The sequence below is a fragment of the Homo sapiens genome, chromosome 4, assembly GCF_000001405.40.
Source record: "Homo sapiens chromosome 4, GRCh38.p14 Primary Assembly".
NCBI lineage: Eukaryota > Metazoa > Chordata > Mammalia > Primates > Hominidae > Homo > Homo sapiens.
Window position 1 is genome coordinate 36,487,304 of NC_000004.12, and position 288,358 is coordinate 36,775,661.

The window sequence follows — 288,358 nt, forward strand, 5'->3', positions numbered from 1 at the left end:
AAGGCAGGAGAAATGATACTCTTAACATGCAAATATGTACTCATATAAATTCCATATTGTAATGAGGAAAAGGATCTATATGAGACGTTCTACAAAATAGCATTTTATTGATGCCAATAGGAAAGAGTATATTTTATATTCAATTATGAAATATTAAAAGGAACAAAAAGGGTAGATAAGGGATTGGAATGCATGAAGTCATAAATCAGTGATTCAGATTTGGTGCTGGGGGAAGAGTCCTTTCAAAACAAAGAGATTCTTAAATACAGTGACAAAGACAAAAGAATCCTGAATGTTAGAACTGGGGAAAAATAGGAAACAAAAGGTTAAGAATAGTAGATTTAAGGCTGTACAAAGTCACTGCAAACTTTCTAAAGCAAGAGTCCAGAGGGATAGCCACTTGAGGGATGGTGGATGTAGCTGCAAAGATAATCCTTATTTATAGGCGCTGAAAAAAGCTAAATCTAGGACCAGAAAAAATACTCAATCTGAGACTAGAAAGGTACAAAGTAATGATGTTGGCCTTGTACCAGGGGTTGGAAGCAATAAGCCCTCTTGGAAAAAAAGGCTGTAATTCTGAGAGTCAAATATTAGCAATTTAATGGGTAAATAAGAAAACGAGGCCGGGCGCGGTGGCTCAAGCCTGTAATCCCAGCACTTTGGGAGGCCGAGGCAGGCGGATCACGAGGTCAGGAGATCAAGAGCATCCTGGCCAACATGGTGAAACCCTGTCTCTACTAAAAATACAAAAAAATTAGCCGGGCATGGTGGCGGGCGCTTGTAGTCCCAGCTACTCGGAAGGCTGAGGCAGGAGAATGGTGTGAACCCAGGAGGCGGAGCTTGCAGTGAGCCGAGATCGCACCACTGCACTCCAGTCTGGGCAACAGAGTGAGACTCCATCTCAAAAAAAAAAAAAAAAGAAAAGAAAACGAGCCTTCCGGAAGGGTGCATGTAATTAACATCATCTGTACATAATCAGTTTTCTTAAACTTTGCCCATTTCTATTTAGTTCAGTAACTCACCAAAGTTGCTAAGTAATATTCCTTTGAACCAGATGATATTACATAAGTGAAAAAGTTGACTTGGGGTACTTAGCTCAACAGGTGTGGTTTTGGCAGTGTAATCTCTTGCACTTTTATAATGAAGTGATGATAATAAAAAGTTCACCTTAGACTCACCAGGATGAAACACGACATTTTTGTCTTATAAAGTGGCTTCCTGAATGTTGCTTGTATGAAGTATTATGATACTAAATCTTTGAACATGCTTTTGTTGCACTGACAATAGACAGGGAAGATATGTTCTCCTATTGTCTTCATCAATTTGTACTTCTATAAAAATACCACAGAACATGATAAAGGACAGAAATTTATGTTATCTCAGATCTTGAGGCCATGAGTTTAAGATAAAGGCACTAGATGGTTTGGTGTCTGATGAGGGTCTGGTCTCTGCTTCTAGGGTGATGACTTATTGCTGCATCCTCTGGAGGGGTGGAATGCTGTGTCCTTACATGGCTGAAGAGACAGAAGGGGTGGAAAATGGTGAACTCCATCCACCAAGCCCTTTTATAAGAGGACCTTATTCCATTCATGAGGGCAGACCAATAAATGTCTCTTAATACTGTTGCATTGGGGGCTATGTTTCAATATGAATTTTTCAGAGAACGAATACATTCCAATTATAGCACCTATTTTTATGAGCATTCTGTCAGTCTACCTGGAGCTTTCAGGCAACCAGCTGTAACTTGACACCCAAAGCATCCGTCCTATTGACTTGAGCAGGAGGAGATCTCTAAATACCCTAGAGTCACTTGGTGTCCAGATAAATATGCCTTCCCTGGACCTGCACTGGAGTTAAGTGCTTGGCCTGCTTCTGCTTTTAATTTTAGTCATGCTGTACAATTCCATCATGAGGAATCTTGGAATCTCATGTTTCTCTCGGTTCCTCTAGCTCAGCCAGCAGCAGTTATGGACAGCAGCCATTTGGTATCTATTTATTTGAAGTAGACACTGATATTTCCCCTTAAAAAGCATTCTAGGAAGTTGCACATAAGCCTGCTAGATCTCATCCCTATGTCAGGCCTGGACAGCTTGCCTAAACATTCAAAGGAAAGATTTGAATGACAGCATTTAACTAGGCCTCTGTTTAGTGCAGGGGATTTTCCCTTTAGGTCTTTATCTTTTTACATAGGTTTAAGTAGATTAGAGAAACATCTCCAAAAACTATCAGAAAAAATACTAGTTTTAATAATGTGCTAATAGACATTATGCAAAAAAGTCTTCCATTGTTGAATAACTGGAAAACTCTAGATAAAACAACTTTACTGAAAGATTGTCAGAAACTGAGATTGTGAACCTCAAAGAGGGGACTATTCTATATGTGCCACCTGTTACATACTTGAATGACTATAAAATATTTTTGGTGGGAGAGGCTCATAGGATTATATTTCTGAGGAACACATTTTGAGAAAATCAAAGTAAGACTATTGTTGTAATGATGCCATGATATGTGTTGGATCTTTATTTTGTGTGGCTAGAGATCCTCTAATCTTGGCAAGCAATAATGTTAGGGCATGCCATTGTTAAGAATAGCAGTTTGATCATCAAACAATCTATCTCAAATAATGTTGAACAAAATTGAATTCCAACATTGTAAGTCATGCTTCCCATCTTCATGAATCACCGATTCTAATAGGAGAAAGATATAAACAAATTATGGTATAAGATGACAGTGACGTGTGAATAATAAGATGGCTAAAAGAATGGAGTAACTATATGTGTCTGGAACAACTATGAAAACATTTTGGAAGGCTGCAAGAGGGAGTGGAGTTTGTGGGATAATAAATATTCAGTTTTGAACATGTTATGCCTGAAGATGCTCATACATCATTCAAGTGGAGATGTAGAGAAGACAGCAGTATTAATGGGTCTGTAGTTCAGAGAAGAATCAGATACAGAATAAATTAGAAAGCACTTATATGGCTTTAAAGCCTTCAGACTGAATGAGATTACCAACAGAGCAGATGCATTCCAAAAAGGGATACGTCCAAGTACTGTAGCTCTTCAGTATTGAGCAGTTAAGAAAATGAGGCAAGAGCAAAGGAGAACACGAAGGAGCAGCTAGTGACATTGCAGTAAAACTGAGACAACATCGCATGTTAGGAGTCAATCAAAGAAGAAATATTTATAATTATTTACCCTGCTGTGCATTCTAATCCAACTATATTTGGCAATTTCTGCCAATATTGCCCATGTAGGCCATAGGTACCTGTATCTGTTCCTACTGTTCCTAATCTGGAGGTCAGAATGGAGTTCTTATAATTCTCAATTATCTTCAGACATAACAGATAAAGCAACACAGGTGCTTTATCTGCTATCTCTGCTGCAATTACTTCTCTGCCACAATCACTTATCTCCTTTTCCAAAATCCTAAAAGTTTTGAAAACCAAAAAGAGATTTGCCATTCACTTGGTAACAACTTCATCTGTCCTTTACTCTTTTGGCAGCAAAGCCTGTTTGAAATGATATGAGACAATTTATAATCTTCATTTCCTGCTTAAAGGAGACAGTCATACATTTTGCTTCCAAAAAATATTTCTGGATTTGATTTTGGCATTGCTATCTTAGACCATTCAGCAGGTACCATGTATCTTTGATGTATGAACCTTATTATTTTTTTCCAAACCTGAAAATTTTACATTCTGAATGACATCTGATTTCAGGGGTATTAGAAAAGTAATTGCCATTTTCTATAAAATTATTCTAGCTCTGTGTACATTTCATATAAAACAATATAGTCTTCCTGGAAATACATTAAGATTGTAATAGGCTGCTGGGTAATAAAATAATTCCATTTCCCACCCTCACCTGGATTTAATCTACTTTCTCTAGGAAGAATAATTTTATAATTGCGAACCCAGAGAAAAAATGTCTTAACTTACAAGGATATTTCCTGAATTTTCTGGCTCCCAGAAGATCATTTGGAAAAAACATCAAACCTTATCCATAATTTGTGTGAGGTCATGTTTGATCAACCTTCTGCATCATTTTTTCAATAGATATTTTGAACCTACTCTATATTAGAACTGGAGGGAAAAAGATTTTCCTGATCCCAATCTGGATGCCTTAATTTACACTTCCTCCTCCATGGGTGTAGGAAAAAATATAGGGCTCTTGAGAGAAAATCCTGACAGACAAGTAAGACTTTTGGAAGCAGGTTCATTGGTGCAATACTATAGGGCTTAAGGGCACTATGTCTGTGTAAATGTAGGGCATTTCTTGGTCACCAATTACCCAAACCTGCTCTATACCCTCCTGTTAAGATGGAGGGTGCCTATGATTTATTACTTGAATGAATGAATAATTTTTTATTTTAAAAAGTCTATTTGGGGAAGAAATTGTGTTTAAATTATTTAATATTTTATACATATCAAGACATTTGTCAAGGGTCTTTGCCCATAATGCTGATTGAAAGTATTAAATGATGCATGGTTATGAAAATGCCAGAAAACTAAAGCCAGGAGACTTGTATTCTCATTTCAACCTTGTCACTAGCACTGTGAACTATAGCACTCTCATTCTAAATGTCATCCTTTACAAAACAAGAATAAAACCATTCTTTGCTTCTGCACAAAGTAATTAGATAATGTACATGATAAGATACAGATAAAAGGAGTGAAAGTATAAAACAATGCAAAAATAAAATCACAAAACAATTTTTATTAGAATTAAGCAAGAAGTTGGATATATGTTTGATATATTTCTATATTCTTTTAATGTATGAATTCTAATATAAATAAAAGGTCTTGCTTATAGAAGGCTAGAGACAAAGCAGAAAAGCTTTTTCCCCAGATGGATAGCAGAGCACTAGATCACTGGAGACGACAGTCTAGAGGTCATGTCTCTTTTGATGGAGATGGCAGCAGCCTGGGCAATGCATTGACACCACACAGCAAAGCAGAAAAGACAGCAGAGGGGTGACAAGAGCAGTGATCCTGGAGAAAAGGACTGCAGTTCAGCAGGAGGTAGCTCTGATTCTATGAGACATTCTCAATGCCCATCTCTGACCCAGCAATTTTAACAGAGAAAATGATTTTACCTAGGATCTTCTACTGGGAGGGTTTAAAGACTCTTAATTTAATTAATTTATCTAAGTATCACTGAGGATTCTCAGGAGTATTTGGGATAAAGAACATTAGAAGTTAGGGGGATCTTTTAGTCAAATTGAGCTTTAGATTGTAAATCTATAGGGTTGTGCTCAACAATAGGCAGGGTCTGTGACACCCTAGTTATACTGTAATCCATAATAAATTGATAAGCAATTTTGGATTCTAATCATTTATATATGTATTTTCTCCCTTTCTTTTATGAATATAATGTGTTCTTATGTATTTTTTATTTACATGTCTAGCAATTGTAAACTCAATGGCAAAGAACATGGATGTATTTAACTTTCCATCCAAATTACTCATAATAATGCTGACTCATAATATAACTAAATATTTTCCTGGTAGATAAGGCAATGAATCAATTAGTTCTGTATTTGAAATGATGAAAAACAAGTGACTTTAATAAACTCTTTTGTGTGTAAAAAAACACTGACCTAGTTATTACATAGCTGTGGTAAACTCTTAGGATTTTGGTTGTTTATTTGTTTACTAATTATGTGACCTTTAGCGATTCATTTAACTTCTAGATCATCTTCAATTGTCCATGTATAGTAAAAAAATGCAAGCTGGACTAGATATTTTCTAAATTTTTTTTATACCATGAACATTATTTGTTTGTATTTTAAAACCAAATAAGCCTCTGTTAAGATGGATGTGTGTTTGTGTGTGTGTTTATGTGTAGATGTAAGATACTGATATGATAAAATGAAGAGTATAAGAAAAAATCTGCGACCAAATGCTGGGATGTTAGTCTAATCAAAAACTAAATTTCTTACTAGTGCTGTCTCTCTTTTAAGTCTCCCCTTTTGTTGTTTTCAAGATAGCATTGGGTATTTTCATGGTGGCAGGAAGAATCCTGGAACCATATTTAAGTCTCTTGTGTGGTTGAATCACTATGGTCTCTACTGCCAAAGTTGGTCATCCCTCAATTAGCTTCGGAGACTTCCTTGTTTTGACACTGTACTTACTCAGCCCATTGGTTTATTATGTCATTTCTAAATGTATCATTAGGCATATGAGAATGCATTACATCATATGTAGGTTGTAGGGAATCTGGGACACTCTCTCAGCCACTGTGAAGCTAACACAGGATGGATACCAGGGGGACTGTGGCATCATGCTGAGTAAATAAGTTTTCCAAACATTTAGCAACTTTCCCAGGATATGGGAAATAAAGCAAGGAGCAAGCCTGGAAGTTTTTTTTCTTTTTTTTTTTCACCTCAAAACACACATGCATTAGTTTTTTATATTAAACCTATTTGGCTATGTCTACCATTCTCTCCCATCAGGTTGACCACCAGGTGAGGTTGACACCAGGGACACCCATGTCTGACCTTTTGTTCTGCCAATTTTTACTCTTCTTTTCAACAATAGAAGAGCTTTCAATCATGAATTCACGTTTCATAGAATCTTCATTTACATTATCTTCCTTATCCATCCGTATAGTTAAAGTAAATACATAAATTAGTCTTGAAAATGAAATAGTATTGAAAGTAAAAAGAAGGGCAAATGGTAAACTGGATGAATGACTGAACAAAATTTTGGCTGAAATCAAGACTGTCCTTGTCATCACACTACCTATGGTGAGATTGTATGATTAAAGTAAACTATGTTTGACTAATATTAAAGAGGAACTTTTAGAGTTTAGAAGACTTCTTTCTTAAGAAAGTATGACTTTCAAAAGTATTGTTTTGCTAGAGACTCTATGAGGTCAGCTTTCAGGCACCACAATAAGCAATGATGACTTCAGTCTGGGCAGGAGCCACATTTCCCTGAAGCAACACTCGCCTTTGGTAGTACTGATTGGGTGCCAGTGGGGGTGATAATTATGAGACTGCCATCATAGAAATATCAAAAGGCCTTCATCTGATATTTTAGAATATTTTTCCTTTACATGTAATATGAGTCTAGGGTAAAAGGCAAGATTTAAACGTAAATTGTATCAATTTTATTGACTGAGAGATTGACCTGTAGTAGATCTTTCTTTTTCTACTTCATTTACTACTTATGTTACAACTTTATCATAATCATTTTGAAACTTTAAAAAATGAGAATGATGCATTTAATTGCACATGTACAGTGAGTTAACTGCGCTCTAAGTAAAGATGAAACCTTAATACTAGAGGTGGTGTACAAAAATATTTTACTCGTGCAAAATGAGGGGTTCTGTTATTTTAATATTAAAGAAAGTAGATGGCCAAATTGTTAATTGCTAACCCATGTTATATTCTGAATTCATGTTTTCGAGAAATGTATTACCAAGAAGTTTTATTTTCTTTCTAATATTAGCAGCCAGAACAATCTGGAATGTAGAATTATAAAGAACACAATTATTTTTCAGTTGCATACACGGAAAGCCTCTAGTGCCCCCAATAGAAGGAAATGCCATAGGTCATTTTAACAATGTTATTTATAGCTATCTGGGTGAGTAAGTTACCAGAGGATGTGACAGGACATTTTAGTTTTCATTATGCAGTTTTCTCATTTGTAAGGTTATGTCATTAGTTTCTAGATGTATGTAGACTGTGTAGGAAGAATATAAACGGGTTGAAATGAGTGGACTCTAAATTCTGAAGTGTCTAAAATGTACTTTAGAATGGCTGAATGGCAAAGGCAGAGGGAAATGGAGGTCAAATGAATAATTAAATAGGGCTTTGATGGTTAACAATATCTAGGTTATTACAATTTTGTTAAGCATTTGCAGTTGGGGAGGATTAAAAAACATTAATGGAAAAATCAAAAGGTACAATTAAAAGCAGTTCAAAGCCCAAGTTTATTTTTTTAGAGTAAGCAAATTAGACTACCAAAAGGTCAAAATAATTTTAAATTAGGAAAAAAAAAAAACACAAGTGTTAAAGGAAGAGAATATGAAGCGAGCAGTCATCTGGAAGGTACCCTGACAAGCAAAAGATAGGAATATCCAGCTTCCACTTGGACATCTACCAGAAGGGGTACAAGTTTTGTATAATGAACATGCACGGTTACTCATTTAAACAGGCTAAGGCTAAGAAAACCCAGAGAAACAAAAATGTTTGGGATGGGGATGTAGGTTCGGGTGGGTTAAGTTAAAAATTTCGGCCTGGCGCGGTGGCTCACGCCTGTAATCCCAGCACTTTGGGAGGCTGAGGTGGGTGGATCAAGGGGTCAGGAGTTCAAGACCAGCCTAGCCAAGATGGTGAAACCCCATCTCTACTAAAAAATACAAAAAATTAGCCCGGCGCAATGGCAGGCACCTGTAATCCCAGCTACTTGGGAGGCTGAGGCAGGAGAATTGACTCGGAGGGTGGAGGTTGCAGTGAGCTGAGATCATGCCACTGCACTCCAGCCTGGGTGACAGAGACTCCATCTCAAAAAAAAAGAAAAAAAAATTCATGAGTTAAAATGGAAGGAAGCTTTGGCAAAAGAAAATACAAAATTAGATTCTTAATTGCCAGCTTCCTCTATCAAATTGAGGAAAAGATAGATTATACCATTAACAAAAAATAGGCACAAGATGCATACACCGAAAACATCATCCACTTAGAAATGAAGCATTTTGATATAAAGCCCCAGTAGAATTAATTCTTGTCTCCTGTGCAATTATAAAGCCACTTTCTAAAGAAAATTTGAATCATAAAACAAAACTACATTATTAATAAATAAGAAAAAGAGACAATGTTTATTTTTAAGTTTAATAAGATGTTTCAAATTTGCATGAAGGCAGGTTCACCAAGACAGTTTCCACATACATCTGGTGACAAATTTTCAGACCTGATAAAATGTTTGTGAGTCTTTCTTCATTACTGTGAAATGTACAAGGCTTAACTGTTTTCTTTTTAATCAGCAAAGTTAGAACAAGATATTTATCTACTTCTTTAGGCATTTCAGTGTCATCAGAAGGTAATAAAAGACAGAAAATGAAAATAAGAAAATGGAAAATAAAATTTACCATGAAATAGCAACACAGGCAAAATGTATACTTAATTTGGATTGTGTACGCCAAGTGATTTGTGTTTGTAACAGTGCTATGTGACTTGTGAAGACAGATTCTCAATAGTAGAATGGAAAATAACTAAATTCAAATGTTTCCCAAGGAGTTAGAGATAAGATATATGGTGCATTAAATTAACTACTGCATATAAAGAAGAATTGATGCACATAAAGCTGGAAACCAAATGATGCTACTAGCCAAGGTCATTGACTAGATCTATGCAGATAGTACTCTGCATAACTTTACAGGATACCATTTAGGCCTCTTTATCCAGGGACTACAAAATAGTAGACTGTTAACTTTTTATTTCATAATTGTATTGGCTGAGCTAAACAGGTTAAATTCAAGACAGCTTAACCCCAAGTTGTCAGCTGGTTATTTGAACAAGTATTCCAGGGCTTTAGTTGAATTCAGGATGAAGTTTCCTCACATCACTTCACTTTTCATCTCTTGCCACAATATCCTAACCTCAGCTTCTGATGTGGTGGATAAGATGACCCCTCCACTCTCTCCAGTCACAATTGCCATGCCCCCACCTGGTGTCTGGAGCAGAAACTCAGGGCATGGGAATCATCGCATTTCCAGCTTTCCACAAATTGAAACTAGTATTGACTTTAAGGAAACAGAAGGTAGGTAAAATGATATGGGAGAATAATAAGTTAAGCAAAAACTACTGCCAATTCCAGATCTGTCTTGGGATCTCTTACTAGACCAGTTCTTTGGTTTATATCAGTTCTATGTCACTTAGGGAAGATCACAGTATCCCTCCCACCCCTTAACATCTAAAACCACTTAGAGTCTGGAAGGTTTCCTTTCTCTTCTCTATCTCCCGCTTCCACCAAGACCCATAGAGCAAGTTTACTCTCCAGCTTTTAAAAAAGCTTGCCAGCTCAAGGTCTTAGTTGTCTAGGATGAATGACAGCAGGAACATCAAATCTCTTAGGGAAAAATATCAGCAACCTAACTTATAAGGATGTGCTCTGGCTCCAGTGCCCCTAAAGACAATTTTAAAGATATTACAACATAAGCACAGTGTGAAATATATCAGCCTTATTCATAGTCTCTTAATGTGGGTTTATGTGTTTATAATCACCCATTTGTTTTTTAATCACCATATTTGTTAATGCAAAATTGTACAAAAGAACAGTCACTTTTATTATCTTTGGGTAGATTTGTACCTCTATTTTACTGAGTACATTATGGTGAATAATATTAACTTGAAAAAATAAAAGGCCAGTTGGCCAAGTTAAGTCCCATTAGTTCAGGAGTCTATGAACACCCAGAGGCTTAAATATCCTATTTCAACATCGTGAAGTTTAGGGAGAAATATTATGTAGGCACAGGAAATAGAAAATAGAAGAAAACCCAATTTGATCTTTGGGTACAAAAATCACACATATGTTTTCTATGCTTTATCAATTATCTAGAAGAGATTCACTTTCTAGCTGAAACAACAGTTTATGAATCTCCCATCATAAATGTTAATTTCCAAAATAATACCTTCAACACTTGGCACTCACTAAACATCTGTTAAATGCAAATGCAGTATGTTTTTAAAGTAATGGCTGTTAATGACCACATCTACTAAGTATCTATTTAACTGAAGGAACATAATGTGGGTTGTGGGGAAATATGATTTGATTTATTTCATGATTATAATATCAAATATGACTTTCATGCAAGGATTAAAGAAATATTTCTGAATTTACTATTTTTGTTTTTAGTTTATTCTAATCTCTATTGTTAATGACTTCTTTATATTCACTTTGAGAGCCTGCAGTATTAGACAATTAAGTGTCTTCATTGAATAAAGACGGTAGTTGCGCACAGGAAAGAGAAGCTTTTGTAGCTCTTTTGTTTCCATATAGGAAAATCTGAATCCATCCACAAGGCCTGGTTTATGGCTCTTCCAGGTTGTGGCAGCAATTTTTTCATAGTTCTTTATTAGAAATGATTGTATTGAGCTCTTTGTAGTTAAGTACTTACCTTCTTTGTTGTTGTAGTGTCTAGGGTGGTGATAATATGTAGAAGATGTTCAATCAATGCTTCTAGGAAAGTAAGAATAAGTGAATAAATGGTTGAATGGATGAAACCTTAATGAGGCAAAAAAAGATGCATTCAATTTTCAAGAAACAAGAGGTTAAGGTACAAAATTCTTTAACGTTTAACCTTTTATTCTTGCATTCCCCAGCACCACCAACCTATTTACAATGATTTAAAATTATGTTATAATATTGTGATGAAACATTAGTTTCATCTTTTATCCTATGAGAAAATGTGTCTATGGAGTAACAAAGGCTTCTGAGGGAATGGACTGAACTGATAGCTTTTACAAGAAAAACATATAGATTCTTTCCTATGGCAAGCATCAGGGACTTGGCAGAACTAATATAAAAAGAAAAAATGAGTTTGAGCTTCTGTTTCTGTTTGTGAAATCCATATTTTATATTACAGTGATTGCCAGGAGAATTCAGAAAAGCTGAGATGTATTAAAAAATAAAACATGTAACCTTCGGAAGAGCCCTTCTCTAAGAATCTTTTCTTCTACACAAAGATGTTATTAACTGTAGAGTTAATCTGAAATTGCAGAGATTTCAATAAGAAAGATCATTGTCAACATTTCCATTGCAGAAATAATGTTTCATTTTTCTAGAATTAATCACAACATTTTAAAACCATATGATACATGAAAAGTAAGGATGGAGACTGCGTAGAGATTTGCTCTTTGAAATGTAATTTAGAGACCACATTGGGGTAGATTTTGCCATAAATGTCCCCAATCATATATTATGCATACCAGGCCCTTAATGCAATAAAATTCCTGAATGTTAATCATTATTATGTAGGTAACAAGATAATTCTTGTTATAAATGATATAAATAAGACACATCACTTGATATTGAATGTAAAATTTCCGGAGTGGTTGAAAGAGAAAATCCTGCAAAGTGAAAACGGCCATATGTAAATTGACGTTTAAAGGACTTGTGACCTCATCTGCCAAACCAGGACTTTAGCCCCGTGATGATACTGGGAATGCCCATATGGCAGGGTCTCAATGCATGCTGGGCATCTACGTTTTTCTTCTCACTTTGTTTTCTTGGTAAGGATCTTAGTTTCCTGCTGTTACCATAACTACCCAGTGATAGAGCCAGCTGCTACTAATAAAAATCCCTCTTCAACCCATCAGGTGTATGTTCTCCTAGACCTAAGTTTCCCCAAAGATAGGCTGTGTCTAGTATAAATAAAGAGAATATCCTCTACTTAAGCTTTTTATTGTTTTAATTTAAAAAATTATTATAGTGGACATACAATAATTATACATATTTGTGGAGTACAGTATGATATTTTGTTACATGTATACAATATGTAAAATCAAATCAGAGTATTTAGCATATCTTTCGCCTCATAGATTTATTTCTTTGTGGTGAGAATATTCAAAATTCTCTCTTCTAGCTATTTTGAAATACACAATATAATATTGTTAACCCTAGTCAACCCACTCTGCAATAGAACACCAAACTTATTTTTCCTATCTGTAATGCTGTACCCATTGACCAATCCCTATCCTCTCATCTCTCCTCCTCTCCCCAGGTCCCAGTAGCTACTATTCCACTCCCTACTACTATGAGATCAACTTTTAGATACCACATATGAATGAGATCATCCAGTTTTGTCTTTTGGTGCCTGGCTTATTTCACCTAACCTAATGTCCTTCAGGTTCACCCATGTTGCCACAGATGACCGGATTTTATTGTTTTCTATGGATGAATAGTATTCCATTGTATGAATATACCACATTTTCTTTATTCATTCATCTATTGATGGATACTTGATTCCATTTCTTGTCTATTGTGAAGAGTGTGGCAATAAACATGAGAGTGTAGATATCTCTTCAGCATACTGATTGCATTTCCTTTGGATATGAACCCAGTTGTGGGATTGCTAGAATACATGGTAGTTCTATTTATATATTTTGTGGAATCTGCATACTGTTTCCCATAATGGCTGGACTAATTTATGTTCCCACCTGTGTATAAGTCCCTCTTTCTCCACATTCTTGCCAACATTTGTTATTTTATATGTTTTCGATAATAGCCATTCTAACAGGTGTGGGGTGATTTTTTCTCTAAAGTTTTGATTTGTATTTTACTACTGATTAATACTGCTGAACATTTCTTAGGTCAGGCGCAGTGGCTCACGCCTGTAATCCCAGCACTTTGGGAGGCCGAGGAGGGTGGATCACGAGGTCAAGAAATGGAGACCATCCTGGCCAACACGGTGAAACCCCGTCTCTACTAAAAATACAAAAATTAACTGGGTGTGGGGACGTGCGCCTGTAGTCCCAGTTACTCAGGACGCTGAGGCAGGAGAATCGCTTGAACCTGGGAGGCGGAAGTTGCAGTGAGCTGAGATGCCGCCACTGCACTCCAGCCTGGCGACAGAGCAAGACTCCGTCTCAAATAAATAAATAAATAAATAAATAAAGCTGGACATTTCTTCATATACCTTATGGCCATTTATAAGTCTCTTATTGAGAAATGTCTATTCAGGTCTTTTATCCATTTTTAAATTGGATTATTATTATATTATTTTTTTCCTGTTGAGTTTCTTATTAATGATGAATATTAACCCTTTGTCAGATACATAGTTTATAATTTTTTTTACCATTTTGTAAGTTGTCTTTTTACTCTATTGGTTATTTCCTTTGCTGTGCAAAAGCTTTTTGGTTTGATATAATTCTATTTCTCTACATTTGCTTTCATTGCTTGTGCTTTTATCTCATCCAAAAATTCCTTGCCCAGACCAATATGATAAAGTGTTTCCTCTGTTTTCTTCTAATACTTGTATCATTTCAGGTGTTACATTTACGTCTTTAATTCATTTTGAGTTGACTTTTTTTTTTTTTTTTTTTTTGAGATGGAATCTTGCTCCGTCGCCCAGGTTGGAGTGCAGTGGCGTGATCTTGGCTCCCTGCAGCCTCCACCTCCCAGGTTCCAGTGATTCTCCTGCCTTAGCCTCCTGGGTAGCTGGGATTACAGGCATGCAACAATATGCCTGGCTAATTTTTGTATTTTCAGTAGAGACGGGGTTTCACCATGTTGACCAGGCTGGTCTCAAACACCTGACCTCAGGTGATCTGCCCCCTTCAGCCTCCCAAAGTGCTAGGATTACAGGCATGAGCCATGGTGCCTGGTCGATTTGATTTTTTTAATATGGTGAGAGATAAAAATCTAGCTTTATTCTTCTGATTCTTCTGCATGTGGATATCCAGCTTTCCCAACACGATTTATAGAAGAGATTGTCCTTTCTCCATTGTGCATGCTTGGCAACTTTGTCAAAAATCAGTTAGCTATAAGGTCATGGATTTATTTCTGTGTTCTCTATTCTCTTCCTTTGGTCTATTTGTCTATTTTTATTGCTACTACCATGCTATTCTGTTTATTATTGCTTTGTAGTATATTTTGAAGTCAGGAAGTATAATGCATCAAGCTTTGGTCTTTTTGGTCAAGATTGCTTTGGCTATTTGAAGTCTTTTGTGGTTCCATACAAATTTTAGTATTGTACTTTTCTATTTCTGTGGAAGAATATCATTGTTATTTTGATATTGCTTACACCAAATCTGCAGATCACTTTAGACATTTTAACAATATGAATTCTTCCAATCTATGAGCAAAATTGCCCTGTTTGCAGATGACATGATCATGTATATAGAAAACCCTAAATATTTTACTAAAAAAACTCTTGGAACTAATAATCAAATTCAGTAAAGTTTTAAGATACAAAATAAACATACAAAAATCTATAGCATTTCTATATATGAATAGAAAACTATCTGAAAAATAAGAGAGCCTCATTTACAATAGCTACAAAAAACACTTAGAAATAAATTTAATCAAGCAGGTAAAAGATCTCTACACTGAAAACTATAACATTGATGAAAGAAATTGAATAAGACACAAAGAAATGGAAATATATTCTATACTCAATCTCTCTTAAATTTAGCCTTTGTCACAAAGACATAAAAGTAATGCTGCTTATGACTCACAATTGAACTTTCAGTGAATCACATTTAGTGAAAGGAGTTTCTCCATGTTCTTGCTATGGGTGGGTCTCCTTCAGGTCTCAGGCTCAGTTAAGAGGCTTATCAGAGTTCTAATCTCTGAGACATACATTCTGTAGTACTATGTATTTCTCTCCACCTTCTTTCAACCTTATTTTTCTTCCTTACTGTATGTTCAGTCATTCATCAGGGCCTAGAGTTATACTATGTTTTCCAATGCCCACAGTAAGGTTTAGGTTTCACTTTGAAACTTTTGCTATTAATATTTACATATTGACCTAGTAAATATGGTCTGGTCTACTTAATAAGAAACTAACATTTGGGCTGGGATTGGCTGGGAGAAATGAGTATATCAGACCTAGGGTACTATGATATATTTATTTCCTCAAATTTTTGTCCAAAAATATAATTTTCTTTGTTTTCCAGATAGAAGCCTTCTGATTGAATGTACATAGATCTGTATCAGGAAACCCAAGAAATAAAAGTATTAGGCTTAATTGTTAATGTGTCAAGTGCTTATTCTTTCATATATTTAATGTGTTTTTCCTAATTTTATTAATAAACTATAGAAGATCTTGTCAAAATAAAAGTAAATTTACTAGTCTGTGAAAAGAAAGGCCCAGGCCACATGCTTTGAGTGTTTTCCAGACCTCTCCTAGGCGTCCTAGTCTCTATTCTATTATGCATTAATTTTGTGGCCATTGTTGATCACACAATTGTTTTGACTCAGTGGCTTCATGTGTAAAACAAAGATACTCATGCAGTATAATCTGACCTGAACGATTATTAGAAAGAAATGTCTAAGATCTTCACAGATGAACATAAGATGTTACATAAATCAAAGATTTTGAATACTTCTCATTTTCCTAGGCAAGAAAGGACATTTTAAGACACTTATTGTTATATATGCTTGTATATATGTAAAATGGGTTAATAGTAAAGAGACCCTAGAGTCATTGAAAGGCTTAAATGAGTTAGAACATAGATAGTGTTGAGAACAGTATTTAGTGCCCAGTACATAGTCAACAAACATTAGCTGTAATTACCAGGCCACATGTTTCACTCTGTGACCCCGCCCCAAGACAAGAGTTGACTGACTGAGGTGTGGACATCTGAATAATGTGGACCATTCAAATCTCCATCTCTTTCTGTCTCTCTGTCTGTCTTTCCCTCTTTCTTTTGAATGTTCGTGTGCATATGGATGTGCTCACAAATTTCAACTTAGAGGAAGGGGAAAAGGCGATGCTATGAATTGGGAGCTAACTTACGTCCATAAAGGTCCAGTTGGAAGTTTCAGAAGTTCTGCTGTTGAGGTCTTGGGAGCTCCTATTACAATACCATCACAGTTTAATTTTTTCCTTGGCTTTAATGGTATTCCCCCAGCATGATTCAAATAAATTCTCAGTTTTGGGGATTGTGTGTTAGTTAGCTCAGTGAAATTGCTGTCCTTTGCAATTAAAAAAAACAATGCATACAGATTATATGTGCTATTTAACTGATTCAGTAATTACTCTTTATAGTTTGGTGTACAAGATATAGTCATATGGCAGTACTTTTACCTCATGAGCTACTAATTAGTTCCATGTGGAATACTTCAAAATACTTTTGAAATTGTCCAAGTTAGAAATATGTTCTAACAGTCATATTAATGAATATAGGAAAATACTTGTGTTCTAGAAAACCAGGCCAAGTGACATTTGTGAAATGTAGGAAAGAAACAAATAAGGGACCAGATCATAGATTTCTTCACTCATTATAAGGGCAATTTGATTAAATCTTAATAATTAGTAATTATTTTGTAAAATATCAAAATTGATTTTTAAATTGTAAAGTTTGAATTTGGAATTACATTTTTGCATGGAAATTTAGATTTTTTTCCAGGAAATAAGTGGCTATTTATAATTAACTAACATTATTCATAAATTATTTTTATGAGTTATTTTGTATATTTTTTGCAGACATTTTCATTTTTGTCAAGTAGGATAATCGTGTCAAGTTGAAGTACTTAAAAATAAAGAAATAAACTCTATTATGGGTTAAGAAGACATTTTCTTCTCAGTGGCTGCGTGTCTAGTTATTCTTCTTATAAAATACGTTTACTCAAAACAAGGATTATGTGTGATTTCATCTGTGCCAATTCTAAATAGAAATATCATTATAAACCTAATGTCAAATTCTAATCACATTTGAAAATTTTTAGAACAGCTTCATTTGTTTGAAGAAATACAAGGAAAAAATCCATCCCCCCATTCTCTCAAATGCATAGTATTGACAAATTAAAAAAAAAAACTTTTGAAAAGGATACAAAATAAAACAAAGGGAATATTAGAGGATTTCTCTAAATGAAAGGAAGGATGACTGATTCTGGTAGTCTTTGTCCTCCAAAGATACACTTATTACTTAGTTCAACTATATTTATGAATTGTCTACCATAATCCAGGTGCTGGGCTTGGCACTGGAGATTAGGGTAGAAAAGAAAGGCTCAGTGTCTGCTTTTACGGCTTCTAAGAGATTTTAGGACAGCAAAGATCATTATTGACATTGCCAGAAATGTTTGCTGAGAACATCAAGAATTGGTATCTAAGATTCTATATAAAGGGATAAAACTAAACAGACAGACAAAATCTCAAATATAAAAGATAAAATATCGCAAGTTGGCACCATTGAATGGAGGACGAAATTCTCCTACATCCAAAACACTTTAAGCAAGACTGCTTTCTGGCTAAATACTATAGTGGCATTCATAATAATTCCAAGTCATCACTTTTAAAAAATGACTCTAAGTCATTATCCAGCAACTCTGTTCCCTTGGCGAACATCTGTGTAACTAATATGTATTAAGTGACTATTGAATGCCGGAAACTGGTCTAGCAATGAGAATTAGCAATAAACTAGACAGATGAAATCTATGTTCATGGAGTAAATGTTTTATGCATGTAAAATGTATATAAAGCTTATTTAAGAAGAAAAAATAGAGTCTAATATAACTGTTATCATGAGAACCTGGAATTTTGTGTTGGTTATTTAAAAATTTGCTTTAATTTTCTCCCCCAAATATTGAAAATATGCCCAATTTCTTTTAAGAACATCTTAGCACAGATCGTTAGTGGCTTAAATGACTTAAAATGAATTTTAGAACCAAATTTACACACAATATTTGAAGAGACATGTTTTATGATAGCAATGAAACATTTTGTTTGAAACATTCTTGTAAATATAGGTAAGAAAAAGGGAAGTATTTTGAAGATTTACTCCTTTAACCAATCCAATCTTTTTTCTAAAATACTGCCTCCACAGTTGTCTGCATAAATTTATTCTTTGTCAAAATTACTTATTGCTAGTCCTTAAAAATTATGTGCCTTCTAATTATATTAGATTTTCCAATCCCTGGAGCCAAGGTGGTGAGTACTACCAGAAGTGTCTGTCACATTTCTCCCTCTCTCTCAACCACAGTAACAGACTGTGAAGGCCAGTGTAAGTGTTTTGAACTCAAGTAACCAAGAGAGAAGATGTGCTCTTTGATACTACAGACAAGGCAGCAATAGGGCCATGAAAGAAGAATGTTAAAAGGTGTTTCATGTATAATGAAATCCCCCTGGAAATAATATCAGATGAACTAAGGGACTATGTAAATCAACTTTCACCTGATGTGCATTGCCTTATTTTTAATTACCTCCTTCTGTAGGATATCATGTGTATGGAATGTTTTCAGAAAGCTAAAGAAAGCAATGTCCTTGTATCTGAGAGTTGTGAAGGTTGTGGGTCCTGTGCAGAGTGGTGGTGAAAATACATCCCAAGTGGCTTTACAGATTTCCAGTTTTCCAACACTTTAATAAGATGTCAGACATCAAACAACTACATGGCCTTCACCCTAGATACCTTGAGAGGTGGAGAGTACAAGACCATGAGACATTTAGCATTCTAGGAGTCCTAGAAGCTTTGCAAGCATATCCAAAGTTACTAGATGTGGAAACCTCTCATTTGTAGTTGGCAGAGTCCATTTGGACAAATATGGCACATGTTCTGTAGGTTACCTACAGCATAACCTACTGCCGCTGTGGGTTATATTTTAGGGAAATTCTTGTAATGAATGATGAATCATTTCTGACTCCTCCTGAAAATAAACTGAAAATTTCTATGAGATCCAGAATAAAAACTTCATGTTTAGTAGGGGTAAATGTTCCTGAAATTCTTTATAGTTCAACCCTCAGACACCTCTATTTGGAGTAGTTAAAAGTTACTAAACCACTGCTGTTTAAAAGCTTTCTGTGCATCAGCTTAAGATCTTTCATCATGAGGAAATGTAAAGGACCCTTAAATTCCTGAAAATACATCTTTTTAGTAACATATTTAGCCTCTTCCTGAAACTAGGAACACCTAGAAATGGTTCCAGTTCCTTTCATTGTAGGTCTCATCTGATATGTAATTGGAGGCAGTTAGAGATCACATGATTTTAGAAATTTGTGCAGTATTGTTTGGGGAGTTTGCAAAAATGCTCTTAAAAAAGATCTTAGTTCTTCACCCTCACTGCCCTGTAGCTTACATAAAGTTTGAATCCAGCATTCCTGAACCAACAGTTATGTCTTTTTTTTTCATTAAGATGTCAGAGTTGAAGTTCTACAAGTGTGAAACCCACCATCTGGGATATGTAGATGAGTGAGCTGCAGAGCAGAATGGCTGATGCAGATCTGGTAAAGTATGGTTTGACTGATGTGGTAGAATATCCTGGTATCATCATCATTATAGGAATAAAGGTAATCAATGAAGTTTTTCCTATATCAAATATCTGTAATTTATAACTGTCTTATCTATATAAACCATACTATTGGATCTCAGACCACTCGAGATGGAATTGATTGGTTAATATCAGCCTAGTTCAGTGCCATATACTGAAGCCTGATTCCTTCGGCCAGTTTATTGAATTGTTGCCCAGTTGGAGTTTATTTGACTGGACTATATTGTTTCGTCAACCACTCAAGGGCTATACTTGAGTTTGCTTTAGTGCAGGCATAGGAATTTGGGTTTCCTTGGCCCTTGTTAGCAAATAGATCTCCAAGAGTAACAACGATAATAATGCCCAGAATAATAATGCCAACATCCCAAGACAACAATTGCCATCACAAAGATAACTCAAATGAGGACAATGACTTTCAGCAAGACCTGCAACCAGGACAGCAGCAGTTTGCACCTGACACGTTGAATGAGATGGAAGACAAGTGCAAGAAGATGGAGAGGTGGTGGCTGAGAGTGGAAGTAATACTCCAGCTAATAGGCAATTATTTTTGTGAATACTAATGAGAAATAAGCAGGACCCAGTAGTCTTCAGTATGGAGTAAAACCAACATCAGTTACTGTTCATTATTCAGAGTGATGATGAAAAAGACAACCTAGAACTTCAAGAAGTCTGGACTCTTAAGAAGGGTGCTTGTCAATTACTCTGAGCTTAAATTACAAATCAGAGAGTCAGTATAGTCCATAGCATTGTCAGACGTTGCCAAAACAAAGTCACACCATGCCATGAAGCCGAAGTAGATGGCAGATAACCCCATCAGTGTCAGTGATCCTGTGATAAAGGGTGACCATGTGCATGTCTTTGTATTAAAATCCAAAAATCTTGTGGAAATAATTATGACAAACTATGAAGTCACAGATCTAGTGCTGAAAAACTGTTTCAAGATGAGATTCATTCATATTATGAGGCACAAGTTACTGAAACATCTAAAAATAGAAAATGCACAAATTGTAAATTAATTTGACTATGTACAATACAAAAAACTAAATATGGATTACACATTAGACTAGATACTAAGGATGCCTCCTGAAAGAAATCATATCATATACCTATGCCCAATGTAGCAGGTAAACGCACTACCTTTGGAGCAGAAGTTATTCAGTGGTCTCTACCCCTGTCTATCATATCTGTATTATCCATGAATTCAGTAACCCTCCCAATATCTGGAACAAAGAGTGGATTTGCAGCTGAATAGACACAATAGAAAACATCAATCAAGCATTTGTTAAGTATGAACACTTCCATGAAGCCACTTAAAATGAAGATCACTTCCCTTTCACTGCTCCTGAGTACCCCTGGGAATGAAAAATGTATATTTAGAAAGTGCTGTGGTTGGAGCTTCCTGGCTGAGGTCACTATAGCTGCAGAGTCCAACAGCTTTGCCTATATGAATTTGAAAATAGTGAAGCGAACACCGTCCATGCTCCTTGAAGGAAACTATCTGTAGATTTTTGTATTAAAATAATAGAAGAAGAAATTCCTAAGACCCAGCCCATGAAAATGGTCATGAGCAAGTGGTGGCAATTTGCATCCAATATTGTGTTAATGCAGAGCCAATTGAAATGACTACATTTGATTGGTTCCTTCTGCTTTCCAGCAATTCTGGCAGAAAGCAGATGCCAGCCAGGGTTATTCAGCAGCCAGAGTACAGTAAATCCTCACTTACTGTCTTGATAAGTTCTTGGAAACTGTAACTTTAATCAAAATGAGGTGCAATGAAGCAAATTTTAACATAGACTAATTGATGTAAACAAGAGTTAAGTTCCTACAGCATATTTCTGGTCACAAAAACATCACCAACTTCTAAATGAAGAGCAAAACACTTCTAATATTAAACATTAAAGTAAGCGTGTGCTATACAGACATTTAAGACAGATTAATAAAAACAAGCAAGGTAATTATTGTACCCACTTACTCCAGTTTAGAGTTGCAGGTGGCTGGAGTCTCTCTCTATAGCTCAGGGTACAAAGTGGGAATTTACCCTGGACAAGATGCCATCTTATCACAGGGTGCACTCACACACACCCATATTCACTCAGACAGGGACCACTGAGACACACTAATTATTGTAACGTGTATAGCTTTGAGATGTAGGAGGAAACTAGAGTACTCAGAGAAAATCCTTCAGACATGGGAAGAATGTGCACACCACACAGACAGTGGCCTCAATGGTAATCGATTTATTTAGTTTTATCATCAATGTTATAAGGAATCAACACTCAACAAAACAGTGTTATTTGAGGATCTGCTGTGTTCCACAGGGACTCGAGTCATGCAGCTTGGAGGTCCTGCCTCAGTTTGTTATACAGAAGATGCATAAGGAGCATTGAAATTGTATGCAAAGGTTTACACATAGAGGAAATAAAATGACATTTCCTAAAGGAATAACCTTATACCATATGTTTATATAATTTAATTTAAAAATTGATTTTAATGAAGGCAGATAATTTGAAAGATTGCTCATATTTTCTGACAGTTGATAAAATGCCATTTTTTGACTGAGTCTGCATTTACTCTGTTCTTAATAAGCATTCCGTTAAATCTGTATATTTTTCTTATAGAGTGAAGCTCAGTAAATCTGATGAAGAGTGAAAGATAAATAAATCATTAAATTTGACAATCCCTATAGACATACAGAGGATTGGATATATTCTTCTTAGCAACTGTTTAGGCTTTTTGATGTTTTCAAAGATGATGTAACTGGAAGAAACAATGCTTGAGATATAGCAGAATATTTCATCATTTTCACCTTACAGCACAGAAGCAATTTGTCAATGACTCTATACTACGTACCCTGAAGCGTGACCTCCAATAACAATCAGTGTTTATTGCCAGAAAGCAGATTTGAAATATGGTTGAAAGCAGAAAAGCAGAGATGTTCAGGGTTGAATCTCTTGTGTCCTCTGAATGCAGAAACTTCGTTTTGAATATTCTTTAGCTGTAAGACCTACTTTCCATAGTCTTTCTGCTCCTATGATTCCAATTGTGCAACCTGCATTTTATAAGCATGCTTTAAAAATATGTGTTAAACATTTGGTTAGATATTCAATATGACTTTTATTTAATTATTAGAAGTATCTACCCATCTTTATGGACTGAGTTGCATCTCCCCAAAATTTGTATACTAAAGTCATAACTCCCATTATCTCTGAATGTGACCACATCTGGAGATAAGATCTTTAAATAAGTAAATTAAAATGAGGTTACTAGGAATATGACTAATGACCTAATATGAAAAATATCCTTATAAGAAGAGGAAATGTGGACACAGCATGTGTAGAGGTAAGACTATGAGAAGACACTAGGACAAGATGGCCATCTATAAGTCAAGGAGAAAGGCCACAGAAGAGAGCAACACTGCCCAAACCTTATGGACTTCTAGCATCCAGAATGAAAATAGAAATTTCTATTGTTTAAGCCATTCAGTTAATTATACTTCGGTATGGCAGCCCTAGCAAACAAATACATCATCTTTATTCTATTTTATCCAGTCCCAGAGATGGGTTTTTTCCTCCAGTCACGACCGTGATCTCATTTTCTCCTGTCTCCACCTAGAACATTGCTAATCAGTTATACCTTCATTCATCTGTCTTCACTTTCTCTCTACTTACATGTTCCTCTCAATTTGCTTAACTTTTCTGCCACCATCTTTTGACTCTATCTTTACTTTCTTTATTATCTCCACTTTTCAGAATAGTAATCTGTACTGAGTAAAACCACTCACATCACCCATCTACCAGTCAACCTGGTGGAGTCAGGATTATACAATAGCCCTCTATTTATAATAATTTATTCTTGTTAAGGTCTCCAATGATCTAATGGATAAATACAGTGGTTACTTTTTAGTCATTAATTTATTTTATCTTCTTGAAGTTTAGCTTGATCTCCTTAAAACTCTCCAATGGTTACCATATTTTTTTTTCACTGTTTAATCAAGTAATCTATTCTCTTCCGGAAGCCCATCACCTTTGAAGTGTTGGTATCATTTGTGTTTCTCTCTCTGGCCATCTTCTCTACCTTCTTAATACTGTATTCTTAGGCAGTCTCAGCCATTCTAATGACTTTATTGATGGCCTGATCACCAATATGTTAATGATCTAGAACCAGAAATACCATTTGACCCAGCAATCCCATTACTGAGTATACACCCAAAGGATTATAAATCATTCTACTATAAAGACACATGCACATGTATGTTTATTGCAGCACTATTCACAATAGCAAAGACTTGGAGCCAACCCAAATGCCCATCAATGATAGACTGGATAAAGAAAATGTGACACATACACACCATAGAATACTATGCAGCCATAAAAAAGGATGAGTTCATGTCCTTTGCAGGGACATGGATGGAGCTGGAAACCATCATTCTCAGCAGACTAACACAGGAACAGAAAACCAAACACCACATGTTCTCACTCATGAGTGAGAGTTGAACAACGAGTACGCATGGACACAGGGAAGGGAACATCACACTCCAGGGCCTGTAGCGGGGTGGGGGGCCAGGGGAGGGATAGCATTAGGAGAAATACCTAATGTAGATGATGGGTTGTTGGGTGCAGCAAGCCACCATGGCACATGTATACACATAAACCTGCACATTCTGCACATGTATCCCAATACTTAAAGTATAATAATAATAAAAAAAGAAATTTCAAGAGATCTGAATTTTTTTTTTTGCTGACTTGAGGAATTAGACATTCTGAACATTGTGGATAATAAATGCTTATCTTCTCAATTTCAGAACATGTTAGAAAAAGTAGAGAAGATTAAAAAACATTTTAAATAATTACACGGAGCAAACATGAGTTAATGTTTCTAATTTCATTTTATTGTTACTGCTATTACAGTAAGAAAGACCACAGTGTAGCAGTGCAACATAATTCTACTAAAAGGTCAAAGTCTTCCCTTTTAAAGTTTGTAATACCTGATATACACTAAATGTCTAGTACACTAAAAGATTTCAGGTATGTGTTTGCTCAAAATATATTTAGTAACAGCTTAATATAAATTAAATACTTTTCAGATTGATCCTATTTGTAGTATATTAATTGTATTTCTATAGCAGTTGGAGGAATTGTTCCTCTTTCTGAGGAAATTCTACAGTTAATAAACCATGAAACTGTGAGTTGTTTAAGTACTAATAAGCTCACTAAACAGGGTTTTATGAACAGCTGTTATCTATGTTGTGCCAGATGATACCAAGTAACTTTCTGAGGAATACATTTTTTTATGTAATGAGGCTTAATATATTAAATTACAATTCAGAATGTATAATTATTGTTTTTCCTTTCCCCTGGACAGTACCCTACATCACTACATAGCCCCCTGAGGCGGTTGTGGGGGGGGGCGGGGGTGGTATGAGGAAAACGTTTACACAGAAGGAAACATTTGAAGACAATTTTTTAATAAACAGAATAACATGAAGCATGGGCATTAGAATTAGGTGGAACAAGGTCCAATAATTATATCTAGAACATATTCACTCTTTCAACTAATGAAAGCCATTCTCATGAGGTTTCAGATGGAAATGAGGAACATTGAAAACTTAAGGAAAGGTCATTCTTGTTATGAATTGTCAAAGAACTTGGCTGAACTGTGTTTATGTTGTAATGTTTTATGAAAAGAATAACTTGTGAGAGACAGAATACTTGCCTGAAGAAACTTCTTTTTTTTTTTTTTTTTGGAGACAGTCTCTCTCTGTCAGCCGGGCTGGAGTGCAGTGGCACGATCTTGGCTCACTGCAACCTGCGCCTCCCAGGCTGAAGCAATACTCCTCCCTTAGCCTCCCAAGTAGCTGGGATTACAGGTGTGTGCCACCACACCCAGCTAGTAGAGACGGGGTTTCACCATGTTGGCCAGGCTGGTCTGGAACTCCTGACTTCAGGTAATCTGCCCACCTTGGCCTCCCAAAGTGCTGGGATTACAGGTGTGAGCCACCGCGCCTGGTCTGGTTGAAGAAATTTCTAAGCAAATTATTGAAGGTGCAGTTTGGCTTCTATTGAATGCTAACAGTAAACTATGAGAGAGAGAAAAGCACTTAAAGATGGATTTCTTAATCAAAAGGGAAAGGAGGAAAATATCACCTTTATCAATGAGAAAGGCTATATTGGAGAACGTTCCTTCACATCTGTGATAGAAGTGGATTCAACACCACATGTCAGTCTAAGGACAACTTTCCCCTCAGTCTCAGGCAGCATTAAACAATGGATGCCTCTTACGTGGAAGCTGGATGCTATGAAAGTTATGTTGGCTGGACGTGGTGGCTTAGGACTTTAATTCTAGTACTTTGAGAGGCCGAGGTGGGTGGATTGCCTGAGCTCAGGAGTTTGACACCAGCCTGGGCAACATGGTGAAACCCTGTTTCTACTAAAATACTAAAAATTAGCCAGGAGCGGTGGCACTCACCTGTCGTCCCAGCTACTGGGGAGGCTGGGGCAGGAGAATCGCTTGAACCCAGGAGGTGGAGGTTGCAGTGAGCCATGAGCCAAGATGGTGCCACTGCATTCTAGCCTGGGCAACAGAACAAGACCCCGTCTCAAAAAAAGAAAAAAAAAGTTATGTCATGGAGATGCTGACAACACCACTATGTTCAGGTAGGCAGGGTCCCCAAAGAAGAAGAGTATGAGCTACGCATCCACATTTCCTCTCCCAAACTTACTAATAAAATAAGCTACTTCTCAACTTCTAAAGCAAGGAAGCTACTCCTGTCTCTGAAGCATAGAGAGGCCAAGAATATTACTCCAGGTGGTGTACCTTCAGGTAGAAGTATCTCAGGGGAAAGGCAGCTCCCCTTCCTCCCAAAAGGTTCATACTTTGGTATATTCTGTTATTACAGCTACTAGGCAGCATTCTGGGTTTTTTCTGCCTATTTAAAATGCTATAGTAGTGAGCTCTTTCTATAACTTCCATAACTTCATTTGGAAAACCCTTTTCATCCCTTTTTGTTCATTGAAACTTGATCAATGTTTAATGTTCTGTCATCTAAATTGCATGAGACTCTCTCTCCTTTCTCCTGCCCCCAAGAATATCTGTTTCACCAAAACAAATGCCTATAGCTTAGTCAAGGGCATGGAGCAAGAAGTGGGTGAGCAGATTTTGGCATCAGGCAAACAGGACTGCAAATCCTGGCCCTGCCACTCATTAGCTATGAGAAATGAGGTAAAGAAATAAAAATTTTAAGTTCTGTTTTCCTCATCTGTAAAATAGAGTTGTATTAGTTTTCTTTGATCCTATAACAAATAGTCACAAATTTAGGGGCTTAAGACAATACAATTTATTGTCTTAGCAGTTCCAGATGTCAGAAATCTAAAATGAATCTCACATACAGAAATCAAGGAATGGACAGGGCTGTTTTTCTTCCAGAGGCTCTAGGGGATGATCTGTTTCCTTGCTTTTTCCAGCTTTTGGAGACCATCTGTCTTCCTTTACTACTGGCCCCTTCCTCCTTCAAAGTTCATTATTCCAACCTCCACTTTTATTATCATCTCCTTTTTTAAACTTTGACCTTCCCTCTTATAAGGACCCTTATGATTACCTTAGACCCATCTGGATAATTCAGGAAAATCTCCCCATTTTTTGATTCTTAACTTAATCACACTAACAATGTTCCTTTTTGCCATGGGGGGGAACACCATATTTACAGATTTTGGTGATGAGACTGTGGACTTCTTTAGGGGTTAGCCTAAAATGAGGATTATAATAGTATCATTTATATGCTTGTTACAAAGATTAAATGAGATAGTGCCTAAAAGAAGTGTATAATATGGTAATCTTTCAATTAATATTATTATTTTAACTTTCTTAATTTATTTTTAATTGATAAGTAAAATTGTATAAATTTATTGTGCACAACATATTGTTTTGAAATATGTATACATTGTGGAATGGCTAAATTGAGCTAATTAACTTACATTACTTTGCATACTTATTTTTTGGTAGTAAGAAGAATTAAAATCTACTCTCTTAGCAAAAACTTTGAAGACTACAGTATGTTGTTATTAACGGTAGTCACCACGTTTTACAATAGATCTCTTGAACTTCTTCCTCCTATCTAACTAAAATTTTGACCAATATCTCCCACCACCCTGACTCCAGTCCCTGGTAACTGACATTCTACTCTATACTTCCCTGAGTTCAACATTATCAGATTCCTTATATAAGTGAGATCATACAGTATGTGTCTTTCTGTGTCTGGTTTATTTCAGTCATTGCAATCTCCTCCAAGTTCATTCATGTTTCAAAAGTGACTGGGTTTCCTTCTTTTTTAAGGTAATATTACTATTTTTAAGAGTCTTGCTGCTGCTGTTGTTTGAAACCACAAAGAATAAATAATTTGAGTCACATAATTCAACATTTCATTTTATACTGTAATATACTGCGTGATTACATTTAATTTGCTTTAGTGTTGTCCAGCGAATATTAGTCATTCCTCTTCAGAAACTCTTTTCCAGAATTTTAGGGAATATCTGGACTTCCATAGTAGGAAGTGGCCATGGAAGGAATTCTACCAAGAGAGGAATTTCTATGTGAAATTTCCAGTCTCTTTTTCTGCTAAGGTGAAGGCACATAGTTTAGGCTCTGCCAATCAGATGCATCTGTGCTGAATGTTGAATCAGAAGATAATGAGGTCCAAATGGAAGCTCTGTGTGGGAACCATTTCGGTGAAGCTGATGGCAACCCATCTAGTTTCCAGAGAAACAGTGCAAGAGGTTCAGGCTGGAGAATCCACAGCGCATCACCCTCAGGACTCTAGCCACAAGCCACAGTGTCTGGCCCTGTGGTAGCAGTAGCATCTCCCCACAAACAATACTTCAGTGTGATCTGTGGCACAGTTTCTGGTTTCACAGCCCCCAACCTTGGCATCTCAGGAAATTAGGAAGGGTATCTGATATCCTGCTTAAAACAGATAAACATTGTTTCTTCAAAAACTACAAACTCAGACATTTTAATCTTTACTATTAATGTGATTTATCTCTGAGGGAAGAGATTCTACATTTTTCTTTGTATCTTCTGTATAGCCTAAAAGGTGATTATATAGAATATTAATGGAAATTAAATGCTGGGAGCTTGGAAGTGGATAATATAAAATTGGATCTTCTCTTGGTACCAGTAAGCAAATATAACCCAAATTACAACAAGACACTTTTCTAGATGGCAATATCAGAATATGACCAAGTCAAGGTCATATTAACAAAAATCAATATGAACATACGATTGTCAAGGTTAGACTCAAAGCCAAGTGAAACTTGATTATGTCTGGGCTTGCAATACAGAAATGGGTTCAAAAGTGTAAAGTAAACGGGTTCCAGAAAGAGAAAAGATACATTACGATGTGGCATTCCCTAAAGCCAGTGCTTTTCCTCTGCATAGCAATCAAATCCTACTTTAGCTGAAGTAGGAAGGGACTATTGAGTGCTTTGGATAAAGTGGCCCCACTTGTGTTATTTTGAGAAATAATCAGTTAAGTGTCCTTTCTTATGATGTTACAAGTTAAGAGGTTCAAGTTATTGATTTAGGGTATTTCAAATTGCACAATATGAAAGCAGGAAATTTCTTTCTACTTTCGCTAGAACATATTTTTCAAAATGTCACTATAAGGTGACATCACCTAACGGCCTACTTCTTACTTTGCTGAATAACATAGAAGTGTTTAAAATACATTCAGTAGAATATGGCTTTTAAACATAGAAGTGTTTAAAATACATTCAGTGGAAGTCCTGATGTTATGCCTATTTTATGCTGCATCATTCAGATCTTTTCTGCTCCCATTTAACACTGGCTTCTGGTTTATTAACACACCTTAATTTTAAGAGAATGGACATTATAACCTGTGTACTAATTAGGAAAAAAATTATGCAACAGAGTTGGTTAGAAATATTATTTAAACTTGGAGAGAAAAGACTTATTTTGAAGAATAACATACCAACTTTGTCCTGACCAGACTTACTTATAAAAAATTGCTAAATTGACCTACCATTAGACCTTAAATTATATCTATAGGTAGACACCTGAAATTAACTTTCAATATCAACTTCTCCTTAACCAGAGTGTTGAGGAAAATGGGTTCAAATAGGTGACTTGGTTAATGTTCCATTTCTGCTGTTTTCCTTTTTTCTTCACATCTTTTCCATCTTTTTTTACAGTTTTGTTTCCTGTTTTTGTGCATTAGGGGAGGAAGGGAGAAAGGATGAGCGAGGACTTTCATACTGTTTCTGCAACAAGCCATGCAAATTAGTTATTGTTTCTAATATGGAGGCTTTAAGCAAATCTTTGTATAAGCCAAAAATTTGAACACCTACCCAGAGGCTTTATGGAAGGAATATATACAGGTCTCCTTAAGAGTTGAAGGAGTTACATTCTGAAAAGAAGGAGTAAATATAACTATCATCTGGGGAAAAGGCACATCAAGGTCATGAACAAACACCTTGGGATTATTTGCCTGCGTATTTCTGGGTGATGTGGCTGAAGAAATGAGTTGATTATGGGGATTAAGGCATTGAAATTACTTTCCCTCATCCCTTTCCCCATTTTCTTAACCAGAAGACTAGGTTATGTGTAGAAGACACAGAATACATAATAAGGCATGAAGATTCAGTATGCACGAAGTCGAGAACTAAGGCTGTAAATTCAGATAAGCCTGGGTTAGAATATTAGACATAACACTTCCTAGTTAAGAAATTTGGGATACATAATTTCACCTCTGTGCCTCACTTTTAATATCTATAAAATGAGGATGATAATAGTAACTTTAGACTGCTTAATCACTACTTAACATTTTAAATAAATATATGGAAGGTATTATCTTGCTAAAGAAGTAACAATCATAAAAGACACTCAAGTATGAGCAAATGGTGTGGGAGTAACTCCCAGTGCATCTTCTGTTTCAGTAATCCAGTTTTGTTCTTTTCCTTCTTCAGCAGCCCCTTTGCAATAAAGCAAGACCATGAGGATTATTGACCAACGAAAGGGACAAAAGCATCATAGAGTAGAAGAGAGTACCACATGGAGAAACATTCAACCATCATGAAGAGGAAGTTGACAGCCTTTCTACTTATCATCAGTAGATAAGCCTATCTACTGCTTACAGATACCCATGGAGAAATCAATAGTGTAGTGAAAAAAACAGACACTAGTTAACTGGTTTCTTTCTTTGAGTAAAAGGCTGGAATTCTTTAAGGTGTGTTACAAATAAAAGGAATCATAGGCTTACATTTTTTGAAGAAAAAACTCCAGGGTAACAAACTTGCTATTCATTCATTCAGGGTATTTACCTGGAAAGTCCACCATTAAGCTACATGCTCAGCCTGGTGCCAAACCCAAAAAGACACAGGAAAGTAGGTTAGAAATGGCTGAAGGAGGTGACTACATAGGTGTTGAGTGCCAGTCTTCTCAGATACTTCATGGAATGAGAGTATCCAGAAGTTACTGAGTCCTCCCTAGTGGGCTTTAGTGAGCTGGCTGGAAAACTCATCAGAGATAACCACCATGAAATATGAAGTGACCCTGGAGCAAAGGCCATCACACTTTCCAAACTTGGATTGCAAGAGAGTCATTGCTGTAACTTGGGGCATCCGAAGTACCAGTCAAAGCAAAAATGGGGTGCCTAGTCAGAGAGATATGGCCAAGTTCCCTGGAAAAGCACCATGTCTTGCCCTTCTCAAAGAGAACAGACCATGAGTAAATGACTCATGGACGCTTCAGCAGAAAGTGCGTTAACAACAGAGGCTAAATCACAGAGACATGCCAAGTCTCCTGAGGTAGAAGAAGATGGCACACAGAGGTCAGCCCCGTACCCAATGCTATGAAGTTATACATACTTCTCCCTATATTCAGACACAGGATTTTGTAAATGAGGATAAGATGAGGCAGCCCTCAAGTGAGGAAAAATAAGCTTGATAAGGAGTTTAAATTTTGAGATGACTGAATATTTACTGGAAAGAAACTGTTGTAAACTGCATGTGATAAAGTCATGTTTAGTTAGAAATTTTAAGTACATTTTGTCCATTAAGAAATGGAAGTTCTAGCACAAAAGGAGATGGATGATGAAAAGTCAATAAAATTGCATTCAATTCTAGTTTATCTTATTCATTTTGATGATAAATGTTTTTTAAAATACCCAATATAGGGCTGGGTGCAGTGGCTCACGCCTGTAATCCCACCACTTTGGGAGGCCGAGGCTGGAGGATCACGAGGTCAGAAGATTGAGACCATCCTGGCTAACATGGTGAAATCCCGTCTCTACTAAAAACACCAAAAATTAGTCGGGTGTGATGGCGGGCGCCTGTAGTCCCAGCTACTCGGGAGGCTGAGGCAGGAGAATGGCGTGAACCCGGGAGGCGGAGCTTGCAGTGAGCCGAGATCGTGCCACTGCACTCCAGCCTGGGCAACAGAGCAAGACTCTATCTCAAAAACAAATAAATAAATAAATAAAAATAAAAATACCCAATATGGAAAGAGGAGTCTATTGGTCAGGAACTTAGAGTGCAGGAGATTGGCACAAAGTCACACTTTGGAGGACTGGCTGGGCTCTCCAGCTGCACTGGTCACTGCAGCAAGCACCAGTGAGGTGGAACGAGAATCTCTGGGTGCTTCCTGAGTGTCTTACATATTTTTAATGAGATGATGGAGCACCTTGAAGAAATCTAGCACACAAAGATCAGGACTGCACCTCCTCTAGCAGAGAAGCAAGGATTTCAGATTGGACAGACTTCTGTGGTGACAGGGTACAACAGGTACTATCTTAGTGTACTTTATATTGCTTATAACATGATATCTGAAACTGGGTAATTTATAAAGAAAATGAATTAATTTTTTACATTTTTGGAGGCCATGAAGTCCAAGGTTGAGGATGTGCATCTGGTGAGAGTCTTCTTGCTGGTAGGGAATTTTATTTTTCCTTTTTTTTTTTTTTGTGAGACAGAGTCTCGCTCTGTTGCCCAGGCGCTATCTCAGCTCACTGCAAGCTCTGCCTCCGGGGTTCACGCCATGCTCCTGTCTCAGCCTCCCAATTAGCTGGGACTACAGGCATCCGCCACCACACCCAGCTAATTTTTTTGTATTTTCTAGTAGAGACAGGGTTTCACCGTGTTAGCCAGGATGGTCTCGATCTCTTCACCTTGTGATCCGCCCGCCTCAGCCTCCCAAAGTGCTGGGATTACAGGCGTGAGCCACCGCGCCCAGCCCTGTTAGGGGCTTTTTGCAGCACCCCCTAGTAGCACAGGGCATGACATGCGAAGGGGGCTGAGTATGCTAACATTCTAGCTCAGGTCTCTCTTCCTTTCCTCATAAAGCCATCAGTTCTACTCCCATAGTAAGCCATTAATTTATTAATCCATTAACTATGAATGAATTAATTTATTCATGAGGGCAAAGACCTCATAACCCAATTATCTCTTAAAAGCCCTAATGCTCAATCTTACTACATGGGAGACTAAGTTTCAACATGAGTGTGGGAGAGGGCATTTAAACCATAGCATGCACATGCTAGGAATCAGTTAAGAGTCTAGTTCTCACTATTTCTTGGGGAAAGAAGACACACAAGAATCCAAGAGATATTCTCCATTGTTTGATTTTTGTCTCACTTCCCTCGAAGTCCTCAACTTATTTAATATATTTCATATGTATTTTTCATTTTCTTCCAAATACAAAATCAAATAATAACATACTCCATTTAGCAAACCTAGAATATAATAAAAGAATAGTAAACAGAGTAAAAACACCTAGTATGATTCACTACCTTATGCTATGGTTTGGATGTTAAACCATTTGGATGTTAAAATTTGATCCCCAATATTGGAGGTGGGGATTAATGGGAGGTGTTTGGTCATGGAGCTGGATCCCTCATGGATAGGTTAATGTCCTCCCTCAGGGGTGACTATTACTTTCTGCAAAAGCTTGTTGTTAGAAAGAGCCTGGCACCTCCCTGATTTCTCTTTTGCTTCCTTTCTCATCATGTGGTCTCTTGCACACACACACCAGCTGCTCTTCACCTTTGGCCATGAGTGGAAGAAGCTTGAAGCCCTCACCAAATGCAGATGCCAATCTTGAACTTTTCAATTATTAGAACTATGAGTCAAATAAGCCTTTTTTCTTTATACATTGCTTGGCCTCAGGTATTCCTTTATGACAACACTAAGTGGTTCAGGGCATCCTCATTCCTCATTCCATGAATTCTATTTTACATAACTGAGATCATAATTTGTAGTAATTGTTATGCCATTTAAAAGTCTCATTTCACTGCAAATCAAAATCACAATGCAATATCACCTTACTCCTGCAATAATGGCCTTAATCAAAAAATAAAATAATAGATATTGGTGTGAATGTGGTGAAGAGAGAACACTTTTACACTGTTGGTCAGAACGTAAACTAGTACAACCACTGTGGAAAACACTATGGAGTTTCCTTAAAGAACTAAAAGTAGATCTACCATTTGATCCAGCAATCCCACTGCTAGATATCTACCCAGAGAAAAAAGAAGTCACTTTACAAAAAAGATACTTGCACATGCATGTTTATAGTAGCACAATTTGCAATTGCAAGAATATGGAACCAGCCCAAATGCCCATCAATCAATGAGTAGATAAAGAAAATGTGGTATATATTTATATACCATGGAATACTACTCAGCTATAAAAAGGAACAAAATAATGGCATTTGCAACAACCTGGATGGAATTGAAGACTAATCTTGTAAGTGAAGTATCTCAGGAATGGAAAACAAACATTGTATGGTCTCATTTATAAGTGGGAGCTAAGCTGTGAGAACTCAAAGACCTAAGAATGATACAATGAGCTTTGGGGACTTAGGGGGAAGTGAGGGAGGGGGTGAGAGATAAAACACTACACATTGGGTACAGTGTATGCTCCCTGGGTGATGGGTGCACCAAAATCTCAGAAATCACCACTAAAGAACTTTTCCATGTAACCAAACACCACCTGTTACCTAAAAGCCTATAGAAATAAAAAATAAATTTAAAAAAAGTCATATTTCACTTAACAATATATTATAAACATTTTGTCTTTTTATTTCATTTTATAGGAGGCTTTCCCTTGAGGAGAATTTTTAGAAACAAATTCTAAGACAGAATTTTCCTAGGGTATCAGTGCTTGGGTTTTCCCTAGAATTTCGGAAGCATCAAGCCATGAAGCTGAAGAATAAGTTTAAGAATAGGTTTAAGAATAGGTTCTTAGTTTTGGCCAAACATCAAGATTGAATTAACATTCAAGGATAATATTGAGATGCTTTAATGAGAGACACTAGGGAGGGGACTAGGAAAGGCTGGTAGGGCCATGTGAGCAACATTCAGGTCTCACATATGAGGAAGAGAGAAACAGTTGAGGGAAATGTCCTTGACTGCTATAGAGGAGAGTTGTTGGGCCATCAGAGAAACCCTGGTCAGCCTTAGTTGCTCCCCATATCCCCTACCTCCCGCCTCACTGGCTGGTAGTAGCACCATGAGTGGCATGTCCTTTGGGCACACCAGGTGATGGATTTTAAAGCTCAGAAGTTTTATCTCAAAGTCAGTTACGGTCCCCACATTTTGGTCTGCCGGGGATATTCTTTTACCCGCCAACTCGTCCTTTAGAGCTGAAGAAAGGGCATTTAGGAGTTTCTCACAGATTTCTCACCAGTTTATTTTTGAACCAAATATCCTTTACTTTAGGAAAATCATCAAAATAATCTTTAATGTTGGTTGAAGCCATTATGTAAAAATATAATTTTTGGCATACTAAAAGAATTGAGCAATGATAAGTAAAGGCTTGCTTTATATTTAAGACGAGAAGAAAGGTGAGTTTTTGAAGCCCTATTCTAATGGCCCCGGCCTTCACCTTTACATTTCAAAACTTGAAGTACATTTTTACATACTCTCAATCACCTTTGCTTCCCTTCTACAACTTTATCTCAGACATCTTTATTCTTTTCTACACATTTCCTCTATGTTTGAGCAGCTTTTCTGTCCTGCTGGCTTGGTGGCTGCTTGTGTTTGTGTATAATTGTAACTCTTACCTGCAAGCACCTCTTTGAGTCTTTAAAGTCTTCTCAGTGTTTCTGCTGCTGTTGAAGTCTATTGTTAAGCTATCCAGTGCTACAAAGCAAAAGCTTCTGGGGGTCTGCTGCTGAGAGGCATTACACACTGCATGCTTTTGTGTATAAGGTGATTTGCTCTTTCAAATGACTTTTCTAGTAGAAATAATGTTTTGAAGCCAGAGAAAGGGCATTTAAATTTTTCACAGATTTCTGGTTATAGGAATAGTAGTACCAACTTATCTTTGGGAAAAAAAACTCCTTGACTTTGGGAAAATCATTAAAATGGGTATTTTATTTACAATAATGTTAAAGAAGCAATGTTCCCTTGTTCTTAGAAAGAATTATAAAGTCAAAACTACTCTGAAGGCAGTTGGTTGAAACTAAAACTATGGAAGAGTTTTCCTTAGTCATTTAAATATGATATACATTTAGCAGAACGGTGCCCTTGAAGTTTTAAGAATGTTTCTCTAAATGATATAAATACCTAACACCCTCTGAACTCTCTGAATTCTTAACATTCTCTGAACTCTTCTCTCCTTCCTCCTCCCTCCCTTCCTCCCTCCCTTTCTTCCTTCCTTCTTTCCTTCTTTCTTTCCTTCCTATTTTTACAATATGGCTCTTGTGTTAGTCCAATCATTTTCTCAAAGACATTTTATGAACAGCACATGTCTGTGTAGATAGACCTGATGCTACATGTCTCAAAGTTCCCAAAACTAGCTGGTAAAAAGAAGATGGACCCGAATGCTGGGATGTTATTCATGATGCTCATTTTCAATGACTCTTCAGAATTTAAAAATTTTCCTGTCGTATAATATGATTTTCTCTCAGCCACTTTTCTGCTTCTAAGGAAAGCAATATCTATTCCCACTATCAATCCCTCTGTGGTGGGAAATTAACTGGGTCTTGGAATTGAGAAGTAATAACTGTCATCTAGCTCTAGGTCCAAAGAGACCTGGGAGCCATGGATCTCAGTTAAGATGGAGATTTCCCAGAATCCCTATTGGTGAGAATTGGACAGACTTCCAGCAATTGGAAACTCAAAGATCATTTTTCTAGTTCCATATATACACATTTCCCAACATTGTATTTTCTTATCTAACTTTTGGTAAAGTCCTATATTAAAGGGCCATTTTCCCTGTTTCTTCTGTATAAACCACTGTTCGTTTTCTCATTTGAACATTTCTTCCAGTTATAAGTTTTGATTTTGGGACTTTGACAGTAATAAATATAGTGTGTGTGTGTGTGTGTGTGTGTGTGTGTGTGTGTGTGTGCATGTGTATACATGTACATATAAATATACCCACTTAATATGTTCTGATTACATAGAATTTCCATTTGTATGTTAAGTTCGGGTATGCAAATCTAAACCCTTCATCTCACTCTCTTTTCCACTCTTGTATCTCAATATATATATGCTGGAACAGGTTAGAATACTAAAAAAGAGTACTAATAGATGGTAATATATACAACATGGATTAATATAATAAAACTTTTTTTGTAAATTCAAGATCTAAAGGACCATTCTAACATCTACCTTTTAGTATTGCCTCTTACATAAACATTTTTTATATTGATTGATACATAAAAATTGTACATATTTATGGGGTACATATGAGATTTTGATATGTGCATACAATATGTAATTATCAAATCGGGGTATCTAGGATATACATAATCTCAAACATGCATCATTTCTTTGCATTGGGAACATTTAAATATCCCCTTCTAGCTATTTTGCAATATATAATAAATTCCTGTTAGCTGTACTCACACTATTGTGCTATCAAACACTAGAACTTATTTCTTCTATCTAACTGTATGTTTATACCCATTAACCAACCTCTTCTTATTGCCCTCTATCCCCTTCCCAGCCTCTGGTAACTATACTTCAGCTCTTTGCCTTCATGACGTCAAATTTATTTTAGCACCCACATATGATTGAGAACATGTAATGTTTATCTTTCTGGGCTTGGATTATTTTACTTAACCCAATGACCTCCAATTCCATCCGTGTCTCTATAAATGACAGGATTTTATCCTTTTTTGCTTGTTTTGAGACGGAGTCTCACTCTGTCGCCAGGCTGAAGTGCAATGATATGATCTTGGCTGACTGCAACCTCCGCCTCCCAGGTTCAAGTGATTCTCCTGCCTCAGCCTCCCAAGTAGCTGGGACTAAGCGATGTCAAGCCCAGCTAATGTTTATATTTTTAGTAGAGACGGGGTTTCACCATGGTGGCCAGGATAGTCTCGATCTCTTGACCTTGTGATCCACCCACCTTGGCCTCCCAAAGTGTTGGGATTACAGGCATGAGCCACCGTGCCCAGCAGATTTTGTCCTTCTTTATGGCTGAACGGTATTCCATTGTATATGTATATCATATTCTCTTTATCCCTTCATCCTTGGGGGCAGTTAGATTGACTCCATTATCTTTGCTAGTGTGAATAGTATGCAGTAAACATGGGTGTGCAAGTATCCTTTAATATACTAATTTATTCTCCTTTGGACAAATACCCAGTGGTGGAATTGCTGAATCATACAGCAGTTCTATTTTTTGAGGATCCTTCTGTTTTCCATAGTAGCTAAAGAGTTTGAGTAGAATTGGTGTTAGTTCGTCTTTAAATGTTTAGTAGAATTTAGCAGTGAAGCCATTAGTTCCTGGGCTTTTCTTTGGTGAGAAACTTTTTATTAAAGCTTCAATTTTATTACTTATTATTGGTTTGGTGAGGCTTTTAAAAAATATTTTCATAGTTCAATCTTGGTAAATTTTATATGTCCATGAATTTATCCATTTCTTCTAGATTTTCCAATTTGTTGGCATATAATTGTTCATAATAGTCACTAATTATTCATTGTATTTCTCTCATATCAGCTGTAATTTTTCTCCTTTGTTTCTGATTTTCTTTACTTGGGGCTTCTCTCTTTGTTTATTGGTTGGACTCACTAGTAGTTTATCAATTTTATTTCTCTTTTCAAAAATCCAACTTTTCACTTTGTTGATCCTCTGTGGTTTTTTATTCTCTATTTTACTTATTTCTCCTTTTATCTTTATTATGTATTTATTTGTTTTTTATTTTGGAGACAAGGTCTCGCTTTGTTTCTCAGGCTGGAGTGGTGCAGTGGCATGATCACAGTTCACTGCAGCCTTGACTTCCTGAGCTCAAGCAATACTCCCACTTCAGGCTCCTGAATAGCTAGGACTGCAGACACATGCCACCACACCCAGATAACTTTTTGGTTTTTTTTTTCTAGAGATGAGGTTTCACCATGTTGCCCAGGTTGATCTCAAACTCCTGAGTTCAATCAATTTGCCCATCTTGGCCTCCCAATGTGCTGGGATTACAGGTGTGAGCCACCACGCCCAGCTCATCTTTATTATTTTTTTCTTCTATTAATTTGGATTTTTGTTTGTTCTTGCTTTTCTGATTCTTTGAGGTGCATCAAGTTGTTTATTTGAAATCTTTCTACTTTTTAATGTGTTCACTTACTGATATAAACTTCATTCTTAGCACTGTTTTTGCTGTGTCCATTGGTTTCAGTATTTTATGTTTCCCTTTTATTTTAAAATATATTTTTTTAAATTTTCCTCCTAATTTCTTCATTGGCCCAATGGTCATTCAGGAGCATGCTGTTCAATTTTTAGGTGCTTGTATAGTTTCTAAAATTCTTGTTATTGATTTTCAGTTTTGTTCTATTGTAATCTGAGAAGATCCTTGATATAATTTGGGCTTTAAAAAATTTGTTAAGACTTGTTTTGTGAGCTCATGTAAGGTCTATCCTAGAAAATGTTCCATATGCTGATGAGAGGAATGTGTACTCTGCAGATGTTGCAAAAACTGTTCTGTGAATGTCATTTGGTCTAAAGTGCATTTATATCCAATGTTTCATTACTTCCTGTATAGATGATCTGTCTGATGTAGAGAGTAGGGTGCTGAAATCACCAATTATTATTTTATTTAAGTCTATCTCTCCATTTGACCTAATAATATTTGCTTTACATCTGGGTACTGTAGTGTTGGGTAAATATGTATTTATAACTGTTATATTATCTTGCCCTTTATTATTATGTAATGAAATACTTTGTCTCTTTTTGCAGTTTTTGACTTAAAATCTGTTTTATCTCATATAAATATAGGTACTCCTGCTTCCTTTTGGTTTCTGTTTGTGTGGAATATTTTTTTTTCCATCGCTTCACTTTGAGCCTGTATGTGTCTTAGCAAGTGAAGTGAGTTTCTTGTAGGCAGTGTATAATTGGATTATATTTTTCATTCATTCAGCAAGTTTGTATCTTTTAACTGGGGAATTTATTCCATTCACATTCAAGGGTATTATTGATAGATGAGGACTTATTCCTGTGATTTTGTTAATGGTTTTCTGTTTGTTTTGTATAACCTTTGTTTCTTTCTTTATCACTTATTTTCATTGTGGTTTCATGGTTTTATGTGGTGGTAATGCCTAACTCCTTCCTCTTTCTCATTTGCATATCTGCTCTACAACTGAGTTTTATCCTTTTGTATATTTTGTATATCCTTTTGTCCTTCATGCTGGTAGATATCATTCTTTCATTTCCAGATGTAGGACTTCCAAAAGTATTTCTTGAAGGGCCAATCTAATGGTAATAAATTCCCTCAGTTGTTGATGGTCTGCATAAGGCTTTATATCTCCTTCATTTTTGAAGAATAATTTTGCTGGGTATAATAGTCTTGACTGACAGGGTTTTTTTATAAGCACTTTGAATATTTCATGCCATTCTGTCTTGGCCTGTAAAGTTTCTTCTGAGGAATTTGCTGTTAGTCTGTTTGGGCTTCCCTTATATATGACTTGACCTTTTTCTCTGGCTGTTTTTAGAAATCTTTCTTTGATATTTGACAGTTTGATTATAATGTGCTTTGGAGAAGACCTTTAGGGTTTTACCTATTTGGGAATTTTCTAGCTTCTGTATCTGGATGTTTATATCTCTTGATAGATTTGGGAAGTTTTCATTATTTTTTCAAATACATTTTCTAAGCCTTGCCTGTCTCTTCTTCTAGAATTCTCAAAATTTGAATATTTTCACTTTATGGTGGCCTATATATGACAACCATTTATTATGTCTCATGAGTTAATGGGGTGCCTGAGTAGTTTCCAGGATCTAGCTGACAACTTGTAGGTAGACTTAAAGCTGGCTGTTCTGGCATGGATTCAGAAAGAATGCCTTGGCACTACTGTAGGTGATTTATTTTCTTCTAGCAGTTTAGACTGTACTTATTCACATGGCAGCTGTAGAAATTCAAAATTCAGGTAGGCTTTCTTTATTCTTTTTTCTTCTTTGTTTTTCTTCCTACTGGGTTATTTCAAAAGATGTATCTTCAAATTCAGAAATTCCTTCTTCTTTTTGATCTACTCTGTTGTTGAAGCTCTCAATTGTATTTTTTATTTTATTCAATGAGTTCTTCACTTCCAGGATTTCTGTTTTGTTCTTTTTTATAGTACCTATCTCTTTGTTGAATTTCTCATTTAAATCATTAATTGTTTTCCTGGTTTCTTTGTGTTGTTTATGTGTGCTCTATTGTATCTCACTGAGTTTCTTTAATATTATTATTTTGAATTCTTTTTCAGGCATTTAATAGACTTCCTTTTTGGTAGGATCTGTTACTGGAGAATTATTGTATTCCTTTGGGGGTGTCCTGTTTCCTTGCTTTTTTATGTTTCTTGTGTCCTTACTTTGATATCTGCATGCCTGGTATAACAATTACTTCTTCCAATTTTTATGGACTGGAAGGAGAAAGACTTTTTGTAAGGAAAAACTTTTTCCAATAGATGTACTTATAGTGTTAGTTAGATAGGGTTCTTTGGCTTTGTTTCTGGGTAGGTGCAGTAGTGTAGTCTGCATATGATTTCTTCTGCTGCAATTGCTGTTAGTTGGGTCTATAACTTCCTCAGTGGCTTAGGCTGTGGTTGTTAGTGGAGTCTGTGGTGAAGCTTTGCTGGGGACAAGGATGCCAGACACAGATGGTGTTGATGGCAGGCCAGACATGCCAGTCCTCAGGCCCCCAGGTGGTGCATGCAGGCACTGTCAGTGGTAGGTCCAGCATGGCTGCCCTTAGGCCTTCAAGCACCTTGCTCAGGTGCTAACAGTGGTAGCAGTGACCTGGGAGAGTGATCAGACTCTTGATCCCCTGGATGCCATGTGTTACATCAGATGTGGCAGTAGCAGTGATGCACCAACCTTGAAGCCCCCAGTGGTGCACATGGGTGCCACTGATGGCAGTAGTGGGCTGTTCTACCTTGTCCCCACACTCCTGGGAGGCACACATAGGTGCTGGCAGTAGATGAAGTGGGCCTATTCCCAGACCCCAGGCAGTGCGTGCAGGCAGCAGTGGCAGGCCAAGTAGCCTTATCCTCAGGCTCCCAGGAGGCATGTACAGGCACTGGTGATGATGAATGAGGTTGGTCAATCGCCAGGCCCCTGGACAACATGCTTAGGTACCACCAGTGGTGACAGCAGTCAGGGCAAGATACATAAGCATTTTTACAGATATAGTGAATTGAATTGAGGTTATTGCATTGGATGCAGAACTCTGTATATCATGAAGCATGGCCAAAAATGTGTGTTGGGAGAATAGGTCTGGTAATGCTGGGGTGACAGTTTATCCTGTTGAATGTAGTACAGTAGTTCTCAATGTGGATGATTTTTAAATCCCCCAGGGATATTTGGTACTGTCTGGAGACATTTTAATTGTGACCACTGGATTCAGGAAAGCATTGCTACTGGAATCTACTGGGTAGAAGTGGGATAGGCTGCCAAATGAAACAACCTAAAATGCAAAGAACAATCCAAACTCCCCCCAAGGAATTACCCAGCATGAAATGTCAATGGTGGCATAGTTGAGAAATCCTACTTTTGTGCAGCACACCTTACTGCAGAAGTCAGGGAAAAGGAAAAGCACAGCCATGTGCTGAAGAAGATCCAAGATGCTCCTAAATAACACAATCCAAGAATGGTGGAGCCTACCTGTCTCGTAGGAATGTCCCGCTTTCCCCTGTTTGTTTATATATTATATAAAGCTGCTTTTCAAAAAGCTAATGTGGTAGTAGATACTAATAGAAGCCTCAGTGCTGAAGGATAAAATACATACCTCCCACAGAGTTGTCAGACATATATTTCTTCATAGTCCTATAATAATTTATCTGGTACTGTTTTGCTTTTGCTCTATCCAAAATAAGATATTACTAAAATAATATTTGACACTTTGATATGAATTAAATGGAAATTATAGTAAAATGTCCAGAGTCTGAGCCCATGTGATGTTTTCTGAAAGTAAACAAATAAAATCATATTTTTCTAATTTAAAGAAAACTTTATTACTCAGGGAATGGTTTAATTAACTGCCATTAATAAATCACAGTAGATTATCTTTTAATTTCTAGTTTAAGATGTGGCAATAGTCAATTTCATTTTTGCTGTGAGGAGTGTGATTCTAGATTTTCCTGTGTCTACATATAGAGGTTACTGATTATGAGGATGTATCTGTAATGCCAAAAGCCTGGCAAATTCAGTGAAGAGAGAGCCCTGTCAGTGGAAATCTGAGTCTGTCTGGATATTTAACAACAAGCTGAAATGACATCCCCATGTCTGAACCTTTTGTTAAGTTGCTTGACTTGTTTTGACATTTTCATGACATAATCTACATTTACAATTTGTTTCTAATTAAGATTATCTTTAATATTTGGTTTCTAATCTATTTCAGGGTGAGAAGTAACAATTATGTTAGCAAACAAGGTACTGTTTATTACATGTATTTATCTACTCTAAGTTATAAAAGACAATCCCTGTTTTCATTCATTTTTCAAGTCTTCAAATAATTTGAATTACTGAAGCAGATACTAAATTATTAGGGGAATGAATAAGCTTGTTTTTGGCCAAATTATTAATAGAATTTAGCACCTATGTTGAAAAAAATGTCGCCAGAAGTGTCTCACAGCAGAAAAAGTTTAAGTTAATACAATTAAAGGGAAAACAATGTATTTTTGTTATTATTTGTCTCAATAATATTTAATTACCATGTACTAGTCATTGGCTATTTTGTACAACTAATATTATGGTACTATTTATTTACTGCTATGTGCTGACTTTGTGACAGACATTGAGCAACTGTTCTACATGTATCATGTCCTTTAATGCTCACAGTAAGTCAGTTGCAATGATAATACAGTTAAGAGAACTAAGGTACAAGTATTTAAATGATATTCCCAATCTTACAAAACAAGTAAATGGTAAAGCTATTATAAGTGTGGCATAGATAAGTGAGATACTGCTATTAACCTTTAGAAGTGTTCAGGATAACAAGAGTTTGACATATTGTATTAGTGTGTTCTCATGCTGCTAATAGAGACATATCTGAGACTGGGTAATTTATAATGGAAAGAGGTTTAATGGACTCACAGTTCCACATGGCTGGGGAGGCCTCCCAATCGTGGCAGAAAGCGAAGGGGGGGCAAGACACATCTTACATGGCAGCAGGCAAGAGAGAGCTTGTGTGGGGCAACTCCCTTATAAAACCATCAGATCTTATGAGACTTACTCACTACCTTGATAACAGCAAGCAAAAGACCCACCCCCATGATTCAATTGCTTCCCACCACATCCCTTCCACAACACATGGGAATTCATGGGAATTATGGGAGCTACAATTCAAGATGAGATTTGGTTGGGAACACAGCCAAACCATATCACATATGTCATTTGCCAATTTCCTTACCTTTTCTACTTGCAGAATTTGAATTCACAAAATAGGAGTCCTGGTCAAATTCTGCCACTTACACTCACAAACTCTGGCACTTAACAAGTCTGTTAAATATCCTAAACCAGTTTTCTTATAAGTGAAATGACCAATTTCTCAGGTTTATCGTGGGGGAAAGATGAATCAATGGTTATAAAAACCTTTAGTAATCTGAAGTCTGAAATTGTTACTGTCAGATGCAATAGGCATGATGACACTCTAGCCTGTAAATTAATTAGTGCAGCTCAAATTGAAGAGATGATTAACTTAACACTTATGTTACTATCAGGGTTTAACCACTGGGGAGTGGGGAGATAAAATCCGCTAAGACAAACACATTAAGTAAATATGAATCTATTTTGGTGTCCCTTTCTTCCTCCTTCCCTCCCTCTTTTCCTTATTTCCTTCTTATTCTCAGTATTCAAATTCCGTATATAAATGCAGTTGCTGGGGAACCAACAACTCCAACCATTGGTAGTTTTAAATGGCAACCATTTATCATGTCTCATGAGTTGATGTGGTGCCTGAGCAGTTCTGCTGATCTAGCTGATAACTTGTAGGTGGACTGAAAGCTGGCTGGTCTGGCTCGGGTTCAGAAAGAGTGCCTTGGCACTACTCTGGATGGTTTCTTTCTTCTAGCAGTTGAGCCTGTACTTATTCTCATGGCAGGCATAGAAATTCAAAAGAGAGTGAAACCTCTTTTGAAGGTACACAAAACCTGTTGTGCCCCAGGACAGGTCGTCTGCAAGTGTATACAAAACCTGTTGATGTCTAGACTTGAAACTGGCATTTCTGCTATACCCTGTTGAACAAAAGCAAGTCACAAGACCAGCTCAGATTAAAGGGGTAGATCTCATTTTGAAAGGGGGATTTGCAAAGTCTTGTTGCAGAGGGTAGGAATCATGGAGGGGTGGAGAACTGAGGGCATTTTTGCAATCAGTCTCTCAGGCTTCTGTAGTTAGTGTATACACATTTCTCAATTATCTTTCATGGCTATAATCTCCTGTCTACTTTAAATAGTAAGTCAGTCTTTGGCTGAGGTATCCTTTGGTTTCAGGCACATTCCTCCGTTTTATTACACAATTAGACTGGTATGAGTCCATTAGCATATTTTTGTTGTTGTATGTACTCTGGGGGATACATAATTATTCATGTTCCCCTTCCAGATTGATATTCACCCCTCTGCACCTCAGGGTATCTCCATAGATAGGCTTGTCCTGGCTGCTTTGAGTGCCAAGGCCTCCTGCATGTAGTGGTTTTCAGTGCTCAGAGTTCTGTGAAATCGATTCAGTGGAAATTTCTCTCAACACTTACTCACTGCTGCTGGACACCAGGGACCAGCCCATGGCCACTTTCTTTTATAGACCTTGAAGCTAGACTTTGTAGATTAGACTCATTGAGGTGCAGCAAGCTGCAGAGATGTGGCCTTTACTATATCTGTTGATCTAGTAGTTCCTAGTTTTCTTCTGCTTCATACATCCCACTAGGTCTCTAGAACTTTCTGCCAGGCCAAGGTGGGTTTTTGAGTCAGAAAGGAGTACTAGGACTTTCTTCCTTCCAATGTTGTATTCAATTGGTAGCTATAATAGTCAGGGTTCTTTAGGAAAACAGAACCGATATGACAGATAATAGACAGAGATATAGAAAGATACATGAGATGGAATCTTTTAGGGAAATTGGCACACATGATTATGGAGGCTTAGAAGTCCCAGGACAAGTCATCTGCAAGCTGGAGGCCTTGGGATGCTGGTAGCATGGCTCAGTCCAAGTCCCAAATCCACAGAACCAAGGAAGCTGTTGGTATAATTCTCAGACTAAGCCTTAAGACCTTAAGACCAGGGGACCGCTGTTGTAAGACCTATAGTTCAAAGGCCAGAGAGCCTAGAGGTCTGATGTTTAAGAGCATGAGAAGAAAAGCATCACCACTCCAGGAAAGAGACAGAAAGAGAGAGAAAATAATCTTTTATCTGCTCTTTTTGTTTTATCTGGGCCACCCGTTGATTGAATGGTGCCAGCTCACATTGAGGGCAGACCTTCCACTCAGTCCACTGACTCACATGCAAATCTCCTCTGAAAACACCCTTCCAGACACATACAGAAGGAATGCCTTACCAGTTCTCTGGGTATTTCTCTTTCTCTCTCTCTCTCTCTGTATTTTATTTTATTTTTTATTTATTTTTTAGACAGGCTCTCACTCTGTCACCCAGGTTGGAGTACAGAGGTGTGAGTGTGATCATGGCTCACTGAAGCCTTAACCTTCTGGGCTAAAGCAATCCTCCCACCTCAGGCCCCAGCAGCTGAGACTACAGGCATGACAGCATGCCTGGCTAATTTTCATATTTTTTGTAGAGAGGGGTTTTGCCATGTTGTCTAGACTGGTCTCAAACTCCTGGGCTCAAGTGATCCACCTGCCTTAGCCCCCCAAAAATGCGGGGAATACAGGCATGAGCCACTGTGCCCAGCTTCTCTGGGTATTGCCTAATTCAGTCAACTTGACACTTAAAATTAACCATCACAGGGACATTGCAAAATAAAACTACATGGAGTACGTATTACAAATTTTTAAATAGGTAGCTCTTTTTATTTACCATGCTCAGCCATGTTCCACTGAGATAAATCCATGGAACTGTGGTGGGCAGGCTAGGGGGAACATCAGTACATGTGTTTGCACCTGGACCCAAAGGCCTGGGTGTTAATGTAGAGAGGGATTCCATCAGATATTGTGCCTTCCTTTACGGAGACATTTAACACCTTTTTGTGATTTTGGTAATACATTTGTAAGTTCAAAAAAATTGATTGCACCTTGCTTCCTTATTACCCCAAATATGTAACTACCATTATTGGTTTCTTGCATATTTCTCCAGAGTTTTTAAAAATAAAATACCAAAAAGTTAGGAATATATAGTGCTATTTTCCCTTTTTTAAATAAAAAGCATATTACCTTTTTAATAAAAGGTATATTATACATAATTCTATGCAGATTGTTTTTGTTTTTTACTTTTTACATTTTGAAGATATTTTTATACTAATCTATAGATACTTTTTATTCTTTTACAGTTATAAAATATTACATTATATATTAAAATTTATTTAACCAACTGACCCATTGATAGACATTTAGGTTTTCAATCCATTGATATAATAAGCAATGCCTCAATTCTTACTTGATCATAAATTATATCACAGTTGTGCAATTGTGTCTATAGGAAAACTAATTAACTGAATTGTGGTGACTGGATTAAAGATTTAATACATTTTTAAATTTTATATAACTGCCCAATGTACCCCCACAGAAATTGTACAAACTCACATTAACATCATCAAAAAATGAAAGTTTCTGTTTTACTAAACCTTATCAACAAGGTGCATTATCATTCCATTTTATTTTTTCCAATGTGACAGGTAGAAAGCAATATGTCAGTGTAATTTCAATTCGTGTTTCTTTTCTTAGAAACAAAGTTAAGCACCATTTATATGTTTAAAAGCCTTTTTAATTTTAGTTTATTTTCATTAGCTACTTATATTCTTTGAAGTATTTTTCTAATTGATTTCTAAGAGTTTCTTACATGTGAGCCTTTGTGATATGAGCTTTATTTTTTCTTGAAACATTTTTTAATATCAGTTTTCACAACACAGGAGTTAATTTCTAGGCTTTGAATATAAATTGAAGGTCATCACTGATCCAAGTTTTAGAAATATTTTTCAATGCTGTAATATTTAATTTTTAAAATTTTGAATATTTGAACTATTTGAGGTATATTCTGCTCTATAGTGTGAGGTATAGACCAGAATTAATTTCTCTAGCTATTTAGCCAATTGTTCCAACACCATTTATTGTCTTTCCTTTCTGAAATGAGGAAGTTTCCTTTTGTTCTTGGTTTTCTGATACTTTTTTTTTTAAGTCGTAAATGGGTGCTGGATTTTGTCAATTTATTTTTCTGTAGCAGCTGATGTAATCATGTGATTTTTCTTTTCAGCTTGTCGGTGTGGTAATTACATTGATTGATTTTCTAATGTTTACCTTGCCTGGTGTTCCTGGAATAAATCCCATTTGGTTGTAGTATACATTCTCTCAATACCTTTTTGGATTTGATTTGTTAATATTTGCTTGATAATTTTGCATCTATTTTATTCATGAGAGATACTGTTCAGTAGCTTCCATTTATCTAATGTCTTCCATTTACCCAATGTCTTTATCTAATTTTGATATTAGGGTAATACTGGTTTCATTAAGTGAATTAGAAAGTATTCCCTCTACTTCTATTTTCCAGATAACTTTATGGAGAATTGCTAGGATTTATTTCTTAAATGTTTGGTAGAATTCACCAGTGAAACCATCTGGGACTGGTGCTTTCTGTTTTGGAAGGTTATTAATTATTTATTCTTTTTTTAATAGATTCAGGCTTATTCGTGTTATCTATTCTCCCTTGTGTGAGTTCGGGTAGTCTGTGCTTTTTAAAGGAATTGGTCCATTTCATTCAATTTATCAAATTTGTGGGAACAGAGTGGTTTCTAGTATTTTTAAATTACCTTTTTAGTGTGTGCAGAATCACTATTGATGACCCCTCCTTCATTTGTGATATGGGTAATTTGTGTCTTCATTTCATTGTTCTTGGTAAACCTGGCTATACGTTTATCAATGTTAGTAATTTTTCGAATAACCAGTTGTTGGTTTTGCTGGTTTTCTCTATTGTTTTACTATTTGCAATTTCACTGATGGCTCTTCTAAGTTTTATTTTTTTTTCTGTTTTCTTTTAGGCTTAAATAGTTTTTTTTCTAGTTTCCTAAGATAGAAACTCATCTTATTGGTTTAGATCTTTCTTCTTTTCTAATATATTCTTTTAATATTACATGTCTTTTTTTTTTTTTTTTTTTTTTTTGAGATGGAGTCTCACTCTGTTACCAGGCTGGAGTGCAGTGGCATGGTCTCAGCTCACTGCAACCTCTGCCTCCCGGGTTCAAGTGATTCTCCTGCCTCAGCCTTACAAATAGTGGGACTACAGGCACTCCCCACCATGCCCTGCTAATTTTTGTATTTTTAGTAGAGACGGGGTTTCACCATGTTGGCCATGATGGTCTGGATCTCTTGACCTTGTGATCCACCCACCTCGGTCTCCCAAAGTGCTGGGATTACAGGTGTGAGCCACCATGCCAGGCCAATACTACATGTGTCTTTATAAGAATTGCACTCAACTCTAGAAACTTTGATAAGTCGTATAATATTTTGTACTTTACAAATTTTGATATTATGTAATCCAAAATAGTTTTAAATTTTTCTGACTTGTGTTATTTAAATGTATGTCATTAATTTCCAAATGCTAAGGGATTTTCCTGTTATTTATTTCTAGCTTAATTACATTGTAGTGTGACAACATACTTTGTATAATTTATACTCTTTTAAATTTCTTCAGGTATTTTTAAAGACCAGAGTGTGATCTGTCTTAGTCAATACTTCCTGAGAGCTTGAGAAGGATGTTTATTTTATGGTTGTTGAATGAATTATTCTGTGAATGTTAATGAGATTAAGTTGACTGATAGCGATGTTCATATCAACTGTATCCTTACTGATTTTCTGCCTGCATGATTTATGAATTACTGAAAGAATTACTTGAGCTATAGCAGTGGATTTGCCTATTTCATCCTGCAGTTCTATCAGATTTTGCCTCACCTATTTTGATGTTCTTTTGTTAGGCACATTGAAATTATGTCTCTTTGGAGAATTGGTCTCTTTATCATTATGCAATGCCTCTCTTTACCTTAATAATCTTCCTTGTTCTTAAGTCTGCTTTATGTGACTAACTCCAGTTGTCTTTTGATTAGTAGTAGTGTGATATATCTGTCTCCATTCCTTTACTTTTAATCTGAGTCTTTATATTTAATGTGGGTTTCCTGTAAAGAACATATATTTGGATCTGACCGTCCCTGTCTTTTAATTGGTATATTTAGAACTTTGATATTTTCAATTGGCATATTTAGACTATTCACATTTCCTTAAGTTGTCTCACCAATTTTTCCCTAAGCTTTTTAATTTGTGCTTCATGCACTTCTTCCTAGAAGCAATTGTTTCATTATTTTTTTCAATTTGTGTGAAAAGGATTGATCTTTTTTTTCTATTTTAAGCAATGCATTTTCTGATAAGTGGGTTTTAAATATCTGTTTATACATTTTGTTTCTTTTGTAAAGATTTTAAAAGTCTTTCTACGGCTAAAGTAGCAGTTTTCTTTTTCTACTCAATTGTGAATAAATTAGATTTTTCTAGGTCAGATATTTACAGGACATTGCTATGCATCAGTGAAGGAAAAGTTCTGATTCTTTGTCCAGGTTACGTAAAACAGAGGCTCCTGTCTTTACTGTTTCCACAGAGGTGGTGTTTAACTCACCTCCTCTACTGTCTGATTCTAACCATATCCAGGGTACATTTTGCAACTAACCTTGTCAGCCCCAAGTATCTTAATAGCCTTGTCCAATGGACACAACCTGTGAACCCTGATGGTAAATCCTTGAGCTTCAGGACATGTATGTGCCTCTTGTAGTATTTTTGGATGTTTGCCGATACTGGTTTCTCCACATACACTTTGCACCTAAACCTGTAATTCTCCGACACTTGGTTTCAACTATATCTCATTCTTGCCCACCACAGCTCTCACTATGGATGTTATAAATTCAAAATATTGCTTTTGCTCTTTAGAGTAAACCTTTCACAACCAAGGTGCCCATTCTGGGGTCATCTTCTATAATCTGTTGCCTCTGAATACCCTTGACCTTCCGCATTGCTCTTCCCACGTGGCTCGGCCAATTTCAGTTGTTCTTGACTTTTGAGAATGAAGTCAGCAAAATTTAGTTTGTTTGATTATTTATGGAGTTTTTGTTGTTTTGTTTGTTTTCCAGGAGTAGCAAATTACTCATTCTAGTGTCTTCTGTAGAATTGTATCTCAGAAGTTATATCTGTTCTTCCTTATAATATGGACTTCAGCTGTACTGATTAAAGAGAAATGCTGGAATATTTTGAATTGAAATAGTCTGGGTTTGGAGTGAGAGAGAGTGGGGTCTTATTTCTATTTCCTCTTCAATAGGTGTTTTCTCCACCCCTATGGAAATTCACGTATTATAGATTATAAATGTGAGGGAAAAGCACTGCCAAACTTTGATCAAAATGCAAATGTGTATGTCTATCCAGTTTGTACCAAACATCAAACTCAAATGTAGTAAAAAACAGCAAAAAAAATCTCATGGGAAAGATTTCTAAGCACACTTTAATAATTCAAAATGAGGTAGCACGTTAAGCTGAATAGAGAATCATCTTACAGAGAAATGTGATACACTCTTTAAGCTCAAAATAATTATGTTTATTATTTTGCTTATTATGGTTTAAATTCATTAATATTTAAATATTCTCAACATTAATTTAACTGTCATTTTATCAACATATTTACACAGAAATTAGAGAAAAATATTATTTGTAACATTTCTTTCCTTATCTTCACTCATTCTCAAAATACCCCCTTGTCTCTCCAATTCTCTTTCAGCTTTTTAAGTACAGTTTCCAATAATCCCAGACATAGAGCAGAATTAATTTGGATTTAGATTAATAAACTCTTGAAAGGATTTATTTTTGTCTTATTTTTCTAAACTTATTTGAAAGTATACTTCCCAGGAGACACATATTGATACCATTTTTGGTTTAATAACTGCTGAGTCTTTGGAGCTAGAAGGGTGATTTATGCAAGCATCCTATGGAAAAAGCAATAATTTTTATTGATTAATGCAGTTTAAGTAAAAACTTTCCTAAATCAAATAATTCACTGTAAGAAACAGACATTAACAATCTATTTGAAAATGTGAAAATTCTATGATTCTCCAAAAGAATTATATTTTTTATGTGGGATTTTGCCATTTCACTTTAATTCAACAAATAGGCATTGAATTCACACTCTGAAAAGTGTTACATAAAAATTTTAAAAATCTACTATGATGATAATTAAAAACTGAATGTAGTTTTATAGATATATAGATTAGATAGGTATGTAGATTGTTAGAAAAATGGATAGATAGATACATAGATAGATAGATAGATAGATAGATAGATGATAGATAGATAGATAGCCTTCCTATGCTTACATAGATTAGGAGCACCAAAGAGTGAGTGATACCACATTATAGATCATGAAGTTACAGAATAAAAGTATTAGAAGGCACCATAGATGTCATATAGTCTAATACCTCACTAAAGTTCAGTACCAATAAGTGATTTCCCCAATTATCTTTTAAGACTTTGCTAATTATCTAAAAGATTTTTTATATAACACTGAATTTTGTTTCTTAGAAACTTTTATCTTTTAACTGTATTTGTACCCTTTAGAGCCATATATACTAAGTGTACTTTCTATTTCCAATTATAATACATAAAATACATGAAGGCAGTCTGTGTTTCTTACTTAAAATTCCTCCTTTTCAGACTAACATATCTAGTTCATTCAGTGATGTCCAAATAATATGATGTAAGTCCATTCTCTTTCTGATCATTTTCTTTTCAGTGTCTTCCAGATTGCTAGTGGTCTACATTTTTTTTATCCTGGTGCCCAGAACTAAAGAAAAATATCTGGGTATGATTGATCAAAGTAAGATTATTTTACATTCATTCCTTGGAAATATTTCTGAAGTTGGGCTGTCTCTGAAGAGATTCGTGCTTAATATTACCACTCTGTCACTGTATTAGTCCATTCTCACACTGCTATAAAGACATACCTGAGGTGGGGTAACTTACGGAGAAAAGAGGTTTAATTGACTCACAGTTCCATAGGCTGTGCAGAAGACATGGCTGGAAGCCTCAGGAAACTTACAATCATAACAGAATGTGAAGGGGAAGCAGGCGCAATCTTCACATGGTGGAGCAAGAGAGAAAGCTCAAAGTGGGAAGTGCTACACACTTTTAAACAGCCAGATCTCAGGAGAACTCACTCACTATCATGAGAACAGCAAGGGGGAAAATCCACCCCCATGATCCAATCATCTCCTACCAGGCCCCTCCTGCAACACTAGGAATTACAATTCAACAGGAGATTTGGGCAGGGACACAGAGCCAAATCATATCAGTCACTTAAAATATTTTTAGAGCATAGAATACTGGGATCTTATTACTCTTGACTAATATACTGATAAGAACTATATTCTTATCATTATAGAGACTTAAAATAAATCTATTAAGTCCCTTGTGATAATAAGTTACTAATTGAACAGGTTACTATTACTATTTTTAATTTACCCTAACATTAAAAAAATGAAGAAGAAAATTGTTCTACAGAAATCTCAGTAACCAGCTGTATTAGACAGCGTTCTCTAGAGCAACAGAACTAGTAGGAGATATAGATAGATGCTGACAGATAGATAGATAGATAGATAGATAGATAGATAGATAGATAGATATGAAGGAGAGTTTATTAAGGAGTATTGACTCACAAAATCCCAGGGCAAAGTCCCACAATAGGAAGCCTGCAAGCTGAGGAGCAAGGAAGCCAGTCTGAGTCCCCAAACTTCAAAAGTATGGAAGCCGATGGTACATCCTTCACTCTGTGGCCAAAGGCCCTAGAGCCCCCTGGCAGATCACTGGTGGAAGTCTCAGAGTCCAAAAGCTGAATAACTTGGAGTCTGATGTTAGAGGGCAGGAAGCATTCAGCACGGTAGAAAGATAAAGCCCCAAGACTCAGCGAGCCAAGTCCTTCCAACTTCTGCCTGATTTATTCTAGTCATGCTGGCAGCTGATTAGATGATGCCCACCCAGATTGAGGATGGGTTTGCCTCTCCCAGTCCACTGACTCAAATGTTAATCTCCTTTGGCAATACCCTCACAGACACACCCAGGATCAATACTTTGCATCCTTCAATCCAATCAAGTTGACAGTCAATATTAACCATCACAGAGGCATTTGATTTTCTTCTGCAAAATACATCAATAAACCCAGCCAGAAGAGCACAACTTCTGTTAATTATTCAAAGCCCTTTCAGTTGATTAAATCAAACATTCTATCAACTGGATTCAATTTAATGTACACTTGTATGACCAAAGAGTATCTACCTGTTGATACCTAAACAATGTAGAAAAATATATATTTAATGACATACTTTATATAGATTTTTTGCCCATGTGATCCATCAAGCCCATAGAGAAACTTTATTTTAACATCTGGTAAAATGAAAGGATGGCAGCTGTTATTATTAATACAACTAAAAAGCTACTGATGGTTGAGGTTAGGAATTGAGGTTAGGAATTCGAAACCAGCCTAGCCAACATAGTGAGACCCCCGACTCTACTAAAAATACAAAAATTACCCAGGATAGTGGCACACGCCTGTAATCCCAGCTACTCAGGAGGCTGAGACAGGAGAATCGCTTGAACCAGGGAGTTGGAGGTTGCAATGAGCCGAGATTGCACCACCGCACTCCAGCCTGGGTGACAGAGCAGCGAGACTCCATCCCAAAAAGAAAAAAGAAAAGTTACTGATGGCTTTTACTGAAGGCATTGCTTAATTAGGAAATGGAAGCTATGCGTATGAATTTTTCCTGAATTCTAATGGATCCACACAAAAGCCTTTTATAAAGGTTTAAGTGCAAAATGCTGAACTTGTTTTTCTCTAATTTTTATGCCATTAGATTTATCAGTTCACATTAGAGAAGGAATTAACTAGTGCTTATATGTGTTTGAAATTCTGGGAGTAATTTTAGAAATAATGTGTTGATAAAACTAGTCTTTTCTAATTTTTGCTATTCCAAGCTCTCCAAGAAGCTTCGGAAGCTTTCAACTATATTTGTATTTTAAAATGCACTCATTATACAACTTCAGCCCTGCCTCTCTTTCTCCTATTTTTCCTCTTATCCCAATGTTTATTTTTGTCAGCTAAAGTATGTTAGAATAAAAAATAGCTACCACTAAGTAATGCTATCACTATCATTTATCAGAAAAGGCTACATTTGAGCAGTAAAGTAATGGAAAGGGCGTAATCTCTGATTAAACAACAATTACCAAACTCATAGGACATTAGAAAATATAAAGATTTTGAAAAGAGCATATAAAATGTTTAATGTAGGTAAACACAAAATATTATATCTACAATATTTATGATAATAACTAACATTTACTGAGTGCTTACCATCTGCCAAACACTGTGTATGTTATTTAATTCTCAATCTGCTATGACAGAGTGCTGATATTATTTATTTATTTATAAGAGAAACATTGAAACAACTGATCAGTAGTGTAACAGGGTTTACAAAAATACTACATTTTTTTTTAACTTCAGAGCTTAAACTGCTGACAAATGTATAATATTTACAGGTTTACTATTCTTTTATTGGTCCAATATTGTCAAGTTGGGGATCTTTCAAAGAACAACATAGAGCTCAAATCCAATAACTCCTTTTCTTATTTTGGTCATGAATTTTTCAAAAATCAGATTTCACATGAGTAGTTGATGAAACTCAACTCAAATTTTTTACTTTATTTATTTATTTATTTTGTTGTTCCAAACTTCTCAGTGAATTAAAAGAAGCTTATTCCAATTACTTCCACGCTTCTCTTCCATTTCCTTATAGGATTTCAAAGCAGAAAATTGGAGAAGAAAGGCAAGATGCCTACTTTTGAAATCTTGATGAAGAGAGGTGGAGGGTGATTTCTACTTTTCAGCTTCATTTTTACCTTGGGACGATCGTTACACCTATAGCCTTGGTAGCTCAAATTTAAAAATTAGGACTTTCTGATAAGGAGCCATGGTCAATTGAAAACCACATCTCAAAAACATAGGATTGGATAATTCTAAAAATATCAATTAAGTCCATGATTGCATGCTTATATAACTAGTTCAGACATCTGTTTCTGCTAAGAGAAAAAAATATCAATTTAAACACTTCATTAAATAAGGTGTTCTACTCTTGATGATAACTCTGATGTTCATCAGTAAAAAGAGTAAAACTGGTGAGTCTTGGCCTCTAGAATTTGTCTAGTTTCTCTAAGATTTGTAATGTATTAATGTGAAGTTATCTCACTATTCTTTTATCTTTAAAATCTTTGTTGTATCTATATTTGTATCCTCTTGTAAACTTCTAATATTGATGATGTGTCTTTTTTTCCATTTTCTTTATCAATCTCTTCAAATATTATCTGTTTTATTAATTTTTTAAGAATTCTATTCTGGTTTATCAATCCTATTTTATATTTTTTTTGTTTTCATGTTATGTTTTTAATTTATTACCTTTTGCTTCTAGTTTCTATGAGTTAATTCTTTTTTGCCTTTCTAATTTCTTTAATTAGATAGTTGTTTCATTGTTTGTAACTTTTCTTCTCTTTCAATGTAAGCCTTCAAGACTAAATTCCCTTAAGGGTGCCATAGCCACTTCATCCTCCACATTTTGCTGTAGTATTTTTATTATAATTTGTTTCTACACATTTTAAATTTCCATTGTGATTTCTTCTTTGATCGTAGATATATTTATGTGTGTTATATAATTTTCTAATATGTAAGGATTTTAGTTTATCCTTGTGTTTTTTTTTCTAACTTAACTGCATTTTGTTTAGAAAATGTTTCATTAGGCACTTTTAAGGTACTTTAAAGCAGTGGTCCCCAACCTTTTTGGCAGCAGGGACTGGTTTCATGGAAGACACTGGTTTCATGGAGAAAGACACCTCCACTTTCCATGGACCTGGGAGTAGATAATTTTGGCATGCTTCAAATGCACTGCATTTATTGTGGACTGTATTTCTATTATTATTATATTGTCATGTATAATGAAATAATTATACAACACAACATAATGTAGAATCAATGGGAGCCTTGAGCTTGATTTCCTGCAACTAGACAGCCCCATCTGAGGGTGATGGGAGACAGTGGCAGATCAGCATTAGATTCTCTCTCTTTTTTTTTTTTTTTTTTTTTTTGAGATGGAGTTTCGCTCTTGTTGCCCAGGCTGGAGTGCAGTGGTGCAATCTCGTCTCACTGCAACCTCTGCCTCACGGGTTCAAGCAATTCTCCTGCCTCAGCCTCCTTAGTAGCTGGGTTTACAGGCATGCACCACTGTGCCTAGCTAATTTTGCATTTTAGTAGACGGGGTCTCTCCATGTTGGTCAGGCTGGTCTTGACCTCCCCACCTCAGGTGATCTGTCTGCCTCGGCCTCTCAAACTGTTGGGATTACAGGCGTGAGCCACAGCACCCAGGCAGGCATTAGGTTCTCATAAGGAGCATGCAACCTAGATTCCTCACATGTGCAGTTCACAATAGGATTCTTGCTCCTATGAGGGTCTAATGCTGCCATTGATCTGACAGGAGGCAGAACTCAGGTGGTATGTGAGCAATGGGGAGTAGTCATAAATACAGATGAGCTTCACTCCCTCTCCCACCATTCACCTCCTACTGTGAGGATTCCTAATAGGCCACAGACTGGCAATGGTCCATGTCCCAGGGGTTGGGGACCCTTGCTTTAAAGTTTGAGATTCCATTTATGGACTACTATATGATCACATTTTATAAATCTTGTATATATATACTTGAGAACAATGTGCATTCTTAATCCTTGAGTGCAGGGTTCTACATACGCCTATTAAATCAACCTTACAAATTGTACTGTTCAAATGTAGCATGCCTTAACCAACTTTTTATCTGGTTTCCTACTTAACAAAAATAAAAAGACAAGTTTTGAAATTCCTCATGATAATAGATGTTTTGTCAATTTCTGCTTTAGATTTAACAATTTGGACTTTCTATATTTTAAGGCTATTTTGTTTTGAACATGCAAATTTAAAATTTGCATTTCTTTCTCCTCATTTAATCTACTGATATATAGTACTTTGTTTCCAAAATAATATTTCTTTTGTTTTAAATACTTTTTTATTTTATTAACATAGTACAGGTACTTTTCTTGTGATGTTTTCAACCTTTCATATCTGTATGGTTTAAGTGTATTTCTTATGAATCAATATAATTGACCTGGTTTTCCATCTAACATTATAATAATACCTAGCTGATAGCTAGTGAATATACCATAACTACATTTGTTTTCTTATTGCTATTATATTTGTAAGTCACGTCTTCAATCTTTCCTTGTGCTTTCTACTTGACCTGTTGTCAAATAGATTCTTCATCTTTTTGGCTGTTTGACTTTTCTAAAATATTTTTTTTGTTTTATTATTTATTTCCTTATTAAACCAGCATTCAGTATTTATTTCTTTTAGTAACCCCATATTTATTTTCTATTTTTCTATATAAATAATGTATGTTTTATTTTGTTTATTAATTTCTGTGTTCATTATTTCTTCTTGCATCCTAAACATTTGCTCTGGGATACTTATTATTTTAAAATATTATATCCATTAGAATCTAGTTTAAATTTTAAACTAGAATCTGCAGTCTGCTGGTGACAAAATCAACTTTTTTGTATGTGAAATATACCTTTTTTCACTCTCATTCTTGAAAGGTAATTGTTGTGAACACGCAAATCTAGACTGACAGTTTTTCCTCCACCTTCCTAGCATTTTGACAATATAATTTCTTTGTCTTTTTTTCCTGTTGTTTCTATTAAGAAGTCTACTGTTGGACAAACTGTAATTTAGCTCTCATCCTCTTACACCTCATTATTGACCAATCACATTTCTTCTCATTGGTTAAAAAGACTTCAGAGTTTAGAAGTGCATTAAAAGCTTTTTTTCTTTTATCTAGTAACTATATGTCATCAGGGGCCCTTCAAAGTATCTAGTTTTCTCTGTTTTAGAAATATGACATCCTTTAGCTTTTGTTTTTCAAGCAGCAGACTGACTGTGTTCAGAATTTTGACACACTTTAATATCTCTCCACATTAGTTTCCTTGTTTTCAAAAATGAGGGCAATAATTGCAACTACCTCAAGAACAATTAGATTGTTTCATAAGTTAAATGAGCTAACGAATCTACAGGAATTAAAACTGTGACTGGAACACTGTAGACACTCAGTAAGTAAATGGTGGGTGGTTGTGGTGGTAGTAGTAGTTCCTGGTGATATAGTAGTACTTACTAAAGGGACATAAGTCTTCTACTATAGCACTAATGCAACTTTTAATATCATTTTAAATTACTGAAGACAAAATATGATTAATCCTGATACTACTAAATCCCTTGCTTTTCATGATGAAAAAGTGGTATTAGTTTGTCTTCCCAATGAGGGTTAAAACACATTGACAGTAGATTTTGTCTCTTATCTTTTATTTGTATTTTCTCTGTAGCTTACACAGTGCATAGTGAATAGTGGATTCTAATTACAGCTTGTATTAGTTCGTTTTCACACTATAAAGAGTTTCCTGAGACTGGATAATTTATAAAGGAAAGAGGTTTAATTGACTCACAGTTGCATATAGCTGGAAAGGCCTCAGGAAACTTACAACTATGGTGGAAGGGGAAACAGGTACATCTTACATGGTGACAAGTGAGACAGAGAGTGAATGTGTGTAGGAGGAACTGTCAAATGCTTATAAAACCATCAGATCTCATGATAACTCACTCACTATCAAGAGAACAGCATAGGGAAAATCACCCCCATGATCCAGTCACCTCCCACCAGGTCCCGCCCTCAATATATAGAGATTATGGGAATTATAATTTAAGATGAGAAATGGGTAGGAACACAAAGCCTAACCATATTACAGCTTTACAAATTTTTCAACACTTTTGATTATCTAGCTTTATGGCAACCTGTACTCTCCTTGTCCTATTTTGAGAATTCATTTCATTCTAAATTATCTTTTTTGTTGTCAAACTCATTTCCTTCAATAATGAACTTAATGTTTATCTTGCCTGTTGGGGTTTTTGTTAAGAAAATGAAAACTAAATGCTTTCTTTGTCAACACTAGAAATGCTGGTTATAAAGCAAGATAGTGTAAAATTTAAGTGCAGTAAGAGAAATAAGAGAAAGAGTAAGAACCTCACGTTATACATGTTTAATTTGTTTCTCAAAACAAAATTTTTAAAATTTCTTTTTGGATGTATCTGTGGAGGTATTTTGTATCCATCAAGCCAACTCTAGTGTGCTGATATTATTTTGTGGTCTTTATTCTGAATGAACTGAAAGCCTGAAAGCCTAGATGGTGAGTGAGATAAATAGAAGGTGATAGAAATTTTCAGAAATAAAGACCTGAATATCCCTTCCCCTATAAACACAGAATTTATTATGTGATTCAATCATCACTTGTTCACTTTTGAAATAATGAGTATTAAATATTTCTTATTCTTCCAATTTTGATGTTTATATTTAGCATTTTTAATATAGATATGACACAACACTACTTTTCTGTGACCCATCTAATGGAATGGTGTCTGTGAAGCACACAAAATTCAATTTTTATGGCTCTTTTCCTTCCTATATATGATAAATGGAAGAGTGCAAAGCTACTTGCTATAAGTTAAGTCTAATTTTTCCTCTCCTGTATATATTATGTCAAAATCTATGCTATTTCGCCAGTGACAGCTAATGTTAGTTATGTCTTCTCTTAGGTTTCCCAAGTTCTGAAAACAGTGCACAACCAGAAAAGTCATTTACTTCCTTCAGCAAAATGGTTGGGAATCTTTCAGTTACTCTATTCTCAACTGTATAAAATTTGTTTCTATCATTTCAGGAAAACCATATTGCTCAACAGTCAGAAATAAGGAATAGTTTTGAGGTAAAAAGAAATGTCTTCGTGTTCTGCCTTCTTTAAAAATTTATTCTCTCTGTAAAATAGGTAAAGCATGTAGAAATCTTAAATGCTCCCAATGGTCAAATTATTTTTTAACAGCATACTATTTATTTATATTGTCATGGTTGAAATTATAAGAGTAAGGCACAATTTCTATTTCTGATCTAGTTTTCCATTCGCTTTACCCAGTAACTATTATATTTAATTTTAAAGATCTTCCAGAGTTTATCTGGCTCAAGTTTTATTTTATTTAAATGCTTTCCTAAACTTGTCAAGATTACTGAGTGTGGCCATGTTGCTATAGAGTATAAGTATTATGTGTAGTCAGTATTTACAAGGTATTTATTTTAGTTATTTCTTGACTAACTTCAGGGTTGGGAATAATAATGAAATATCATTATCTCTTCTAAACAAATTAATGCTACTTGAGCTCAACATGACAAATTTTCTAATCCAAATAAGTTATCCTCTTTCAGAGCCCTGAGCCCAGGTAGCTTTTACTTTAATTTTATGGGTGAATTTGCAGTCTAATTAATTTTCTAGTATCTTTTAAAAGAGGCCTGTGGCCAGGTAATGACAAGGACAGATTTCCCTTCCACTGTGTTCCATGGATACCAGGATATAGATGACTCTATCAGCAAATGCAGCTTGGCAATAAAGTATCATGAATCAATCCTAACAGTGACTCATCTTTCTTGACATCCTCTTCAATGGCAATCCCGCCTGCGAGAAGAAGCTCTTGCTTTTTTCTGAATACTGATACATGTGGTCAGAATATTAGAGAAGGAAGGATGGTCTAGAAGCAATAAAACAAAATTCTAGTTTCACTCTTACTGCAATTCCAAAAAAGCAATTATATTTTAGCAATAGTAAAGCCCGTGAAATCTCTATCACATTATAATTTTTCCCTCACTTTTAGAGCCATATTTTACCTTGCTATGTGACCAAGAGATTTTTTAACCCTAAGTCTAATCTTGAGATTTCTATTTCATTTTCATTTTATTTCTATAAGTCATACTTTCAGAGGCAAGGCTCCTTCAGTGTAATTGATATGCCTGTCTTACAAGAGCTTAACGTTAGGGGAATAACTTTCCCCTTCCTTTTCGAACATACCTAGTGATAACAATACTCAAAACTAATGTTCGAATACAGCTTTAAAACATATCTTAAGCAACAAAAATATTTGTTCATGCAACCAACAAAGATTATTTTCTCCACTATTCTAGTTGAATTTGTATCTATTTAATAGGAAACGCAGAACTATCATGTGACCAAAGACTGAGTTAGTTTCTCTCACATAGTTTCTTTCATTTTGGGTTACTTCCTCTATATTTCAAAAAAAAAGTACGAGGCTTGGGGTAGTTACAGGACACAAGTTTGTGTTGCTAGAAAATACGGGGCAAAACTGTGAGCCCCAAAATGCTGACTCCACATTTAATGCCATTTTTATTAAGCCCCATTAGTAATAAAAAATAATATTAATGATATTTATGAAGTACTCACTCTGAAATTGTAGATGTGCAGGACACTATAGGCTTTATTTCATTTAATCTTAACAACACTATGACATAAATATTAGAATTGTTCCCACTCTACAGATGAAGAGATTAAAATAAAGGATAAAATAATAAAAATGGCATTGCTTCCTGAGCTAGAATGTATTCAAGTGGCGAGTTCCAGAGTGCCCACAGCTAACCACTTAGCTGTACTGTTCCCAAACACTTCACTTGAAAAAGAAAGGAAGTACCATGTAGAACTTTCTCATATCATAAGTATTTTGCACCAAATTGTACATTACATTCCTCAAATAATTCACAGAATCACTCATCAAAGATAAGTTCTATCTTTCAGGAGCTTCATGTGCACATGTAAATTCAAATCTACCTTTGCATCCACACAATTATTTTTTTAAAAGTAAGAATGAATGCTAGTGTCTTAGTCCATCCAGGATGCTATAAAAAGCACTATGAACTAGGTGGCTTATAAACAACAGAAACTCATTTCCCAGAGTTCTGAAGCCTGGGAAGTTCAAAGTCAAAGTGCTAGTAGAGGTGATGTCTGGTGAGGACCGTATTCTAGGCTGCAGACTGACAACTTTTCATTGCATTCTCACATGGCAGAAAGATGGTGAGAGACCTCTCTGGGGTTCCTTTTATAAGAGCATGAATCTCACTCATGAGAGCTCCACCCTCATGACTTTATCATCTTTCAAAGGCCCCCACCTCCTAATACCATAATATTGGTGAATAAGTTTTAATATATGGATTTCAGAGAGTGGTGGAGAGAAACATTCAGATTGTAGCAGGTAGTAAAGACAATGGGAAAAAGATAGAAGACAGAGATAAATGAAGAACCAGCTCAGCCCCTCTTATTCCCAGACCAAACTGAGGGTCAGGCTGCTCTTTCCTGTGGCCCAATAACTGGATGCAGATGAACTGGGGAGGAAGAGAGTTTTTATTTCTGTAACCAGTTACAGGGAGAAGGCCTGAAAATTATTGCCAGGCCAACTCAAAATTACAAAGTTTCCCAGAGCTCATATAACCTTCTAAGCTGTATGTCTATGTGTAAGTGTGGATTCACCTAAAGACATATGGGATTAACTTCTTTTAATCTATAACTAAGGTCTGAGTCCTGAAGACCCTCCTCTGGAGCCTCAGTAAATTTACTTAATCTAAAGGGGCCCAGGTGCTGGGGTGATTATCTTGTCTCCTGCTAAATCACGGAGGTTTGGGGAGTTCTTTCAGGCTTACAACAAACTTGTTTTTGGAGGCCTGGGGAGTTTCTTCAGACCCACAATAAAACTTGTTTAATCCTAAATGGGTCCTGTTAAGAATTCCTTCTTTATTTTTTCATGCTTTAAGGCCAAGGAAAAGCTTAGGCAAAACTCTTGGTGGGCTCTTTGTTACATTCCAGCCTTTGTATAAGGGCACTGGCTTTTAGTATTTAACTTAACCACTTAGTCAGTACTGAAAGAGTTGTTATGCGTTAGTGAAACCTGGCCTGCCACGCTCTCTTCTCTTTCACAGTGAGTTGAACCAAGGTGATGATTTATAAAGGTATGTGGGAAGTCCCAACATGCTTATGAACATGCTGTTAAAAATGTTCATTTCTGGGAATTGAACCTCAAAGTCCTGATTAAACTTTTTAGCTTATTTCCTAAAGTCCAGTGTGCCGCAAGGCTTTGTAGAGGTTGTATTTGAACAAAGTCTAAGATGGGCTAGGGAGATAACCAGGATGAAAGAAAAATGAAGCTTTGCTCTCTTTCCTTTTTCTTAGTTGGGGACAGGTAATTTTGTAAGAAAAGACATGTTTGAAAGATGAATGAGTCATTTTGCGGGTGATATTGGCAAGAACATTTAGCTTCCTGTGACCACATAGCAATGTTCTTAAAACAGGTTTTGATGTTCAGAGATGAAAGTACCTAACATAGAAAGAGGCATGAATATTCTTGAAAAGAGCTCATATTAACACTAAGTATGTTATCAGGATTATTTTACAAATGATCAAGGCTGCAGTTCCCACTTCCCATATTTCAGTTCATTCCCTGCCAGCATTCTTTGAATTAATTGATACTATCATATTCTATCAATTCTAAGACACTTGAGTTTTCCACATATTACCATCTCGAAAATAGAAATGCATTTTGTAGTTGGCATCATGTGATTGTAAATTGGCAGTTGTTTTTTTTCCTTCCTTTTTCAGGGAAACAAAATAATGAAGTCTCATAATCAGTGCTATCTTCAGATTAATGACATTCTCTATTCAGGAGGTAAAAGGAGACAGTGCTGTTTTTTTGTGTTATTTCTATAAACACAATAACTTATATTGTATGATTCAGAGGGCACTAAACAACTGATTGTAATCTCTGATTATCACACATGACGCCTGACATTCCAAGACTAGTAACCGATTCTTTAAAAGTAAATATTGTTTATTCCTAAAGCTTTAACTCTGAATACTATCTCGTTTGGCAATACTTTGGACTAATCTCTAGGATCCAGAAATCCATGGTTATAATTCACAGTTTCATAAACCTAAAATTGTGTGTGTTAACACTTTTGTGTGTGTATGTGTATATAGCAGATACTTTTAATTCCCTGCCCATATCCTCTTGGCATTAATTTTCACACACACCTGATTGTTTACATGAAAAACTGCAAATTTTTTGAGGGTTTTTTAATATTATGTGTGCACATTTTACTTGCACCTAAAGCAAGCCACAAGTGCTTGGGAGATAATGATCATAGAAGCAGCCTTTGAAAATTATGGAAGGGGCATTGGTAGATAAATATTTCCATTTCTGTGCTCTTGGTTGGGATACCTCTGAGGAATATCGTATACTATCTCCAGATTTCCTCAGTAGGATTGAGTTCTGATTGTCCACAATGATAGCTGGCTTTATCATGAAATTTTATTGGCTTATTTTCTTTACCTCTCTTATTTCCACACTCCTGTGCCAAATTAACTATTTGCCCTTGAATCCTAATAGTTTATACACATATTGTCTCTCTGTGTGTCTGTGTGTGTGCATGCACATTTTTTTAGAGAAAATGTGCTGTTTAATCAAATATGTTTGATTAAGAACAACTATCTTATTATGAATTTGTTAGCTCTTTTAAAAATAGGATCTGATTCTGAAAAGAGAGCTGTGAAAGAATTAGCCCAGCATGCTCCTTGTATGCCTCCATGGAACCTTGGAACCACAATTTACCTTTGACCAACTTCTGGTAATCTGGGCCTCAGAAGACTCTTTATGTTGACGATTGATGATTCTGTTGTATACACCTGGAGAATAGACTATGCCATGTGAGCTTCTCAAGCTTAACATCAAGATTGATGATGTGTACCTAGTTTTATTGTTGGGTTCCTGAGTTGTTGTTACCATGGCTGGTTGTGCAGCAGGAGGTATCTACACGAAGAGCCTACATAAAAGCCTTCTCTTGGCAGATTCTCCTTTTATATGTCCTTGTAGTTCACATCAAAAGAAAAGCACATCCTATATAATGAGGACTAGGAATCGTGTATTTGTCCTCTCTAAACTCTGCCTAATGCCTGCCTTCCTATTGTTCTTGCTCTGTACCCTTTTGCTCTAATGAAACTTGGCTATGAGTACAACCTCTGTTGCATCTTATGAGTCCTAGAGAGTAAACCTACTTGAGAATGTTCTTGAGACCTCTGAAACAAGCACCAAGTAAATTTTGGTAGGAATGCAGAGAGCAGAAATGTTTACTCCTAGGACACCTTCTAGGGAAAGGCGTGCCAAATTGACGGTTTCACATTTGGGGTAGATGGAGGAAATCTGGAAGGCTGGTGAGTAATTCTGGGCTATTGAATTCTCTCCAAAGAAGAGCCTGTAGAAGACTATTATACACAACTTCACTGCCTGCACAAATCCTGCTTAAGATTCACATTTAGAATAAAGAGCAAAGAAAAGTGTCTCTTGTTATTCAATTATAGAAGAGATTGGTTAGCTCCTTTGTCATCAACATGTGGAAGACTAAACTGGTCACTAGAGAAAGTGTTCATCAATCTGTTTAGCCTGTAAACCTCAACTTTGAATACGGAAGTCAGAAATGGCAGGAATCTCTGCTGTTCTTATTTGGGAAATAGAAAGTTGCAATAAGTTTGGACAGAATTTAAATAGAGTGATGCAAACTAATAAAAGAATGTACTAAGTCGGGGCCTACCTTGCAGCAGAACTGGCAGACAGGAAAGCCACATGCTCAAGAGTATAAAAAGCATGTAATTCAGACGATGTCTTTTAACCTCCTCAGTATTTAAAGGCCCTAATAGAGGATTTTCTGCAGGTCAAATAAACTAGATAAATAATATTAGGCTGGTGCAAAAGTAATTGCAGTTTCTGCTATCGCATAATGTCAAGAAACACAATTACTTTTGCACCCATCTAATACAACAACTACATACTAATATATAAGAGCAGGTCTGCTATACTGGGTTTCTAAATGAAATCATTTTCAAATAAACTTTATTTTTCTATTTTTCTAGAGCTTACTAAACTTGTGGAGTACAGAATCATGAATTTGGACCCACCATTTTATGTTCAAGTCAGTGTATGCCACAAGAACAGTAGGAAATACTTGAGCAAGATAGCATTTACTTTGTTGAAATCACTAATGGCTCTTCTTCAGACAAAAAAAACAAACAAACAAAACCCTTGATGGCAAGTGCTATACATAGTGACAGTTCACCTCATTTTACTACTCCTCTGTTTCCTAAAATTTAATTCTCAGAACATTCAAATTACACTTGTCAGAATTTGCTCACCATATTGACAAAAGTAAAAACAAAAAGAAAATAACAAAAGGATTAATTTACTTTAAAAGAAAAAGTAGATTACAGTAGTCCTCGCTTATCCACAGTTTTGCTTTCTGTGGTTTCAGTTATCCAAGGTCAACCACTGTGTAGAAACATAACACACAATAAAACATTTTGAGAATGCAAGTGAGAGGGAGAGTGAGGAGAACATTCTCCTAACTTGTATTACAGTATATTGTAATAATTGTTCCATTTGTGAATGGAAAATGAATCTTGGAGCCCCCAAATCACTAAGCTGAAGGGAAAAGTCAAGCTGAGAACTGCTTAAGGTGAACCCGTCTCCCATTCTATTCAAAGTCACCCCTTTGATCACTGAGATAAACGCATATATGATTTCTCTTTTTTTTTTTTTTTTGGAGAGGCTAATCAGGAACTCAAAAGAATGCAACCATTTGTCTCTTATTCACCTATGACCTGGAAACCCCCTCCCCACTTCGAGTCTTCCTGTCCTTGGCCTTTGCTTCGAGTTGTCCTCCCTTTCCAGACTGAACCAATGTTCATCTTGCATATGTTGATTGATGGCTCATGTCTCCCTAGAAAGTGTAAAACCAAACGTGCTCTGACCACCTTGGGCACACGTCATCGGGACCTCCTGAGGCTGTGTAACCAACACGCATTCTCAACCTTGGCAAAATAAACTTTCTAAATTAACTGAGACCTTCTCAGATTTTTTGGGTTCATACATTTTATTATTAGTTATCATTGCTGATATCTTATGATGCCTAATTTATAAATTAAACTTTTTCATAACTATGTATGTATAAGAAAAAATAGTACATATAAGATTTTATACTATCTGCAGTTTCAGGCATTTATTGGGGGACTTGGAATGTGTACCCCACCGACAAAGGGGGACTACTTTACTGCAAAGTACGCTGTCACTTTAAAGTGTATTACAATGTGATGTTACTATAACCATCTCTCTAAAAAATGCTTTCCAGGGCTGAATCTTTATATTTATTTGAAGTCATATCTAAACAATTCAAGTTAAAGAGCATACTATAATATGGTTCTACTTATTAAGAGTTAGATTAAGATTTAAATGCAAATTTGTATTATGTGTCACAAATTCTATGTTATCTACAGCCACCAGTTAAGTCAAATGTCTTTTAATGTGCATTGAATTATATTCTTATAAATCCTAGCAGTTTCTAAGCCCTTGAGGCCTTGTGTTCACAATTTAAGTAAATTGCCACTAGATGGAAATCTTGCAAATTTGGGGACATGAGACCAGACAGAATATTTCAAAGTTTATTTTTAAATTCATATACTATTGAATTTATTACTAAAGAAAATGAACTCATAAACATTTATTATCAAGATATTACATTGTAATTCATAATAATCAGCTTATGACTTAATCTTCTCCCACTCCCACCCCAGAAAACCACCACCCAATGTTAAGTCCCTTGAAAAAGACGGTATACTTCATTCATCTCTGTACATTCAATTCCTAGTACATTGTTTGGGTCATGTTGGGTAATCAATGAATGTTTGATGAACCAAATGCAAAAAGTTTTGTTTAAGGTGAATTTGTTTGATTTGAATAGTTATTTATTTTTAAACTATTTTTTACTTTAATTTAAAACAATAAATATTTTAACATTACAGAAATGAATAAAAAAGAAAAAACCTAGGATTTTGTCATGTAACTGAAACTTCTGCATTCATGTCCTATTTTATAGGTATCATGTGGACTTCACTATACATTTATTAACTTATTTTGGTAAACTCAACCCCCACTGATAGCAATGAGGATTTAGGAGCCCAGTTGAGGCAGTGAGTGAGTAGGCTATCCAAGTTTATTTGCAAAATAATCTCACTGGGAAGTAAGAACCTCTGTAACCCTCAGAGTAAGTAATTGTTCTTATGCAGCAATAGTCCCCCAGGAAAAGCAGGTTAGACAATATTGATCTATACATTTTAGTCCCTTTTTGCTACCTAAAACCAAGTCATCAAGAGGTACAACAACATTCAAGGGCTTCCCCAAATTGGCAGGCTCAGCAAGATCATCTTTATTTACAACTCAAGACTCTCCCCTTGTGACCTCCTCCCTCTGTATTCACTGTGTAAATTCCTTTCTAACTTATTTGCAAAACTCCCACCAAGGCAGGGCTAGTTATACCATATGTTGCTCCTCCCCTGATAACTGTTGACTTCATTTCCTAAGGACTGTTCTCATTAAAATATTATGAACATGAATATTTCATATAATTATCATGAAAAAGAAACTCTTTTTAAAGGGTGGTATTAATTCAATTTAGACTTTGTTGGGTCATTTGTCTATTTGACCATTCCTCAGTTGTATCTTTGCCTTACCTCAAGCTATTTCAAGTATGAAAATTTAATATCATGCTCCTTCTTTGATTTTCTCTTTTTTTAACTGAGGCAAGAACATTTAACATAAGAACCACTTTACAAATTTTTAAGAGCACAATATAGCACTGTTAACAATAGGCACTATGTTGTACAGAAGATCTCCAGAAGTTATTCATTTTGCATAACTAAAACTTTATACTGATTAAACAACTCCTCTCCCCAATGCTTCTGTTAACCACCATGCCTTTTCTGTTTCTATGAATTGATTATTTTTATAGTGCTAAATGCCTAAATCAAAAAGTTAGAAAGATTACAAATTAACAACCTAACATCACACCAAAAGGAACTAGAAAAAAAAAAAACAAACAAACAAACTCCAAAACTAACAGAAGAAAAGAAATAACCAAAATCACAGCTAAACTGAATGAAATAGAGATTTAAAAATTTATACGGGCTGGGCGCGGTGGCTCATGCCTGTAATCCCAGCACTTTGGGAGGCCAAGGTGGGTGGATCACGAGGTCAGGAGATTGAGACCATCCTGGCTAACACAGTGAAACCCCGTTTCTACTAAAAATACAAACAATTAGCCGGGCGTGGCAGCGTGCGCCTGTAGTCCCAGCTACTCGGGAGGCTGAGGCAGGAGAATGGTGTGAGCCTGGGAGGCAGAGCTTGCAGAGTGAGCCGAGATCGCACCACTGCACTCCAGCCTGGGCAACAGAGCAAGACTCTGTCTCAAAAAAAAAAAAAAAATTATACAAAAGATAAACAAAATCAAAAGTTGTTTAATTGAAATAATAAATAAGATTGACAGACCACTCGTTAGAATAATAAAGAAAAAAAGAGAGAAGATCCAAATAAACACAAGCAGAAATGACAAAGGTAACATTACCATCGACTTTACAGAAATACAAAAAACCATCAAAGTCTATTATGGAAACCTCTATACACATAAACTAGAAAACCTAGAAGAAATGAATAAATTCCTAGAAACATACAGCCTCCCAAGAGTGAGAAAGGAAGAAACTGAATTCCCAAACAGACCAATAACAAATTGCAAAATTGAATCAGTAATAAAAATTCTACTAACCAGAAAAAGCCATAAACCACACAGATTTACAGCTGAATTCTACCAGATATATGAAGAAGAACAGGTACCAATCCTACTGAAACTGTTCCAAGAAACTGAGGAGAGACTCTTCCCTTGCTCATTCTATGATGCCAGCATCATCCTGATACCAAAATCCAGCAGAGACACAACAACAAAAAAAAGAAAACTCCAAACCAATATCCTCGATGAACATAGCTACAAAAATCCTCAACAAAATACTAGCAAACTGAATCCAGCAGCACATCAAAAAGCTAATCTCTCATTGAGATAAGCTAATCTCTGATTGATGTGCTGCTGGAGCACATCAAAAAGCTGACCATGATTAAGTTTTTTCCTGGGATGCAAGGTTGGTTTAACATAGGCAAATCAATAAACATAATGCATTACATAAACAGGACTAAACACTAAAACCACATGAGCATCTCAATAAATGAAGAAAAGGCTTTTGACAAAATTCAACATCCCTTCATGTTAAAAACTGTCAATAAACTAGGCATTGAAGATAAATATCTCAAAATAATAAAAGCCATCTTTGTCAAACCCACAGCCAACATCATACTAAGTGGGCAAAAGCTGGAAGCTTTCCCCAGGAGAAACAGAACAAGACAAGGATGCCCACTGTTACCACTCTTATTCAACATAGTTGAATAACAAAAATAAGTTGAAATAAGTTGAAAAATAGTTGAAATAAGAAAAAGAAATAAAGAAGTAAAAGGCATCTAAATAGGAAGAGAGGAAATCAAACTATCTCTCTTGATAGATGATATGATTCTATACCTAGAAAACCCCATAATCTCTATACAAATGCTCCTAGAATTCACAAGCTATTTCAGTAAAGTTTCAGGATACAAAATCAATGGACAAAAATTAGTACATTTCTATATGCCAATGAAATTTAAATGGAAAGCCAAATCAGAAATGCAATCTCATTAACAAGAATCAAAAAAAAAAAAAGAATAAGATACCTAGGAATATAGCTAAACAGAGAGGTGACATCTCTACAATAAAAATTACAAAACACTGCTGAAAGAAATCATAAATAACACAAACAAATGCAAAAACATTCCATATTCATGGAAAGAAATAATCAATGTCATTAAAATGGCCATATTGCCCAAAACAATTTACAGATTCAATGCTGTCAAACTATGTATCCTATCAAATTACCAATGCCACTTTTGCAGAATTAGGAAAAAACTATTCCAAAATCAATATGAAACAAAAAAAAATGGTTTTGTCTAAGCAAAAGAACAAAGCTGGAGGCATCACGTTACCTGACTTCAAAGTACATATCAAGGCTAAAATAACCAAAACAGCATAATACTAGTACAAAAATAGACATATAGGCCAATGGAATAGGATAGGAAACCCAGAAATAAAACCATATACCTACAGCCATTTGATCTTTGAAAAAGTTAACAAAAATGAACAATCAGAGAAGGACTCCCTATTTAATAAAAGGTGCTGGGATAACTGGCTAGTCATATGTAGAGGTTTGAAACTGGACCCCTTCCTTTATACCATATATAAAAATCAACTCAAGATTGATTAAACACAAATGTAAAACCAAAGACTCTAAAAACCGTAGAAGAAAACCTAGGAAATACCATCCTGGACATAGGCCTTAGCAAATATGACAAAAACTTAACATTTCATGACAAAAGCAATGGAAGCAAAAACAAAAATTGGCAAGTGGGACCTAATGAAACTAAAGAGCTTCTACATAGCAGAAGAAACTGTAAACAGAGTAAAGGGACAACCTACAAAATGGGAGAAAATACTTGCAAACTATGCATCTGACAAAGATCTAATATCCAGAATCTATGAACTTAAATAAATCAACAAGCCAAAAAAAAAAAAAAAAAGAAAACTCATTAAAAATGGGCGCTACGCTGGGCGCGATGGCTCACGCCTGTAATCCCAACACTTTGGGAGGCCGAGGCAGGCGGATCACGAGGTCAGGAGATCAAGACCATCCTGGCTAACACAGGGAAACCCCGTCTCTACTAAAAAATATACATAAAAAATTAGCCAGGCGTGGTGGCGGGCGCCTGTAGTCCCAGCTACTCAGGAGGCTGAGGCAGGAGAATGGCGTTAACCCGGGAGGCGGAGCTTGCAGTGAGCCGAGATCGTGCCACTGCACTCCAGGCTGGGTGACACAGCGAGACTTTGTCTCAAAAAAAAAAAAAAGGGCACGACATAAACAGACACTTGTCAAAAGAAGACATATACACACAGCCGATAAGCATATGAAAAAAATGCTCAACATCACTCATCATTAGAAAAATACAAATGAAATTCACAATGAGATACCATCTCACACTAGTTAAGAATAATTATTTAAACATCATATTTCAATCTTTAATTTTTTTCTGAATTCCGGCAGGAAATGGAGTATTATTATTAAATCCCTTCAACCTCAACAAGTTTGCTTGCTATGTACCTTGAAAACCCTATGAGATTCGATTTTCAGGACCAAATACAACCTGCAGAATGCAAAGTTTCTTGTATAGGGAAGATAGTTATAGTGTAGGACCACCATATTATAGTAGTTGAGTGTATTTTTGGCTCTGACTTTGAAGGGTCACTCAGCCTCGGGTGGCTTTGTCTACAGGTAAAGAATTGCTTTATCTAAGCAGATTTTCTTTTTCTTTTTTCAATAGATACGGAGCTTGGCGAATACAGAATATTGAGTCTCTAGCAAATGCAGAATAATCAGTTCTTACCAAACATGAACTTCCAAGACATTAGAAAATGCTGACCTTTTGGAGTCAGCAATGTGTGCTAATGTTAGTTTAAGCATATGAACTGTTACAGTTTGACCTCAACTATGCAGTATGTCCTTGCAAGTGAGGTCTTGGTATGGATTAAATCGTTTTGTAACAGGGGAAGAGAAAATATTTGCCATTTTATAGTGTATCTCAGCTGTGAAGGCATGAATTTAAAAGTTGAAAATGTGCTATGTTTTGTATCAAAGGTCACAATCAATAGAGTGAAAAGACAATGTACAGAATTAGAAAAATATTTGGAGATAAAAATCTGATAAAAAGTTAATATATGGAATATATTTTAAAAACTCCTACAAGTCAACAACAACAAAAATCAATAACCTGATTTAAAAAGTCAGCAAAGTACATAAATAGGCATTTTCCCAAATTTGACATATAAATGGCAAACAAGCAAATGAAAAGATGCTCAACATCACTAATTGCTAGAGAAATGCAAATCAACCACCAGGAGATATTATCTCACAACCATCACAATGGCTACTATGAAAAACAAAAACCAAAATAAATGTTTGAAAGGATGTAGAGAAACTAGAACCCTGTTCACAGTTAATAGGATTGTGAAATGGTATAAGTGTTACGGGAAATAGGATGTAGATTTCTCAAAAAATTGAAAATAGAATTACAATTTCTGGTTATATATCGAAAGGAATTGAAACCCAGGTCTTGAAGAAATATTTGCACACCCATGTTCATAGCAGAAGTATTTACAATCACCAAGAGATAAAAGGAAACCAAATGTCCATCGACAATAAATAATAAAGTGCAGTATATACATACAATGAAACATTATTCAACTTTAAAAAAGAAGAAGTTTTTATCACATGCTACAACGTGAATGAACCTTGAGGATGTCATAGTAGGTGAAATAAGGGAGTCAAAAAAAGACAAATACAGGCATACTTTGGAGATATTGAGGGTTCTGTTCCAGATGACTTCAATAAAGCAACTATTGCAATGAAGTGAGTTGCACAATTTTTTTTGTTTTCCAGTGCACATAAAATTTAGATTTACACTATAGTATAGATTATTAATTATGCAACAGCATTATGTCTAAAAACAATGCACACACCTTAATAAAAATGTTTTATTGCTAAAAATGGCTAACAATCATTTGAGCCTTCAGCAAGTCATAATTTCTTTGTTAGTGGAGAGTCTCACCTTAATGCGGATGGCTGTTCACTGATCAGGACAGTGCTTGTTGAAGTTTGGTAATTTCTTAAAATAAGACAACAATGAAGTTTGCCATATCAAATGACTGTTCCTTTCCTGGAATATTTCTCTATAGCATGTGAAACTTTTTTTCATTTTTTTTTTATTTTTCCATAGGTTTTTGGACTAGAGGTAGTATTTGGTTACATGAGTAAGTTCTGTAGTGGTGATTTGTGAGATTTTGATCCACCTATAACCCAAGCAGTATACACTACACCCTATTTGTAGTCTTTTATCCCTCATCTCCATCCCACCCTCCCCCACAATCCCCCAAAGTCCATTGTATAATTCTTTTTTTTTTTTTTTTTGAGATGGAGTCTCACTCTGTCACCAGGCTGGAGTGCAATGGCATGATCTCGGCTCACTGCAAACTCCGCCTCCCGGGTTCAAGTGATTTTCCTGCCTCAGCCTCCCAAGTAGCTGGGATTACAGGCATGCACCACCACTCCCAGCTAATTTTTGTATTTTTAGTAGAGACAGGGTTTCACCATGTTGGCCAGGCTGGTCTTGATATCCTGACCTCGTGATCCTCCCACCCTGGCCTCCCAAAGTGCTGGGATTACAGGCGTGAGCCATTGCGCCTGACCCGTTGTATAATTCTCATGCCTTTGCATCCTCATAGCTTAGCTCCCACATATCAGTGAGGACATATGATATTTGGTTTTCCATTCCTGAATTACTTCAGTTAGAATAATAGTCTCCAATCTCATCCAGGTCACTCTGAATGCCATTAATTCATTCCTTTTTATGGCTGAGTAGTATTCCATAGTATATATATGCCACAGTTTCTTTATCTAATCATTGATTGATGGGCATTTGGGTTGGTTCCACGATTTTGTAATTGTGAACTGTGCTGCTATAAACAAGTGTGTGCAGGTATCTTTTTCAAATAATGACTTATTTTCCTCTGAGGTGACTCCCAGTAGTGGGATTGCTGGATCAAATGGTGGTTCTACTTTTAGCTCTTTAAGCAATCTCCACACTGTTTTCCACAGTGGCTGTACTAGTTTACATTCCCACAAGCAATGTAGAAGTGTTCCATGTTTACCACATCCACACCAACATCTATTGTTTTTTGATTTTTTGATTATGGCCATTCTTGCAGGAGTAAGGTGATATTGCATTGTGGTTTTGATTTTCATTTCCCTGATCATTAGTGAAGCTGAACATTTTTTCATATGTTTGTTGGCTATTTGTATATCTTCTTTTGAGAATTGTCTGTTCATGTCCTTAGCCTACTTTTTGATGAGATTGTTTGTTTTTTTTTCTTGCTGATTTGCCTGAGTTTGTTGTAGATTCTGGATATTAGTACTTTGTCACATGTATAGATTGTGAAGATTTTCTCCCACTCTGTGGTTTGTCTGTTGACTCTGCTGACGGTTCCTTTTGCCATGCAAAAGCTCTTTAGTTTAATTAGGTCTCAACTATTTATCTTTGTTTTTATTGCATTTGCTTTTGGGTTTTTGATCATGAAATCCTTGCCTAAGCCAATGTCTAGAAGGGTTTTTCCAATGTAATATTCTCGAATTTTTGTAGTTTCAGGTCTTAGATTTAAGTCCTTAATCCATCTGGATTTGATTTTTGTGTAAGGTGAGAGATGAGGATCCAGTTTCATTCTCCTACATGTGGCTAGACAATTATCTCACCATCATTTGTTGAATAGGGTGTCCTTTCTCCACTTTACGTTTTTGTTTGTTTTGTCAAAGATCAGTTGATTATAAGTATTTGGGTTTACTTCTGGGTTCTCTATTCTCTTCCATTGGTCTATGTGCCTATTTTTATACCAGTACCATGCTGTTTTGGTGACTATGGCCTTATAGTATAGTTTGAAATCAGGCAATGTGATGCCTCCAGATTTGCTCTTTTTGCTTAGTCTTGCTTTGGCTATATGGGCCCTTTTTTGGTTCCAAGTGAATTTTAGAATTTTTTTTTTAATTCTGTGAAGAATTATGGTGATATATTCATGGCAATTTGTAGATTGCTTTTGGCAGTATAGTCATTTTCACAATATTGATTCTACCCATCCATAAGCATGAGATGGGTTTCCATTTGTTTGTGTCATCTATGTTTTCTTTCAGTAGTGTTTTGTAGTTTTCCTTGTAGAATGCTTATGCCTCCTTGGATAGCTATAATCCTAAGTATTCTACTTTTTTTGCTGCTATTGTTAAATGGGTTGAGTTCTTGATTTGATTCTCTGCTTGGTCGCTATTGGTGTATAGGAGAACTACTGATTTATGTACATTAATCTTGTATCCAGAAACTTTGCTGAAAACTTTTATCAGCTATAGGAGTTTTCTGGAGGAGTCTTTAGGGTTTTCTGGGTAAACAATCATATCATCAGCAAACAGTAACAGTTTGACTTCCTCTTTACCGATTTGGATACCCTTTATTTCTTTCTCTTGTTGGATTGCTCTGGCTAGGACTTCCAGTACTATGTTGAAGATAAGTGGTGAGTGTGGGCATCCTTTTCTTGTTCCAGTTCTCAGAGGGAATGCCTTCAACTTTTCCCCATTCAGAGTTATGCTGGCTGTGGGTTTGTCATAGATGGCTTTTATTACATTGAGGTGTGTCCCTTTTATGCCAATTTTGCTGAGTTTTAATCATAAAGCAATGCTGGATTTTGTCAAATGCTTTTTCTATATCTATTGAGATGATCATGCAATTTTTTAAAAATTCTGTTCATGTGGTATATCACATTTATTGACTTGCATATGTTAAACCACCCCTGTATCCCTGTTATAAAACCCACATAATCATGGTGGGTTATCTTTCTGTTATATTGTTGGATTCGGTTAGCTAGTATTTTGTTAAGGATTTTAGCAACTATGTTCATCAGGGATATCAGTCTGTAGTTTTCTTTTTTGGTTATGTCCTTTCCTGATTTTGGTATTAGGATGATGCTGGCTTCATAGAAAGAATTAAAGAGGGTTCCCTCTTTCTCTCTCTTGTGGAATAGTGTCAATAGGATTGGTACCAATTCTTCTTTGAATATCTAGTAGAATTCTGCTGTGAATCCGTCTGGCTATAAAGTTTTTTTGTTGGTAATTTTTAAATTACTATTTCAATCTCTCTGTTTGTTATTGGTCTGTTTAGGGTGTCTATTTCTTCGTGATTTAAACTAGGAGGGTTGTATTTTCCCAGGAATTTATCCATCTCTTCTAGGTTTTCAACTTTATATGCATAAAAGTGTTTATAGAAGCCTTAAATGATCTTTTGTATTTCTGTGGTGTCAGTTGTAATATCTCTCATTTCATATCTTATTGAGATTATTTGGATTTTCTCTCTTCTTTTCTTGCTTAATCTTGCTAATGGTCTATCAATTTTGTTTATCTTTTCAAAGAACCAGCTTTTTGTTTCATTTACCTTTTGTATTTTTTTGGTTTTAATTTCATTTAGTTATGCTCTGATCTTGATTATTTCCTTTCTTCTGCTGGGTTTGGGTTTGGTTTGTTCTTGTTTCTCTAGTTTCTTGAGGTGTGACCTCAGAATGTCAGTTTGTGCTCTTTCAGTCTTTTTGATGTAGGCATTTCGGGCTATGAGCTTTTCTCTTGGCATTGCCTTTGCTATATCCCAGAGGTTTTGATAGGTTATGTCACTACTGTCATTCAGTTTGAATAATTTTTTAATATCCATTTTGATTTCATTTTTGACCCAATGATCATTCAGGAGCAAATTCTTTAATTTCCATGTATTTGCATGGTTTTGAAGGTTCCTTTTGTAGTTGATTTCCAGTTTTCTTCCACCGTGGTCTGAGAAAATGCTTGATATAGTTTCAATTTTCTTAAATTTATTGAGGCTCATTTTATGGCCTATCATATGATCCATCTTGGAGATATTTCCAGCACTGTTGAGTAGAATGTGTATTCTGCAGTTGTTAGATGGAATGTTCTGTATGTATCTATTAAGTTGATTTCTCCAAGGTATAGTTTAAATCCATTGTTTCTTTGTTGACTTTCTGTCTTGATGACCTGTCTAGTGCTGTCAGTGGAGTATTGAAGTCCCTCACTATTATTGTGTTGCTGTCTATATCATTTCTTAAGTCTATTAGTAATTGTTTTATAAATTTGAGAGCGCCAATATTAAGTGCATATATGTATAGGATTGTGATATTTTCCTGTTGGAAAAGACCCTTTACCACTATGTAATGTCCCTCTTTGTCTGTTTAAACAGCTGTTGCTTTAAAGTTTGTTTTGTCTGATATAAGAATAGATACCCCTGCTCACATTTGGTGTTCATTTGCATGGAATACCTTTTCCCACCCCTTTCTTTTAAGTTTATATGAGTCTTTATGTGTTAGGTGAGTCTACAGAAGGCAGCAGATAGTTGGATGGTGAAACCTTATCAATTTCGCAGTTCTGTATCTTTTAAATAGAGAATTTAGGCCATTTGCATTCAATGTTAGTATTGAGATGTTAGGTACCATTCCATTCATTGCGCTATTTGTTGCCTGTATACCTTGTTTTTGTTTTTGCTTTTTAAATTGTATTCTGTTTTATAGGTCCTGTGAGATTTATGCTTTAAAGAGGTTCTGTTTTGATGTGTTTCCAGGATTTGTTTCAAGATTTAGAGCTTCTTTTAGCAGTTCTTGTAGTGGTGGTTTGGTAGTGGTGAATTCTCTCAGCATTTGTCTGAGAAAGACTGTATCTTTCCTTCATATATGATGCTTAATTTCGCTGGATACAAAATTGTTGGCTGATAATTGTTTTGTTTGAGGAGGCTGAAGATAGGGCCCCAGTCCCTTCTAGCTTTTAGGGCTTCTGCTGAGAAATCTGCTGTTAATCTGATAGGTTTTCCTTTATAGGTTACCTGGTGCTTTTTTCTCACAGTTCTTAAGATTCTTTCCTTCATCTTAACTTTAGATATCCTGATGACAATGTGCTGAGGTGATGATCTGTTGTGGTGAATTTCCCAGGTATTCTTTGTGCTTCTTGTATCTGGATGTCTAATTCTCTAGCTAGGCCAGGGAAGTTTTCCTCAATTATTCCCCCAAATATGTATTCCAAACTTTTAGACTTCTCTTCTTCCTCAGGAGCACCAATGATTCTTAGGATTGGTTGTTTAACATAATCCCAGACTTCCTGGAGGCTTTGTTCATATTTTCTTATTCTTTTTCCTTTGTCTGTGTTGGACTGGGTTAATTCAAAGACCTTGTCTTCAAGCTCTGAATTTCTTTCTTCTACTTGTTCAATTCTATTGCTGAGAATTTCCCAGAGCATTTTGCATTTCTATAAATGTATCCAATGTTTTCTGAAGTTTTGATTGTTTTTTCATTATGCTATTTATTTCCTTGAATGTTTATCCCTTCATTTCTTGTATCGGTTTTTGGATTTCCTTGCATTGGGCTTTGCCTTTCTCAGATGCCTCTCTGATTAGCTTAATAACTAACCTCCCGAATTCTTTTTCAGGTAAATCAGGGATTTCTTCTTGGTTTGGATCCATTGCTGCGTGAGCTACTGTGATTTTTTTGGGGTGTATTAAAGAGTCTTGTTTTGTCATATTGCCAGAGTTGGTTTTATGGCTTCTTCTCATTTAGGTAGGCACTGTCAGAGGGAAGGCCTAGGACTGAAGGCTGTTGTTCGGATTTTTTTGTCCCACGGGGTGTTCACTTGATAGAATACTCTCCCCCTTCTCCTATGGATGTGGCTTCCTGAGAGCCGAGCTATAGAGGTTGTTATCTCTCTTCTGGGTCTAGCCACCCAGTGAGTCTACCAGGCTCCGGGCTGGTACTAGGGGTTGTCTGCATAGAGTCCTGTGATGTGAACCATCTATGGGTCTCTCAGCCACAGATACCAGCACCTGTTCCGGTGGAGGTGGCAGGGGGGTGAAATGGACTCTGTGAGGGTTCTTAGCTTTGGTGGTTTAATACTCTACTTTTGTGCTGGTTGGCCTCCTGCCAGGAGGTGGCACTTTCCAGACAGCATCAGCTGTGGTAGTATGGAGAAGAAATGGAGGTGGTTGGGGCCCTAGAACTCTCAAGAGTATATGCCCTTTTTCTTCAGCTACCAGAGTGGGTAGGGAAGAGCCATCAGATGGGGGCAAGGCTAGGTGTGTCTGAGTTCAGACTCTCCTTGGGCAGGTCTTGCTGCAGCTGCTGCGGGGAATGGGGATGAGGTTCCCAGGTCAAAGAAGTTGTGTACCTAGGAGGATTGTGGCTGCCTTTGGTGAGTCATGCAGGTTGTCAGGAAAGTTGGGGAAAGCCGGCAGTCACAAGCTTCACCCAGCTCCCACGCAATCTGAAGGGCTGGTCTCACTCCCTTCATGCCCTGGCTAACAGCAGCAAGTCTGTTTCAAGGCAGTGGACAAGCAGAGCTGAGACCTTGCTCCAGGCTACCCACCTCCCAGCTGTGAAAGGAAAGGGCTTTAGTTCTTCCCCCACCTGTGGAGTCTGCATGCCAGACTCATGCCCTCCTCAGAGTTCTGGCCAAGAGGCTTCTCCACCAGTTCAAATTGTTACAAAGTTCAGCTGGAGACTTCCTTCTCCCTGTGCCATTTTTCCCTGTGCCACTGGCCACCCTCCCAAAGGATCTCTTTGATGCCAGGCAGAAATGGCCTGCTTGGGGACCCAGCAAGCTCCCAGGGCCTGTCCTGCTGCTTCCTCTACCCCTGTATTTTGCTCAGCTGTCTAAATTGATTCAGCTTCAGATAAGGTCGGAATCTTCTCCCACTAACTAGACCTTCAGTCTCCCCAGTGGGGGTATGTGTTTGGGGGTGGAGGATCTCCCTGCCCCACTTCCGCAGTTTGGGCACCCACAGTACATGGGGTGTCTCCTGGGTCCTGAAGGAGAAGTCCGCTTCCTTCAGAGAGTCTGTAGGTCCTCTCGGGATTCCTGATTTATTCCTGCAGTCGTTCTGGAGCTAAAATTCACGATGCAAGCCTCTGCACAGTGCTCTGTCTGAGTTGGAGCTGCAGCCTTGCCCTGCCTCCTCTCTGCCATGATGAACCACATGTAATACTGTTTGGCAACATTTGACCCATAGCACGGTATAACTTTTTTCCAGATTGGAGTCAATACTCTCAAATCCTGTTGCTGCTTTATTACCTAAGTTTATCTAATATTCTAAATCATTTGTTGTCATTTCAACAATGTTCATGGCCTCTTCACAAGGAGTAGATTCCACCTCAAGAAACCACTTTATTTGCTTATCCATAAGAAGCAACTCCTCATTCATTAAGTTTTGTCATGAGAGTGCAGCAATTCCGTCACATCATCAGGTTTCACTTCTAGGTCTCTTGCTACTTCCACCACATATGTGGTTACTTCCTTCATTGAAGTCTTGAATTTCTCAAAGTCATTCATGATGGTTGGAATGAACTTCTTCAAAACTCTTGTTAATGTTGATATTTTGGCTTTCTCCCATAAATTGTGAGTGTTCTTAATAAAATCTAGAATGATGAATCCTTTCCAGAAGATTTTTAATTTGATCAGAGGAATCACTCTCTATGACAGGTATAGCCTCATGAAATGTATTTATGAAATAGTAAGACTTGAAATTCAAACTTAATTCTTGATCTGACATACTGCAGAATCAATGTTGTGTTAGCAGGCATGAGAACAACATTAATCTCCTTGTACAACTTCACCAGAGCTCTTGGGTAATTAGATACATAGTCAATAAGCAGTAATATTTGAAAGGACCTTTTTTTTTTCTGTGCAGTAGGTTTCAAGGGTGGGTTTAAAATATTTAGTAAACTATGCTGTAAACAGATGTGTTGTTATCCTGTCTTTGTTGTTTCATTTATACAGCACAGGTAGAATAAATGTAAGGGTTCTAAAAAGCTGGGCACAATGGTGCATACCTCTAGTCCCAGCTACTCGGGAGGCTGAGATAGGAGGATTGCTTGAGCCCAGGAATTTGAGAACAGCCTGGACAACATAGGAAGACCTACTGTTAAAAATAACAAATGAATAAATGAATGCATAAATAAATAAAAGTCCCTAGGATATTAACAATAGTAAATGAGCATTGGCTTCATCTTGAAGTCTCCAACTGCATTATCCCCTAACAAATATGTCAGCCTTGTTAATTAAACTTTTGAGGGTTTGAAGCCAGGAATCGACTTCTCTGTAGCAATAAAAGTCCTAGATGACATCTTTTGTCAATAGAATGCTGTTATATCTGCATTGAAAATCTGTTGTTCGGTGCAGCCACCTTCATCAGTGATTTTAAATAGATCTACTAGCTTCAAAGTTGTCTTCTGTGGCTTTCTCACCTCTCTCAGCCTTCATAGAATTGAAGAGAATTAGGGCTTTGCTCTGGGTTAGGCTTTAGCTTAAGGGAATATTGTGGCTAGTTTAATCTTCCATCTACACCAATAAACTGTCTCCCTGCCAGCAATAAGGCTGTTGCATTTATTTGTCATTTGTGTGTTCAGTGGAGTAGCACTTTTAATTTCCTCCAAGAACTCTTCCTTTGCATTTGCAGCTTGGCTAACTGTTTGATACAAGAGGCCTAGGTTGCAGCCCATCTCAATTTTCAACATGCCTTCCTCACTCAGCTTAATCATTTCTAGCTTTTGATTTACAGCAAGAGAGGTGGGATTGTTCTCTCCACTTGAAAACTTAGAGGCCAGTGTAGAATTATTAATTAGAATTATTTTAATATTGTTGTGCCTCAGAAAATAGAGAGGCCCAAGGAGAGGGGGAGAGATGGGAGAATGGCCTGTCAGTGGAGCAGTTAGAATGTACACAATATTTATGGATTTGTTTTCTTACATGGGTGTGGTTCGTGGTGCCTCCCTAAATAATTAAAATAGTATCATCAGAAATCATTGATAACAGATATGATAATAATGAAAAAGTTTGAAACATTCTGAGAATTACCAAAATGTGACACAGAGACATGAAGTGAGCACATGCTGCTGGAAAAAAAAAAAAAATGACAATGATAGACTTGCTTGATGCAGGGTTGCCACAAACCTTCAATTTGTAAAAACTGCAATATCTACAAAGCACAATAAAGCAAAGAGCATTGAAATGAGGTATGCCTTTACTGTGTGATTCTACTCATATAAGGTAGCTAAAATAGTCAAAATCATAGAAACCAAAGGTAGGATGTGGAATACCAGGAACAGGAGGGAGGGAGAAAGTGGATTTGCTCTTTAATTGGTATGGAGCTTTAGATTTGCAGGATGGAAAAGTTTTGGAAATCTGTTTTGCAAGAGTATCCATACACTTAACAACACTACTCAACTGCACATTTAAAATGGTTAAGATGGTAAGTTTTATGTCATATGTGTTTTACCGCAATAAAAAAATCTGCTCCATTCCACATAGACTAAGAAGTACTAATATTATAATGGAGGCTCTGGCTATAACCATATTGGTTCTAGGCCAAGACTGGCTGACCATATGCAAATGTTCTCTATAGTTTTGAATTAAATTTAGATAAGAAGGAGGAATTTATTCTTGGATTTATATACTTAAATATAGCCTCAGGAGTCACCTCTTATTATGTGTTCTTCAATCAATTCTGAATTTTTTAAATTACTTAAACACACTGATTTAGGTATTAGAGATCCAACGTTTTGCTTTACCCACAGGAGATGTTGAATTTTATAAATGCATACACAAAAAAGTTGAGAGACGTTTATTTTTTAAATTGACATTTTCTCATGTTGAAGTTGTGAAACAACTCAATAAAATCATTGTAAATCCTTAGGCTAAGGTGGAAACTTAAAAGGCTCATGCTTAAAAAACCTGAGGGAATCTAAGAATCAAGACTGCTCAGAAAAACAAGTAGACATAGAATTGAAAAATGTGCTTCACATTAAACATCTTACTCATAAAGTTTTATTTTAAAAGAGAAACTGTGAGTGAATTAAAACAAATAAAGAATGATAAGTTGTTTAAATGGGAGGAAGCAGTTATCTCAGAAGAAAATTGATGAATTAGAGGATAGAAATTTTGGAAATTTAGAGAATGAACTTTAAGGGCCTGGATAGAAAAATAAAAAGGGGAGAAGAGGAAGCCAGGTCCAGATGTTCTTGAAGAACTTAAAAGAAAAGGAGAGAACTCTTCTAAGCATTACTGGATCAAAATTGGTGATGGGGCTCAACAAAGGCAAGGTCATTAGAGACCTAACAATGACTCTACTAAGTGAAATCAGGAACTAGAAAATTCTAAAGCAGTGCTTCACAACATTTTTCAGATTATGGCACATGATATTTTTGTAGCACATTCAGACAAATGGACAAAGCTTCTCATATCAGACGTGACAAATCTAGGAACTCTAGTTACCTCTAACCTTTCCCATCTACCCCAGTACCTAAAGGGATCAAATCTAGGCTTTGTGCCGTCCATTTTACCTTATGATTGCCACAATTTCATCAGTTGTTTACAGAACATCTGAGTAGATTTATGAGGGAAGATGGGATAATTATCGCAAAACAAAGATTAATTGGTAAGTTCCAACTAGATACAGTTGTAGGTGAAGTATATATTGTAGGTGTGACTGTGTGTATCATGCTCAGGACATCTATGGATTTAGGATTCTAAAGGAAAGTATAAATAAAATGAGGCATTCTCAAGTGGAGCCAGGGAGAATAATTATTTATAGATTCCAGACAAGGGAATGATGTCGCTGCATGGAGAGTTTATTGTCTGGGTGGAGGCAAAGATGGGCAAGATTGTCAGAACAATGTTCTGCATTTGGCAGGCCCAGAATCATTGATTTTATATATTTCCCTGCAGGAAATAAAAGCTAGAGGCATATGGTAGGAAAGAAAACATCTGAGCCAACAAGCAAAGGGTAAGTAAAAGAAACAAATTTTCAGATTCAACAGCAGTGTCAGCTCTCTCTGTGTTAAATCAAGAGATCAAATTAAAAAACAAACTTAACTATTAGATGCTTATGGGTCTACAGCAGAAACGGAAGAGGGACACAGTCCAGGTAGAGAAAACATTAAGTATATCCCACAACGGAAAAAAATCCATTATTTCCGTAGAAATAAATCCATTAAGATTGAGAATATTCAAACTTGAGAAAAATAATATCTTGAGAAATAAATGTCAAAAATATTGGTCTTAATTAGCCCCTAAGGGCACAGGCTTCTGAAACACCAGTAGAAGTCACAACAGTTGAAGCAGCTGGTGGGAATTTCCAGTTGTCATAGATATGCGTGCTATGAGAATCTTCTCTGAACATCATGTTTCATAGGCCTATGTGATCCCATCACCACAATAACTGAGGCCAAGGACTCACACAAAGAAATGAATTTTCTACTGCGAAAGAAGCCCCCTGAAACAAAGGTTTAAAGCAGGAATGAAAGTTAGGAGGTTTTGGACATTCAATTTTTAAAATGGCACCTTGAGTAAACAAGATGGTGGGATTCAGATCCTGGGATTCTGAAGCCTGGCTTCAGAAAATCCATCCAGCAGCTACCCACAGACAAGAACACCTTTGTAAAAATTCCAAAACCTGGAAATGAGACTAAGACACTGAGAAATGAGACTAAGCATGGACACCGTAGAAACTGAACATAAAAACAAAAACAAACAAGCAAAAAAACACAGATGAATAAAAGGAACAGCCTCACTTTGACTATATTGCCCCTTCTCCAACTTGGCACTGCACCACATATCAAGCATTCACCATGGTTTCTACACTGGGAAAAGAGAACCCAAGGCAGACATCTAACATTGCCTACATTCTGTGGCACTTCCTAAGATGCCCATTCCTGTCTCACATCAAAATAAATACTGGGGATAACAACAGGAATAGACTGCCTGAGGTCAGCTAGAAACAAAGAAAAAGGTCAGGGCACAGAGAAACCATCATGCACATCTTTGTGGCAGCTCTAAGTTCCTGCCAGCAGTGGTGCCCTATCAAAAATATCAGTGAATGACATAACCTAGTCACAAAACTCAGTTGGTTGCTCCAAGAAGTACAGTGAAGTCTACGTGGTATGATTCTCTATTCAGCCAGCCACCCTGTCTACCCTCAGAAACCACCTCAAAGTTCCATCCAGGCTGAGAGATACCTGCCACTGCACACCACTGTGGAACAGAGGCATTGACCCTGACCAACCCAGGAGTTCAAACAGTGACTTTGTTCAACCTCAGAGCTTCCCTCAAGGCTCTGCCCAGGCAGGGAAGACCCCCACAGCTGTGAATTTCTGAAGAACATAGGCGCTGGCCCTGCCCAGCCCAGGAGTCCAATAAGTGACTTGACCCAGCCTCAAAGCTCAACCCAACACTCTGCTCAGACAGGAAGGCAAGCCTCAACTATGCCGTTACTATGCAGCATAGACACCCATCCCAAGTTGCAACCCCACCTGACCTGGGAGTTCAGTCTGCAGCCCTTCCTAATTGAAGATTCAAAACAACAGTACCATCTGGCCAGGTAATACAGCCTGTGACCCTGCTTGATCCAAGGCAATTTAAGTGCCCAGCCAGCAGCTCTGTCTTACTGCAGAGTTTAGCCATGGTCTCACTGGATAGCAGAGACAAGGAAGCAGCCCCATCTGACCTCAGAACAAAGGCAGTGGCTCAGTCCAACTAGAGAGCCTGACAGCAAGATCTGCCTGCCTGTGGCTTTTACCAAGTGGCTTATCTTTAATGCCAGACTAGACTAAATATGTAGAATGACAATTATTAAAAAGTCAGGAAACAACAGATGTTGGTGAGGCTGTGGAGAAACAGGGACCCTTTTTTTTTTTCCAAGACAGAGTCTCGCTCTGTCACCCACGCTGGAGTGCAGTGGTGTGATCTTGGCTCACTGCAACCTCCGCCTCCTGGGTTCAAGCAGTTCTTTTGCCTCAGCCTGAGTAGTTGGGATTATAGGCATGTGCCACCACACCCAGCTAATTTTTTTGTGTGTATATATATATATATATATATATATATATATTTTTTTTTTTTTTTTTTTTTTTTTGAGGCAGAGTCTCACTCTGTCACCCAGGCTGGAGTGCAGTGGTGCGATCTCAGCTCAGTGCCACATTTTCTTTATCCAGTGTATCATTGATGGGCTTTTGGGTTGGTTCCAAGTGTTTGCTATTGTGAACAGTGCTGCAGTAAACATATGTGTGCATGTATCTTTATGGTAGAATGATTCATAATCCCTTGGGTATATACCCAGTAATGGGACTGCTGGATCAAATGGTATTTCTGGTTCTAGATCCTTGAGGAATCATCACATTGTCTTCCACAATTTACACTCCCACCAACAGTGTAAGAGCATTCCTATTTCTCCACATCCTCTCCAGCCTCTCTTGTTTTCTGACTTTTTAATGATTGCCATTCTAATTGGCATGAGATGGTATCTCATTGCAGTTTTGATTTACAGAATACAGAAACAGAAAACCAAACACAGCATGTTCCCACTCATAAGTGGGAGTTGAACAATGAGAACACATGGACACAGGGAGGAGAACAAGACACACTGGGGCCTGTTGGGGGATGGAGGTAAGGGGAGGGAGAACATTAGAACAAATGCCTAATGCATCCAGGGCCTAAAACCTAGATGATGGTGCAGCAAACTACCATGGCAAATGTATAACTATGTAACAAACCTACACATTCTGCACATGTATCCCAGAACTTATAGTAAAATAAATAAATAAATAAATATTAAATAGTTACATTTCTTCCTTGCCAAAGAACACCTTTGAAGGCTGGCAGAAGTGATCTATTTTTCTCAAATGTGCAGACACTAAGGCAAAGACCAGTGATTATGAAGAATCAGGGAATTATGATACCCCTTAAAGAAAACTAATAAAGCTCTAATCACGGACCTTAAAGAAATAGAGACCTATAAAATGACTGATAAGAATTCAGAATAATTCTTTTAAATAAGTTCAGTGAACAACAAGAAAATACAAATAGAAAACAAAATAAAATCTGAAATTTGATGTAGAAATAAAATGAGAAGTTTGACAAAGAATTAGAAACAATTGAAAAATATCCTAGAAATGGAAAGTACAGTGACAGAAATAAAAAAATTAATAAAAATCTTCAACAGCACACCCAATCAAGAAGAAAGAATCAGTGAGCTCAATGACATTATATTTGAAATTATTCTGTCAGAGCAGCAAAAAGAAAAAAATGAGAAGAATAAAGAAAGCCTACAGGAATTATGGGACACCATCAAAGAACTAACTTTAGCACAGTAGAAGTTTCAGAAAGGCTAGACAGAGAAAAAAGACCAGAAAGCCTATTTAAAGAAATAATGGCTGAAATCTTCCCCAATCTGGGGAAAGATACCAACTTCCATGTGCATGAGTTCCAAGTGCACATGATTTGTTTGAAGAGGTCTCCAAACAAATCAGACCCAAAGTGGAGTTCACCAAAACACATCATAATCAAACTATCCATAATCAAAGACAAAGAAAAAATTCTGAAATCAGCAAGTAAGACGACACATATTACATATAAGGGAGTTCTAATATGGCTATCAATATACTTCTCAGCAGAAATCCAGCAGGCTTGGAGAGAATGAGATAATATATACAAAGTAGCAGAAGAATAAAAACTGCCAACCAATAATACTTTACCCTGATATCTTTGTGCTGCTGTAACAAAATACCTGAGAATGGGTAGTTTATAAAAACAGAAATTAATTTTCTCAAAGTTCTGAAGGCAGGGATTCCAAGGTTAAGGTACTAGCACCTGCTGAGGGCCTTCTTGTTGCATCCTCATATGGCAGAAGATAGAAGGGCAAAGGGACAAATGCTGTGTCCTCACATGGCAGAAAACCAAAAGAGCAAACTAGCCAAATGCTGTGTAAAGCTTTTAAAATAAACGTATTAATCCCATTCAAGAGGAAGAGGCTTTCATGGTCTTATCACCACTTAAAGGTACCACCTCTTAACACTATCTAATTATGAACACCTGGATTTCAGATGGGGTACATTCAAAACATAGCACCGGGCAAATCTGTTCTTCAGGAATAAGGGAGAAACAGAAATTTTCCCAGACAAACAAAAGCTAATAGAATTTATCACAACTAGCTCCACCTAATAAAAAATGCTAAAGGGAGTTCTTTAAGCTGAAACAAAAGACTGATAAATAATAACATAAAACAGACAAAAGTACAAAACTCAATGGTTTAAGTCATATGTAGTCATATTTAGAATACTCTAATGCTGTAACTGCGGTGTGTAAATCAACTTTATCTCTAGGATTACAGTTCAAAAACAAAATAGCTATAATAATTTGTTAAAAAACCCAAGTTGCAAAAATACATAAATTTTGACATCAAAATTATAAAATATGGGTGGCAAACAGTAAACCTGTAGAGTTTTTTATGTGATCAAATTTAAGTTGTTATCAGCTTAAAATACACTGTGAGATATTTTATGTAAGCCCAATGGTAACCACAAAGCAACAATCTATAGTAGATAAATTAAACAGAAAAAGAGTGGAATTAAAGTTCACCATTGCAGAAAACTATAAGCCACAAAGGAATATAGCAAGAAGAAAGAAAAAAAATCACAATCAGAAAAAAAATAAAAATTGGCAGTAGTAAGTTTTTATTTATCAATAATTATTTTGAATGTAAATGAATGAAATTTTCTATTCAAAAGGCACAGAGTGTCTGAATAAATTAAAAAACAAGTCCCAAACTATAGTTTCCCTACAAGAGATGCACTTTACATTTAAGAACACACATACACTGAAAGTGAAGGGATGAAAAAATATATTCCATATAAATAAAAATCAAAAGAGAACAGTAGTAGTAACATTTATATGCAATAAAATGGCATTTAACTCATGAATGGTGTAAAAAGAAGGTCATTATATCAGGATAAAGGGGTCAATTCATCAATAGGATATAATGATTATAAATATATATAACCTAACACTTGAGCACCTAAATATATAAAGCAAATATTAATAGATATGAAGAGAGAGATTGCAATATGATAATAGTAGAAGACTTTAATACCTCATTTCCAACTATAGACAGATCATCCAGAAAAACAATCAATAAAGAAACATTAGAATGTAATTACATTTTACATAAAATGGCAAACATTTTATATGTCTGTTAGCAAGAGCATACACATCTTCTCAAGCACATAAGGAAAATTCTCCAGGATAGATGATGTGTTAGTCCACAAAACATGTCATAACAAATTTAAGAAAACTGAAATCATATCAAGTATCTTTTCTCATCACAATAGTTCAAAACTGGAAATAAAAATAGGAGAAATCTTGAAAAATTCACAAATATGTGGAAATTAAACAACATCCTCCTGAACAACCAATGGGTCAAATAAGAAATCAAAAGGAAAATCAAAAACCTATTGAGACAAATAAAAATGAAAATACAGTATACCAAAATTTATGGGATACAACAAAAGGAGTTCTAACAGGGACATTTATAGCAATAAACACCTACATAAATAAAGAAGAAAGAAGAAGATAACATTGGAAAACCCTTCTAGACACCGGCGTATGCAAGGATTTCATGATCAGGAACCTGAAAGCAAATTCAATAAAAACAAAGATAAATAGTTGAGACCTAATTAAACTAAAGAGCTTTTGCATGGCAAAAGGACTGTCAGCAGAGTAAACAGACAACCCACAGAGTGGGAGAAAACCTTCACAGTCTGTACACCTGACAAAGTACTAATATCCAGAATCTAAAACGAACTCAAACAAATCAGCAAGAAAAAACAACCAGTCCTATCAAAAAGTGGGCTAAGGACATGAATAGATAATTCTCTAAAGAAAATATTCAATTGGCCAACAAACAAATGAAAAAAATGCTCAACATCAGGGAAATGCAAATCAAAACCACAATGTGATACCACCTTACTCCTGCAAGAATGGCCATAATAAAAAATAAAAAAAACAGTAGATGTTGGCATGAATTTGGTGAACATGGAACACTTCTACACTGCTGGTGGAATTGTAAACTGGTACAGCCACTATGAAAAACAATATGAAGTTTCCTTAAAGAACTAAAAGTAGAACTACCATTTGATCCAGCAATCCTACTACCGAGTAGCTACCCAGAGGGAAAGAAGTCATTATTCGAAAAAGATACTTGCTCACACATGTTTATAGTGGCACAATTTACAATAGCAAAATCATGGAACCAACCCAAATGCCCATCAATCAATGAATGGATAAAGAAACTGTGATATATATATATACACACACACACACACAATGGAATACTACTCATCCATAAAAAAGAATGAATTAACAGCCTTTGCAGTGACCTAGATGAGATTGGAGACTATTTTTCTAAGTAAAGTAACTCAGGAATGGAAAATCAAACATCACATGTTCTCAATGATATGTGAGAGCTAAGCTATGAGGATGCAAAGGCATATGAATGATACAATGGATTTTGGGGACCTTAGGGGAAGGGTGCAAGAGGGGTGAGGGATGAAAGACTACAAATATGTTTCAGTGTATACTGCTCGGGTGATGGGTGGACCAAAATCTCACAAATCATCACTAAAGAACTTATGTAGCCAAATACCACCTGTACCTAATAACTTATGCAAAATCTATAAATAAATAAAAATAAACAATCTAATATAACACTTCAAAGAACTAGAAAAACAAACTAAGCCCAAAGTTAGCAGAAGAAAGTAAATAACAAAGATCAGAAATAAGTTAATTAAAGACTAGACAAACAATAGAAAAGACTAATGAAACTGAGAGTTGTCTTCTTTTAATAATAAAACAAAATTGACAAAACTTTGGCTAGGCTAATTCAGTAAAAATAGAGAAGACTCAAATAAATGAAATCAGAAATAAAAGATGATCTATTATAATTGATAGCACAGAAATACAAAGGATCATAAGAAAATACTATAAGCAGTTATATACCAAAAAAACTGGATAACCTAGAAGAAATGGATAAATACCTAGAAACATATAACCTACCAAGACTAAATCATGAAGAAATAGACAATCTAAGTAGACCAATAACCAGTAAGGAGATCGAGTTAGTAATAAAATGTTTCCCATCAGAGAAAAACTCAGGACTGGATGGCTTTTCTGGTTAATTATACCAAACATTTAAAGAAGAAATACCAGTTCTTCTTGAATTCTTCCTAAAAATTGAAAAGGAGGCAATATTTCCAAACTCATTTTACAAGTTCAGCACCCTGATACCAAAGTCAAAGCCACCACAAGAAAAGAAAACTATAGGTCAATATCCCTGATGAATACAGATGCAAAATCCTCAAAATAATACTAGCAAATAAAATCCAAAAGCACATTAAAAAGCTCATTTACCATGACCAAGTAGGATTTATCCCTGGGATACTAGGATTGTTTAACACACACAAATCTATAAAACACAGGGGAAAACTTTACAGAATTGGTCTGGGCAATACTTTCTTGGATATGACCTTAAAGGCACAGGCAACAAAAGCAAAAATAGACAAATGGAATCACATCAAACCAAAAATTTTTTACATAGCAAAGAAAATAATAAACAGAGTAAAAAGACAATCCATCGAGTGGGAGAATATATTTACAAACCACGTATTTGATAAGTGGTGAATATTCACATGTATAAAAACTGAGTCAACTTAATAGCAAGAAAAATGTGATTTAAAAATGGGCAAATAACTTGAAAAGAAATTTCTCAAAAGAAGACATAAAAATGGCCAAAGCGTTCATGAAAAAAAATGTTCAACATCATTAATCATCAGATAAATGCAAATTAAAAACACAATGAGATATCACCTCACACCTTTTTAAAAAAGAAAGAAATTCTGTCATTTGTGACAATATGGATAAACCTGAAGGACAATATCCTAAGTGAAATAAGCCAGAAAGACTAATACTGCCTGCTTCGACTTGGGGAACGGGGAGGCTGTACATAGTTACTTTCTTCCAAAAAGTAAAATATGGAAAGGGGAGAAGTGAAAAAAAAAAAAAAAAAGGCCTGAAAAACATTACCCCAGCTACAAGATCAAGGTTACCATCAATGGTAATAAGTCACATTGATTTCATGTGCTCCTGATATGATGAGTGTAAAATTTTATCTCTGTGATCTTCCTCCACAAAACTCATAGCCCCGGGCTTACCATGAGAAAAACAACACACAAATCCCAATTGAAGGAAATTCTACAAAATATCTGACTGTTACTCCTCAAAAGGTCATTAAAAACAAGGAAAATCTGAGGAAATGTTATGGCCCAGAGGAGCCTACAGAGACATCATGACTAAATATGATGTCCTGGATGACATTCTGGAACAAAAAAAAGAGATATTAGGTAAAGGAAATCTGATGAAACTATGGGCTTTAGTTAATGTGCTGATTGGTTCATAACTTGTGACAAGTGTTCTATACTAATGCAAGATACTGACAATAGGGGACACTGATGTAGGGTATATAGGAACTCTGTAATATCCTCAACTTTTCTGCAAATTTAAAACTATTCTAAAATAAAAACCATATTTTAAAAAGTAAATATTCACTCAGTCTCTTTTTGGTGAAGGACAACTTCTAGTTCTAAGTCCTGAAGTAACCACACCTATTTCAGTGGAAGACATGCAGACTGCAACTGCTGCAAAAAGCTCAACTATCCCAAAGCATCAAGAATTTTCTATTATTGAATACTCAAGAATGAGAAATTGAGGATAGTTTTGTGCTATAATTTCACTGGACTTTGAACTCACAAGAATAAGAGTTCATAATGGCTTTGAACTTTCATAGAACTTGAATTTCACTTAAATTTAGGGAATCTCTAGGCATTGGCATTTCATTGTCATTTTCATTTTTCATAGTCTTATTGCAGAACTGTGATGAGTGATGTAGCCTGGGAATAACTTGGAATTGAAAGTACAATAGGGCGTGAATTCTTGGCTTTGATATAGAGTGACGTTGGATTTAGCATAATTAATGTGCAGTCATGTGTCACAATAACAGGGATACATTCTGAGAAATGCATCATTAGGTGATTTTGTCATTGTGCAAACATTACAAAGCACACTTACACAAGCCTAGATGGTACAGCCTACTACAGCCTGATAGCTATATGGTATAGCCTATTGCTCCTAGGCTTCAATCTGGTACCTCCTGTTACTCTACTGAATACTGTAGGTAACTGTAACACAAGGATAAGCATATTTGTGTCTAAACATAGAAAAGACACAATAAAAATACAATATAAAATGTTTATAAATGGTACATCGTATAGAGCACTTACCATGATTGCAGGACTAAAAGTTGTTCTGGTGCGTTGGTGAGTCAGGAGTAGAGAAGTTTTTATATTCTATTTTTCTAGTGCATTAAAGAAAAGAGAGGTTTAAAAATCAGTTAAGTCACCACTTAAAAAACTCAGTAGATATCTCTTTTCCTTCACCCACATATTTGATCCCCAACCAAGTTGTGCCAGCTTGGCTTGAAATATATAAATTATATCTTAAATTGATACAGTTATTTCCAGTATTTCTGCCACTGCCCTAATAAAATTCATTATCATCTTTCCCTTGGAAATTGTATAGTCTCCAAACTGAACGTGTTAGTTTTTCTTGCTATACATGGAGTATTTGTGTGTGCAAAGCAATCTCAAAATCATGTTGAAGAGTTGGGGTCAGGAAGTCTTCCCAGAAAGTGATATTTTATATCAGTTTTGAAGGATCAACAGGATTTGGCCAGGCAGAAAATATACGAAAAATATTTCATGAAGAAAAATGTGAGCAAAGACTCACAGATAACAAGATATAAGGCAAGAGTGGCCAGGTAGAATCTCAAGGACTGTGTGGGTGGCGACCCATCTGGGATTATTAGAGAGGCATTGTAGGCAATGAAGAAATTTGATTTAAATTGGAAATACAATATTTTGAAGTCTGAATTATTCTAGTTATTATATTTTTCCCACACTGTTGGAAAATGATAAATAGAAAATTCCAATTTAAGTAAGATTGTGGTTATTTAGAAATGTAAGTTTCTTCACTTAGATTTGCCTCATATTCTTTTGTTCTCAAATGCACAAACATTTCTCCTTCCTTTAATGAATCACTGGCCCTGCAAAAGACAGAGGAACTGTATATACTTGAACAGCAACCAACCTTTAATTCTCTACATATCAGCTTTTGGGAAGGGATAAAGGGATATTTTATCCACGTTGGCTTTAAAGGACTGTTCTTCATAGTAAGTCACTACAGTAAGAACAGTAATTTGGTACCATGGTAATGAAGAGGGAAAAGGTGGGGGGTGGGGGTGGAAAGCTTGACATTTCTTAACAGAAAAATGTCTTCCTAAATAACTAAAATGTCAAAAGTGCCATAGTCTCTGACTATTGCTGGAATTCTTGGTGCATTTAACATGTAAGTGCAAAGAGAGAACTAAGAAGTCCTCCTAGATCTGTGGTTTTCAAATGTCATAGATTTTGCTCCCCCACCCCCATCCACCCAGGGAACATTTGACGATGTCTGGAGATATTCTCAGTTACCCAGGGGATGCTACTGTCATCTAGTAGTTAAAAGACAGAGATGCTGAAAAACATACTGCAAGATAAAAGCAGCCTCTCATCACAAAGGATTATCCAGCACACGACAGTGTTACATTTCAGAATCTCTGTTCCAGATCACACCTTCCGTTTGCAGTTGGTGAATAAGATGCACAGAGACAGCGTGGAGACCAAAGTATCAACAGCAGGAGAGATGTGAGACTCCCTCTCTGCCTCATCTGCTCAACATTTTATGCCCCTAACAAGTCATGCAATCAAACTACTGGATCCAAACAGCAGAAAAGACATGGCTCTTACAAGAATCCTACTGGTGTAGGAAATCAAGGATATCAATCAACATGATCATTAACTTCCTTTTATGGAGATGGTAAATCTCACTGCTTTTTCTTCATGGAAGAAAAAAAATACGAAGAAAGTGCTCTGATTTCAGGAGCAAGATATAGTCAAGGTTTTTCTTAAATTAAGTTTCTCGCAAAAAACCAAACAACTCTGAGAATATGGGGTTTTCTTCTGAGATATAAATAAAATTCATACGAGCCTTGGAGAATTTGAATCACCCACTCTTTGGCACCTAAAATTTCACTTGGCCGAACAGCATCTGTAGTGTGTTTCTTAAAAACGCTAATCAGATCTTATCATTCCCTTACTTAAAACTTGCCAGTAGCAAGTTATTGGAATCCCAATAAACCCCTGATTCTTTTATCAGTGCCCGCAGTACCCTACTGAATCCAGGTCTTCTCACCATTTTGACCTTATCTCCTTTGCCACAGAAGTTTGAACGTATTCTTCCTGCTCAAGAAAATGCTGTTTCCCCAGAGAATTTCATGTTTGGCTCCTTCTCATCATTCATTCAGGCGTTGGAAAAATGTCACCTCTTCAGACAAAAGAATTACCATATTTAAGGAAAGCCACTCTTATGATGTATTATTGTACTTGTTTGTTAATTCTCTTCATAATGCTAAGAAAATCTATAGTTATTTCATTTATGCCTTGTTGACTTACTTTTTTCTCTTACTGGAATGTAATTTCCAAGAGGGTAAAACTGCTTCTTGTCAAGTGCTATATTTCATAGCATTTATAACAGCCTGTGAAACTCAGTGGAACTCAACAGGTTTGGGAAGTGTGTGAATAAATTAATTCAATAACTGAGAAAAGGGGAAGAGACTTTATTGTGAGATGTCAGGGAGAAAAATTTTTTTAAAGAATAAATAAGGGTCAGAATAAGTTGTATTTCCAGGAACAAGAATAATCACATGAAGGGTTAAGGATGATCTCATCAAGACAGATGTCCATAAGGAGTCAGTCCTGACACTGCAGTCTGACCCAAGCACTACTTAAATTTGAACAAAAAACAGTGAAAATAATCTTACTGTTACATCAAGATCTCCTGCAGTTCTGTAACTTTGGTTCTGTTATTATCTGTAACTGACTTGGGTTCCTCCCTTGTGAACTGAAGTAACATAAATACTTACCACAGGAATCATTGTTAGGATTAAATTGGATGTCAAACATAGGAGTCTTATTCCAAAGCCAGGCACATAGAGTTCAATAATTGTAGTCATAATTATTAGTTAGTGATATGATTTATTAATGGTTTATTGCTGTCTTTCATTTAATTATTATCAATAACAAAGAAAAAAATTGAAGAACCCAGAAGGATTTGTTGTGGCTGTTTCAAAAATAGCAGAATAGAGAAAAGTTAGAGTCTGGCACACTGCTCCAAGCAGAGCCCAAGTGGAATATAACACAGATGGAAGCGTTGATGATGATAGCAGGGAGGAAGCAGACAGGAGAAACCCTGAGGCTGTAGGAGGGAAGAGAGAGGAAGGAACATCATGCACCCCTGGAGGTTTCTTGCCCACTGAGGAGTAAAGAGCCTGGCCTAGAGTTGTGAAGGCTGTGGATGAAAAAGGAGAGAAGACACTGAATTTGAGAAACTTTGCAGGGAAAACAATAACCAAAATTTGGAGCTAGCTTTATTTTTGAGACTGAAAAAATAAGTGACTAAAAGATGAAGTTAAACACACTGCAAAGGTTTGAAATATAAAAGTATTTTGTTTTTTCTAGTTCTTTCTTGAACTTTTCAATTTATTGATACACTTTTATCTTCAGATCACAAGTGTTTTCTCTATCTCTTCATTGTAGCTTTCCTTCTCTCCTCCCCATACCTTTTCCCTTCACTCTGTCCCTTTCTATTTGTAGATTTTTCGGGTTTTGTTTTGTTTTGTTGGTCTATTCTTTGTCTTTTTGACATTTTGAAGATGTTCTCAGATGGTGATATAGTTTGGTTCTGTGTCCCCACCCAAATCTCATCTTTAATTGTAGCTTCCATAATTCCCACATGTTCTGGGAAGGACCCAGTGGGAGATAATTGAATCATGGGGGAGATTGGTTTTGGTTCTGTTACAGTCTGTAACTGACTTGGGTTCCTCCCTTGTGAACTGTAGAGTGGGGTGCTGTTGTAAAGATATCCAAAAATGTGGAAGTGACTTTGGAACTGGGTAACAGGCAGAGGTTGGAATATTTTGAAGGGCTCAGAAGAAGGCAGGAAAATATGGGAGAGTTTGGAACTTCCTAGAGACTTGTTGAATGGCTTTGGTCAAAATGCTGATAATGATATGGACAATGGAATTCAGGCTTCACTGCTTTCACATGGAGATGAGGAACTTGTTGGGAACTGGAGTAAAGGTGACTCTTGCTATGTTTTAGCAAAGAGACTGGCAGCATTTTGTCCCTGCCCTAGAAATTTGTGGAACTTAAAACTTGAGGAAGATGATTTAGGATATCTGGTGAAAGAAATTTCTAAGCAGCAAAGCATTCCAGAGGTGACTTTGGTGCTGTTAAAACCATTGAGTTTTAAAAGGGAAACAGAGCATAAAAGTTTGGAAAATTTGCAGCTAAACAAACAAACAAAAAACATTTCTGAGGAGAAATTCAAGCCAGCTGCAGAAATTTGCATAAGTAACGAGAAGCCAAATGTTAGTTGCCAAGACAATAGGGAAAATGTCTCCAGGGCATGTCAGAGACATTTGAGGCAGGCCCTCTCATCACAGGCCCAGAGGCGTAGGAGGGAAAAATGGTTTCATGGGCAGGGCTCAGGGTCCCCCTGCTGTGTGCAGCTTAGGGACTTGGTGTCTTGTGTCCAAGCCACTCTAACTATGACTAAAAAGTGCCAAAGTACAGCTTGGGTTGTGCTCCAGAGGGTGCAAGCCCCAAGCCTTGGCACTTTCCAAGTGGTATTGAAACTGTGGGTGAACAAAAGTCAAGAATTAACGTTTGGGAACCTATGCCTAGATTTCAGAGGATGTATGGAAACATCTGGGTGCCCAGGAAGAAGTTTGCTAAAGGAAGAGTGACCTCCTGGAGAACCTCTGTTAGGGCAGTGCAAAAGGGAAATGTGGGGTTGAAGCCTCCACACAGAGTCCCCACTGCGGCACTGCCTAGTGGAGCTGTGAGAAGAGGGCCACCATCCTTCAGACCCCAGAGTGGTAGATCCACCAACAGCTTGCACCATGTACCTGGAAAAGCCACAGACACTCAACGCCAGCCCAGGAAAGCAGCTGGGAGGGAGGGTGTACCCTGAAAAGTCACAGAGGTGGAGCTGCCCAAGACCATGGGAACCCACCTCTTACATCAGTGCACCCTGGAGATGAAACATGGAGTCAAAGGAGATCATTTTGGAGCTTTAAGATTTGGCTGCCCTGTTGGATTTTGGACTTGCATGGGGTCTGTAGCCCCTTTGTTTTGGTAAATTTCTTCCATTTGGAATGGCTGTATTTACCCAATGCCTGTACCAATATTGTATCTAGGAAGTAATAACTTGCTTTTGATTTTACAGGCTCATAGGCAGAAGGGACTTGCCTTGTCTCAGATAAGACTTTGGACTGTGCACTTTTGAGTTAATCCTTAAATGAGTTAAGACTTCAAGGCACTGTTGGGAAGGCATGATTGGTTTTGAAATATGAGGACATGAGATTTGGGATGTGCCGGGGATGGAATAATATGGTTTGGCCCTGTGTTCCCACCCAAATCTCATCTTAAATTATAGTTCCCATAATTCCCACATGTTGTGGGAGTATCTCCAGTGGGAGATAATTGAATCATGAGAGTGGTTTCCCCCATACTGTTCTCATGAAAGTGAATGGGTCTCATGAGATCTGATGGTTTTATATTTTCCACTTTTACTTCTCTCTCATTCTCTCTTGTCTGCCACCACGTAAGGTGTGCTTTTCACCTTCCACCATCACTGTGAGGCCTCCCCAGCTGTATGGAACTGTGAGTCAATTAAACCTCTTTTTCTTTATAAATTACTCAGTCTCTGGTATGTCTTTATCAGCAGTGTGAAAATGAACTAACACAGATGGTCTCCATGGGGAGTTACTAAAGTCAGAGCCACATTCCCACTCTAATGCCTTTCTAACAGCACTTCTTTTAATTTTTCTTTTTTAAAAAATATTTTTCTTCAACTTTTAAGTTCAGTGGTACATGTTCAGAATGTGCAGGTTTGTTACATGGGTAAACTTGTGCCATGGTGATTTGCTACACAGATCAACCCATCACTTGGTATTATGCCCAACACCATTAGCTATCCTTCCTAATGCTCTCCCTACACCTACCCCTTTCCCTGACAGGCTCAGTGTGTGTTGTTCCCCTCCCTGTGTCCATGTGTTCTCATTGTTCAGATCCCACTTATAAGTGAGAACATGCAGTGTTTGGTTTTCTGTTCCTGTGTTAGTTTGCTAAGGATAATGGCTTCCAGCTTCCTCCATGTCCATGCAAAGGACATGATTTCATTGCTTTTTATGGCTGCATAATAGTCCATGGTGTATATGTACAACATTTTCTTTATCCAGTCTGTCACTGATGGGCATTTGGGTTGATTCCATGTCTTTGCTATTGTGAATGAATAGTGCTGCAATGAATGTACCATGTGCATGTATCTATTTTTTTTTTTTTTTTGAAACAGAATCTCACTCTGTTGGCCAGGCATGATCTCAGCTCATTGCAACCTCCGTCTCCCAGGCTCAAGCAATTCTCCTGCCTCAGTCCCCCGAGTAGCTGGGATTACAGGCATGTGCCACCATGCCTGGCTAATTTTTGTATTTTTAGTAAAGATGGGGTTTCACCCATCACCATCCAGGCTGGTCCTGAACTCCTGATCTCAGGTAATCCACCTGCCTCAGTTTCCCAAAGTGCTGGGATTACAGGCACGAGCCACGATGCCTGGCCCATGTATCTTTATAATAGAATAATTTATATTCCTTTTGGCATATACCCAGTAATGGGATTGCTTAGTCAAATGGTATTTCTGCCTCCAGATCTTTGAGGAATAGCCACACTCTCTTTCACAATGGTTGAACTAATTTACACTCCCACCAACAGTGTAAAAACATTCCTTTTTATCTGAAATCTCACCAGCATCTGTTGTTTTTTGACTTTTTAATAATCACCATTCTGACTGGCATGAGATGGTATCTCATTGTTGTTTTAATTTGTGTTTCTTTAATGATCAGTGATGTTGAACTTCTTTTCATATGTTTGTTGTCAACATGTATGTCTTCTTTTGAGCAGTATCTGTTCATGTCCTTTGCCCACTTTTTAATGTTTTTTTTTCTTGTAAATTTGTTTAAAAGTTCCTTGTGGACTGGATATTAGACTTTTGTCAGATAAACAGATTGCAAAAAATTTCTCCCACTCTGTAGGTTGTCAGTTTACTCTGAGGATAGTTTCTTTTGCTGTGCAGAAGCTTTTTAGTTTAATTAGATTCCATTTGTCAATTTTTGCTTTTGTTGCAGTTGCTTTTGGCATTTTCATCATGAAATCTTTGCCCATGTCCTGAGTGGTTTTGCCTAGAATTCCTTCTAGGATTTTTGTAGTTCTGTGTGTTACATTTAAGTATTTAATCTATCTTGAGTTACTTTTTGTATAAGGTGTAAGGAAGGGGTCAAGTTTCAATTTTCTGCACATGGCTAGCCACTTCTCCTAGCACCATTTATTAAATAGGGACTCCTTTCTCCATTGCTTGCTTTTGTCAGGTTTGTTAAAGATCAGATGGTTGTAGGTGTGTGGTCTTATTTCTGAGTTCTTTATTCTGTTTCATTGTTCTAGGTGTCTGTTTTTGTACCCGTACCATGCTGTTTTGGTTACTGTAGCCCTGTAGTATAGTTTGAAGTCAGGAAGTATGATGCCTCCAGCTTTGTTCTTTTTGGTTAGGATTTTCTTGGCTACTCAGGCTCTTTTTTGCTTTCATATGTATTTTTAAATAGTTTCTTCTAATTCTATGAAGAATGTCAATGGTAGTTTAATGGGAATAGCATTGAATCAATAAAGTACTTTGGGCAGTATGGCCATTTTCACAATAATGCTTCTTCTTATCCATGAGTATGGAATGTTTTTCCACTTGTTTGTGTGCTCTCTGATTTCCTTGACCAGTGGTTTGTAGTTCTTTTTGAAGAGGTCCTTCAATTCCCTTGTTAGCTGTATTCTTAGATATTTCTTTATTTTTGTAGCAATTGTGAATGGGAATTCAGTCATGATTTGGCTCTCTGCTTGCCTGTTATTGATGTATAGGAATGCTAGTGATTTTTGCACATTGATTTTGTTTCCTGAGATTTTGCTGAGGTTGCTTATTAGCTTAAGAAGTAAGATACTTCTAACATGAGATTCATGGATTCATAGGATTAAAATAATTAATCCTCTTTGCTTCAAAATAGTCATGAGACCACAAGTATCTCCCACCAGGTTGTAAATAACTTGAAAGTAAGAACTTGTGGTGTTTGCTTTCCATCCCCAGTGCTAAGTATCCTGTCTGGCATATTGCCAGTGTCTAATAAATGAATATGTTAATATTACGTAAATAAGTAGTATTTGTTTATTTTCAAAATAATATCTACTAAAGAATCCAATACATTGGTAGAAATAAGGGACAGAACAATGATGTTGTGGTCTACCTATGTGATATATCCCCTTCCTATGGCCTTCTAGCTCTCCAGTGAAGATTCTGAGTTGATGAAATGCCTAGGCAGATCTTTTTTAGAGGCAAGTGAGAGAGCTAACAAGTGGAGATCCCAGTGACATTTGCATTACTGATTTGTGTATGGCAAATAAACAGTGAAACAGCACCCAAACTCCTGAGGAAAATTAATAAATTAATATTTTAAAACTTTTTTATTCATTGATCTCTAGGGTTAGAATATACTTTCAAACACTAGTTTTGAAAATGAATATTGTTAATTTTTTGAAAAATAAGTTGACAAATTATGTATTTAATATGTAAAATTCTTTGACCAGAAAATTCTACTTTTAGAAATCTAACTTAAGCAATTGGGAGGGGAAACCCAATAGTAATAACAAAAGGGGTGGAAGAAAACTTTGGGAAGTGATAGATATGTTTATGGCCTTGATGGTGGTGATACTTTCATGGGTGTATACTTATCACCAGATTTACAGATATGTATACATTAAATATGTACAGCTTTTATATGTCATTCATACTTTAATAAAGTGGCTAGAAATAAGCAATTAAATATAAATCAATTTTTATTTAAAATGTTAAAAATTGAGGATACCTAAATATTTTACTTTAGAATTATAATTAAATATATGTTCTGCATCATATAACATGTAGTAATTATAAAAAATGTTTATAAAAGGCATTTAATGACAGAAAAATGTATATTACTTAAAAGTAATAAAAAAGAATATACATATAATTATATATTCATTTGAGCCATTTACATATATATAAATGTGTACATGTGTACACATTTCTCTACTTTCTAAATCATATATAATAAGAAGCAAGAAGGAGAAACGGAGGACAAAATACTTTAAATAGACTCATTTCTGGTCTCTATCAATTTAACTAATTATAAAAATGACGGGTGGCCCTAGTATCATGGTTGCAACTCACAACCACATCATGGTTTTTAATATCTTCCCAAGAAGAAATAAGGTTGACCTACGATTGGATCAGGAAGTGTATGAGATGAGCTTAGAGTGTCTTGTAGTGCCACAAAGTAAGAAAGTGCTAAAAATGAAAACACAAACAAAAGACACATTAATGGATATATGTTAAAGTGACACAAAAGTCAATTGAAAGATCCCAATAGCTAAAGCTGGAATAATTTGAGCCATAAAAGAAAATAGTATCGAATTATATGCCAAAGCATAAAATAAATATTAATGAGCCCATACTCACATAAATAAATGATTGAATAAATAAAAGAACTGGGGAGAGGAGTCAGATGTCTCTTATAGAAAAATTTCCATTCTGTAGGTTGTCTGTTTATAACATGGGAGAAAATGTTTGCCAACTATGCATCCAACAAAGGTCTAATATCCAGAATCTATGAGGACCTTAATTCAAGAAGCAATAATCAAATAACCCCATTAAAAAGGGGCAAAGGATATGAATAGACACTTTTCAGAAGAAGACATACGAGTGGCCAAAAAATAAATGAAAAACTCCCCATCATCATTATATCATCAGAGAAATGTAAGTTAAAACCACAATGAGATACTGTCTTACACTGGTCTAAATAGTTATTACTAAAAAGTCAAAAAACAACAGATGCTGATGAGGCTGTGGAGAAAGGGGAATATTTATAAACTCTTGGTGGGAACGTAAATTACTTCAGTCACTGTGGAAAGCAGTTTGGAGATTTCTCAAAAAACTTAAAACAGAGATACGATTTGACCAAGCAATCCCATTAGTGAGTATATGTTTAAAAGAAAATAGATCACTATGCCTAAAATACACATGCACTCATCTGTTCATCACCATGCTATTCAAAATAGCAAAGATAGGGAATCAACCTAGGAGCCCATCAATGGTGGATTGGATAAAGAGAATGTGGTACATATAGGCCATGGAATATTATGCAGCCATTAAAAAGAATAAAATCATGTCCTTTGCAGCAACTCGATTGGAGCCGAAGACCATAATCAAGAGCATATTAACTGCAGTATAACAGAAAACCAAATGCTGTATGTTCTCATTTATAAGTGGAAGCTAAACATTGAGCATACATGAACATAAACAGGAGAACAATGGACACTGCAGCCTGCTGGGGACAGAAGAGGAGAAGGCTAGAAAAACTACCTATTGGGTACTATGCACTACCTGTGGGCAATATACCTGTGTACCAAACCTGCATATGTACCCCCTGTATCTAAAATAAAAGTTGACAATTTAAAAAAAAGAAATATTCTAAATAATTATGTATCTCAGCCTTCAGGAGGGGCAGCATAAATCTGTAGTCCTTAGATGTAGGTCTTGCATTGTAACTTCCTTTCAAAGAGAACAATACGGTAAGAGGGAAAAAAAGGGCAACTTTCTAGTGAACAAACTTGACAAATGCTCCCTCATTTAAATGATTATGGTCAGTATTAATGGAGAAAAATCATGGTGATAGCATGTGCCCTTGATGTATTGTGATACAAATCATACCTTTTTGGCCTTCCTCCCAGAAAACCATAATCCCATTCTAATGAGGAGAAACGCATCAGACAAATTTTAATAGAGGAACATCCTACAAAATAGCTGAGCAGTACTCCCCAAAACTATCAAGGTCATCAAAACAAAGCAAGTTTGAGACACTGTCATAACCATGAAGTTCCTAAGGAGACAAGATAAGTGAATGTGATTTGATATCTTGGATGGAATCCTGGAACAGAAAAAGACATTAGCTTAAAAACTAAGGAAACGTGAATAAACTATGGACTTTAGATAGTAATAATATATCAATATTGGCTTATTACTTTAAAAATGTACCATCCAAATGTAAGATGGCAATGGACAAAACTGAATATAGAGGGTCTATGGGAACTCTGAATTACCTTCCTCAATATTTCTGTAAGTCTAAAACTACTCTAAAAATGTCTATTAAAGGCCGGGCTCGGTGGCTCACGCCTGTAATCCCAGCACTTTGGAAGGCCGAGGCGGGCAGATCACGAGGTCAGGAGATCGAGACCATCCTGGCTAACACGGCAAAACCCGTCTCTAGTAAAAATACAAAAAATTAGCCGGGCGTGGTGGCAGGCACCTGTAGTCCCAGCTACTCGGAAGGCTGAGGCAGGAGAATGGCGTGAACCCAGGAGGCAGAGCTTGCAGTGAGCCGAGATCGCGCCACTGCACTCCAGCCTGTGCTACAGAGCTAGACTCCGTCTCAAAAAAAAAAAAAAAAGTCTATTAAAAATGAGTGAAAGCTTTATGTTAAAGGTCTTTTTCCAATTAAACTGTCAAGTGTGATGCATCTTGAAAGAATAACCTTCCATATATCCTTTCTTAGAAAAAAGAATGCTCTGCTGACTAAAGCTTGGCAAAAAAGAAAGAGGCAAAATGGAATTCAAGAAAAAGGATACAACGAAGTGATGGCATAAGAAAAATCCTAAGATAAATTCTGAGTACCCAACATAGACAGCATCCACCCCAGACCTGCTTCCTCACTGCCTACTCCTTCCAAGTCTCATTTGGTAGTTCCTCCTCATCAATTTGATGTCTACACTTGATCTGGCCACCTGCTAACTCACTGACCTCATGTTCTACCAAGTTCATCTTTGCTCGCTCCTCTCTAACCAGAGAATCCCTTCCTCAAGGCCATTACACTTGTTCTTCCTCCTACTTGAAAATACATTTTTCTCATAAAAATAACCACTCCTAACCCCAGCCCTTTCAGTTTTAATTTTTCCATATCTTTTATTACCATCAGACATCACATATATTTACTTTTTTTTTTTTACTGTCTCCCCCTACTAAAATGTAAGCTCCATAAAAATAGAAAGTTGCCTATATTTTTCACTGCTGCAAACTCAGTGCTTAGAAAAAAATGACTGGCTCAGAGGAGTGACTCAGTATTTCTTTAGTGAAGGAATAAATAAAATTTTTATGATACAATTAACAAGTTAGAATAATATATATTTGAGTATATAAAACTTTATAACTAATAGAAGATGTATTTCAGTTTCATGTAATCATAGGATTTTTCTTCAAAGTGAACATGTACTAGGATACAGCAGAAAAAGTCTCAAAAATTGTAAAACAAGTATAAAACAAGTCATATTACATAACCACTTACAATAAAATGAATTACAAAAATCTAACTAAAAATAACATTCTTTAAATCATGGGATAAACAGAAAATGTAAAGAAAATTTAATTATATTTAGAATTAAATACCTTTGAAACACTATATATCAAATTGATTGAGATGAAGCTAAAAATCACACTGGAGAAAAATATGTATCCTTAAATATTGATTTTGGCAAAGAAGAAATATTGATAAATAAGAAATAAGCATCCAACAAGAAAAATAAAAAATAAGAAAATAAAAGCCAGACAGAGCTGTCAGTAAAATACAATAGAAAAAGGCAAAAAGAAGAGATCAACAAACCCCAATATTTGACACTTTGAGAAGACTAATAAATGAAACAAATTTTGGTGAGATTATCCAGGAAATAAAGAAAGGAAGCACCCACAAAAGCACACACAACACATCAACACACACATCCCCATGCTATTAGAAATAAAAAAGAGAAAATATTCCCTGATATACTAAAGACTTCAAAATATCATAAGAAAATACTATGCATGATTTTCTTGCAATAAAGTTAAAAATTTAAATAAAATGAAAACGTTCTGGGAAAAATGTGATTTACTAAAACTCACTCAAAAAGTAGAACTGGATAGTCTTATAATCATTAAAGAGAATGAAGATAGAATAAAATCTACACATACACACAAATAAAATCCTAGTTGGTGAGTGAGTGGGTAGGGGGATTTAAGTCTAGGTAGTTTTATAAGCAAGTTTTACCAACTTCTAATATAAAAATAATTGTTATTTTATGCAATTTCCAGGAAGGGGGAAGAAAGAAAAATAAGCAGTGTAATATATATGCCAATATTTGACAAAGACAGTACAAGAAATGAACAGATCGATACAATTTCTTAACATACATGCAAAATTTTCAAAGAAAATCTGAGCAATATGTAATTCTTATACATACAAGCCTTCCATATATGAAGCCTACCCTATTCTGTCTTGTCTGTGACTAAGTCAATATGTCTGCCCAACTCTGAGGTTCACCATATATGGGCATCCTAGTTTGCTCTTATAAACTATGCTCTTTAACTCATCTTTAATAATAAAGGTAATGTTTTGGTTGCCACCTTTACTCTTTCAGCTATCAACATATCATGAAATGGGGCAGGGAAAGAAGAGTGTAATTTGCTGAGGTGCTGTTTTGGGTTTTTTAGATGTCAAGAACTCATCTGAAAATTTTATGCCTGCTAACTCATTTAATTTTCACAAAGTCCCTATGATGTGTGCATTATTTGTAGCTGTGTATGCCAGAGGTTAAACAACTTGCTTAAGATCATAATGCTTAGTAAGGATAAAGACAGGATTTCAATTCTGATAAAACGAACTAACAAACTGGCCTTACAAATCAGTGGCAAAAGGAAGGTATATCAAGTAAATAGGGCTCTAATTATGCAGAAAATATTCCTTATTTCATATAATACTCCCAAATTGGTTCCAAATGGATTGTAAGTACAATATAAGGCTGGGTGTGGTGGCTCATGCCTGTAATCCCAGCACTTTGGGAGGCCGAGGCAGGCGGGTCACTTGAGGTCAGGAGGTTGAGACCAGCCTTGCCAACACGGTGAAACTTTGTCTTTACTAAAAATACAAAAATTAGTCAGACATGATGGCATGTGTCTACAGTTCCGGCTACTCAGGAGGCTGAGGCAGGAGAATCGCTTGAACCTGGGAGGCAGAGGTTGCAGTGAGCTGAGATCGTGCCACTGCACTCCAGCCTAGATGACAGAGCGAGACTTCATCAAAAAAAAAAAAAAAAAAAAAAGTACAATATAAGAAATAAAACTCTATTTTTTAAAGAAAATAAGCATGAAACTATATTTTTATGGTAGAATAAAGAAGGTTTACATACACTTGAAAAGAACTCATAAAAGGTTAATATATTTTACTACATTTAATGAAATCCTCTGCAGGACAAACTATATTAGAAACAAACAAAGACGACAAGTCAAAGACAGGAAGAAGATACTTATATCACATATAACAAATAAAGAATTGTAATTAGAAAATGCAATGGGCAGTTCTAAATAAAAATAAAAACAAAGCAAATCCAATAAAATTAATCCAAGGATGCAAACAGGCAATTCACAGTTGAGGAAATCATCATGGACATAAGCATAAATACACTAAATGTTCAATATCATTAGTAAATAGTTGAATGCCAGTGAAAACAACAGTAAGAATCTCTCTCACATCCAACTGACTATCAAAATTATCAACTATGGGAACATTAGGTATAATGAAAATGTAGCAGGGGCTCATATTATTAGCAGAATATAAAATTTTAGAGTCTTTTGTTTAGCAATTTGCTTAAGGGGGCACATTCCATAACCCAGAGTTTCTCTGCAATTGACTGGCTACCTTGGAGGCAGCGCCACACACATGTTCCAGGATCCATGTAGAAGAATGTTTTCTGCAGCACTATTTATAATACCAAAAACAACCCAGCATAAAAACTTTAAATGCTCCTTAGAAAAAGAAGAGAATAATTAAATGTTGTTGATTAGTACAATGCAATACTTAGCAATTAAAATGAACAGATTATATCTACATGTGTCAACACAAGTAATCTCAAAACAAAGTTGAATGAGCCACTAAGGTTTTAAAAATATACAGACGAATCTATTTATGTAAAATATGAATACACACAAATGAAGGCAGATTTAGGATGTTGCTAGTGAACCTTTAGTTCTGGGAAGTTTCAATTACATATGCCACTTTCCAGGGAGGAAGTTTTCATTCTGAGTATTAACTCCAGGTGGTATATAAAATCTTTAGTTTTAAAATGCTGAAGGGTAGGCCATATAGAGAGAAATTATTGATGATACACAAACTTGATTAGTGCAATATTTACATTTATGTCTCTTAACAGGATAAGTAGGAAGTAAGATAAGCATGTGCTACCTTCCTGCGGGAGGACAGTCTCTTTCTGCCTGGGCAGCTGCTCCTGACTCCAGCAATGCTATGACCTCAAACCAGCAATGCAAGAGTTTCTTTCTCCTCAATCCCTGTGTGTGTTGGGCATGCACCTCTATCAACACTATAACAAGAAAGCTCACATATGAAGTAGTAAGGTTAATGCATACAGTTATCAATAATTGAAAACAAATTTAGTTCATCCATGCTAGAGGGAAAACATTTTTTTCTAATCCCACCATAGGAATTAATATTTAAGAATGTCACAGGAAGAGGTAATCAAAGGCTATGTGGTCACAAATATACAGAAAAATGTATTACAGAGGTAGGTTTGGAAACTTTAAAATATTAGATTTTGCTTGTATATTTTTGATGCTTGTGGCATTTATCACCTATTTACATTTTTAAATGTGTTATGATTTCTTATTCTAAACAAATATTCTTGCATCTCATTTTATTTTTGTAATTGTGTACTTTTTTTCTTAAATAAGGGCCCCAGGGCATACATACATAAAACATAGTTATATTATTTTTAAATACATGACATGACATACACAGGAAAGACATACAATAACTTTAAGATACTGGTTACTGGTGGGGAGGAAAGGAAACAGAAGAAGGTAGGGATTTAGCTGTATCTGTAACATTTTCCTTCCTATTTGTAAAGATAGATTTAATGAACGTATGGCAAAATGTTAACATCTGTTTAATCTCAGTGGTGAGTACACAGATGTCTGTATTTTTAATTCTTCTTCTACATATTTGAAATTATATGAAATTTTATATAATAATTTTTTCAAAAAATCATGCTACTAGTAGAAAATTACTTATGTGAATATCTCCAGCTACTACGTACAACTAAATAGTGACATATTTGATAAGGTAATCTTATTATGGGTCATTTATCCTAAGGTAAAAATAAAAGGAACATTTTACATGCATAAAATATTTGCCATTTCAATGATTATAACTTTAAACATCTAATATCAACCAGGCAATGTGCTAAGCTCTGAAAGCATTTGCTGATTTTTATATTTCTTTTGCTTCTAAATGTCATGTGCTCATATTTACATTATTGATGTTTTGAAAAAAAAATCCTTAGAATGTGACAGGTTGAATTTAGGATGCAATGGGCTGCACATCACATCTCTCTAACTATCTAACAAATATCTACTGAGATTCTATCATGCTCTAATGCTAGTTCTGGGTACAATGACCTGGTCTCAGATTTTACAGAGCTTATAGTTTATTGTAGAAGACAGACAACAAGCAAAACAGAATGTGAGCCAATATTGATTATACACTATGATAAATGATAAATATCCTAAAGGAAGGAGGAGCATGTTGCTGGAGTAAGGTAATCCATGGGGTCAGGAGACAACTTCAGGAATGTCTCTCTTAGGAGAAGACATTTTAGCAAACTCAAAGGCTGACAAAGAGCAAGTATTCAATCAAATGCTCAATAATGAAAATAATGTATCAACATGATCCTAAAGATTTGAAGCGGAAAAATTTGGGGGTGTAAATACCACTGGCCAAACCAAGGAGGTCAATTATAAAAGCTATTGTGAAGGGTCAGGAGAAATTACAAATTTAATTATTAGTATATTGATTTTGAGATGTTACTGGAAAATCAATCCTTGGAAACAACCTCAGGTTTGAAATGGTATAATCAGCCAATGAAAATCATACATAAGTTAAAATACATGAAATGGACCTACATACATAAAAATAGAAAAATATTAGTAATATAACACTGATTGAAATAACTAGTGAAATGTGTGTGATTTATGCAATATGAAACCATGTATGTAAAGCATAAAAATACAAAAAACTACTACATATTGGTATGAGTTCATAAATACATAGAGTTATATCATAAAAATATACATGGGACATATATACAAAGCACTATAAGACTTTGGGTACCTCTGAGTTAGGATTAAAAGGAATGAGATTGTGGAGGGATTTAGATATACCTGTAATATTTTAGTCAAAAAACAAGATTGGAAGCAAACATACAAAAATGTCAACATTTGATCTATTGTGCATTGACTACTCAAAGAACTGTTATAATACTTTTCACATTGTTTCTATGTACTTGAAATATTTTATAATTTTGAAGAGTAATAAATAAAATGAAAACAAAACAAGTGAAGCAATAGCACGACACTATATTTTACATTTAATTTCTTTTTTTTTTGCTAAAGAGTAAAGAACTTTATTCAATAAATGTTAACCAATATAGAATTTTTTCTCCATAGAAGATAAGCTGCATATTGCTTGACTTTTATAACAGTATTTATAACATTAGTTTATCATTGCAGGCAAAATTTCTTTTTAAAAAATGTATAGAAAAAATATATAAAATTTACCCTTAACAATTTTTAAGTGTACAGTTCAGCAGTGTTAACTATGCTCACATTGCTGCGTAACACATCTCTAGAACAGGCAAGATTTCTTTTTTTTTTTAATTTTATTATTATTATACTTTAAGTTTTAGGGTACATGTGTACAACGTGCAGGTTTCTTACATATGTATACATGTGCCATGTTGGTGTGCTGCACCCATTAATTCATCATTTAGCATTAGGTATATCTCCTAATGCTATCCCCACCCCCACCCCACAACAGTCCCCAGTGTGTGATGTTCCCCTTCCTGTGTCCATGTGTTCTCATTGTTCAGTTCCTACCTATGAGTGAGAACATGAGGTGTTTAACAACCCCATCAAAAAGTGGGTGAAGGATATGAACAGACACTTCTCAAAAGAAGACATTTATGCAGACAAAAAACACATGAAAAAATGCTCATCATCACTGGTCATCAGAGAAATGCAAATCAAAACCACAATGATACCATCTCACACCAGTTAGAATGGCAATCATTAAAAGGTCAGGAAACAACAGGTGCTGGAGAGGATGTGGAGAAATAAGAACACTTTTGCACTGTTGGTGGGACTGTAAACTAGTTCAACCATTGTGGAAGTCAGTGTGGTGATTCCTCAGGGATCTAGAACTAGAAATACCATTTGACCCAGCCATCCCATTACTGGGTATATAACTAAAGGATTATAAATCATGCTGCTATAAAGACACATGCACACGTATGTTTATAGCGGCACTATTCACAATAGCAAAGACTTGGAACCAACCTAAATGTCCAACAACGATAGACTGGATTAAGAAAATGTGGCACATATACACCATGGAATACTATGCAGCTATAACAAACGATGAGTTCATGTCCTTTGTAGGGACATGGATGAAACTGGAAACCATCATTCTCAGCAAATTTACATTTAATTTCTAGCAGCCAGGCAAGGATGTAACTAACTCTATGTCTCAGGTTTGAGAACGACTGTTATCTATCAGGATTCAGTTGCAGATAACAGGAAGAAACCTAGGTATTTTAAGCAGAATAGCATTTAATGAAGGGAATTAAAGTCTTACAAAAATCACTGGAAGGCAAGGAGGCTAGCCCTCTCTGAATGAGGCTCAAAACAAAACTACAAATCTAGCCTACCAGGAGAGCTGCTACCCCTACTTCAGCAGAGAAGATGAGGAAGTGGGAGCTTACTCCCAGGAACTAGTACGTCCTCAAATGCCTTGGCTTCCATCCAGGAATCACGAAGTCAATACTTCAATACCACACTCTGCCTCTCAATTTACAAACCTGATGACTGTTCACTGAAATTTCTGCTAACTTAGCTGCAGAAAATCTCAGAGTTTTCTTAACCATGTTTTGCAGCAGTCACAGCAGCAGTTGCAGAAATATGACTCTTGCTTCCTTTAACATTCCAATCTAACTGGGCAAACCACATCATATCAAGAATCCTGAAAGTAAAAAGGTCTTGGAAATGCAGACTTAAGTTTCTAAACCTCAACCGTGTAGAGGCAAGCACAGAAGAAAAAAAGTGGAATGGCACCTTAGTCTCCTCAATGGGAGCCTCCAAGCTCTTTATTTTGCCCTATAGAAACACCAGGGAGATTTTGCCATTTTCTAGTAGGGTCAATCCAGAAGCCAGTAACAGGCTAAACAAGGGGTAATATCTGGAGTATCCAGAAAGAAGCACGTATTCCTTCCAAACTCAAATGTCAGCAATAAGACCAGGTGGCTGCAGAATAGAGAGCAGCTGCTGGTCAGTGTTGGTTGCTGGCCAGGCAAATACAAAGTATCTTCGAAATAACAAAACAGATTTGTTGCTATCCTCATTAGGAAATTCCATTTGGAGGTCTAGCAGCTGCCTGTGGTGATAAGTAACCTCAAAATTGTTTTCTTTTAAAATGTATAATAAGCTGAATTTATATAATCACCTAAAAGATTTTCACTTGTTTGGTTTGGGCACTGAATTTTAGTTATCTAGAGGTCTTATTTTCTGGCTCATTTCTTTTGTCATTTCATTTTCACTTTATCTCCTTGTAACATTCCTGAATGCAAGAGAACATTATTCTATACTTGTCATTAAACAATGTCAGCTAATACTTCAAGTCACTTCATAAAAAGAGAGCCAAAAAAAAATCACGCCCTTCAAATTCCTGCATGAAAAAAGAAAGAGGGAAACGTAGGCGATACTCATTTCTGTAAGCAATAATAGAGTCAGGAAATTCTTCTTCCGTGGTAAATATTAATTAGCAAATTATGTATTACTGGAACGATGAATCCTATGAGACCATGGACTGTATCATCCACCAGTCCTGTAAAGTAGCTAGAATAAAACTCTATGGTGCAACCATTGCAAAATGGCCCTCATTTTTCACCCTCCTCTATATCTGTTTTCTTCCCCACATAACTTTGTAGTGTCCTTTTACTATGACTTTAACTTTGGCCACGTAGCTTGCTTTGGTTAGTAGGAAATCAGCAAATGTGACCAAAATGAGGTTTGAAAGATGCTTTCCCAATTGGGCTTGGCTTCTTTTGCATCTATGCCATTGTTGAACATGCCAGGGCTAGACTGCTAGACAATAAAAGATACATGGAGTTGTGCTGGCTCACTGAAGTCCTTTCTGCCAAGGCCATCATAGATCAGCTAACAACGAGACGATTTTTAATATATATTTGTGTCTGTGAGTCCATATAATAATAGTAAAGCTGTTCAGATGACCTGCAGCTGATGCAGACTCATGAGTGAGTCTGGCCCAAATTAGCTAAACCTTACAGCCACGTGAGTTTAAGTGTCACTTCTCATATGCCACCAAGTGGTCTGTTGTATACATTTACATGGCAATAGATAACCAATATAGCAACCAATGAGAATTACATGATGTTGAATTGATGATGATATGTGAACATACAAGATATCTAAATTTTAATTATAAATTATTAAACTGACTTAAGTATACCAAGAAATCATATCTGAGTTGATCTTACAATGTGCTTTGAACCACAAGCTATACAAAAGGTACAAGGTATTTGATTGTTGAATTGTTTTATTTTCTTGCATTTTAAAACAATTCTATCATTGGACGTAGTCATGGTCACACTCTCCAAAGTTCTGATGTTTGAGAAGAGCAGCTCAATATATTAACAACTAATTTTGAACAAATGCTTTGAATTTCTATATCCTTTTAGGCAACTATATATTTACCATCATTCTTCTTAAAATGGAGGTAATGTAAAGATTTTTGTGTGGGGAAAACCCAGGTTGCGTTGCTATTTTTACTTTTGAAGCAGCAGAATAAAATCTAGGCAAATTGTTTGGGTACAGCTTACTTTCAGTTTTCTTCCATTTCACGTCTCTCTGTACCATACTTCTTATTTGTTCACCAAGGAAAACAATTTAGTAGTACCTGGCAAAGAAGACTTCCATTCTCTGTGTCTGTCCCCTTTTCTTGACCACCATAAAAATTTATTAGTTTTGTGCCTTTATGGTTGTTCTTTGACTTTTAAAGTTTGTCTATGTGTAGAATTTTGTTTTGTATTGTTTTGTTTTTACTATACTTTAAGTTCGGGTATACATGTGCAGAATGGGCAGGTTTGTTACATAGGTATACACGTGCCATGGTGGTTTGCTGCACCCATCAACCCGTCATCTACATTAGGTATTTTTCCTAATGCTATCCCTCCCCTAGTTCCCCACCCGCTGACAGGCCCTGGTGTGTGATATTCCCCTCCTTGCATCCATGTGTTCTCATTGTTCAACTCCCACTTATGAGTGAGAACATGTGGTGTTTGGTCTTCTGTTCCTGTGTTAGTTTGCTGAGAATGATGGTTTCCAGCTTTATCCATGTCCCTAAAACTCCAAGTATTCTGAAGCATTTTTCATATTAACAAATTGTTTCATTTAAAAAAATTGAAGATATTTATCAAAAAGCATGAAATGAAAATAACATGATGGTGAAATAATCAGAGGGAAAAGATAATAACAGAAAAATCATGAAATTAATTCAAAGTGTGCTATGCACAGAATGGCAAGCCATTGAGCTATGCTTAATAATTCAAAGTCGGCAAGAAATTTGACTTTAATGGTACCAATTGCCAAAGCAAGAGAGAACTATGCTTTATAAGACTAGCATGTCCCTTAAAACAAACAGACAAAATGTTAGTTATTCAGTATAATTAAACTTACTAGAAATGGTCTGAGACAAAAATCTTCTGTGTACCATTATTTAAATAAGTGACCTCAACTATATCCCTACAATAGAAATTACAGTAAGACTTTTTTTTACATGAATGCCAAAGTAAAAGCAATAATTTATAGGGTGAAAAAATGTAGTCAAATTGTGCAGCTTTCTGGCTTTAAGAGTTATCCAGAAACTAAACTTGAGATTTCCTAGAGAGATGCATGAATTGTTTATCCTTCAGGCAATCCTTTATAAATATAACTTCTCTTAATCTAACTTTTGTTCCACATTGGCTCATAAACATTTTGAGGTTGTATTCTCAGATGCTGAAGTAATTTTCACTGATAAGAAATTGCAATGTCAGTCATCGCACTGAAAAATGGCACTGTCTATTCCTTAATTTTTAATGAGCTTGTGGAAGTAACCTCCTAGTATAGGATAAAACTCACACAATTTGAAATGTTTCTGGAAAGAGGAAAATCTTTTGCCATACATGCAGAGTGCATAAAATCTCATGTATTCCATGTTAACTTTAATGACATTAATCAGGATTAGTTGGTATATTTTCCAGGGCCTTTTGGAAAACTGTTTATTTCTTGACTTTTCATGATTTGTGAGGTTTGTCTTTAATTAAAGGTAAGAAGTTTTTTTAGGGTACATTTTTCTTAATTTGCTATTTATTTTTAGGGTTGTAGGCAAACATTTTCTTAGGGGAAAATCTTTAATGTCTATGAAATATGACAAACCAGCATTTGACTGAGAATGTAAGGTTAAAAAATATTAGGTCTATATAGAATTATACTTGGCAGTATAATAGAGCTATTCCTATTGACTTAGATTGCTGATGTAAGAAAAACATTTCCTGTCTTGAGTCAATGTATATGATGGGTGAGACTATACTGGAGAAACATTTCTTTAAGATGAGTTATTTCATTTTGACATATTTGCAATAATTTATATAGCATACACTTAGCATGTAGTGCATCTGTGTAATTATGTTCTCTACACTGTGTTTAGTTCCAAGTCAGGTATTAAGATTTTTAAATTTTTTTAACTTGAACTCATCTCTAAAACATACTAGCTCTTCAAAACCATTAATTGGATTTATCTCAGGAAAGAGAGGGTGATTTAACATGGAAAAAATTAATCAGTAAAATTCACTACATTTGAAACTTTAAAAATACAATTCATATCACCTTAATAGATACAGAAAGAACATTTGAGAAAATGTAATATCCACTCCTAATAAAATGTATAGCAAAAAAAGAATAAAAATTTTCTTAACCTGATAAAGGGCATTTATGAAATATCGTACTTACAGTAAAAGACTTAATGCTTTCCTTCTTGTATGAAGAACAAAACAAGAATGTTTTCTCCTATCTCTTCTATTTGACATTATAGTAGTGGTTCTAGCAAGCACAATATGACAAGAAAAATAATTGAAAGACATACAGATTTTACAAGAAGAAGAAAAAATTCTTTCATATAAAACATGGTCATCTAGGTAAAAATATCAGGGAATTTACAAAAAATATACTAGAACTAATAAATAAATTTTGCAAAGTTACTGGATAGAAGGTAAGTATAAAAATGTTATTTTTCTATACAATTTCCAAAATTTAAATTACTTGTGTGTAATTACAATGAATACACATAAAATATAAGAAAATATAATGTAATATATATACAAACAAATGTACCCAAGAAAACTTGGATAAAAAAGACTAATAAGGGGGTGCTTATCTTATCTATCATCACAATATACTTTAAAACTATTATATTCAAATCAATGTTCCTGACATAAGAACTTAAAAATAGATCTGTCAAAAAGAATAGATAATATGTAAAAATATTACAAAGGTCAGTAAATTAAAAGGAAATAAGTTATAGTCATCTTTGCCACAAAAAAAAAAAAATATTCTAGACATGCACTTTCCCACACAGTAACCAGTAGCCATGTATGCATATTGGTTAACTAAATTACAATAGCCATATGAGGCTATTGAGGAAAAGCAAATTGAGATGTGTTTTCTAAAATGCAAATGACATTTTAAATGCTCAGTTTGAAAAAAATGATACATACCATTTGACCCAGCCATCCCATTACTGGGTATATACCCAAAGGACTATAAAATCATGCTGCTATAAATACACATGCACACATATGTTTATTGTGGCACTATTCACTATAGCAAAGACTTGGAACCAACCCAAATGTCCAACAATGATAGACTGGATTAAGAAAATGTGGCACATATACACCATGGAATACTATGCAGCCATAAAAAATGATGAGCTCATGTTCTTTGTAGGGACATGGATGAAATTGGAAATCATCATTCTCAGTAAACTATCACAACAACAAAAAAACAAACACCGCATGTTCTCACTCATAGGTGAGAATTGAACAATGAGAACACATGGACACAGGAAGGGGAACATCACACTCTGGGGACTGTTGCGGGGTGGGGGGAGGGGGGAGGGATAGCATTAGGAGATATACCTAATGCTAAATGACAAGTTAATGGGTGCAGCACACCAGCATGGCACATGTATACATATGTAACTAACCTGCACATTGTGCACATGTACCCTAAAACTTAAAGTATAATAATTATAAAATAAAAAAAAGAAAAAAAGATACATACCTAATTTATAATTTTTATAAGGACTGTGTTGGAAACAATAACATTTCAAATATGTTAGGCTTATAAAATATATTATTGAATTTAATTTTATTAGTTTCTTTTTACATTAAAAAATACATTTGACATGAAATTTAAAATTTCATATATGGTTCACATTTGTGGCTAGCATTACGTTTCAGACATTGCTGGTCTAGAGAAGATAAAACAATAACAAAGTTAGCAAGAAAATCTAAGGTCCTGATAATATATTCTAGAAACAGGAAATTTCTGTGATTAAGTAAAAAGTCAGAAAGTATAAATTAGATTTTTTAGAAAAAAATATTAAGTTATACAAAAAAGGTACTTATCAAATGTATTAAATACAAATAAATTTTGTGGAAAATTCTCTCTTGCAGAGTGAATAGTCATAAAGGTGATATTAATTCTGAAGCTGGGGGAAAAATCCCTATAGATAAATGAGCAAAGATTTTTAAAAACAAATTCAAAGATGAGAAAATTCCAGTGGCCAATAAATACATACTAGGCTGTCCCAACCCCCTACTAATGTACTATAAATTAAAGTAACAACAATATACCATTTCTAAAGTATCAGATTTTAAAAATTGTTTGGTAGTACATGTTGTTGTAAGAATAATGATGTATGTGAGAAACAGAATGATAGGCAATTTCATATATCCCTGGTGGAAATGTGAATTGTCACAACATTTTTGGTAAGATAATTGCACGGTGACAGAATTAATACAGGTGAATAAGAATATTCAAATAAATATATCTATTAAAGCATCATTTCAATGTATTTATTACCAATGAACTGTACACTTAAACCTGGTAAGGCTGATAAATTATATAGATGCACGTTTTACCTCAATAAAAAATAGGAGGGAAAAAAGCATAGTTCATAATTCCATAAAACTAGAAACAAAGTGAATATACATTAACAATTAAATAATTGAATCAACTATAGTCTATGAAAACTATCACATGCATTAAATATAGAGTTGTGAAAATTACATTTCAGGGATTTTAATAAGATGTAAGTATTGCCAATTGAGAACAGTAAGTTAAGGAAAAGTGAGTATAATATGACACTTTTATAAAAAACACAATTGTTTTAAAAAGACTATCTCTTACATATATGTATATATTGATGTGTACATACACATGTATATTATATGTATATATTTATGTGTATATACACATTCTTACATGAGCATGAAGAAAAACATGAAAGGATACATATTGAGTTGTAACATAGGTTGCCTGGTGTGAAAAAAGTATGACAAAGGACGAGACTGCAGTACTGAACCAGGAAAAAAATATGAAAAAGTCTTCATACACAAGGCACAAAAAAAGAAAAATTTATATGATCACATTCAAAATGCATTTATATAAAATTGCATGTGCAGATAAAATAAAATTTTAAAAGTTAATTAATGCAACACAAACATGCTGATGACATTTAACAGTTTGATTCTGATTATTTTTCAATTTTTACTTAGCTTGTTGGTTTGATTGCCAATAGAGTGTTGTGTATAATTCAGAAAGACCTGGGTTTCAGACCAACTTCTCCAACTATAAACTGTGGGATAATAGTCAATTTACTATTGTACTTAATGCAAATTCCTTGTTAATAAATGGAGCAACAACAAATAAGTAAAAAAGGATGTTACAATAACTAAATGAAATAATGTGTTTTAAAAGTCTCATACACAGGCATTCAATGCAGATAATTAGCTGTATTGGCTGTAATTATCATCAACATTGGGATCACTGCCATTATCACCACCACCATTGCAACCATTATTATCATTGCTTTAAACCGCATTGTATAAGGGCAGACACTCCCTTAGTAAGGTATCCAGTAAGTGCATGACTGCATTCAGAGAGCCCATAATTTGTCTTTTAAATAGCTTATGCCATCTAGAGCTTTTAGCATTCTCCCTGGCCCTCTGTGATAGGAGAAAAAAAATACCAATTGCTAAGCTACTATTTCAAAATCACATATTATATTAAAAAACAAAATCTACCTATGTAAAAATGAAATTAAATTGTTGATTGTTAAGGATTAAAGGGGAAAATTGTTTAGCAGATAATGCCACCATAAAAATATATTCTTTATATCTTTTGTGTGTTTGTTTGTGTTACCTAGAAGTAAGATTGTATACATTATTCTACGGAGTAAAAACCTCTTTTTCTAACTATCCTTCTCTAAAAATGTCTGTTCACTCATGAATTTATTCATCCAAACCATCTCTTGAGTGTCAATCTATGTGAAGAAAACACCATAGATAAGAAGGCATGGTAGGAGTAATAACTGCAACATGACAAAGTAGGAAGCCCTAGACCATCTTTCCCTTGACAAACACCAACTGAGAAACAACTCATGGGCAAACTCCCTTTGTGAGAACTTGGAAACTGTTGAAAGGCTCAAATACCCAGAGAGGATGTAAAATCAATTCATTGAAGCACGTAGAGAGATTTGGGAAACTCACTGAAAACTTTGACCCTGGGGTAAGCACATATGATCAGGAAAAGTCTCCCTAGCACCCACCTTCACAGAGGGGAAGGAACAGATTTGTTCACTCATTCAGTGTCCCAACTTTTTTTAAGGGACTTCCCAGATGACTGGATTCTGTCTTTTCAGCCTCACAACCCTGATGAGTTCATCACAGTCAAGCTGCCTAGGAGAGAAGGGCAGCAGTGGCTTGGGCTGGTAGGCACTATCAGCGCTTCTGACTGCTCAGCACAGAGTGAGAAGATTAAAAAATATAATTTCTCAGCTTCTCCCTAGACAGTAAAAATGTTGATTCATGCATCTAATGCTTTCCAAGGAATTAACATCTGTCTCACTATTTTTGGAGTTCTGACAGGTCCAGCATGGGTTAGCTGCCTGGAGAAGAATAGATGCCAGAGCTCCCATTCTTGGCTCAGCACAGAAAGAACAAACAAAAACCACAGCCACCTGCCTTCTGCCTGGGGAGGGAAAGAATTGATAGAGGCCCCCAGAATCTCTGACTAAGCTGATTGATAGGGGTCTTTTCCTGTATGAGGCCAGTCAATGAAGAATGGGAGAAGTCTTTATCTAAAGTGCAGACATCAACACAGACTGTCAAGGAAAATGAAAAATCAGGCAAAGATGTTCCAAATAAAGGAATAAGATGAATCTCCAGGAATCAATCCTAATAAAATGGAGTTATATCATTTACCAAACAGAGAATGAAAAATTACTCTCATAAAGGTGCTCATCAAGGTAAAGAGAAGAGTGCATGAATGAAGTGCACTCAATAAAGAGATAGAAAATATAAAAGTATCAAACAGTAATCGTAAAGCTGACGAAAACAATAACTGAACAAAAAATTCACTAGAAGGATTCAACAACAGACTAAATCAAGTTGAAGAAAGGATCAGCAAACTCAGATACAGGTCACTAGAAATAATTCAGTCAGTAGAACAAAAAGGAAAAATAAACTAAAAATAATAAATAAATGTTAAGGGGTGTAGTAGTCCATTTTCATGCTACTGATAAAGACATACCCAAGACTGGGTAATTTATAAAGAAAAAGAGATTTATGGACTCACGGTTCCATAAGGATGGGGAGGCTTCACAATGATGGCAGAGGGTGAAAAGCGTGTCTTACATGGCAGCAGGCAAGAGAGAATGAGAATCAAGCAAAAGGGATTTCCCCTTATAAAACCACCAGATCTCCTGAAACTTACTCACTACTATCAGAACAGTATGGAGGAAACCACCCCTCATGATTCAATTATCTCCCACCAGATCCCTCTCACAACACATGGGAATTATAGGAGCTAAAATTCAAGATGAGATTTGGGTGGGGCAACAGCCAAGCTATATCAAGGGAGTTATAGAAAATGTCAAGCAGACCAATATATGCATTATGGGCATCCCAGAGAGAGAAGGACCAGAAAGCTTACTGAGTGTAGTAATGGTTGAAAACATCTCAAATCTGGGGAAGGAATAAATATTTTGATCCAAGAAGCCTGAAGCATACCAAATAAGATGAAAACCAAACATTATATTATATTTATTACATTATATTATAATGAAACACATTGTAATCAAATTTTCAGAAAACAAAGAATTTTGAAAGCAGCAGAGAAGACACTTTTCACATACATGACAAACTTCATAAGACTATCACTAGATTTTTTTTTTAGCAGATACCTTGCAGGCCAGAAGGGAGTGGAATGGTATATTAAAAGTATTGAAGAAAAACAACTGCCAATCAAGAACACTAAGTCCAACAAAAATCTCCTTCAAAAATGAAAAAGAGATACGGACTTTTCTAGACAAACAAAAGCTGAGGTAATTTATCACCACTGGGCTCATAATGCAGAAATGTGAAAGCAAGTTCTTCAAGTTGAAATGAAAGGATGTGTGATGGTTGATACTGAGTGTCAACTTAATCAGATTGAAGAATACAAACTATTGATCCTGAGCATGTTTGTGAGGGTGTTGCCAAAGGAGATTAACATTGAGTCAGTGGGCTGGGGAAGGAAGGTCGACCATTAACCTTGTTGGCACAAGCTAATCAGCTGCCAGCAAATATACAGCAGGCAGAAAAACATGAAAACGAGAGACAGGCCTAGCCTCCCAGCCTACATCTTTCTCCCTTGCTGAATGCTTCCTGCCCTTGAACATCTGACTCCAGTGTTCTTCAGTTTTGAGACTCAGACTGGCTCTCTCCTTGCTCCTCAAGCTTGCAGACAGCCTATTGTGGAAACTTGTGATCATGTAAGTAAATACTTAGTGAACTCCCATATATAAACATACATATGCTATATAGCATATATACATGCTATTAGTTCTGTCCCTCTAACAGAACCCTGACTAATACAGATTTTGGTACCAGGAGTGTTCTAGAGGAACAGAATATTAAGGATGGAGTTCCTTCATTGGTTTGGGGGTTGCTGGAGTTGGCTGCTTAATATGATTAGACCCCAAAAATGCTAAGGACTCTACTTCTAGTAGTATGGAGAGCACTGATAGTCCTTGGTGTGAACTGTTCGAAGAGTTATGCAAAATAAATGCATTTGACATTCCTGATTCACCATTTGTGAGAGGCAAGTTTAGTGACTCTGTGAGTAATACCTTTGACCATATGTGGAGAACCAAGGAAAATAATAAAGCTTGTTGTTTGCTCTTAAGTTCAGTGGACAAGTGATGAAAGACAATGATGAACTCAGGGATTCTGTCTCCTGGCTTCAGAAGCAGATAATGAGCCTCAAATCTGCCAAGGTTGCCCTGAATGAGAGTCTTGTCTCCTGTAGAGAAAGAGCTGAAATTGTGGAAAAACAGACATAAGCACTTATGTGAGTGGCTGACCTGCAATAAAAGGTGCATGCAGAGCCTTGCCCAGTGTCTACTGTTAAAGTGAAGGCATTGATTGGGAAAGAATGGTACCCTACAATTTGGAACATGGACATGTAGGGGGACCCTGACAAAGCTGGAGACGTTGAGTTTGTAAACTCTGATGAACCTTTTTTATGCCAGAAAGAACAGCTTCCCCATCCCCAGTACTGGCAATATCTGCTCCCTGACCCATACTGCTATCAGTCTTTCCACCTTTGTCTGAAGAGATAAACCCTATGCTGCCTGAGGCAACAGTGATGGCCTCCCCTGAGGCAGTTGCCAGGCAAAATAGTGTTGATTCTCCTCAGGAGCCACCCCCAACACCCCTGTTTGCTACTAGAATATAACTAGATTAAAGTCCTGGCGGGTCCCTAGAGGTGAAGTTGGGAGTGTGACCCATGAGTGGGTGCACTACACTCAAAAAGAACTGTTTGAGTTTTCTAATTTATATAAACAGCAATCTGGAGAACAGGCATGGGAATGGATATTAAGGGTATCAGATAATGGTGGAAGGAACATAGAGTTGTGTATCAGGCTGAATTTATTGATTTTGGCCCACTCAATAGGGACTCTGCTTTCAATGTTGCAGCTCAGGGCATTAAAAAAGGTTCTAACAGTTTATTTGCTTGGGTAGCTGAAATACAGATTAAAAGATGGCCCACTGTGAATGATCTGGAAATGCCTGATCTCCCTTGGTTTAATGTAGAGGAAGGGATCCAAAGGCTTAGGGAGATTGGGATGATGGAGAGGATTAGTCACTTTAGACCTACTCATCCCAGCTGGGAAGCTCCAGAAGACAAATCCTTGAGCAATACCTTGCAAAATAGCACCTGCATTTTTGAAGAGTCCTGTAATTGCTCTTCTCTGTATGTCAGATCTAACGCTGGGACACTTTGGGCTCCTCCTACCTTTATGTCAAGAGTTTAAGCAGGGAGTTATGCTGTTGGCTGGGGTGATTGACCCAGACTATCAAGATGAAATCAGTCTAGTACTCCATAATGGAGGTAAGGAGGAGTACGCATGGAATACAGGAGATTTATTAGGGTGTCTCTTAGTATTACCATGCCCTGTGATTAAGGCTAATGGGAACCTACAACATCCCAATCCAGGCAGGACTACAAATGACCCAAACCCTTTCAGGAATGAAGGTTATGGTCACTCCACCAGGAAAAAAAACATGATCTGCTGAGGTGCTTGCTGAAGGCAAAGGGAATACAGAATGGGTAGAAGAAGAAGGTAGTCATCAATACCAGCTATGACCACATGACCTGCTGCAGAAATGAGGACTGTAATTGTCATGAGTATTTCCTCCTTCTTTTCTTAAAAACATGTTTGTGCATGTATACACTTGTACTAAGAAAATAACTTCATTTTATTTCCTTTCTCCTTTATTATGTGACATAAGATTTATTGACTTCATATCAGCATTTAAGTATTGTTAACTTTATGAAATAGTATTTGGGTTGGGGATTGGTGTGTTTCCAGTTGTCCGAAGGACAGTTGTGTTATGTTAGGCATAATTATTACCCTATTTTTGTCTTTATTTGAAGATTATGTATGATCTCAGGAGATGTGTATGGGTTCAAGTTGACAAGAAGTGGACTTCTGATGGTTAATACTGAGTGTCAAAGGATATTCATCCTGGGTGTGTCTGTTTGGGTGTTGCCAAAAGAGATTAACATTTGAGTCAGTGAACTGGGGAAAGCAGCTCCACCCTTAATATGATGGGAACAATCTAACCAGTTGCCAGTGAATAAAAAGCAGGCAGAAAAAACATGAAAGAAAGAAGGGCCTAGCCTTCCAGCCTACATCTTTCTCTCATCCTGAATGCTTTCTGTCCTTGAATATCGGACTCCGAGTTCTTCAGTTTTGGGACTCAGACTAGCTCTCCTTGCTCCCCAAGCTTGCAGACAGCCTATTGTGGGACCTTGTGATTGTGTTAGTTAATACTTAATAAACTCTCATATAGATATAGATATAGATATAGATACACACATATATATCTCTATATATAGATATAGATACACACATATATCTATATATAGACATAGATATATACACACATATATATCTATATATAGATATAGATACACACATATATATCTATATATAGATATAGATATAGATACACACATATATATCTATATATAGATATAGATATAGATACACACATATATATCTATATATATAGATATAGATATATATACACATATATATCCTACTAGTTCTGTCTCTCTAAGAGAACCCTGAGTAATACAGAATGCGAAACAGAAATGCAATGGCATAAGAAAATATGACAGTTTTGGTGAAGGTAAATATATAGACAAATACAGGTAGTTAAATCACTTTTTATTACAGAATAACAGTTAAATGTGTTCAAAATAAGCATAACTAAAAATGTTAAGAGATATACAATATAAATAGATGTAAATTATGACTATAACATAAGGTGGTATGGTAGTTAACATATAGGGTTTTGTATGTGGTTAAATTTATGTTGTTATAAGCTTAAAATAGACTATTATATAATATTTTATGTAAACCTTCAGGTAAACAAACAAACTACAGAAGTTACAGAAAAGAAAAAAGAAAAGAATCAAGTAATATCAACTAAGAAAATCCACAGATATAAATAAAGACAAACAAGACTAACAGAAAAACAGAAAGCAACAAACAAAAGGCAATAGTAAATACTTTTATATCAATAATTATTTAAATGTAAATTGATTAAATTATACAATCAAAAGACATAGATTGGCTAAATGAATTCAAAAACAAGATTCAACAATATGCTGTCTATAAGAAACTCACTTCATGTATTAGTCCGTTTTCACACTGCTATAAAGAAATACCTGAGACTGCCTAATTTATAAAGGAAAGAGGTTTAATTGACTCACAGTTCCACATGGCTGGGGAGGCCTCAGGAAACTTACAATCATGGTGGAAGGTGAAGGAGAAGCAAGCACCTTCTTCACAAAGTGGCAGGATAGAGGAGAGAAGGAGAACCTTCCAAAAAAATACAAACAATCAGATCTCGTGAGATCTCACTCACTATCATGAGAGCAGCATGGAGGAAACCACCCCATAATCTAGTCACCTCCATATTTTGACATGTGGGGATTACAATTTGAGATGAGATTTGAGTGGGGACACAGAGCCAAACCATATTATTTCACTTTGGCCCCTCCCAAATCTCATCTTTTCACATTTCAAAACCAATCATGCCTTCCCAACAGTCCCCCAAAGTCTTAACTCATTTCAGCACTAACTCAAAAGTCCACAGTCCAAAGTCTCATGTGAGACAAGGCAAGTCCCTTCCACCTATGAGCTTATAAAATCAAAAGCAAGTTAGTTACTTCCTAGATACAATGGGGGTACAGGCATTTGGTAAATATACCCACCCAATTCTTGTCTTCTGTGCACCTGCCAAATATCACATGTAACCTGTCAAGGCTTAGGGTTTGCACCCTCTGAAACAACAGCCTGAGCTATATGTTGGCCCCTTTTACCGGGGCTGGAGCTGGAGCAGCTGAGTCACAGGGCACCAAGTCCTGAAGCTACTCAAAACAGTGGGGCCCTGTGCCAGGCCCACATAATTATTTTTCTCTCTTAGGCCTCCAGGCCTGTGAGGAGAGGGGCTGCCATGAAGGTCTATCTATGACATTCCTTGGAAAAATGTTCCACATTGTCTTGGTGATTAACATTTGACTCCTTGTTACTTATGCAAAATTCTGCAGCTGGCTTGAATTTCTTTTCAGCAAATGGGTTTTTCTTTTCTATCACATAGTCAGGCTTCCAATTTGCTAAACTTTTATGTTGTGCTTCTTCTTTTAAAACATTAAGTCCCAATTTCAAATAATATCTCTCAAGTTCAAAGTTCCACAGATCTCTAGGGCAGGGGCAAAATCCCACCAGTCTCTTTCTAAAGTGTAGCAAGAGTGATCTTGACTCCAGTTCCCAAGAAGTTCCTCATCTCTATCTGAGATCACCTCAACCTAGACTTCATTGTCAGCATTACTATCAGTATTTTGGTCAAAACCATTCAACAAGTCTCTAGGAAGTTCTAAACTCTCTCACATCTTCCTGTCTTCTTCTGAGCCTTCCAAACTATTCCTCTGCCCACTACTGAGTTCTAAAGTTGCTTCTACATTTCGAAGTTTCTTTATAGCAGTACACCACTCTACCAGTACCAATTTACTATATTATCCCATTTTCACACTGCTGTAGAGAATACCTGAGACTGAGTAATTTATATATTTAAAAAAGAGGTTTAATTGACTCATAGTTCCTCATGGATGGGGAGGCCTCAGGAAACTTACCGTCATGGTGGAAGGGGAAACAGGCACATGTTACATGGCGGTAGCTGAGAGAGAGAGAGAGTGAAGGGGGAATAGCCCCTTATAAAACCATCAGATCTCATGAGAACTCACTTACTATCAATGACAACAACATGGCGGAACTGCCCTCATGATCCAATAACCTTCCCTCAACATATGGGGATTACAATTTGAAATGAGATTTGGGTGGAGACACAGAGCCAAACCACATCATTTCATATTTAAGGTCACACACAAGCTAAAAGTTAAGGGGTGGAAAAAGGTATGTCGTGCAAATGGTAAGTAAAAGAGAGCAGGGGTAGTTATATTTACACCAGGTAAAATATTTAAGAAATTTAAGCCAAAAACTGTCACAAGAGACAATGAAGGTCATTATAAAATGATAAAAGGGTCAATACACTAGGAGGATATAACAGTTACAAATATTTATACATAGGTGTGTGTGTGTGCCCTACATCAGAGCACCTAAATATATAAAGCAAATGTTGATAGAACTGAAGAAATAAATAGACAAGCAATACAATATTACTTGCGAACTTTAGTATCACACTTTCAAAGGTGGACAGAACATCAAGATGGAAGATGAATAAGGATACAAGGCACTTAAATAACAGTACATACTGAATGAACCTAACAGACATGTACAGAATCTTCCACCCAGCAACAGCAGAATACACACTCTTCTTAAGAACACATGAATCTTTATCCAGGATAGATTACATATTCAGTCACAAAACCAGTCTGAACAATATAAGAAGATTTTAATTATACCTAATATTCTTTCTGAGCATAATGGAATGAAACTAGAAAACAGTACCAGAAGGAAATGAAAAAATTCACAAGTAAGTGGAAATTAAACAACACACTCTTGAACAACCTTTGGGTCAAAGAAGAAATCAAAAAGGGACTTAGAAAATACCTTTAGACAAACTAAAATAAATACAACACACCAAAACAAATAAGCAAACTCATATTACACAACTAATCAGAAAATGAAGAATAAACTATGCTTAAAGTTTGGGATACTTCCTAACTGGAGATCGTGTCCCTGGTGGAAGGCCATAAGATCCCCTAGCACCAGCTTCACCCAGGGGAAAGAAAGCGTCAGTTTATATATCCAGTGCCCCAACTTTTCTGAGAAGGCTTCCCAGAGGACTGGTTTCTTCCTTGCGAGTCCTGGAACTCTGATGGGTTTAGCACAGTCTGGCCACCCAGCATAAAGAAAAAAAACAACAAAAATTAGTGCAAATAGAAATAAAACAGAAAACAGAAAAACAATAGAAATAAACAATAAAAGTAAGAATATTTTTTGGAAAGATAAACAGACCAATCTTTGGCTAGACTAACTATAAAAGGAAAAGAGAAGACTTAAGTGAGTTCAGAAATGAAGGAACAGTTATTGCAACACATACTCTACAAAAAAAAAAAAAATTAGAAGGCCAGGCCCAGCAGCTCATGCTTGTAATCCTAGCACTTTAGGAGGCTGAGTGGGAGTATTACTTGAGCTCAGGAGTTCGCAATAAGCCTAGGAAACATGGCAAAAACCCCATCTCTACAAGAAATAATAATAATAAAAAGCTGGGTATGGTGGCATGTGCCTGTAGTTTCAGCTACTCAGAATGCTGAGATGAGAGGATTACCTGAGCCCAGGGAAGTCAAGGCTGCAGTGAGCCCTGATCACACAACTGCACTGCAGCCTGGGTGACACAGTGAGACCACCGTCTCAAATAAATAAATAAATAAATAAATAAAAGAACATAAGACAATACTACGACCAATTATATGCCAACAAACTGGATAACTTAGAAGAAATCAATAAATTACTAGAAACATAAAACCTACCAAGATGAATCCTGAAGAAATAGAAAGTGTTAACAGATTTATAGCTGGTATGGAGATTGAATCCCTAATCAAAAACCTCCAAAAACAAAAATCACAGGAGCAGATGGCTTCACTGGTGAATTCTACTAAACATTTAAGGAACAAACACCCATCATTCTCAAACTCTTCCAAAAAACTGAATAGAAGGGAAAGTTCCCAAACTCATTTTACAAGTCCAGTATTTTCCTGATACCAAAGCCAGACAAAGATAAAGAAAACAGCAAGTCAATATCCCTGATGAATATAGACACAGAATCCTCAACAAAATACTAGCAAATTGAATCCAAAATTACATTAAAAGGATCATCAACCATAACTGAGTGGGATTTATTTCTATGATGCATGGATGATGGTTCAATACACAGAAGTCAGTTAATGTGATACGCCACATTACCTGAAAAAGTAAAATTCGCATGATCGTCTAAATAGAGGTAGAAAAATATTTGAATATTTGACAAAATTTAGTACTCTTTGATCATAAAAGCTCTCAAGATACCAGAGATAGGACCAGGTATGGTTGCTCAAGTCTGTAATCTCAGAATTTTTGGATGCCGAGGCAGGAGCATCACTTGAGCTCAGGAGTTTGAGAATAGCCTGGGCAACACAGTGAACCCTCATCTCTACAAAAAAATAAATAATAAATAAAAAATTATCTGCATACGGTGGCACGCACCTGCATTCACAGCTCCTCTGCAGGCTGAGGCACGAAAATCACTTGAGCCTAGGAGGTCGAGGCTGCAGTGAGCCATGATTGCACCACTGCACTCCAGCCTGATTGACAGACCAAGACCGTATCTCAAAAAAAAAAAAAAAAAAAAAAAAAGGAAAGAAACTTGGAATGTAAGGAAATTACCTCAGAGCTCAACATCATACTCAATGATAAAAAAAAGATTTTCCTATAAAATCAGGAACAGGCAAGAATGTTTCCTTTCTCTGTTTCTATTCAATAGAGTATTGGAGGTCCTAGCCATAGAAATTTAGCAAGCAATAGAAATAAAAGGCACCAAATTGGAAATGGAACAGTAAAACTGTCATTTTAAGAGGTTATGATCTTATATATAAGTAATTCTAAAGAGTCTACTTAAAAATCTATTAGAACTAATAACCGAATTTAGTGAAGTTTCAGGATAAAAGATCAACACACAACAATCAGTTGCATTTTTATACACTAAATTGAAATATCTTAAAAGGAAATTTTTGTACAATTTCATGTACAATAGCACTAAGAAGAATAAAATAACTAGGAATAAAATGTAACTAAGAAGGTGAAAAACTTGAATACTAAAAATTACAAAACATTTATGTTAGACAAGACACAAACAAATGGAAATCTATCCCATTCATGGACTGGAAGACTTAATATTATTAAAATGTCCACACTACTGGAAGTAATCTACAGATTCAATGTAATCCCTAGCAAAATTTGAATGGCATTTTTCACAGAAATAGATAAAATTCTAAAATTTCTATGTGATAAGAAAACACATGAATAGTTAGGCCAATCTTGAGAAAGAAGATAAAAACTGGAAGCATCACACATTCTGAATTCAAAATGTGTTACAAAGTCACAGTAATTAAAACAGTATAGTACTGACATCAAGACAGATATATAGACCAATGTAACTCAATAGAGAGTCCAGAAATAAACCCAAGTATGTATGGTCAACTGATCTTCCATAAAGGTTCCAAGAATAGAAAATGAGAAAAGCACAGTCTCTTTGACAAATGATGGTGGAAAAACTGGATATCCACATGCAAAAAAAAAGAGAAAGAAACTAGACCTTTTTATTACACCATATACAAAAATCAACTGAAAATGGAACAAAGGTTTAAACCCAAGACAAGAAACTATAAAACTCCTAGAGGAAACCCCAGGGAAAAACCTTTACATCAGTGGTCTTGAAAATGATTTCATGGATATGCCACCAAGACCACAGGCAAGAAAAATAAAAATAAGCAACAGGGACCACATCAAACTAAAAAGCTTCTATATGTCAAAAGAAACAATAGAATGAAAAAACAAGTAAAGAATGGGAGGAAATATCAGATAACTATATATCTGATAAAGGTTGAGTTTCCAAAATATATACAGGAACTCCTACAACTCAATAGTAAACAAAACAAAAACCCTAATAACCCGATTTAAAAATGGGTTAAAGAGTGGAAAAGATATTTCTCTAGAGAATACATGCAAATGGCCAAAAGGTACATAAAAGGTGCTCAACATCACTAATTATCACAAAAATGCAAATCAAAACCACAATGATATATTACCTCTCACCTACCAGAATGGTTATTATATATATATTTGATATATATGATATATATATATATATGATATATGTATATATAAATCAAGAACAGAAACAATACCAAAGGCAACAAATGATGGTGATTTCCAGGTTCAGTTCAGTTTTAATACATATATATAGCAAATGCTGGTGACGATAAGGAGAAATTAGAACCCTTGACCATTATTGGTGGGAATGCAAAGTAGTGCAGCCACTACGGCAAACAGTATGACAGTTCCACACACACAAAAAAGACACCTATCATCCTACCATATGATCTGGCAATCCCACTTCTGATAATTTTTCCAAAATATTTGCAATCAGAATCTTTAAAATATATTATCAATCCTATATTCATTGCATCTTTATTAAAATAGCCAATATGCGGAAATAACTTAAATGCCCATAAACAGAATGGATAAAGAAAAATGTGGGATATACATAAAATGCGATACTATTCAGCTTTAAAAACAAAAAAGGAAACTCTGCGATATGCGACAACATGGATTTCAAGTGAAATAAGACAGTCACAGAAAGACAAATGTTGCATGATTCCCCTTATGTGGGGTATCTAAAATAGTCAAATTCAGAATCAAAAAGTGGAATGATGGTTACCAGGGGCTAGGGAGAGGTTAAATGGGGAGTTACTACTGATCAACTGGCATAAATTTCAGTCAAGCTAGATGAGTAAGCTCTGAGATCTGCTGTACAGCATTGTACCTATAGTCAACAAAAATGAATTGTACACTTAAAAATTCCTTAAGGCTGGGCACGGTGGCTCACGCCTGTAATCCCAGCACTTCGGGAGGCTGAGGCGGGCAGATCACCAGGTCAGGTGATCGAGATCAGCCTGGCCAATATGGTCAAATCCCGTCTCTATTAAAAATACAAAAATTAGCCAGGCGTGGTGGCACACACCTGTAGTCCCAGCTACTCGGGAGGCTGAGGCAGAAGAATCGCTGCCACCCAGGAGGCAGAGGTTGCAGTGAGCCAAAATTGCACCGCTGCACTCCAGCCTGGGTGACAGAGCAAGATTCCATCTCAAAAAAAAGAAGAAAAAAATTATTAAGAAGGTAGATTTCATGTTAAATGTTTTTATCACAAGAAAATAAAATAGAATTACATTAAATTTTTAAAAAAGACAAAAAGGAAACTAGGTCCTTCCCTAAAGGAACTCACACTGCAGGGTAAACAAAGGACAGAGAACTGTACAAGTACACTACTACAAAGAGATGATTACCGTAATAAATGTATGGTTAAAGTGCTATTAAGAAGGACAAAGCTAACAATTTATAATAGAGAACGGTGAGATGAGAAGTCAAATAATTTTTAAGAATTCTTGTGAAGTTTTTTATATATAATTCACTGCCTGTAATTAAATGGATGTCTTTCTATATATTCAGAACTGTTAAAAGCATGTGTCTGTTTTCTATCAATTAGATTTTTTGTTTCCCAGGAAATATGAAATGCAATAACATCATAGAAATTTAGAGACAGGAGTGACCTTAAAAAAGAGTTTAGCACCGAATTACAGTTGATTTAAAAATAGAACAAAACTGTTTCCAGATAGTTTGGGATATGTTCAATTTGGGGACACAAATTTGGTTGTTAGGAGAATAATGCTATCACCCCTGTCTCTTGCTTCAACTTCCAATCCAAGATTTTGTCTAGAGCATGAATCTTTTTATTCTTATTTTGTTCTGTGCCTGTTATTGTTTCTGTGTTTTGTTTGTCTATTTTTTATTCAGTGCATAGCAAAATCCTAAACTTCAGAAGATATAAAGATGCCTGTAACATAATGAATAGACTTCTTTTGGCCTCTAGAAAAAATTCAGAACAGTACCACAGCACTTTATTAAAGATGTGCGGTTGTTCTGAAACAGTCAGTTTGGCTCTGAAAATCATACTTCATGCCTTAAGAGAAATTTATGCACTGCCAAATCTTTTGTAAATCTCATTTCACAAACTGTGTTTGAGGAATACTGAAATCGATGCTATTCACACAGACAATATTAGCAAATGTATTTTTTCCATGCAAAATATATGCTTGTCATTTTTATTATCTACTAGTATGCGTATGCTTATTACTGATGTAAAAGATTTATTTAAATATTTCCCACGGCCTTCAGCTCTTCTGAGGCCATGTAACAAAATTATCTTGTATTTCATTAATTTTTTCTCTATCTTGCTATTATGTTGGTAGTTCTATTACTATTGATTTTGGTAATCATCCCAAAATGTCAGTTAGGCTTAGCTTTAAAAAGAAAAAAGAAGAGATTGACAGAGTCAATGAATCTTCCCAAAGTTTCTTATGTTTATAAATGTCTATTTTATAAAGAAAAAGCTTTTAAATTCATTAGGTGTGCTTTGTGGAAGATGTTATCCTAAAACTGTGTTATTAAGTTGTATTCTAACAGGCCTTTTTGTTTGAGCTACTCAGTTGATTTCTTAGCTTCAGTAAGTAAATATGATCCTACCTACCAAGTCTTACAAACAAATTTTTAATATTCACAAAAGATACATTATCTTAATTGCCCTTCTTTAGTCAAATGGCTGCACATTTAACATAGGCTTGAGAAGCAGTCACTTTTCTATATCTTTAAATGAAAAAGAGCTATTTATTGCTATGTTGAAATTATTGCTTGGCTCAATATTCCATTTTTATACTTCAGAAATAAGAAATTTCACTTACTGTTAAAGAAACTGTTCCTTACATGTTATCATTTGAAAGTCAACAAGAAATTGTATTTATTGATTGTGAAAATTGAACTCAAAGTACATTTCAAGAAAATTTACATAATAAGTATAAATACTATATATGATCTTAGAAAACATTATTTGCACATTGATTTCATAGTACTGCTGGAATCATGGAGAGATTTTAAAACCATTATTCTGAATTGAATCTGCTTCTGAGAATTGTTTTGAGTACATCATTCTATCTTTATAACTTGTCCTTTAGTAATTATGCTTGTATAATATTTGTACCCTTACAGATGTTTATATTTTAAAATTCTCATACCAACATTATTTCAATATTACTCTTTCATAATGTATTAAAAAGCCTTACAAATATTTCATTATATATTTTTATTTCAAATTGCTATAAACTCTATCAGGACATTTTGGTTGTAACAATCTAAGTTCCATACAACTATATCTAGTGTAAGTGAAAATGAAATTTGGAGGCTTATAAAACTGAAAGCTCCAGGGTAGATTTGACTTAAGACATATTGGTATTCAAGAATTGAAAACATCATCAGGCCTCTCTCTTCATCCCTGGGTAGTCTTTGGTTTTAGGAATGCTTTTCTACCTTGTTGGCAAATATGATCCCTGGAAGCACTAGAATTACTAATATTTCCAGAGGTAAGAGTTGTATTTTACTCATGAACCCAGAAAAATAACTCCCAGAGATGGCTTTTATTGGCTCAGCTGGAGTCATCAACCCATTCTTGAATCACTAACTGGGGCGAGGGTATGAACTACTCTAGTGAACTGGGCTTGGACTACATGCCTGCATTGAAGCCAGAAGTCAGCCTCATTGAAGCCACTGTAACAGATGGCAGATACAGGCATGACTTCTCAATATAAAAAAGTATAGAGTCTGCAAACTTATTAATTCACATAGCTTTATATAGCTACAAATAACACTCATACTTTCATCTATATTTCCATTTTTAGAGATATGAAAAATAATATGCTAGTTTCAAGATATTCAGTAAGTCCATAGGCATACCTAACATGGAATATATTATGACATTTAATCAGCCTTATTGAAAATCTGAGCTTTTTACCAGGTTCTCTGAATCCTGTCAAAATACCTGAATTTCAGAGCTAACATTTAAGAACTAACAGTAAAAAAAGAGGAGTATAGAAGGAAACAGTCATATGAACTTTGCGACCTAGACAGTTGCTTGCTTAATTTTTTAGTCACGGTTATACTGTCAGAACCTGAATACTTGAGTTAGGAGATGAAACACATACAATGAATGAGAGTAACTGAGGATCAATATCCAAGTTTTGACTAATGATTGAAGTTCAGTGTGCAGTCAACTGCAAATCGTCTATCACTCAGTATCATAACAAACTTAATATATCCCTTTTACTCTCTCAAGGCAATACTGAGAACAACTAACAGAATTTCAGCAGCTATGTCAGTTGATCAAATAACACACTCTACTTCCAGGGAATACAACAAAGAAAAGAGGTCTATTTATTAAATAATTACATATTGAGTGACTGCTATGTGTCTGGTACTAGGAATATATCAGTCGATAAAACAAACAAATATCTCCACCCCTATACACCTGATGTTCTATTAGACCAAGGTATACTGATCCTATTTTTAACTTTTCACTAAGAGGGAATTTGATTTTTTTTATCTATTATAACATATTGGGTATCTTGGCTTGTTAAATTGATTAGTATTGAGTGAAGTACTGTTTGAGGTATGATCATGGCATGATGCAGACTAATTTGAAGAGGCCATGACTTTAGCTATGCTGTCACACAGAAAGCCCAAACTTAACAAGAGTAACTTTTATGCTGTCCCATTCCACCTCCGCCCTGTTTGTCAGGCTTGGCATATTTTTGTAAATAACAATTCTGTAAAAATCATAGTTAGCTGGACAAGTGTTGAATTTTTCTCTTTAGTTGGGGGGGAGAAACTTTTTTGTTTATATGTAGGATATTTAAAATTCATTAAAGGGGGACATTTTAATAATCTACATACAAAAGGAAGAGCAAAAGAGAATGTATATTGGGGTTGGTTGAGAGTCAGTATGGGAGTGTGCTGTACAGCTCAGCAGAGAATGGTGGTGAACATCTTCACAATGTCCTTCTGGGAAGCACTCTTCTCCACTTAGCAATATGATTCCTTCAAGGCTGTTGGAGGCTGAAAGGTTGAGGGTCGTGATCAACTCAGTATTAACACTGGAGGCTGTATGAGTAAACAGCAAACTCTTCTCATAAATGCAGAATGTTGGCAAACTGACAAACTGCATCTGCCACCCAGAAGGAATGCTGAGGGCAGTCACAACCCAGGCACAAGTGTTTCTTGTTATTAGGCACATCTGAAGCCTGTTAGCAATAATGTGAACTGTGATCGATTAAGCAGCTGACCAATCGTTACCTCCTCCACCCTGCTCTTTCTACCCAATAAATAGGAAGGGCTGTGGAAGCTCAGGGGCTGCCTTTGCTCACTAGAAGCAGGGAGCTCTCTTCTTCCCCTGGCCTGTTCCTTTAAAACAGTTTCTTTTGTCTTAAGTTTTCATTTCTACGTTCATTCCCCTTTGTTCAGTCTCGTAATGGTGGTCTCAAGCAGTAACAGTAGTAACTGCTGTAATGATGGTCTCAAATAGTAGCAGTGGCAGTCTGCCACACAAGGCTGCCATGTTGTTATGTGAATTAGTCCTTTTCCATGCTGCTGATGAAGACAAACCCGAGAAGGGCAATTTACAAAGGAAAGAAGTTTGATGGGCTTAGAGTTCCACGTGGCTGAGGAAGCCTCAAAATCATGGCAGAAGGCAAGGAAATGCAAATCATGTCTTTCATGGATGGCAGCAGGCCAAGAGAGAGCTTGTGCAGGAAAACTCCCCTGTATAAAACCATCAGATCTCTGCCTGGCGCAGTGACCCATGCCTGTAATCCCAGCAATTTGGGAGGCCGAGGAGGGCAGATCACGAGGTCAGGAGATTGAGACCATCCTGGCTAACACGGTGAAACCCCATCTCTACTAAAAATTCAAAAAAATTAGCTGGGCTTGGTGGCGGGTGATGGTAGCCCCAGCTACTCAGGAGGCTGAGGCAGGAGAATGGTGTGAACCCAGGAGGTGGAGCTTGCAGTGAGCCAAAATCATGCCACTGCACACCAGCCTGGGTGACAGAGCAAGACTCCGTCTCAAAACACACACACACACACACACACACACACACACATCAGATCTCATGAGACTCATTCACTATCATGAGAATAGCATGGGAAAGACCTGAGCCCATGATTCAATTACCTCCCACCAGATCCCTCCCACAACACATAGGAATTCAAGGTGAGATTTGGGTGGGGACACAGCCAAACCATACCATTATGTGACCCCCAACTCTGGCAGCAGATATTTTGCCTCAGAAATGGCTGCATGATCCAAAGTAGGAAAATGGTTCTTTTCATGGGATTTTAAATTTTGGACTAAAATAATCAATTTTTTTTCTATGACTTTAGATATAACATTTAGGATGTGTTTGTTTCCTATCTTCAGCCATGTAGAGAGAGGCAGCCTGAGAGAAGAATAATGCCACAACAAAGAGAAGCAGTGATAAGAGGAAGCAGCTTCTAATGGTGTCCATGCCCTTCTTTACAAGTATTTCTGATAAATTTTTCCTGTTGCTGAGGATGGTTCAAGTAGATTCTTTTGTCACTGACAAACACAGCGCATTAACTAATGCACAATTAAATGTTATTAAGTGTCATTAAATGTCCTCATACTTTGTCCTTATAATTTTTAGTTTCTTTTTTTCTCTGTCAATTTCAACTCTTGACTTCTTTAGCTACTTCCTTCTTAGTTGGGAAGCCAATTAAACAAATCCGTTATAATTGCCTCTAAACTAAGGTCAGATGCACTTTGTGATAGTGTGGACTGTTCCTTTTTAATTAGAATGCCTGAGCATTAGTGAGTGGATCTTGTGACATCTATTTTAACAGCTTAGGGTCTTTTTGTTTTCTTTTACAAGCCAAACTTTATTAAGTGAGATATGTTAGGGTGATCCACTGTCCAGAGGGTTCCCAGGATGCAGGACTTTCAGTAACAAAACCAAAAAAAGTCCTGGTTTAATGGGACAAGATGGCCACACTAATGCTGGAATTGGCTTCTTGAAAATGTGAGGCATCATTTTATACTTAAGTGCTTAGGCTCTGGAGCTAGCTCCTCTGGGTGAAAATCCTGGCTCTGCTGTTTAATGCACCATCTTGGTAAAATTCTTTACCTGTTTGTATGTCAGTTTTCTCCATCTGTAAAATGGGCGTAATAATGATGTTTGCCTCTTAGGTATATTTTAAGCATTAAGTTAGTTAATATATATAGTCCTGAATATAATGCCTTACAGTAAACACATTAATTTTAGTTGCTATTGCTATTCTTATTATTGAGTTTTTAGTTGCTACAGCCAAATAGATGGCAATGAATTTAGAGTAAATTTGAGTACTGGACTTCCCACAAAGTTTAAGTAGAGCATATATCCTAAAATGCTCTGAACTATCACTATTATCCAGATATTAGTTCTTCCATTAGATTTGCATATCATTTTTTTTCTGTTTTCCCCAATCTTCACATTATCATTAAGCATTATTCTGCATTTGATTTGTAAAATGAAGCTATGCATTTGCCCTATAACTTTTCCCACTCTTTCCTTTCCCTATGTCCAGGCATAAAGAAACAGGAAAAGAAGTAAGAAAAATAGGAGGAGAGAGAAACAATCACCTTGTCATACAATGTCACAGTGGTCATATCCTAGTCAGAATAAAATTTGGTATTTGCTCTATATCTACATCCAATGAAGTTTTCACTCAATCTATATCCAATGGCTTTCTTTTTATTTATTCTTTCCTAAAACGAATTCTTTTAGAAGACCATTTTATAGAATATAGCAGTTTTTAAAAAATCAATAAAACATGACAGAGTATATTTTTAAGTGCAGTACCAATTGAGATCACAAAAAATAATAATAATAATAATGGCTCTTACCTTTTATTAGGGGACTTAATTCAGGAAAAGTATACTGGATCAAATGTTTCACATATGTCACAACTCATTTTTGGCCTTACAACACTTTTCAAGGTAAGTAAGCACCCTTTTTATTTCATTTACATAAAGGATAGAACTGTGGGATAAGTTGCAGCTCAGAGAAAATAAGCAGTTTCTCAAGTAATATAAAGAGTATTAGTATGTGTTTGTGTTTTATTTTGCTCAGACAAAATTAATAATTTTCTTATTCTTTTATTTCTGGTCATGTTCTAGTTCATGTCATGTTCTAGTTCCATCATTCATCTAATCTTCCAGAGTTGCTGTAACTATACTTGCCTTAGGACTAGATGAGATGGACAATTTTGTACATTTTTGTACTCAACTAGATTTGAGTACCATTTCTTTTAGTCTGAGCAGGGCGTTTTCTGAGAATCTGCCAGCCAGTATACCCCAGTAGTTCAGCTTATCTGTCTTACCATGGATTCTGTTCTGAAATTGTATTTTGGATCTAGTTAACTGACCCAATACTCTGTGACCTCACACCTAAGTCCTTGATGCATACTCTGGTTTATCTTTGACTAAGTCTAACATTTTATTGAAACATAGCCACATTCATTCATTGGCATGTCAACTATCACTGTCTTCATGCTATAATAGCAAAGTTGAGTACAGTACTTGCAAAAGAGACCATATGACCTGCAAAGGCTAAATTATTTACTATCTAGATCTTAACATAAAAAGTTTGCCAACCCGTAGACTAGTCTTTCAACTCCAGACTCATTGGGTACCTCTAATGGGGTTTTCCATTCACTATGTCTATACCTACTGTTTTTTGCCTATAGTTGAGAAACCTGCCTGCTGGACCACCTCGTTAAATCTCTTAGTTAAACCTCTTATAATTGACTCATGTCTGTGTATACTCCATGTCCTGCTTACACTGAATCTGGACCATTGAAAAGCCTTAAGTATGACATATTTTAATGAAGCGACTCTGTTTTATCTTTATCAGTCCATTTGTTCTAATTAGCTCAACAGGAAGGTGAGTTGAAATGCATTGGCACCCTACAGATAGGACAATGACAACACAGGTAAGGGGTTGGGGTCATCAATTCTTTTTCTTTTCCCAACCACAAGTACCATTTCTAACATACATTATGTTCATACTGTTTTTATTTCCTTGTTTTGAAATGACATTTAGGATAGAAAAAGTACAGAGAATTTTTTGAGGGGAGGCATGTTCTGACCTTTACTTTATATAAAAGGGAATAAGAGCAGAATTATGAAAAAGACTTCAATATCCACATCCTTTCACAGGAGGGTAGGAGTTCACCAAGCAGGGAAGAGATTAGAAGATAATCGCTATTATATCAAATTAGAGCATTTTCAAAATCATAGCTACAGCTATAGAACTCCCACTGAAAACAAGCTAAAATTAAAAATTCTCAGGTCTATAACTGTGGCTCCCCATTGGTGGAATATACTTTGGAGTACAGTTTGCATGACTGTTCTTTGAGGCAAGAAATTTTCCCTCCTCTGTTAATCCTAACTGGGCTAGGCTGTCGCTGATTAAGACAACTCTCTAAGATTTGGAGCCAAGCGATGAACTGTGCAACCCAAACCTGGTGCTCATGGCTAGAAAGTATCAGGGACATGGATGTTTCCAGAATAAGCACCAGAAGCCCCAAATTCTTCAATAAAGTCTCTGCTCCTGTGACTTTCTTATATAAAATAACTGTGCTGACACAGATTATAGGAAGAACAGGTTCCCACTTGAACTTAGGGAGCTTTCTATTTAGTGCAAATTGAGAAAACAGGGGAAGCAGGTGCTTTATAATAAAGGATTTGTATTCCACTGCCACTGTTACCAGGGAGAGAGCAAACCACATTTTATTTCTGGTTTCATACAGAATGCTCCTTGAAAAACGTAAGCCTAGGAAGCAGCACCTGTTGTACATAGGTGATTTCCCCCACTGATAGATTCAAACTGCTGGCCTGACTTTCTGATTACCTAAAGCTGTTTCTCATACATCTGTCATAACTTATAACAAGACATTTAAAAGGATGTCTGACAACCAATGTGAAAAGCTATTTAGTCCTCAGTCTAGCTTTTCAAATGGTAGTACATTGATCAGTTAGGCAGTTTAATGAATCTGCCATCTTGTATCAGCAGTTATTCTCTAAATTAAGTCATATTCCATATAAAAACCTTATTGTTATTCAAGGCACTTCCCAGCTCCAGCTGTAAGACTGGATTAAATCAATATGTTCCTATGAGAAACAGCTTCTTGGGGAAGGCAATGTTAAAGTGCACAAGGTAACAACAAAAGAAAAATACAGGATTTCATTTTACTAATGAAGTTCCAAGGTGTGTTTTCATACACTTATAGTAATTTCTCTTTTCACAGGCTCTTCCTTTGGAGTCACTGCCCCAAAATAATATGTATAATCTCACTCACTGAAAACGAGAAGGTAGGTCGCAGGAGTCATCTTAGCTAATGTCAGCATATCTTACACATGGCCTGGGATAGTTGGATGACTGAGCAAGCTGCCCTCTTTTATCCAATGATATAGATATAGAATAGAGTTAGATTTTCTCTCCCCTTGTCTCTGCATTTACATTATGGACTCTAAGTGGCATTCTAATCCTGTCACGATTATAGGTAAATTAGAAAATAGTGTAGACTTTATTTTTATGACAAACCAACCTATGTTCAATTCTAGGATCTCCTATTTACTATGTGCATAAACTAAACCAAATCACTTAACTCTTTTGTAAAATAGGTCACTATTTTCCTGTTTGTTTTACAATGTTATTGTGTCTTTTATTCATTTTGTATCCTCATGAGCTAGACTAAGGCTTGACACATGGTAGGAACTCTAAAAAGTTTTGTGGAATGAATGAAAGTGCTGTGAAACCCTGTAAAGCTCCACACTCCATGCTCTGGTATAATGATCAGACATTTTAAGCCAATGAATGTGGCTGATCACATTCAATGTATGTGACATTTTTAGCCCATGTTCTTCACCCTGGCCTATTTGTTCATCTTTTGTCATTTGATTCTATAGCTTTTCTACCAGTGACAGACAAAGTGCATTTCTTTGCCCATTGTCTTCTGGCTTAGACCTGGAATTAAAAGAAAGTGTGTGCAAACGAGTTTTCTAGGTAAGCCTAGTCCATCAGAGGCATTGTACAGTTCAGCTTGCTCTCTTGCTTTCTGCCATTACTGTGGCAGGCCAGGTCTCACTAATGCAGGCCTCCATAACAACTGCTTCAGTACTGAGTGGTTAAATTAAATATTAAATATTAAACGCTAAAAAAAGCCAGTGCCCTTATAAAAAGATGGAATGTAATCAAAGCCCACCAAGAGTTTTGCCCAGGCCTTTCCTGGACCTTAAAGCATGACAAAGTAATGAAAGAATTCTTAACAGGACCCATTCAGGATTAAACAAGTTCTATTAGGGGTCTGAAGAAATTCCCAATAAACAAACAAGTTTACTGGAGATCTGATGGCACTCCCCAAACCTCTGTGATTTAGCAGCAGACAAGATAAGGGTAATCACCCCAGCACCTGGACTCATTTAGATTAAGTAAATTTAATGAGGCTCCAGAGGAAGGTCTTCAGGACTCAGACCTTAGTTACAGATTAAAATAACTTAATCACTTATGTCTTTAGATGAATGCACACTTACGTGTAGACACACAGCTAAGAAGGTATATAAGCTCTGGAAAACTTTGTAATTTTGAGTTGGCCTGACAATAATTTCCAGGCTTTCTCCCTGTAGCTGATTACAGAAATAAAACTCTTTTCCTTCTCAGTTCATCTGCATCTTGTTATTGGGCCATGAGAAATAGCAGCCCGACCCTCAGTTTGGTCTGAGAACATTACCATGAGAACATAGCCCAGCTAACTTATTGATCCAAGGCGGATGAGAGACATGTGGAACATTTTCAAGCTGAACCTACAGGTTATAGCCTCCTAGCCAAGCCCAGACTGCATTAGCTGAACCCCTACTGAATTGCAAAAGCATGAGCAAAATACTTATTGTTTTGGGTCCCTGAGATTTTGTAGTTATTTTTAAGGCAGTAACAGCTAACTAATATACCATGCAATGTAAATGCTCACTGATTAAGTACCTTGTAATGATACATTCTTAGAGAGGGAAAAGTGAAAAAGGCAAACATGGAATAGATATAGCCCAACTCTCAAGAGTTTAAAAGTTATTCTGTCTCCACCAAATACTGTAAGAATTAATAGACAAATTCAGTAAAGTTACAGAATTCAAAATCAATATACAAAACGAGCTGTGTTTTTAATACACTAACAACAAAGCATCCAAAAAGTTTAAGAAAACACCATTTACAATAACATCAAAAAGAATAAAACACTTAGGAATAAATTTAACCAATTAGGTGAAATATCTGTACACTGAAAAGTATAAAACACTGATAAAATAAATTGAGGAAGACACAAATAAATGCACAGACATTCCATGTCCATGGATTGGAAGAGGTAATATTGTTAAAATGACCATACTACCCAAAGTAATTTACAGATTCAACAAAATCCCTATCAAAATTTCCATGGCATTTTTCACAAAAAGAAAAAAATTCTAAAAATTAATGTGGAACCACAAAGACCCAAAATAGCCAAAGCAATCTCAAGAAAGAAGAATAAAGCTGGAAGTATCATACTTCTTGATTTTTAAATATCTTGCAAAGGTATAATAATCAAAACAATATAGTTCTGGCATAAAAACAGACTATAGACCAATGAAACAAAATATAAAGCCCAGAATTAGTCACACATTTGTAGTTAACTAATTTTTGACAAAGGCACCAAGAACACAAAATGGGCAAGGATAATCTCTTCAACAAATGGTGCTGGGAAAATTGGAATATCCACATACGGAGAATGAATTGAACTCTTATCTTAACCATATACAAAAATCAAATCATAATAGCTTAACACTTGAAATCACAAAACTTCTAAGATAAACCATGGAGGAAAAGCTCCTTGACATTGGTCATGACAATTAATTCATGAATATGACATGAAAACATGGACAACAAAAGCAAAATAAACACATGGGACTGTATCAAGTTAAAAAGTTTCTGCATAGCAATAGGAGAAAATATGTCCAAGTCATATAGCTGATAATAGTATGATAATAGCCAAAATATACAAGGAATTCCTATAACTCAATAGCAAAAGAATAAATAACTCTATTAAAAAATGGGTTAAGGACCTGAAAACACATCATGCCAAAAAAGATATCTAAAAGGCTAACAGGTATAATAAAAGGCATTCCTTTAAGTAATTACTAATCATCAGGAAAATACAAATAAAAACCACAATGAGATACTGCCTTACAACTGCCAGGTTGGTTATTATCAAAAAAATAAAAGATAACAAGTATTGTGAGAATGTGGAGAAAAGGAAATCCTTATACACTCTTGGTGGGAATATTAACTGGTGTAGCAATTATGGAAAACAGTATGAAGGTTCTTCAAAATTTAAAAGTAGAACTACTGTAAGATTCCCACTTCCGGGTATATTTCCAAAGGAAATAAAATCAGTATGTCAAGAAGATATCTGCACTCCCAAATTCATTGCTATTTATTTACAATAAGCAAGATAGGGAAACAAGCTAACTGCCCATTGATGGATAAATGAATAAAGAAAATTTGTTATATGTACATATGCGATGGAATATTATTCGGCATTATCAATAGAAAAAAATACTGTCATTTCTGACAACATAGATGAACCTGAAATATATATACTAAGTGAAATAAGGCAGACACAGACAAATACTGTACGATATCACTTATATGTGGAAAATGAAAGAGTCAAACTCATAGAAATAGTGGAATGGTAATTACAAGAAACTGGGAGGTAGGGAAAATGTAGAGATGTTGGTCAAAGTCTATAAACTTTTATAAGTTGAATAAGTTCTGGAGATCTAATGTACAGCATGGTGACTATAGTTAATAATGTATTGTGTATTTGAAATTTTCTAAGAGAATAGATCTCGCATATTCTTGCAACATAAATTAAGAGAGGTAATTATGTGAGGTGATAGATATGTTAATCAGCCTGATCGTGCTAATCATTTTACAATATACACCTACACCAAATAAGCACATTTTATGCCCTAATATATATATATATAATTTTTATTGGTCAATCAGAACTCAATAAAGCTGGAAAGAAAGAAAAGTTATTGTGGATATGACAAATACATGTCATTACAATAATACAACACAAGAAAGAGCACGAGAAATATACCATGAAATAAAAAATGGCAAAGTGGTAGTAATATAAGAGTCAGGGAAGATTCACTCATTCATTCAGCAAATACCTATAAAATGCTTATTCCTATTTTGTAATGAGTACTGAAGAAGTGGTGGTTTGCAAAACAGATTAAGTGTCTACCTTCATGGAGTTTATCATCTAGTTAATGCAAAGAGGAGGTACTGTTTGATCCTGGACAAGGAAGATGAGCTTATTTTCTCCATTTGTAAAGATGGAGGAGTTACTATTTAAGCATAATAGACAATTTGTATCCAGCAGCAGCACAGAAGTTTGATGAGATGATCTGAGATGAGAGAGGGTGGGTATCTTTTTTGAAATATATAGTTGAAGATTCAGATTCTCAGAGCTCATTAATCAAATGCCCAATTTAACTTTATTTTATGGTTACTAAGAATATAACTGAATGCCCAGAATGCCTGCAAAGATGTTCACTAAAGCTTCTAGACCTTGAAATCTTTTTTTCTGAACTTTAGTGTCATAATTCCTTACATCCTCTGCCATTTCTATTTTCTTTCTTAAGTGTTAACCTTATTTTCACAACTAAATTTTAAGCTTGTTTCATCCATTCATGTGTTCATTCAACATTCATATTTTCTGGCACCTACTATATGCCAAGCACTGGGAATATAGCAATGAACCAAACAGATAAAAATTTCTGTTCTCAAGGCGCTAAAGTACAGTAAGATAGTGAAGAAACAAAGTCAATCACAAGTACATTATATAATATGTCAAAAAGTGATACGTGTTATAGAGAAAATAAAACAGTGCATAGAAATAGGAAGCTCTGATGAAGTGTAATATTAAATAGTGTGGCCAGAAAAACCCTTATTAAAATGTTGATTATTGGCCGGGCGTGGTGGCTTATGCCTGTAATCCCAGCACTTTGGGAGGCCGAGGCAGGCGGATCACGAGGTCAGGAGTTTGAGACCAGCCTGGCCAACATGGAGAAACCCCATCTCTACTAAAAATTAGCCAGGTGTGTTGGCATATGCCTGTAATCCCAGCTACTCGGGAGGGTGAGGCAGGAGAATCATTTGAATCCAGGAGGTGGAGGTTGCGGTGAGCCAAGATCACACCATTGCACTCCAGCCTGGGCAACAAGAGCAAACTCCATCTCAAAAAAAAAAAAAACTTGATTATTTTCTGAAGAAAGTAAGGAAGCAGGTCATAAGGATATAAGGAAGGAAAGCATACCAGGGAGAGAGAACAGCAAGTGCAAAAGTTAAGGTGGAACCATATTTAACTGCTCACAAGCAACAATAAGAACATCAGCCCTGCAGAGGGAGTGGAGAAATAATTCATGATGCCCCTGCTGTAAGAATGAATGGGGGCTAGATTCACACATGGGCACTGTGTGGATTTAAGCCATTGCTCTAAATTAAAAGTGAAACTGTTACGGGTTTTTAGGCAGTGGGGTTCATGATCTGTCATTTTAAGAGGCTCCATGTTGATAACAGACGGAAGAACTATAAGCACAGTTTGGAGACTATAATCTGGGTGGCAAATGAGGGAGGCTTAGATGTGGTTAGTAGCAGTGAAGGAGTTGAAAAAAAGTCAGTGCTGATTATATTTTGAAGGTAGAGTCAACAGAATTTGATCATAAATTGAATATATGCTGTAAAGAATACATTCAAGACTCAGTTAAATATGTGTAGCCTGGGTAGATGGAAATACAGAGTTGCCAATTACTGAGATAGAGAAAGCTGTGGGATGAACAGCTTTCATGGAGAATATTAGAAATTTAATTTTAGACATATTATGTTTAAGATACTTATCTCCAAGTGGGGATGTAAAGTCATCAGTCAAATTTATTATTCTAGGGTTCAGGGAAGAGATCCACCCTGGAGACATAAATTTGTAAGTTGTTGGCATACTGGTAGAATTTAAGGCCATGAGACTAGATGGGATCAACACTTACAGAACTGAGGTAGAAAACAGAAAATGTCTAAGGACAGAGCTCTGGAAGTTTCACATTTTAAAATCAGAGCGACTAGAAGTAACAGAAAGAGCCGTCTGTGAAGTAAAAGGAAAAAGTATAGAGTGTGGTGTGTTCTGAAAGCCAAGAATCAAGCAATGATCAATTGGGTCAAATGCTGCTGATAGTTCAAGGTGAAACGGGACAGTAGCATCAAGGGAAGGTTCTGCATTTACAATAAGATGACGGCATGTTTGTGAGTTGAAGGGAGACAGTCACTAGACAGAAAACAATAGGATGCAGGAGAGGCAATGGTTAACTACCTGCCAGAGCTATGTCTTTGAGTAGCCAAGACGGGATGGGACCTTAAGAGTTGTTGCCTATGCCTATATTTCCTTGGCCTAGGCCAAGGCTCATTGGAGTTCAAAATACTTGTTGGCAGACCAATTTCCTCCATGGGTTTAAAAAAAAAAAAAACAACAGATGATAAGACTAAAAAAGAACTCTTTAGAAAATAAATTCATTATCTACTACTTTCCAGGTATATGAACAAATTTGTTCAGCTTCCTTGGGATGCAGAGGTTAAAAACATCATTGTATCTTCCCCCAATATCAGGGCACAAATTCTCCTATGGAACATAATGTAATTTTAACAAAAATGATGCATTTTTCTAACTAGTTATTCATGGTACTATAAATACCTAAAGTTAATCACCATTATGTTGAGTACTGTTATACAAGTTGATGAATATTAATTACTAATTAGTATGCATCTAGATTTCAGTGTTCACATGTAACATCCACATAAAAGGATAAAACAAAAATCCACACCAGAAATGGAATTATTTTTTTATTACCTAATTTTATCAAACTCTAGCCCCACTATAATTTGTCTCAAATGCAGATTTCTTCTTCGTTTTATTCTTATCTGATTGATCACATTGAAATGAAAAAGAGTAATGTTACTGCATCTTAAAATGGCAATTTTGCCACGGTAAATATTCAGTAATAAAAGTTTACTTCTATGGCTATTTTGGCATCTAGAAAAATGTGGGAATATTTTACTTTATTTTTTTGTAATATCTCCACATTGCTCAAATCCTTTTGGCCCACTCTAAAGGGATCTATAAAAACCTTTCACGAGAAAAAGCACTAGTAAGAATCTCTACAAGTCTAGAGCACTTTATAGCTTTTAAAGTGTTTGTAAATAATATGCTCTCTGTTGATTGGATCTTTGTAACTTTCCTGGGCCTCAGGAGCCAGCCAAAGAGAGTTTGAGAGCAGCTGTTAGAGTAGGAGCCAAAGATTTATCAAGAGTGCCTGCTAGGGAATTATGCTTTGGAAAGTTAAGTTGAAGTCTTAGGTTGTGGGATAGTTACTGCGATTTGCTTCATCAGCAGCTGTACCAGAGAAGTGGGTGGGTTGTTAATGTAAGATGCCATAGCCAGAAGGGCTCCTGAGAAAGGGAAGCCTGGGCTGGACCCAGGGAGGTATAGGTTGTAAAGAAAAAGGCTCAGATTATCTCCCTCTACCTAAATTTTTATAAGTGGAAGACTCCTAGTGCTGCTCTTAGAAATTGCTTCGGATAAGCATAACAGGAGGTGGTTTCTTTGTCTCATAAGAGGTTCAAAGGTGCTTAACAAAGAGTTCACTATGCTGCTACTGAGTTGTAACTAACATCAAACACTATTTTGTCTCCTGCAATTTCCTCCCTGACATATGGAGATAGTTCTGTGGTATGTTTTACTAATTTTAATTTTGAAAACTTTAACAAAAAATGTTTTAAACGTTGACTCAAAACATTCAAAGAAATTCAACTTTTATTCAGTTTCATATTTTTTAAAAAGGCTGTAGTCAGATATAAAAGTAGTTAAATGAAGTCAGTGAATTTATTCTATAATTTTAAACTTTTTAAATGAATTTTAAAATGCCAGATTTTTTCCAAGCTGTAAAGGAAGAACCCTAGCGTTTTGATTGTCCATCTTTATGTTCCTGGACAAACGTGGTCTGGCTGCTTGTTCTGAGAGGAGGCCCAATAACGAGATATAGACAGACTGGGAAGGAAGGTATTTTATTTCTACAGTGGGTTACGGGAAGAAAGTCAGAGTAACTCACCAGACCAACTTAAAGTTATACGTTTTTCTCCAGGCCTTATATACATTTTAAGCTCTACGCCTACATGTGGAAGGTCACCTACAAGTGAAGTGTTTCATTCCATCTATATCTAATCTTTAACTAGGGTCTGGGATCTGGAAAATTTTCTCTAGAGCCTTGGAAAGTTTCTTAATCTTAAGCGGGCCCTGGTATAGGTGTATGTGTAAGAATGCTTTTATTATTCTATCAGACTTTAGGGTCTGAAAAAACCCAGGTGGGGTCTAAATGGGTTTGTATTCACATTCCAGCCCTCCTACTCAGGCACCCGTTTCTCCAGTTCTTTAATGTGTAATTCACACATTCATCAGGATTATATTAATAGTAAAGGGTTTGTGGAAACTAGCAGCTCTGGCTGCTTATGGACACCTGGCCTGGCAAAATTACACATATGGAATACTATTTTTTTCAATGTAACATTTAGGGTGCTTATAGATTTTCTTTCTCTCTCTCTTTCTGTGTGTCTGTGTGTTTTATAAATGTGACTTTAAGAATGATATTCGATCCAAATCATTAATCTATTAATTAAAAATGTGGCTATATTGTAATAGTAAATAAAGTTGGCTTAGAACTGAATTAGACTTTAGAATGATTATAGAAGTCTTAGCCTGGAACCACACAAAGAGATACTCAATAAGCTTCATTAGGTCACAAATCTACCTTTTTCTACAAGAATTATCTGTGTGTTATAGTAACAGGTCAACTCAAGTCAAGGCAGAGGCCTCCCACCAACTGCATCTTTGCTGCATAATGTAATAATATCTATGTTCTTCCAAGCCAAATAAGCCCCCTGAATCTATTGACCTCTATTATTTGGCAAATTAAAAAACAAAAACAAACTCCTCCCACAATGGTTTTCCATTTTCTCTCTGAAAAACAAAAGCACAAACAAGAACATGTTCAAGTTACTAAAAGCATTGCTAAATACTAGCCAATTTCCTGTGAAAATCTTCTCAAAGAAAGCCCAGGAAATTGCAATCACTTAAACACTTAGAGACTACAACATCTTTTTTTGTGACTAAAATGTGTTTATATTTCTGTCTGTCATCTTTTTAGCTATTTTAATTCAGGGAATGCTCTGTTTTATCTCAAAGAAACTAATTTGGGGCCAAGTTCCTTATATTACATAGTTTTTTTTACTCCCCACAGTAGTACATATTCTCCCTAAAATGACTATTTAATAAATAATCTTACTTAAATGACACTACCTAGTGTTTCCCAAAGTTATCTGAAGGTAAGAATCACCCAGAGTGTTCCTTAAGATGCAAATTCCTGAGCCCTCAACCCAATGCATTGAATCAGAATTTCCAAGGAAGAAAGCTTTCCAAATGTTTGTTCTCATTAGGAAAGTTTAGGAAACTCTAATTCATCATGGAAAACAGACCTAATCTGCTTTCAGCAACCCAAAAGGGCTGGATAAAGTTACAGAAAAAATAAATAAAATGTCTATTGACCCCTATTATTTTGCAAATTAAAAAAAACTACCCCCACAATGCAAAAAATGAAAGTTTTCTTTCCAAACTTCAGAGAAAAACCCTTCAGAGGAAGTTTGAAAAGAAAAAAGTGAGAAAGAATATGTGATCCAATAAGTTTGTGTGTGCTGGGGATATGGTGGGAAGTTGAGATTGCTACTGCTTGGTGAACTTTATTTTCTCTGTGAAAAAGGAATATGCAGCCATCTGACTGAGAGAAAGACAGGGAGCCATCAGGGGCTCAAGGAATATGGTGAAGGTTGGACATAGCTGAGGGGAATGGGAGAGGGGACAGGTAAGAAACATAGAGAAGAGTGCAGAGTGACAGTTGAGTAATCTTCTGACAAAGCAATCCAAGAACCTGTACATATTATGATGGATTTATGTTTATATAGTGGCCATGATGGCTCCAGAAAACTAAACAGAATGGCACATTCCCTAATGAGAGCTAACAGGTATGGCAGGCAGCTTCCAAGATGGCCTCCAGTGATTCTTGCTACCTGGCAATTCTCTCCCCTTGTTTGTGGATTGGACTTATTAATTCACTTCTAATCAATATAATATGTCAGACGTAATGGAATATCACTTCCAAGATTAGATTATAAAAAAACTATAGCTTCCGATTTGGGTCTTTCTCTGACTGTCTTTTAGATTGTTCATTCTGGGGGAAGCCAGCTGCCAGGGAACCCTGTGGAGAGGCCACATGAGCGAGCTTAGCATTGGAATTTTTGAATCCCGGCAACAACTTTGTAACCATAAAAGTGCATTTTCCAACTCCAATTGAGTCTTCAGGTGACAGCATTTCTAATTAACAGCTTGACTGAAACCACACTGCAGATGTTGAGCCAGTAATGGCAACGAGCTAAGTTACAACTGGCCTTCCACCCCACAGAAATCATGAGATCATAAATGTGTGTTGCTGTAAATCACTAAATTCTGAAGTAAGTTGCTATATCACAGTAAATAACTCATACAATATGTATGTAAGGACAGACTGAGGAAAACAAAAGAAATGACAAGACATTAAGCCTTAAATATATTGAATATTGTTTGTAATTGTAATTCTATTTCTTTACTTTTAAAAAACATTTTCAGCCGGGCGCGGTGGCTCATGCCTGTAATCCCAGCACTTTGGGAGGCCGAGGCGGGCGGATCACAAGGTCAGGAGAGAGAGACCATCCTGGCTAACACGTTGAAACCCCATCTCTACTAAAAATACAAAAAATTACCTGGGCGTGATGGCGGGCGCCTGTAATCCCAGCTGCTCCGGAGGCTGAGGCGGGAGAATGGCGTGAACCCGCGGGGGCGGAGCTTGCAGTGAGCCGAGATCGCGCCTCTGCACTCCAGCCTGGGCGACAGAGCGAGACTCCGTCTCAAAAATAAAACTAAAATATATAAAAAAAATTTTTTTCATGGTTAAGTGAAAATTTTTCTATTGCTCATTAAATGCACAATTAAAGTTCTTATTTGTAAGGCATGTATTGTTATCTTTATTTTTTTCTTCAGGTGAAAAAAATTTGGCCTGTTATGCCTTCTATACTCTCCTGTTAAAGCACTGATGAAAACAAACTGCCAGAAATAAAAGTAAGGTATTGATAAGCTCTAAATCTTTAATTCTTTATTCATAGCAATAATACTAAGACAATTACCCCTTAGTAAGGACAATTATAAAAATGTATTTCTTCAGTATACACATTTATCAATTCAAAACATTCAGATTGTCTTGAAACTCCAAGTCTCTAAAACAGAAGTATTTTTTACTCTGTATTTTAGTCAACCAGTTGATTAATCAAAACTTGTTGTTTTCTATATGCAGTGATGTTTATAACAATAGCATGTACATATAAGATATGCACCTTATTTTCTGTACATTAAAGAAAATGAAATTAATAACTGTCTTCAAAATTTCAAGTCAATAGATAAAAGAAAATTCAGGAATGACAGGATATATTAATATTTATACATATAGCTCCTCAATCTATCACTTACCTGATTTAGATAATGTGATTTTCTGAACCTTGCCTGAATATTAGCAGACTCTTATCCATTACATCAGAGATACTGATTAGATTGGCTTGAGGAATGAGTGGTCTTTATAGAATTATAAATATTTATTCACTAGCTATTTATATTACCATGATGCCCTTTCTTATGCATCCTATGTGCTCATATGTCTTTGGAAATTATCCTTGACACTTGATTTATGAAATAAAAAACACAGACTTCACAGGGTATATTGTAATAGTGCATGCACACACACACACACACACACACACACACACACACAGAGAGTTTTACATTTTAGAATTGTAATTTGTCTGTTGCTACAAAATAATAAAGGGAATTTTTTGTTTGTAATAGAGAATATAAAAATATATTTCTTAAAAGTAATCTACTAATTATGTAAGCTACCAGAACTTTGAATAGCAGCAATTTATTTTCTATATATTAATGACAAAAAAGGAGCAATTTATAAAAATTAGAACATCAGTATTTTGAGCAACCAGTTGGAACAAGAAGATGCAACCTTGTGTTCAATTAATCAGTTAAAAATGGTAAAAATGAAAAAGAACCCTTAATTGCAAAAATTAATTTGTGAAAATTATTAATACGTGGGACAAAAATTAATCTAATTATATAAGTCTTCTTTAGACGACTGAAGCTGGCAAATTTGGTTTATCAAATATCTACTTGAAAAAATCCTAATTTTCATTTAAGTTAGAATATCTACTCAGTTGCATTATAAAACAGTATACTGAGTCTTAAACAGTTTCAAAAGATATTTCATATCGGAATCACTGTTTGTAGTTACCTTGCAACATCATTTTAAAATTTTAGAGCTTGGTGAAGTTAACTTATCAAATAACTTGAACAGGGTCAACTGACTTTTGCATCATTTCAGGTGATTTCAGTTTGGAAGAAAGCGATCATATATGTATTCACATGAGCACACACATATACCCAAGTATACACACATGCATGTACATATGGACACACAAGACCCCACACACAAGCACACATACACATACCACACATACACACAAGACAGGAGCAGACACCTCAAGTCTCAACACAGGTTGCTTTAGAGCCCAAGGCTCAGCCTAAAGCAGTATGCGCCTGCAGGTGACTGTGCCAAATTGGAGAATTGCAGAACCTGTTGGGGACAACTCTGTATTACTCAGGCTTATACTTCCACAATGGAAGAACTTAGACTGTCTATCTACTCACTGCCACTTAAAGAAATGTTAATAACTATAAAACTCTTCTTTCTTTGAAACAAATTCATACCTCCATAGGTATGAGGGGGAAGAGACAAATAGTCAGTGCTCTAGTCTTCCAGGATTCAGTAAAATCTCTTCTCTCAATAATTTCCTTTATAACACTTACATATTGTTATATTTCTTTTAAAAATATATCTAGATAATTTTTGCATTAGATTATGATATCTTTGACTTCTTCACTTTTTATTGTATACCCTGTTTGGAAATTTATATCTAATGTCATACAACCAGCTAACAATTCTGTTGATATTTCTCAGCTGTGAATCTCTAGCAGTTATATTCACCTCTGTGCTAAACAAAAGGTCTACATTCCCAAACACTACATTCTAACATTTGTTAGAAGCATCCTTTGCAAAGTACTGTAAGAATAAGCGATGTAAAAAGGCTAAAACCAAATTATCACCTTGTTTTCCTACTCTTATCCCCCATTCCAATTTTTCTTATATATGAACCTTTTTCTTAATCAGTGGCAAAATCTTTGCTTCTTCATATTCTTTGAATCTGTATTTTCTTCTCCAGCCTACTGACAATCTTGGTACATGCCTGTGTTATTTCTTATGTTAACTATTTTAATCACCTTCTAAGTGGCCTCTTTTCCTGCAGTATCAGCCACTTCTGCTTATCCTCCAGATTACAAGACAAAATCATTTATCTCAATGCAGATCAGAGCATGTCCCTTCCCTACTTGGAAAAGTTTTCAGCAGTCCATCATTATTTTCAGAATAACGTAGAGTGTGGCAAATAATTAGTTGTATGATCTTGTCCTTCTGGCTCCCACACACATCTTGCCACGAAAACCAGTTGCTATTTCCTGCATGCAATGTGTACTCACCCTGAATTCACACACCATGCTCCATTGCCTTGCTTAACCATGCCTTTTTGGGAAAATCAGATCCTGAGGACTCTTTTCAACCCTCCTTATTCCCATTGAGCAAGCCGAGCTCTATGCATTTATCTTCCTCCTTCTATGGCATTTTCAACATACCAAAATTAAAGATTTGTTTTCTATTGGTTTGTACAGGTCTTGAGAAGAGTTATTATTTTAGGTCCTGAGGCTGTGTTGATTTTTATTTAAGCCTTTCTCTATACTTATCTTAAAAACAAGTATATAATGGGAGAAATTTATTACTAAGAAAAAGTAAACCATGTAAAATTCAGACATTTAACCATCAGTAAGTCTCTCACATGCAGGCTTTCATTCCCATGCTCTCTCATCTTTCTCTCTCCTGCTTCACCTCAGGATTTATTTTATTTTCTCTACTGCTTAACAAGCTTCTGCACATGATGAGGTGCATGGGGTCATGGTTTCACTACGTTATTATTGTTGAGGCTCAGAAAGCAATACCCCAATATGAAGGCCTCAGCATCAGTCTAAGAAGCACAAGTTTTTCTCTGCTCTCCATCTCTCAGTTTCATTCTCCCCTGAGGCCAGTCATAGAAACTAGAATCCCTGCTCCCCAAGGGGGAATCATACAAACCAGAACCCTTTTTCCCAAAGTCAACCATAAAACATAAAAATATTACTCTAATTTTCTTTTTGCTCCATCTGTGTAAAAACTGGTCATAAAGAAATGATCTGATCTACCTCATTCGACTATAGGTCATAAGACCCTTATTCCAGAGGGTTCCTGCCCCACATCCAGAAGGAAGGAGGCATGCTCAGAGAGGCCAAGAATCTGAACAGACAGACCTCTCTGGGTTTTCCCATTTAGTCTATGAGCATTAGGCCACACTCTTGTGAAAGGAAAATATCTTGGGCCCCTAAAATCACTAAGGAAAACTCAAGCTGGAAACTGCTTAGAATCAACCTGCTTCCCATTCTATTCAAAGTTAGCCCTCTGCTCACTAGGATAGATGCATATCTGATTGCCTCCTTTAGAAAGGCTGATCAGAAATTTATCTGTGACCTGGAAACTCCCTCCCCGTTTCGAGTCTTCCTGCCCTTGCTTCAAGATGTCCTGCCTTTCCAGACTAAACCAATGTACTTGTTACATATATTGATTGATATCTCATGTCTCCCTAAGATGTATAAAATCCAGCTGTGCCTCCATCACGTTGGGGTGTCATCAGGACTTGCTGAGGCTATGTCATAGTTGCATCCTCAACCTTGACAAAGTAAACTTTCTAAATTAACTGAGACCTGCCTCCAATTTTCTGGGTCCACGCTCTCTTGTCCAATAATATTCTATATGGCTGTCTATACTTTGTTGAACCCAAGCATAAAAATGGAAAATTGCCCCTGTATCTTTGGTCCTACCCTCTAAAGGTGTAACCGCCCGATGGGTTCACCTTTCCCACTGCCTAGACAGAGCCAATTTATCAACACAGGGGAATTGGAATTGTGAAAGGCTAATTCACACAGAGCCAGCTGTGCGGAAGACTAGGGTTTTGTTTTTACTGAAATCAGTCTCCCTGAGCATTCAAGGATGGGAATTTTTAAAGATAATTTGCTGGGTAGGGGCTTGGGAAGTAGGAAGTGCTGATTGGTCAGGTTGGAGATGGAATCATAGCGGGGTTGAAGCGAGGTTTTCTTGCTGTCTTCTGTTTCTGGGTGGGAATGGCAGAACTGGTGAAGCCAGATTACAGGTCTGGGTGGTGTCAGCAGATCCATCTAATGCAAGGTCTGCAAAATATCTCAAGCACTGATCTTAGGTTTTACAATAGTGATGTTATCCGCAAGAGCAATTTGGGGAGGTTCAGACCCTTGCAGCCAGAGGCTGCATGACCCCTAAAATGTAATTTCTAATCTTGGAGCTAATTTGTTAGTCCTACAAAGACAGATTGATCCCAAGGCAAGAAGAGGGTCTTTTTGGCAAAGGGCTATTATCAATTTTGTTTCAGAGTCAAACTATAAACTAAACTCCTTTCCCAGGTTAGTGCAGCCTATGCCCAGGAATGAACAAGAACAGCTTAAATGTCAGAAGCAAGATAGAGTCTGTTAGGTCTATCTCTTTTGCTGTCATACATTCCTCAGTTATAATTTTTGCAAAGGTGGTTTCAAAGGCTCCCATGTATACCTGTTAAATGTATTTGTATGCCTTTCCTCCTATTAACCTGCCTTTTGAGAGTTGATTTTCCTGTGAACTTTCAGAGGGCCAAGGGGAAAGGTCTCGCTTGGCCCCCATGTTACAAAAATGCAAGATCCCACAGCAAAAGATTTATTCTCCAGGTCTATTAAAATAAAAAAAGATTCTCAGAGAACAGGCATATTGGTTTTCTTGTGCCATATGCTCACCCTTGAACTTGTCACTGCAGTCAGGAAATCTTGGTGCCAGGATTGATTGTTCCTGACACGCATCCCTCCAGGAATGTGACCCAACATTAGTATGTCTTCTGTGCTAGTTTCAACCTTCCTCTGCAACAGGTTATGCTGAAAGATGCTGTGATTATCAGTAACAGTTTTTTCTTCTGAAGCTTCCATTGGATTCGCCTAAACAAAGTAGAAAAGATTAGTTACTGAAAAAGAGGATCCTCCATCTTCAAAGATGGTAGTGCTTCTAATAGGTACTTTCTCTCCCACTGAGTTCAGTGAAATGTTGGAAGAACTCACGTTCCTTTCAATCCTGTGAACTTTTGAATATTGTCTATCTAGTGGGACAAAGGCATCCCTCATACATTAGCAACGTTTCTGTCTTTTGACAAAGTGCTGTTAATGTTTCTTTTATTCTGTTTAAGATTTTATCTATTCAAGCCTTTAAAAGGTGATGAAGGCATTAACATGATTGCTTGGTTTGGGAATTTAAAGTAAAAACTACATCTTTAATACAAAGTATGAACTCAAAGACAATAATTATGGTGTTATATGTGTGTCCAAGTGCCAGGGAAACAATAAATATTTCAATAGTGAAAAACAATTTTCCTCAAGTAATGCCATTTATAAACAGAGCAATTGTATAATCAATTAGAACTGCATGAAAATAATTTGTAAAAAGAAGGCAGCAAATAAAGTATTTATCAAAGATCTGAAATTTTAAATGTATAATTATTCATTGCCCAGTGTTTCTTAGAAAGATTATTGTAGCTGCCTAAAGGAAAAGGAGCATTAAAATGCAGGTGAGTTCTCAATAATAGGTATTAGAGTTGTAGTTTCTCTATTTAAAACCATTAGGGTATCTTTATATTAGTGGACAGTTTCAGAAAGGCAGTAATGACTTCCAATTAAGAGTTCAGTCTGGCTGGGCATGGTGGCTGACACCTGTAATCCCAGCACTTTGGGAGGCTGAAGAGGGCAGATCACCTGAGGTCAGGAGTTTGATAGCAGCCTGGCCAACATGACAAAACTCCGTCTCTACAAAAAATACACAAAAAGAAAAAAAAAATTAGCCCGGCATGGTGGCAGGTGCCTATAATCCCAGCTACACCGGAGGCTGAGGCAGGAGAATCCCTTGAACCTGGAAGGTGGAGGTTGCAGTGAGCCGAGATCACACCACTGCACTCCAGCCTGGGTGACAGAGTGAGACTCTGTCTCAAAAAAAAAAAAAAAAAAAAAAAATTCAGTCTAAAGCATGCCTGGCTTTAATTTTAAGTCTACTAAAACCTTTTTTGGTTTGCAAATTAAAGTCAAAATTGCCAGTGATGCCGCCCTCTAGCTAGAGAAGGACTCTCAGTATACTTTATCTTCTAGAGTCAAATGCTCTGTAGGGCTTGGCTTCCTCCCATGACTTGTAGCAAATTCACCTGACAATTACCGTGCCAGGAGGAAACAGTTTTACCACATTGTTTGAAGGTTGGCTTTAGATTCTCTTTTATTTTTAAAAAATTTATTTATGTCTTTAATTGACAAATAATAATCGTACGTACAATATGTATGGGGTACAATGTGGTGTTTTGACATATCTGTACAAATGTAGAAAGATGAAATCAAGCTAGTTAACATATTCATCACCTCTCCTCCTTATCATTTTTTTTCATAGTGAGAACATTTAATGTTTGTCTCCACTGTTCCATGCAGTCAATTACCTAATATATCTTTAATTCACTCTAGATAATGCTATCCAAGTTGATGCATCAGATAGCTAAGACCTTTCATTTTAGAGCCACAGTGGGATTTTCAGTGTTCCCAATGTTGGGAGGGAACAGCATGGCTGTCCCATAGCTCATGTTTCCACATGGGAACATGACTTGTACTTTGAGCCATGTTTTGCTTATTGCTTCTCAGGGGAGGAGGAGTCATTTTTCTAATAGGTGTAACACTTTATTGGTGTGGGTCCACTTTTTCTTTCCTCCTTTTGGCTTGTGTACATATATGTACATGCATGTGTGTAAGACCACAGTTATTTGCATCAAGGTGCACTGTAGTTTGCTGTCTCCGAAGGTGGTAGCATTATTGGAATAGGCTATACCTATGTGGCAGAGTCTTGAATCTATTTTTTGGCGGGGGGCAGGGATGTGGAAGCTACATTGCCATTTATAAATAGAGCAATTGTATAATTATATGGTAAATCTTGGCAATAATTTGGCATGTTTATCTTTAACTGCTGAACCCTTCTGTTTTTTAAATAGTTCAGAATTCAGACATAGAACAAACAAGAGTTTTATTTAGTAGGTCCTTGAAGAGTCAAACATTAGGACATAGGCTGGAAACTGAGAAAGGCCAAGGTGTAGACTTTGAGGCCCAAATAATTGGCACAACCTGGGGTTGTAGCTTTAGGAATTAGCTTAAGTAAGATCAGTATTGAGCAGTTTTAACCTTATCAATTTGCAATGGCCCTGTTGTCTCAGGTGGCTAATTTTACAGTTGTGAAAATGTATAATTGTACAGTTACGAAAATGATTTCTAACTTGTACCACCTGGAGAGACAGGTACACATTAGAATCTGGTAAATAAGGTTTATGTGACTTTTGAAATTAGCAGAGCCCTGCAGCTTTTGACAGTGTCGATCACAGGCTGAAGGTTGACGTATGTGGTATGGGCCTCAGCACTTTCAGGCACCAGGCACAGAACTTGATAGGCCTGGGAATCAGGGGTCTTGATGTGCAGTCTCTGCAGTGTAACCTTGACCTCTATAGGCACCTATGCTGCAGGCACAGCAGCTTCAAGGATTATTAACAATAAGACTCTTGTAGTCCCAGGAAAAGCTTATTTTGAAACAAGTACAGTCTCAATTACTGCTTTTGTTGGGTTTTTGGCCACGTATGCAGGTCAGGAGACTGAGAGTTTAAACTGCAAAGGTGCCTGACATCTATAAGTGTTACAGGGCATTAGAAGTTGAGGCTTGTACCAGATAGAGGTAAATGATGCTAGACCAGCTGCTCGAAGTTTTGCTTCTTTTCCATGTTGTTTTTACCTACCTCCAGGACCAAGAGAAGGAACTGTGATTTTCTCCACAGGTTCCTAAGGGCAATGCTGAAGCAGATAGCCTCAAAGTTGTCCATTACACTCAAATCTTATCATCCTTTTAGATTTCAGTGGCTGGAGATTAAGACTTTTACCCACAGAAGGGTAGTAGCTTTTAATAATTAATAAATAATGAATGGATAATCTAATTATTAAGAGAATATACAAATTGCTCAGAATGAAGGAAAGAAATAACTCAATAAAATTGTTACAAGTGCAGAAGTTAAGAAGACAATTTAATAGGCCCATATCTCTAGGAATCAGATCTGCATAGAAAAGCAACGAGAAGCTGCAGCATTGGGAAAATACATTTCATTGTCAGATGAAATGGGAGCAGTGGAAGAATGTAAGTACAATAAAGGCAGGTAGTCTGGCTAAGCTGGAAGAAAGATATTCCTCAGGAAATGTTGACATTATAGAGAACAGACAAAAAAAAGAAAGGAAGTGGAAAATGAGAACTTGAACATCTATATACCCAGAAAAAAGTTGTGCCAGATTTTTTCTTATCTCTCTCAAATTGATTCAGCACTCAGGCTTGGAGGTAAAGAAAGTTATAGTTTATTGCATAGCCTGCCTTCTCACATCTAAACATCAGTTCAGCTATCAAGTTATTTTTTTCAAATGTAGACATCCTTGTTTTCTCTGCACAAAATCCTCAGTATGAAATTTGTAGCCTTTCCTAATCCAGGCCCAGCCTGCTGTCCTAATATCTCCTCATTTGTTTATTTATTCAATAGTATTTATTTGGAACATAGTAGCTGCCAGGCACTCTGCTAGCAAGTGAAATGCAATGGTTAACAACATATGTAGTTTCCCACAACATAGGCTTACTAACTAGATGGAAATGCAAGTATTGCAGACCATTTCCAAAATTGGTTTTTAGTTGAAATTTTAATGACAGTAAAGGAGACATACAATGGTCCTGAGGTCATATAACCAAGGGACTTAGCCAAGTCTTCACTGTCAAGGAGACGTGCCGTGAGAAGGTTAGGCTTAACTTTAAAAGTGAGTAGGTATTAGCTTGGATGGTAGAAAGATAGTGGCTTTGGAGGTGGAAGAAGTGAGATCATTCGAGCAGAAGGGAAAAGCATGTGAGAAGTTCTTAAGGTAGTCAGGAGCAGGCATAGGCCACTTGACAAAGAGAACTGTGCTTACTCTGGTGCAGTTAAGGCCCAAGATAATCCTCAAGGGTTGCCAAGTCAGGATGAAAGTGAACAAGAGGAAGCTGAGTCATCTGTGCAGAGTCAGGTGAAAAGGTGATGATTAGTGATGAGACCACGTGGGTTCTGTACCAACAGAAATCAAGACATGAGGTGGTTTAAAGCAGGTTATGAAGATTCCTAATGTAGACGGAAATAAGAGATGAGCCTAAAAGTTTTAACAGGAGCCAGATCCTATAGGTGCACTGGGACATTTTAAAGCTTGTGGTCTCCATTGAGAGTAACTGGAAATCATTGAAGATGTCTAAGGTAGGGAAGGACAGAATCATACTTGTATTTGAAAAAGATCACCATGGCTCTTCAGAGAAGAGCAAGCAGAGACTGTTACTCTCATTCACCATCTCCTGAATGTGCCTCATGCCTGATCATACCCACGTAACTACTCACCGTTCCTACTATTGAAGTATGTTGCCCTTACCAATCCCTTTTCCTACCTCAACATATCCAACTTATCAAAATCCCAGGTGTCCTTAATTGCTCAACAAAAATTCTGCCTGCTTCATAAATCTAACCATCAGTTCACAGATGGTTCTGAGAGTTCATTTTCTCCTCTAGCGATTAATTCCTCTTACTTTCACCTGATTCGTTTACAGTTAGAACATTTTACAAAGTATGACTGCTTTGTCATACTTTGGATAGTCTACCTTTTTATTCTGTTTTAGATACAAGCATTTTCCCACTGTCAACATTTTGAGGACATTTGTCACATCTTATCATCTCTATGTATCTACCCTTCTAGCATTTAGAATAATGACTTAGACATAGCAGATGGTATTTTTTTTATTGTAGCAATCTATCACACAGAGATTCTTAATGCATGATTTTGAAGGAGGTTGGGGCACTTAACAGAGAAATCCAGATGCGGAGTTCAGCAAAGAACCCGAACTGGTTTCTGCAGTGATCATCTCATTATTCCCTTGTTGGGCTGCCAATATCACCTGATCCACATTTTAAGACCTGGTTTCTAGATATTTCTTTTCAATTATTGTTTGCCTCTCTCATTAAGAAATAAATGCAAGATTTTAAATGTTTCACTGCCGGAGTTAATAGATGCTATTTGTATATTTGACGGATGTGATTAATAAGATCCATTAGAACAAAAAGAATATAAATAATTGCTTTGAGAAATAGAAAATGCTAATTGCTAGAGACAATCAAGGAGCATCCTTGTGCTTGAATAGGCAGCACCAAACTATGTAATTGCTTACTGCCCTCCCTTTGTGTTTTTACAGGAGTGAGAACTGGTGTTTAATTGTTATTCCATAGTTTCATTTGTACCATACACCTGCTGCTTTTGAATATAATAATTAAATCATTCAGTTTACAATTCCACATCATCTTTAAAAAATTATAACTGTTTAATTAAAAAGAATAAAAGTGACAGCTTGCAAAGTATCATTTTGCATTGTATTGTTTAGTCACTGGTATATCTCAGCTATCACATGCGAGAAACATCTCATTTCCCTTAACCACTGCTCAGAAGGACAGCCTCTTTAGGTACTCATGTCTTTTCCTCCAAACTATTTTATCTGACACCAAACATAGGTTTCAAGTTTCCAAGTAAAGTATGACATCTCTCTAGGTTTGTTGACATGTTTCCAATCCTGTGGGTGTCTCCCAAGCAACAGAATTTTAGGAGGACTAAACATAGTACATGAAAAACAGATGGAAATTGAGATGTTGATCAAGTGAACAGTAAAAGTATAAATCAGAAGAAGGACAGGCTTTACCTAGATGCTTGTAACCTAGTGATACTGCAAGAAGCTAGTAGGAAAATCAACAGCAGATATACTAGCCTCTAACAGGCAGAGCTAGAGGTGAGCTATAAGTTTGAGCCTGATGTGATAGGCAAAATATTACTCCCCATACCCTAGAAAACAGCCATTTCAAATTCCTGGAACCTATCAATATGTTGTTACATGACATAGGAGAATTAAAGTTGCTAATCAGCTGACTTTAAAGAGGAAAACTATCCTACATTATCTAGGTGGGCCAAAGTAATAACAAGGGTCCTTAAAAGTCTTTAAAAGTGGGAGAGGGCAGCAGAAGAGGTCAGTGGGAGCTGTGACTACAGAAAGGCAGCCAGAGAGAAATGCAACATTGGTGTCTTTTATGCTGGGAGTAGGGGTCCAAGAGCTAAGGTAGGCTGGTGGCCTCTAGAAGCTGGAAGAGGCAAAGAAATAGATTCTACCCTAAAACTTTCAGAAGGAAATGCAGGCTTGCCAGCATCTTAATTTTAGGCCAGTGGGATCCAACTGTGGCTTCTGACCTCCAGGATTATGAGATAAGTTTGTGCTGTTTGGAGCCACGAAGTTTGTAATAATTTGTTACAGCGGCGATACAGAACTAATAAAACCAGCATTGTCTGTTTCTGTCACTGTTGTGGGGCTTGGAACCCAAGAGGTAAGGAGTAAGAAGATGAGTCACTGTATCTGTGCAGAGCCAGGTGAGAAGATGGACCTATACTAGAAGGTCCAGGAGGTTCTAAACAGAGGGGACTGATACTTGCAGTGGTTTGAGCTGACACAAAAATATAAGTCAGGAATGCTTCCTTGACGCAGGGACCTCTATGCAGTTAACACCATCCCTTCTTTAAGATTCTCTCCTGAAATAGAGGAAAGCCAGTATTTGCCCGAAGCATCTGAATGGAAGGTCCTCACACATGTGGGTGAGTATCTGAGATCAAAGGACATTTCTCACAACTCACTGCTCTCAGCCATTCCCTTTATATATACCAGACACTGTCCGTGGCTAATGAGCTACTGATATTCCAGCACCTCCTCTATGTCATACATCAGTCCTCATCCTGAAGACTGTGGCAGGTTGCTCTGGTATAAGGTGATAATGCAGAGTCTCAAGGAGCTAGAAATAGCCTGAAATAGTGAGCAGTGAGATAGTGAGACTGGATTCAGCAGATCATAGCACTGACACACACCATAACCTCAAGTGTCCCCAGGTAGCAGTCTCTGTATCCTTGGACAATTGTATATGTATGATGGGGTGAAATCAGGCTACACATCCCACTCAGAATTTCTTCTAGAGAATCTATTGTTCCTAGAAGTTCTTCCAGGTGCTCTGTGGTTCTCCCAGATACTGGCCTTTAGTTGTAGAATGGAGATGAAAACTAGAGTTGAAGGGAGTCTTTCATTTGGAACATCATGCTCCATTATAAGAAATCCTAGCCATGAATTGAAAAGTGTATCAGTTATGCTGTGGCAAGAGATGTAATAGTAGAGAGACTCTTCTATTATACAAAAATGCAATTTCATTAGGCCATCATCAGGGGACAAGTAGACATGGTCCAGGAGAGAGGTGGCCATGAACCTGAAAAGCATAGATTATAACCATCTGAAATGATGATACAAACAAGTCTCTGCAGTTGGATATCTGTGTGCTTGGAAGTCCAAGGAAGCTGCTTTCTCACTTTGTACACACACACACACACACACACACACACACACACACACACACAAGGTATCTATATATGAAGGCAAGATAACATTACATGTAATATTCCAATGAGTGTGTTCACACTAAACATGGAAGTAACTGTGAAAAACAGTAATATCTGGGACTCAGGGTATAACAGACCTTTGGGTCACTGTGTTAGGCTGTTCTTGCATCACTATAAATACCTGAGCCTGAGTAATTTATAAAGAACAGAGGCTTAATTGGCTCAAGGTTCTGCATGCTGCACAAAAAGCATGGCGCTATTATCTGACTAGCTTCTGAGGTGGACTCAGGGAGCTTTTATTCATAGTGGACAGTGAAGCAGGAGCAGGCATCTCACACGTCGAGAGCTGGAGCAAGAGTTGGTTGGGGGAAGGTGCCATACACTTGTAAACAACCAGATCTCATTAGAACTCACTCATTATCACAAAGGCAGCACCAAGCCATGAGGGATCCACTTCCACAACCCAGGCCCCACCTCCAACACTGGAGATTATATTTCAACATGAGATTTGGACAGGACAAATAAATATCTAAACCATACCAAGGCTTGTGTACCAGATCCAGATTTGTGCATTGGACTACAAAATTTTATTTATATAGCATTCTGTGTTTGAATGGAGAAATGTAGGCAGCCAAAATGTTATGCATTACAGGTTAAAGTGAGGGTTTTTAAAAAATTATTATTATCATTGAGCTAATTTTTTTAAAAATTGACAGTCTTATATCTAAAGTCTAGGATGCAGTTGAATTCTGCTTTGCCTATCACCTTTCCAAATCATGAGATTCCCAAGGGAAGTAGACACCTAAGATACATAGAGAATGGAAGGTAAATCAACCCTTTAGTGTTAGCTGAGTCTCCTGTAGTATTTGCCATGGCAGAACTCTGATAAAGCTTGATTAGAAGGCTTAGTTCAATTTTGAGACCTAAGTCAAAAGTTTAATCATCAAATATTATTATTTTCTGGCCAGCCATATTGTATAGAAACAAGAAACAATGATCATTTTCTGAAACAATGATCATTCTGAAACAAAGTATGGCTAGGCCCCAAAAGGGTCTTGGCTCTAGATCAGTTTAAATTTCAGCACATGAAAGAAAGAATAAGAAACAGAAGTTAGGCTTCTAAGTTGGCTGAATAGAAACAGTTCTGGTCTGCAGCTCCCAGCAAGATTGGCACAGAAGACAAGTGATTTCTGCATTTCCAACGGAGGTACCTGGTTCTTCTCACTGGGACTGGTTGGACAGTGGGTGCAGCCCATGGAGGGTGAGCTGAAGCAGGGCAGGGCATCACCTCACCCAGGAAGTGCAAGGGCTTGGGGGATTTCCCTTTTCTGGCCAAGGGAAGCTGGACAGACTGTACCTGGAAAAATGGTACACTACTGCCCAAATACTGTGCTTTCCCCATGGTCTTAGCAACTGGCAGACCAGGAGATTCCCTACCCGTGCCTGGCTCAGTGGGTCCCACACCCACGGAGCCTTGCTCACTGCTAGCGCAGCAGTCTGAGGTCAACCTGTGAGGCTGCAGCCTGGTGTGGGGAGAGGTGTCCACCATTGCTGAGGCTGGAGTAAATAAACAAAGCTGCCGGGAAGCTCGAACTGGGTGGAGACCACTGCAGCTCAGCAAGGCCTACAGCCTCTATAGACTCCACCTCTGTGGGCAGGGCACAGCTAAACAAAAGACACCAGACAACTTCTGCAGACTTAAACATCCCCGTCTGACAGCTCTGAAGAGAGCAGTGGTTCTCCCATCATGGTGTTTGAGCTCTGAGAACAGACAGACTGCCTCCTCAAGTGGGTACCTGAACCCTGTGTAGCCTAACTGGGAGACACCTCCCAGTAGGGGCCAACAGACACCTCATACAGGCAGATGCCCCTCTTGGGTGAAGCTTCCAGAGGAAGGATCAGGCAGCATTATTTGCTGTTCTGCAGTATTTGCTGTTCTGCAGCCTCTGCATGTGATACCCAGGCAAACAGGGTCTGGAGTAGACCTCCAGCAAACCCCAACAGACATGCAGCTGAGGGGCCTGAATGTTAGAAGGAAAACTAAAAAACAGAAAGGAACAGCATCAACCAACAAAAAGGCCATCCACACCAAAACCCCACATGTAGGTCACCAACATCAGAGACCAAAAGTAGATAAAAACACAAAGATGGGGAGAAACCAGAGCAGAAAAGCTGAAAATTCCCAAAACCAGAGTCCCTCTTCTGCTCCAAAGGATCTCAGCTCCTCGCCAGCAATGGAACAAAATTGGATGGAGAATGACTTTAACAAGTTGAAGTAGGCTTCAGAAGATCGGTAATAACAAACTTCTTCGAGCTAAAGGAGCATATTCTAACCCAATGCAAGGAAGCTAAAAACCTTGAAAAAAGGTTAGACAAATGGCTAACTAGAACAAACAGTGTAGAGAAGACCTTAAGTGACCTGATGGAGCTGAAAAACCACAGCATGAGAACTTCATGATGCTTGCACAAGCTTCAATAGCCAATTCCATCAAGTGGAAGAAAGGATATCAGTGATTGAGGATCAAATGAATGAAATAGAGCAAGAAGACAAGATTAGAGAAAAAAGAGTAAAAAGAAACTAACAAAGCTTCCAAGAAATATGGGACTATGTGAAAAGACCAAATCTATGTTTGATTTCTGTACCTGAAAGTGACAGGGAGAATGGAACCAAGTTAGAAAACACTCTTCAAGATATTATCCAGGAGAACTTCCCCAACCTAGCAAGGCAGGCCAACATTCAAATTCAGGAAATACACAGAACACCACAAGGATGCTCCTCAAGAAGAGCAACCCCAAGACACATAATTGTCAGATATTCACCAAGGTTGAAATGAAGGAAAAAAATGTTAATGGCAGCCAGAGATAAAGGTCGGGTTACCCACAAAGGGAAGCCCATCAGACTAATAGCAGATCTCTTGGCAGAAACCCTACAAGCCAGAAGAGAGTGGGGACAATATTCAACATTCTTAAAGAAAAGAATTTTCAACCCCAGAATTTCATATCCAGCCAAACAAACCTTCATAAGTGAAGGAGAAATAAAATCCTTTACAGACAAGCAAATGCTGAGAGATTTTGTTAGCACCAGGTCTGCCCTACAAGAGCTCCTGAAGGAAGCACTAAACATGGAAAGGAACACCCGGTACCAGCTACTGCAAAAACATGCCTAATTTCAAAGACCATAGATGCTATGAAGGAACTGAATCAATTAACAGGCAAAATAACCAGCTAACATCACAATGACAGGATCAAATTCACACATAACAATATTAACCTTAAATGTAAATGGGCTAAATGCCCCAATTAAAAGACATGGACTGAAAAATTGGATAAAGGGTCAAGACACATCAGTGTACTGTATTCAGGAGACACATCTCATGTGCAGAGACACACAAAGGCTCAAAATAAAGGGATGGAGGAAGATCTACCAAGCAAATGGAAAGCAAAAAGAAGCAGGGGTTGCAATCCTAGTATCTGATAAAACAGACTTTAAACCAATAAAGATCAAAAGAGACAAAGAAGGCCATTACATAATGGTAAAGGGATGAATTCAACAAGAAGAGCTAACTATCCTAAATATATACGCACCCAATGCAGGAGCACCCAGATTCATAAAGCAAGTCCTTACAGACTTACAAAGAGACTCAGACTCTCACACAATAATAATGGGAGATTTTAACCCTCAACTGTCAATATTAGGCAGATCAACAAGACAGAAGGTTAACAAGGATATCCAGGACTTGTACTCAGCTCTGCACCAAGCAGACCTAATAGACATCTGCAGAACTCTCTGCCCAAAATCAACAGAATATACATTCTTCTCAGCACCACATCACACTTATTCTAAAATTGACCACATAATTGGAAGTAAAGCACTCTTCAGAAAATGTAAAAGAACAGAAATCACAAGAAACTGTATCTCAGACCACAGTGCAATCAAATTAGAACTCAGGATTAAGAAACTCACTCAAAACTGCACAACAACATGGAAACTGAACAACTTGCTCCTGAATGACTACTGGATAAATAATGAAATGAAGGCAGAAATAAAGATGTTCTTTGAAACCAATGATAATGAAGGCACAATGTACTAGAATCTCTGGGACAGATTTAAAGCAGTGTGTAGAGGGCAATTTATAGCACTAAATGCCCACAAGAGAAAGCAGGAAAGATCTAAAATAGACACCCTAACATCACAATTAAAAGAACTAGAGAAGCAAGAGCAAATAAATTAAAAAGCTACCAGAAGGCAAGAAACAACTAAGATCAGAGCAGAACTGAAGGAGATAGAGACACAAAAACTCTACAAAAAAAAAACAATGAATCCAGGAGCTGGTTTTTTGAAAAGATGAACAAAATTAATAGACTGCTAGCAAGACTAATAAAGAAGGAAAGAGAGAAGAATCAAATAGAAGCAATATAAGTGATAAAGGGGATATCACCACCGATCCCACAGAAATACAAACTACCATCAGGGAATACTATAAACACCTCTATGCAAATAAACTAGACAATCTAGAAGAAATGGATAAATTCCTGGACACATACACCTTCCCAAGACTAAACCAGGAAGAAGTGGAATCTCTGAATAGACCAATTACAGGTTCTGAAATCGAGGTAATAATTAATAGCCTACCAACCAAAAAAAGTCCAGGACCAGATGGATTCACAGCCGAATTCTACCAGAGGGACAAAGAGAAGCTGGTACCATTACTTCTGAAACTATTCCAATCAATAGAAAAAGAGGGAATCCTCCCTAACTCATTTTATGAGGCCAGCATCATCCTGATAACAAACCTGGGCAAAGACACAACAAAAAAAAGAGAATTTTACTCCAATATCCCTGATGAACATCAATGAGAAAATCCTCAATAAAATACTGGCAAACCGAATCCAGCAGCACATCAAAAAGCTTATCCACCATGATCACATCAGCTTCATCGCTGGGATGCAAGGTTGGTTCAACATATGCAAATCAATACATGTAATCCATCACATAAACATAACCAGTGACAAAAACCACGTGATTATCTCAACAGATGCAGTAAAGGCCTTCAACAAAATTCAACAGCCCTTCTTGCTACAAACTCTCAATAAACTAGGTATTGATGGAACATATCTCAAAATAATAAGAGATATTTATGACAAACCCACAGCCAATATCATATTGAATGGGCAAAAACTGGAAGCATTCCCTTTGAAAACCAGCACAAGACAAGGATGCCCTCTCTCACTACTCCTATTCAACATAGTGTTGGAAGTTCTGGCTAGGGCAATCAGGCAAGAGAAAGAAATGAAGGGTATTCAATTGGGAAAAAAACAAGTCAGATTGTCCCTGTTTGCAGATGAGATGATTGTATATTTAGGAAACCCCGCTGTCTCAGCCCAAAATCTCCTCAAGCCGATACACAACTTCAGCAAAGTCTCAGGATACAAAATCAATGTGCAAAAATCACAAGCATTTTTATACACCATTAACACACAAACAGAGAGCCAAATCACGAGTAAACTCCCATTCACAATTGCTACAAAGAGAATAAGATACCTAGGAAGCCACCTTACAAGGGATGTGAAGGACCTCTTCAAGGAGAACTACAAACCACTGCTTAACAAAATAAAAGAGGACACAAACAAATGGAAGAACATTCCATGCTCATGGACAGGAAGAATCAATATTGTGGAAATGGCCATATTGTCCAAGGTAATTTATAGGTTCAATGCCATTCCCATCAAGCTACCAATGATTTTCTTCACAGAATTGGAAAAAACTACTTTCAATTTCATATGGAACCAAAAAAGAGCCCACATAGCCAAGACAATCCTAAGCCAAAAGAACAAAGCTGGAGGCAATCACACTACCTGACCTCAAACTATACTACAAGTCTACAGTAACCAAAACAGCATGGTACTGGTACCAAAACAGAGATATGGATGAATGGAACAGAACAGAAGCCTCAGAAATAACACCACACATCTAAAACCATCTGATCTTTGACAAACCTGAGAAAAACAAGAAATGGAGAAAGGATTCCCTGTTTAATAAATGGTGCTGGGAAAACTGGCTAGCCATATGTAGAAAGCTGAAACTGAATCCCTTCTTTACACCTTATACAAAAATTAACTCAAGATGGATTAAAGACTTAAATGTAAGACCTAAAACCATAAAAACCCTAGAAGAAAACATAGGCAATACCATTCAGGACACAGGCTTGGGCAAGGACTTCATGTCTAAAACAACAAAAGCAATGGCAACAAAAGCCAAAATAGACAAATGGGATCTAATTAAACTAAAGAGCTTCTGCACAGCAAAAGAAACTACCATCAGTGTGAACAGACAACCAAAAGAATGCGAGAAAATATTTGCAATCTACCCATCTGACAAAGGGCTTATATAGAGAATCTACAAACAACTTAAACAAATTTACAAGAAAACAAACAACCCCATCAAAAAGTGGGCAAAGGATATGAACAGACATTTCTCAAAAGAAGATATTTATGCAACCAGCAGACACATGAAAAAATGCTCATCATCACTGGTCATCAGAGAAATGCAAATCACAACCACAATGAGATGCCATCTCACACCAGTTAGAATGGTGATCATTAAAATGTCAGGAAACAACAGATGCTGGAGAGGATGTGGGGAAATGGAAACGCTTTTACGTTGTTCGTGGGAGTGTAAATTAGTTCAACCATTGTGGAAGACAGTGAGTGTGGCGATTCCTCAAGGATCTAGAACTAGAAATACCATTTGACCCAGCAATCCCATTACTGGGTGTATACCCAAAGGATTATAAATCATGCTACTATAAAGACACATGCACAGGTATGTTTATTGCAGCACTATTCACAATAGCAAAGACGTGGAACCAACCCAAATACCCAAGAGTGATAGACTGGATTAAGAAAATATGGCACATATACACCATGGAACACTATGCAGCCATAAAAAAGGATGAGTTCATGTCTTTGCAGGGACATGGATGAAGTTGGAAACCATCATTCTTAGCAAACTATCACAAGGACAGAAAACCAAACGCTGCATGTTCTCACTCATAGGTGAGTGAATACTAATGGAAAGAGGGAGAAAGATTAAGAAATTTCCAAAATGTGAATTCCAGACAAATAAAATAATAATCTTATAGCAGGACCATACTAAGAGTTGTATCTATAAATAAGTTCAGTGAGGACAGAACTTATTGGAGTTGTCTGCCTCCAACTGGAGAAGAAAGAGAGAGGAAGGCATCCTTACTTCTTGAAAACTTTGGTCTTGAAGTGACTTCGTGTCACTTCTCACCTTCCACCGGTGAGAACATGACCATAGCTGCATGGAAGCATGACCAGAAAATACTGTCCCTGGCTGGGCAACCACTTCCTAATGACAATTTCACACCATGCAATAGGAAATACCAAGATTTGGTGGACAGCCAACCAACTGCCATGCCCACATTTGGCAACTCACCAAGCAATTCCTAGAGATTTTTTAGTCTGAGCATTTCTCTCCTGGGTGTCTGACATCTATTGCTAACTTCACGGTATCATTCTGACTCGTATTGCCATCTTCAGTTCCTTTCTATAATTGAATACTTGCTAAAATATATCTTGGTGGAAGCTTCTGTTGTTTTCCTCTTAGACATAAACATAGCATCTAGCACTTTACTTCAGAATCTTCATGTAAAAATAGTCATTAAATTGAAAACAAGAAAAGACACTCCCCAATGTATCCTTCTTCCCTAACTGGTCAAGGATCCTATTAAATGTCAGGATTATCATTTCAGTGAGGGAAAGAAGAAAGAAGGGTCAAAGTCAGAATAATAAGCTCATCCTCTGATGATCTTTCTTTTATTATTATAGTTTAAATTTAAATCTGAATCTGAAAGAGAAACCTCAGACAAACTCATACCTATAAGATATATGCCCATGAAGTTACATTCAATGTAACATGGTAGAGGGGTCTGTGTGGATGAAGGAGAGGCAGTCCCATCTCTTTATCTCTTGGCCATGTTGGCAAGGGTTATGAGGTTAATTCTGTTTGATTTGCACAGAATGCCAGAGCCACCTGCCATCTCCTACTACAACCTGGGGAAATTCTAAAGTAAGTGTTCATCACTGCCCAGATATTGTAGAGAAATTCTGATACCTGAAGAAAAAACAAGATATATTTAACACACAAAATGTTAAAATAATTTAGGGGAATAAAATGGCATTTACTTTCAGACCCAGAGTTCATTATTTTTAATACTCTTTTTAAATTGAACTTTAAGCAATATAGTTCAGTATGGAAACAGTGCTTTATTTAGGAAAATGTCAGTTCTACTTTATTCCTTCATAGATAGATAATGTTAAAGTTTAATATGTATATATCAAACCCATTGCTAAGGATTTCCAATCAACCTGAGCCTTAGTATATACAGCAAAATGATGTCGGTTGCTATGAAAATATTCTGAGAAACAATGACAATGACAGTTAGCATTCTAATGTTGGGATTCAATGTCAACAACTTCAGGGACCAGATTAAACATTAATAATTGATTTCTATCATGAAGGACAGGGAAAACGGCTTCACCTGAAAGTCATTTAAAATTTACTCTCATAGTGCATGTGCTCTGAGGAAATGTGTATGCCAATCTTTCAATAAAACCTAAAAGATCTTCCTCCTCTTTTTCTCTTTCTCCTCTACATCTGTCAATTTCTTTCTCTTTCTTGTTTTCTCTCTCTCATTATATCTCTCAAAATATTTTTTAGTTACAGCTTATATGATGGAACACAAAATGTGAAAGTACTCTTCTATCATATTTTAGTAGTTACATACAGAATGTCACACATGCATAGCATCACGATGGTGTGTGTGTGTGTGTGTGTGTGTGTGTGTGTGTGTGTGATTATCTTAAGATAAATTTAAGGAGCCCTTAGCAAAAGTGTTCATTCATTTTGTTTTAATTAGAAGATTAATTTCATTAATTTAAATGGTGTATGTGAAACTGAAGGTGCCAGCTTTGGTCCCACTATAGAGAGGCAGTGATGCTCACAAAATAAGCACTCAGTCACTTCAGACAGTTAAGACTTGGCTCTTCCATTTGCTAAGTATATGAACTTGGACACTTAATCACTGTGCCTCAATTGTCTCATCAGATAAAGTAGAAATAATCAGCACCTACCTCCTAAGCTTGTTTTCAGGATTAAATAAGTTAAATACGCAAAGCACTTGGGACAATCCCTAGAACACACTAGGATTTACATAAATATTTATTCTTTTTCTTCTTATAACTACTGCTGCTGTTGGTACTACTGCATGAGCACCAGACAGCTTCAGGGGAATGCTAGTAGCACCCAATAGCAACGTAAGGCAAAATAGAGTGGAAATTAAAGTTCCAGGGAAGAAATCAGTAATAAGAAATTACCCAAGAAAATATGAATAATTCAGTCCAGTTTCAGGATATAGAACTAATGGAAAGAGGGAGAAAGATTAAGAAATTTCCAAAATGTGAATTCCAGACAAATAAAATAATAATCTTATAGCAGGACCATACTAAGAGTTGTGTCTATAAATAAGTTCAGTGAGGACAGAACCACCTAGCTACCAGTACCATGAAATAAATAGAGAACATGACCCTGACAAATAGGCTCTCGTCAGCTGTCTCTGGTAATAATGGCAATGGGAACAGGGAATGCACATTCTTCTGGATTGAGACAAAAGGGTCTGTTATGCAGGCTCTGTAGGCAGCCTGATTTTTCCTCGGAGGGATTTAATGGTAGAGAAGAACACAACCTGCAGACTTCACTTTGCCCCCTTGGTTCTTCATTTGTTCTGGGCCATGGTTAAGAAGCTGAATTTCCCTGGACTTTCCTTTTGAAAATTTAGGGTGAAATTAACATAAGAAGCTACTGACAGAAGGAAAGGAGGCCAGCATAAATTGGAAATAATCAGTAAACTGTTTTCTGAGATGACTTTGGACGAAGGTAAGAAGAACCCATTCGATTCCTCTGTCTCATGTTGTTTGTAGAAAAAGCTACATTTAAAAGACATTTCTATTACTGAACAAAGGGAAAACTTAAAGTAGAATCTGCTTCAATAATCAATTTTCAAAACTACATATTTAAGGAGGAAAAAAAGGCTAGAAGCACATCATGTCATGCTTAAGAGAGTTTTCCCTGTTCTATATTAATATTTTGATTCAGAGAGTTGGTGGGCAGTGGACAGTGGGCATTGTCACTGGTGACTCAAAAGGCAGAATGCAGGAAGAAGGTGATGCTTTGCTATCTGATGCTAAAGAATAAAATTTTAACGGTAAAAATACCCAGCAAATAATAAGTCCTGCTCTGTGCTCCACCATTACCTGTATCTAGATAAAGGCATTTCCTTGCATACAGATATTTCGGTTTGCATTACAACATATGGGACCACTGCTCCATACCATGAGTATTGTTTTATTTCCATAAAATCTTTATGTCAACATGACCAGTGAGTAGAGGTAGTGTGATTGGTCCAGACCCCAGACTTCTTAGGGGTTGTACTTTCATCTTGTCTTCTCTTTTCTCTCCTCATTTCCTCCATCACTCCTTCCCCTTCCCCTCCTTTCCCCTTTTCCTCTCTTCTCTGAGTTACTTCCCCTCTCTCTGAAAACTGCTTGGTGCCTCTTTCCAGAGAGGGCATTGTTACTGGACTTTTCTGTACTTTTGTCCCCTCATCTATAAAATGGAACCAAGAATCATCTCTAGGTTATTGTAGGGATCCAACAGGACACTCTATATTAATGGACTTAGCAAAAAAATTGACATGTGGTAAGTGTTCTAAAAATGGAGAAGTAACAATGATACTTGTCAAAGAAAAATTGTAACCAGAGAGAGTTAAATGGACAAGAAAGACTTTATTTAAGACTACCTTAGTGGTAGAGACAGGTCTAACTCAATGCCACTGAATCAAAAGGAGAGAGGAGGGAGCAGGGAGTGGGAGATCAAGGTGATTAGCATGGATGTTTGCTAATAGGCACTTATTGAAGTTAAGCTTCTAACCTCCCATGGAGACTGAGAGATGGGAGTGCTGTCTCATTTGATGATTACATTCCAAATGAATACTCTCAGGTTCTCAAGAAAGAGATTCCTAGGTGGTAAAACTGGCAGAGGCAGAGACAACATCTATGCCTCAAAGATGCAGAGAAAGAAATTACAGTGGAAAGTTTTCTAAAGTAAATGCTCTAAGAAAAGGGAGTCAGGAGCCTACAGTCAGGAAGAAGTTTGTCTCAGATTGAGTCAAGCTGAATGGAACGTTAAGGCCATCTTAGTCATCATGTTTAAGATGAAAGTTAAAGTAACTGCAATGCACATGGACTGTGGGGACAATGAGTTAACGGCCAAATGATTTGTATTTCATATTCATTTTCTCTTAGATAAAAATAGTGTCATTCGAGCACAGTGGCAGAGAATCCCTAAGGTCCAGCTGTGAGCACTGGTGGAACATTAATTACATAGGTTGAAAGACTCTTCAATAAATCAGATTTCTGTTCTTTGAACTTTCTAAATTTAGAGATTTAATATCAGCATCAGCAAAAGGGCATATATATTATGGGAATTGAGAAATAATGTATAACTCATTAGTGTCTAATACCTGGGTTAAAATATTTGTACGTTGAAATATAAATCCTCTTTATTCACCTCCAAGTTCATGTGTGAATGTGTTATTAGGGTACCTTCAATATGAATCCTACGTGTACAGCCTCAGGCCCCCATGGAGGAGAAGAATATCAAAATAACTACTCATTATTCAGAAAGGTTGACAAAATTTAAGTCTGAAAATGGTTCCTCTTTTTACTCTGTAAAATCCCCCTTCTTGAAGTGTGTTGAAGCTGAAGTTTATTCTAATTATAGGTAGGAAAGGCCACCCATTTTCAGCAACTAGACTAAGGAATACATGTAGATGAATTGGATATGCTGGCAAAATCAGATATGAAAATGCAAATGACCTGGCAATTAGGTATTTAAGTCAAAGAAAAATATGCAAATGACCTACTTTTTACACTAGAAATTTTTGTTAAAGTTCTGCTTTTGAATTTAGGAATCTGTTCAGTATTTCTTTCATGTTTAAGATGTGGAAGAGTCTTGTACTTCCTGGTAATTATATTCATTATAATTGTTATTAAAATTTACTAAACAATAACATAATAATGGAAAACAACTGGTATGGAGAATAAGCAAGGCTGGATTCATAAACAACTTCATCCTTTTAGTGTGTGATTTTTGACAAATCTATGAATCCTTTTCCTGTAAAATAAGAATAATGATACTTTGTCTACTATTATCACAGAAATCCTTCTCAGGGGAGTTAATAGAGGTGTATTACATTTGAAAATGGTGTTTAATTTTCAAAATACTGAGAACTTTTTACTAAGTTCATTAATTATTAGGTGCCATGTGAAACACAATCGAACTACAGTAAGTTCTCACTTACTGGATAGGTTCCTGGAAATGGACTTCAAGAAAAATCACATATAAGAAGACCAGTTTTCACCATAGACTGATATAAACAAAAGCTAAGCTCCTATAGGATGTTTCTGGTCACAAAAATATCATCAAACTTCTAAATAACGACAAAACACTTCTTATATTCAACAGCGAAATAAATATGACATTACATACATTTAAGAAAGGTTGATAAAAAAAAAACAGGTAAGATAATAATTTACCCTCTTATTGCAGTTCAGGGTCGAGGGTGACCAGAGTCTCTCTTGGCAACTTGGGGTGCAAGGTGAGGACCAGCCCTGGACAGGACACCATCCCATCGCAGGGCAACTCACAGCCCGCTCCCCGCCACAACCCCACCAATCCCCCACCAACACGCACACACGCACACAGTCAGACAAGGACAATGTAGAAATGCCAATAAACCTGACAGGCACAGCTTTGGCATATGGAAGGACGCTGGACTACTCAGAGAAAACCCATGCAGATAAGGGGAGAACGTGCCATCTCCACACAGACAATGGATGCAGTAATAATCCTTTTTTTTTCTCATTAATATAACTAAACAAGGTTGAAAGAAAGGTTGTTGTTTGAGGACCTGCGATCTACGTATCACTAGTCTTGATTTTTCTGTGAAACTATATTATAGGTGAAATCCAGGGTCCATCTTCGTGAGACAGACTTCAACCCCAGTTCTAACCTGGAGGGCAATTGAAAGTCCTATCTAAGACTTCTAGATGGATGGAGGGGTTACATTCTCAAGGTCACCTTTGCTTGTACGCTTGTACTTCTGCCTGTGCTGTCTCTGTTCCTCACTGAGCATTCCTGATGTTAAACTAACCCTCCTTTTATAGTTTCCACAAAAAAGATGACAAAAACAAAGAAACAAGCACAAAAAGCATTTTTATAGGGTTTACAGATTTCAATTCTTACAATTTAAATGGCATATTAGACATTTTAATTTTTTAATTGCCATGTTAGCTATGCTTCCATGGAGCTTTCTTACTGACTTTTATTGCCTACACTGAAGCATCTGATCATCTTGCTGCAGTTTGCTCTTCTTTTATCTGTTCTCGTCTTTCAGAAGCCAGCAACAATATTGAGAAACAAAGACAAAATAATTCTTTTTCTCATATACGGAAACTTAAATTTTCTTTTTATTGATTTGGCTGTAGTTCATACACAGGCCTTATGATCACACACTGTATTCTGGTAGATCATTCTGTTTATCAAATAGCACTGGGCTTTTTCCAGAAAGAACTCTGGTGCCAATTATGACAATTAAAATACTATTTCATCTTGCTACCTAAGGAAGAATTGTTATACTTAAGACAATTTGTTAATAAACTTACTGTTTTCCTATAATAAGGATAGTGGACTATAGCATCATTTTGAATAGTTTTAGCTTGATCAAGAGCTTAGAACTCTCTTGATGTCCAGCATGCAATGGCATTCTTGGGGTCAATTCTGAATAATATGTGTGGGTTGTTTATATAGCAATGTAAGTCAATGGTTTGTAGATGGCTTTCTTGATAGAGCTGGAGATCTATTCGATAGAAATTTTTTTGTAGAAGCAATTGTAAAATGACTTATTAAGTTACATGTAAGACTCTATTCTCAGGACTACATTCATGGCCACCACTGAGTAAGGATTCAGTAAAAACAGGTCAAATGATGTTGCAATGAACAAACAAGGTAAAAAGTGAGGTGCAGAAACAGAAACAGAGTTTTATCAGTAACTATATGTCAGTGCCTTGTTCTGGGAATTTTGACCTTCTATTTCTCTACTAATCTTGCCTGTTTCTCATTTTGCAGGTATTTCTTATTGTAATTTTTGTGTCCTCCTAAATTCCCCATTCATTTAATCCCTTTCTATCATTCTCTTTTTCTTGCTGTTTTTTTCATGTTTTCATTTGTGAAACAAACATTAGAAATGTTGGTTCAATCACCTGGAGTAATAAAAGGACCTTTTTGAACCCAGATAAATCATTTGAGGGCCTCTATTAGACATGTGTCTTGATATTCAGTCTCAATAACCACAGACATTATGAACATGTGCAGGAGGAACGGGAAGTACTGCTGTGTGGAAGGGTACGAGTGGCCTGTGAATCTACCTCACTCTGTCTTTTTGCTGAAATAGCTCTTAACTGCAGACTCAGCATGAAAATATGCCAATTCTAATAGGCCTTCATTAAAATTTTTAGCTAACATAGTCAGAATATTTGTTTTCGATGGAGTCATAATGAGAGCAAAGCAGGTAGGGCTACTAAGAATCAAATATTTTCAGATGAAAAGAAAAAGGGCCCATGAAACAAAAACATCTAATAGCTCATCATTCTGATTTTTGACAGCATAAACACATGTTCAATGTAATTACCAAGAAATGAAATGGACCATTATGCAATGACACCATATATTTGGAGGAGAAATTATTCATGTTGGTTTTTATGGTAATGATCTTCACAAATTGTTTTTTGTGACGGTTATCTCTGGTCCAACAATTTTGTTGATGATCAGAGATGATCCAGATATACCACGTCAAGGCGATTAATCCTGTACCAGGATCTTTTCTGTAATTATTGATCTTGATCTTGAATTAGAGATGTCTGTATAGAATTTGTGTTTGCTGGTGAAGGGTTTTGTAAGAAAGTCTTTGTAGGTGATAAGGGGTAGTTGGTGGGGAGAAGGAGTTATTATTAGCTCAGACAGCTGGGAGGTGGGTTTCAAAAGAGTATAATGAAAGCCCTCTATGGTTTTTTTAATCAACTAGACAATTTTTCAAAAAAGCACAGATTTCAAGTCTCCTATCTTTTGGTTAGACCATGTGTTGTACTTTTGGTTTGGAGAATGTGATTACTATGCACAGAGAGAGAAGAAGAATTCCCTGGGTTTGAAAATATTATAGCCGTAATATAAATATATTTCTATTGCAGTCCGTTATGCAAATACATATCAGGATCCCAAATAGCAAATTGGAAAAGAGTTAAAAGTGTGCCCCAGATAGTGAAAAATTGTGTGTAAGTAATTAAGTTTTTTACAGCTGCTATTTAAATTTGCAGCAAACATCTCTTGACACCTCAAATCCATGTGGACGATTGAATTTGTACAAATATGTGTTATTTTTCTAGCAGTTTTTTTTTTTTACCTAAATAAAGTTAATAAGACTAATGCTAAAAATTTGATTTAGATTTTGGTAGAATAACTATCTGGGGTTTTACTTAAAAGAGATCCTTAAAGGTATCAAAATGAAGATTTATAAAACTAGGTTGAAAAATCCAAATAACAATGATTAACGTTTTCAGCTAATTACTTTGCAAAATATAATTAAATAAATTATTTTATGGATCACTAATTATGCTCTATTATAATAATTGAAAGGTTGCATATTTTGCTTGTTCTAAACAAGATTTGAACCCAGGATTCATGTATATGGCACCGGGCACATTGCCTAGATTTTCTATGTCCCAGTTACCTCAAGTATAAAGTAGAAATTAATAATAATATTTACTTTTAGTGTCTTTGTGAGGGAAAGTCTAATACATAGCATGCCCTTACACAACTACTTTTTGAAGCAATTGAGAAATAAGACAGGCGGGCCTATAGTCCCAGCATATTGGGAGGCTGAGGCTGGCAGATAGTTTGAGCCCAGGAATTAGATATTAGCCTAGGCAATGTAATGAAACCCTGTCTGTACAAAAAGTACAAAAAATAAGTTGGGTATGATGGTGTGTGCCTGTGGTCCCAGCTACCAGGGAGGCTGAAGTAGGAAGATCGCTGGAGCCTAAGAGTCAGGAGTTGCAGTGAGCCGAGATCGCACCACTACACTCCAGTCTGGGAAATAGAGGGAGAACCTGCTTCAAAAAAAAAAAAAAAAGAGAGAGAGAGAGAGAAATAAGACAAAAGAGTCAGCAGAGAACCCAAATATTATAGTGTCAGCAGGAAGAGGCAGTTTAGGATGGGAACCAGATCAGAATTGTTCCTGTCTGTCCACCTAGGCTAGATCTTGGAACAGGGTATGCCTTGGGAGAGTGGGAAAGGCAGGGAATTAAATCTGCAGAAAAGTATCACTTTCATAAATTGCTTCAGTTTACTGATTCCTAAAAAGGTAAAACATCAGAAGTCAAATACTTTGTTCAGAAATTTTGAAAGATGTACTCCATCTGTTTGAATACATGGATTAGTGGCTGTAGCCTAATGACCGGGTAATTCACTGTACTTCTCGGGAAAGAGTAAAGGGTCAAGAAGATAGACATGTTTCATAAAACTGCCTCTTCACAGATGTTCCCTACTAACATTCCCTACCTTTTTATCTTCCCAGCCCATTGAAACTAACTTTTCAGGTTATGCTGATGCAGGAGTATGGCTAGTTTCTTAAGGAGGTTACTATCTTCATGAGGTCACTCCCCCAATCCCAACCACTCTCCTACAAGTATTCTTCTAGGATTACTGGTGGGCCATGTAGATTTTGCCCACACACACTCTGGAATGAATCAGAACAAAGCATTAATTATATCCACTCTTATCCCAAAGTATGTAAAAACTTTTTTTTTCCCATGCAATAACATAAAATGAAAACATTGATGAATAATAAATTATATGTAGAATTGCATTAATGTATAGTAAATTCCATATGGATTCTTCAGCACTAAAGTTCCAACAGTACAGAGAAGCCCCAGATTTAAATATAAATCCTATCCTTGATGAAATCCTTTCCTAGCCTATGATCAAACTCTCAAGCTGAACTTAAGTCCAAAAATTAAATGCCTGGATTTGGGCTGAATTTTCTGAATTTTTCAAAAAAGCACAGATTTCAAGTCTCCCATCTTTTGGTTAGACCATGTGTTGTACCTCTGGTTTGGAGAATGTGATCACTATGCACAGAGGCTCAGTAGGCATTTGTAGTTTCATGCCCCCAACTAGATCTCATTTTCTGTGAGCTGTCTGGGACCTACCTCTGGTAGGGACTTTTGGTGTTTGAATAATTCGGGTAAGAGCAGTTTCGGAGTGTTTTACACACCTCTCCTTTCCCACTAGTGTAAACTTACCAAGACAAATACGAGGAGTGAAAGGAGGATCAGAAATACAATGTCAAGGTTAATCCTAGAGCAGTCAGGCCCCAGGCCATGGTAAGACCTCTCTTTCCTTTCTTAAACTGTGATGCCTGTGTGGCTGTGCCCTAACCAGTCAGCTGAAATACTTGTAACTGAAATAACATTGTGTAAAGTATCACAGATTAGCCAAAAATTAAATATGTGAGTCTATGAATTTTGGGTTGTTTCTAACATGCAGAGAGTGATGCACTGCAGGCATTTTGAAAACTTAATGTTTGTTAAGCATGTTTTCTTGCTTTTTAGAATTCGGACTTGGAGGATTTCTACCTTTAAATTTCTAGCTTTATTCCAACTCATTTTGTCTGTTTGATGAATTATTTTTAAAAACAACATATTAAATATTAAAATGGCATAGAATTATTTATGTAAATGCTAAACTTTCATGTGATCTTACACAACTATTAAAAATACTGTAAAAAGAAGAAAATGTAAAAGTGCTGTAAAAAGCTTTCGTAAATGTGTATTTCTGACTTGATGTTTGTAACATACAGATAAGTGAGGAAAGCATGTTATCTTATAATATGAAGAATTTGAATTCTCTGAAAAGTATCACATATACATGCCTGTATTATTCACGAATGAGAGCTGGCAAGTATCATATCTGTAGAAAAATATCTGGAAAAATATATCTCAAGCTATTAACAATGATTGGTTTGGTGGATGGAATTTTGTACATGTATGTTTTCCTCCTGGTTTTACTGTAATGCTTCCATTATGAGGAAAAATAATAAAAGATACAACGAAATAAATAAATAGAGCTATTTCTTTGTGGGACCAGGAATGCCAGATCTTCTGAATTTTATTTATTATTATTTTTTAAACTTCTATTTTAGGTTCAGGGGTACATGTGCAGGTTTGTTATACAGGTGAACTGCCTGTCATGAGAGTTTGGTGTACAGATAATTTTGTCACCCATATTTTCAGCTTGTATTAGGCCATTTTCACATTGCTATAAAGAAATACCTGCAACTGGGTAATTTATAAAGAAAAGAGGTTTAATTGGTTCACGATTCTCCAGGATGCACTGGAAGCATAGCAGTTTCTGCTTCTGGGGAGGCCTCAGGAACCTTCCAGTCATGGTGGAAGGCATAGGGGAAGCAAGGCATCTCGCATGGTTGGAGCAGGAGCGAGAGAAAGCGGGGAAGAGCAACACATTTTTTTTTCTTTTTTTGAGACAGAGTCTCGCTCAGTCACCCAGGCTGGAGTGCAGTGGCGCGATCTCGGTTCACTGCAACCTCCGCCTCCCTGGTTGGTGCCATTCTCCTGTCTCAGCCTCCTGAGTAGCTGGGACTACCGGCGCCTGCCACCATGCCTGGCTAATTTTTTGTATTTTTAATAGAGACGGGGTTTCACCATGTTAGCCAGGATGGTCTCGGTCTCCTGACCTCATGATCCACCTGCCTCGGCCTCCCAAAGTGCTGGGATTACAGGCCTGAGCCACCGCGCCCGGCCAAGAGCTACACACTTTTAAATGACCAGATCTCATGAGAACTCACTCAATGTCTTGAGGACAGTATAAAGGGAATGGTGCTAAACTATTAATGAGAAACCACCCCTACCTCCTAGCTGAATCAGTCGCCTCCTACCAGGTCCCACCTCCAACACTGGGATTACAATTTGACGTGAGATTTTGGGCGAAAACAGATCCAAACAATATAACAGCTTAAAGATACTTTCTTGCTTAACTAGTTTATATTTTCTATGAAGAAATGATAGACATTATCAGAAGAAATGATGATAGACATTATCAGACAACTATGACCACACCATTTGTTTTGCAATCATTTCATGAATTTTGAGCCCATGATTTTATAACCACTTAGGGCCACAGAAAATTTCTAATATGATGAAAGTTCATGTACAATTTTTGTTATTTGAGATGAAGAGTGTGAAATATATGTGATATATATTATATATGTTATGTTATATAATATGTATGTGTATATATAGTTCTAAAATTAATTATGCATTTTCCCAAAAAAATTTAAGAAAAATCCCCCCTCCAATAAAACCTTGCTTAGAGGCAATTTGAAGTTCGTCATGATTTATCTCAATTTTCATGATATCCCTATATCTTCCATATGCAAATGATCAGTCTCTAGGTGTAATTATTTTTGACAATTTGATTGCTTCAAGGAATTTTTTTCTCAGCCATCTGCATCTACTACACTTTTTAAGAGTATTAAGAAAAAAGTAGAGTTATGATGGTGCATGAGATTCTTAAGCCCTGTGGACATCCGAACCACATTAGTACCAATCCTCCTGGTCTAATTGGTCTGTGCTGTTATTGTATCATCTGGCTCTCATGCTCTCTCTATATATCTCTTGCTCTGTCTCTCTGCCTCTCTCTCTCTCTCTCTCTCTCTCTCTCTCTCCCCCTCTGTGTGTGTGTGTGTGTTTTGTTGAATAGCAGACTTTACAGCACCCCAGTCACCTTCCTTCACCCTATTCAGCCTTGTGACCCTCACATGTTTGTGAGATGTCTGGCTGCATATGGACAAATTCTGAAACTAAAATTATCAGGGGTGAGCAAAGGCCACAGTGGGCAACGACGCAGGCAGGAGCAGGCTAACAGAAGATGCCCAAGCATGACTGTTGACCCACAGTGCCCTCAAGGACTGCTGCCCACCTGGCTTTTCTGCTGATCAGACAACTCGGACTTCACTTCTGACTTCTTTATTTTCTTTTTTAGAATTAACCTCTATCACCTGGCCTGGTTTTTTTTTTTTTTTTTTTTTTTTTTGGATTCTATGCTGAGTATTTTTCATTTTATTTAATCCTCTTCAAGCATCTTAGATATCCAACTCACGTATGTCTCCTGGGATAGAATGAAGTTACTGGACCTGGCAGGCCCAGCATTCAAAATTTGTCTTACAATCTTGCAGAAAAAGCAATAAAGTCAGTCAAAATTCAATCTTGGAATTTATGTTCATTCTTTCTTTTAATTATCCATTTAGTCAAGATTTAGTCTCTATGCTGCTGTGCCCTGTTCTAGATGCTGTGGATAAAGTAGGAAACAACACAGTCAAGACAAGCTCCCTGTTCTCATGAAGGTTACAGTTGAGTGGAGTACACTGAAAATGAGTAAACAAGTGACCGTATGATAGGGTTTCATGTGGTGATAAGTGTCATGAAGAAAAATAATGCAGGAAAAATGGACAGAGGTTGATAGATGGTCAGGGAAGGGCCCCTGGGGAGGCAACAGGAATAAAAAGAGAGAGTAAGCTAAGCAAAGAACTATGGGAATACATTTTCTGGTAGATGGAAATAGCAAGTCCAAAGGCCGTGCAGCAGGACTCAACATGCCTAGGAATCTGGAAAGCAAGAAGTTGGCCAGGATGGCTGGGGAGGAGAAAGCAAGGGCTGAACAATACGAAATGAGGGCAGAGATGTCTTCAGAGGCCAGATTTATGGGGCTTTGGAGGCCAGGTCTATGTGGAGTTTGGATTTTCAAATAGTGTAATAGGAAGGTACTGAAGGAGAGGAGTTGATATGGGCATGACCTAATCTGATCTATATATTGAAAATAGAGCCCCGGTTGCTGAAAGGAGACTATATTGTGGGCAGGTAAGCAGGAAAGAAGGGGATCCATACTTGGGAACAACAAAGAACCTGGCTTACATGATTGCAAATGAAGTGATAAACATAAAAGTGACTTAGGTTCTGTGGGACTATTCAGTTGTAATAAGAGTGTTATATATTTAGGATAAGACAACTGAAGTTCAACATTGATCTATTTTTTTAATCCTCCATAAACCCATTATCCATATTCCTGACAAGTGAAAAGCTCTGGCATATGACTCATTTATTTGTGAAATAACTTCCTTAGTCCACGCAGATGGTGTTTGCAGAGGCTGTCATGGGGGCGGCCTGTTGGAGAAGCAGGGATTCTTAGAGTCACATGTGGCTATCTCACCTGTGGGGGAGAATGTGAAAATGCTATCCCTGCAAGTCAAAGCCAAATCACAAGCCTTTTACTGTCCTTTTCTCTGGTATAACATTTAACATATTTTTGTGGCCGTTTTCTTGTCTTCTCCTCTACATAGCTTTGTGTAACTGTTGTCATAGCAACAAGATAGTCTACTTGGAAGAAATAGTTTGAAGAAAACTGCATTATAAATCAACACCATCGACAATATGGTTCTTTTTACATTGTTTTTGTCAACTTGGGTAATATTAAGGAGCCATGATTTATTGAGGCTTACATACATAAGACCCATTTTGTCTAATGCAGGAGTCAGCAAAGTTTTCCATAAAGGGCTGGAGAGTAAATATTTTAAGCTTCGAGGGACAAATAGTCTCTACCACAGTTACTCAATGTGCCCTTGTAAGATGATCCAGCCATAGACAATATATGTAAATGAGTGGAAGTGGCTCTGTTCCAATAAATCTTCATTTGCAAAACAGGCAGCAGACTGGATTTGGCCAGTGAGTCATAGATTGCTGATCCCTGATCTAATAATTTTCTCCCTCTCACTTTTGAAGATACTGCTCAAAGTATGTTCACTGGGCCAACCACATCAGAATTTCTGGGTCCTACCCCAGAACTCCTGAATTCAAATCTCTGAGATTATAAATTTGTAAGAGGAGACCCAAGTGTGAGTTCAAATGATGAGGTCTTTCAAGCCTTCATGAAAACAACCCTAAATAGAGTGGAATGCAAATTACCACAAAGCTTCCCACATTCTGAAATCAATACCCATCCACTGTTAAGCGAGGTAACATATGAGCAGCCTGAATACTATAAAAAAAGGAAGAAGAAATTTGCCAACATTTTCAAGTCAAGAAGATTTTACTTGAAAATATGGATTTCCGGCTCCTCTTATAAGTCAGAAAATCTGGCAACAATGAGCCCACATTCTTGCAAAGCAAAAATCTGCTAGAGTTGAGTCATGAGCACCTGATTCAGAGAAATCACATATGGTCAGATTTCTACCACTCTAACCACTTTAGATAATTCCACTTTTTACCATCTCTTATATTGTCCCATTTTCCCATTCAGTTACAAGTCTGCCTTCTGTGGTCATTTCATTCTGCAACCACTAATTTAATAAATATGGTCTCAGTTTTTAAGTATGGCTTACTATTAACTAATTTATCCACCTCTCTTATAACAGAACTTGACGGCATATGTCATAAGCCGTACATATGCAAAGTTTTAATCTGCCCATTTTAACAGAATGTCTGTAGAATCCAAAAGATAAACCTTTCTTATATTTTCTGTTGTAGTGCCTATAAATTTGCTATATCTAGAAAAATGACAGAAGGGACCTGGATAATAAATGCCGAAGTCAAATGCATGAATTTTTATCAATAGCTGAAATGTTTCAGTGAAACAGGAAGGATCAAGCTGCAGTCTTGGTTTAAAGACTTAAAGGCTATTCAATCATTCCACTTTTAAAGCTAGAATGTGTACTCTGGCTGCTCCCCTGTGTTTCCTGGGGGATACTTTCAGATGAAGCCTAGAAGACGGGAGGAAGATGGAGTGTAACTGGAAACATGCATTTCCAGCTTGCTAGCAAATGTTGCTTTTCCCCTTTTGTACTTGCTGAAAAAAGTTAAAGTATAACTCTTATCCATTGACATTTCCTTTTATTCTGTGCCCTCTCACTCTCTCCACTTCCTACTCTGAGCCCCTGGTGGGAGAAGGCTGGAGGATGTGGAAGAAAGGGGAGGGATCACTCAAAGATAGAGGGCAGTTGTAAGAAAGATGCTTCTACTGGAGACTTAATGTTAAAAAGAAAAAAAAATCACTTGAAAAGGGTTTATTGCTGTCTTTTTTGTAAGAGGAAAAGCATTTGTATTCACTCACAATAGTTCTAATTTTTAAATGCTCTTCAGGTTATGAGGAGGATTTAATGAGATCATACCCAAGGGACATTTATCAGAGTGCTGTTCACATGGTGAGTCCTTGATATGCACCAGCTGTTGTTATTAAAAATTTATTACTGTAACAATTATTGTTCATGATCAAAATAGTCATAATCATTTGGAAAAAATAAATTCACTGTGGAAGGGATTGCTAATGGTTATCTATTTTTTAAACTACAATCTGAATTGTTATATGCTATGTAGGTATATAATATCTATTTATAATATCTATATTAGGTTCACATATTTATAATAATGTATTATGGTATCTGGTCACCTCACAGTTTGTGTTATTTGTCAGAACACCCCAAAGTCATTTGAGTTTATTTATAAGCCCTGATCTCTATGATAAAAACAATTTATTTAAATGAATGTAATTTGCTGAATTTGATGAAACATTATACATAGGTGGATTAGGTAGCTGACAATATAATGTAATATGAAAGCTTTATTTACCTCTCTTGCATGCAAGATTTATCTTCCTTTTGATTCACCAGTGACAAAATATCAATGTTAAAAAGTATTACATTTTAGATAAAGCCACAGACGTTTCATACAATGAATGTAGTAGCCCATGATATCTTACCAGCACCAACTATATGTTCCTAAACAGAGTTTATCACTTCTTTCTCTAAAGCACCTTCTGATGGTCCTGAGAAAATAGGAACAGTAAAACAGTGTATTAGTCCATTTTCACATTGCTATAAAGATACTACCTGAGACTGGGTAATTTATAAACAAAAGGGGTTTATTTGACTCATAGGTCTATGTGGCTGGGGAGGCCTCAGGAAACTTAAAATCATGGAGGAAGGTGAAGGGGAAGCAAGGTACGTCTTAACAAGGTGGCAGGAGAGAGAGACCATGCAGGGAAAACTGCCACTTTTACACAATTAGATCTCATGAGAACTCTCTTGCTATCATGAGAACAGCATGCGGGAAACTGCCCCCATGATCCAATCACCTCCCAGCAGGTCCCTCTTCTGACATGTGGGGATTACAATTCAAGATGAGTTTTGGGTGGGGACACAGAGGAAAACCATTTCAAATTAAATTGAACACTATTTACTTATTTTTATTTATTTATTTTTTGAGCTGGAGTCTCACTCTTGTCATCCAGGCTAGAGCACAGTGGCACAGTCTCGGCTCACTGCAACCTCTGCCTCCCGGGTTCAAGTGATTCTCCTGCCTCAGCCTCCCGAGTAGCTGGGATTACAGGTGCACGCCACCACGCCCAGCTAATTTTTGTGTTTTTAGTAGAGACAGCGTCTCACCATGTTGGCCAGGCTGGTCTGGAACTCCTGACCTCAGATGATGCACCTGCCTTGGCCTCCCTAAGTGCTGGAATTACAGGCATGAGCCACTGCACCTGGCCGAAATTGAACCCTATTTAAACTTCACTATTAAATTGAACACCCAACAAGGAAAAGTTGAAAAATACCACCGATCAGGGAGGTTCAAAAAATGAAGAGAAAATGAAGGAGAAGTTAAGAATATCAGAAATAAATGTTGGCTTTGGTTTTTCTTAAAGAGAAAACTGCCTATTCCTTACTTAGTCAATACCCTATTTTGTTCACATCCTCTTTTAATTTTATCTACACGTATCCATCCCACATTGTTTGGGTGTTGAAACTTATCTTCACAAAAATATGAACTCCTCTAAGATTAAGTAGGGAAGGGTTTGTTACTGGGGTCATTTTTGCTGTTGATGTCTCATGGTCCTTCTCAAGCCAAAGACCAAATAATTCCTGTTTGTTTGAACTTCTGGTCATCCGCAAAACACACAAAACACAAATGCAGTTTGTTCCTAAAATACTTGCAATATCCTGGCTCTTACTTCCTTGTCGGAAATTAACACTGCATATCACCATGAGTTCTCTTTATTTGGGTTTATTTTACCCATTTTTAATTTATATGATTTTCCCTTGGCCCATGGTAGACTTTTCTCATGTCCTTGATTGACCTTCTGACAAAAATACTCATATCTTGATGTCCGTATGGTGTTTCATCCTAGACAGACACAATTTTACCCTTATTTGGTATATTATTTAAGCTTATTGTAACCCATGACTATTTTAAAGTGATAAATACTATGTGTGGTTTTCAAGAAACACAGATGATTATTGACAAAAAATTGTACCTAAATCACTTGTTAACATATTTTTGTGTGAATTTAAAGGATAATTTTTTGATGTATTTTCTCTACCTAAAAAGAAAAATCTCAGAGAGAACAGGCATAAGAAAAGCACAATCCTTAGTTATGGCCTGGATTTATACTATAATAAAGTATATGTACCCATGACTTTCTATTATTTTGTGCTGTAAAGAGGCATCGATCTTGCTTTAGATACAATTGTCAAGTTGAAACATACTAATAGGCATAAACTAGAAATAATGCTTTTTTAGCTACCTAACTATACCCTTTAAAAATATTCTGTTTATGAATACTCATTAGGTTTTTTTCAGCAACAATGTATCAGGCTAGGAAGATGACCAGATTCCTATAATCAGCCATACAAATGCCTCTAATAGAAGCCTTTTAATTGCTTTGAAGCACAATCCTTCATAAGCACATTTTCTGAGAACAAACTTATCATACCTTAAATTATAAATTTCCCATATATTGAAGAGTAATATTTTATTTTATTTTTATTTTTATGTCTCCCTAACCCTCTATTGATATTTCTGGCAGGAAGAATATACATACAAGAGCTATCCTCTTTTAAATGACTAAAACCAATTTGAAAAATGCCCTATGTTAAGAAGCCGTATGGAATGCTATTGAAAACACACATCTGCTGGGTAATTTTTCATGTAATTATGTAAAGTCAAATCTTCATAAACAAAGTAAAAGACAATTATAATCCCCAGTACTAGGTTTTGCAAAAATAGCGCAATGAAGATTTTTTTATCCTAATGAGTCAATCAGAATTAAATTGAAGAAATACCACCACAAAAATTCATTTTTTTCCTCCTCTTTTATAAAGGATTCTAAGGAACTGCTCTTTGGCTGACATCTATCACTGTCTGTAGTGCTACATTTGACCCAGCAGTAAGTACTATCTTAATTTTCAAAGCCTGATTTGCTAAAATGCCCTTGGTGATTTGCCTGTCAACACTCCTTCCCCTTTTACTCCCAACAGACCATTATTGTTTCATCCCTGCTACACTTCCTCACTTAGCCCATTCTGTTTTCATAGCTGCTCTTCTAAGGTCAGTGATATGGGCTGAGATGTGTAATGGTTAGCTTTTGCTGCATAACAAACCATCTCAAAATTTAGCAGCTTCAAACACTTATTATTTATTTGGCTCATGATTCAGTGGGTGGGCAATTTGGGCTGGTTTTAGCTGATGGTGTTTTGGTTTCAGCTGGGCTCAAGAGTGTGTTTGAGGAGAGCTACCTGTTTGGCTGGGCATTGATTGGGCTAGAATGGTTTCAGCTGGAAGAATTCCAGTTTCTTGTGCCTCCCATCTTCCAGCAGACTAGCCCAGGTTATTTACATTGCAGCTGGGCAGGTTTCCAAGAAAGAGAGCAAGAGAGCTGAGGCATTAATGGCCTCTTGAGGCCGAAGCTCAGACGTGTACACTGTCACCTGCACTACATTCTGTTGGCCAAAGTAAGACACAAGGCAAGCCTGGATTTAGAATGGGGAAGTAGAATCCATCTCTTGATGGGAGCAGCTGCAAAGTCACATTGCAAGGGGCGTGGACACAGAGAACAGAGAAATTATAGCTATTTTTCCAAACACTCTACAACAAAAATATGTGATGTCTGTGGGAATAAGTTCCTTTTGTTACTTAAGAGGAAATCATTCTTTTCCTCCAAATATATTTTTGTGAGGATGTCAGATCTTTATCTGGAACAGCTAATTCAATATCAGCACAGTGGAAAGCCAGCACAGAGAAAGAATGTGTCCAAAAACATGAAGGAGACACAATGCATAAAGTTAACTTTAAAGACTATTCTTCCTCCCACTTCTCCCTGGCCCCCATTGTCCCTAGGCAACCAGTGACCTGCTTTCTGCCACTATAGATTAGCCTAAAATTTCTATGAATGGAATTATACAGCATGCATGCTCTGTCTGGCTTGTTTCACCCAACAAAATTATTTTGAGATTCTTCTGTGTTTTGCATGTATCAATAGTTCATTTATTTTATTTCTGAGTAGTGTACCATTGTATACTACATTTTGTTAACCCATTTACATGTTGCAAGATATTCGGGTTGTTTTCAGTTTAGGGCTAGGACAATAGAGATGCTATGATCATTTGCATATAGGTCTTTGTGTGGTCATCTGCATTAACTTTTCTTGAAACTATCTAGAAGTAGAATGGTTTGGTCATATGGCAGCTGTATCTTTAACTTTTTAAGAAAGTGTTAAACTGTTGTTTGGAGTAGCTGTACCATTTTACAAACCTACCAGCAATGTGTGAGTGTTCCATTTTCTCCACATCTTCAGAATCATGTATTATGGTCAGATTAGTTACTTTTTGAGATTCTAATAGGTGTTTAGTGGTATCCCATTGTGCTTTTAATTTGTATTTCCCTAATGTCTAATGGTGTTTTCATGTGCTTATGTGCCATGTACGTACCTTTTTTTGGTAAAGTGTCTGTTCAAATATTTTGCCAATGTTTAAGTTGGGATGTTTGTTTTCTTGTTGTTGACTGTTGAGAGTTCTTTACCTACTCTGGACAGAATTTCATATGGAGAAACAATGATCTATGGGTAACTCATATTTTTGCACATCATCTGTGTAAAGGCATTTATTTGTTTATGTAACAAACATCCTTGGAAAATGGAAGCAGTGTCTCTTTTCAGAGTGGAAGACATATTCGCTTGCTCTCCAGGATAATATAAGTAATTTTTCCTTTGGGAAATTGTTTGGCAGATTATGTAGCAGCCTCTCTAGAAGATTGGGGTTTTCTAAGGTCAGCGATCCTCAGCTGTCATGCAAGCCCTCTACCTGTGTGGCATCACTGGGCTTCTCTGTATCATCTGCGGGAATTGGGGAAGGAAGGAGAAACCAATGAGAACGTGAAGCTCATGTTGCCTTTTGAGGCAGGTCAATTTTTTAGCTAGGTTAACAAGTAGGTTAAAATTTCAGACCTTTCACAGTTCTCAGTGCATTATCAGGTACGTGATCTTCTCATATTTTCATAGCCCATGACTTTTCTTTTCACTCAGCAATGTCTTTCAAAATGCAGATATTCATAATTTTGTGTGCTCTAATTTATTAACTTTTATTGATAATGCTTTTTGTGTTTATCTTATTGAGTGACTTGAAACCTTTATCATTATAAAAGATTATAAACCTTTATCATTATAAAAACAAATAAAGTTTTTTCTGGTAATATTCTTTGCTCTGAAATCTACTTTTATAATATAGTAATTCTAGATGTCTTTTGAATAGCATTAACAGGGTACACTTTTCGCTTATTATTATTATTATTATTATTTTAAAAAAATGGAGTCTCCCTCCATTGCCCAGACTAGAGTACCGCGGCATGATCATGGCTCACTGCACCCTGGAACTTCTGGGCTGAGGCAATCCTTTCACCTCAGCTTCCTCCTGAGTAGCTGGAACTACAGGCCTACACTACCAGGCCCAGCTAATTTTTTATTTTTTACTTTTTGTAGAGACAGGGGTCTCACTATGTTGCTCAGGGTGGTCTCTAATTCCCGAACTCAAGCAGTCCTCCTATCTTGGCTCCTAAAGTGCTAAGAGTACAGGTATGAGTCACACAACCAGGCTCTATTTCTTTAATTTTAACTTATTTGTGTTTTTATATTTAAAGTAGACTTCTTGTAAGCAGGGCAGAGTTGTGTCTTAACTCTGTATTCAATGCGACAATCTCTGCCTCTTAATTGAAGTGTTTAGACTATATGCATTCAACATAATAATGATATGATTGAGTTTAAATCTACCATTTTGCTCTTTTTTATTTGCTTTTTTGGTTTTTTTTTTTTACCTCCTTATCTGCTTTTTAAAAATTATTTGCATATTTCATAGCTAAGGAGTATTTTATGTTTTTGTAGTTTATAATTTCATCTCTTTTTCAGCTTATTAGCTATAACTCTTTGTTAAGCTATTTTAGTGATTGCTTTGGGGTTATAGTATACACATTTAATTTATCACAATATATTCTTAATTGACATACTTTTTTTCAGAAATAATATAAGAAACTTAAGTAGTATATTTCCATTTTTTCCCTTTTAGTTTTTATAATATTGTTATCATAGTCCTATATATGTTAAAAATTCCAAAACACATTTTAAATATTCCTACTTTATACTGTGTATTATCCTTCAAAGAAGTTTAAATAATAAATAAATTATTCATGTTTCCCAATGTAGTTAGCATCCCTGGTACTCTTTATTAATTTATATATATTTATGTTTCCATCTGGTGTTATTTTACTTCTGGCTAAAGAACTTTCTGTAACATTTCTTGTTGTGCACATTTCAGTGATGAATTCTTTTAGCCTTTGTATATCTGAACTACTCCTTAATTTGCCTTTATTGTATTTAACTAGGTGAATAATTGTATTACTTTTTTTGTTCTTTTAGTACTTAAAAACTGTCATTCCACTATCTTCTAGCTTGTATTGTGTTCTATGAGAAATCTGCCATCACCCTAACGCTTGTCCCTCTCTATGTAATGTATCTTTCTTTTGGGCTGCTTCTGTAAGGTTTTCTCTTTGTTTCCTCACTGGTTTTAAGGAATTTGATTATTATATGCCTTCATGCAGTTTTCTCCTTGTTTTGTTTGCTTAATGTTTGTTGAGCATCTCAAATCTGTTGGTTTATACCTTTACCAACTTTGGAAAAAGTTCAGCCATTATCTATTCAAATATAGTTTTAGTTTCCCAACTTTTCTCTTTTTTTCAATGACTCCACTTATACATGGATTTGACTGCTTGAAGTACTTTCACATAACATTCATACACTGTTATTCTTGTTGGTTTTTTTTAAATTTGTTTCCTTTTTGATAGTTTCTAACCTCTTTCTTTCTGCAGTGTCTATTTGTCTTTAGTCATACACAGTGTATTTTTTATCTAAAACATTTTCTTTCTACCTCCAGAAGTTTGATGTTTGATTTGTTTCTAATATTTTTCATTTTTCTACTTAACATGATCAATCTCCCCTAATTTCTTGAACATATCCATTATAGTCAAAATAACTATTCTGATGTTCTTGTCTACTAATCATAGTGTCAGCATCATTACTGGTTCAGTTTCAATGGGTTGATGTTATGCCTCAATATGGGTTGTATTTTCTGACATCTTTACATGGCTGGTGATTTTTGACTAGGTGCCAGGCATCAAAGTTTTTATCCTGTTTGTTGCCAAATAGTTCATATTCCCTTAAGTATTGAACTTTGGAACAGGCTTACGTTACCTTAAATTTGACCCTTTTAGAGCTTACTTTTTAAGCTTTGTTAGACTGAACAAGAGCTACATTTAGTCTGGGGCTAATTTTCCCCCCTACCAAGGCCAGATCTTTATTATTTTCACTGATGTCTCCTGAATTATGAGATTTTTCTATTTACTTATGGTGTTGGAAAGAGGCCATATTCCCAGCTTTGTGTGAACTTCACAAACAATTACCTCTAGTCCTTTTGGTTGCCTCTTTTTTGGGCCCTCAGTTTACTAACACATGTGCACTGATCAGTGCTTAAATGAATGCTCGAAGGGGACCCACTCCAGGTATTCAGAATTCTATTTCTACAGAGTTGTCACCTCTGCAGTGTTTTTCCCTTACTCTAGCTGCTTTGGCTCCCTAGATCACAGGGTTATTTCCTCAATTTAGGGAAGAGGGTTGCCACTCTGTAACTCCGCCTGGGTTCTTAGTGCTTGGAAACATTTTCCATGAGGTAAGTCAGGGAAATTTTAGGGCTTTTTGTTTTTTAAATTTTTTCTTTAGAGTTAGAGTCTCACTCTGTCACCCAGGCTGGAGTGCAGTGGCACAAACATTGTTCACTGTAATCTTGAGCTCCTGGGCTCAAGCAATCCTCCCACCTCAGCATCCCAGGACCACAGACGTGCAGCACCACACCTGGCTGTCTTTTGTTTTATTTTCTATAGAGATGAGGTCTCACGATGCTGCCCAGGCTTGCCTTGAACTCTTTGACTCAAATGGTCCTCTCCCACCTTGGCCTCTCAAAGTACCAAAATTATAGGCATGAGCTGCCATATTCACCTTAATTTTAGAGCTTTCTTCATTTCTTTCTTATATCTCAGGGATCACTGTCCATTTCCTAATGCCCAATGATTGAGTGCCTATTTTCATCTATTTTGTCTATTTTTCAGTTGTTTCAGGAAATAGTATAAATCTGATCCTAAGTATTTCATGTTGACTGGGAAGCATCCTAGTAATACTGACATATTTAATGCAATATAAGGAGCTTACATTCAAATAGTCATTTCAATGAGTGCATGAATAATTGCTTTATTGATCATCCAGGAAAAAAAAAGATGATTATTGCTTTATCAATGAAACCTATAAAAATTTTTCCACCATAACGGGAACTGGGAAAAAGATTTATCTGGTTTTCAATTTGGGGGCTGAATTTTTTTTAAAAAACAGTTTAGGAAGGATATGATGATTACATTTCCTAGCATTGCTGTGAAAGTTCAAGAAGTGAAATTGATAGGAAAGATGCACAGAACATCTAGATGAAGAATGATAAAGAAAATATCTTATATGTTTCTTTATTTTGATTAATCCAAACTATTATCATTAGACAGATGACCATCCTTCTATTGCATACAGAATTATAGATTCATAAATAGAGATACAAGAAAGAAATTCATAAAATAACACCTTCAAACAAAAATAACATATGATTGATTATTTAAGAACCTTAAAAAGCTTTCCGCTAATTACGTTTTATTTTATTTTACTTTCATTTTCAACTTTTATTTTAGATTCAGGGGTACACGTGCAAGTTTGTTATTTGAGTATATTGCATCATGCTGAGGTTTGGAATACAAATAATACTGTCACCCGGGTACTGAGCATTGTGCCCAACCATTAACTTTCCAGTCCTGTGTCACCTCATTCCCGCCCTGCTCTAGTAGTCACCAAAGTCTATTGTTGCCATATTTGTGTACATAGTGCCCAATATTTAGCTCCCACTTACAAATGGAAAGATGCCATATTTGGTTTCCTGTTCCTGTATTAATTTGCTTAGGATTATGGTCTCCAGCTGCATCCATGTGCCACCATGGACACGATTTTATTCTTTTTTATGACTGCATAGTATTCCATGGTGTATATGAGCCACATTTTATTTATCCAGTCCACTGCTGATGGACACCTAGGTTGATTCCATGTCTTTGCTATGGTGAGTAGTGCTGCAATGAACATGCAAGTGCATGTGTCTTTTTGGTAGAAGGATTTGTTTTCTTTTAGAAATATACATCATAATGGAATTGCCAGGTCAACAGCAGTTCTGTTTTCAGTTCTTTGACAAATCTCCGAACTGCTTTCCCCAGTGGCTGAACTAATTTACATTCCAACCAACAGTGTGTAAGTGTTCTTTTTGCCACAACCTTATCAACATCTGTTTTTTCTTGACTTTTTAGTAATAGACATTCTGACTGGTATGAGATGGCATCTCATTGTGGTTTTGATTTGCATTTCTCTGATGATTAGTGATGATAAGCCTTTTTTCATATTTGCTGCCAGTTTGTATGTCTTTTGAGAAGTGTCTGTTCATCTCTTTTGCCCAGTTTTTAATGGGGTGGTTTTTTGCTTGTTTAATTAATTTCATTATAGATTCTGGATATTAGATCTTTGTCAGACGGATAGTTTGTGAATATTTTCTCCAATTTTATAGGTTGTCTATTTGCTCTGTTGATAGTTTCTTTTGCTGTGCAGAAGGCCTACAGTTTAATTAAACCCCACTTGTCAATTTTTGTTTTTGTTGCAATTACTTTTGAGGACTAAGTCATAAATTCTTTCCCAAAGCCATGTCTAAAATGTTATTTCCTAGGTTTTCTTCTAGGATTCTCACAATTTGAAGTCTTATGTTTAATGTTTTTTTCTCCATCTGGAGTTAACTTTTGTATATGGTGAGAGGTTGGGTCCAGTTTCATTCTTCTGTGCATGACTAGACAGAGCATTTATTGAATAAAGAGTCCCTTCCCCATTGCTTATACTTGTCAACTTTGTCAAAGATTAGATGGCTATAGATGTGCCTCTTTATTTCTGGGTTCTCTGTTCTGTTCCATTGGTCCATGTGTTTGTTTTTGTACCAGCGCCATGTTGTTTTATTTACTGTAGCCTTGTAGTGTAGTTTGAAAGTCAGGTAATGTGATGCCTCCAGCTTTGCTCTTTATGCTTAGGATTACTTTGGCTACTCAGGCTCCTTTTTGGTTCCATATACGTTTTAGAATAGTTTTTTTCCAAATCTGACAAATGATGTTGTTAGCTTGACAGGAATAGTGTTCAATCTGTAGATTGCTTTGGGCAGTATGACCATTTTTACAATACTGATTCTTCTATTCCATAAACATGGAATGTTCTTTCATTCATTTGTGTCATTTATGATTTCTTTAGTAGTATTTTATAGTTCTTGTAGAGATCATTTACTTCCTTGAATAAATGTATTCTTAGGTATTTTATCATTTTTGTGGCTATTGTAAATGGGATTGCGTCTTGATTTGGCTCTCGAGTGTTATTGGTGTATGGAAATGCTACTAATTTTTGTACATTGACTTTGTATCCTGAAACTTTGCTGATGTCATTTATCAGTCTAAGAATCCTTCTGGTGGAGTCTTAAGAGTTTTCTAGCTGTAGAATCATATTGTGAGTAAAGGAAGATGGTTTGACTTCTTCTCTTATTTGACTTCTTCTCCTATTTTTTTCTCTTGTCTAAATCCTCTGGTTAAGGCTTCTAGTACTACATTGAATAGGAGTAGTGTGAGTGGACATCCTTGTCCTCTTCCAGTTCCCAAGGAAACTGCTTCTAATTTTTGCCCATTTAGCATGATGTTGGCTATGGGTTTTTCATAGATGTTTCTTATTATGGTATGTTCTTTTGATGCCTAATTTCTTGAGTTTTTATCATGAAGTTTTGTTGAACTTTACTGAAAGCTTTTTCCACATCTATTGAGATTATTATATGTTTTTTGTTTTAATTCTGTTTATGTCATGCATCACATTTATTGATCTGTATATTTTGAACCAACCTTGCATCTCGGGAATGAAGCCTACTTGATCATGATGAATACACTTTTAGATGTGCTGTTGGATTCATTTTGCTAGTAGTTTGTTGAGGATTTTTGCTTCTATGCCAATCAGGGATATTTGCCTGTAGTTTTCTTTTTTCATTGTGTCTTTGCCAGGTTTTGGTATCGGGGTGATGCTGGCTTCATAGATTGAGTTAGACAGAAGTTTCTCCTCTTTGATTTTTTAAAAAATACTTTCAGTAGAATTGATACTAGCTCTTCTTTGTATGTTCGGTAGAACTTGGCTGTGAATCCATCTAGGCCAGGCTATTTTAGTTGGTTGGTTTTTATTCCTGTTAATTTCAAAACTCATTATTGGTCTGTTCGGTGTTTCAGTTTCTTCCTGACTGTTCCAGTAATTTATTTTTCTAGGTTTTCTAATTTGTGCAATTTGTGCATAGAAGTATTTATAATAGTTTCTGAGGATGTTTTGTATTTCTGTTGAATTGGTTGTAATGTCACCTTTGTTGTTTCCGATTATGCTTATTGAATCTTCTCTTTTTCTTTGTTATACTAACTAGCAGTCTGTTAATGTTGTTCATCCTTTCAAATAACCAATTTGTGGTTTTGTTGATTCTTTTTATTCATTGTTTTTGGGGTATCAATTTCATTTAGTTCTGCTCTGATTTTAGTTATTTCTTTTCCTCTGCCAGCTTTGGTGTTAGTTTGCCCTATTTTACTAGTTTCTCTATGTGTGATGTTAGATCATTCATTTGAGATCTTTCTAACTTTTCAAGATAGGTGTTTGGCACTATAAACTTTCCTCTTATCATTGTTTTTACTGCATCCCAGAGATTTCAGTGTGTTTTGTGTCTGTTTTTATTTATTTCAAAGAATTTTTTTCATTTCTGCCTTTATTTTGTTGTTTAATCAAAAGTCATTCTGGAGCAAGTTGTTTAATTTCAATGTAATTGTACGGTCTTGAGAGATTTTCTTGGTATTGATTTATATTTTTATTCCACTGTTGTCCAAGACTATATTTGGAATAATTTTATTTTAAAAAAATTTAATTGAGACTTGCTTTACTGCTGAGCCTGTAGTCAAAATCTTGGAGGATATTTCATACATAGATGAGAAGAATGTATATTATGTGTTTAGTGGTTGGAGTATTCTGTAGATGTGTACTAGGTCCAATTGGTCAAATGTTGATTTTAAGTCCAAAATTTCTTTGTTAGTTTTCTGACACAATGATGTGTCTAATGCTGATGGGGGTGGTAAAGTCCCCACTATTGTTGTGTGGCTAAGTCTTTTCATAGGTCTAGAAGTGCTTGCTTTGTGAATAAGGGTGCTCCAATGTTGGGTGTAGATATATTTAGGATAATTCAGGATAGTTATGTCTTCTTGTTGAATTTAACCTTTTATCAATATACAATGCCCTTCTTTGTCCTTTTTTTTCACTGCCTTTCGTTTAAAGTCTCTTTTATTCGATATAAGAATAGCAACCCTTGCTCTTTTTTGTTCTCCATTTGTGTGATAGATCTTTCTCCAACTCTTTACTTTGAACCTTCACTTTGAACCTAGGTGACAGATCTTTCTCCAACTCATCATGGATCTCTTGAAAAGAGCAGATAGATGTCTCATTTTTTTATTCAGCTTGCCATTCTGTGCCTTTTAAGTGGGGTGTGTAGACCATTTATTTTCAGGGTTAATATTGATATGTGAGGCTTCAATACTATTGTGAAATTGTTACCTTGTTGCTTTGTAGTTGCTATTGTATTTTTGCTTTACAGTGTCTGTGGGATATGTACTTAAATGTGTTTTTGTGGTAGAAAGTATTGTTCTTTTGTTTCTGTGCTTGGAACTCCCTTAATGATCTCTTGTAAAGCTGGCGTAGCAGTAACAAATTCCCCTAGTCCTTGCTTTTCTTGAAAAGATGTTATTTTTCCTTCACTTACAAGGCATAGTTTGGCTGGATATGAAATTCTTGGTAGGAATTTCTTTTCCTTAAGAATGCTAAAAATAGGCCCCCAGTATCTCCTGGCTTATAGGTATCTGCTGACTACGTTTTCTTTAAATAGCCAATCTCTACCATTTTGAAAACACAAAAGAGCTATTATTACCTTAACCTTATGAGTCATTTTTAGTCTTTTTAAATTATCCTCAAACAATTTATACTTTATAAATTATATTTTATAATTAGACCAGTTCGTTATCAATACCTTAAAGCAGTATTTTTAAAAAATACAATGGGATGGGTTATTATATTTTTTATCTAACTTTATCAAGCACCACATAATTTGAAAATTCACTAACAAACAATAGCTTGCATCCAATATACAAGATTATGCAAGTTTATTTTCCCCATCTAGATACTTGTAAAAGTACTCAGAGTTAGGCTGGGTGCAGGGGCTCATCCCTGTAATCCCAGCTCTTTGGGATGCCAATGCAGGTGGACCACCTGAGGTCAGGAGTTTGAGACCAGCCTGGCCAATATGGTGAAAACCCATCTCTAGTTAAAATACAAAAAAATTAGCTGAGCGTGGTGGTGCACATATGTTGTCTCAGTTACTTGAGAGTCTGAGGCAGGAGAATCGCTTGAACCCAGGAGGCAGAGGTTGCAGTGAGCCAATATCACACCACTGCACTCCAGCCTAGACAAGAGAGTGAGACCCCGTCTCAGGGGGGAAAAAAGTACTCAGAGTTAATTTAGTGACTCTTCCAGCTAAATCAATTCTATATCATTGAATTCTGATGGGGACTGAAACCTTTTCTGTATGCTTTCTTTAAGGTTAATTTCCTCTGTTTAACTTTCAGTTGTTCCTCTTCAGCAAAAAGTCACATTTTCTCATATTTTCCTAAAGCCTAATTTTATCTTCTTCTTCTTTACATAGTCAAGCATCTCTTGTAATTGCTTTGGCAAAAAGAGAAGGATTTTTCTCTTGGTTCACTTAATAAAGAGTCATATGAGAAAGCTACAAGTGTTCCACTTAAAATGTACCTTATTACGTTATACCTATAATAGAAGTTCATCATGAGCATTTTGAGAATTCATAATATTAGAAAGAAGTGGAGAAAATCAACATACATCGTTTCACCACCCAGGGATAAAAATAATTAACATTTAGAATATTTGCTTCTAGTATAAGAATTAAATTGAGTTTTGACTGCAGTTGTGTTATGATTTGTTTCCATCCTACCCATGTGGTTGCACACCAGATGGAGAAACTCCACTAATTATCCATGTTTCCTCCGGTGTCAAATTTACCAGTTGGCAACCTCATCACAGCTCTTCTGAGCCCTTCTACCCTGTTACAGTATACAGCCTGATGTCGCCACACTGCATTACTTTCCTTTGCTCATTTTAGCTACCCGCAGCCCCTCTCTGATAATCAGAGAGAGAGAATTAGTAACTACCAAGTTTACTCAATCTGTCTTTTAGTTATTGGTTTTGACATATTCAGAAAATAAAGATATATTCAGAAAATTTACTAAGAGTATTTGTGATGCAGCATGGTATAAAATAAAATTCACTGGTATAAGATAAAATATTACTGGGACACCCACTCCCTCCTCCTTCTGGTAAGAGAGCTAGATCTAGACAATCTTAGGTCTGCTTCCCTGTAGCCATGAGCTGCAGAAAAATTGAAGCAGAACTGAGAGAATAGATTGCAAGAGAGTGTTTAAGTTCCTCTTCTGCTGCCATGTCACACTCACTTGTTATAACGGTTGCCCTTGTACAACAGAAATCTGCAATAATGGCAGAGGAACAGGTTTCTGAGGTGAGGAGTTGATAAAGAGAGGTGTGAGGGAAGAGACCAGTGGCTTTGGGAACTTATTTCTCTCTGCTCCCCCTCTCCAACCCCACAAAAAAAAAGCATCTTCCAAATATTTCTCCTAAGAATTTCAAAGCAAGTCCTGATCAGAGATTTTTCCTGGAGGAATAGCAACAGTGGTCAGCAGAGTTTCAGGTGGCCTGATACTTTTTGCTCAGAACTAATCTCTTACTCTTCCTTAAACTTACCAGAAGGGGCACAGGATTTCACCTGGCTTTCAGCCTTTGTCTCACATATATTATCAGATAGAGAAGCTGAGCCACACAAGAAAACATACATTCACAGGCTAAAATGTCTATATACTTAAGCAACACAGCTACTATAAATGAAATGAAACAGCATATGCCACATGGATCATATCTAATATAAGAATTATAAAAGATAACCAAGAGGAAATGTTTAATCTGAAAATTATAATAAAGAACAATTTAATTGAATAAAGAACAGGCGAGAGAAAGTTTTAGAATTAACTGTTGTGATGGAAGTGGACACTGAGAGACTCTCAAGTAAGTAGTAGAAAAGGATAAAGAGATGGTAAATTTTTTTTTAAGCTAAGAGGTAGGAAAAACAAAATAAGAAACAAAAAAGTCAAAATCATGTAATTGAGTCCAATAGGGGTAAAGAGAAAATAAAAACCAGATGAAAATATATGTAGTAGTAACAGAGATGTAGATACGATAGATCTAGATAGGATATTAAAGGATAGGTGAAAATGCTCAGATTGAAATAATTCATAGAGTGTCAAATAAGAGAAGCAATAATCATAATGACAATAATAACTCCCCACACAATCTGGTGAAATTTAAGAACATCAAAGCAGTCGCATTACTGGGTATATACCCAAAGGAATATAAATCATTCTACTATAAAGACACATGCACTTGTATGTTCATTGCAGCATTCTTCACACAAGCAAAGATGTAGAATCAACCTAAATGCTCATCAAGGATAGATTGAATAAAGAAAACATGGTATATATACACCATATAATACTATGCAACCATAAAAGATGAGATCATGTCCTTTTCAGGAACATAGACTGAGCTAGAGGGCATTATCCTTAGCAAACTAACACAGGAACAGAAAATCAAATACCACATGTTCTCACTTATAAGTGGGTGCTAAATGATGAGAACATATAGACACATAGAGGACAACAACACACACTGGAGCCTTTCAGAGGGTGGAAGGTGGGAGGAGGGAGAGGATTAGGAAAAGTAACTAATGGATACAAGGCTTAATACCTGGGTGACGAAATAATCTGTACAACCAACCCCCTTGATACAAGTTTACCTACATAACAAACCTGTGCTTGTACCCCTGAACTTAAAAGTTAAAAAAAAAATAGAAAAAAAATAAAATTCCGAAAGCTTCTAGGAAGTAAAGACAGATTGCCTACAAAATATTAATATAAGAATCAAATTGATACACTACTGGATGTATACTGGATGTAAGAATATACTGGATGTATACTGGATGTAAGAATATAATAAACTAGAAATTTAAAACAACGATTTTATATGAGGAAAAATATTTTTATTTAAATAATTTTAATTTATTTATTTTTAATTGAAAATCATGTATATGAGATACAATGTGATGTTTGAGGTATGTATACACTGTAAAAAGAAAGCATATTTTAAAAATATGGAGCATAACACAATTTTTTACTTGTGTAAATGCTCAGAAGTTTGGCCTCAACCAGCTCCATATTGAAAACACTCTTAGAGGAAGCAATTATATTAGAAGAGAAAATGTTCAGGATGATGTTTCAAGATAATTGGGTATTAAATATAAGCAAATTTTAAAACAAAGTTTACTGTCACTTAAAATTTCCATAAACATAAAAAAGCAAAAAATTATGTTCTTAACAGGGCAGAATTAATATGTAAGAGAATATCAATGTAAAAAATTTGTGGTCGTATTGGGAAAAGATTAAGGAATCACATTAGGGTAAAAATTATGAAAGCTATGTTTATTGCTGCACTATTCACAATAGCAAAGACTTGGAACCAACCCAAATGTCCAACAATGATAGACTGGATTAAGAAAATGTGGCACATATACACCATGGAATACTATGCAGCCATAAAAAATGATGAGTTCATGTCCTTTGTAGGGACATGGATGAAACTGGAAATCATCATTCTCAGTAAACTATCGCAAGGACAAAAAACCAAACACTGCATGTTCTCATTCATAGATGGGAATTGAACAATGAGAACACATGGACACAGGAAGGGGAACATCACACTCTGGGGACTGTTGTGGGGTGGGGGGAGGGGGGAGGGATAGCATTAGGAGATATACCTAATGCTAAATGACAAGTTAATGGGTGCAGCACACCAGCATGGCACATGTATACATATGTAACTAACCTGCACATTGTGCACATGTACCCTAAAACTTAAAGTATAATAATAATAAAATAAAAAAAAATTATGAAAGCTATATTGATAAACTTAAAAACTCAATAGGGATTTTAAGAAGTTGCTTTTAAGTTAAACTTCAGGGAGACTATAATCAAAGTTCCAATCAAATTATTGCACCATGATATAGAACATGCTAATTAAAATTACCTGTGACTTTCACATTACTACATCTCATGGTCACTTACTAGTTGTCATCTTATTTGACCTATTAGCTGCATTGTACAGTTTTTTATTTCATATTCCTGGAAACACATTTTCCACTTGCTATCTAGGACACCATATTTTCCTGTTTTTTTAATCTATCTCCTAAGGTATTCTTTATCAGTCTCTGATATTGATCCCATTTCATTTTCATGATTTCTTAATGCTGGAAATGGAATACACCATGTCCAGTATGTGAATGTGTTCTCTCTGTGTATTCACTTCACATTTCTTTCAATGTCATAGTTTTAAATATCATCTTTCTCTCTCTCTATATATATATATGTGTGTGTGTGTGTGAGTGTATATATTATATACACTCCCCATATATATTTTATATATATATATGTATATATTATATACACTCAGATGGCTTCCCCATCTGAGTAAATGTCTATTACTTTCTACCCTTGGCAATCAAGACAAATTCCTGAGAATCAGCTTTTCTTTCTTTTCTCTCACTCCCACATTCAATCCATCAATAACTCCTATTGGCACTGCCTCCAAGATATATCCAAACTAATACATGTCTTTCCATCTCTACTAAAACTATCTTTTTCCAAATTTTGTCATCTCAGATTAATTATTTCAATAGTCTCCCCTTTTTTTTCTGCTTGACTTCCCTTCCTCCAGTCCATTTTCCACTCCTTAGATACAACGATCTTTTTGAAATGCAAATCAAATTACACCATTCCCCCATTAAGACCCTCTAATGACTTTCCCATATCTTTACAATAATACCTAAACTCCTGTTTTGGTCTCAAGGCCTTTGCCTTCTTCTCCAACCAAATCTTTTAATTTTCTCCCTGACTTTCACTACCTTCCTATGTTTCAGACACACCAGGCTCATTCAGACTAAAATATCCTTGCCCATTCTGCTTCCTTTGACTGAAACACCCTTCCCATGATGTTTGTCCTACTGACTCTTTCCTATATTTAGGGACTAGTTCAGAAGTCATCTCTTCATCTCTTCAAAGTAGTTTGACCTGAGAATTCCTTTTAATTGACATTATTTCCCCAAGTCACTTGCTTTCACGTCACCTTATTTTACATTCTTCATAGTAATGGTAACTTTTTGACCTTATCTTATAAATGTACTTACTTATGTTTTGCCTCCCCAACAAAAATGTAAGCCACACAACACCAAGGTTCTTGTCTTTTCTTGTTTACTACGCTGTCCCTAGGGCCTAGAACAGTGCTTTGCATAGAGCAGACACTTGGAAGCATTTGTTGTTGCTGAATGAACACAGGTATTAAATATCCTACCAATTTTAAAAGGCATAGTTGAATTTGAGCACATTTATGAAAAGAAACAAGTTGGATATATGGAATGGCCACATTGGGCCTATTTCATTGTGTGAATAAAGTAAGAATCTTTTGCATGTTTATCACGATGATGAAGACAACACTGAATCTTGCTTTTCTCACCAATATCATAGTGATATTGTGAGAAATGAAGAGGAAGAATGCATTTAAAGCACTTCATACAACCCTGGCACTCAGCAAAAGTTAACACTATTGTCATAATAGCTAAGCTTTCTTCATAGACTGTGTAGAATTGAAGAGTTCATCTATACAGTGGACAGTTCAGCTGCTGAGTTTCCTTTTATCTCTGTTATTTTGTGATTATTTTATTATGTTAAGTGATCATCTTTATGTGGAGCATTCAAGTCTTTCCTACAGTCTTCTTTCTAGAGTTTCAAAAGATTTATACCTCACATCATATTAAGTGAAGGGCATCCGTGATTCCCATTTATAATAAAAGAGAATGAGATCACCTTTGTAACATTTTCCTCACTTCTATAGCCTGTTACTTACCATATTTCAGTTTCAAATTCTTTTACCCTTAATCTCATGGCTACAGATACAGTTTCTTCATGCTTGTTCATTTCATGTAACCTCTTTCCTTTAGAATTTGCTTTTCTCCAGTTTATATTCTTATATTTTTCTTGGTTTCTTATCCTGTGAAATTGTAATAAACATAATCCCTGCCTCCATAGTGAGAACATTATTTGTTAACAGATGGTAGGCTTTCAAAATCTGAATCACTTGAAAGTAGAAGAGACTGAAAAAGGTAATCAAAGGTGAACTCTGCTTAATACTGGAAAAGGAAGGTCATTTTTACCCTCAAGAAGTACATAAACTCTTATACAATAAGGAAAGTTACCAACTGCTAGCAGCATTAAGGAGAGCTTGTAGAAAGGCATGGGAATTCATTTGTCTCTCTCAATTAGTTAATGGATTTTGAACATTAGTCATTAGGTTTCTACACTTTAATTAATTTAAGTAATTTGAATAATGAAATTTCTAAACATAAAGTGTTTCTAATAAGCATTTCATCATTTATCCCGGAAGAATTTCAAGTAAATTAGTTCAAGTAACTCAACTCTGCTTCGGGAAGGAAGTAGTAGGAGCTGGAAATCAAGTGTGATACTGAAATGAGAAAGCTAAACAAAAAAGTGCTGCAGGAAGGAGTAAGACGGTTGAATGAGTAAGTCCCTTAGGCCATAACAAGCCCCTAGGCAAAGGACTGAAAACAAAATGGCCGTGGTTTATATAACATTTAGTTTCTATTAAATCTATTTTTGTCTGTGCACAATTTTTGAAAATTTGCCTTGTAATAATTCTTGTGTAGCTTTCTCTAGATATGTTTTTAAACTAAATATAAGATGCTTGAAATCAAAAAACATTTTTTCACTATTATAACTTTATTATAACTTTTTATTTTAAGAATTATTGCAATGTCTATAAGGACATGTAATAAGTGGTAGTTGTGGTTACTTCTAGCAATGAAACTGGAATAGGGAACCACTTTTATTCATTCTGTATTCTTTTTATTATGTTTAACTTTTTATTTTCAGATTATTATAGCCTTACAGTATAGAGAGTTCCTCCAGTTTAACATTTTACATGATGATAGTAAATTATCAAAACTAAGAGACATCACTACAATACTATTAGATAAACTATAGACTGTTTCTATTTTACCAGTTTTTCTGCTATTGTCTTTCTGTTTCAGGATCTAATCTAGAATCTTTTTTTTTTTTTTTTTTTTTTGACAGAGCATCGCTCTTGTTGTCCAGGGTGGAGTGCAATGGTGCGATCTTGGCTCACCACAACCTCCACCTCCCGGGTTCAAGTAATTTCTCCTGCCTCAGCTTCCCAAGTAGGTGGGATTACAGGCATGTGCCGCCACACACCACAGCTAATTTTTGTATTTTTAGTAGAGACGAGGTTTCTCCATGTTGGTCAGGCTGGTCTTGAACTCCTGACTTCAGGTGATCTGCCCGCCTCAGCCTCCCAAAGTGCTGTGACTACATGCATGAGCCACCAAGCCCAGCCCTAATCTAGAATCTTAGATTGCATTTAGTTGTCAGGTCTCCTTAAACTCCACCAATCTGTGATAGCTCCTCAGTTTTTCATTATCTTTAGTGATCTCAGATTTGAAAAATATAGGCCACTTGTTTCGTACACTGTCCTTTAATTTGGATTTTTCTGATATATAGTCATGTGCCTTATAATGCCATTTTTGTCAATGATAAACTGCATATACAATGGTGATCCCATAAGATTGTAATACCATGTTTTCACTGTATCTTTTAATTGTGCCAGCTATTTTAGTTGGCTCCTTTAGATATGTGTAGATACACCAATACTTACCATTTCGGTATTATTGCCTACAATATTCAGTACAGTAACATGCTGTACAGGTTTGTAGCCTAGGAGCATAAGCTATACCATATAACTACATAGTCTAGGTGTGTAGTAGGCTACACCATCTAGGTTTGTGTATGTACACTCTATGATGTTTGTGCAATGACAAAATTGCCTAATGATGTATATCTCAGACTAATCCCCATCATTAAAATATTTATGACTATTTTTCATGATTATAATGAGGTTGTGCATAAGTGGAAAAAATGACACAAATGTAACGTTCCCTTCTAAGAGTGCATCATATCAAAGGACACATTATGTCAATATCTCTTATTACTGGTGATTTTAATCTTGAACTCTTGGTAAAGGTAGAGTACACCAGGTTTCTCCACTATAAAGTTACTATATTCCTCTTTGCACTTAGTAGATATTTATTTTGGTACAGTTACTTTGAGACTTTGTAATTTAACTTTTACCCATGAGTTTTAGCTTTAATTGATGGATTTTGCTGCAACAACTATTGGTATATTAATGATTTTCTATTTCCCTCATTCTTCCTACATTGATTAATTATAATTATTCTGTAAGAAAAAGCTGTCCATTCTCCCCCATGTATGTATATCATATATACTCAAAAATATTTATTATTGGGTTGATATTTAATATTGACAGTTGTAGTAAATTGTGCTGGCTATTTCAGTTGGCTCCTGTGCCTCTTTGCCATGTTCTCTTTTTATTTGCTTTTTTTTTAGGACACTCTTATTTTCTGGCACCTTAATATGTTCCAGGTTTGCCTTGTATATTTTCTGCCCCAGTCCCAGGATCAACTACTTTTCCAACAAGCCCTGATTCCTTTTATGGAATATGGAAACTAGGGTGTCACTACTTCTAGGCTCCCACAATAAACGGAAGCTAGGAAATATAAGTATGTATAGAAAGCCATATGCACATACACATATATCCACACATGTATGTACACACAGATAAGTACTGAATAAATAAATTCTGCTTTTGCTTTTTCAACCAAATCCTAATTCTCCTCATTCTACACATCATTGATCATTCATTACTTTGTGTAACATTATACTAGTTCATAACAATTCTCAATACTCATACTTGATTGCAGCCACAACTGCAATCTCCTTAAGATCTTGCTTCTCAAAGTGTGGTCCATGGACTAGCAGTAGAAGTTGGGAGCCTGGTAGAAATGCAGAATCTCAAGTTCCACCCTATACCAACTGAGTTAAAAATTTGAATTTTAATCATATTCCTCAAGTGATTAGAATTTGAAAAGCACAACTTGAGAAAAGAAAAGTGACTCATTCATTTAGAATCCTCACTTTGGAGTTTCTTAGATTAGGCCCCTTCAGAGCAAATCTTGAATGACTTAGAATGAGTCCACCAACATCACTGAAATTTTAAAATGATTAAATTTCAGTTTAAAATAAATGGCAAGCTCTAAGTTAAGGGTCAGACAGTCAAAACAATAGTGTTAATGGGGGCAGTGCAACCAAATTTAAATAGAATTTTCTAAAAACTCTGTGCAGGGCAGATATAAAACACAGCCACAACATGGTTGGGGTGGGGCACTGAAAATTTTTCAAACTATGTTTTATGACTGACCCTATTACAGAGGATAGGTGAGCTCTAACATTCTGTTAGGTTGGTGCAAAAGTAACTGTGGTTTTTTGCCGTTTAGAGATAGCAAAACCTCAATTAATTTGCACCAACCTAACATGATTGATTTATGTACTTCAGAACCATCTACAAGCCCAAAGATATCTACAGCCAATCCTGATTCAGCCCCTCATAACAATAACAAACGATTATAATAATTTTTAAAATACTAAGTATAATTATGGTTATAATATTTACTGAACTTTATTGAGAATTTGTTATTATCTATATGCATTTTTTTCATTTAGCTCATACATCCTGATATGGTTTGGCTGTGTCCCCACACAAATCTCATCTAGAATTGTAGTTCCCATAATTTCCATGTGTCATGAGGCAACTAGTGGGGGGTAATTGAATCATGGGGGCAAGTTTTTCCCATGCTTTTCTTGTGATAGTGAATGTCTCACAAGATCTGATGGTTTTATAAAGGGCATTTACCCTGCACATGCTCTCTTGCCTGCTGCCATGTAAGATGTGCCTTTGCTCCTTCTTCACCTCCTGCCATGATTGTGAGGCATCCCCAGCCATGTGGAACTGTGAGTCCATTTAACCTCTTTCCTTTATAAATTACCCAGTCTCAGGTATGTCCTTACAGCAGTGTGAGAACGAACTGATACAATAAATTGGTACCAGTACAGTGGGGTGCTGCTGTAAACATACCTGAAAATGTGGAAGTGACTTTGGAACTGGGTAACAGGCAGAAGTTGGAACAGTTTGAAGGGCTCAAGAGGACAGGAAGATGTGGGAAAATTTGGAACTTTCCAGATGCTTGTGGAATGACTTTGACCAAAATGCTGCTAGTAATATCAACAATGAAGTCCTGGCTGAGGTGGTCTCAGATGGAGATGAGGAACTTATTGGTAACTAAAGTAAAGGTCATTCTTTCTATGCAAGGAGACTGTTGGCATTTTGCCCATGCCCTAGGGATCTGTGGAACTTTGAACTTGAGAGATTATTTAGGATGATATCTGGCAGAAGAAATTTCTAAGTGGCAAAGCATTCAAGAGGAAGCAGAGCATAACAGTTTGGAAGATTGGCAGCCTGATGATGCAATAAAAGAGAGTACCCCACTTTACATGGAGAAATTCAAGCCTGCTTCAGAAATGTGCATAAATAACAAGAAGCTGAATGTTATTCACCAAGACAATGGGGAAAATATCTCCAGGCATGTCAGAGACCTTTGCTACAGCCCTTCCCATCACAAGCCCAAAGGCCTAGCAGGAAAAAATGGTTTTGTGGGCTGGACCCAGGGACCCCCTGCTCTATGCAGCCTCGGGACATGGTGCCCTGCATCCCAGCTGCTTCAGTTCCAACTCTGGCTAAAAGGGGCCAATGTACAGCTCAGGCTGTTGTTTCAGAGGGTGCAAGCCTCAAGCCTGGGCAGGTTACACATGATGTTGGGTCTGCAGGTACACAGAAGACACAAATTGAGGTTTGGGAACCTCTGCCTAGGTTTCATCAAGGACAGAAATGCCTTGATGTCCAGGCAGAAGTCTGCTGCAGGGGTGGTGCCCTCTTCTGTCCAGGCAGAAGAAACACTTAGAGGGCAGTGCAGATGGGAAATGTGGGGTTGGAGCTGCCACACAGAGTCCCCACTTGGGCATTGCCCAGTGGAGCTGTAAAAAGAGGGACACAGTCCTCCAGACCCAGAATGGTAGACCCACAGACAGCTTGCACTGTGTGCCTGGGAAAGCTGCAGACACTCAATGCCAACCGATGAAAGCAACCAGGAAGGGGGTTATACCCTGCAAAGCCACAGGTGCAGAGCTGCCAATGCTGTGGGAGCCCACCTCTTACATCAGCATAACTCGGATGTGAGACATGGAGTCAAAGGAGAATACTTTGAAACTTTAAGGTTTAATGACTGCCCTGTTGGATTTTGGACTTGCATTGGACCTGTAGTTCCTTTGTTCTGGCCAATTTACCCCATGGGGAACAGGTGTATTGACCCAATACCTGTACCTTCATTGTGTCTAGGAAGCAACTAATTTGCTTTTGATTTTACAGGCTCATAGGTGGAAGGGACTTGCCTCACCTCGGATGAGACTTTGGACTATGGACTTTTGAGTTAATGCTGAAATGAGTTAAGACTTTTGGGGACTGTTGGGAAGGCATGATTAGCTTTGAAATGTGAAAACACATGAAATTTTGGAGGGGCCATGGGTGAATTAATATGGTTTGGCTCTGTGTCCCTACCCAAACCTCATCTTGAATTGTAGCCCCCATAATCCCCAAGTGTCATGGGAGGGACTTGGCAGGAGTTAATTGAATCATGAGGGTAGATTTTTCCCATGCTGTTCTTGTGATAGTGAATAAGGCTCATGAGAGCTGATGATTTTATAAAGGGTGGTTCCCCTGCACATGCTCTCTTGCCTGCTGCCATGTAAGATGTGCCTTTGCTCCTCCTGCACCTTCTGCCATGATTGTGAGGCCTTGCCAGCCATGTGGAACTGTGAGTCCATTAAACCTCTTTCCTTTGTAAATTACCCAATCTCAGGTATGTCCTTATAGCAGCATGAGAATGAACTAATACACAGCCATATTTTGAGGTAGGCACAAATACTGTCCTTATTTTATAGATAAAGAAACAGATTTATAGAAGCTAAGTGACTAATTTTAAAAGCCTCTAGCTTAACTCAGGTTTGCCTGCCTTCACAGAATCAATTCTCAGCTACTGCAACATGCAAATGTTAGCTAAGAAGAATACACAAAGCATTTGTAACTACTATCTAGGAGAAAGAGGATGAAGTTGGACAAACAGCAAGCCTCCTTCCCAATCCTAACTCTGATACTTACTAGTGGTGTGAGCTTGGAAAAATTATTTAAACTCTATGTGTAAATTTCTTCAGCTAGGGCTAATACATACTTATCTGTTGAGTTTTTAGAGAGTAACCCCTTAACTTGTAATAAATGCTGAATTAGAGAAAGATATCCTTATTTCTTCCTGTTATTAATATCACATTAGGTAGATACATCTTGAAGCCAAAGTCAAGGGCTCTAATGTAGAAACATATTAAAGAGGTCCATTGTGATGAGGGATTTAAAAAATCCAGGCATATAGAGTACTTTTATGGGGATCTCTTGGTAATTACTAATTTTACCTGCACTAACTTAAGAAAGCAAAACAATACTCTACCAAGTAGACTCAGCTGCCTTTCAGAAACTGAAAGCATTTCAACAAGCAACATAGTCCTTCAGCCCAATCCCCCAATATCACCTTAACCTTCATTACAGTAATTCACAGTGCCAAATTTTACAGAAGAATACATTTTATAAAAAGGAATAAAATCCATATTTTTGTTGAAATGCTACCTATCAAAATTAAACAACTAGCTTTTTGATGAGTTAATATATTTCCCTTTTTGTTCTAACGTAAAAGTTTGGAAAAGCCAGAGCTATTTCTTGTTGAGCTAGATAGAGGACCTTTTAATTGGTGACTGGTTTGAACCTTGACTGGTTTAATATATTATACATTAAAAACTTCTGAAGTCAAAGGACTCAGCAAGTGTGCCAAATTATTTGGTCATTTGTATAGCTGCCCTTTACACATGCTGCTCAGTTATTTATAATGTATTAAAAGAAAAAGAGCATAAAATGAGGGCATGGTGAAATTAATTGCCCAGCCAAACTAGCAAGCTCAACTGAAGAGTGGTATTTTGTTCTAGGTTATGTACACATACAAAAAATGTACCAGACCCCAAATGGAAAATGGACACAGAAGAATAGGAAAAGTATATGGTGCAAAAACTACATAGCAAATAAAAATAAAATGACCTTAATATGATCTTGATTCTTTTCTCACTGAAAAATAGAGAGTTTTTAATAGGCCCAAGGCCAACTGGATTTAGACTGCCTGAGCTCAGTGCCTGATCTGTCTACCTACTAGCTGAGTGATCTGTGGCAAAAAAATGTCAGATTCCTCATCTGTAAAACAAGGCTTATTGATACTTACCTCAGTACAATATTGCTATTCTAATGGCACCTCTTCAAAAAAGCCTTTCTAACTCCCTTAATGGAACTAGTAGCTAAGCATTGCTTTCTACCCTGCTTTAGTTTTCTTCATTGCCTGGCATTCTCATTACCTGAAATCATAGTAAATAAACAATATTTGTTTATTTATTTTCTTTCCACTAAGATGCAAGCCAAATGGGGGCAGAGATCTTTTTCCTCCCTACTGTATCCTCAGAACCTACAAGAGTTTGACACATAAGCACTCAATAAATAATGTCCATATTATTGTTATTAATAAGTGGATTTATTTATAAAATATTTATAATTTATATTTTGTGATTTGTAAAATATAGCCTTATATATTTTAGAAATTACAAAATATTTGCTCATTTATGAAAAAATGTCATTTATCTTAAAAACTAAATTTATCATTTTGAATTGATAAGGAATGAGAACAAAGTTACTCATTTGAAGCCAGTTGACTCCTGTTGTAAAGTCTTTCTTAGCTGCATGGGAATTTGGTTTTGATAGTAAACATATATAAGGAGAGTGAGCTGAATTGGCTTGAATAAAACACCAAAGGCAGCCTCCTCCAGACTATTAGTTAAAGTTGATTTGGTTATAAACAACCAAAAACCATTATGGTTTAATATGGAACAAATACAAAAGTGCAGGCTGTTAATTGGAAGGAACACCCCTCAGATTCCCAGTAACAGCTGCCACTTGTCAGGTGTCCACTGTGTTACAAGCACCATTCTAAGTTGTTTACATAATTACCATATTTCATTATCCTATGGACTCTATAAAGTAAAGGCAGCTATCATATGTCTTTTATAGATGAATAAACTGTTGCAATCAGGAGTTATATAATCTTTCTGAGGATACCAGTTAATAAACAACAGATCTGATTCAAACTTAGCCAACCCAATTCTTGGTCCTTTGCTGTTATCCACTCTGCTCTATTGAATCCCAGATGCTCATGATTAGTGCATGTCCAGGTTTCAGGAAGGGCATGTACTGAGTTAGCTTCAGGGATCTCATATTATTTTTCAGGTCCTGGCATCAACACAACTCACTCTACTGACTGTCAGTTTCAAAGTCCTAAGGTAAAGAAATAATTGGCTTATTATTAATAAGCTATGGCCAATGGTTCAGAGATATAAAATAAAGACATGTTATTTGGGGGTAATTCTTGTGGTATGAATCCATCACCAGAGAAAAGATAATTGTTGTAAGCTGAAAATCCACTCTAAGAATTATTTAATACCTAATATGTGAAATATTAGAGATATTGTCTATAGATTTAGGAATATGAAAATATTAACAAGCAAAAAATGAGAGAAATATCTTCTGTTTAATTTGAGCAACAACCTTGAGTGTACATATTATCATTCCCACTTTATAAATTAAAAAACTGAGGATAGATAGATTAATTATACTCAGAGATAAAGATCTAGTAAATAGCAAAGTCAGGTCTTTACACACATCTATTAGTTCCAGTTTATTCCTTCTCTACTACACTATGATTTCTAGTTCTTGGTTTTCTCAAATTTAGCTCATAAGAAATAGAAAAGAAGCATAAAGTTGGAGAATTTCTGAGAAAATTTTAATTTTTTTTTGGCAGCCAGTAGAGATAAATTCAGGAGGTATACAACAATTTAAAGGACTTTTCTCTCATTTGTATAAAAATTCAAATCACCCTACAATTTGAAAAGTATGTACTTTTCAAATTCCTCATTAATAGGATTCAGATCCAGTCAATAACTCTACAGCCAGTGAATAAAGAAGTTAAAAAGTCAATCAACAAAGAGGCTGGGTGTGGTGGCTCACGCCTGTGGTCCCAGCACTTTGGGAGGCCGAGGTGGGTGGGTCACGAGGTCAGGAGATTGAGAACATCCTGGCTAACATGGTGAAACTCTGTCTCTACTAAAAATACAAAAATAAATTAGCCAGGCATGGTGGCGGGCACCTGTAGTCCCAGCTACTCAGGAGGCTGAGGCAGGAGAATGGTATAAACCCAGGAGGTGGAGCTTGCAGTGAGTGGAGGTCACACCACTGCACTCTGGCCTGGGCAACAGAGCAAGACTCTGTCTCAAAAAAAAAAAAAAAGTTAATCAGAAAAGATATTAAAAATGCATAGAGACAAATGGTTGATGGCATTAAAAGAAAGACTTTAGACAAACTAAATTTAACAAAGTTTAACTGAGATAAGAACAATTCATGAATTGGAAAGCACCCAGAACCAGTGGAGGTTTAGAGAGCTCCACTCCACAATGTGGGCAGGGAGTATTTACAGAGAGAAAACAGAAATGACAGTACAGAAAAAGCTTCATTGGTTACAGCTCTGCATTTGCCTTTTTTGGACATAGTCTGATTGGTTGGCAGCCTGTGATTGGCTGAAGCTCTTGGCTGCTATGATTGGCTGTAACTTAGCTATTTGTTACAAAGTAAACTCTTACATCAGGCTTTCAGAATGTTTACATACTAAGTTATTTTGCATTTGGTTATGTAGGGACTCAAGTTATGGAGGCAGACTCAGGTCAAAATGAATTTAATTTAAAAGTAGGACAAATTCAAGAGACCTTGACACACTGATTATATAAATTGTATTTCTACCTGAGAGATTGAAATGATAGACCATCAGTGCTGAACTTGTTGTATTAACAATCTTTTTGATTCCTAACTGGAAATAGGATCATAATCTATTTTTAAGAAATTTTTTTTATGAGAGATACTCAGAGGAAATTTGTCACCTTCCTCTCCTTCAAATATTAAAGTAATTAAAAACAGACATTAGAAAAAGATAAGAATAAAACTATCAGCTGTATTACTAGTGAAACTGAATTACAGAACAGATTCACTTTGAGGTATAAAATGGCCTCTCTACTCCTTCCATTTTACTTGAAATTATTCATCCAGTCAGGGGCAGTTGCTGGACATGAGCCTGCTCCTATCCTGCCCTTCTACATCCTCACAAAACACACACGAAAAGTCTATACATGGGCCTACTAGAAAGGGTCCCTAAGCTATCCACTGACAATGACATTTCCCATTTTTCCATTTGATAATATTAACAAGAGCTCTTTATACCAGGAGAAGCACATTAAAAGGGGACACAATGGGTAGAATATTTATTGTCACTCATTCTAGGTGAAGAGTAGTTTTACTATCTTTATGGTCTGTGTAGAGATAATTCAGTAATGTTCATATCTATCTATCCATCCACTCATCTATACATCTATTTACACCTATGTATCTGTAAATCCATCTATCTATCATCAATGTCTGTTGTACAGTCCCTCTATGCCTAAAACTATCACATGGATGTTTTTGTGTATAAAACCTATTCTTTAGATGTAAAACTATTATGACCAAATATTGAAAATAACTAGAAATATGTGTGGAGAGAAATATAATAATTAAACATTTGAGGTCTGGATTTGCGGGATTTCAAGCCTCCTTTTGCTGACTATATAATCTAGTCTAGTCATTCAGAGCAGATGAAAATTATTTCAGGGACTACGCCTTTCAAATATTTAGTCATCTATGGACTTCCTTTAGAAGTGAATATAGTCCACTCTAGGGAGAAGGAAGCACATGTCAAAGTAATTAGTTTATAATTGATCCCCTTTAGGATCCCCAGACTCATTTCACATGAATATTTTTAATATCACATTAAATAACAATTAGCACAACACTTTTCAAATATAAAAAATGTGTGAAGCACCAATCAGATGGAATAGATGTTCTGCCAGGTGTCACTGAGCATCCGTCTGCATGTCTTACAGACTGCATGAGAAATCTCATTTAATAGAATAGGGCTGAGAGTCTCCTTACCTCGTAAATAACACCTCACAATTCTTCAGCTGGGTACCAAAGTATGGATGAAGGGGAAAAATGCCTATAGAGATATGATTAGACTTGTGTTGTTGTCATTGTTGCCCAGGATATATTAAATTATCTTTTTATGGCTACTTTCTCTATCTCTCTCTCTCTCTCCCCACTCCCCCCATCCACCCACCCCCATCTGTATCCAAGTCAGAAATTTAAGGACTAAGTTTTTTTGTTGTTGTTGAATCTATAATATTAAAGATTCTTCTGGACTCCCAGAAACCTTTCACAAGATTAGAGGGGGAATATTCCTTATTTTTGTTGCTGCTCAGTAAGCAAAATAGCAGAAAGATTATGTTATTATTTCATTCAAAACTTTAATTAAACACTACCCTGTGTGACAGCATAGCTGTATACCAGACTCTTTCTGAGAAGTATAAACAGAAATGCAGCACCCCATATCATCGCAATCTGGGCAGAGAAAATGAATATTTTATGGAGGACTTAAAATACGCTATCCATACATTTTTCTAGGATGGTGCTACTTAGCCAAGGAGGAGTTTCAGATTTATCTGAGAAACTTTTATTAAAGCACAAATAATGCCTGCCCAGTTGCAATACTTGGAACTTCTGTTCATGCAAGTGTGACAGGACAAAGTTATTTCTAATTTAGAAAATGATGACCAGTGTGATTACCATGCCCACCTCTGCGAACTCCTTTTCCACAAAGCATAAGTTGCCCCAAATTAAACAAGACAGCCAAAGAGAAGCATACCTGGATTATATTTATTGCAATTGTCTTTCTTCCCCATACTCCCTGACCACAAATCATGCCATTACCCTCCATATCAGGATTTCATTTTGGATACATTCTTTCCTGTCTATTGTGTCTTGTTTAACTTTCAGACTTCTGTCCTCCTTTCTTCAACTGGAGATGCTTTTCAGCATCAGTACCAGAGTGCATGTTGCTTTTTCCTGCTGAGCATTGTAAGAGCAGTGCGTTTTTTCAACAAACAGGACCCTTTAATGATTTTTTTCGAAGCCCAGATGGGCATGCACTTAGCTGCCTCCATCTGCTGTTGTTCCCTGATACAGCATGACCTCTGTCGATTCACAGTGAGTTTCATATGCCCGAGGGCATTTTCTCCTTCCATTTCAAGGAATGTTAAGTGTTTATCAAAGGGCTGCCATTTTGGGTGGAATCCTTGTTCATTTGGAAACTCTTACTGCAGCATAGTCTTCCTGCCTTTATCCACTAAATGTCATTAGGCATGGTAAAAATCAAAATCTCTCCACCTATCTTCAAAGTCATTTAATGGAGCAGCATCATTCAAATTCAGAACGATTGTGCATGAATGGACTTAGACACCCCCACAGGTGTGTCCCAATTCCATTTTCAATAGGTGTCTCTGTGTCCTCCAGGGAGATGTAAAATCCTCTTCACATCTCCCTGGAGGACACAGAGACACCCATTGGAATTGAATCCCAGAGGAGTTCTCAGTATTATTAAGTACTTCTAATACTTGAATTCTCTAAGAGCACATGTGTAAGACATACAAGTAATAAACACTTGGTAACATGCTCTCTATTCTAATAATGAGAGGTTTTTTTTAAGGCACAGTTTTTTATTATATAGTAAAAGAAGATGTAGGCTGGAGGAAAAAGTATTTAATTGGAAAAGTTATAAAACATAGAAATTATAAGTAAATAAACTATCAATTCTATTAAAACCTATTTTACAAACACCTTATAAAAACTCAAGAAACAGCCTTTAAGACACTATTACTTATTTATAATACCTATGCACTAGTGATCTCAGCAAGTGTTTTCTGTAACATATTCACCATGCTTTCAGAGCCTTACCCAGCTATCTATCACAGTTCTGCTTCAAGCAATTCTTCAGTTTCTGTGTTGTAATTTCTGTGTGAAACTCCTGAAAGAAAATGTAATTATTTGACTAATGCAGGCCTCTGAATAGCTGCATCACAGAAAACACTTCAGAATAGGTGATGGTTTCTTCATCCCAACAAGGATAACAGCAGGCTGGGAGCACATCCATTCCATGAAAGAGACAGCACCTTGGATTATTTTAAATCCTCCTAGTACCATCTTGAAATGCCAGGAAAAAGAATGGGTATTAGAATTAGGATAGACTTTTATTTCTGGTTTTCAAATCTTGGGCAAGTAATTGAACTTCTCTGCAATTGGTTTCTCCTCTCTTTAGAGCAGTGCTTCTCAACATATTTTCATTTGTCACTCCCTTTTGTGCCAAGGAAACTTTTTAGACATTTTTCCTGATTCCTTCTCTGAATAACTTAATCAGACTCTTCAGAACTGGGGATTGAGCAGGTACATTTTCCTAAAATTCCACAGGGGTTTCTGATTTGTACCACTGGTTCAGAAACACTATATTTTTCGACAGTGGTACTCAAACTTTCACATGTCTCAGAATCACCTGGAGACTGAAAGATCGCAAACTGCTGGTTACTATCTCCAGAATTTCTAATTCAGTAGTCTATGGTGAGGCTGGAGAATTTGCATTATTAATAAGTTTGCAGGTGATAGTGGTAATGTTTGTTTGGGGACCACACTTAGAAGCACATTATCTTAAGACCTTTTAACTCAAAGTGTGATCACCTGGAAGCTTGTTCTAACTATATTATTTGGAACCTTGTTAGAAATGCAGAGTCATAAACACCACCTTGGAATTACTAGATTAGAATCTACTTTTTAACAAGATCCCTAAGTGATTCATATGCACATTAAAATTGAAGAACAACTGGACTAAGATTTCTCAAATTTTCTATGATTTGAATTTTAATTAATAAACTTTTTAGCCTGCTTAATAATGGCATATATTTTCTTGATATACTATAAAAGCAATCATTAGTTTTTGTCCTTAAAATGCTTACAATCAAAATTAGCTTTTATTAAATTATTATAAAATCTTTCTATCTTTTCACTTTTCTTTGACCTCACCAATATTTCCTGATCTGGTATTTGAACATAATTTACTTTTAAATTGAAGTTCTTAAAAACTGTTTATTTCACAACTTGGCTTTTGGCACACACAAGGTTCAGCTTAAATGACTCATTCATTCACATAGCTCCTGCTGTGCCTTACAGTGTATTTATATTTTATGTTGGTGCATTTATCCTTTCTTTGTCTACTTCCTGCTGAGGATTTAGGGAGATTAGTTTGCAAAATGAGTGCAGATAAGTTATTACCTTCCTATAACAGATATTTCAAAACATTTAAGTAACAAATCACTCTTCTGCCTTCTGTTTTCTATCCTAACAATATAATTTTCTAAATTTCCCTAAATACGGGTGTGTATAGTGGTGTGTATAGTGCTTGTATTTCCTGTTTTTTTCTGACTAGTTTTCACTTTTAGCTGAGTTCCCAGAGTACTTATTGTAATTTGGGCATTAAATAGTAGCAGAATTGAGCTATCACAAAATAGGTGTGATATATAGTAGTTTAGTAGATCCATAATCAAAGCTCTTGTCCCTTCTCCTGCAATTTCACCTTAATGCTTCAGTTTTGAATATAGTGGTATCTCCTGAAGAGCCAAACCAGGAGCTGGAGAATGAAGAAATTGAAAAGCCTTAAGATTACAAGTGCTTTCTTAAAATGTGTGTTCTAAATACCTCACTCACCTCACTTTTGTCCTGGCCCTTATCTCCTGTATGAGTGATCAGTTGCTCTGTAACAAATTGTCTCAAATCTTACTAGTGTAAAACAACCATTATTACTATGGATAGGAATCTGGGTGTAGTTTAGTTGAGTCTTCTATCTCAAGGTTTTTTTAAGTCCAGAACCAAGAGGTTAGCCAGGGCTACAATTATCGCAAAGCTTGAGGAGTGGGTGATATGCTTCCCAGTTCACTCATGTCGTTGCTGGCAAGATTCTGTTTCTCATGGCTGATGAACTGAGTGTTTCGGTTCCATGCTGGCTGTTGGTTGGAGGCTTCCCATGGTTCCTGCTCTCTGGGCCTCTCCATACAGAAGCTTGCTTCATCAAAGAAAGCAAATCCAACCCAAGAAAGAGAGAGTAAGCAGGATGGAAGTAAGTCTTTTATAATTTAACCTTAACATTGACCTCTTATCATATTTGTCATGTTATGTTCATTAGAAGCAAATCACAGGGTCAAGCCCACATTCAAAGAATTACTGGGAGTAATCTCAGAAAACTCCTCACATCTCCTTTATATTTCCTAGAAAGCCACCCTTGTTGTTACTGCTGCTGCTGCTGATCTTCTTCTTTTTCTTTTTTTTTTTTTTTTTTGAGATGGAGTTTCGCTCTTGTTGCCCAGGCTGGAGTGCAATGGCATGATCTCCACTCGCTGCAACCTCTGCCTCCCTGGTTCAAGTGATTCTCCTGCCTCAGCCTCCCAAGTAGCTGGGATTACAGGCATCCACCACCACGACCAGCTAATTTTTGTATTTTTAGCAAAGACGGGTTTCACCATGTTGGCCAGGCTGGTTTCAAACTCCTGACCTCAGGTGATCTGCCCATCTTGGCCTCCCAAAGTGCTGGGATTACAGGCGTGAGCCAACAAGCCCAGCCTGCTGTTCTTCTTCTTCTTCTTCTTCCTCTGCTCCTACTCCTTTGTCTTTCTTTTCTTCTTCCTTTCCTTCTTGCTTGCCTTGCTTTAATCAAACAATTATCATTAGGCTTGGCAAAAAGTAACATTATAATTAATGAATGAATTGATTTGGAGTTTTATTATTGTATTATATAAATGTAGTATATCTGAAAAAATTTTTATGAGCTCTAAAGATGTTTGAAGTAATAGAAAAGCAGCCCACCTGTGATATCTGAGAGATGTCCAGGCATTATCAGATAGGCCTTGGTGTTGCTAGGAGCTGACCCAGAACTTCAATGTTGATATAGTTTGGCTCTGTGTCCCCACCCAAATCTCATCTTGAATTGTAATCCCCAGGTGTCCAGGGAGGAACCTGGTGAAATAGCCATTGGATAATAGGGGAAGTGTCCCCTAGAGGGACAGAACTAATATATATATATATATATATATATATATATATATATATATATATATCTCCTGTATGGAGGATATATATATATATATATATATATATATATATATATATCTCCTGTATGGAGGATATATATATATATATATATATATATATATCCTGTATGGAGGATATATATATATATATATCCTGTATGGAGGATATATATATATATATATATATCCTGTATGGAGGATATATATATATATATATCCTGTATGGAGGATATATATATCCTTATCATATGTATGTATGTGTGTATGTGTGTGTGTGTGTGTGTGTGTATGTGTGTGTGTGTCTATATATATATATATATATATATATATATATATATATATATATATATATAGGAGTTTATTAAGTATTAACTTACATGATCACAAGTTCCCACAATCTGCTGTCTGCAAGCTTGAGGAGCAAGGAGAGACAGTCCGAATCTCAAAACTGAAGAACATGGAGTCCAATGTTTGAGCGCAAGAAGCATCCAGCATGGGAGAAAGATGTAGGCTGGGAGACTAGGCTAGTCTCTCCTTTTCACATTTTTCTGCCTGCTTTATATTTGCTGGCAGCTGATTAGATTATGCCCACCGGATTAAGGGTGGGTCTACCTTCCCCAACCTACTGACTCAAATTTTAATCTATTTTGGCAACACCCTCACAGACACACCCAGGATCCATACTTTGTATCCTTCAATTTAATCAAGTTGATATTCAGTATAACCATCAAGTCTACCCCTTGTCAACTTGAAGCCATACCCATCTCCTGAGATCATATATAATCTTCAAATACAGACAAAAATAAGGTCATAGTCATGCCTAACATAATACAACTGTCCTCTGTACAACCGGAAACGCACCAATCCCCAACCCAAATACTGTTACATAAAGTTAACAATACTTAAATGCTAATATCAAGTCAATAAATCTTATGTCACATGATAAAGGAAAAGGAAATAAAATGAAGATTTTTTTTTTTAAGTACAAGAGTATCCATGCACAAACATGTTTTTAACGAAAGAAATAGGAAATACTCATGACAATTACGGTCCTCATTTCTGCAGCTGGTGACATCATCGTAGCTGGTATTGATGACTACCTTCTTTTACTACCCATTCTGTATTTCCTTTGGCTTCAGCAAGCACCCCGGCAGGCTGTGGTTTTACTTCCTGGTGGAGTGACCCAAACCTTCAGTCCTGAGGGATATGGGTTATTTTTAGTCCTGCCTGGATTGGGCTGTTGTGTCCCATTGACCTTAAACATAGGGCATGGTAATACTAAAAGATGCCCTAATGGATCTCTTGTATTTCACACATACACTTCCTTACCTCCATTGTGGAGTAGTAGACTGAGTTCATCTTGATAGTCCAGGTCAATTACCCAGCCAACACTGTAACTCCCTTCTTAGCCTGTTAACTTAAAGGTAGGAGGAGCCCAAATTGCCCAGGTGGCAATCTTAACTTCCAGTTTAATGTAATCGTTGTTGTGTCTCCTGAACTAAGACCTCTAGGCAAGCAAAATGTAATGTCGTGGGAACAGGAAGCACAATTTTTGCTAGTGGATCACTAGGGGTGATGTTAAGTGGTGCCACCTCCACTTCCACCCCTTTATTCCTGGACCCATAAATCCTGGCTATGGGAGAAACAGTACCATATATTGGACACTGATTTAGAGCTTATTCGGCCTTCTGGAGAACTTTTCCCCAGCTGTGCAAAGTATTTCCACTTAGTTGGCATTGTAATTGTGACTTCAAAAGGCCATTCCACCATTCTATCAATCCAGCTGCTTCAGGTTGTTGGGGAATATGGTAAGACCAGTGAAATCCATGAGCATGAGCCCCCCTGCCACATGTCTTTAGCCATAAAGTGAGTGCCTTGGTTAGAGGCAATGCTGTGTGGATACCATGATGGTGGATAAGGCATTTCATGAGTCCACAGATGGTAGTCCTGGCAGAAGCATTGCTTGCAGGATAGACAAACCCATATCCAGAGTGTCTATTCCAGTGAGGACAAACCTGTGCCCTTTCCATGATGGAAGAGGTTGCATATAATGAACCTGCCACCAGGTAGCTGGCTGATCACCCTGAGGAATGGTGCCATAGCAAGGGCTCAGTGTTGGTCTCTGCTGATGGTAAATTGGGCACTCAGCAGTGGCCGTAGCCAGGTCAGCCTTGGTGAGTGGAAGTCCATGTTGCAGAGCCCATGCATAACCTCCATCCCTGCCACCATGGCCACTTTGCTCATGAGCCCATTGGGTGATGACAGGAGTGGCTGGGGAAAGAGGCTGACTGATATCCACAAAACAGGTCATCCTATCCACTTGATTATTAAAATCCTCCTCTGTTGAGCTCATCCGTTGGTGAGCACTCACATAGGATACAGGTATCTTCACAGTTTTTGACCTCTCAGAGAGGTCCATCTACATACCTCTTCCCTAAAGTTCTTTGTCACCAATTTTCCAATCACGCTTCTTCCAGGTCCCTGATGATCCAGCCAAACCATTGGCTACAGCCCCATGAATCAATATATAATCGCACATCTGGCCATTTCTCCTACCATGCAAAGTGCACAACCAGGTGCACTGCTGGAAGTGCGGCCCACTGCGAAGATTTCCCTTCACTGCTGTCCTTCAGGGATGTCCTAGAAAGGGGCTGTAATGCTGCAGCTGCGCATTTTCAGGCGGTGCCTACATATCGTGCAGAACAGTCTGTGAACCAGGCCCTAGTTTTCTCTTCCTCTGTCAACTGATAATAGGGAACTCCCCCTGAGGCCATCGGTGCAGGCTGCGGAAGAGAAGGCAGGGTGGTAGGGGTGGAGACTATGGGTATTTGAGTCACTTTCTTATGTAACTTACTTGTGCCTTCAGGACCTTCTCAAGCCCGATCACATATATACCATTTCCATTTGATGATGGAATGAATGCTGCTGTGCATGACTCACTTTATGACTAGACATGTCAGGAAGCAACCTATTCATGATAGCCAGTTTAGGTTGCATCATGACTAGATGACCCATGATCAAACGTTTAGTTTCCACCAAAGAGTAGTTATCTGTAGAAGATGGCAGGGTGTTGCTCCAAAATCCTAGGGGCCTCCACTGTGATTTACCTAAGGGAGCCTGCCAAAGGCTCCAAAGAGCATCCCTATCTGCCACTGACACCTCAAGCACCATTGGATCTGCTGGGTCATATGGCCCAAGTGACAGAACAGCTTGCACAGCAGCCTCAACCTGTCACAGAACCTTCTTCTCTTCTGGACCCCACTCAAAACTGGCAGCCTTTCAGGTCACTTGGTAAATGGGCCAGAGTAACACACCCAAATGAGGAATGTGTTGCTGCCAAAATCCAAATAGGCCCAGTAGGCATAGTGCCTCTTTCTTGGTTGTAGGAGGGGGCAAATGCAGCAACTTATCCTTCACCTTAGAAGAAATATCTTGACAGGCCCCACACTACTGGACCCCTAGAAATTTTACTAAGATAGTAGTTCCATGAATTTTAATCAGATTTATTTCCCATCCTCTGGCACGAAAGTCTCACCAATAACTCCGATGTTTTTGCTACTTCTTGCTCACTGGATCCAATCAGCCTAATGTCATCAATGTAATGGACCAGTGTGATATCCTGTGGAAGCAAAAAGTGATCAAGGCTCTCCGAATAAGATTATGACACAAAGCGGGAGAGATAATATACCCTTGAGGTAGGACAGTAAAGGTATATTGCTGGGCTTGCCAGCTGAAGATAAATTGCTTCTGGTGGGCCTTATAGACAGGAATGGAGAAAAAGGCTTTTGCCAAGTCAATGGCTGCATACGAGGTATCAGAAGATGTGTTAATTTGCACAAGCAATGAAACCATATCTGGTACAAGAGCTGCAATTGGAGTTACCACTTGGTTAAGCTTACAATAATCCACTGTCTTTCTCCAAGGTCCATCTGTCTTCTGCACAGGCCAAATGGGAGTGTTGAACAAGGATGTGGTGGGAATCACCACCCTTGAGTCTTTCGAGTTCTTTGTGGTGGCACTAATCTCTGCAATCCCTCCAGGGATGCAATATTGTTTTTTATTTACTATTTTTCTAGGTAGAGGCAGCTCTAATGGCTTCTATTTGGCCTTTCCCACCATAATAGCCCTCAGCTTACCAGTCAGGGAGCCAATGTGGGGCTTCTGACTGCTGCTAAGTATGTCTATGCCAATTATGTATTCTGGCACTGGGGAAAAGACCACAGGATGTGTCCAGGGAATCACTGGGCCTACTGTAAGTTGGACCTGAGTTAAAACTCCATTAACCTGACCTCCATAAGCCCTTACTTTGACTGGAGGACCACAAAGATGTTTTGGGTCCTCTGCAATCAACATCAGCTCAGAGCCAGTCTGATCAGTCTGAAGTGCCTGATTATTTCTCTTTCCCCATTGCAGTTACCCTGGTAAAAGGCTGGAGGTGTCCTAGAGGAGGATGGAAGAAAGATTCACTGCATAAATTGTTGGTAATGTAATGGGGTCTTTCCTCAAGGGGACCCAGCCTCCCCTTTATTCAAGGAGTTCTGGATCTATAAAGTGACTCAAGTCTGGAAATTGATTGAGAGACCGTGATTCTCAGTTTTAATCATTCAAATTAGTCTTTTGTCCATTTGACCTAGATGTTTTCTTCTCATATAAATTAAGTAGGAATGCAGTAGTTTTCCTACCAATTTCATTTCTAGGAACACCGTTATTAATTAGCCAATGCCAGAGCTATACACAAGTCAGACTATTCTGACTGCTACTTTGTCTCTGCTGTCCATTATACGCCCACCTTGCCTGTGAAGGCTGAGTGCTGCCACTTGGCCTCTGCCACCTCAAGATCTAATTATTCCCACTGTATTTAAATTTTGTAGCTGAATGATTGTGGTTCCTACTGTTAGATCTGACATACCGAGAAGAGCAATTACCGGGCTCTTTGAAGATGCAGGTGCTACCCTCACAAATCTATTTCACAAGGCATTGCTCAAGGGTATATCTTCTGGACTCTCCCAGCTGGGATGAGTAGGTCTAAAGTGACTAATCCTCTCCATCACTGCAATCTCCCTAAGCCTTTGTACCCCTTCCTCTACGTTAAACCAAGGGAGATCAGGCATTTCCAGCTCATTCACAGTGGGCCATCTTTTAATCCATATTTCAGCTAACCAAGCCAATAAACAATTAGAACCTTTTTTAATGCCCTAAGCTGTACCACTGAAAGCAGGGTCCCTACTGAGTGGACCCAAATCAATAAATTTAGCTTGATACAACTCTGTGGTCCTTCTGCCATTATCTGATAACCTTAATATGTATTCCTGTGCCTGTTCTCCAGATTGCTGTGTTTATAAATTAGAAAACTCTAGCGGTTCTTTTCAAGTGTAACACACCTCCTCACAGGTCACACTGTCAACCTCACCTCCAGGGGTCTGCCGGGACTTTAGTTTAGTTACAGGTCTAGAAGCAAACAGGAATGTTGAGAGTGGCTTCCGAGGAGAATCAACATGAGTTTGCTTGGCAACCACCTCAGGGGAGGCCAGCACTGTTGCCTCAGGCAGTACAGGGTTTATGTCCTCAGACAAAGGTGGAAAGGCTGATGGTAGCATGGGTCTGGGAGGGGATACTGCCACTACTGGGGATGGGGAAGCTGTTCCTTCTAGCAAAAAGGATTCATCAGAGTTTACAAACTCAGTGTCCCCAGTTTCATCAGGGTCCTCCTACACATCCCCAGTCCAAGAACGTAGGGTCCCATTCTTTTCAATCAGTGCCCTCACTTTAACAGTAGACAGCAGGCAAGGATGTGCATGCACCTTTTGTTGCAGGTCAGCCACTCACATAATAAGAGCTTGTGTCTGTTTTGCCACAACTTCAGCTTTTTCTCTACAGGAGATAAGACTCACTGAGGGCAATCTTAGCAGATTTGAGGCTCAGTATCTGCTTCTGAAGCTGGAAGACAGAATCCCTGAGTTCATCATTTTATTTCATCTCTTTGTCCACTCTACTTAAGAGCACCAACTAGCTTCATTATGTTCCTTAGTTCTCCACATATGGTCAAAGGTATTATGTATAGAGTCACTAAACTCCTTGCTTCTCACAAGCAGTGAATCAGGAGTGTCAAATGTATTTATTTTGCATAACTCTCTAAATAGTTCATGCCAAAGACTGTCAGTGTTCTCCATACTATTAGAAGTAGAGTCCTTAGCATTTTTGCATCTAATCATATTAAGCAGCCAACTCCAGAATCCCCAAAATTAAAGAACCCCATCCTTAATATTCTGTCCCTCTGGAACCACTACTGGTACCAAAATCTGTATTAGTCAGCATTCCCTAGAGGGACAGAACTAATAGGAGAGATATATATATATCTCCATATATATATATCTCCATATATATATATATATCTCCATATATATATATCTCCATATATATATATATCCATATATATATATATCTCCATATATATATCTCTCTCCATATATATATCTCCATATATATATATCTTCATATATATATATATCTCCATATATATATATATATATCTCCATATATATATATATATATAGCATCCAGAATGGGAGAAAGGCTAGGCCAGTCTCACCTTTTCATGTTTTTCTGCCTGCTTTATATTTGCTGGCAGCTGATTAGATTGTGCCCACCAGATTAGATTGTGCCCAGCTGATTAGATTGTGCCCACCAGATTAAGGGTGGGTCTGCCTTCCCCAGCCCACTGACTCAAATGTTAATCTCCTTTGGCAACACCCTCACACACACACACCCAGGATCAATACTTTGCATCCTTCAATCTAATCAAGTTGACACTCAGTATTAACCATCCCAGGTGTTTTTCCTCATGCTGTTCTCGTGACAGTGAGTGAATTATCACCAGATCAGATGGTTTTATAAATAACAGTTTCCCCTGCTCTTCTCTCCCCTGCCACCTTGTGAAGAAGGTGCCTGCTTCTCCTTCACCTTCCACCATGATTGTAAGTTTCCTGAGGCTTCCCCAGCCTTGTGGAACTGTGAGTCAATTAAACCTTTTTCATTTATAAATGACCCAGATTCCAACATTGCTTTATAGCAGTTTGAAAACGGACTAATACAAATGTCCTTCTGTTGAACATAAGATTTTCACAGGACATTATCATATTAGGTCATCCTGTGATTTTTATAGATTAGGCTAAATAGTTCATTGTCTAAACTATAGAAAATTACCATCAAGTCCTCTATTCTGGCCAATTATGAGTAACTGCTATTTACCAATTACAGCAGTAGCTCTGTCTCACATTCTTTCTTTCCAAATAAGAAATACAAAGATAAACAATCATAGAATTATTCAAATTCCTGACAACATCCAACACAGTACAAAGCCCCATTTCCTTGAACTCTCCTCCAAATCGCCTCACCCAAGCCCAAATCCTGTAAAAAGTCATTTGTAACATTGAGAGATACTTTATTATTTTCAGTGGTGTGCTTTCCACTGTCTTGTCAACAAATTAATAAATTAACTTTCCTCAACTACAGGTGATTCTAGTGCCTTTGGCTTGAGGGCATTCATTGGCTGTTCTAAGAATTCATATTAAAAGTGATATAAATTAATCATATTGTACTGTTTGGGAAGAAGTTGTTTGCTATTATATAATAACCTTTGTTCCTTTTATTCATTTTTTTCAGAACTGGATTTATGAAAACAAAATAAAGATAGCAGAATTCTATTTCATTTGCTGTAAATTATACAACAAAGCCTTTGATTATGGGTCATCTGGTTCTGTACAGCTACTAAGCCAATACTATATCCAGAGGGCAAGGATTAACCTCGTTCTTCTTTACAATGCCAATGGACTAGTAAGAACTGAAATGTACTGCCCTGGCAAGTCAGACCACGTTTTTCTACCATGGAAAGTTCAGTCTGTTTTCTCCAAAAGCATCCTAGGTGGTGGCCTCTGATTATGCAATAAGTTTAGTAGTTTAGTTGGAATCTAATTTCTCCAGGCTTTCAGTTCACCTCTGATAGAAAGTTCAGCACTTAACAGAGGTAGGTTATCCTTCTTGTATTTCCAGGATATCGTTAAATGTAAAGTTCTAATGAAAAACAAAATGCTGCCAATTGCGGTGGCTCAGGCCTGTAATCCCAACACTTAGGGAGGACGAGGCGGGCGGGCGGATCACTTGAAATCAGGAGTTTTAGACCAGCCTGGCCAACATGATGAAACCCTGTCTCTACTATAAAAATACGAAAATTAGCAGGGGGTGGTGGTGCACTCCTGTAGTCTCAGCTACTTGGGAGGCTGAGGCAGGACAATTGCTTGAACCTGGGAGGTGGAGGTTGCAGGGAGCCAAGATCGTGCCACTGCACTACAACTTGGGGGACAGAGTGAGACTCCATCTAAAAACAAAACAAACAAAACAAAACCTAAATGCTATTAAACTAAATTCCATACCTATATTTCTCCGAGCCTTAAATCAGTCATAAGTCATAAAGAATAAAAGTTGACATAACAAGGTATTTACATTGATGTAAGGCAGCTAGTTTTTTCTGGTGTTGGATTGAATATAAATTGATTTCATAGCTAGACATCCAGATAGTTAAAGAAAAGCATAACAATGCAATTGTGTTAATAACACTACTGGTTTAGTCATTTTCAATTCTGTTACATTATATTAGATCTTTAAATATGTATACACACATATATATATATATATATATATATAGTTGAACAATCAGTCAGAAGGTGAGTAGATGAATCCTGCTATTTTCTTTGTACCAGAGGTGATATGGATCTATAATTCAATAATTTTATAGCTAGTCAGTCCTTATAAGTGTATTTTATTAAGTGTATCTTCTCCTCTAAATGTCAAATTTATTAGATTGTAATGGAAATAAACTTGTACTTATTAAATAGTCTTTGTACTTTCTTGTACTTTTTGAATAAGAAGTAGGTAGTTAAGAAGTAGTATAAATTCTAGAGAAAAGAGGTAGAAAAGAAGAAAAAGATACATTCTCTCAGTATACAATAGCAAACATCATTTCTGTATAGTAAGCTTGTCCAACCCGCAGGTGGCAGGCTGTATGCAGCTCAGGACAGCTTTGAATGCAGCCCAACACAAATTCATAAACTTTCTTAAAACATTATGAGATTTTTTTGCATTTTTTTTGTTTTAGCTCATCAGACATTGTAAAATCAAAGGTTAGCATGTTTTCATATCCTAGGATTTAAAAAAGAAGAGGGTCAAAAACATAAATCTGATTAGATGTTGGCACATGATACCAATGAGAAAAAAAAAAGAGTGGATATGGTATCTTAGAAATCATCAATAAGGCAACTCCTACAGGCCTAAATTCAATAACAGTAGGTAGGAAAAAAATGATGGAGAAAAAGATGCATAATTTAGGATGAATATAGGAGAGGCACAGATGTCTCAGAATAGTGTCTGGAAATAGAAATCCTAGAATAACCAGAGGTTTGTGAAAAAAGGTAAAGGCAAGAAAATGGTATGCTTTTTCTTATGTTTGGAGAAAGAAGAAAGAGACATAGCCATTGCTTGGCATAGATGATGTGTAATATGATGGAGGACAAAATAAGTTTTTCAAATTTTGGTTTTTTTCATTCTCTCTATCTAAGTAGCACAATCTTGAGTCCAAAAAACTTCAGGTTGAACTTTGAAATAAGGGAAAATGTACTGAAAATAAGTAGTTGGTAGCAGTAGCTCCTAGTACTCCTACAGTTAGTGATGAATCCTAAAAAGTCTGTGGAAATGTATTTATCACTTCATGTGGTACCTTATATTTTAAATATTTTTCCTTAACAATTTAATGCTGGTTGTTTTATCACCCATAGCAAAAATCTATCTGTTTTATAGCTACATTTAGATGCTTAGTTACACACATTTTTTCCTCTCCTGTAGTTTGGTAATTTCTCAGTAGAGGGATATTACCTGACTTATGACATTAGTTTATTTTTCCATGTCGGAAAAACCATTTGCTACTCCACCTTTTATTGTAAATGGTAATTACCTAGTCAATCCACTTTAGGTTTCATATAGATCAGTTTTATAAGCCAGCATAATCCACATATACCCTCTATTAAATAAAAGCAGAGAATGTGAAATATCACATATGGGTTTTAATATATGATAGTCCTTCAGTAAGCTGAATCGAATTTATTTTTATTACTGTTTTGGTTCCAGTGTATAAACTAAAATTTGGATATTACATATCCAAGTCTAGTCCATCCACTTCATTCCATGCAACACAGATAAATAATTGTAAACCACTGGCCTCTGCACAGCTTTTTCTTTGAAACAGTCTTGAGTGGGTACTGAGGAGAGCCAAGAAAGCAAACAGGACTGCAAGAAACAGAGAATGGTTGATTCGCCTCAGTGCTGACATGCTGGATAAAAAGATGGGTGACCTGAAGTGAGGAATGAGGAGGGGCTATAACCAAGTCAATGAGACAGTTGAGGAGCTTTTTCAGAATCCACTACTGAGTAAGTGTTAGGCAGATGCCTGCTACCAACAGGTATTGCCAGAAAAGGAAGGAAGAGCCAGTGAAGGATGTAAGGAGACAGCAAGAGGAAAAGAGCTTCATGAAGAGGCCAGACCTGCGCGGAGCTTGTGATAGAACTACAATGAAAGTGTATGCGGCCCCAAGTCCAGCTCAGACTATTTTCTAAAGGAGGGAGAAATGAACTACTTGATGAAACAGATTGATAATTTTTTGTATATGAGGATGAGGGGAATCCAGGAAAGTCTTTATTAAAGCCACTTTGTTTTAACCGGACATTGTTCTTCCCGTTGTGGTCCTCTTGAAGCCTGGGCCTTCATCAGTGCATAATACAAAGCATCTCTCATTGTATGGGTGTCAATTAAGCACGCAATTGGAATCTTAAATCTAGTTTGGCAAGACCAGAAAATTTTAGAAATACAGAAATTCCCAAAGAAGAAAAAGAAACAATTCTCCATGCAGAGATAAGGTTAGCTATATAATCAGTGCAATTCTTACAGTTTTTTTCTGTGCATTTATATATAATTTTATGTTTTTTACAGCTTGGATAATTAAAGAAAATTATAATTACCTTCTGACTAAATACATTGTGAGCATTTATTGGCCTCAGTCTTTCTCTAAAGCAGGAATGTAATACAATGACTGCATACTATTTCATAAATGAATAATATAATAGTGATAATCTAACCTAATCTAATAATGATGATGATAATTACAGCAGTGTTAAAAGTGGTAGTTACAATAGTAGAAGGGACAATAGTAATAATAGCAGCAGTTGGCAAAAAATCTGAATAGATTACATACTTACTACATTTACCATGTGAAAGGTAAATTCTTAAATTACCTTGTGTAGATTATCTTATATAACCCTCTAGTAATGTTATAAATAGGTATTATATGTCATTCACTTTATAGATGAGAAACAGACTTTTAGAGGCCAACTAATTTGGAAACTTCAGTGTGTTTATATAAACCACATGTGCAGCTTGTTAAACATATCAATGCCTGACTCCAGCCCAGACCTACTGAATTAGAATTTATGAGGTCAGTTCCAGGCTTCTGTATCCTTAAGAAGCTCCATGGGTAATTCTCAAACTCTGCTCATTTGGGGAACCACTTTGTCAGTAACTTAGCCAGATTTGCACCTGGTCTGTCTGATGCCAAAGTTTGCATTCTTAGCGTCTCACAATGTGGATGACCATACCATTTAACCAGCCTTATATTTTGGTACATTTAGATTGTTAATAGGTTTATTATAATGAAAGTAAGACTGAGACACAATAAAAAATTTAAAGAGTTTATTTGTGCAAACAGTGATTCGTGAGTCAGTAAGCACCAAACCAGCTGATGGTGTGGGGTCCTGTTGAAAAGCATAAGGGATGGCTTTTATGAGGTGAAGGCAGAAACAAAACGAAGACTACATCTGATCGATTAGTTACAGAGTTGCCTTATTTGTTCTATTATGCTGGAAATTTCCTGGTTATAAAATTGTAGGTTAGTAGCATCTCATTGGTTGAGCTTAAGTTTTGTTTTTTTTTTTTTTTTTTTTTTTTGCTAAACAAGCATTTACAAAAAAAATAGCCTAAGTTATGTTTCACTTATATTTGCATTTCAAAGTTAAGGCTACTTTAAAGTCTAAATGTTTTCATCTGCTCAGGATTTTTTCAGGCCTGGTTTTTTTTTTTTTTTTGAGATGGAGTCTTGCTCTGTCGCCCAGGCTGGAGTGCAGTGGTGTGATCTCGGCTCACTGCAACCTCAGCCTCCCGGGTTCAGGCAATTCTTCTGCCTCAGCCTCTCAAGTAGCTGGGACTACAGGTGCGTGCCACCAAGCCTGGCTAATTTTTGCATTTTAAGTAGGGACAGGGTTTCACAATATTGGCCAGGCTGGTCTCGAACTCCTGACCTCGTGATCCACCCACCTTGGCCTCCCAAAGTCCTGGGATTATAGGAATGAACCACCTTGCCCGGCCCTGGTCTCCATTTTAATTTGCTTTAACAATTATAACTAGTGCTGAGATTAGCAAGCTTGTTTATTAGAATGTTTTCTAATTGTTGCTTAGCATCAATTTCTGTAATTAAAAAAAAACCTAAACTAACATAATAAACATTACAATTTAGCTATTTGCCATGGTATCAGATGAGATCTCAGGAGCTCACTACAAATTTTACTTATTTCAGCCAAACTGAAAATTACAGTACTGTGTGTGTGTGTGTGTGTGTGTGTGTGTGTGTGTGTGTGTGTGTGTTTGTGTGTGTTGTGTGTAATGGGGAGAGAGAAAGGACAAAAAGAGAAAAAGAAAAATTAATTTGGTACAGAGATTTGGCCAAAAACTAGAGTTGGGTCAGTTTTGTACATTTTAATATATTCTGAGTCTTCATCCTTAAGTTACCTTTTTTTTTTTACATTTTTAGAAATGAAAACTCAGAACTTTTGAAGATTTATGTTTATTTAACATACTATTTAAGGAAAACAACAATTTTAACATTAATGATAAGATGCATGGGAAAACTGAGAGAATAACTAGAAATCAAGTATGTACCTCATTCTTAGATCTTCTGAAAATATAAATGGCAAAGATCTGTGGGCCTAATGAGGTAGAGTAGTGTAGTTGTATATACATACACAATAAGGGAAGAGTAATGCAAGGCTATTTTGTTCTTCCACTCAGTGCCTCCCTTTTACCAAGTGCAAAGACACAGGCGTACACTGGAAGCATATACAGACAAGCAGGCCAGATAGGCAGTAATAGCATTCTCTTAAGGGACAATAAATACTACGAGAGTAGAAGGCATTTATTCAATAAGTGCCAAATATGAATCTGAATGTTGTAATGGAAAAAGAGCCTTGGTTACTAACTAGAAAGACCCAGGTTTCACTCCTGTCTTAAAATGAGTTAGTTACTGTCATAAGAAAAATAATTTAGCTCCATCTGTGTTTTCTGATTTTTAAAGCTAAGGAGTTGAGCTAGATTATTTTGAGGTTTCATCTAGGTTTAATGTTCTCTGACTTTATAATTTTCTGTCATAGTCTTCTGACATAGGGAAATGAAAAAAGATCAGATCACAGATTATAATACAAAAATCATAATTTTTATACACAGATTCTATTACAATAATGCTGCCTCATGTTTTGAAAGGCCTTATATTCTTTAAAATATGTACATCTAACAGAATTATTTAACTTGATAATTGTGTTTTAAATAATAAAGATATAATTATATATCCCTTTTCAATATATGAATTTTTATACAAAAGATTTCTAAATTAAATGTTAGTGTTGTCTTTAATTAAAGCAGTCTTTCCATAAATCTCAAAGTAATATTTGCAAGACTAAAAAAAGATAGCATCAGAATATTTCATTAATGCATAAAAATGTTTAAATTGCAATTTTTAATTCTGTGATGACTTATTGCAATAAAATTGAATTATGGCTTCTCAGGGAATGAGAGCAGAATAAGAATATGCATATATTTTATGAACACCATTTATACAAAATATTGTAAGCTTTTTTTTAGTGAATGGACTTTTCTAAAGTAAACTAAAAACTGCATGTATTTATTTGCTGATCCATAACAAGTATTTTGTTTATTTTATTTTATTTTTTATTTTTTATTTTTTTTAGAGACGGAGTCTTGCTCTGTCGCCTAGGCTGGAGTGCAGTGGTGCGATTTCGGCTCACTGCAACCTCCGCTCCCTGGTTCAAGCTATTCTCCTGCTTCAGCCTCCTAGTAGCTGGGACTATAGGTGCATGCCACCACGCCAAGCTAATTGCTTTTGTATTTTGGTAGAGACGGGGTTTCACCGTGTTGCCCAGGCTGGTCTTGAACTCCTGAGCTCAGGCAATCCGCCCACCTTGGCCTCCCAAAGTGCTAGGATTACAGGCACGAGCCACCGCGCCATCTCCGTAACAAGTATTTTCTATTTGTTAAATCAACATATATTTAAATGCAATATTTACTGAGTGGTATTTAGATATTTATAAATTTGGTGTCTTGGGGAGTAGCTCGTTGTTTCCTTACACTGAAGCATATTTTCAGCACACCCTCGAAATTTAATTAAAATTCTATCAATGGGTTCATTTTCTGCAATATAGTAGGACAGATGTTCAGAGGAACCCCACCCAATACAATGCATTTAAAACTTTTTCATGCATTGTTGAGCTACTAGTAAGGTAAGACAAATGCATAGAGGCCAGAAAGTAGGCAAGTCATAGAGTCGGTGTTTTTCCTGGGATTCAGCTGATCCTGGTGGCTCAGAGGCTTGGTTTTAATATGCCAAGCATGTCAGGTTTAGGAGATGAGGCCTAGGGTTCTCTAGTTAGTGGAAATATTTTTTAGTGTCTCCTTCACCAACTTAGGACTCCTGAAAGTCAATATATCAGTGGTAAATTGGGGAAAAAATCATGCTCCACAAAGAAATATAAAAGTTAGTGTAAAGAGGTCTTCGTTTGGTAGTGTCTTTAGGAAACTGGCAGAAGCAATCAGAAATTTTTTTTTTTTAAGAACAATAGACTTTCAAGCCAACACACACACACACACACACACACACACACACACACACACAACCCTGTTGCTATCATAAAGTACCAAGGACCTTCTAGAAGATCACCAATAGATACATACATACATATATACATACATACATATATACATATACAAATAAATGAAGAAGCTAATTAGGAAACAATGAAGAATTATTATGGTCACAAACCGTAAGATTAGATGCAGAGAGATATGTTAAAGGACACAAATTATAGCTAGGTAGAATAAATATCTTCTTGTTATATACCAGTATATGATAATTATAGTTAACAACAATATATAGTTTCAAATAACTACAAAGAGGATATTGAATGTTCCCAACACGAAGAAATGATAAATGTCTGTCATAATAAATATGCTAGTTACCCTGATCACTATACAGGGTAATATAGTATTTGAACCATCACTATGTACCCCATAGAATGTACAATTTTTATGTGACAATTTAAAAAAAATAAAGTAGAATAAAGTATATAAAAAGAAACTGCAAGTTCAGATCTCAAAATACTGCTGATGTTAAAATTATCAGACACAGAATACAAATGTTAAAATTATCAGACACAGAATATAAAGTAAATATACTTAAGGGACTTGAAGAAATAAGAATGGGAATTGATAGTATGAAAAAGGAGAAAGATAACAACAATTTACCTGGTAGCTTTTAAAAACACAAAATAAGTCTTCTCAAAATTAAAGTGACCATCCCTGAACATAGTAAATGAATGGAAATGTGAAACATCTATTAGACACTATTGAAAAGAGTATTAGTTAACTGAAACATAGATATTTTTAAAAATCCAGAATGCAGAACAGAAAGAAAGGAGACAAAGATACTCTAGTGAAAAAAATCAGTAAAAAACAGCAACAACGAATAATTCCTGCCTCATGGAGCCTCATGGAGTAAAGATCAGCAGAAAACAGTAAACATACAAAATAATTATACACACACATGCATGGATACAAGTGTATAGATGGTGATAAATGCTAATACAAATATTGAATGAGGCTGAGATAGTGGAGGGAGTCTATGGGAGGGCACAGTGGTAATTTTAAATGAGCTGGCTAGGGCATTGTTGCCAACTAGTATTTGGGTAAAACCATAAAGGAGTGCGGAAGTCATTCACGCAGATATCTGGGGAAGAACATCCCAGAACATTACAAAGGAACGCTGAGGAACTGACATGCTGGAAAAGAAGCCTAGAAGCCAAGATTGAAGTAGTTTGAGCCACAGGAGCCCAGGAAGGGATCAGGTGAGAGAGATAGCAAGAAACTGATCAGGAAGCACCTTTGGACCAGTGTAAGGACCTTGGCTTCTATGCTAAGTACAATGGGAAATCACAGGTGCATTATGAACATCAAAGAAACATGATTTGTACTGTAGTTTTAAAGGAAAAATTTGGTCTTCTGCTGAGTATAGACAGTAGCAAAAAAGATAGTATACAGACTCAACAAACATAAGCCATTATTACTGACTTTATTATGTTATGGTACATTTTGTACAACTGCCATGGAACATATCCAGAACTTCTGGAGTCACATCGTGGAGGAGCAGAAAGAGTTCAAGATGTTCTCTAGATTTCTTATTTAAGATAAGGCCGAGTGTCATTCTAGGGCATCAGTAGAAACATGCTAAGTGTGCCAGCTGAGGAGCACAGATGGGGTAGGTAGAGGTGAGATGTAAAGAATTTGATTGTTTTCCAAGGCCAGAGTAGAGATTTAGCAGGAGTATTTCTGTGGACCTAAAGAGAATTGATCCAATCAGGGTTATAGCACTGTTCTAGAACTTTCTGGCTTTAAGACTTCAGTAAATCTCTAAATTTAGATTTGTCTTTGTTTCCTTTATAAAAATTTTTATTGTATAATAAAAACATCATATGCACAGAGAAGTATATGAAATATAAATGAACACCCAACAACACAACCTTTAATAACCCTCCCTCAGAATAGCCTCGATTCTGAATTTTTAAAATAATCCTACTTCTGTTTTAATTATACTTTAATTTTATCACCTTTGTATAAATTCCTGAACAAGAAATATTTCTTCTTTTTCTCTACTCTTTAATTCATTCAATAAATATTCATTTTTATGTATCCTTTTGGAATTTACCATTTTTACTTCGCATCATGTTTGTGAAATTCATCTATGTTAATAAAAGGAGCTATAGCTCATTAATTTTCACTGGTGTATAATATTACATTGTACAAATAAATATATGTTCATAATACATACTTAATGAACATTTGAGTTGCTTTCAGAATTTTTTGCTATGATCATTTTTGTACAAACAACATACAGAAAACATTGTGGAGTGCATTTTCTGGATCAATATATCAAACTGCTTTCAAAAGTGTTTGTGCCAATTTACTCTCACAGTGCAGAATGCAAGTTTCCTCTATTGCACTTGGCTAACAAGATTAAGTATTGTCAGAAATTTTAATTTTGCCAATATAAATTTTGTGTTTTTATTTCTCATTGTGTTTTTCTTTTTATTTCTCTGATTACTAGTAAAATAAAAAATTTTCATATATGTATTGGTTAATCATATAGCTTCTTTTTTGAAGTGTTTATCTTCTGTCCCTTTTCATTTTAGATTCTTTTACTTTATTACTTTCTATTATAATTTTTGAGAAAATAAACATAAATATAAAAATAAACTTAGACATAAATATTAATATAAATTAACATGCATATATATACATAGATATTCTAGATAATACTTCCTTGCCAGCTCTATCTGTAACAAATTTTTTTTTCTCTCATTCTAGGGAATTATCTTTTTATACTAATACAAATGCTGTCAATGACAAAAAGTATTAAAAATTTTTAGTTTGTTTTCATGATGCTGGTAAACACATACCAGAGACAGGACAATTTACAAAAGAAAGGGCTTTACTGGACTCACAGTTCCACGTGGTTGGGAAGGCCTCACAATCCTGGTGGAAGGTGAAAGGCACATCTTACATGGCTGCAGACAAGAGAAGAGAACTTGTGCAGGAAAACTTCCCTTTATAAAACCATCAGATCTCATGAGACTTATTCAATATCAAGAGAATAGCACAGGAAAGACCCACCCTCATGATTCAATTACCTCCCACCAGTCCCTGCCACAACACATGTATATTGTGGGATCTACAATTCAAGATGAGATTTGGGTGGGAACACAACCAAACCATATCAGCATTTATAATTTAAAATAGTAAAATCTATCAACTTTATGTCTTATTTAAGAAAGGCTTCCTTTTTCAAAGTGATGAAAGCAATTTTCTATATTACATTCTAAAAGCTTTTGAGTTTCATTTTTATTTCTCTAGACCACTTGTGATTGATTTTTATAGTATGATATAACGTAAAGGTATAATTGTATTTTTCCACATAGATAATTAATTATCTTAGCATCCTTTACTTGCTAAACTATCATTTTCTATCTTTACTATTGAAACTCTTTAAAAAAACTAATTATTCATATTAGATAGGGCATATCTCCTCAATTTAGCCTTCTTCAAGACTATCTTGGTTATTCATTACATTTTACAATTATATTAAAATTTATCAAAAAATGTACGGGAATGATTGAAATTGCTTTGAATCTATAGATGAATTTGAGAAAAAATTATAATCTTAATGTTGGATGTTCAAAACCATAAATGTGATTTCATACAAGGTACTTCACATTTTGATAATACTATGATCTTTCAAATTTTTCTTTTTATTGTTTTATACAGAAATATAATACATTTTATATTTTTTCCCAGTTACATTGCTGAACTCTCTTATTACTTCTAAGATGTCTATAGATTTTTTTTCCTCTTTACTGCAGTGAATAGAAACATCAGTACAATGCTAAGGAGAATTTATTGTATCAGGCTTCCTTATGTCTGATGTTAAACAAAATTTAACAATACTTAAAATATTTCATTGTTAAGTATAATGTTTGCTATATGCTTATGAAGACATTCTATCTGTTAGGGGAACTTCTTTTTCTTCCCACACTGCATCTGATTTTAAATCATGAATAAATGTTGATTTATGTCAAACCTTTTCTGCAGCTACCCAGATGGACGTATGATTTTTCTGTCTTAATCTACTAATTCATCTAGTATTCCTTGGATAAATCTACCTTGATAATGATGGTTAATCTTTTAAAAAATTAACTACTGGCTGGGTGCTGTGGCTCATGGCTGTAATCCCAGCACTTTGGGAGGCCGAGGCAGGCAGATCACGAGGTCAGGAGATCAAGACCATCCTGGCTAATACGGAGAAACCCCGTCTCTACGAAAAATACAAAAAATTAGCCGGGCGTGGTGGCACTTGCCTGTAATCCCAGCTACTCGGGAGGCTGAGGCAGGAGAATTGCTTGAACCTGGGAGATGGAGGCTGCAGTGAGCCAAGATCGCGCCACTGCACTCCAGCCTGGGTGACAGAGTGAGATTCTGTCTCAAAAAATAAATAAAGTTAAATAAAATTAAATTAATTACTAATGTTGGTGTGTTAATTTTTTATTTTTTAAAGACAAGGTCTCACTCTATTAACCAGGCTGCAGTGCAGTAACATGATCACAGCTCACTGCAGCCTCAGTCTCCTGGGCTCAAGCAATCCTCCTGTGTTAGCCTCCTGAGTAGCTGGGACTGCAGGTGCACACTACCATGCCCAGCTGATTTTTAAAATTTTTTTGTAGAGATTGGGGAGAGGGGTCTCACTATGTTGCCCAGGCTGGTCTCAGACTCCTGGTCTCAAGCCATTTTCTCACCTCAGGCTCCCAAAGTGCTGGGATTATAGGCATCAGCCACTGCAGCCGGCCTAGTGTGTTAATATTCCCTGGAGATTTTGCATCTTTTTACGTGAGACATGTTTTAAATTTTGAAATTTTCCTTTTTAATGCTGAAGGTTAAAATGTCTTTTTAACCAACATTGTATTAGCCTCATAACATGAGATGTATTTTAGTACCCCTATCCAAAAGAAATTTTGAATAGCAGAGTTAACAGCCTCATAAAATAAATGGCCAAATGTGACCCCTTTTTACATATTTTTTCAGTAATTTATTCAACAACTATTTATTTAGAACCCACTGTGTGTCAGGTATTCTCCTAGATACTGGAGAGAGAGTGGTGAATGTAGTGGCCATTAATCTTTGTCTTCTGGAAACATACTCTAGTAAGATATGATAAAAATAAACACAGAAATAAAATGTGTAACTTAGCAGATGCTGATATGGATTACATGAATTATATGTATGAATACATATACTGCAGACAAAGGAAGTAGGAAATGCTGGGATGGCAGGGCTCACAATTTTCAAGTGGTATTTACAGATGCTATCTCTACAGAGGTAACCTTTTTAAAAAGGCCTGCTGGAAGCAAGGGTGGACACTCAGTGACTTCCATACTTAATTTGATATATTGTACACATAAAAATATGTGGGAATGACAATGACTGTCATCTCACTCCTCAGCAACATACATCATTCCTATGTAGTTTAATCCAGGCACCCTCCGCACTCTGTTTCAACTAGGATCTCCCTCTAAGTATTCCATACATTCTCTGAGTCTTTGTACCTTTTCTGAGGAGCTCAGTACAGTTTTCTCTACCTAACTTGGAAAGTATCCAAGCACATCTTAAATTATTTGATAACTTTTATAGTAGTTTTTTTTCTAACAAAAATAAGGCTAAGTGTTCTTCAGCAGAAATGAAATTCCATATAATATTAAATGGGCATACTAGAGGCTTCACAAGCCATAGATTATGGTGTATTATTCCTATGGCCTTAAAAAAAAGTCAAATACATTTCATTTTCTCTGGATTCAATCCTTATGAAGCATTGACATTTAATTCTTTCCCCAAGAGGTCCAGAAAATTCAGACATTAGGATGGGCTGAGACCCATAATCGCCAAGGTTTTAAGTATTACCAGACACTGAAAATATGTCTCTGGCCATAAAATTGGCCTGAATCCTTAAAATTGTATTACTTTAACATTTCTTATTTATTAAATTTTGAATGTTGTAGGTGGGAAAAGAAAATATTAGGCATGCACAATATATGTGTCTTTAAGATCTTGAAAATAACTGGTTTAGTTTTGTTCTTTAATGAGATCATAGCTTTTTTTTTTAGATTTTTCTCAGTTTTAGGTTGCATAGCCAAGCACACTTGTCATTTTTTATTTTAATCCTGAGAAAGAAATGTTAATCTAAGTGTCTATCTCCAGCAATGAACTTTTAGGGCATCTGTCTGGGAAGAGATTATTATTAACACAACATTACAAGAATGCTGGCTGAACTGTTGTTGGTTCTTTTTTTCTTCTCCTCTTGTTAAATATGTTTGAAAATAGATCTTGAGTGGAAAATCTCTGTGCATGCAAAAGCATTATCAAAGCTTAGGATGTTGGTGATAACACCAGAGGAAAGACAAATAATAAAATAAATCTGTCCTGTGATATTAATTCTTCTTTTTGGAAAGCACAGCTCTGGGATTCTTATTGTGCATTACAGTCAAAGATAACAAATGGAATTTGGAGACAATACACCTAAGCCTATATCCGACCTCTCCCATTATTACCTGAGTGACCTTGAGCAACTTATATTTAACTCTCTGAGTCTTGATTTTCTTCTCCTATAAATAGGTTTAATAACACCTACCTTACAGTCCTGCAGTGAAGATGAGCATTAAGGTGCACATCTGACACAAGTAAGTAATCAACAAATGGTGACAGCTTTATTTTACAAAGAAAATTAAAGTAGGCCTCTTGCAAAATATTTATAAAATAATTATTTTGCCTTCCAAAAGATACATCATTTGGGTAAAAATTTTCTTTTTCTGTCTTTCTTTGTTTTTTTTTTTTTTGCTTGTTGTTGTTTGTTTGTTTGTTTTGTTTTGAGATGGAGTCTTGCTCTGTTTCTAAGGCCGGAGTGCAGTGGCATGATCTTGGCTCACTGCAACCTCCACCTCCTGGGTTCAAGTAATTCTCCTGCCTCAGCCTCTGGAGTAGCTGGGATTACAGGCTTCAGTCACCATGCTCAGCTATTCTTTGTATTTTTAGTAGAGACGAGGTTTCTTCATGTTGGACAGGCTGGTCTTGAACCCCTGGCCTCAAGTGATCCACTCGCCTCGGCGTCCCAAAGTGCAGGGATTACAAGTGTGAGGCACCACACCTGGCCCAAAAGTTTTATGTTTCAACAGTAAAACTGGCATAATTCAATGACCCCAGAATTAGTAAGACTTTCATGAAATAATGGATGTAAAGTGTTTATAACAATGTCTAAAAAAGACATTCTCAACAAATGTTTACTGCTATTAATGTTATTATTAATAATAGTATTGGCCGGGTGCTGCAGCTCATGCCTGTAATCCCAACATTTTGGAAGGCCAAGGCAGGAGGATCACTTGAACACAGGAGTTTGAGACCAGCCTGGACATCATGGCGAAATCTCGTCTCTATCAAAAAATACAAAAATTTGCTGGGCATGCATCTGTGATCCCAGCTACTCAGGAGGCCGAAGTGGACTTGAGCCAGGCAGAAGTTTCAGTGAGCCATGATCATGCCACTGCACCACTGCACTCCAGCCTGGGTGACAGAGCCAGATCCTGTCTCAAAAAAAAAAAAAAAAAAAAAAAAAAAAAAAAAAAATATATATATATATATATATATATATATATATAAAATCACACATAGGCTTTCTTTTCCACAAGAAACTCATTCATAAAAAGCAGTTAAATTGAGTTACTAATCATTGAGTAAGGAGTCTTGTCAGGAGGACTGCTTAAAGTTCTGAGGCTAAGCTCAGCCTTTAGAAAGTGCTCACTGTAGATGATTTAAGATTAAGAATACAGTTTAAAGAAGATCAGTAAATGAGATTATAATGTAGATGATTTAAGATTAAGAATACAGCTTAAAGAAGATCAATAAATGAGATTATAAGTGACTTAAAATAAATTTGCCCCAAATTTCCAAGGATACAACATTTATAACATTTATATAAACTGGAATTATGGCCGGGCATGGTGGCTCACGGCTGTAATCCCGGCACTTTGAGAGGCCAAGGCAGACGGATCACGAGGTCAGGAGATTGAGACCACCCTCGCTAACACGGTGAAACCCCGTCTCTATTAAAAGTACAAAAAATTAGCCGCGGGTGGTGGCAGGTGCCTATAGTCCCAGCTACTTGGGAGGCTGAGGCAGGAGAATGGCGTGAACCCGGGAGGCGGAGCTTGCAGTGAGCCGAGATCGCACCACCGCACTACAGGCTGGGCAACAGAGCGAGGCTCCGTCTCAAAAAACAAAAAACAAAACAAAACAAAACAAAAAAACTGGAATGATAAGGCATTGACTGGAAGACCCTACCCAATGTTAGGAAGAGGTCATGAGATCAGAAGTAGAAGTCAACAGAGACTTTTAAAAAATAATTAATGATATATTTCTTAGATTATAAAACAAAAAAAGACTAGAACAAACATGACAAAATTTTAACAATGATTAACTCAGAGTTTTGGGCATTGTTTTCTGTGTTCTAAATTTGTGAAGATAAATTTTTCTAGGTCTTAACATTTTAAAAGAAGAAAAGTCCAGCACTCAGGTATGTTCAAGTCCCAAGAAAATACAATGGTGTCCAGAGAATGCTCTTGAGACAGTGGCAAAGATCAGAGCATTTGGGTAGACAGGGTTCAGACAGAATGGCAGGCTGTTCCCACGGGGAAAAGGAGGATTGTGTGTTCTCAAAACTTGCTTGCTCCCGGCAGCTGGCTAAATCTGCTCAAGGGCCAGGCCCTTGGGTATCATTGGCAGAATCATTTTAAATACACCTATCATTAGAGAACCAGTTCACAGAGGTGACAACATAAGGGGAATCATCTCTCCCTGCTCTCATGTTCTGCATCTCTTCAAATAGAAGAGGTCAGCTTCAGGTCCCTTGGATGACAGCCTCACCGCTTCACAGATATAAGTTGCATTCCTGAATGCTGAGGAAAAAATAAAGCGTCCATCTGCCTCGTGTAGCCCTAGCCTTTTCTCTGAGGAGTTTTCTTTGGATGGTACCTAGCCCCATGCATTGGCTTGAATTTGACATAAACAAGGTAAGGAAATATTGTCTAAGAAAAAACTAGTATCACATAGCAGGCCAAGTATATTGCGTGTATTTCCTTTCCCAAGGATTCCAATGTGCTTCTTAACTGGTATATTATTTCCCATCATTTTAGCAATTAAAATTCATATATTCAAACTTTTATTTTCTAGCAATGAATGTAGGCTCTGTGCTATGACAAAACACAACCATGTTTTATTTATTTCTCATTTCGGAGTTGAATTAGTTGATTTGTAGTAATCGCTTCAATAAAGTGGCTCTAGGCCACCTGTCATTTTTTTCTGTTGCCTTCCTAGGGATTTGGAAATCTGTATGATAAGCCATCCTTAGTTTTATCAGCAGTTTACTGGGACTCACCATCAAAGGCCTCTACCTACTTCCCTTATACATGAGGGAGGACTGATAGATATTTCTTTTCAGCGCATGAACAAAGCCTTTCTTTTGTGCATTGCTTAAGGAAATTCAATGTATAAAACAGTCTACTCAAAATATAGACTTAACAGCAATTGTTTATATTTTCTTGAGGAATTCAAGGGTAAAAATCTTAAATAGGTAAATAGGTCTTGATTGATTGATAAATAGATGATAGTTACATAAATGATAGACATGGATTCATATATATACAGATGATAGATGACAGAAAGATGATAGAATCAAGCTTCTCTATTAAATAGAGAATCATATAAATTCTCTATTTATATGATTTATAAAATCTGTTTGACAGATTTGTTCTGTAAAAACATCTATTTCATAAAACAACAGAGATGTGTACCAAATATGTCTTCTGCAGTAGCCACTTTTGTCTCCTCAGCAGGGAGCATTCCTACAGACAACCAATACTTTATCTCAGGGATAACCTTTTAGGAATATTAACAAGTTAGGACATGATGTTTCAATAAAGATAATTAACACCTCCCCTCAACTCTGAAATTATTCTTTAGAAGCTGAAAAAGACACGATATTGTGTGAACTGACAAAATTTAATACCAAAATAATGCTGATTTGTTCAGGAAGATTTGACTTTATTAAAACTGGTTTTATTATTGGTTTTTCCCACACTCATATAGTATTTTAAATTGGCCGAAATATTGTAATACTCAGACAGATCCTAATCACCTTAGAACTTTCCCCTTTCCTAGTGCCAAATATAATACATGATCCCAAAACTCCTACACAATATGATTATTTTTACGCTTCACCCATCTATACATTATAAAATAAGATTGCTGTGCAGATTCTCTTCCAGCTTATTAATTCCTTATCTTGTATTTTTGCTGATTGCTTTTCAATGACAAGGAAAGTGCCAAATGCCTTCCAAACATACTTCTCTGAGAATATTTTGACCATTTCCCATCAGTTTATCAAATTCATCCTCCATTTTCCAATGAAGAGATTGATACTGAAAGAAGGTTCCTCTTATTAACATTTTCCACATTACAGTCTCACGAAGAGATTGCATTGACAGTGATGTATAAAGGAAGGCAGGAAACTAAAGAAGCAAAGCATTGGAAGGCAGAGAGATCAGAAAGGAGGCTCCCCTGGTCTCATAAGTTTTCAAATGTGCAAATATAAAATGAGCACAGTAATATATGAGATACCATTTAAAAAATTCAGAGGGTAAAATAACAAATCCCCTGTAATCAGAGAAAAAACTAACTGGGGTTAAAGCAGCACCAACATGGCAAAACATGTATTATCAAGCAAAGTCGGTTCAGTTCTCAAACTTGCAGGATATCCAAAATCAGTTTGCTCATCTTTTGTACATTTGTTTTTGTTCATTCATCATTCATTCATTCATTTGAACATTTGTTGAAAGTTTACTAAGTACAAATCCATGTCCTGAGAAATGTGAGAAATATTAATAAAGGAAGACATTTTTCTGCATTAGTCTCATCACTGCAAAATTGAGAATGAATTTGGTGAGCTGGTGGGTACTGTTTACCTTAGCTACTCTGAAAGTCTATCTATGAAGTAAAGAAGACTTTAATCACGTAAAGAAGATTTTGATCCTTGCTGACACTGAAGATAGTTAATCACCAGCACTCTCTGGCAAAATGTCAGATAATATAAAATGGCCTCAAAGGAAAAAGTTCGGGGATATGTTGTCTGTCAAATTGTATCACTGTGTAATGACCTGCTCTGTTTGTAATCAGGGTATGTGCTGTTGTGTTTGGCTAAAACGTTTATTTTGAAGTTTCTATCTTTCCAAAGCACATTTATAGGGAACCCAAGGTAGGGGATTCTGGTCTTCTATGGAATGGAGAAATAAAGGCTTTCTATGAGATTTGAAGTCAATTGTGAAATAAGTGAGACTTTTGGATGCTGTCATAACTTGAGTCTTTCCAGCATCACCAAGGAAAGGTGAGGTTTGTTCCTTCCTATTGATTTTGGGGAAACAGGATCCAGCTATTTACCAGGATGTCCTGGGCACAGTTTTCCAAGAGGCAGAGGTCTGGACTTGATGAAGTCTGGAGGTCCTTCCTGATTCTATGAACAGATGCCATGAACTAAAACTTGTTATCCTATTCCAAGCCAAGAAATTAAATATTTATAGTTTCGTTTTTCATCTAATGATCTTGTTTCCTTTTATATTTAATTCCAGCAGTTGGCTTGAGAAAGCCTAAAGGTTCTATTCAAAATTTTATGAATCCCTAGGCCCACCAGATTGTTAATTGGATGGTGTATTACTATAAAGGAAGTGAGAAATGCCTAGCATAATTGTATAACGTTTGTTTTCTCTGCGCTGTGGGAATTCTCGGGGGTTTCATTAGCAGATGGTTACTGAAAGCCAGAATCCTGGAGTCTGGACTGGTGAATAGCATTCTTCTTAATTATTCAGTAACTAGCCTGCACAGGTCAGGTCTAAAGCACAGATACTAAATTCAGAGCACTCTGGACAATAAATTTCCTTATCTTGAATTACGATTTTATTCTCTTCAATTAAGCAGTGCTAGGGGTACCTAACACTAATTCATCAAAGACATTGGATGTCTTATTTACACGTGAGTCACCATTATATGAGATTTATAGACTAGATATCCTTTAAAAGCTGTCTAGTTTCCATTTATATACTTAACTTGGTAAACAAGCTAAGTAGCTAAATGAAGGCACTTCTCCAAAAATGACTTGTAGAGAAAAATTCTTCCTCCAGGGCTATGACAACTAAGTAATAAGAAAAAACACGTAAATGGTATCATGATAAACTTCTTGGTAATATACCAAACCCTGGGGTTCATCTAAACTGATGAGTTTGCTTGATCTATCCCTATCAGATCAAGATTGTTATGTCCCTGGTCACATTCTAATTCTGACTCATGACAACTAAGCAAAGGATATAATAATTATGTAAATAATATTGCCATGTGTTGGGCAGGGAAATTTGGTGATAGCTATATAAGAGTTCATTATTCTACTTTTTTATTTTAGATTTTCAATTTCCTGAAATAGAATGCATTTAAAATTTATAAGAGTTGTGTCCTGATTCTATTGAATAAAAAATAAGTGTGGTAAAAGTTAGTAAATATTTGTAGATGTTGAATATATAATCCAGGACTTGGCTGTCATGCCACCTTAGGCAACTTGATGATTCTGTGTTCCGTTTTTGGTGATGTTGTTTTGAGATGGAGTCTCACTCTGTCACCCAGGCTGGAATGCAGTGGCATGATGTTGGCTCACTGCAACCTCCACCTCCCAGGTTCAAGTGATTCTCCTGCCTCAGCCTCCCAAGTAGTTGGGACTACAGGCGTACATCAACACACCTGGCTAAATTTTTTGGTATTTTTAATAGAGAAGGGGGTTTCACCTTGTTGCCCAGGCTGGCCTCGAACTTCTGGCCTCCAGTAATGCACCCCCCTCAGCCTCCCAAATTGCCAGGATTACAGGAGTGAGCCACCACGCACAGCCGGATTCTCTGTTCCTTGAACTTCATCACATTGATGCCAAAGTCCATATGGAATTGGCATAGCATACTAGAGCCCCAAACTCCTGAGGTCAAAGGATCCAGCTCTCTCAGACTCCATGTAGCAAACATCTGTACTACAACCAATTTTATCCAGGTTAACCTGATTGCACCAACTCTCCTGCTTAATTCAAAGGAGCAGCCAGCTTCACAATGCATCCTCACGTTGTTTCTCCTTTCTCCCTATCCTCAATCCTTTTGTTCCCACACATATTCTTTGAGATTAAATCTCTAACAAAGAACAGTACAGAAGTTTTACCACAAGCACTTCAGATTTTGTTGACAGCATTGACGGAAATTCAATACAGATGGAGATAACAAAGATAATATTATGTTTAAAAATTCATAATTCTTTTTCTTCAGCTTTATTGAGAAATAATTGACACAATATGTATGTACTTAAAGTGTACAGCTGGATGTTTTGATACATGTTATGCGTTGTGAAGTTATCACCAAAACCAAGCTAATGAACACATCCATTAGCTCACATAGTTCACTTTTCTTTATGTTTTTTTGTTTTGTGGTAAGAACACTTAAAATATACCCTCTTGGCAAAAATATTTCCTTATTGATATTTTTAGTGGATACCTTGACAGTTGGTATACTTTGTCACCCAGATAAAGAAAGAGACACAGCAAATGTGGAAAAAAATGATTGAGTTTTATTGGGGAAGAAAGATGTTTCTAAGTTATCCTATATGGTATTGCTATAGCTTGAATATTTATCACCTCCAAAACTGTTGAAATTTGATGCCCAATGTGGCAATATTGAGAGGTGGGACTTGTAAGAGGTGATTGGTCATGAGGGCTCTGTTGCCATGAATGGATTAGTCCATTGATCAATTAGTAGATTAATGAATTAATGAGTTAATAAGTTAACGGGTCATTAAGAGACTGGGACTGGAGCTTTATAAGAGGAGGAAGAGAGACCTGAGTGAGCATACCCAGCCCCGTTGCCAGGTGATGCCCTGCACTACCTCAGGACTCGACAAAGTCCCCACCAGCAAGAAAGCTCTCACCAGATATGGTTATGGTTCCTTGACCTTAGACTTCTCAGGCTCCATAATTGTAAGAAATAAATTTATTTTTTAAATAAATCACCCCATTTCAGGTATTCTGTTGTAAGTAACAGCAAACAGACTAAGACAAGTAGGTAAATCATTATGAAGAGAACTATCTAGTAGTATTTTTCAAAACATTGTCCTGAACATATACCAAGGTAGATCGCATTCTGGGCCATAAAACATACCTTAATAAGTTTAAAATAATAGAAATCATACAATGTATGCCCTCAGGCCGCAGTGGAATTAAACTAGAAACCGATGACAGAAAAAGAGCTGAAAAATCCCAAAATATTTGGATAGTCAACAATACATTTCTAAATAATACATAGGTCAAAGAACAAATATCGAGAGAAATAAAAAAGAATATTTTAAGCTAAATAAAACTGAAAATACTACCTATCAAAATCTGTGAGATGCAGCAAAAGTAGTGCTCATAGAAAAATGTATAGCGTTAAATAGATATATTAGAAGAGAGATCTAAAATCAATTATCTAAGCTGCCAGATTAAGAAGCTAGAAAAAGAAAAGTAAATTAAATTCAAAGTTAGCAGAAAAAGAAATAATAGAAATTGGAGCAGAAACCCGTGAAATTGAAAACAAGAAATCAATACAGAACTCAAAAGAATCAAAATCTGGTTCTTTAAAGAAGATCAATAAAAAGTATAAGTCTTTAGGTAGGCTAACTAAGAAAAAAAAGCGATACAAATTAATAATATCAGAAAAGAAAAAGGGGGGCATCACTGCACTGCAGAGCCCATGGATATTAAAAGAACAATAAAATAATACTATACAAAACTTCATGCCCATAGATCCGTTAACCTAGACGAAATAAATCAATTCCTTGAAATGCAGTCTGCTAAAACTCATACAAGAAGAAACAGATAATATAGAGCCCAATATCTATTAAAGAAATTGAAACAACAATTAATAATCTTCCAAAACAGAAAGCATCAGACCTAGATGAGTTCACTGGCGATTCTACCAAACATTTAAGGAGGAAATTATGCCAATTTTCTACCATGTCTTTCAGAAGACAGAATTAGAGAGAATACTTCCTAACTCATTTAGTGATTCCAGCATTACCATAATACCATAACCAGACAATGCCATTACAAGAAAACTAGACTGGTATTTGTCATGAACATAAATGCAAAAACCCTCTGACAAAATACTTAAAAAATCATATCCAACAGTGTATATAAAGAATTATATGTTCGTTGGCTCCATGTATGTCTTCTTTTGAGAAGTGTCTGTTCATGTCCTTTGCCCACCTTTTAATGGGTTGTTTTTTTTTTCTTTTAAATTTGTTAAGTTCCTTATAGATGCTGGATTTTAGACCTTTCTCAGATGCACAGATTGCAAAAATTTTCTCCCATTCTGTAGGTTGTCTGTTTGCTCTGTTAGTTTCTTTGGCTGTGCAGAAGCTCTTTAGTATGATTAGATCCCATTTGTCCATGTTTGCTTTTGTTGCAATTGCTTTTGGTGTCTTCATCATGAAATCTTTGCCAATGCCTATGTCCTGCATAGTACTGCCTAGGTTTTCTTCTAGGATTTTTAGGTTTTGGGTTTTACATTTAAGTCTGTAATCCATCTTGAGTTGATTTCATCAAATTTAATAAAATTATGAAATTATTAACTTCATAATTAGAGAAATGCAAATCAAAACCACAGTGAGATATCATCTAACACCAGTTAGAATGGCTACTACTAAAAAGTCAAAAAATAACAGATGCTGGCGAGATTGTGGAGAAAAAGGAATACTTTTACACTGTTGGCAAGAGTATAAATTAGTTCAATCATTATGGAAGACAGTGTGGCAATTCCTTAATGACTTAGAGGAAGAAATACAATTTGACCCAGCTATCCCATTGCTGGGTGTATACCCAAAGGAGTATACATCTTTCTATTATAAAGACACATGCATGTGTATGTTAATTGTAGCACTATTCACAATAGCAAAGACATGGAATCAACCTAAATGTCCATCAACGATAGACTGGATAAAGAAAATGTGGTACATAAACACCATGAAATACTATGCAGCCATAAAAAGGAATAAGATCATGTCCTTGGCAGGGACATGGATGGGGCTGGAGGCTATTATCCTTAGCAAACTAATGCAAGAACAGAAACCAAATACCATATGTTCTCACTCATAAGTGGGAGCTAAATGACGAGAACACATGGACATGGGGAGGGGGGAACAACACACACACACTGGGGCCTGTTGGAGGGGAGGAAGTGGTAGGAGGAATAGGATCAGGAAGAATATCTAGTAGATGCCAGGCTTAATACCTGGGTGATCTGTGCAGCAAACCATCAAGGCACATGTTTACCTATGTAACAAAAGTGCACATCTGTACATTTAACCTTGAATATAATATAAAAGTTGGAATTTTTATAAAAAAGCCAATTTAAATAAAAAACTGTAACTACTAAAAAACATTATACACCATAAACCAGGTATCCAAGGCCAATTCAACCTTTGAAAATCACATGTTCCATCACCTCAACAGGCTAAAGAATAAAAATCCATCCATCAATAGGCTAAAGAAGAAAAACAGATGATTGTATCAATAGACGTAGAAAAAACCTTTGACTAAACCCCTCAAAAAAATTCATGATAAAAACTCTCAGTAAACTAGGGATACACCAGGACTCACTCATCTGTGTAAAAAACATCTAAAAGAAATTTTAGCTAGCATCATAGTTAATGGTGAGAAAATCAAAGCTTTCTCACTAAGATCAGGAACAAGGCATGGATGTTCCCACTCACTTCTCCTTTGTAACATCTCACTGGAAGTCCCAGCTAATGCAACAAAATAATAAAGAAAATAAAACATATGTAGATTGGGAAAAAAGAAATAAAACTGTCTTTGCAGATGATATGATTATCTGCGCAGAAAATCTGAAAGGATCAACAACAACAACAAAAAACTGGAATAAGAGATTATAGGAAATTTGCCAGATACAAGGTTAATATACAATAGTTCATTGCTTTCCTATATACCAGCAATGAACAAGTGGAATTAAAATTTAAAAAATGCAGTACCATTTACATTCGCACCCCCCAAAATGAAATATATGTGTACATTTAAAAAAATATGTACAACCTCTATCTGGTAACCTACAAAAGCCTACTGAAAAAAATCAAAGAAGAACTAAATAAATGGATAGAAAAAAAATATTGTCAAGATGTCAGTTCTTTCCAACTTAATCTATAATTGAGCACAATCCCAATCAAAATTCAAGCAAGTTATTTTGTGCAGATATGGACAAACTTATTCTAAAGTTTATATGGAGATGCAAAAGATGCAGAATAGCCTACATAATATTAAAAGAGAAGAACAAAGTTGGAGGCTGACAATACCTGATTTCAAGACTTACTCCAAAAAGTACTCAAGACGCTGTGGTATTGGTGAGAGAGTAGACAAATCAATCAAATAAAATAGAGCGTCCAGAAAAGACCTACATAATTATAGTCAACTGACATTTTATAAAGGAGCAAAGGAAATACAGTGGGGAAAAGATCGTCTTTTCACAAATGGTGCTGGAGCAACTGGACATCCACGTGCCTAAAAATGTATCTAGACACAGATTATTCAAAATATAATTCAAAAAATATCATTAATCTAAATACAAGATGCACAATTACAACCTTTTAGGAGATAACATAAGAGATGACCTGGGGCATAGTGATGACTTTTTAGAACAACAAAAGCGCACAATCCATGAAAAGAAAAATATTGATAAGCTGTATTTCATCACAATTAAAATTAATACCCTGTGAAAGACACTGTCATCAGAATGAGAAGACAAGCCACAGAATAGGAGAAACTGTTTGCAAAAGGTATGTCTGATAAAGAACTGTTACAGAATACATAAAGAAAATCTTAAAACTCTATGATAAAATGAACAGCCCAAGGAAATCCTGTCATTTATAACAATGTAGATGAAACTGGAGGACATTACGTTAAGTTAAATAAGGCAGATACCAAAAGATAAATAACCCCATCATACCCCATGATCTCACTCATGCTGGCTGCAGCAGGGAGGCGCTGCTGGGGCCACACACTCCATGGAGCCGGTGGGAGCCCTGCCCCTTCTGAGTTAAGGTAGGAGCTCCTTGAGTGCTGCTGCAGCCGACCCAGGCCTCCAGCTCCATGGACCAGGCAGAAGCCCCACCCTCCTGGGCGGGGCTGTAGCTGCCCAAACTGCGGCTGTGGATCCCAGCCTCCCTGTGCTCTTGGGGAGGGTGGGCTCAGGCAGGATATCCGCCCTCCCAGGTGTAGCTGCAGCCCCTGGACCCGGCGGCTGAAGACCCCGGCCTCCCACTCCACAGAGCAGGCAGGCAGGAGCTGGGGACAAGCTGGAGCCCCGCTCCTTCTGAGTTGGCAGGGCAGGAGCTCCCCTGGTGCAGCTGCGGTTGCCCTCCCAGGTGCAGGACCTGGGCTGCTCTGCAGCCTGCACCCTCAAGGGGCGGGGAAGGGCAACCCACTGTCCCTTCAGGCTCTGAGGTGTCTGCTCCTGCTGCCTGGCCTCTCTCCACTCCCAGGGCCTCTCCATCCCAGAGCGGGGTCTAAGGGCACACACCAAGCCCTGGGGCCATGAATGGCAGTGGGAAGCAGGCAGATTCCTGGGCAGAAGAGGGTGGGTCCCTAGTACGGCCCAACCTTCAGGCCAGGGAGGGCCTGAAGGCTGGGGGCTGGGCCATCAGTCCTAGAGACTGGAGTAGGGATTCATAGACCCTCTTGCAGCCCACCAATGGCCGCCAATGGACAAATCCACAGGCACTTCCTCCCCTCGGAAGTCCATGAAAGCCTGGACCAGCCAGACCAGAGGAGGACAGCCAGAGCAGGGCAGGGGACAGAGAGAATAAAGAGATGACTGATGGTATGAGAGGAGGAGCTGCAGAGAGGAGCTACCCTCTCCTCTCTGCTGATAGCAGCAGACAACGGGACTACCAACAGCACAGAGGAGCCACCCTCTCTGCTGAGAGCTTCAGAGACCTGCAGAGATATCCAACCAACCTGCCTACAGAAAGAAGCCACTCTCTCCAGGGCCTCCTCCTCTTATGAGCGCTGAGCACTCAATGGGACGACCTGCCTGTAGAGAGGAGCTACCCACTGCAGTCTCCTCTGAGCTGTTTTAACACTAAATAAAGCTCCTTTTCGTCTTCTTCACCCTTCACTTGTCTACACGCCTCATTCTCCCTGGACGCAGGACAAGAACTCAGGCAAAGGTGCCACCAGCCACAGAGGTTTCCAGGAAGCAAACTGACACCCCAAAGATCCCGGAACAACATGTTAAATCTAAAGAGTCAAACTCATGAAAACAGATTAGAATAGTGGTTGTCAGAGGCAGGGTGGGGGAAAAATAGGGGGATTTTGGTCAAAGGGTACAAACCCAGTTATAAGATGAATGTCCTGGAGATCAAATGTATAGCATGGCAACTATAGTTGAAAATAATGTGTTGTATACTTAAAATTTGCAAAGAGAGTAGATCTTAAGTGTGCTCACCACACACAAGAAATACTAACTAGCTGAGGAGATCAATCTGTTAATTAGCTTTATTGTGTTAATCACTTCACAATGTGTACATATATCAGAATGCCTTAAATATGCCTTATGCCTTAAATATGTACTATTTGTAATTTTATCACAATAAAACTAGGGAAATTTTTTCAAAATCTGCAGAAGACCTGAATAGACATGTCAGCAAAGAAGATGTACGCATGGCCAATGAGCATATAAAAAGATGCTTCACGGAATTTCAGAGCTTAAAAACCAGTCTTTTGAGCTAACCCAGTTGGACAAAAATTAAAACAAACAAACAAAAAAGAAACTAATTTTTAAAAATGAACAAGTCCTTGAGAAACATTAGATAATATAACTAAATTTACAAATTATTGGCATTCCTGAGTGAGATGGAGAAAAAGTAAATAACTTGGAAAACATATTTGAGGGAATAATTCAAGAAAATTTCCTAATCTTGCTAGAGAGGTAAACATTCAGATACAAGAAATCAAGAGAACACCTGTGAGATACTATATAAAATTAACAGCACCAAGGTATATGGTCATCAGACTGTTCAAGGTCAAAACTAAAGAAAAAAATCTTAAAGGCAGCTAGAGAAAAATGTCAGATCATATACAAAGGGAACAAAAGGAACCCCATCAGGCTACCAGCCGAATTCTCAACCGAAACCTTCCATCTAGCAGAGACTGGGGACTTATTTTCAGCATTTGTTTAAAAAAAAAACGAAATTCCAACCATGACTTAATTTTAAATTCACAAATTCTGACTAAGCCAATGGAAACTTAGTGAGGGTGTGCTCCTGGCGAATATACAAAGAGGGGTTAGGCAAAATAATATGACTTTAAGCCCAGCTGTCTTAAGGGAGCTCCTGAACTTATCTGTCATGCCTGAGGGAATGTTCACATAAAAGAGATGTAGTCTCAAGGTGAATATGTCATAAAAAAGGATAAGGACATTTGTTCTAATATAAAATCAGCCACGGAAAGTAGTCATTTGACAACTTACCCCCTGAGACTAATTCAACAGACCCATCATGAATGATACATGAAAACTAACTTGCCTGTCTTAACTAAGTCCTGGCTAAAGAACAAAGAGAAAAGAACAGGCTATAAGAAGTAAGGCCAAAAGCCAAGTTAAAAGAGTCATACTGCAAGAGTTGGAGTGTTTATCTATACATGCATATGCACATGTGTATGTTATACTTCTGGGTTTATATATACGTATGCATGTTTATATATACATATGCATTGTATATGTATGAATGTGTATATATATACACCAATATGCATGTATATACACATTTATATATATATTTATATATACATATACCTGTTTATATATACATATGCATGCATATGCATTACTTATATTTCCAAATGTATAGACACACCAATATACTTGATGTGTATATTATACGTCGTGTATTATTAAATATATATAATCTTATTATTTATATATTAAATTGCTTTGCTAAAAATCTATTGGATTCAGAGATCTTTGATGTAAACTTTTAAACTCCACAAAAACTATCTTTGAATAAAATATTGCCAAAGGAATAGGTAATTCAGAAAAGTAAAAATAAAGAAATGGGTAATAAATATTTGAGAAGATGCTCAACTTCATTAATATTCAAAAATGCTAATAAAATGAGAACTATTTTACTGGTAAAATTGGTTTAAAAATGATATCAAGTATTGGTGAAAATGCAGGGAAACTGTAATTCCCATCATTGCTGCTGGGAATATAAATTGGCTTAACCACTGTGGGAACAGTTTGGAAGAAACTGTAAACTAGCAAAATTTAAAGTTACGTATACTCTCAATCTAGGAATTATACTTATAAACTCACTGGAAAAACCTTACCTGGAGTTAAATAGGAAGTGGTTTACTGCTGAATTATTTTTAGTAGTGAGAGTTGTAAATAATGTAATTCCATCAACAGAGAACAATCTAAATATTTTCATGTGCTAGACTTTTGATCCAGATCTCTTTAAATGTTTATGTTAGTAGATGTTAAAAACATAATACTGAATGAACAAAGCAAGTTATAGGCTATGTATGCTATAGCACAATTACATATTTTTTTTTTTAAATCCAAAAAACACTGTGTCATATGTATATGTATTTTTATATAAAAATAGGATGGAGACATATAAACTAAATTCATGGTAGTTGATGACTCTAGGTAGATGGAGGAAGGGAGTAGGAATGTGAATAGGATGAGAAACAGAGGGATTTCCTTTCTATTTCCAATGCTTTCGTTCTTTTAAGACAGATAAATCAAATATAACGATATTAACAAGAGTTAATTCTGGAGAGTGGTTTCATGGACTTTGATACTTCAATACATTGTATTTCTGTATGTTTTGATGTCTTTCTAAAAAGCAGAAGTAAGTTATCTTTGAGAAAATGTAAGCACTAATGATGGTTGATAAATGAAGACATAGCTTCATCTTTGTATCTATCTTATAATTATCTCAATTATGGCACAGTGTCTCCAAAACATACTATGAATTTCTGTATCAGTGCAATATGTAATTTTCCTTCATTTTCTTAAAATATGTTTTGCATCTTGTAAGTTAGTAAATTTAAATTACTGAAGACATGAAACCATGCTAATAACAGACTGTGAGCATAATTAATCTTTGTGTGCTGGGTAAAATTGCGTCCAGCCTTGTGTGACATTTAATTACAAAAAAAAAAAGCCTAATCAAGTAAAGCATATAATCTCAGAATTACTGCTTAGGTTCAACTTGTGAAATTACAGAAAAAGATTTCAGTCCTATCCCCACTCTCCTATGCTATTAATTGAGGCAACAGTTTTCATTGTTTAAAATTGTACACTTAATATTAGTTAGAAAAAATTAGAGAGTATGTATCATCAGTATATTTACTTATTCATTCATTATTTTATCATTTGTACATATGTGCTATATCAATTGGTATCAAATACCAGAAAAAGTTTAATGTTTTTCTATTTTTATACATAAACAGACATTCCAGTAATGTCATTCTAAACATGTCAATGAATCATCTCACACTATTTTGGAGACCACAGAACTATAGAATCATGTATAAATTTATTTGCATCCATTATGCTCTCTAATCTGGCTCTATGGATATTGTTCAACATCTCTTTTGTCCTGCTATTTCTACTGCTACTAATATTAGGTAGGTGCAAAAGTAATTGTGGTTTCTACCATTCCTTTTAACGATGAAAATCACAATTACTCCGGCACCAACCTAATACTTAACACTTACTGACCCGTATGAAAGTTGGTGCTTTTGGCCACTAGCCTACTTAGCTTTGCACTAATTCCTGACGTAAAACCTATGCTATAACCAAAACTTTTTTGTATCAAATTGTTCACCCTACCTAACATATTTTACTAAACCTTTTTAATCCACCCATAGGCTAATTTCCTTGAACCTTCTTCCTATAAGACTTCTGGCCATGATGTTATTAAATTGTGAATCTAATTCATATTACGTGGCATTGATTTCCCCCTCCTTTTTTTCATATTTTGAAGCCATAGTTTGCACATTCCTGGAAAGCTCCCTTCAATAGTCCCATTTCAATGTGGTCTTGAGGGTGCATGGGCCATGTCAGTTCTGCTCAGGATTGAAAGTGTAGCACACAGTATAAGGACTAGCTGCTCCATAAATATTTCTTGAAAGAATAAATAAACCTAAGACTATATGTTTATAGAGAATATTTAATAAAATATGGATACATGAATTTTTAAAATGCAGATTCAGATTTACTGTACTATGAGTTTTATGGTTTGAGCATTTCATATCTTCTAGATTTCTTTGGACATCTTTTAGCTGAAGGTCAGAACAACAGTAAAAAGTATTAGGATTATCTAGAGAAAAGTGCTTTGCTCCTTGGCAAACACAAGCTTGAATTCAATCATTCCTGAGAAGAAAGAGTGAGTAGAACTAAAAGACAACTGCTAAAGCCAAATCTTTAGTTAAACTTCAAGAAAAAAAAAAAACAGAGCTAAATTTACATTTTAAAAAATTGGCTATAATGGAATCTGGAAAAAAGTTGTGTATATTTAAAATTCTCTATCATTGATCAGTTTCTTTTGGTTTTACTCAATACTATCTTTAAAATATTGCAAATGATAAAACTCATCTGCAGGTGACACTTTTTGCCCAAGTATCATTAAAAAAAAGGTGTACTTCTGAGTAAACTAATTGTGATGATATGTAATCTGTTGAAACCGGAGAAAATGTATCCTCTTGACTATGTAATATATAGAAAACTAAATGAGTTTTCCAATTATGATTAATAAAACTTGATTCTTTTTTTATGAGTTCTATAGATAAAAAGTAGCACACACCCTTTTTTTTCTTTCCTGTTTTTGCACCATTTAGTACTTTCTGTAAGGATGACTAATTTCTGTTTAACCTCTGAAGTAACTGAAAAGTGAAGTATTTAGGGAGGGTGGTGCGGGGGTGAATTGCAAAAACTCACGGTGCAGATGTATTACCCTTTGAGATACTGCTTTGACCCTATACTGGAGACTGTATGTTAGAAAATGGGAGCCAAACAATGTGCAGATAAAAACTAAGAACCTTGTCTCACAGCATCTACATTCTGTGGGATTCAGTTTTGTCCTACTGATTCTCCTTGCGTATTTATTTTACACAGGAAATCTGTTGGAAGTCAGACCCTAGACTTTCATATGACAGCTCTGTGCCTACTGCCTCCGAAAATACTTCCCCTCCCATTAGGCAGGATGGCTGTATTCAATAACATTGTTTATACTGGAATCTATCTCACCCCCTCCTATCTCATGATAGTCTGTGGTGATACATGTTCCATTTTCTCAATCAGCCTTCCCCTGAGGGAGTCTCAATCTTCTAACACATGGGATATTTACAGATCTGTGGTCTCTTGCCTAAACTTCATCAAGGTGAGAATTTTTTTTCTCTTTGCACTTTGTCCAACAGAGCCCAGGCTCAAAAAGTGTTGAAAATTCTTATGTCCACATGCACACGTATGTTTATTGCATCACTATTCACAATAGCAAAGACTTGGAACCAACCCAAATGTCCAACAACGATAGACTGGATTAAGAAAATGTGGCACATATACACCATGGAATACTATGCAGCCATAAAAAATGATGAGTTCATGTCCTTTGCAGGGACATGGATGAAGCTGCAAACCATCATTCTCAGCAAACTATCGCAAGGCCAAGAAACCAAACACCGCATGTTCTCACTCATAGGTGGGAAATGAACAATGAGAACACTTGGACACCGGAAGGGGAACATCACACACCTGGGCCTGTCGTGAGAGTGGGGGAAGGGGGGAGGGATAGCATTAGGAGATATACCTAATGTTAAATGATGAGTTAATGGGTGCAGCACACCAACATGGCACATGTATACATATGTAACAAACCTGCACGTTGTGCACTTGTACCCTAAAACTTAAAGTATAATAAAAAAAAAGAGAAAATTCTTGTATCCAAAGCATATTTTGTACAGTCACAATGTCTTTATATTTTATAGTCAATTTCAATGCTTTAGGCATAATACACTTTTGATTCTACTGTTTATGCTTTTGGATAATGTTTCTAGCCCCAGATTCCTGGATGAGCACCAAAATGCATGAAGAGGGTGTAGTGAATGTGATCGTCACTTTCTATGCAGTTGGCTATTCATGCTCTCCATATTAATCCATAGATTGAGCTTTATTACACCAAATTGGGCTTATCAGCTATCAGCTGACCGGTGATGATTTCAAGATCTTACTTAGTAGATCTTCTGGCACATCTTACTCCTGGGGCTTCTCTTAGGAGGGAGTTTTTAATGGGTGAGCGTTTTCTTGGATAAGAAGCATCTTGAAGAAGGGAAGCAGGGCATCGTTGGTATTCTCCTCATTTTTTGTGTTTGTCCCCAACATAAGCTGGCCAATCAAAATATTCTAGCTTTCTAGTCACAGTAAATACTTAGTGTGGCCTAGGGAGCTGACTAAAACCAAGTAAAGAGACACCATTGTAACCTGGCACTTTTGCCAGATCCTATGAAAAATAGATCTTCTTCCATAAGATATAAGCCTAGCAATCCTGGTAGCCATCTCATCACTATTGGAGAAAAAATCTAGCTTACATCAAGGGAAGCGAGAAGGAAAACAGAGCCAAAAATTAAAAGGAGATATTTCTAACATCATTTGAGCATCTGGATCAGCCACATCATACATGAATAGACCACTGGAGTTTTCAGTTTCATTATCCAATTGTCCATTGTCCCCTTTTCTGCCTAAGCTATTTTGAGTTGAGTTTCTGTGACTTGCAGCCAAGACTTTTGAAATATACACCACCTACTTTCTCCAGAGATCAAAGTGGGCCACTCCAAGATTTCTAAGTGCCAGAGAGCCTAGAATTTGATCACTAAGCCAAGAACATTGTGAGTGACTTTCCCTAGGAATAGCCTCCTCCTATCCACTCTATCAAAGTTTCTCCCAAGGGAGAGGGAGGTGGGAAAGCATCCAGAAATGATAGCATGTGGGAAGTAAGTGAAATATTTGAGCCTCTCCCGAATCATCATATGTAGAAAAAGTAGAATAGAAAAATGTATATATTAATGGTAAAAAAGTGACTTGAGGACATTCAACTCCAAATGAATCTTGTCTTCCTCTCAGTATTAGGAAAATACTAATGGGTTTCCTATTTGTAAAGATAAATAACACTTACTGAGAGCTTATTATTATCCAAGTATTATTTGAATTCAGTTAATCCTCACATAAACTCTTTGAAGTAGTTACAATTATTATTCTCAGTTTGCAGATGAGGGAGTTAAGGGCTTAAGTAACTTGCTGAATGTCATGCAGCTAGTAAATTGGCAGAGCCATGAGTTGAAACACTATGGCTCCTGAGTATGAATCTAGTCTTGCCCTCTATACATTTATTATCAATTAAGGAAAGGAACAGATATCAGTAACACCTTCTAGACAAAAAACAGATTCCAAAATAATCATAACAATTCTATGTCAATGAACAAATATATGTAGAAAAAGGACCTATTGAATAAAATTATCTTTGCATTGTAGTAGAAGTATTTATCTCTTCCCAAAGATTCAACGGAATGCCCCTTTAAAAATATATTCTCAAATTCACTAGCTATTACGAGTTTAAGTTGGATGTATTTATTGGCTTTATCTGGGTAGAAGGGAAAATCCTAGGTAGATGCCATTCATTGATACTCTGCCCAGTGAGATAAGCTTTGACCGTCGGATGGAGACTCTTAATAGAAAGAAAAAAAAAAAAGGTAAAAAAATATGCAGCTAAAGCAATAAAAGAAAAAATTTAGCTCCAATTTTGCTTATTTGGTTCTATTCATCCTTTATGTGTAGAAATTTATCCTACTTGCTATCATAAAACATGTTTGAGCTGCTGTTAGCATAAACAACTTTCTTTTTAAATTTCTCTTCTTTTTTTTTCCTATTCCTTTTCCCTTTTTCTTGTTCCTTACATGCATTCAGTTGTATAGATTGAATGCATGTTGTCCATACAACTTCAGATAAAACTAAGAACCTTGTCTCACAGCATCTGCATTCTGTGGGATTCAGTTTCATCCTGCTGAATCTCCGTGTATTTATTTCACACAGAAAATCAATTGGCAGTCAAACCCTAGACTTTCATATTACAGCTGTGTGCCTCAGAAAAATACTTCCCCTCACATTAGGCAGGACGGCTATATTCAATAACATTATACACTAAAATTTGTTTGCTTGCTGAAAGTAACCTACAGGGCATTCCCAGAAAGAAGGTATAATACTTTCTCCATATTTTCAGTTAAAGCCTAACCACTGTTCTTTAGCCTTCTTACATAATGTGTCATTCAGTCTTTCCTTTGACCCTATCAAGAAATGATTATCTTTAAAGCAAAAATATTAATTGGCATGTAGTAATCATGCATATTTAGGGGGTACATAGTGATGTTTCTATACATATAAAATATGGTAATCAGATCAAGGTAATTAGCATATTCATCATCTTGAGCATTTATCATTTACTTGTGCTGAGAACATTCAATATCTTCCTTCTAGCTATTTGAAACTATCTAATATATCATTGTTAACTATAGTCACCCTACAGTAGTATTGGATACTAGAGTTTATTCCCCTATCTAGCAATAATTTTGCATTCCTTGATGCAAAAATGAATTTTTTAGATGATGATATCATAGCTCATGGAGGCAAAGTATGCAAAAGTAACCTTGCATTTTGCTCAAAAGTTTATGTTGTAAAGTTTAAATGGGAAACACCTATGTAGACTGTTTCATTAGCATAGGGCACAGCACACAGTGTTACTGTCAGCCTCCATGCAGACATTCAATGTTCAACAGCTTCCAGTTTGGCTACTCTCATCCCAGTGTAGGCACTATTTAATGAGCCAGTTACAAGTCATGCCTCTGCTCAAATCCTTTCATGTCTTTCTGTTCTACTCAGACTTAAACCCAGTGTCTTCACGATGGCCTGCTGGGTCTTATGAAATCTGATCCCAACCACATCTCCAAGTTTATTTCTTACATGCTATTCCTCCTTCTCTCCAGACACACCATATGTTCTCCTTTTTGAATGTGTCAAGGTCACCCCCACCTCAAGTCCTCTGCACTCATGTTCCTTCTGCCTTGGATGCCTTTAGCCCCAGACATCCAAATGACACATTTCCTCAATTTCTTCATGTCTCTCATCACATACCTCATCAGAAAGATCTTTTCTGATCACCTAATCTAAGTGTTACCAGAAAGGGGTCCCAGTTCAGACCCCAAGAGAGGGCTCTTGGATCTTGAGCAAGAATTCAGGGTGAGGTCCACAAAGTGAAAGTAAGTTTATTAAGAAAATAAAAGAATAAAGAACGGCTACTACACAGGCAGAGCAGCAGCTTGGGCCACTCAGCTGCTTATACTTATTGGTACTTCTTGATCACATGCTAAACACCAAGTGGATTATTCATGAGTTTTCTGGGAATGGGCAATTCCTGGAACTAAGGGTTCCTCTCCTTTTCAGACCATATAGGGTAACTTCCTGACATTGCATTGGCATTTGTAAACTGTCATGGTGCTGGGGGGAGTGTCTTTTAGCATACTAATGCATTATAATTAGCATATAATGATCAGTGAGGATGACCAGAGGTCACTCTTGTCACCACCTTGGTTTTGGTGGATTTTGACCGGCTTCTTTATTGCAACCTGCTTTATCAGCAAGGTCTTTATGACCTGTATCACATGCCTACCTCCTATCTCATCCTGTGACTTAGCATGCCTTAATCTCCTGGGAATGCAGCCTCGTAGTTCTCAGCCTTATTTTACCCAGCCCCTATCAAAATGGAGTTGCCATGGTTCAAACACCTCTGACATAATGAATCACCTCATTATTTTCTGTTCCCTTGCTTAACTTCATGTTTCCTTATAGCATTAATAATACTCAACATAGTAAGTACATTTATTTGCTATATTGGATAGAACCATTGCACCTCTATCCACTTATTGTTGCTTCTCTGTTCACACATATCAGAAGAAGTACAATAAACAACTATACATGCTTGCATAATAGATGTGAAAGAAAATAGAACCTCGGGACCCCAAGCTCACTACGCCAAAGGGAAAGTTAAACGTGGGGGCTGAGTCATGTAATACTTTCTCCCTTTTGTTCCCAGATAGCTGTAACTTCACAACCCTGTGTCATAGCCTCATCCATTAGTCAGGCTCCCACAATGATGGAAGGCCACATATCTGCCAGATGGCCTCCTTTACAAATTGCTCACAAGGAAATATCTTGTGAGCCCCTAAATCTTTCAGGATACATATTCCCCCTATAAACTTGCCCTAAAATCGAGTTCTGTTAAATCTCACCATGACAATGTCAATTGCCAACTTATCTTCACAAGTAAGGGACAAGGACAACACTAGAAATCATCCTTCCACCTACCTCAGGACAAATGCATAGTTGACTTTTTCCTCTACGCCCTCTTTTCACAAGTTTACTTTATCTTATTAAAATGTAGATTTACTGAGTGCCAAAGGAATACATAATTTACTTTTTCCTGTACTCCTTTTCACATGTAAAATGTAGATTCACTGAACGCTAATTAGAGCCTCACAAAAATGTAAAGATTTAAATCACTGCCTACCCTCCTTCCACCCCCCACCCCGCTCCGCTGCTTACTCTTTCTCCTTTAAATGACGCAGTTCTCAAAACCCTCTTTGGAAAAAGCACAGGTCATAGCTACTCCAGTAACTTGTGTTTTTTGCCTCTAGGCATGCCCTCAACTTTGTCTCAACAAACCTCTATCAGTTGAGACTTGCTTCAGTCACTTTTTGATTAACATAGGATAAGTCACTCTTTATTTCTTTTATTTATTTATTTTATTTTATTATTATTATTATTATTTGAGACAGAGTCTCACTCTGTCGCCAGGCTGGAGTGCAGTGGCGCAATCTCGGCTCACTGCAACCTCCACTTCCCGGGTTCAAGCGATTCTCCTACCTCAGCCTCCAGAGGAGCTGGGACTACAGACGCACGCCACCATGCCCAGCTAATTTTTTTTTTTTTGTATTTTTAGTAGAGGTGGGGTTTCACCATGTTGGCCAGATGGTCTCGATCTCTTGTCCTCATGATCTGCCTGCCTCGGCCTCCCAAAGTGCTGGGATCACAGGTGTGAGCCACCGCGCCCCGCCCCTATTTCTTTTCTTTTCTTTTCTTTTTTTTTTTTTTTTAAAGAAAAGCCTTGTTTCCCATGATTGCTTCCAAATGTATTTGCTATATTTCTGTGCTGTCAGATCTTCTCTCATTGGAATGTAGTGAAGTGGCATCATTGTCTAGGGTAAATACCTGGGGTTTGTCATCTCACTCCAAGAAGGTTAACGACAGGGACACATATGAGTGGGATAAGGAGTGGAAAGTTTAATAGGCAAAAGAAAGGAGAGAGGAGAGCCTCTCTCTCTCTTGCAAGAGAGAGGCTTCTGAAAGGGAAAAGGCCAGCCTGCTGCGGACGACAGGTTTTATAGGCAGGCTTGAGGAGGGGTATCTGATGTACATATGGCCCACAGATTCGTTCCACCAGGTGTGACGTTTACACAGTGCCCAGGGAAGGCTAGTTTGCCCCACCCTAATCTTATAAGGCAAATGGGCTTTCCACCTGGCCAGTGTCGTCGTCTCTACTCCTTACTGTACACGTGGCTGGCAAAGAGAAGAGAAGATGGAGTCGCCATTTTGAACATGTCTAGTCAGAGGTAGTATTTTCCTATTGGCGCAACTGCCTACATTTGCCTGTGCAAGCTTCCAGCTTGCTTGTCTTTGTCTGCAGATCGATTTTACAGGCTGCTCTTTGATATGAGGACTGCTTTTTATTAAAACGAAAACCTTACCAAGGACTCCTGTACCCTCACTATCTGCCCAAGTAATCTCTTCTTAACTCCTGTATCCGTAGGTGTCATGAGAGACAGTACTCTATTTTGTTCACTGTTGGATCTTCAACATGTACAACAGGCTTGACACAAAGCTCAATACAGCTATCTAGGTGGAATAAATGCCTGTGGCACATACCTGCCATCTAGAGATTACATAGACCATCATGGTTTGTATTTAGTTGGAGGCAGGTGACTAAGTTCTGGCCAAATATGTAAACAGAAGTGATCTACAAAACCCAATTCTCTCCATCTCTTTTTTTCTTTCCCCTACAGGCTGGAACTTGGACATTACAGATGAGCCAGCTCTGACCAAATGGATGGTGAAAATGCAGCAAAACCTTGTTCTTGAATAACTTCATGAAGCAGATTCGCTTACCCACTCTGGACCATAAGTTTTTCTTGAATTTGGGATCTCTTATACAGAAGCTTATCCAGAACCCTGCCTAATACAGAGCCTAAATTAAGATAGCTTTACTTGGCATGAAGAAAAGAAGAATCATTTTAGAGTTTTTTAGGAAATCAAAATAATAAGCCTAGGTGACTGATGGGCTCTGTCAAGAATGGAAGATGAGGTAACAGAAATGACCCTGAAGTTTTTAACTTAGAGAATGGGGACGAGGGTAATGCCATTAATCAAGTGACAAAGACGTTTCTATCAGGCAGGAGGAGTGGAAAGGTGAGTCATGTTATGAATATGTTAAAGTGGAGCTGCTCTGTAACATCAAGGTGAAGATTTCCAATGAATTTTTCATTCCCTGCTTCCACTGGAACAGCTACAAATGGATTTGTGATGTCTACGTTTACCCTTAAGGTAGGATTGGTTTTGTGCCTAAAAATAAGTGTGTAGTTCATAGGAAAGGTGGAAAGTTCTCTCATGCAATCAGAAATAAAAGATCAAAGATGGATGGATAGGTAGAGAGACAGACAATGTAAATATCTTACATTATGTGCACAGACAGACAATATATCTACACTAATTGCAAATAATATATATATCTTGCCTTTTTCTTAGACCAAATACTCATATTAATTTACTCTGTAACTTGAATAAAGGAAGCACATTTTAGGAACTGCAAGCATTCTTAAATGTAACTTAACATTGATCCCTTTGATTACCGAGGATGTATAGTTCCCCCAAAAATGTTTCTAAAAATCAGTATCTTCTCTTTTTAAACTTTTACTAGAGAAATACCACAACATATGTAAACAACTTTTTTAAAAGTAGCAGTTTTTCCTTGACAATATTTTAAAAGTAGTAAAATATTTCGTGCACCATGAATTTCACCCATAAATATGCACTCGCACACGCACGTGTGCTCACACACAAGCATAGTCACACATGGTGTCTCCTGAATTAACATCAGTTGTTATCGGAAACCTCAGGCCCAAAGCAAAATGTTATACAGATCTTTGAAAAAACAAATGCTGTTATAGCTCCCAAAAGTGTTAGAATTCAGCATAATGTAGCTGAGTTAATTATAGCCCACTAGGTAAAGAACTTAATGACTCACGTATGTTGAGGTTAATGTTCAAGTCTTTTGTTCACTACCACTCTGCATTTGAGAGCAAGAAGATTGAGGTGGTGAGAGAAGAGAAGGACTCAAGGTGGAGAAAGCAAAGCCCGACCACAGTAGATTTCCCCAGGGTACCAAGATAATCAACTGCTGAAAAGACAAGCTCCAGTTCACACATGGGAGCTAGGTTGTCTACAACTAAGTCACACCACATTTTCTATGAAAAGGGACTAGCTTTTCACTCCGCAAAGGAAGCACAGGAAAGCCTTTAAGAGTCCTATTAGAACTAGAATTCACTTTCAGTGTTGCTAAGAGTGGGGCAATTGAGAAAGACAATGTGGCATTCATCTTGTGCTGCTCCTCCAATGAAGAAAAAATAAATTGGGGCTGGGTGAGGAGCCTCACACCTGTAATCCCAGCACCTTGGGAAGTTGAGGCGGGCAGATCACGAGGTCAGGAGTTCAAGACCAGCCTGGCCAATATGGTGAAACCCTGTCTCTACTAAAAATACAAAAATTAGCCGGGCGTGGTGCACATGCCTGTAGTCCCAGCTACTTGGGAGGGTGAGGCAGGAGAATCACTTGAACCCTGCAGGCGGAGGTTGCAGTGAGCCAAGATCACGCCGCTGCACTCCAGCCTAGGCGACAGAGCAACTCTATCAAATAAATAAATAAATAAATAAATAAATAAATAAATAAATAAATTGGATTGTGGGTGAAGAAATGTCACTGTTTTAAGGTGATTTTCTAAAGAAATACAAAAGAATGACATTCAAACATGGGTCACTGTTTTCAAGACCCAGAGCCTGCTTTTGGAAACTGGCACAATAAAGCACAAATGAATTTGTGGATACCTAACATGTCACACGCAATACTCACACGAGAAATTTTCTTCTCCATCATCTTATCCCATCAATAAATTGCTTTGTTCACTCTTTCAAATGTGGAAATCTTTTTAGTCATCATTTCTGTATCGTATTCTATTTGACCTCCTATCTTACATCATATCCTGCACATTGAGGCATGCTAGGTTTGAGATTTGAAATACTAAAATCATCTATTTTAAGTAAGACATGTACTGTCCCTGTTAAAGTATAATTATAAAGTGTTTAATTTTTTTTAAAAAATTAGAAGTCTGTGAAGAGGTTTCTCTAGGACTGTTTCACTAATTATATAAACAAATAGATATGTGTTTTTAAATGCATCCTTTATGCTGCAGGAAATCAAATGGCTAGTTTTAAAAATAACTCTCCATTTTAAAATAAAACACACAGAGAATGATGACAAGTTATTTCCTATTCCTTTCAGGCTTATTTCAAAATTTAGCATCAGTCAATCGTTACTTATTCAATGAGAGTCCCACAACCACCATATTGATAAATATCAGGGGTATATTCATATGGAGAAGGATATCAGACATCAAGGCTTAGTGACTTAAACATTATAGAAGAAAGAGCACATGGTGGATATTTTCCATTGTCATGTGGAGTATAAACATCCAGGCCCTCCCAAAAGCACCACATGCCAGTGGATACATATTTGTGAGTTAAGGGTGCCATCAGAGCTGCTGGTTGTTTCATAGTTCTTTGGAGCCCAAACCTGCATAGATAAGCTGGAGCATTTCTATACACAGATTAATCTGAATGTTGGGGACCAGCTGACATGTCTCAGGCCTCCTCATCTATCTTGGGGTTATATAATATACAATAAGACTGCAGAGTAGAGTACATACACTCTGGTATAGATCCTTTCTTTTTTATCACCCTCAGCCTTCCCAGGCTAACACAGCCTCTTACAGAGACTTACCTGAGCTAGAAGGTGCAGCATTAGAACACAGCTCAGTCATGGCATGGACTGGAAGTTGTGTTAGTGGAGCTGTGTGACCAGGTTGAGAGCTACACTTGCAAGAATGTGCTGCAGAAGATACCATCTGGATAGATGTAGGAGCCATGTACAAATTTAGGGTCTACCTCTTATTTAGCCATATGACTTAGGGAAGCTTTCTTAACCTTTCTGAGACTCAGTTTTATAATTTGCTGAGGATTATGATAGTATTTATTTCTCAATGTTGTGAGAATGAGATGATTTAATCTATGTAGTAAGCCTGGTCCAGAATATATTATGTATGCCTAAAAAGTTGGTTCCCTTTTTCATTTAGTTTCTCAACTACATTAAAGGTGAAGTCACCACATTTTTTCCTCAAAATACTCAATATCTAATTGTGGAGAGAAGAGGCTTATTCTAATGATGATACTAACTTTAGTTGACGTCACTATTTAGAAGGTTGCCATATGCCAAACAGTGACCTGAATATGATATACAGAATCATTCATTTAATCTTCAAAAAACTAACAGGTGGTTTCTGTCATTTCAGTCTTTTACTAATAAAATTTATATTGCTTATTTTTGCTACAGCAAAAAACAGCTCCTGGATTTGGGCAGCTTTTAAAAAACAATAGAGCATTTCTTCCTCACATTAGCTTCTGACACATTTGCTCTATCTTTTTCAAAGGAAAACATTGAAGATGAGACCCTATTTTGGACATGCCATTCTCTTGGTGAAAGAATGGAGGAAGAGAAACAGAGAAAAAGTTGAGCTACTCAGGTCTTCTTAAAATACCTTGAACACTCATGATATTGGCAAAGCAAGTCTTATGGTTAACCTTGAAAATAAGGCAGGGAAACATACTCTACCTACAGGGAAAACATAGCAAAATCACACTTTAGAGGCAGAGAGGTTTGCAATATACCATGAGACTAAATAATCTCCAAAGCCACAACCTAATAAATGGGAAGCCTACTTTAGAATACCAATGCAGAGTCCCTACTCTTAACTAATAATTCCAAGCATCATATGAATCATGATAAATTAGTCCTAGAGACAGGAATTGATAAAGAGTCAAAAAAACTACTTAACGAGATCTTTACTTGTTGTGTCACTACTTTCATAAAAGTAGAAGGATGAGAACAGGAAATTTCATTTGGACTAGAACATTGTGAAAGGGAGTAATGGGAGGATTTGGCAGGAATTGAAATCCATCCTAAGTGATCATTCTATACCCTTTAGTCTCCAGTAAGTTATTGAAGAAAACTTCATATTAGAGAGGTTTTATTAGCATCAGTCTGTATCTCAATCAAAAGCATCCATAAATTACAGCAGCTGGAGAAGCACTGTGGTAATTCTAAGTGACACATGGAAAGAAACAATTTGTGTAGCACAAGAATGCCTCAATTAGAGTTTTTGAGAGTTGGTGAATTTCAGCCATTCACCTGATTTCTACAAGAGTTACTTCATTTGTGTTCCTTGGTTGATATATGTATTGTTATTCCCTTAATTTGTTAAGAGGAAACTCGGTTATTTAAATCATTAAAGTTTGTTTTTCTTTAATTGCTAAAGCCTTAAGAACACATTTCAATTTTTGAAATCTGGCATGCACTGGTAAACTTCATATGTGTTCTATTTTATTGGAATAAATCATTTTAACTCTTACTGGGACTAAGAAGAAAGGTCAACATTGGTCGTATTCAACTGAAACAGAAACTTACATTTAAGAAATAACTGGAGTGAGAACAACTGGGGCTTCAAACACAGAAGCATCCCTTTGACCTTAAAGCAGGTACTGCACACTCTATAGTAAATCTGGATTCTTTTCTGAAAGATAATGAAAATGGATGTTAATTTTTTTTTTTCTCTCCATTCAAAAACCATGGACTGGGTATAAATGTGCTTGAGACAGAGTACTAGGGAGGAGGGGCCAAGACACACATGATCCCGGCCTTCCTGGTGTTTTCAGTCCAGGAGCAGAACTTACAGAGAGAATTATCTCCCAGTGTATTGGAAGTTGCGTTCATGAGCCATAACTAAGTTTCTTTAATTAGTTTCTTAACTTGGGACACTTCATTTTCCTTAAGGAGTGTTTATTTCACAGCTCAGCTCTTACTTGTACACTTTTGTACTAGATCCCTAAGTCTTCATGGGCTTTCCCAGATTTTTGGAGTCTTGGAATGACCTCAAAGAGTGCCAAAGCAATTAGTAGATACTCAGAATGCACCAATATTTTTTATAAATATAATAGCATTCCAGAGAGTCTAGCTCCAGTGTTCTTGCTATAATCATTATTTAGCACAGGGCTGTCCAATCTTTTGGCTTCCCTGAGCCACACTGTAAGAACAATTGTCTTGGGCCATATGAAAAATACACTAACACTAACAATAGCTTGTGAGCTTAAAAAAAATTACGATAAGAACTTGGAAGAAAATAAGCAAACATCCGTGCTAGAAAATAAAGCATTGGAGGGGTAAAGGGTAATTGTATAGGAAAGACAAAGAAAGCCTATCTGAGAAGGGGGCATTTTTCAGTTGAGACCCAGAGATGAGAAAGTGTCATTTGTGTGAAGAACCTTCCCGGGGGATAGATCACCAGAGAGAAGGCTCTGAGATGGGTGATGGCTTGGCATGTTCTGGGAGCTTAAAAAGAGCCAGAGTTACTAATTAGAGTAAACTAAGAGAGAGAGTAGCCTGAGGCGAGTTGAGGGTGCCAGGTAGTGGAGAGTCATATGAGCCAGGGTGAGAAGTGTGGACGGTGTATTCTCGGGTGTTAGCAAGCCACGTAGTGGTTCTAAGCAATGAATTCATAGGTTGGGTAAACAATAACTATCATTTTATAGCATTTACTAAGTACAAGGAATTGTTCCAAACCCTTTTACCTATATTATTAACTCAATTGATCCTCATAGCAACTCTTTGAAGTAGGTATGCTCTCCTTCCATTTTATAGATGAGAAAACTGAGTTATTGCAAGATTTAGAAGATTGCAGGGCTAGTAACTGGTAGATCATGGATTCAAATCCAAACAGTTTAGCTCCAGAATCTGGGTTCTGTACCTTACTATGCTGCGCTAGTTTGTGGGTCTTTGCTCAAACTCAAAATCAGGGATGTTGTGAAAATATCTTCTACCTTGGGATCAGTGGGAGTTGTATGTTTTGTTCTTCCCAAATAGCAAGACATTTTAGAGTAGCTTTTAAAATCCTATAACTTTACAATGTAAGGATATATGAAAATTTTTATGTGATACACAATGACACTCTAAGGAGATAATCAACTCATCTCAGGTTGCACAACTGCTTACATAGCCAGCATAGGAACTACTGGGGCTTTAGTTTGTTGGAGCAGATGTATTAAATAACTTAAATAATGAATAGTGGAATATATTTCAACATGCTTATGAAGATGGGTTGTGGGCTATGTGAAGTAATCCGAACTCTATGAGAATCTTTTAATACAACATGCCTTAAATTATTTGTTAATAAAGCATGTTTTTGAGCTGGAGTGAGGAGACAGAATTCTCAGGAATACTGCTATGTAAATTTACAGCTGGGTGAAAATCCTGAACTTGGTTAAATAGAATAAACAAATATTAGAGAAAATGCAGACAAAAAAATTTTACACAATGTTCTTCTGTAATCTACACAATTATAATAGAGAAAATGATTCCTATAGTAACAAAGGTACCATAACATCTAAGAAAACAACAAGTCTAATAAAACTAAGTGTCAAAATACTAAAAAGCATATCAATACATGAAGACAACAATTTTTAATCATGAAAATACAGTGATAGATGAAACATTGGTTAGACAGATCATGAATTGAACCCACGAATTGAATCACAAATATTAATTGAGCACTTACTCTGTGCCCGGTGGCCTTGAGAGACAGAAAACGTTCCTATCCTTCTCAAGTTTACACTCTAGCCAGAAAAGCGAGCCAAATGCAAGAAATCAAACAAATACAATGTCATCAAAAGACTACCAAGATAAAGAAAAGTTCATAAATTCAAAAGTCAACAGATATTTTGCCAGTAAAAAATTAAATCATCCTACGCAGGCATTTTTGAAATAAATAACTTCATGGCTACTAATCTGGTAACAGCTAAACATGGAATCAGTGTAAATGATGTGTCTGCAACTTACTTCAATAAGCATATGGCACAAAACTGCCATGATTCCAAACCCATTTTCATTATCACTCAGTGTCTAACAAGCATTTTTTTAAATATGAGAACAGGTTGGGTCTCTGTCAGATTGGAATGGTATGATCACAGTTCTCAAGAGAGCTACATAAATGAAATAAAAAGTAGGGAAAATGAACAACTATGTAAAATATGTCATAGAAAATTGACTAGATGGAGAAAAAAAGAAAAACTCATTTGACACAGGCACTCACAAAATAGGCTCAAGAAAGTGGGGACCCTCTGGAAGGCAGTGCAGAGGAAGCAGGGGTCCTTATCCTTGGTGATTTGTTCTGAAGTTCATTTTTCATGCTTCTTCCTTGCTCTATATCACAGCACAACTGACCCCTTGCGGCTGGGCTTTTCTTGGTTTCCATATCAAGGAGCTTTGACTGGGTTTAGCCAATGGAAGGAAACAGCAGAAGATTGGAGAGGTTGCAGGAGGACAGAAGCAGCCAGGGTGTACCTCCTCTACTTTTTTGCTCGTGATCTTTTTAGTTGCTGGATGCTCTCCTAGCTCCAGCTCTTGCTAATCAGTTCTACCATAATTCCAGATTTCACCAGGTGACCCCAGTGACCTGGGCTCCAGTAACACTGCCTCCTCACCTTAATCTTCTATTCTAAAAATGACAGATGTGTCTCTGTGATTCCTCAATGACCCTCTTTGACCACCCACCTTTACTCTGGCCTGTATCCAACTCTCTGTATTAAATACCATCTGTTTTAAAGATGTATGAGATTTCTCTATTCCTGGTTAGGCACTAACTAATACAAAATACATATGGAAAAAACAAAAACAAAAACACTAGATAGTTCAAGTCTTTAGTTTGGATCCTGGTTCTGTCACTTGGGTATGTAAACTTGGGAAAGAGACTTAAACATTATAAGCTTTAATTTCCCATTAATTCACTCATCCCTTCATTCAACAAACTACACAGTGAGAATAATAATCCCTACATTCTAGAGTTATTGTGAAGATAAGAGAAAGCCATGCACCTACAATTCTTAGCATTGTACCTACCTCACAGTAGGCCTCAGGAAATGATACTTTACTTCCCACCGTGACTCTTCTTACCTCCAGCCATCAATACCACACTTATACCTCCTGTGCAGTAAGTCTTAGTATGTACAGGGTCTGGGTGGATATGTTTTTTCATTCAGTCATTGGAGCAGTCCTAGGAGTAAGTTGTCATTAATATACCATGTGTTCAGAAAAGGAAACTGAGGCTTAAAATGTTAACTGAAATGTCTGAAGTCATATAGTTAGCAAGTGGTAGAGCCAGAATTCAAATTTATGTCTGCCTGCCTCCAACGTCTGTGATCTTTAATCTGCTAAACAACCTCCCGTCATTACAAGCATGGATTATATCTGATCCCCAGATACTCTGAAGCTAGGGCAAATATAACCTCCCTTTCTCCCCACCCCAACCCAGTGGTATTCCCAACTCTCCTCCATTCTGAAACATAAGTTATTGTATAGGATCACATATGGCTTCAGGAGCTAGGCTTATACCACAATTGAATAATTTTAAAGTGGTGGGTAATTTAGCTTATGAAATGGGAGCAGTAATAGTTCAGATCAATTTGAATGTCCTTAAGAGTCTGTAAGGTATATAATGCTTAAGAAAATAACAAACTATGGAGGGAATTGTGTTAGAGTATGAAGTTGTAGCACAAAGGTATATAAAAGAATGAGGGGCAGATAAAGCATGAATTTACATTTGGGATTTACTAGATTATAAACATCCTTTTGAGTATCAAAGCATACTAATATCTTAATTATGTTTTTTCATTCAGTCTTTTTTTAACTAATATCTTAATTAAAAATTGGAATTAGATGAAAACTGGAGAGAGGATTGTTCTAATGTATGTGTATGTAAATATATATGTTTATATATATGGTTGTTAAAGAAAAGATCGCAAGAATAGGTTACTAAGGATAGTTTTGAAATTTAAACCAAGTCAGGCATCACAACACATTCTACATTATTTATTGAAATTTCTATTTTTAAAAAGTGTTGACATTATGCAATGCTGAGAATAATAATGTTTTCTTTCTGTGAAAGAAAATAAATATAAACTTTAGAATTAAGATATTCAATCACTTGCCATCACAAAGAAAAGGCATCTATTTCAAAATGTATCCCGTATCAATTTGTAGACACAAAATCTTAAATAGCCATCATACTGAAACTCAGTATGGAAAATGTTGGCGTCCTTATCATTATTAGTACTTTCTTACTATAATTGGGGCAAAAAAATAAGCATCATGAATACTTTCTCACTTGTATTTAAAACAAGTAGTTTTTTTACAATAAAAATCACTATAACGAGTTTATTCACAGAAGACTTTAAGAAAATTGGTAGCTAGCATTGGTCTGTGGCAAATATATTATATTGCAATAGGGAGAAATACCAGGAAAGGTAAATTGAAACAGAATGTGTACATCACTGAACTAGGAAGACAAAAATACAGTGAAGAAACAAATAACATAAGGAGAAAAAAAATCTCAGAATATCTTTAGCCATAGGAATGAATTTAATCAAGAATATAGTGGGTTTCCAACCTCTGCTTAGAATGTAGTAAGTGTGAAAATATTTCTACCAACTTGAAAACAAGAGAAAAGACTGAATAATCATATATTTACAACTTTTCTTGAACCTGTAAGACAGATGAAGTTACAGAGCAACCAAGTAATAAACAGATGCTTCTAGGGAGAGAGGGATGTGATTACATACTGATCTGAGATAGACAACAGGTGATATACAAGCAGGTAAGAAACAGCCAGCTCACTTTATAAACAAATTGCTAAAAGCCAACAGTTGACCGGAATAAAACTGTCGAATGACTGAGAATCACAAACACAAAGGAAATTACTAATCACTCACAGAAGCTTCTCCATGAAACTTGCTGAATGCTTATGAAATGGTGGAGCAAAGCAAGAAACTCGAGAAAGTCCCTCTCCTGGTGCATGCCAAGGAAGGAGACCAGCAGCTGTTGTGGAAAAGTCATTGAGACCTATCTGGATCCCTCTTCCCCATCTCCTCTCTGGAACAAAAGCGTTAAGCCTCTGTGAGAAGAGGAGTAAACACTGTTGCATCTCTCTGCAAACCAAGAAGAGGGTCCTCACCCGATCATATGGGCACGCTGATCTCAGACTTCCAGGTGGCAGAACTGTAATAAATATTTGTTTGATCTATCCAGTCTATGACATTTTTATTACAGCAGCTTGAACTAAGATAGTATTTTTTAAAAGAGTTTTATAGTTTTAACACTTACATTCAGACCTTTAATGCATTTTTGTCTTAACTTTTATATGTTATGAGAGGTAGGAATCCAGATTCATTCTTTTGTACATGGATATCCAGTTGTCTTGGAAAATGCTATCGTTGAAAAGACTATTCTTTCCCCATTGTCTTGGCACCCTTGTTAAAAATCAATTGTCCATTACTGTTAATTTTTAAATTCTTAAACTGTTTCTACACTCTTGAGAATTTCAATGCATGATGTCTACATATATTGTTCCTGCCAATTACCCTCGAAGTTAGTTTTAAAAAGAAACACAAACTAGGAAATAAAGAATATCTATTCAGTACTTGCATTGGTGGTGTAAGATCTGAAATTAGAGTTCAATATTAAATGCTGCCTTGAAACCTGATAAAATCAAGAGGGCCTCAAATGGCCTGAATGCAAGTTTCTCTTCCTGCCTTGCTAACAGAACAACCCTCCTTGGGAATATGCAGTGTCTAATGATCCCTGAGTAGTGTTGTTTAGTTTTCTGCCAGACTGTGGACTTATTCAAACAAACTAGTCACATCCTCCTTAGGGAACCAGAGGCCGTCCTCCCTCTTGTTACCTCAAAGTCTGCCTCCCACAGCCTCTGCTTGCTCACCCTGTTCCTAAATGCAAACCCCATGTGGTCTTGTGTGATCAAAGTGTCCCCTTCCCTTGGGCTGTTTGTATATGTGACTAATTAACTGCTATTGATCTCATCTGTCCAGTGTCAGGTGTCCAGACAGTCCCATAACCTTAGAGTAGAAACCTTTTCCTCACCAATAGAGTAAAGAGGAGGCGATCAAAACCCTACACCATGCATTATGTGACTCAGAAGCCAGAATAACTGTAATAGCTGGGTGCATATATTGACTACTTACTCTTTCTGTTGCCCATGACAGTTAAGTCTGCTGCTTTGTTGATAGCTTAATGCCTTCTCTCAACCTCATCTCCAAATCCACTTGAGATTTAGTTGCTACATCTGGCTGTGTTTTCAGTTGTTCTTTCAATTTCTGACATACTATTCCTGAATAGAAAGTGACAGAATTATGAGCCCTCTGAAAAGCCAGACAATTTGAGTTCTGTGTACTGGAACTGTGTGTACAGTCAGCCAAGCCTGATATCAGTATCTCTAATCAACACTGGAAGTCTGCAACACTCAAATCCCAAAACTCTAATGGTAGAATTACACACAAATGGTTTTGCCCTTCATCTTGAGCTTCCTTTCTCCATCTTCCAAAACACACCCTTTGATAACTCTGCCCCTGCTTATGCTTGTTTTTATGATACAACAGCAATCTTCATTTTCACTTTTGTTTTCTTGGAGATTTTCTCAATGCCACTATAAGACACCACTAGATGAAGCTTTGGCAAAGGTGCATTTTTCCTAGTTAGAATATCCTTTTAAGGCTTTGTTCCAGTGCAATAAAGAGTCAATGAAAAAGAATTATAAATGTGTTTCCTACTTGCATGTGCTTTGCCATTGAAGGAATGTAGGTCGGTGGAGAAGAGTACTTATCTCCAAGAGTACTTGGAGATCATACTGATATTTCTATGGCTTTTGATTTTTCTTCTGATTGACCAATGCACTTCCATATCTTGATGATCTAGCATTGTCCCATTAGAGACACTCTTTCCCTCTTCCATGCCTTTACTGTTCTACTCCTCCCTCTGAAATTACCTCTGCATTCTTTCCCACATATTCGTTTCCTTTTTGCCTACCAATATCCAATTATACTCCCACTTGTTAGGAAAAATCTGGAGGTTAGAAAATTATTTAAGTATGTGGGAAAAAAAGACTGCTGTAATCAACAAACGTTTATTGAGCATATCACATGTTTAAGATGGTAGGATAAGTGCTCAGAGAGAAACAAAATTGAACTTTCTTGCCTTACAGTAATGGCCTAGTAGACAAATACAAACTTTGTCATTACAACATGTGTACTGAGAGACTATACAATATTCTATTACCTAGAAAGTCCTAATTGTCTACACTAGGTTTCTGAGACAAATATCAAGTAACGAAGTTTACAGAATTATTTATTTGTATGATGTTTGAAGTCATAGGCCTTTCAAAGGCATCCTTACCAATAGCTGCTAAGATCTCTGCCATTGTTTTCCCAACTGGGACAGTCTACTTCACCCCCTAATTGTTCTTCTGCTAATGTGCCTGGAGGGGATATATAGCTTCAGAGGTGAACAGCTGCCACTGTGGCTTCATTTGAGTCTCCCCTTCTCTGCTTTAAATACCAATAAGAGATGCCAGAATCATACTTTATAGCATATGCCTATAGTAAATTTAATAGAAGTTATAATTATTAATTGTTTGTTACAATATGGGAAAGATCCTAGTATGACTTTTACCCAGCAAAGTTCTCATAAAAAAATTCATACAGAAAAAATTTCTCTTGGCTCTTGTGGACTGTATGTATGTTGAGTTCCACTCCAATCCTGAACCTAAGCTCAAGAGGTTATTTAGCTGTCTCTTAGCCCCCACTTCCATTCTTCTATACTCTGCTCTGCAGTGATGGGGAGATGATCTGCAAATCACACATCCCATGATCTGCTGCTAGCTAACTTCCTGCTAGGTCTGTGGTCTACTAATAGAAAGACTTGTGGGAGATCACAAGGTTAAGAAAGAAAGTGGGCCACGCACAGTGACTCATGCCTGTAATCCCAGCACTTTGGGAGGCCAAGGGGGGTGGATTGCCTGAGGTCAGGAGTTCGAGACCAGCTGACCAACATGGAGAAATCCCATCTCTACTTAAAAACACAAAAAAATTAGCTGAGTGTGGTGGCATGAGCCTGTAATCCCAGCTACTTGGGAGGCTGAGGAAGGGGAATTGCTTGAACCAAGGAGGTGGAGGTTGCAGTGAGCTGAGATCGCACCACTGCACTCCAGCCTGGGCAACAGAGCAAGACTCCATCTCAAAAAAAAAAAAAAAAAAAAAAAAAGTGAAGTTTTCTGCTCAGGAATCCAATAGTGTGGCACTTTATGGAAACTGATAAAGGTTGTAGTACCTGTAGCAAAACTAGGTGAGATAGAGTTCAGTTACCTCAACAGAGGTGATACTTTTTCAGCAGTTCCAACCCTGAGCAAAGCAGTGCCTGCTCAACAGATCCAGAACTGGCCATAATAGTGTCTCCAACAGGACAGATTGCAGGTGCAGGCTCCTGAATAGCAATCCACAGTAATTACCAGATTTGGATTTTGCATTATTACATTTCTTTTTCTTCTTCTGCATTCATCTTTATTTATTTAGTTAGTTAGTTTTTCATACACCTTTGTAGTTAATTCCTTGCATTTAATGCCCTGTTTGAAATTCTTAGAGCAGTTTTTGTATTCCTGACTCGAGCCTTCTGATATATGTGTGTTTTAATTCTTAGACATCTGAGAGAAGGACTAGGGGAAGCAGCTGAAATGGAGTGTTATATTCACCTGCCAGTAGAGACGACGAGCTTTGAAGCTGATATATACAATATCTGACAAGGCAAAGCTCTAATTGCACTTAGGCAAGCTTAAATTTGAAATGAAAAAGGAAGTAAGTGTTGATTTAGTGATGCCACTTACTAGGCTATTGACCTTCTATTATTGATCTGTCATAAGTAAAATGGAATTAATTTGGCTACTTTTTAATGGAATAGACATTTGAAGGATGATATGGTCTCACTTATAACTGAGTCTTTGTTCATTAACTTTAATCCTTTTCTTCTTTTCCTCCTTTGCCTCACAATTTAATAGGCACTTCATTTGGGAAGCCTTTTTGACACACTCTTTCCCTATGTTCTATGCCATGAACTTTACTATTAATAATTTACTTGCCTAGAAAATTTAATGAGCTCTGTTATTGTTGCTCAATTTGTCATTTGGTTTTTTCAGAAAAATTCCTTGATAACAAGGAAACTCCTTCAGTTTCTTGCAGTCCAAGTATTCCAATAATAATCGTAGCATGAAGAGATTACTATAAAGATCCATGAAGCCCACTTTTTCCTATCCTCAGCAGTATAGAAAACACAAACAGCTTAAAAGAGAAGTTTCAGCTGGGCATGGTGGCTCACACCTGTAATCCCAGGACTTTAGGGAGTCCAAGGTGGGCAGATCACCTGAGGTCGGGAGCTCGAGACCAGCCTGACCGGCATGGAGAAACCCCGTCTCTACTAAAAATACAAAAATTAGCTGGGAGTGATGGTGCATGCCTGTAATCCCAGCTACTCAGGAGGCTGAGGCAGGAGAATTGCTTGAACCCGGGAGGCAGAGGTTGCAGTGAGCCGAGATCACACCATTGCACTCCTGCCTGGGCAACAAGAGTGAAACTCTTGTCTCAAAAAAAAAAAAAAAAAGAGAGAAAAGTTTCTAAGTCCAGAAGAGCTAGCAACTTCTTGTGAGGTTGAGGTGTACAGAAAGGAAGAAGCAAGAGCTGTAGGAGGGCATGTGCCCCAGCTCAGGACACTTCGCTAACCCCAGACACTTCAGACACTTCCATTATGAGTAATCCCACTTGACTTTTCCCTTTCACAGGGAAAGAGGGAGAGAGGTGAAAGTATGATACCAGCTTCCATGTGGAGGAGGTTATCAGCAGCTTCTTCTTTATTCCTTTAAATGTGCAATGTCCCCAGTGGATGTTTATGCA

At 36.6% G+C, this 288,358-nt stretch overlaps 1 long non-coding RNA gene and 1 pseudogene across 1 annotated transcript, besides 8 other annotated features; one reads left to right on the forward strand and one right to left on the reverse strand.

Annotated features, from left to right (window-relative positions):
- Positions 1 to 9,233: 9,233 nt before the first annotated feature.
- On the reverse strand, positions 9,234 to 154,597 carry LINC02505 (long intergenic non-protein coding RNA 2505). Its single transcript, NR_149124.1, has 5 exons — positions 154,547 to 154,597; positions 128,151 to 128,223; positions 95,354 to 95,427; positions 11,124 to 11,185; positions 9,234 to 9,749 (listed from the first exon to the last, which is right to left on the reverse strand). It is a non-coding gene; the product is annotated as a long intergenic non-protein coding RNA 2505 (long non-coding RNA).
- Positions 19,263 to 21,637, forward strand: LOC100130532 (F-box protein 38 pseudogene; annotated as a pseudogene).
- Positions 26,641 to 26,810: an enhancer, noted in NCBI's record as "experimental_78504 CRE fragment used in MPRA reporter constructs". NCBI's record gives its function as "activates a minimal promoter by MPRAs in K562 erythroleukemia cells, with activity observed for the non-introgressed 4:36515651 variant allele {active_cell/tissue: K562}" and the evidence as "EXISTENCE:reporter gene assay evidence [ECO:0000049][PMID:34662402]".
- Positions 38,232 to 38,393: a silencer, noted in NCBI's record as "fragment chr4:36527157-36527318 (GRCh37/hg19 assembly coordinates)". NCBI's record gives its function as "represses an EF-1alpha promoter that drives an FKBP-Casp9 reporter gene in an ReSE screen in phorbol 12-myristate 13-acetate-treated (for megakaryocytic differentiation) K562 erythroleukemia cells {active_cell/tissue: K562(+PMA)}" and the evidence as "EXISTENCE:reporter gene assay evidence [ECO:0000049][PMID:32094911]".
- Positions 125,951 to 126,151: a silencer, noted in NCBI's record as "peak5020 fragment used in MPRA reporter construct". NCBI's record gives its function as "represses an SCP1 promoter by STARR-seq MPRAs in K562 erythroleukemia cells {active_cell/tissue: K562}" and the evidence as "EXISTENCE:reporter gene assay evidence [ECO:0000049][PMID:32103011]".
- Positions 153,772 to 154,441: an enhancer, noted in NCBI's record as "OCT4-NANOG-H3K4me1 hESC enhancer chr4:36642697-36643366 (GRCh37/hg19 assembly coordinates)". NCBI's record gives its function as "activates a minimal SCP1, AML or CMV promoter by ChIP-STARR-seq in primed H9 embryonic stem cells {active_cell/tissue: H9 hESC(primed)}" and the evidence as "EXISTENCE:reporter gene assay evidence [ECO:0000049][PMID:30033119]".
- Positions 164,066 to 164,135: an enhancer, noted in NCBI's record as "active region_21411". NCBI's record gives its function as "activates an Ori minimal core promoter by ATAC-STARR-seq in GM12878 lymphoblastoid cells {active_cell/tissue: GM12878}" and the evidence as "EXISTENCE:reporter gene assay evidence [ECO:0000049][PMID:35858748]".
- Positions 205,795 to 205,874: a silencer, noted in NCBI's record as "silent region_15346". NCBI's record gives its function as "represses an Ori minimal core promoter by ATAC-STARR-seq in GM12878 lymphoblastoid cells {active_cell/tissue: GM12878}" and the evidence as "EXISTENCE:reporter gene assay evidence [ECO:0000049][PMID:35858748]".
- Positions 260,811 to 261,011: a silencer, noted in NCBI's record as "peak5022 fragment used in MPRA reporter construct". NCBI's record gives its function as "represses an SCP1 promoter by STARR-seq MPRAs in K562 erythroleukemia cells {active_cell/tissue: K562}" and the evidence as "EXISTENCE:reporter gene assay evidence [ECO:0000049][PMID:32103011]".
- Positions 270,071 to 270,271: a silencer, noted in NCBI's record as "peak5023 fragment used in MPRA reporter construct". NCBI's record gives its function as "represses an SCP1 promoter by STARR-seq MPRAs in K562 erythroleukemia cells {active_cell/tissue: K562}" and the evidence as "EXISTENCE:reporter gene assay evidence [ECO:0000049][PMID:32103011]".